Source organism: Homalodisca vitripennis, chromosome X, assembly GCF_021130785.1.
Source record: "Homalodisca vitripennis isolate AUS2020 chromosome X, UT_GWSS_2.1, whole genome shotgun sequence".
Lineage (NCBI taxonomy): Eukaryota > Metazoa > Arthropoda > Insecta > Hemiptera > Cicadellidae > Homalodisca > Homalodisca vitripennis.
In genome coordinates, this window is record NC_060215.1 from 16199107 (window position 1) to 16487464 (window position 288358).

General features: G+C 35.5%; 1 protein-coding gene across 5 annotated transcripts; it reads right to left on the reverse strand.

Moving 5' to 3' along the window:
* Positions 1 to 1868: 1868 nt before the first annotated feature.
* LOC124368741 lies at positions 1869 to 207192 on the reverse strand. Of its 5 annotated transcripts, XM_046826074.1 has the most exons (11): positions 207138 to 207192; positions 159821 to 159852; positions 67308 to 67477; positions 28613 to 28868; positions 22014 to 22111; positions 20562 to 20712; positions 15952 to 16058; positions 15028 to 15113; positions 7565 to 7825; positions 6081 to 6170; positions 1869 to 1920 (listed from the first exon to the last, which is right to left on the reverse strand). In XM_046826074.1, the coding sequence occupies exons 3-10, from the start codon at positions 67433 to 67435 to the stop codon at positions 6166 to 6168; spliced, it is 1092 nt and encodes a 363-aa protein (XP_046682030.1). In that variant the 5' UTR covers positions 67436 to 67477; positions 159821 to 159852; positions 207138 to 207192; the 3' UTR covers positions 1869 to 1920; positions 6081 to 6165. The 5 variants fall into 5 exon arrangements, with proteins under 5 accessions (XP_046682030.1, XP_046682031.1, XP_046682029.1 ...); XM_046826075.1 differs by lacking the exon at positions 159821 to 159852 and having other exon boundaries at positions 207049 to 207139; XM_046826073.1 differs by lacking the exons at positions 159821 to 159852; positions 207138 to 207192 and adding an exon at positions 185413 to 185799 and having other exon boundaries at positions 7565 to 7822.
* Between the last annotated feature and the right edge of the window lie 81166 nt (positions 207193 to 288358).

Consider the following 288358-nt stretch of genomic DNA (forward strand, 5'->3'; position numbering starts at 1 on the left):
CTGATTTTAGTACTTCTTTTTCACTTTTTAATATCATCATGTGCTGCTCCTGCCGGTTTAGTTTGACTTCCAATGCAAGTAGGCTAAAAAGCAAGTAAGAAATTAAATTTTATACATAAAACGAGTACTAATTAAATAAACTATTCTAAATCATAATAAATATTTTTCACTTAATTATATAACTGTTGGCTTCCAGAATCTCTTATAAATATTATTTTTTTTTTTAAGATTTAGAGTACGTAATTAAGCACAAAGAATAAATGATGAGTGAATCAGGTGAAGTTTTCATTGGCTATTTCAACGTCACAGTGGCGTCAAGTACAGGGTAATTTTATTTTTGCTGCTGAATTTTTTACTATTAGTAATAAATTGTAATTATTTTTTTACCCTGTATAATTAAAAAAAATTAAATGTTTATTTAGATGACTAAGCATAACAAATCGATCTGGGTTTCCAGACATTAGTATTCGAAGTATTGATTATTTGTTTATGTTTATCAATTGAGTGTCAGCTGATTTGTAGTCAGCTGTTCTAATTAGTTGATTCGATTACTGTCAGTCTCTCATATGTTTCTATTACTATTAACTGACTTTGATTTCCCACTATTTCCTCACACATTTCACTATTATTATTTGGGAAATGAGTGAAATTGAGGTTACAACATGTTAACACCATTAGTACCGACAATGCCTCTATAGAGAGCTACACGCCACCTCAATCAACCTTGTCAGAGACAAAATGGAGTGATCAATACTCCTTCAATATACTTTCCAAAAAAACCTTCAACTCCCATAAAACTTATATTTAATCATAGAAGTGGCACACACACACTGCATATGCGGCGCACTAACATTCTTTCACATTATCTACTGTTTATAGTAGTACATATTGTTCAATCGTGATAAAATTTCCAAAGAGGATAACCAATCTTCTCAAATATCATGTTTTTTAACACTTTGAGATGCCAAAACTTCCGTGAATGCGGCCACTTAATTTATGGAATCAATTTTTGTCATTGCAGTGTATTGCGCAATTACTAAGTATACTATATTACACAATTTTAAATCTACGGTGTTGTTAATAACACTGTTGTTCACTAGAACATAACGCTGTATTAAATCAGTTGTTTTAAAAAGTAATAGCTAGTGACTTTCTTTTTTTTAAATTTTCTTATGTAAAGATGCCTGATTGTTCATATATTGTACAGTCAATAATTGTAGTGCAATAATGTTTAATTAATATAAACTATACATTTCTGGAAACGGCATAAAATTTGGGGTAAAATTTATACTTTATTTTTTTATTTTGAATACTCGAATTTAGGAGTATAAAACAGACTTTGGGATTAATAACAAACAAGTTTTCTACAATTTTTGTATTTTAAACTTATGTAGAAAGTAAAAAAAAAATAAATCAACATAAAAAGTGTTTTGTTCTTTTGTGAGAAACAAATATATTAATGGGTGCCTTAAAACACTGCTACTACCAAAAGTCAGAGTGCCACTTCTGAATTAATGTAATTATTCACTTTATATTATTATTATTATTATTCACTCTGATCAGCAGTTCCTTAGGACTGTGCTGGATCTAGTTCTCCAGTTTAATCCTCTTTGCACTAGATCTCACATCAGTAGTCGTCATGTATGGAAAATGCAATAATACTCATCAAGTCATAATGAAAGCAAACACTGACAATGACTGTGCTCGATAGAAGAGGTCCACATGTTGCAAGTTCCACAATCACACAATCATCATCGGCTTGCTGGGGCAAGATTTCTAACATTACATGAAAATCCTTCAATATTACAGAAATTATTTTTAGTAACTGGTATTTACTTACTTTTTTTCTATATTTGCTGCCAATATATTGTTGTGCTGCAGCACCCGTTCTTTACAAAAGGCTACCTGGTTCATCACTTCCTACAAAATAATACACCAGTAAATAAACTTGTCACAGTCAAAGGCATGAAAATGAATAAATTTACTCCAATTATCTTAGTGCTGTCTTCTCCATCAGGTCCATTCCGTGTTGAGCTAAACTTTCATATTTTATTTGCTTACTCACAATGGCACTTCTTTCATTTCTGGAAGATTAATGACTTTTTGTTTCTTGTACGACAAAAGAATAGGTTGGCATTCAATAAAACAATAATTTAATTTTAACTCTTTTAGGACCAAACGGAAGTTTACTATCATTCGCATAATTTACAAAAAAACCAAACTGCAGTATACTGCCACTCCAATGTTTACTTCTTTACATTCAGCCAAAATTAAAAACTAAACTCTTTATATGATTATTACAGTACACAAGCTGGAGAACCAAAACAATATTTTCACTTAAAACACCTTTGACTTTTCCAACGTTGCTTTGGAAACCTGTTGTCATCGTCATTGTGACACAGAATGGAAATTAATTGAACTTTCATAATATGTTATCTCTCACAGTAAAAGTATTTATCCATTTTTATTACTTTTTCGGTCAAAGTAAATTTTTTCAATTTATATTACAATTTTTTAATAAATTTAATTTTATAAAAAGATTTTTTTGTAATATTAATTAAAATGTTCATAAAAAGAAAGAGCATCTAGTACTGAATATTTTGGTACCAATACATAAAATTATAAATAAAAATTTTTTTTCTGAAACTCTTGCAAAACACATGGTGTACAGGTGTGCAGTTTTTACACTATGTTGAAAAATGAAGGCATAACATTGTTTCATACATATTTTTTCTGGTCCTAAAAGGTTAATATTGAAAATACACGTTTTAAGTAGATACATTAACAAAACTAAACTATAAGACTTTTAATATATTCAAACTGATATCAGAATAGAAACATTTGTTTTCAGCTGTATGTATTTTTATATAGATATGAAGAGATTTTAGAACACTTTAATAATAAACAAAAATAGTTTTAGAACCAACCATTTTACAAGTTTTATATTAACTTATAACAAAAAGTTAGTATATGAATTTAATCTGTTTGGATGCTGAGTAACAGCATTATTTGGATCGAAAAGAGAGAACATTATTTTTAACTACAGACAATACGTACACAAAATCGTTAGCAAAATTTTCTCAGCACTTTTAAAATTTCACATTCTATGATTTAGTTAGCAATAACACTACATTGAAAATGGATCTGAAACAATTTTGAAATAGTTTCTGTTTCTACACGATAGAGTCTAATATTACAAGACTTATTACTCTCTGTTTGTTTATGAGAGCGTAACACACACCATTACAGCACCAGACGAGCAACAAATTTCCATCTTCCTGTACATCGTCTTTCTGTGTTTGAGTAGAAGCTCTCATACATGAGCTGTAGAACTAACTGCCTGAAGACTTCAAAGAACTTAACGCAAAGACGTTCAAGACTAAAGTAAAGCTGTGGCTACTGCAGAATCCTTTTTATACGATTGAAGAGTACTTTAGAAGAGGGGGAAACTGACAATTAACTGGACTCTGACCTTTTGTAAATTACAATTATAACAGTTTTTTCTATCTGAAAATGTATTGTAATTTTAGTTCTTTTCAATTGACGGCGTTATAATTCTCAAAGAATTTCTAAATAAAGAATCTGTCTATTATCTAAATGTTAATACTGTATGTTGAAATGTTGGTTGTGTAAATTTGTTATATTTCAACTTATTCGACTCTAACTTATTGCTTTCTGTTGCAAGGGGGTTTCTGTCAATAAATGAAATGAAATGCCTTTGATTACACTACAAAAAGTTATATTCAAGTACCCATTGTAATTCAAGTACGAAAAACTTATAAATTAAAATTGTGCACGAAATATGGGAAATTCTGAATTTTTATTTATTGTTAAAGGTATACCAAACACACGACTGTTTATGAATATTTATTTATTTGGAAATTACCAAATTGGTATAATGAAGAACTGTTGAACAACTTGTTACGAATCGTTTTACTAGCTGATGAAAGTTTTGACTTCAGCCTCGCTATTGTTCAGTGAGTTATTGTGGATCCTTCGAGAAGCCCGAAAGGCCATAATGTTTAAGATGTTCGTACCATCCTAAGGGCTGTCACAGGGTTTCTGAACGAGCTCACCACAGTGTGTCAGCTATTTGATTTAGGATCACGATTTGAAGACTTTGAACAAAATATATGGATTGGACCAATCAATTAATCAAATCAAATCTGTTTTATTACTGAGACAATAATTACATTGTATGGCAAATGTCAATTAATAGTGATATCCTAAAATTTCTGTCATTCATACTATAATACTCATACAGACATGCGATCTATACAATCACACCTCTTTCATTCATCGCTAATGCAACCCACTTCGAACAGCGGGGTCAGTCTTCTAATTGGGCGGCCTCCCAGTTGAAAGCCAAACACTCGCCTGCATTATAAAATGCTTGAGACACCAAGAAGCATTTTAGGCGAGCCTTAAATGCCTTTGGCATTGGAGCATTTTCGATTGAGTTGGGCAGTCTGTTGAGGTACTGAACATCCGCTTGTGAGGGCAGGCATTCATAAACCACTGCTCTGTGTCTACCAGTTCGGTAGTTTGCTCTGCCACGTGTCTCATACATGTGTATGTCTTGGCCTCTGGTTACGGTACATTTATTCATACAAAACATAGTTGTTTCCAATATATAGAGACATGGCAGAGTCAACAGCTGCATTTCTTGAAAATTTGCTTGCACAACTCTCTGAATTTGATTTTTGCGATGATTCGAATTGCTTTTTTTTGGAGTCTGAAAGCTCTTTGGAACTGAGTGTTAGCACAAGCTCCCCAAAGGATCACTCCATAGGCCAGGTGGGGGTATATCAAGCCATAATACACCATAATCAGTACCTGACTCTGGCAGTATTTTGCTAAATATCTCAGAACAAAGATGCTTGAGCAGATTTTGGCGCAAACACGATCAATGTACACATTCAGCAACCAAGATGGCAGGTCCATACTGGTTGCCCGTTGTGCACAAAGAAAAATGTAAAACGTTGGTTTTTGAAGAGTTTATTGTGAGGTTGAGGCTGTTGAAGTATTGAACACAGTTGTTGATATCAACAAAAGCCTGTTGTTCCAAAACTTCGCTTGATCTTGCATTGAAAAAAAGAGTCGTATCATCTGCATACTGCACTGTTCTTCCATGTAGAAGCGATGATTCTATGTCGTTGACGTAAAGCAGGAAAATCACAGGACTGAGGATAGACCCCTGGGGGACTCCATAGCTAAGATCTATTGGCTTGAATGATTTATTTGATATCTCGACAACTTGGGATCTGTGGCTTAGAAATGAGCTAAGCCATTTAAAAGGCATGCCTCAAATGCCGTGGGACTCAAGTTTGTCGAGCAGTATATTGTGGTCAACACAGTCGAATGCTTTGGACAGATCCAGGAACACACTCATTGTGTGGTTCCGACATTCAATCCCCTCTACAATCATATCGACAAGACCAACGACTGCGTCGGTTGTCGATTTACCCTTTCTGAACCCATACTGTTCATTTGAGAACTGATTGTATTTGTCCAAAAAGTGAAGCATTCTTATAAGAGAAAGCTTTTAAAAAATGTTGCTGATACAGGCAGAATTGAGACAGGCCAGTAGTTATTTATAGAAGCTGGGTCGCCTTTCTTTAAAATTGGGAAAACTTTTGCAATTTTAAGGAGAGAGGGGAACACTCCTGTTTGGAATGAATAATTTACTAATTCATCTAAGGGTCTCACTAAATGCTTGCAGCATTTTTTAATGAGCCATGGGGACATCAGATTGAGGTTGTTAGATTTTTTGGCTGGGAGCTGCTGGATAATTAGGTGAAGCTCGTCCTCAACAACAGGTGCCAACACCATTGATGCACAATGGTATCATCAACAAAGAGTGATTGAGGTTTTTGGAATATGTATTTTAACCAGTTTGTAATAGTCAAGTTTATTTAACGAATATATATAAATAAGAATTGTGAAGAAATACGAAATAATCCATATAAGTGTCATATATAATGAAAAATTTTACAAAAATATACAACAGTATAAAAATAACAATTAAATCAGTAAATAATTGAATTTGATACAAAACACAAGGAAAAAAGTTATTATACCTCGTATGAGTCATTTCGCACGTACTCTATGGGACGAACAACAGATGATAGATCAGCTTGCATCTCCATCCATACATCAGATAAATCATCCTGGAAAGCAACAACATTCAATATTATTTAGTTTTATTTCAAGGAAACAGAATAAATGTATATAGATCGTCTAGCACATTTTACTGGACTTTACCCAACCGAAAACCAAGGCAAAATTTTACATACAAATTAATGTAATTACCCAACAATTTTGAATATCTGTTTACATTCACTTTGGCTTTTTCAACATTCTTTGCCAATTAAAAGTTTATTAGACAGGGGAAGTATTTTAGCATTGATGGAATGGCCGAACTTGCATTTATCAGTCTAAGAGCCGGCTGTACTGGTGGCCACCTTGGTTTTAGTTCTATAAGAACAATGTTAAAGCTCATACACATTTATGCCGTTATGTTGTTTAGTTGTAAAGTTATGGGAGGTGTCCCATTTCATAAACATAATCAATTCGCATCCAAACTTTTTCTGTTTGGTTATTGGTCATATTTTCGGTTCCGATTACCATTTGAAACGTTCTAATCGGCTGAGCTTTAGTGAAGCCTATCACTCATGGGGCTAGAGGAGCTAATACTGTGATCAATATGTGAGATAAAAGATAAAGGTGTGCCACAATCCTTTGTGCTTTCACGATGATGCCTCCAAGCCTAAGTTATTTTTGAAGTCATCATGTAGTTGTAAAATTTGGCTTTGTATCAAGTATTTGTGCCTTAGTTGATTATGATTCATTAATTATGTTTGTGCCACATCAGGTTGTGTCTTTGTTTGTATTTTTACTCCTCATTCTGTATTGCATTTCGTCATGCGTGTTATTGCGACAGCGCTGTACAATATTTGTTCAAGCCATATCCATTTAGACCAATTCATGGTACGGTAAACAGATTAGACACATAATTCTATATTCTGTTAGTAAAATTAACAGAATATATTATCAGTATTGGTATATTATAACCAACATTTAATTTTTGTGGTTCACACTGCTTCAAAACACACAATTAAATTCTTGGAATGTTTGGACCTCACTGTGGCCACGATGTTAAATATTTCAGTTCAACTTTTAAACCTCTTCTCTTAGCAAATGGGAAGCTGATATAACATCTGCAAGTCGATAGAAAAAGCTGTCAGAACCACCTCATACACCAAATACAATAAGATCTTCGGTTTCAATACAAAAAAACAGTTCATTGACATCTTCAGCACTTACTCAATTCTTGGCTGAAGATGTAAATATAAGATTACAGCACTTAAAGGGTGATAGATTGATAGCTTTTTGTAGGCCATATGTCAAATAAACACTACCTTACCTACGAGAGGGTGACACGGGGTTACAATGATGCCTCATAATAATAATATAATAATAAATAATATAAGAATAACAAAACAGTGGTGGATAAAATGGATTTAGTGGAGGTACAATAGTGTATAAGAGAGATAGCACTTACCCGTGGGATATGTTGGAATGAGCTGCATGACTCCACAGTCGGTACAAACTGGAAGAGATTTTCTATAGATAAGGTAACAGTCTCCAAATTGGGCAATACTGTGGACTATATGGGTGGTGAATCTGTGCCCGGATATCAGCCCCAACCCAAACAGATGTAGATGTGAAGGTTCCCCCAAATCCTTACTTGTGACCATTTCCATCTTCGAGGTGTTTTTAGTTAACAACTCCTTTGTACTTTCCTGGCCTGGAGTAGCTACTTCTGAAAAATTGTAATTTTTTAACAAAAATATATTTTTTATTAACTTATTGTTACTGTTTTTGTCTTAAAACGTTTAAAACGGCAGCTCTAGTAACATTTATAACCCTTCAAGTTGGAGTCAGAAATACAGCAAACTACTTTCTATGAATCGTGCCACCTACAAAGCAGCAATGGCAGTAGCCACCAGTAACAGTAGTAACTGGTTACTGGATTTGCTGGCTGTTATCAGTTTTGCTTTTAATTCTTTTACGTTTATCAACAAATTGAAATTGAATCTAAAATTTCATTACTACACTGTGTAAGTCAAATATGTGTAGCTGTACTGAATAGTATGTTTATATTAAGGGGAAATTAACTAAAATCTTACGATGTTTTGATCAACCAGCCATGCTATAAAAAAATGTTATTGAGTCTAATTTAAAATTAAATATGATAAAACGTTAAAGTATTACTCATTATTTAGATTCACATCTTTATTGTCACTAGGCAACAATGGTGAAATAGACAAGGCCAATTTTTTACAATCATGGTCAATTATTACATCTTAAAAATTATTCATACTCATATATCTAACAACATGGATTCAACAAAAACAGCCAACAAGCAGGCACAGTACAAAATCATAACAAACAATAAATAGAATAATAAATACTTAATACTAATTAGAATCTTTAAGACACTAATATCACAGACCAGGTACTCATCAATGCTGTAAAAAACACTTTTCTCTTAGCCATTTGCTTAGAATAATTTTAAACTTATTAATAATAACTTCTCATGCACTTTCAGGCAAATTATTAAGTAATTTAATTTTCATGTATATGTGGAATTGTTTTCTGTAATCTTACAGAAAATTGGTCAAGCATATATCTCTGCCTTGTAATACACCTATGTACATCTCGACGGTTTTGATAATTACTTAATTTTCTTTAATATAGTAATTCTTTGTGATTCACTAATGCCTCCCCAAAGTGCATTCCATAGTTTAAGCTACTATGAAAAAATGCACAGTATTTAAAATAATAAATATGCACTCACTAGGGTATTGTTTTTTTTATTTGTACATAAATTCAAAAATGTGCATTGTAGAATTTTTGTTTTATAAGTTTCATTCCATGTAACTTTCACATGACGAGATAGTAAGATACTGTAAATGTACAAAATATACACAGTTTTGTAGTGAACAAAAGGATTATAAAATTTTATATACACTTATTTACAACACAAAAAAGTGTTTTGATAAAAATGTTATGTACTACTTTTTTGGCAATACGCATCCATATTGGTGTTTGATGAATTCTTTGGGCAAGAGGAATATTAGATAATGATGAATTGTTGTCACTGTCATTATCAATTTGTTTACAAACCCAACTTACATTCCATCAGTTTATAATCATCCAGACTATCTGACAACAAATCTGACAAAGGAATATCATCATGCACTTAATTTGCTGATATGTCATTTTCATCATCAGAACTAATATTTTAATCATCCAATAGTTCACGTAAATCATTTGAACAACGAGGATCACTCATTTTACAACATAGCAATAAATTATAAACAGCCTACATAATAACCTAGCAACAAAGATCGTCAAGGCCATGCAGCACGTCACCAGCTACATAGACCATCAGCTGTATGCCGGATCGATATCAGCTGACAATGAGTAATATTACGAATATAAACTATATAAAATGAATTGGTATTATGAGTAGAGGATTCGACTGGTGTAAGTTATGTCTATATAACTTAAACGGTTTTTGTGTAATAATAGTGGAAAGTTGACTGAAAACTGTGCCATCTTTATCAGTTCACAAGTGGTATTGATGAACATCTGTCACAACGGTCATCAGTTAGAGGGCTAAACTACACAATTTCTTAATTCACGGAGCAAAAAAACCACTCTTGATAATTTTGTACATGACTTGACCAGCTAAGGGTATTATCCAAAAATACACCAAGTAACTTTACCGGCCTAAAATTATGATATATTTTACAATTTTGAGAAAATAAAATTTTTTCAGTTTTATTCTTGTTTACTGATAAATAGTTTGCCTGAAACCGCTCAAGTGCTATCTTCAAAGAGTGTACTTGCACCGTTATGAGATTATTAATATTATGTTTTTTATTAATGAATGTATAAAATAAAAATATGGAATACTATAAGCAAAGTAATTAATTGCAACTATAAGTAATAAAGGCTCAAGTACAGAACCTCAAGGGAACCCAATTTGCACATTTATAAACTCAGATTTATCATTACCTTGAACATTTGTTTTCTATCACTGAGGTATGACACAAACCTATCTAATTCCTTACTTCTTATTCCATACTCATACAACTTTTTTAGAAGTAATTTATGAGAAAGACAATTAAATGTCTTTGACAAATTAATTACCGTGGCACATGCAATACTTTTTTCAAAATTAAACAATATATTTTCAAAAACTTTTTCCACAGCCTTGATTGTATTTAGTACTGGCTAAAAACCAAATTGTTCCTTACATAAGTGTTTGTTATGGTGAAAAAGGGATATAACTGCTCTTTGACGCAGTAGTACTTAAATATCTTAATATTGGCAGCTCATTGAAATTAATTAAAAATTAATTGAGGCAAAACACAAACATCACATTTAGAGGGTAAATAACTTCAGTTATTACCTGCTGCAGGGCAGGCTTTCCTTATCTTTTCAGTTTTGAGGAAGTCCAATATCATGTTCAGTCTCTGATTGGAATTAACAAAGTTAAGAGTGTTTTTGTGATACTTTACATTAAAATGGAATGTTTAAGTGAACAAGAGCGTATTCTGACCCTGATGATGCGAGACTACGGAGACCAGGTGAGATCTTATGATGAAGTAAGCAATTTATTTAATGACACTTATCCCAATTGAAACCCTGTATCTAAATCAGGAGTTCAAAAAACAATCCATGTTTCCAGGAAACAGGGAGCGTTAAAGACCGCCCCAAAACTGGGACCAAAATCAGCAACAAAAGAAGCATCTTGATGTTTTAGTCTCTTGTAGAAGATCCTCATGTCTCAACAAGAAATGTTTCTCAAATATTAGATATATCTCAAACATCAGTTTGTAAAGTTTTACATGACAGTGGTTATAAAGCGTACAGCATTCGTTTAGTTCATGAGCTAAGTGAAGATGATTTTGATCATCAAGCAGAATTTTGTGAAATAATGATGCGGAACATTGATAATAACACGATTAGATTAAACACCATTGTTTCCTCAGATGAAGCAATTTTCATTTTAAACAGTAACTTTAACAGACATAATGCTCGTTATTGGGCTGATGTTAACCCTTATTGGATGAGAGAGCAACATTTCCAGCACCCTGAAAAATTAAACGTTTGGCTTGGCATTGTGAGGGATCAGTTTATTGAGCCCTTTGTTATTGATGGAAACCCTAATGCCGAGGTAAGTTTGGTTCCAGCAGGTTGGAGCACCTCCACACTATGGCCTATATGTCCGTGAGTAACTAAACAATATTTTTCCAAATCGCTGGATAGGCAGAAGAGGAAGTATCATGTGGCCACCAAGATCGTCAGATCTATCTCCACTTAACTACTTTGTGTGGGGTCACATTAAAAACAACGTCTATAAAACGAAATTAATGACTTTAGGGACAGAATAGTAGCAGAGATTTAAAAAAATGCTGCATAGATCCATGCAGCTTTAAACTGTCTACAACAGCCTTGGACATTGTTAAACTGTCTTGGGACAGCAGTTTGAACATCTGATATAAAAAATACAGGTTAGGAAGTTTTAGCCGTTTTATTGCTTAACGTAATTGTAATTACTAGTGCTAGCATAACTTTACATTTAAAATTTTTAAACTGCCCCCTAAAAAGGCCATTTTAGGGAAATGGTTCACTTTTATTTCCTAGAGAGGTGTCCTGAGATTCATTTTTCTATCTTTGTCCATTAAAGGTTGAGCAGGATCAATCCATGCTTTTAATTTAATTAATTTTAATGACCTACCATTTTGTAATGGATTGAGATAGAAAACTCTAGTTTCCACTTTTCTTCTTTTATAAAGACTTATCAAATATGAGGTGTCACTTAATTTTGAGCCCCCCACCCAAAATCCCATTTTGGGGAAATGGGAAAAGTTGTAACAGTGACTAAAAAGTTCACTTCTATTTCCTGGAAAGGTTTCCCGAGTTCCATCCCTCCATCTTCCGAAATCAAGCAGAAATCAAGAAATCCTATGACTTAAGGCTCAGATCTCTACGGAAACAAGCATCCGAAAATTACATCAACAATGCAGACAATAAATCAAAGGCCATATGAAACATTATTAATAATGTGAGAGTCAGAAAAACGCAAAAATCTGAAATAAAACTGCGGATAGATGGCAAAATGGTCGATGATGCAGAGCAAATTGCAGCCCATCTGAACGAATTTTTCACCAATATTGCTGACCAAACTCTGGAAAATGATCAAAACAGGGTAGTGACAATGGGCCGTATACCAAGATCTACAAATCACACACTGACCTCTATGGCCCCCACAAACGAAGCAGAAATAAAAGACGCTGTAAGAAACCTAAAATCAAAGAATTCCTCTGGGACCGATGAAATATCATCTAAGCTCTTAAAGCACTGTGTAAATGAACTACTATGCCCCACTGGAAATAATATTTAACAAATCATTTGCCCAAGGTCAATTCCCAACAGGCATGAAAATCTCAAAGGTCTATCCAAAGTACAAAAAAGGATGCCCAGCAACAGACAGCAGCTACCGACCAATTTCCCTCATTTTAACCTTCTCAAAGCTCTGTGAGAAAATAGCTCTTAAAAGGCTAATGACATACTGCAATGAAAACAACCTACTTACAAGCACACAGCACGGCTTTACAAAGGGCAAGTCAACAACAACTGCAATGATAAAACTAATAGAAACTGTGATAGATGACCTTGAAGAAAGAAAACTCTCAACTGCTCTCTTCCTGGACTTCTCTAAGGCTTTCGATTGCCTGAGCCACGGTCTCATCATCAGGAAGCTTGAAGCCCTAGGCATATGTGGTACAGCTAAAGAATGGTTTAAAAGCTACCTGACTGGACGACAACAACTGGTAGAACTACAACACACAACCAAAAATATTACGACAAATATCCAATCCAGCATGCTGCCGGTAACCCGAGGAGTACCACAGGGCTCCGTTTTGGGACCGGTGCTCTTCATCTTATTCACCAATGATATGCCCCAACATCTACAGGACTACTGCAGTACCATAATGTATGCAGATGACACCACCCTGCTGCTAAGTGATAAAACACCTGAGAACCTAGCTATCAACTCATACATATCCCTAAATTCAGCCTACCAGTACTGCCATAACAATGATTTGGTTGTCAACCCCACCAAAACCAGCCAAATGGGATTTGGATATCTTAATCAAGAGGTACCACAGATTCCAGGTGTCACTATGGAAAACAAAGTAAAATTCCTGGGCCTAACCCTTGACAGCATGTTAAACTGGACCACACACATAGACAACCTTTGTAGAAAACTGAACTCCAGTGTTTATGCAATCAAACAAATCAAAGCCATAAGTGACCTAACTACAGCAAGAACAGCATATTTTGCACTCTTTGAGACCCATCTAAGGTATGGCCTTGCTGTTTGGGGAGCAGCCTCTGCAACAAACATCCAAAGAATTTTGCTAATACAAAAGAGGGCCATCAGAATCCTGGCTGGACTACAGAGACTGGACACTTGCAGAGGTGCTTTCAAGTCACTTGGAATCCTAACTATCATCAACCTATACATACAAGAAACAGTCATGCATGCTGATGGACAAAACATGACAAGGGGCTCTGATATACACACGCACAACACCCGCAACGCACAACTCTACAGTCTTCCAGCACACCGCCTAGCACAATATGAGAAAAAACCAACGTATACGGAAATTAAATTCCTCAATCGACTGCCCAGAAACCTAAGATCAAGAAATGGGATTAAATTGAAGATAGGACTCCACAGCTGGCTGGCCGAACGGCCCTTCTACACCATAATGAGTTCCTTCAACATGGATAGACTGTCCAAAAAACATCTCAATAAGTTTTAACAAGTTATGTACAACATCATTGTAAAACTGACACCATTTCTGTTCTTGATGAACATGTAATAAAGAATATTTTGATTTGATTTGATTGATTTGATCTTTATCCATACAAAATTAAACAGAGTGTATTCATACTTTTAACTCACACTGTATATAAAAATAGAACAAAGTTTAAAAATTCTAAAACAGTCTTATCAAGGATTTTTAACAACTATTAAATAAAATTATAAAACAATAATATATAATGCAAAATATAATTATTAATATTAACAGTTTCAGACTGTGAGAAGAAATCCTCCTTTTGTAAGAGAGCTGAATTCTATTATGAATACTCTTTCATAGGGCAAAAGGTCAAAGTTACTATTTCAAAGTTTTTGACAATACATTTTTGATTTGAGCTATATGTACAAAACTTTTTGAGCCTCTCATTTTGAGAGAAAATCTAAAATAAAACATATCCAAATACTTCTAGTAATCTAGTAAAGATCCTTCCCCAAAGCATTACTTCATTGTTATGAAAAATATAAAAAACACTTAAAAGAGGAAGTTTTACTTTATTCCCATCCTGCAAAAATGTTTACTCAATGTATGTGTGACTTATAATTATGCTAAGTATTATTTTGTGTAAGAGTGTTTCATAATCTACAGATTTTGTATGAAAATCTCAATTTCACTATACTGATACTGAAATTTAGATTTAAAAGGTTTTTATTTGCATAGGTACATACATATCTAATGAAAATTTTGTGTACTTTTCTTGGAGCAACCTCAAGGAAAGTTTCAATGAAATTTTCAGAAAATGTTAACTCAAGTACAAAAAGTGAAGAGGAATTTAAACTTTAGACAAAACGATTAAATTTTGATAAAAGACCATACAAATATATATTTATGATTGAATTCTTATAAAGAAAAATTCTTTTAAAATTACTACTATATGTCGAAATAAAATATTTTTAAAACAAAGTGTCAAAATCAATTCGGTAGTTGAAAAATAACAAAATTATTTCAAAAGTGATAGTATTTTGAAAAAAAGGAAGTAAACCTCTCTGGAAAACCCGAGGTACACTAGTTAATTACTAACTCCAAAATAGAATAATGATACAATGATAAAACTCACCAGGGTATCCTTTCCAGAAATCTGTAAAACTATCCAACGTTGGTATGATAACTGTGAGGATCCCGGCGTGACTTACGATGAAGTACCTGCACACCACAATATATTGTTACTGTACTGTCAACAAACACCAGCCACTGATACAATTTACTGGTAGAGTCATCTGGAAATTAAAACCTAACTTATTTAGTAACAGAGGTTTATGTGTTCTCTAAACAGAGAAGGATGATAAAATGTTCCAATCACGTCTGAGATGATCTTCTAAAGTTGTATGAGAACTTTTTAATGAATTTGTAACCGTCTTGATTTGTTTAGAATTATATGGTGTATATTACATACATTTGAGGTTCAAAATAGTGGGTATGAGGTTATGCAGTTGGATACTGAAATAAGAGTATCAAATATGACTTCTGTAGATGTAAGGTAAATTTTAAGCTAATAAAACATTTTCAATATCATACAAGTCCTACGATTTTCTTACCATTACAAAAAAAATAGTAGGAACTCTTTCCAGTGCTTTGCAAGAAAATAACCAACATTTCAAAATTTCCATTCCAACCCAATACTACAGCAAGTTTGACAACATTAACAGAGTCCTGGTGTGTTATTTTAGATGAAGTCCTTTTTTTCACCCACTAGAATGCATGCATAGCTTATTTTCTTCCAATTCCTTGTATTTCTAGTAGTACAGCCGTTTTAGAAGTTGTGATTTAATATTTTTATTTCTTCTCTTGGTTTTATTTAAGGGTAATGTAACTTTAAAACTGATTCAAATCATTGTAAGTTAGAGCACTCATTACATTGGACCTTACCTAATGTTGTTATTATGATTCAATTAAATAAGATTTTCATACGTTAAAAATATTGGTCAAAATGATAGATAACCACAAGTACAGGTATAAATGGCTGATACACAATATACATTACCTACTCATCGAAGCAGTATCTTTCACTATATAATCAGTGCATCCCCTCCCAGAGCATTCACCAGGTGGTGACTCCCACTTTTGGATGGCTTCAACCATTTGGAGATACTGGTCCGGAAAACAAACGTGCATTTGTAAAAATTTGAAATTTATTACTTAATAAGTTTCAGAAATTAATAGACAATACGAGGTGTGTTCAAAAAGTATCGCGAATTTTGAATTTTCGCGGGTTACGTATATTCGAATTTTGATTTTTTGTGTGTTGGTACATATGTCTCACACTTATGTTGACAATTTCGGCCATTTTGAATGTTTAGTTAATTGTTGACAGCTGCTTTGCTTGCATTTGTTTTGGTTCGTCGATTTTTACCTATTCAAAAAAAATGGAACAAAGAACCTGTATCAAATTTTGTGTGAAAAACGAAATTAAATGCGCAGATGCATTCCGAATGTTGACTGTGGCATACGGAGAAGCTACTTTGGACAAAAGTAACGTTTATCGGTGGTACAAAATGTTTTCAGAAGGCCGAGAAGATGTGAACGACGAAGAGCGTGCCGGATGCCCAAGCACTTCATCAACAGACGAAAAAATTGATGAAGTGAAGAAAATGGTATTGGGCAATCGTCGAATCACTGTTAGAGAAATTGCGGAGGACCTAGGCATATCGATTGGCTCGTGCCATTAATGAGTTCTTGCCACAAGGTAGAACAGTGAATAAGGAATATTACCTGCAAGTTATGTGTAATTTGCACAAAGCAACCCGCCAGAAATGCCCGAATTTGTGGAAAAACAAAAATTGGTTTTTGCACCAGGATAATGTCCCTGCTTACACATCACTGCTTGTACGCGACTTCTTGGCCAAAAAACAACACACTAATGATACCGCAGCCACCGTATTCCCCAGATCTGGCCCCTGTGACTTTTTCTTGTTCCCGAAACTGAAGAGGCCCATGACGCTACGCCACGATTGACGAGATAGAGACGGCATCGCAGGAGGAGCTGAACAAAATACAAAAAAATGATTTTTTGAAGTGCTTTGAAGATTGAAAAAAAAAAAACTTTGGCACAAGTGTATAATATCCCAGGGGGACTACTTTGAAGGAGACAAAATAAATATTCACAAATAAATAAATAATTTTTGAAAATACACAAAATTCATAATACTTTTTGAACACACCTCGTACACACTAGGTACTTGTATTCTACCCATTGTAATAATTAAGCTGAAGGAAACAAATTTTTATGGGCATTTGCAGTTGTTGAGTGGTACAAAATCACAAAGTTCAGAAATCTACAATCTACCTCATCCTCAGGTGAATTAGCTTAGCACATAATACAATCTAGTTTAAATAAACATACCAAACCAGAGCTTGTGACGTGTAAAAGTCAGAAATCTACAATCTACCTCATCCTCAGGTGAATTAGCTTAGCACATAATACAATCTAGTTTAAATAAACATACCAAACCAGAGCTTGTGACGTGTAAAAGTCAGAAATCTACAATCTACCTCATCCTCAGGTGAATTAGCTTAGCACATAATACAATCTAGTTTAAATAAACATACCAAACCAGAGCTTGTGACGTGTAAAAGTCAGAAATCTACAATCTACCTCATCCTCAGGTGAATTAGCTTAGCACATAATACAATCTAGTTTAAATAAACATACCAAACCAGAGCTTGTGACGTGTAAAAGTCAGAAATCTACAATCTACCTCATCCTCAGGTGAATTAGCTTAGCACATAATACAATCTAGTTTAAATAAACATACCAAACCAGAGCTTGTGACGTGTAAAAGTCAGAAATCTACAATCTACCTCATCCTCAGGTGAATTAGCTTAGCACATAATACAATCTAGTTTAAATAAACATACCAAACCAGAGCTTGTGACGTGTAAAAGTCAGAAATCACAACAAACGTATTTTGTGATAGGACCATGCACACTATCTCAAACACGCACTTGAATTAACAATAACTATTAAAACTGAACCTATGTGTATGATCTGTATTTTTAACACGCTTTTATAAGCTTCGGTTGTTTTTAGGTGTAAATAATATGGTGGTGACCTACAAATACAGGTCACACACATTGGGTCTGCTCCCAATAAGCAAACACTGACATCTGACCGGAGGCTTTGTAAGTAGATTGTCATGACAGATACAACATGGTGGTGACCTACAAATACAGGTCACATACACATTGGGTCTGCTCCCAATAAGTAAACACTGACATCTGACCGGAGGCTTTGTAAGTAGATTGTCATGACAGATACAACATGGTGGTGACCTACAAATACAGGTCACACACATTGGGTCTGCTCCCAATAAGTAAACACTGACATCTGACCGGAGGCTTTGTAAGTAGATTGTCATGACAAATACAACATGGTGGTGACCTACAAATACAGGTCACACACATTGGGTCTGCTCCCAATAAGTAAACACTGACATCTGACCGGAGGCTTTGTAAGTAGATTGTCATGACAAATACAACATGGTGGTGACCTACAAATACAGGTCACACACATTGGGTCTGCTCCCAATAAGTAAACACTAACATCTGACCAGAGGCTTTGGAAGTAGAGATTGTCATGACAAATAATACAATATGGTGGTTTTTTTTTTTTTTTATTTTTTTTTTTTTTTAATATTTATAAGGGCATAAAACACGTAGGTTATCAATGCCCGTATGGTTAACGGACACCTACACTTTAAAATATGGTGTCACGTTATCAGTACAAAGAATAGACAGCGGATCGCTGTCAAAGAAAATTATCACATTAAGACAATAAGAAAAACAACAACAGTGAACAGAGGACTAATACTAAATAACAAAAATAGCCGAGAGGCTGTAAAGGGGCCCAATAAATAAAATATGTCAGATAAATAATAACAATATAAATATAACAATATAACAACAATCTAATGCTAAAACCAGGTAAGTTAGTGAAGGTAAGGTTGTAAAGGGACCCACCCTCACTAATAACAAATAACAAATAACAATAACAAATAAATAGAAGGACAAAGTATATAACTTAACAGGTACTCGCTCAGATCAAATCTTTGAGATAAGACTCGTTCTTCTTAAGAATTCAAAAAGTTTTACAATGACTGACTCATCATCCCCCAACAGATCGAATAGACTTGCTGGGAGCTGACAAGATCGTCTCTGCATTGTATAATCACGGCATTCGACCAAAATATGCTCGACACTCAGAGCCACTCCACAAAACGCACACTCCGGGGGATCCCCGCGGCTCATGAGGTACCCGTGAGTCAGCAGCGTGTGACCGATTCGCAACCGACACAACACTACTTCCTCTCTGCGGTTCTCGCGGATGGCTGTCCCCCACAATATGGTGGTAAATCAGGAAAGGGTGGCCTTTTTTTTTTATTAACTGTTCATTCCAGAAGAAATTCTTAAAACCATACTATGACTTCGCATTGATTTATTTGAAAAGTATATTCTGTTTGATTCATAGGGTAACTTGTACTTTTTAGTTATTTTTCAATATAGACAACTAAAGTAACCTAATTTCATCTAAGTGGTTGATCCACTAATATCACAAGTTGTTATGTAATGTGCCTTGATTAATTTTCTTTTAAATAAATGAATGATTCAATATATTATACATTAGGATATATTACATCTCTTAAACATTAGAATAAATGAAAACATGAGAAGGAGACAGACAGATAAGACAAAAACTGCTCACCATTTTTGGTACGAAGATTATCATACGAATAGGATAGGAATGATGCTATGGGTAGGAATGAAAGTACAATACATTGAGAAATCATATCCATAAGAATGAAGAACTGTTTTACCTAGCATTATACTATAACCAACTGCAGCAGGAATTTTTTTGTTTTAAAGGAGGATCTGATCCTCTTATAAGCCTTATACTATCCGTCCTCATGGATCATTGGCCTGTGCGAAGATCTTATCAAGGAGAATTAGGGAGAGAGTTGATACAGTCAGTACAAGATCAATGGCACTGATAAATAAATGCTACTTTCAGGACTAAAAACAGGACTTGAACCTGCATCATCTCTAACTCAGACCCAAAGTAGACGTCTTAGACCGATCAGCCATGGATCAGCACTCCTTCTTTGCAGAAAGTTTAGATGTGATCAGCACTCCTTCTTTGCAGAAGGTTTAGATGTGATCAGCACTCCTTCTTTGCAGAAGGTTTAGATGTGGTGGTCATCCTCTGTGATATATGCCTGAACAATGGTGGAAATCATGTTGAAAAATCATTTAGCACAATCTTACATGTAAAAATAAAATTATTATAAAATAATTATTTTGTGTTTTCATTTAAAACAATATTTTCTGGATTTTCCATGTACTGCTACTGTACGCCTAAAACAAATATTTTTTTTATTGAAAATTCCTATTTAAATATTCCTTTGGAATTGACCTCAAAACCATTTACTACTTTATTATATTGGAAGTATATTAGGCTGTAAAAAAGTAGTCTTGTATCTGAGCATGTAGATTTTCTCAATAAATACTAATTAAAACAAAGTATTTCCAAAAATATAGGTGGTAAGTGTGCTACATCTACAACGTCAGTGTATTACAATTTTTTTTACTCTTCCTTACCTTCATGTTTCCACTTTCAAATAGTACAAAATGGTAGATAAAGTCATCGGAGACAATGACGACGATGGGAGGGTAGCATGGCATCACCATGATGGACCAGTTCTCGCTAATGAAAGCTGTTGTTCCACTGCTAATTGTCAATGGATGTTCCCTGGAAACCAAACAATAAAACTTGTAATTTCTCAATGCCTAAATGGTTTTGCTTAATGAAATTGGCTCACTTCCCTCTTCCACCATATTATTAGTCTTGCAACCCTGCGAGAAACACAACCTCATTACACCAGGAACTATGAACCGATTTTACTTCACAGGGTATAATCAAATTAAAGAAAACAAATATATGAAAGTTGAAGAGAACAGAAAAAACAACAGTTTTCATCCTTGCTGGGTAACTAAGAATCGTAAACTCTCCCCATACATACAGTGTAGTACTTAGAAGTGAACTAATGTCATGTTCTATCCAATAGAGGATGTTAAAGCAACAGTAACTTTCAATTCCACTTACTATTTTACATTGACGACTTACTGTAAAAGAAGGTTTTGGTACGTTATGATGATGATTATGTCAATAACATCTATGTGCAACATGGTGTTCCCAGGGAACTGGTATCTTTTTCATGTGTTATTCCGTTGTAGGTTGTGTCAATATAATTTAATGAGTAATTTATAAATACATGGAGGAAAGACTAACCACACACCGGAATTTAAGTGGAAAATGAATGAATTTTAATGATCAATTGAAAGGGATACCCTTGTATTGCCAATCCTGAAACAAGACATATTTACTCTTATGAAGAGTTTGAAGAGGTACGTTCTTCAGGTGGCAATATATTGCAACCATCTTTTATTGGGGAGAAACACCAGATAGTAATCTGTAGTAAATTTCATAGTAAATACATAAGTACGGTATTTACTATGGAACAACCATTTTTGTCCCATGCCAGTATGACCTGTGATTTATTGCTATGCTTTGTTGGTCAGCTACAATAACAATAAATATTTTCGATATCATTTATTAATTTCCAATACCCTTAAGTTTGCGTTGCTAATTTTTTTTCACCATTTTTTCCACGGTTAGTCAGTCACCTGTTTGGAGCACTATCACTGTATCAGTATACATGTTTATACTTCTATACTACTTTATATGAAGGTAACGATCACGAACCACGAAAGAAAATGTCTAGACTCACATTAAACACACACAGTAAATGACACATTTTAACTGTGTTTCCTGTACTTGACAAGGATCTATTTACTTGTAGGTGAGACTACTCTATCAAGATATACCAATGAAACAAATTTTTACTATCTAGAAATGAACAAAATCATAAAAAAATAAAGTGTACTGAACAAATTGTTTTTTGGTGCTAAAAACTTAAGGATGGTCATCATCAGTTAATCTGTGGGAGTTACCTAAATAGAATTTATTCATTAATTAAGGATAATACTTACTTAATAGCTCTGTCAGGGGTTATTTCTGCGTTGAAAATATCACCATTTCCCCGTACTAACATGATCTGTTGTTCGGTTTCCATTTCGTCATTTAAGTTCTGAAACAAAAATTACTTTTTATATGGATCTTTAAACAAAGTTGAAAAAAATGATTTTATTTTAATAGTGAGTTGTAAATCCGACTTTAGGATATACCACATCTGGACCTTATGGCTCTATCAACTCTTAAGTCACCTCAGGAAATCAAACACTAGGACTACTCATCTTAAGAGAACGCAACGTCAATATTGAAGTTTATTTATACACTCATCATCTACTTACACCCTCCCAAAACACTTTTGCCTTTCCTTTACAGAAAAATTTCATGTACAGAGAACGTAAAATATATCTTCTACTCTATTCCACAGTTAGAATAAGTTGAATGATATATAAAAATTTCAGTTTACCAAGATACCTTTAGAATAAGTCAACTTTTGAAAGGCCTCACCCAAAAAGTAAACAATTTGGAAAAAGTTGTGTTTTTATTAACATATAGTAATATTTAAAGAATTTTCCAATTGCTCCAAGAGTCTACAAAGTCAAGCAGCATATGAACAGACCTGTCACTTATTTCAACAAGAATCTCTCCCAGAACAACAGCTTCTTACTTCTACCTGCACTTGGACCTCCGAAATTCTCATGACTATTGCAGAAATCTATTGCTCTCTTTTTTACAAAATCACGAGTTGCCTTATTTCCTGTATCCGATATGTCCCTGGACATAAAGTAGGTTATTATTGGTACATATGTGACAGCTCCTCGATGATAATTAAAACTAGTGCACAGGCGATAGAGCTTGAAACAAATGTTCCAATTGCTGCACGACTTCCGTGTTTTTAGTGGTATAATAATTCGATATAACAAATTTATAGCTTTGTTATACTCCTCATGAAACAAATCAAGTTTTGAAACAATCAATTAATATACAAAAAAATGAATACAATTTTAAAAACAATTTTTGAAACACGGAAGAGCACAAACATTATTATACCTTGTAAATGGGTAAAGTTAATTGATAGCTTTCAGGTATTGATTTACTTAAACCAAGAAGTTTCATGGAAAAAAGTTTATAATTTAACTAATAAAGAAGATTTGGTGAAATATTATTTGGCTTTGTTAAAAAAAATTCAAACAAAGCACATTTTATATATTTTTGAAAAATCTGTATATTCTACTGAAGTTTTGTTTTACCCTGTATAAAAGTAAGGCAAATACCTTTTAAGTACATTTTCTGAGTATCTACAACAACTAAAAGACTGGAAAATAATGAGATTCTATATCTACGCACACGCAAATAAAAAAAGAAATACACACACACACACACACATTAGAATATACACACGCACGCACGCACGCACACACACACACACACACACACACACGGCTGTTTTGGAACATGTGGTAGGCAGAGTACAAAACCCTCAGTACATTTTGGGGTTAATTTAGGGGAATTATCTCTTGTGGAGGACCTACTAAAAATTTCCAGCAATCATTTAAATAGTATTTGTTAAATTTTCGAAATTGCAAAGTTTTCAAAAAAATCATGAGTTAAAAACAATTAGGGTGATAAAACATGTGTTGTTAAAAATGTAGGACTGTCCACATCTCAATATTGGTGTTCAGAAATATCACATTATGAACATTACTCCATAACTAACTTACTCCATGTGTTATTGATTAGCTCATGATAACTAAGGTAATCAAGGGATACAATGACTATATATAGTTGATATAATCCAAATTCGACCTTTCATTTCATATAAATCACAATTAAAATGTAATTTTGAACCCAAATTAAATCAAATCTATTACAACAATTGGCAAAAAATATTTACGGAAATTATCTTATGCTATTTGTTCAGCAATTATTTGGCAATTCAATAAAAATCGTTGATTCTTGTTGTGGAAAACCTTTAATAAAACAAATTACAATCTTGATAAACAGCTTTAAAAATTAAATTGTAAAAAATGAAAAACAATGCTCTGGGGCTACTACGGTATAAGTAGATTACACATACATAATACATGCCAAATTTGAGCATTAATGACCAGTGATTACAGTTAAAACGTAAGTTTACATAACACATTGACTGCGACGCTGTACTTAAGAACACCAGCCAAAATTGTTAAGTATGGGCCAGCAATGCAGGTGTGATGAGCGGAAATATAACCGATTCTTAGTATCACAAGACATAACTCTGAAAAAAGGGATTTTGTAGAAACATAACACGTTTTTCATTTCCAACTTACTTCCTAAGAGGAGTGTAAAATTTTTAAGCAGAGGACGAAAAAGATTATGAACTTAATTAGTGATCAACACCTTCAATAATGTTGGAATACAGACAATGATGTTGGCGATATACAAATAATCATTCCCTTGTAAATGAATATGTTGGTTTTAAATGATTGAACTGAAGAAAAGATGAAGAGATGAAGCCTGCAGTTTGACGGACGAACGACACCATTTTGATGAATGTCAAATGAAACAATAAGCCCGAGGCAGGGCCAGGCTGCGCCCACCACTGTGTCAAATATCATCAAAAGATGCCAATTAATGTTCTCATTACGAAACTTGTTAGGAAGCAACAAGAATAATAACTTAAACAAGTGAACCATTCAATGCTCTTTGAGGGCAGACGACCTCGGGACGATTTATACAATAAACTAATTATAAATTCCGAGCCTTACTCGGCGTAAGGAGCTGCGAGTTATTCGTTGCTCGGCACACCACTGATCTTGTATCACGTCCTTTTCATGTTATAAAATATTTTTTTATTAAACCCAGTTCAAGTTATAAAAGAAATAAACATTTGTTTAACAAGACTGCTCTAGGAATGGCGCGGTATATGTCTTGCCTCTCGTTCCCATTGACATCAGTCTTACTTGCATAAACTGCATCTCTCTAACATTTTTTAGAGACAATGGAGGTTTAATATTCTTTACAGAACTGGCTAAAGTTTTTGAATCGATTAATAGGAAAAGGATGTTAGAAAAGCTACACTTGACAGTATAATAAATGGGGTTGAGCTGAAGTGACTCAGAGTTACATCTGAGTGGGAGAAAACTATTATTAGTATCTACTTGGGGAAGTCAGTAAAGAATGTACTACAGACTCGGAGTTGCTCAGTGGAACAGGTTATGGTTGCAGCTGGTTGTTGTCAGTAATTGGTTGTCACCGAGGTCGTGGGACGGCCGGTGGGGGGGGGGGGGGGTGGACACCGTGTCCCGTGGAGTGTTGCTGTGGGCACGGCGAGTCTCTGACTCCTTCTGCTACCAAGGAAATGGTCTTCACCATTAACAAACATTTTACCTCAGTGGGATTCCTCAAAGCGACTGCTCCAGTGGGGTCTGCCGAGATCGAGGATGCCGACTACACTTCTAATGTCATAAGCGGCTGCTCCAGTGGGGTCTGCCGAGATCGAGGATGCCGACTACACTTCTAATGCCATAAGCGGCTGCTCCAGTGGGGTCTGCCGAGATCGAGGATGCCGACTACACTTCTAATGTAATAAGCGGCTGCTCCAGTGGGGTCTGCCGAGATCGAGGATGCCGACTACACTTCTAATGCCATAAGTGGTTGCTCCAGTGGGGTCTGCCGAGATCGAGGATGCCGACTACACTTCTAATGTAATAAGCGGCTGCTCCAGTGGGGTCTGCCGAGATCGAGGATGCCGACTACACTTCTAATGTCATAAGCGGCTGCTCCAGTGGGGTCTGCCGAGATCGAGGATGCCGACTACACTTCTAATGCCATAAGCGGTTGCTCCAGTGGGGTCTGCCGAGATCGAGGATTCCGACTACACTTCTAATGTAATAAGCGGCTGCTCCAGTGGGGTCTGCCGAGATCGAGGATGCCGACTACACTTCTAATGCCATAAGCGGCTGCTCCAGTGGGGTCTGCCGAGATCGAGGATGTCGACTACACTTCTAATGTAATAAGCGGCTGCTCCAGTGGGGTCTGCCGAGATCGAGGATTCCGACTACACTTCTAATGTAATAAGCGGCTGCTCCAGTGGGGTCTGCCGAGATCGAGGATGCCGACTACACTTCTAATGCCATAAGTGGCTGCTCCAGTGGGGTCTGCCGAGATCGAGGATGTCGACTACACTTCTAATGTAATAAGCGGCTGCTCCAGTGGGGTCTGCCGAGATCGAGGATGTCGACTACACCTCTGATGCCATAAGTGGTTGCTCCAGTGGGGTCTGCCGAGATCGAGGATGCCGACTACACCTCTGATGCCATAAGCGGCTACTCCAGTGGGGTCTGCCGAGATCGAGGATGTCGACTACATCTCCAATGCCTTATTTGAGATATACTAAGCTCAGGACAAACTCTTTGGTATCGCCAATGGCTTTAGGGGACATTCTGCCACTGGTTGGGATAAAATACCGGCTAAATTGGTTAAAGACTGTTTTGTTTTCAGATTCTGGCCACATATATTTTGTACATTTTAAACTAGAGTGCTCGTGTTGTAAAAATTCTACAGCACTTAAAAAAATATATGCCCATCTATAAATCAGGTGCAAATCATTGAAAGACAATTTAAACCCCATATCATCTGTCAACTATCGCTAAAATAATTGAGAAATATGTTAAAGTACAATAGCATACTAAAAAAGATACAGGTAGGATTTCGACAAGATATGATACTACAGACGCACTTTTAAAAATTGCAATGATCATTGTTTATGGAATTAGTCTTGAAAATTAGGACTTTCTTACTAGATTCTGAATAAAGTATTGGAAATCGTTTACCATAAAAAGATTTTGAAAGCAGTATTCAGAATGTGGTAATAAATAGAATTGAAAGTGACATAACGAAAATAGAATATGGTATTATATCTTGGGCCCATCCTTTTTTATTAACATAAATAACATATCGAGGATTCAATTGTGGTAGATTGTCTCTTCTCCCTAATCACACACGGCCCTGGTTTCCGCTGATTGTACGTGGTTTGGGGGGGGGGGGAGGGGGAGACATCCGTCAGGCGACTTAAGATCTCGTTAGAATAAAGGAATACAGTAAACTTACAGTTTTATTAGCAAAATAGTACAGATTATAGATAAGGAGTTGAGTGTTCATTTTTAAGTGTTCGGATACCATTCCATAAAAAGTAAATATATTAATCTCGAAGTTTTAGTTGCAAAACAGTAAAGATTATGGATCAGGAGTTGAGTGTTGATACTTAAGTGTTCGGATACCATTCCATGACAAAGTAAATAAAGGAAACTCAAAGTTTAATGGCTCCAATTTATCAAGAACCTATGAGACTGTGAAGTTTGTTTGCAAAAGGGTGAGTCTTTATCGGGGCGCAAGAAGTCTTTTTCAATCAATTAGTCCCTTTAAATCTTCGAAGGGAAACAATATTTCAAAGATTAAAATCTTACACATCTTAAACCAGCAAAGTTATCCCTCTGACTACTTCATCGCTTTCCCTTCCTTTTCCCTTGTTTGCTTAAGTGAGTAACTTTCTTTTACTAAGCACCAGTCTACTTGATAAACAATACACTGTAAGTAAAATCTCAATGTGTTAAATAAGCAATACTTGAGGTTTATATGAATTCTTTGTTCATCTCCTGTGTATAGTTCTTAAAATATAGGAAAATGATATAAATAAAAAAACCATATGAATGGCATACGAATTAACAGAAAAACTAATTTGAACTCGTTAATAAGTAACACTAATATCATGAAGGATAATATGTTGTATGATAAAGTATAATATGATAATATAAGTATTTATCATAAAACACCACAATGATTTCAAGACAAATCTGGTTTAACTTTGTTAGGCTGGAACATAAAATGGCTTCCTAAGAAAGTGAACTAAAAGGCGGACAAGCCTACGTAGATTTTTGTGTTTAGTATAAGTAAGGTAGTAGATGGATTAGTAACCGAAACTTAGTAAATCAATATGTGACGTAAAACCTACTTTTTAAAGTAAGCAAATGGCTAGTCACACCCTGAAAAGAACGTCCCACAAAAAGTTACGACTAAACGATATTGACTAACGATAGCATTACTTGTTTAAATCTAAGATAGACAGGTAATATTAAACATTCCATTCCTACTGCCACAAATAACACTTAAAATATCACTAAAAACTGAAAATAAACAAAGCATACAAAGATTTCGTTTTCTATGAGTTGCAAACCCAAAAAGAAACATATTATCTGCTAGGATTTATAAGAATAAAGATCATTAATTAATAAATACAATCTGAGGGAAATTTTAAATTCACCTAAAGCTGAAATAAGTTAAATATAATTTAAAACAACTAAATAATTTCTCCTAAAAGCTCTCACTTGTTTCAAATACAGGAGACAACATTTTGTATCTAAAGGAAATTTCGATTTCTGTAACATTAGTTTGAAAGGAGTATACTGAATGGCTACAACAATAAATGATGTAAAGCATACGATGATTGCTTGTAGACGAATCCAGCACAAATTCACTCAAACTTAAATAGCTTTTCAAAAATTCCCCCTCCCAAATTTACCGGATTTGTTTAATTCCCTGATCCCCATAAACAGGGAATTATTTAAGGAAACACACTTACCTCATTCACACGCCACACAAACGCGAAGTCCACTGCGTGTTCTCCTAAGGGAATTACTGTTGACAACGGGTTGGATGTCGGACGACGACCCAGACTGAGTATGTTGAGTATGGTCTGACACTGTGCATCCATCAGTCTTAGGCGATTGTCATTGTACAGCACTAAGAGCTGGTACGGCTGCAGAGGGTGCCATCGCACTTGGAGGACTCGAGTGAATGCGGGATCTTCTGCTCCGTGAGGACGTACCAACCACAGCCTGAGGGCAGAACACTTTGTTGTACCTCGAGTGACAAGTTTTCAGTTAAAGTACAATAATGGCAAAATACCATAAAGTGATACCATATGATTTTCAACTCGATAGATCATTTCAAATATAGATCAATGAAAGGTCGTACCATACGCAACCATTCAATAAGGGGATCTATTCTGATTCTGATTTCCTCCATGCACCAAAAAGTGACAAGTATGAACAAACTAGTCTGTGTGTGTGATTAAGAGAGTCTATTGCCATTAGCTAAAGACACTAAATTAATGTGACATTTGAAATAGCACCGGTTCAAATCCTGCATCGACTAATATTTCAGCACTGTATACCTCAAACCAAACGTAGTCAGCTTGTTACGTAAAAATATGGAACAAATTTCTTCGCTCACATACTACACGTCTGTACCAGACATTTCTGGAATGTTGGAAAATTAGATGAAACAATAGTTACATTTTAATGGGTATTTTTAGAACAGATGTGGTTTTGCTGTTCTTAACCAAGTGTCATAACCGCTGGCTGTTTTTTAAACTATATTTTATAATGCACTGCCAATGGCGCAGTGTAGTAGCGGACACAATGGCTATTGCACGATAACCAGATAAAGCAATGTCGAGCGTGGCAGCTGCTTGGATGGGTGACCACTGAGCGATCCTGTCCTTGCAAGCAGCCCGCCTGCCCGGCCGGGTTAGTGTTAGAGAGGGCTTGTTAGCCTTAACTTCGCATGGTAAAGACATCTTCACCTTTTTAATTAATAATTTTTCGAAATTGTATTGAACAATTGATAGAAATTATTAGTTTATAAGAAAATTTATTTTTATAACAATAGTTTTTTTTATCCTAAAAATAGTAAAACAACAGTATATTGTTGGCTTTTTGAGTATTCACAAAGTACAATTGCATGTCCATCAAATATAAAACCACGAAGCGTTGTAAAACATCTATAGAGGTATGAATAAAAAGGGATTCTTGTATAAGGGTGGAAAATGTGTTGACAGATTTGAAAATACCTTCCAACACACTATAGGACATGGAAATAAAAGAAGTTTCGGAGGTAGAGACGAAGAAAATCACTTTATTTAACATTAATAAATTAGCTATAAGAAAGAAAGACAGGTGGCCAATGAACAAGAGCGCAAGGAAGTATAATTCACCCATTAAATGTGGTCTGTTCTGGGATGTCCTACCATTGTTAACCGGCTGCCGCTACCGCTCCCGTTCTGTGCTGTTCAGTTCTATTCTCTTCTGTTCCGTTCTGTTCGCAATATTATTTATTCCTTCTTATTCTTGCTCAGCCACAGTCCCAAACAGCAATTCCAGTTTTCATTTCACACCGATTTAACGGTTGGGAAAATTTTATTCATAAATTATTTCTTTCATTTGAGGAAATGCGGTCTTTAGAAATTACCTCGCCTAAATCACTTTTTATTTTATCCGGTATATATCCTTTGTTTCAGACACTATAAGAGTTGCGTACGTTCAGATTTATTTGACTTACCACGCTTAACTGAAACCATACAAGCGTTATTTTCTGGTCATAGCTTCGTATTTACTGTAAAATAAATTAATGTATAAATAATTTGTATATATACAGGCTCTGGTTAGCTTCACATAGTTTCTTTGATATACTCAAACTTCATCAACTTTCTTCGTTGTTTCAAATATACTCTCTTTAAATGAATCGGTGATTGTTAAAAGGGCCCTAAGTAACTTTAAGTTAAGTACAGTATTGAGTTCTTCATAGGTAGGCGCACATTTTGGTGTAAAAAGGTACCTCAGTTATGCATTTTAAGTGTGTTATTTCCACTATACCTTTTTCTTACTGGGTGTTAAAAGGGTCCTGAGTCAGTGACTGAAGTACTTTTTAACACTCAACGGTTGGGAGCACTGTCACATTTGCTGCCAGTATTTTTGATCTGCTGTGTCAGTATTTTGTCAGAGAACAGTTTAGGTTATGTTGTTGAATGTGTGATCTGATGTAGTGATGACCGCACAATGCTGTTGTATTGTTGTAACTTAGTAAAATAATGAGTGAAAGTGGTGTAAACAGTGAAGTAGGCGACAGCCCAATAAAATCTAGAAAAAGACAAAAATGTCCAGAAAGTTATAAGCGGAATGTCATCAAAAAGATGAAGCTTGAAGGCAAACAATACACTGGACACGGTGGAAAAGTAAATCAGGCCAGAAAAGCTGGCAATGTAGTCATGCCAGAAGAAAAAAACTTACCCCCTAGGAAAGGTACCAATTAAAAGAAACAAACTAGCTGACATTATGAAGGTTATGCCATATATAGTAGATGAACATAAAGACATTCTACAGTGATATCATCAGATGGCCTACCACAGAAGAAAGTTCAGTTGATGCTTTTGAGTAAATCGTACTGTTCAACAAAAGAAAATTAGATAAATGTTGTTTTTTGTACTTTCTAATTCCTGTAAACCTATTCTGTATTATTAAACCTGTTCTTAAATATGTAACTAAACAATTTATTAGTAAATGTGATCATTATTTACACATTTCTGATAAATACTCTATATCGTTATAAAATTAATCTTGTTCAGTGTTAAAAAGGACCTAAGTCAGCAGGTTTTTTTTATTGTTTTTTTTAGAAAGGATCAAAGTAAAAAGTTTTTAAAAACTATTCAAATTAGTGTAAAATATGCTTGTAGAATAACAAATAATATTTCAAATGCATTATTAAATAAACTGTAAGTTTATTTTTCAACGTTTTTCTCAAAACCTTGAAAAAGTGACTTAGGTCCCTTTTAACAATCGCCGATTTAAATATAATTTGGAATTCTTTAATTTAAAATGGGTCATAAGTATTTTTCATCAACAAATGATTTTGTTGCACATATTTATTAACATCTACAGTTGTTTAGAGTTATTTTCAGATGTAGAGAAACCGGGATGTTTCCAAAATACATCATCAAAAAGAACGTAATGTGAGCTTACAATGCATTCATAAATGTTATTACTCGTTATTCATTATGAACGATCAAACTAAATCCTGCCATTTTCGACGCTTTACTTGTCGATGTCTGGTGTAATAGTGTTCAATAATAGTTGTAGCGTGGTAGAAGGTACGATGAGTTGTTAACCCTATACAGGAGTTAACGGTTACGGGAATAAGAGTTACAAGCAATGTAGGGGTAGTCAGAGTACAGATCTTAATCAATCGTTCAATTCGTAAAACAACTTACTCATTTCAGAAGTTCTACTATAGAAGAACAAACACGTAATTACTTTCGTTCAGAATGCGTACCTTGTAACGTTATAACGTAACAATATTCTATAAAAATAATTTTTGTAGAAAAACGCGAAAGTGGTTTTAACATTTTATAATAGTAGGGCATTCCTCCTTACACCATCCTCAATAAAATTTCATAGTAAGCAGTAAGTAAAAAAACCGAGAAATTGACGTAGATTACAATGAAATAATTGACTCGTCCAAATCGAGAACTGAAAAAAAGCCGCGAACACAGCGATAAAACAGGTGTAAGGGAAAGTACAGCGGGGGAAAGTACACAGGTAGGGAACGGGGAGGGATTCCCAGATGTATTATCAGAAAGCCATAGTGGGAGCGCAGGGGCAATTCCGACGAGCGGTACCGGGGGACCTGCACACCTGCTGTAAAAGTAAACAGATGTAGAGTGAGCGTGAGTCCTGTAGTGGATTGTGTGGGCACACTGTAAGTGTAATGTTTACAGAAAACGCGGAGTGTAATATATTCGTGCTCCGCGTACAAGAATACCGTCGACAAGTAACAGTTGCGGAGTACAGCGCTGGAACCTGAACTTGACGAGACGCTGGTCCTTTTCTTGAATGGAAATTAGTTCGGGAAATTCAAGACGTACCAGATAAAATTCAAAAAACGATAAAGAGATTAAATTTTTATCGAATGTTTTCGAGTCGAAGACAAATTTAAAATTCAACTGTAAAACAAACATCCTATGGCACGCGATTACAAGTACATTTGAAGACGAACGATCAGAAAAAAATAATTTCCCCGTTATACAGGACGACACGGCCCCCCACTGACAATAAGTGTCGCCCCCGCCTGCGACAGCTATACTTTTGGTTTGGACTGTACCACGTGCTTTCTTGTGGACTGGAGAGGGAAAGGTAGGCGTACGCATGCGCCGACCGTGCTTCGTGCTACATGGTTCGGTCTGTACAGGCCTTTTCACACTGCAATCCACAGCGTCCATGGATGTCCTTGGATGTCCATGGACGCCGTGGACGTGCCATTTCACACTGCATGTGGACATATTTGTAGTAGATGTGCCATTTCCCCCGTCTACTCTTACAAACGTCAGTCTTCGACATAGAGATGATGTCTTCTGACGTGCCGTGGTGTAGTGATAGGTTTTGTGAAGACGTACCGTGTGGCTTGATTGTGAAAGTAGCAGTAGTGACGAAGAAACAGTACTGTTGTACAGTCATACAAATATATCTAAATGGGTTCACCCAATAAACAAAAAACGAGAAAAGTTTGGTGAGTACCACCATTTAATACGCGGTCTCAAGGTTTATGACGACAGGTTCAAGACCTATTTTAGTTTAAATAAGGACGAGTTCGAAGAAGTTTTGTCAATTATTGATGAAGACATCTCGAAAAAGGATACAAACTGCCGGAAAGCGATTGGTAGTCGAGAACGCCTTGCCTTGTGGGTCGGACTGCGCATGCGCGTCCACTCGGATGTTCCAAGCTGATCGCTCCGAGAGCGATCTATGTACGTGGATGTCCGTGTACGCCAGTTTGAATGGTGCCATTAAAAATACATGTTAAGCAATTTTTTTCCATTCCCGTCCGAGGATGTCCATGGATGCCAGTGTGAAATGGCCTTACCACTTTCCACGTTCGACACTGGCGACATCTCTGTCTAACTAGATGAACCCTCTCCGCTGGAACTTAGAAGGTGTGTGGTATTCCATAATATCATATCTTTGTTATACAATGCATAACGTTTGAATCACCCCTTATGATGGAAATTCATATGATGTGTTACAGAAGCTTAACTGAATATTTTAAGTGTCCCACCTGAAGAAGACAATATATACTGCTTTTAAAAACTTTGTATTTCTCGCGACACGAACACAACAAGGTGTTATCTCTGAAAGGTAACACATAATTGTGAGAAATATCGCTAACGATTCCTTTATTCTTAAGCCACAGCTGTAATATTACTAGACACTTTGGCAGACTTTTTCGATTTATGTTCGAACTGCTATTGATGAATGTCATGAGATTCACTATCAATGACCATATCAAAACCCTCTAATTGTAACAAGGCAGAACGTACGTTAAGTGATAACAACATAAAAAGTGCTTTTTAGTATAGTGTATACACACCAAAACCAACCAAATACACAAATCGAGTGCCCCAATACATTAAACACTTATTCTGCCAGTTCGTCACGCGTTCTCTATTATCTTACAAATTACACTATTTCCTTTAGCCTTTATGAAGAAACCAGTTTAAATGGTTGGCCGATAGTTGGCTCAAGCAGCTTCCCTGAACTTGACGTGCACAGACAGTGGTTCAGAAGTTAAGGGTCACGTGATAGGGATTTTTTCCAAGTGTTGACAGTAGACATTTTTCAGAAATCATTGAAATAGAAACGATTGCGAATAAAACATTGTTGTACTCCCATAGTGAGTTCCAGCAAGTACTCCAACGAATGGATGCCTGGACAGAGCCAATCAGGCGTGGTCGGCGCGTCCCCTTTTATGGGAGGGCGTTATCGTCCGAGGTAAGATATTTTATAATCCAACCCTTTCGTAATAAAAAGCGAGATAAACACAAGAACAAGGGGAACCCACGGCATCTGTACCGGCCCCACTGCCGTGCAGTCTCGGGGGTGTGGGGGGGGCCTTGCTGCTTCTTACTTTGGCCAGGAACAGTATACAGTATTGCGTAGATAGCGATTGAACATTTTAATAATTCAGCTATCATAAATAATGCGCTAGTTTAAAAGTGATGCGGGCAACTGACCTAAGCACATTTTGTAACTACGCCGAGTTAAGCTTAAATATACATCTGAATTATTGTAATTTGTAAAGAATGGAACAAAAAGATGAACTAATACTGTAAAATCTTATAACATACAAGTTCGAAAATAGTCACAAATCAATAACAGCTGGTATTTAAACGCTCGCCTATATTAAGTACCCATCAATTTGTTCTTTGTTTGAAGTTTGTTTTTGACGATGAAAGGATTGTGAAGGAGGAAGGATTTTTGCCATGGTTCAGAGATACAAAAAGTCAGTAACACCACGTTTCGAGATCTGCAATGTGATCTCTTCTTCAGGTACCGTAAATGAAATCTTTCGCCAACCTAACACATAATTAACATCTAGGTTAAAATAAATAAATCATACAAGAGCATAAGTCAGGAATCACAACCACCATGTTGTGTGTCAACTTTACTAACTCTAAACCGTGCATTTAATAAAATCAAAACACAATACAATTATTAAAACTGAACTACAGAATACAGGTGACAATAGATCTGCATCAGCCGACCGACCACCTACGATTTACCAGAGGCCGATAGTAAACGATCACGGCAGAGACAAGATGGCGGCAAAAAAGGAGGGAACGGGATTGTGTTTTATATACTTTAAAAACTAATCCTTCAAGTAAAATAAATACTTAAGGTAACAAATACATATTCATTTGTAGTTGTAATTGTAAGTTTATACCTCAAGTAGAAGTTGGACAAGAGTTCGGGTGGGCGCGAACCAGAGTGATGAGGTGGGAGAGGGGTCAGACGCACACTTGGCCCACACTAATAATGTGTACAGTATTTCTAAATAAAACAGTGGGCAACCCTCTAGGGTCGACCCTCCGTAATTATGTAAACAATACATGTCTTAACCATTAAAACGAAAAATCCCTCCTCCCACCGCTACACAAAATATTTATTACTTTTTGACCCTTACTTCTACGGACCGACATTCATTTCAGATGTCCCCGCGTTCCCGTATCAGAACACGTTTGCCCACTCGACTTCCGGGAACGGGTGAACTGGACTACAGACGGCCGAACCCTCCCACACTTAAACGAGTGGTGTGGGGAGAATCTAGAACCTCGTAAATTAATACGTTTTAGGACATAATTTTCATTAGGATAGAGAAGGCGGTTGGCGTATTAGGAGATCTTCGTTCGTGACCGCTGACTGTCAAGGCGATGACAGTCCTTTAACTATGGCACCCAATAAATAGCGCAGGACATTAAGATAAATACACATTTAATTTTGTATAACGTTCTTTTTGCTTAATTTTTCTTTGTTAGATTTATTAAAATGCCAAAACAGGATTAAATAACATTCACATTTTTAGGACGAAGTCCATAGAACGGCATGAAAATAAACGGTTTAATTTCTATTTATCGCGCAATGAACTATGTTTTTGCAATGCCGCACGCAAACGACAGGCATCTGGTCTATTGCGAACGAACTGCTAGGAGTTTTGCACGATAAAAAATTACCACATAATAATACATAATATGTACATAATAAACATAAAAAAATTTACCGCCTGACACCTGGTTATTAGTTATCAGATATTTAGACAGGAACTCGCTTAAACATAAGTGATAAGAACACAGGTAAGTTGTCGAATATTTACAGAAACAAACTTGAATTTGAAAAAAGAGAACACGTTAGCTATCGGATATTTTTAGATAGGCTCACTTGAATTTGATAGAAGGGAACGCGTTAACCGTAATTTATTTTTAGACATACACAATTGGACCTTAGGTTACTGATTAACTAATTTTGTTACGAAAATTAAAGTCGGTCACATTTTACTACAATATAAAACAACGGACATCTACTACGTTTTTAACTGTTAAAAAATATCACACTGCAAACTTACTAATTTTTGTAAGTCTTCAAACCGCGACTTAAAATAGATTATGTTGACTCGCGATAAATTATGTTGAATAGATAACTTAATTTCAACTTTACAGTACCAAGACATTTTAGAACCTAATAAGTTGTATTAATTTTATAACTGAATTTCTAAATATAATTCATATATGTATATACTGGACAAGCAAAAGAAATCTGTGCCATGGTTCAACAGCAATGATCATAATTTTGAGGCCAAAAACTTTTGTGGTTTGTTTATAAACATCAATTGTTTACTTTTTCGCGAAACCCTAGGAAATGAACAAGGAACAACCAACCAATCGATGGTGATCAAAGTGGGGTTTACAATGTACGAAGGAAGCTAAGGTAGCAAAGCAAAACAAGAATTTTCGACAATTGTCACCACTATCATTGGATTGTAAAAGCACCAATACTATTGAAGCAGTTTACCCGTACAAAGTCAGGTTCTTGATGACGCAAAAACAACACAAGTAAATGTTAAATTTAAAAAAACCGTCCTGCGGTTTAAACGGATTTGAGTAAGCAAGCAACAACAACAAGCGACATTACAGGGAAGAAGCGGACAACAGAATGAGAACGGATAATAAACGCGGAACAACGCGGTGTCAGGTGAAAGGTCGATTACACGATTACAATACACGAGTATGGGACCAAGTCCTACAATATCACAAAGCGATTGACACAGGACCGTCCCCGACGCCCGCGGCCCGGACTCGCCTCTCGGTGCTCATTTCTCTCTCGAACGCTGTGCAATAAAAAAAAAACTGCCGCGGTAACAACAATAAAAATATTAATCTGCGTCCATCAATACAAAGTTTCAGGTGCGACACTCAAAGGCGGATGTCGGTGACATTTCCAAATTGGATCGCGTCATCGCCCCCGGCGCCGCGCAATTATATCTTCTGGCTTTGAATTCCCTTGACCGATCGGTTTGGCTCTGTTTCGGTTTTACGGTGTATCACATTGTTCGCTCCCCGGCTAACACGACACTGGAAGTTGTGCCTGATTCGATGTCACGGTTAGGTCACATTCATACTGTTCTGCTTCGATGTCGTGTGGTTTCAGGAAGTTTAACGCAATTATGAGCCTAACCGGTACACTCAGCTTTTTGGTTAAACAGACTGTACGAAATATGAAAGGTTAAAACAATTTTTGGTGATTAAAATACAGCATTTAAATAATATAAGTGAACTTAGGGTACAAAATTAGGGAAAAATCACTTTAATCACATTAAAGTGATAAAATAAAATTACTTTGTTCCGAAACGAAACCGATCTTTCAATCAAGCTACTTCAACAGCTGAATATAAGAAAGTTGAATGTTGTACAGAAATTATATAAAATTATGATTCTGAGATACGAATGTTAAATGCAGCTCCATTTCACGTTCCGCTGAAATCTGACGCTTTCACAGACTTGACTCCTGGAATTTGGAGTTCACGTCCGTCTGAAGAAACCACCCTCGCCCCCCCCCCCCCAAAACGTCCGTCTTATGAAACGATGAGAACACCTCTTCACCATATTACACATGATTTTGTTGTGCAGGTGTCTCTAATGTCGAAACTATGCACAGTTCGTTTTGAGCTGCTTCGTCAATGACTATTTTTGGATCTCTTCAGACGGATGTCGACTCCAGATTCCAGGGGTCAAGTCTGTGACAGCGGTGACAACCAAAGTGACGTGACGCAGTCCTAGCGCCGGACCTCAGCATAACTCGTTTGTATGAACGACGTTCACCTAAAATGTCTCAAGGAGACCATAGAAAAATAACAAACACAAACAGATTTTTTTATCATTTGTAATTTTATACTGACCCAAACGCCATGCTGCGTAAAACAAAAATGTAAATAAAACAGTTAATGAGATTCAACTGTGAATTAGCAGTAGACATGTACGTTGTTAAACAAAACTGTGAAGTGTCGAATAAATTCTACAACATTTGATGCTCAGACGGCATATTCTCGCGACACTGCGATAGTTTGGATTTAGTTCAACACTAGCGCTTTCTGATGTTTACTCCTAGTTAGTGACCTCAGACAATATTTTAATTAGATGCAAGCGTAAATTAGTTTTAGTGCCTAGCAATAGATATGAAGAAAGTCCCACAGCAGATTATTCCTCCACTGCAATTCTGATACAATCTTGTGAAAAACATAAAGTGTTGCACTGGTGATCTCAATTCTAAGTGCTATTATGAATATATATCCTAAACTTTAAGGTTTACAAAACGTTGTACTGCATATAACAATTTTTTATCAGGTAATAGTAGTGACCCATTGGCTGTAGAAACTCGTTACACTGGTGTGTAACAAATTTTGTAACTAGCGGGCTACTCATTTTAAGTCAGTTAGGACGACTCAATGCTTAGGTTTGAAACACTGATCTGTTACGGGTTAACCATCGCATGGGCACTAGCTACGCGATGTTCTGATAGCGTACAAGCCAGGTTATAAAGCGCGATTGTCAAACTGAGTATTATCAGTGTAGTAAAACCGTGTTCATGTGCGATACACTGAGCTGTTACGGGTTAACCATCGCACGGGCACTAGCTACGCGAGGTACTGATAGCTTTACGTCTGGTGACGTTTCACTGCAGAATGCCAGACTAAAAGCAGCAGTTCTATCAGCACGGTAGGGTACGCCACTCTCCACTAACTGTGGAGATGTCTACACGGGAAGGTGGGCCTGCTAATTTAAGCGGTACCGGCTCGCAGAACACGTATGCAAATGCAGGACTACGGGCTCGACAGGTGCGCGGCGTCTCGGCCTTGCTTACGTGAAAATAATCACCCAAAGTCGCAGATTAAGTCGGGATCCTCAGTCGTCGCCGTCTCCATACATTACCTTACACGTTCGTCTGAAGAAACCACCCTCGCTCATTTACAGGCGAGACGCTCGCGACTCGCGTCAACAAGGCATCCCCACATTACCTACCGGAATACGAGACAAAATACTTCGTATTTTACTAACGATCTTGAAGGTACCAAACAATTAGACAATTTTTCTTCAAAAAAGTTAAATTTAAATTGTCAAAATTTGCCATTTTACCATTGTTCTGGTAGTTCATAGGTTCTAGATGATTAACTCACTGACTCATCAGGACATCCGAACTCGGTATTAACAGCGCAATAATTTTAAAAATAACATGGAGACCACCTAGTCGTAACATAATCAATATATTATTCACTATCCGTCCAAAGTTAACGCACTTTGGAAATATTTCATTTATCTACATTCTAATTTATATCATTGTTCGGAAACGGCATACATTTACCTTCAAAAGTGTTATGGGAAAATTGCATGAAAATCCAAACGTTACCATATTTTCCTGGAGTTTTGACTCTATTCTATATCACTGATCAGGAATGAAAGTAGCTGATTTATAATAAGGAGGTCATCTAGATCGAAATCAAGGAAAACTAAGCCATTATAGAGTAAGTAGCGGATTTGTAATCCATCATACTTTGCTGCTTTTGAAAGGAACACACTTAGGCTTAAAATATGATCATTCAGATACCTTAAAAACAAAACGTTTCTTCTAATACCTGTCGTTAGAGACATACATTAGAAGAATACTCTGTTATTTCGAATATATTTTATCATATTGTTCTAAGACGTACAATAGTTTACTTTCAATACGTAGGTCGCTCAGAATGATTATAACATGACGCAGGATGATTCCATAACATGATAACATGAATAGCCGGTGTTCTTTATCAGAAATCGTATTTATTATTTTTATCATATTTTGTTGCTTCAGAATGTATTATTACTCTTATTAAATGCCAAAAGTATGTTAACCTGGTATCATAAGATAAATAACGAAATAATCTATTAAATGTCTAAAGCAAGTGAAAAATACAAGAAGAACCTCTATTATGCTGGGTTTTATTTTATCTTGTAGCATCAAAACAGTTTTCAGCAGGTTTACAAAGGGAGGTCGAGTAAAAGACAAGTGACATTGTAGGGTAAAGACGAAATTTGATTAACAGTCTAATCTCTGAACTATATTCCATCTAATTGATTGAGGATAAAGAATATATTTAGCTTCCAAAAGGAGATCGGACAGAGTCCCTAATAAACTATATATTTACAAAAAAGTAATTAAGAAATGCCGCGATAATAGCTCAAACCTGTGTATACATACGTGGTGTTTTAAGTGTGTATTTTAATTTATTTTATTGACAATAAGACTTTTAGTATCCATGGAAATGCAACAAGATTATTTTGGAAAACAATTTTATTGAATAGCTCGCAAGAATTGTTCTAGTGAAAAATGAAAAAGACGCAGGACATGTTTGAAGGATTCACCGAGTTCGATATCACTGTATGGTTGGCGATTGTTCTGCATTTCATTATTGTACTAATGGATTCCCTGATCAATTCCATAGGAAAGAACGCTGAAAGCTGAACAAACATGACTCAGGTTGTCAAGAGCTGGTGAAACATCGATGTAAAGTACAAAATGTAACCTACATATAAAATTATTGTACAGATTAAAAACGACCTGACAATAAATGAACTTGTAATAAGTTTTTTGTAGGTATTTTTAATATAAGAAATTCGGAGGGAGGGGTTTATTAGTCATGCGGGTAAAAACAAGTCGTTTTTTACTGGAGGATGTTGTGTCTGTGCAATTAAAATAAATAGAGGGCAATATTTATCACGAGTTAAGTATATCTGTTGATAACAAATTTAAAATAAGCTACGACTAACTGTTCTGCCACTATCGATCCAGGAAACAGAATTCTTTTAAACCGGTTTTGCGGCCAAACTATTGAAGATAGTGCAAAAAGTCACTGGGCCTTTTTTGTAGAGCACATAATTTGCTAGTTCTGGAATACAACTTGTTTTGAGCTATGACTAACTGTTTGGCCGCGATCGAGACCGGAAACTAAATTTTCACGTGATAATAACAAACATTTTGTACATAATCGCGTTCTGCGGCCTAGCCGATGGAGATAATACCAAAAGTCACTGGAACTTTTTTGTAGATCACATCATTTGCTAAATTTTTTGGAATATGTATTTTGGGCTACGACCAATGGTTTCGCCGCTATCGAGCCCAGAATCTAAAATTTCACGTGAAAATTACAAAATTACGTTTGTTTTGAGCTACGACCAACGGCTTGGCCGCCATTATCACTTTATTTGTATAGACCCTCAAAGTCTGAACACTGATAGGACCAAGTCTGGCAATTTGTTAAAATCGTTACTAAACATTCGCTAAAAGGAAAATTATGGATGCATTTGCTCACCGTTGTTAATACTGTATTGAACAAACTTCAAGAAGATCTAAAAAAGCAGATGAGAAATTCACCTATAACAAATTCTATATTTCTATAATTCTATTATTTGGACAAACTCTAAACATAAATTTTTGTTAGTTGATTTGTTCAATGAACATACAACATGATTTGTAACCAATTGCACGAATAAAAGGTTTCGTTAAAATATTTGTAATGGACAGGAATTCTTGACAATTTATTCAGTATTTCGTATAAAATAGAAAGAATCATTGCAGTATAAATGGTAAACACAAATTCAAGTTGAAGAGTGCGGAAGTGAGATTTTACATAAGTTGTAACGCAAAGGTCGCCGCCAGACTATTGCGAATGTTCACTTCGTACTCGGGGTGCGAAGTTCGACATGAAGAACATCGTGCACTAAGGTATGAAGTAGTAACAATTTGCAATCCGCTTTAATTAGCATGGAAGCAAGAGAAAAGTTGAAGACAGCACATCATTTAATAAGTGGTTAATTAAAGTAAGACGGCATAGAGCGGAGTGGTAGCGCCATGTTCGGAGTTGGGCCGTTAGCTGCCTACACGTTTCGCGCATTCCCTCTTCCTCGGGGGATGTCTAAATCTTGTTCATTTCTTGACAATGAAGCATTCCTCCACCATTAATATCTCCGACATACGGTCTATATAATAATAAAATAACACTGACGAGACTAACTTTGCAGAGAGGTGAACAAGTTTTAACGGCAGTTCTGCGAGTGTGAATCCGCACCGCTGCCGAATGTGGGCGTGTAACAGCTATCGCGGTTACCTCTGCTACCCGACTTCACCCTCTGTAGCATCGTCATCGTACCCCCTCGTATCGTCTGAATAGTCAACTGGTTACAGACATATTCATTTTAACATATATCTGCAGACGAATTGCTAATTCATCTACTTTCAAGCCTCATCTCCTTCCACATCGACGATAACCAGATTCTTTATCACCACTCTTATCCTTCACTAATACCTTATAGCGACCCTTAGCCAACGACCTTAGCAAAGCCTACTCCACTGTAGTGGTGTTGCCCCTAACTGTAGTCCTCCTACCCGTTCCAGCCTAACGTTCTCACTCCAAAGCCAACACGTTAAGCACTAATCCAGAAGCTCACAAAACTCCTGATGTCTCAGCCAAATACTAGCAGGGAAAGGAAATGCTTCTTTTTCCTTATATCCTTGTAATCTCTGTTTTATTCTATTCCTATTATAAACTAAACCTATATCCCTAAGAATATTGATTTAAAAATAGAATAGCGTTACCATTCGGACGTCATTCCTAAAAAGAACCTAACCGAGTCCTCGGAGTTCCGTTTTTATTTATCAATTCCCAACCCTTAGTTTATCAATGAACCTGCAGCCTTGGCTGTCAATCTCTTTCTTCATCCTACCACTCTTCTTTTTCTTATAAAATTCCAAAGAAATCTAAAATAACTCTCAATCATACCTCTACTAAAACAGATGTTTAAACTCCTTCCAACAAACCCGACGGAGTTATAACGTTAAACTGACAATTCATTGAAGCATCTTTCTCACTCAAACACAAGATCCTTCGTATTCCCTTATTTTAAACAATCCCAATAATTCTGCAAAAGTATCTTATACCTTTTCGTTTCCTTGACTTTTTCTTCAACTCGTCTAGGTTATCCTTTCTTAAGACTCCGTTACCTACCCATCTACAATATTTGCTGTACACTGCCCACACACTCACCCTATCTATTAGGATTACCTATAAATTTCCCTACAACAATCTTCAAGACCGATGGATGTGGGAAAATTAAGGTCGTATACGGATTTCTCTGTGCGCGGCTAGAACCAGAGCTGCGCCCACCCGCTATAGGCCGTCTGTTTCACGCCTAGCCCCATGGCCGTTGCGATCAGGTACATAACGCCCAATTTTGGTCACATTTACGGAAACATTTGTCTGTGTTACATTAGTGACATTTTCTCAAACTTCCCACTCTACCCTTAATTTACTACAGATCTGAATAAAAGTCACTTTTACGCTTCACGTTGCTTTAAAATGCGCGTATTTAGGTTTGACGGTATTGTCTCACCCCCCTCCCCAAGACAACAATATTTAATTTCTGTAAAACTGATGCAATGAAAGGAAATTTTCACCAGTTTGAACTAGCATTGGAATTTACTAAGTTGGTTGCCGGCAATTCAAATGTCGTTTTAATACTTCCACCACTGTTATTGGTTTACTCCTAAATAACATTAACCTATATAAATTGAACGTTGAAGCTGCAATCGTATTTATGAAAACCCACGTAATGAGGTATACTGTTCATTAAATGAGATATACCTTTTTTACATGAAGACCGCGGTAAGAAGAGAGTGGCTGAGTTAAAAATGAGATTTGTTTGACATACAGAACAGTAACGGGGCGGGTAATGTTTGTTGCCCGTGGCAAGGAGGCTCCGGTCCCGCATGTCAGGCATAATGAGACGAACAAATGTAGTCAGTATTTGTGAAATTGGACGAGACAAAAAAGTGGGCTTGATGTGGGGTGCTGAGGGCAGTGTGGAATTCATTGAAGCATGCACAAATACCGGGACCGGGTGTTGCTGTCGGGCTCTTCTCGCTCTCAGTCAAAGGCGACGCGGGCACACAGCCCCTATCAGCGCGCGTTACTCTTAAATGTGGGCTACTGGTACTGACTACTGCTCGCGCACGTACTACCCGCAAACTCCTTCACTCGTCCGCTTCGTCAGTAGTATCGACTCTTACGTCAATCTTAAATGTGGGCTACTAGTACTGACTACTGCTCGCGCACGTACTACCCGCAAACTCCTTCACTCGTCCGCTTCGTCAGTAGTATCGACTCTTACGTCAATCTTAAATGTGGGCTACTGGTACTGACTACTGCTCGCGCACGTACTACCCGCAAACTCCTTCATTCGTCCGCTTCGTCAGTAGTATCGACTCTTACGTCAATCTTAAATGTGGGCTACTGGTACTGACTACTGCTCGCGCACGTACTACCCGCAAACTCCTTCACTCGTCCGCTTCGTCAGTAGTATCGACTCTTACGTCAATCTTAAATGTGGGCTACTGGTACTGACTACTGCTCGCGCACGTACTACCCGCAAACTCCTTCACTCGTCCGCTTCGTCAGTAGTATCGACTCTTACGTCAATCTTAAATGTGGGCTACTGGTACTGACTACTGCTCGCGCACGTACTACCCGCAAACTCCTTCAGTCGTCCGCTTCGTCAGTAGTATCAACTCTTACGTCAATCTTAAATGTGGGTTACTGGTACTGACTACTGCTCGCGCACGTACTACCCGTAATTTCTTCAATACATATTTGTGAGAGAGGCACAATGATAAAAGTGAGAGAGGTATTCCAGTACTGAAGCAGGTTGTTTGTTGGAACTTGTAATTGATCTGGCAGATATTTTGAAATTCCACTGACTGATCTAACCGCAGCCGAGAGGAGCTCTTTATATCCTCCAATAGTCTTTTGTTTTGTATTACGAGAGTATCAAAAAGGTGCTAATTTAATCCCTTGCCAAGATAACCACATAACTGTAATCTTGGTGCTTAGGGTGTGATAACGTTGGACGTTGATTGCTCGAGCTTCAGCCACTCACGATTCAGCTCAGTCACCTCCATTCACGCTCTAAGCGGATATGCATTATTGGTTCAGCCGGTATTGACTGATGATGGCTCTCAACGGCGAAGTCAAAGTTTCTCAAGGTTGTAATTGTCTTTATAATGTTTCCACACGGTTTACCCAGAAAATCTTAGATGATAACAGAACTTAACAGTATTTCGACTAACATATTTTGAGAAGAACAGGGTATGATCAGGAAGAAACAACGTGACCGTAATTTTAGCAATACATTTTATCGTAATTTTAAGATACTGTTGAACGGTAAAGTTAAAAGATATAAATATCCTTGGGCGCGGACTGTGTGCGATGTTTTTGCCAACTTTTAGACGATACTGCATTATGCATTAATTTTATATCTTGGATCGAAATGGAACCTTTAGTACCCTTAAACCTGTTCACATAGAATAACTTAAAAGATTATGAGCATTTTTTAAGAATAAGAGGATTGTAGTCCAATAACCTCGGGATTTACAAAGAAAGAACCTTTCTTCAGTTTGGCTCTGTCCTAATTATCACACAGTATAATCGAAAACGCCACGGTATGATATAACTGTTGATTCGAAACGAAATTGATTATAAAGGGCAGATAAGTGATTTCATCTACCGAAAAGAAGACCAATGCATGCTTCACACAGAATTGGCAAAACATTATTCAACGTTATGGAAACACTTGAACTTCAGATTCTTAGCAACTAAGCAATATTATTTTGTTCATAATGAACGGCACCTCGTAAATGCGACACTAATACTTGCAAACACGTGCGCCCGACACGTCGCGGCTGGCTAGGACTTGCAGCGGTTGCTGCACGTCGCATCGCGTCGCGATCGACTCGACTGCACAGTGAGGCTAGACAACTATAGTAGTGTAGTAGTGCTGCATTTAACTATTTCTATTGTCTGTGCAGCAGCGGCTAGGCCGGAATGTACCAATACATGACAAAACACATAAGCACGTAATATAATAAATAGAATATACAATATTTAATGTTTATTATTTTTTGCGCTATGTCTACAGTGTTTATATTCACACTCTACAAAACCGATATGAATTGTAAGCAATTACACATTCGATGTGCAAATAATTGTATTTAATTTTATTAAAAATCTTAAAATTTTTTAACAATTCGCTACGACTGACACAAATGTCATATATAGTTATTAAAGTATTATTTTAGATACATTGTAATGGAAATGGACAAAAAAAACTTATTGTGAACAAAACGTTTAATAATGAATTAAAATTAGATTTCCACCTTAGACGTACAATCAACTGGAAGATACAAATGTATTAAAACATTCTAGAAGTAACTCCGGCTTTTAGGTTAGGTCATAAATCAGGCCGAAACCCAAGGCACTACAGCCTGAAGCAGAAGAATGGGAACTCTTTTGAAGTCCTATAGGTAAACCATTTCATGTAATATTAGAACAACGAAGCGTTTAGTAGCGGGAACGGATTATCTCAGGACGGTGACATAGTTTCGTATCACTACTTTGTATCATGTACAACAATTAGAAGCAACCTGATCCAATCAAATATAATGCTTATTACAGTTTATCATTCTTGCAAGGAGCAGCGTTCGATTGAAACCCCATTTTCACCTTCCTAACATAAAAAAAGTAAACCATAAAGAAAGTCTTTCTAAAGCAAACTTTTAATCGTTCACAGTAAACGCTTGAATCTAATACAGACTTCCTCTTGACCACCCGTCGGATTAACCGACTTTTCCAGGAAAGTATGAGTAGACATGATTTCTGCCGCGGCGATTTCAGAAACACTAGTCACAACATGTCTCCATGTTTTTAAACGTGTTAATGTTTTGTTACTGACATTTATGTGTTGCATTACTAGAGACAAGGAATGACGTGTACTGTTGGCGAGTAAATTATTATTATTATACTAGATTTGTTTCTAAGTATAATAGCGAGTGTTATATTTACATCGATACATTGAAATACCTTGCAATGATTTTACCTATCTGAGGCTTTTTATTTTTAACTCACGGATTAACCGAATTTTAGGTTACCCGACATAAGCCCGGGCTCGAAATGGTTGGTTAACAGCAGTGAAACCAGACTCAAATTCCTAAAAGGAGGACTTTAGGGGGTAAAAAAGAAGTAGGCTATATTAAAGAAAAAATGAGGACATTATTAAATATCCTTATAAACTTTGTGGAAAACATTTATTCATGCATTATTAAAAAACGCACATCATTAATTAGTATGTATTTGAACATATTACAATGTAAATAAGAAAATACTCAAATTGGATTTTTGTTGACATATAAGTCGAAAAATGAAATATTATTAAAAAAATATTTATGCATATTTTTGGTATTATTTGAGGCTATTACTTTGTATCTGACCTAAATTGAATTATTATTGTAAGGAATTTTCTCTTTTAAAATTTGAACTGATTTGAACTCAAGTTTTTAAAATGATACTAAAAATAAACGTTGTAAAATAATTGGAATTGATTCATAAAATTATCAGTAAGCTATACTAACAGACATACTAAAATATACTCGTATATCATAAATTCAGAAATTTTTATATATATTCACATGCGGCTGTATAGTATATTAGATATGTATAGTAATAACAAAATTCACCTATCCTTCATAATACATAAATAGTAAATCAAGGCGTAGTAGCGATAGAAACAACAGTGAGTCAGTGACACTATAGACAACATTTAACATACAACTGAGTCTAACAGCAGTTCACATGCCATGGCATTACGTGTGCGCTGCAATAACTTGTCATGGTTATCTTCGGGACATCGAAATTCGAAAGATTTTTTATGTTGTGCTAACATTTAAAACATTTAAGCGTTCGCCAAAAAGCCGGATTATTTTACACGGTTTTCAAAAGCCGGGAAGACAAATATTAAAAAGGAGGACGTGTCATCCTAAAGCCGGACGTCTGGTCACCCTGGACGAGAGGGAGGCTACTATAAACGGTCGAACTGAGTTTTAAAAAGCCCTCTTCGACGCAATCGAAATAACCACCGAGTGTGACTGGTAGTACGGATGAATATACTTGCTAATGCCAATTAATCGTTCACCTTCCGAGTTTTCGAGGCGACGCGACGTCATTATCTCCGTGTGAGGGGGGGAGGAGGAGGAGGAGGACGCCGCGGCGCCCGCCAGTAAAGCACGGAGGACAGTTTACAGTGTTCGCTACAGAACGCTACGTAGCCTCGCCTCTAGGTGCACATGTTAATGTCACTGTGGCTTTTACATACAATGGCTTCCACTGCGCTCGTGGTTTACTGACGCCGCCGTCTAATTCTGGGCTCTGCTTAACGATCGCGAGTCTTTGGAACTTGTTAATCCCAGCTCGCAGAAAGCGTGTTTAAAACTATATTCGAGAACGTATCCACACGTACGCCGATGTCGCAACGGCCCCGCAATAATCCCGCCTGCACCCGACAACTTTTATAGCCTCGCTCTTGTTTCTACTTGTGCCTGAATCCCACTTAATTGCCATAATTTGATCCGTTAACGTCCCAACTTTATTTTGAGCCAACGGCTGTAAGGGCTTGTCTCCCAGTCGCTTTACCTCTTTAAGTGTGTTCTACACCTTTACAAGTGCGATCCCCGCAGTTCCGTTTCTCACGAACAGTAATTGCTCCCCAACTTTTCCGTTGCGTTCTTCTTTATTGGGAAAATGTATTAACATGCTTATATCGCAGTAAACGTTTTTTTCTCATGGGAAATCGCTTGTATACAAGCAGCTGCATTGAATATACAATTATTAATACTGTTTGAAATATAAGCTAGTACACTAACTTTTTAAATAAAAAATGTTCAATTTTCAATAAGAACGGGATAAAAGCGTGTACAAATACTTTCGCAGATATAGCTTTCATTGGATTCATGAAAATTGAATCTGTTGTACGGGACACTATAAATACAAAGTAATAGAGTTACTTTTAACATTAAAATCTGTAGACAACAACGTTTAAAGTTATTAAAATTTTTGTCGGCTTACAAATATTTTTAAGCGATACACTATACATTTGCGTTCAAAAGTAAGAGTTCCCCTTGAATCCTCTTGGTGCGTTTCGCTGACCAATATAGCTTTATGCGTCGGACATGATGGATGATAAACAGTTTCAATATAAGCCAAAGTATTAAACATTAGTATTACGACGTTACCACACTTTTCTCAAACCTGTATGATTACGTAGTCAACGTAGAAATATTGTCACCAATATAGAAGACCCTGGATGTCACAGTTGGGGTTGAAATACTATTTTTTAATTTCATCGGTGACGTTCAAGTAGTTTAAGAGTGCAAAGCATAAGTTTTGTATTAAAAATATAAATCATAAGTTACAAACAGTTCATACGAAATCTCCGTAGCAAATAGAAGATGGACAATAATGCAGGAGGCATAAACCGAATATGGACTGTCACTGATAAAGTTTCAACATTTTTATGTCTTCTGCCCGTTTTAGTATTGAAACGTACCAGGAACGAATGTGATACTAACATAAGAATATTAAAAATTAGAACTGAAACATTTCGTTTGGCATCCATACTTATAGATTAACTGTATTCTAGATTTATGGAGAGCAAAAGCATGTTTGACAGATCATACGTTTATTTCAAAGCTCAATCCCTGAGTACTTATATCACGAATTAAATATATCGCGGTAAGGCACAGGATAGGCGTCAGCAAAGCTTTGAGCCAACATTAGCTTTGGCGTCAAAGACGGTAATGCGGTAGAGTAGATCGAAGCCGATGGGGCCCGAGCACGGACACGGGTGGCGCGGCGGTGTTACCATAAGCTGAAAGGTAAGATCCAAAGGCCAATATATCAAAGGTTTCGGTAATCGATTCAGGGCAGAGGGACGAAGCGACTGATGTGATTTTGGCTTCGAGGCCTACCCCGGCCTTTCAATTACCGTCTCACACTCGCCCAGTCAATGCTTATCTGTCACATCTCAGCGGGATAAGTACGTTACATGGTTATCTATCAAATCTCAGGGGCGAAAGTACAACGCGGTTATGACGAACACGGTTATCTCTCACGTCTCTCAAATTTTGCAGGTAAAAGTAATCCGATGTCGTCATCAGGCAAATAAGTAACCCAACTCATAGTTACCATCTAGGTTAAATAAACAAATAATAATTAACATACCATAGCTTTTTACCTAAATTGTAGTTATGTTTTAGGTTAGTTATTTACCCGAAGAAGTAATCAGATTGCATACCTAGAAACTTAGTGTTACTGATTTCTTTTGCACTATAGAACGATGATAAATGTCCGAAAAGTCATGTTTCCTTCACAATCCTTCCATCGTGAAAAAACATACTTCAAACATTAAAATGCATCGTAGGAAAACAAAATGTAGGCCTAACACAGTACTATGCGTATTTATGTGTATACTATTTTACAAATCACTTGTAGTTACGTTAATTAAAATTGAACTTAACGACTAATAGTTATTAGAATTGCATTCAATCAAAAACAAAGCCAATGATTAGTAATGCGTTACTACACTACATGCAAGATTGTCAAAGAGAGAAAGATAGCAAAAGTTAAAAAAAAACACACATACGAGAACACTGTCAGTAATGTTTATCACAGCCTCAGAAATATGATTGAGTTTAAAATTACACCTTGTCAATCAAACTTTGCAATTAGGCGATTTCAAATACAATTTCATTTTATTTTACGCAGCAACGGTCGGAACAACACGGAACGCGAATCCACATTTCGCAGCTCCTCGTCATTTATTCACAGCGCCATCGAAAATCCCTCAGAGGACGTATTTACAAGGGTTCGGAAGTCAAGCGGCAAGCGGCAAGCGGGGAGAGACAGACCGAGCCGAAGTCGCGAGACAGCGAGAGCGCCACGGCCCATCAATGTTGCACAAGGATTACAATACTTTGGCACGGGAACAGCACCCTATCAAGCCTGGCGAATATTTAATGCCAACCGACGTCACGCATATAATCAGGAAATGAGGGAAATTAAAAAATAGGACGCCATGATTCCTCTTGGATTTTCTGGAAACGGGTTTTCAATTTGACTTCCCAATTAGTTCTAAACTAGCAATGCTCTAAGAATGCTCTTCTACATCGAATAACATTTTGAAAAAAAAAAAAAAAAATAAAATAAAATAAAAAACAGAAATCTTGTTAGTTACACACACTAAAACTTTCTTGCCACTCAGAGTGAAGGTTATATCGCCAGACACACAAATTATGTTGGCAGTTTAGTAAGCGCGATTGTGAATACTATATCCATTACTACTATTATCGCCTTTCGACAACTTAAACTTTTACACACAAATTGTTTTGGCAGTTTATTAAGCGCAACTTTGAAATACTATATCCATTACTACTATTATCGCCTTTCGACAACTTAAACTTTTATACAAAAATTGTGTTGGCAGTTTATTAAGCGCAACTTTGAAATACTATATCCATTACTGCTATTATCGCCTTTCGACAACTTAAACTTTTACACAAAAATTGTGTTGGCAGTTTATTAAGCGCAACTTTGAAATACTATATGCATTACTGCTATTATCGCCTTTCGACAACTTAAACTTTTACACAAAAGTTATGTTGCTTTTTTAGTAAGGGCGATTGTGAAAATAGTTTATGCATTGCTGCTATTATCACCTTTCGAAAACTGAAATTTTTACACAGTTATCATACCAAAATTTAGATTGTTTTTGTCAAAATTTGTCTAACGTTTTTTAATTACCAACAACATCAAAAGAATGAACGGGAAAATTGATAGTAATATATAAAAAAATTCTAAAAAGGATGTATTATCCCTCTATATTCTGCTCTTTTAATTTACCCGTTCCCCAAACAGTTGGACGGACTGTTAACTCTTCCCGATAACTCCGCTGGCCAACTTCTGCCAAATAGAATATAATCACAAAGCTGCGCCAGGACACTCTACAAATGACGCTTTTAAGCAGGTGAGAAGTGAGGTCCAAACTTTGTGTAAAAATTGAGATTAAATGAAAAAAGCAAGAGGTCGTAAACAACATATCACTTACAGAGAGGACGCTTGGGTCCATAAGACACAGGCCCTTGCAATTGATGTAAACAATATAGGATTGACGGAAACTCAACAGTGTGAACAACTCCTCTTGTGATATAGTTCAGCCAGTATCTGATACAGTAGAAACATCTTCAGCCAACAGATATCACACTAAAACTGGTTGAGCTAGTAATTCGTATCCGCTTGCAATAAATATGTATGGAGAAGGCGAAGCTGAAACGTAATTAGTTGAAGTTGACATCTAAGTTATCAATATAGCGTCTTTATTCTGTCTTACTTGTTGGTTACTTTCATTTTTGAGCTATCCTTGAATAATAATATTGAATGTGTGTAGGTGTTTTTGTTTTGAAAAAGTCTACTGCATCTTTGGCTTTGTAGGTAAAAACGACATACGCATGTTGCTTCCAACATTACTTGCAAATATTCCATGATACTGAAACAGAAGTACAGAATATTTCTGCAAGAAGGGAAATATATTCAATGAAAAAATTATCACCAAATTGTTTAAAAGTTTACAGCCTGTGATGAAGAAGCTATTCCGATTGCTCGAGTTTCAGCCACTAGCGGCAAAGCTCCGCCCACTCCATACATCTTTGACAGGATGTGAGTTACTGGCTCGAACAGTTTTGGTTTAATATCTATTAGCTTTGGATGTCTTTCCAAACATCTGAAATATATCGATATTTTAATTGTGTTCGCAGTAAAGACCGGAGTACTTAAGACTATAGACATAACACCGGACGCGATAGTGCAAGAACTGAGAGTGGCATTACGAACCTATCTGTTAATCAAAATGGGGAAATTGCTATTACGAAAGTAAAGGAAACAAGATTTGAAACATAGATGACGAAAGTTAGAAAGGGGGAACTAGTGCAACATCGTCTTCTGTAGCATGACAAAAACAAGAATATACGACTTTAAGCAGCCGCCGGCATCACTTAACCAGAACGTGAGCATAGCGATTCAAAAATATTAATTTACCCAGCACGGAAAATGCCAATGGCGTAGTGTAGCGGGTACAACGGTTATCGCAAGATAACCGGATCACACAACGTCGAGCGTGGCTGCTGCTTGGATGAATGACTGCTGAGCGATCCTGTCCTTGCCAGCAGCCCGCCTGCCCGGCCGTTGGTGGTGGTTCGGAAGTCACCTTTAAACCGTTAATCCCAAAGTTAAGTTTTAGAGAGGGCTTCTTAACCCTAACTTCACCTGGTAAAATAAGGCAAATATAATTTATTTTCACAAATTGTGGAGGATTCGTAAATCTGTTAGGTACCGATGATGTTCCTAAGGGACATACTTTATATGGTGCAGATAAAAGAGAATGATTCCGTCCACTTTTTCGGTTTCGATTGCGTCCTTGAAATCCATACCGAGATAACGCCGTGCTCCAGAAGCAGACATCTGCAAGAAAAACGTATCTCTTCTCCGAATGTGTGAAGTATAATTATCTTGGTCTGCATGATGTTACCGGGATTAAAGACAAGCGTACCACTTAAACTGCCGAGAGAAGTCAGCGAGTGGGGGGGGGGGGAGGTTAGCTCCTTGGGATCGCGATACTCCGGTTACGGCACTGGACTGTGCCGAAGCTCCACAGTCAATACCGGCACCGATTTCCTCTTCCTGTTCCGTAATGAGCTATCAATATTTATACAGCGCCGCCAACTTTGCCTCGGAATCCGCCGAGTGCGAACCAATCACCGAATCTCTTCAATATTTATTGTTCTTACGCGATTCTCCTCAAGGTGGGCGATGCGACGTTACACACAGATTTGATGCGTTTCATCACCGAAACTCGGGCTCACAGGGATTAGGCGAAGTGAAAATACAGTTGTTAAAAACGTAACGCAACAAAATGGTCACTATAAATTAGGATAGTTCACATTTGCAAAACACACCAATGTCATAATAATAACGAGTGCAAAAATATACAGTAACGAAATAGTTACTACACATTAGGATGGTTCTCATTAGCGTAGCTCTTATTCGAGGATCTCATCATTGGACTGCCCCACTTTTGTAGGGATACAAATAGTTGAAAATATACCGCAACCAATGAGTTACAAAAAAAGTTCTTATTGGATGTATCGACAAGGTTTATTTAGATTACTATTATTAGAACGGTTGGGGTTTGCAAGCGCAGAGTTGTTAATGGATTTTTTGACTATTGTATCGCGGAAGTTGAATTCAAGCTCATGGTGGAATGCCCCTCCAGTGGTGTATATGTTATGCACCTTCCGGAGCATATATCTACCTCTATTGACTTTAAAAATGTGTTAGGTAATTTTTACCACTCACAGATATAAAATGTTCCCATTATTGCGTTTGACGAAATGCAGTTTCTTGTTTCTATACTGAGATTAAATGGAATTGTGTAATAAGTCCTTTACTATGGTTATGGTTGAAAAATGATATAAATTTCAGATTAGACCATAAAACAGCACGTAGTTGATTTATAACAATAGAATTTATAGTTTCATAACAATATTTATACAACGTACACAATAAGGAGCTTGATGCTAACAGTCTTAAGTCTGCTCTACGCGGTGAATAATTATTAAAACCACAACAAAACGAAAGAGGGCAGAAAACAAAAGGATCTATTTAAAGAAAACATTACTCCTAACAATATTAACTCAAAAGCGTCCTATTAAAACAAATACATTATACATACACGTAAGAACAAATTTTGAAATATTAATAAAGTTGTCTTGTCAAGTATGTTAGCAACATTATTAAGTGAACCTTGAAGCTAGAACACATCGTGGAAGTGTCGACCTGGAAAAGTCGATATTGCACAAAAAATGTTTGTAAGCGAGGAAATAGAAAAAACAAACAAAATAAACAGGTGTTGTAGGCTGATAAAAACTGGTCGGTTGATAGTGTTGACAGAGGCCGCAGTGCGGGACACCGCGCCCCGCCGCGCCGCGGTTCGATGGATCAGAAGCGTCGATCATCACGTATTTCCCATATTGATGCGCTTATCTACATCACCCAAAAATGCAGCCGTTATGAAAATGCCCTAACGATGTCGATACTGAACATTAGGTTTTTATTAAAAACACGCCGCGAGCTCATTTTATACATTGCAAGTTACTGTAATGATCGCGAATCCAAACAGTGGCATATGCAGTTTTTCTGCGCCCAGCGGGCGGCAATGTGTGCACTGAGTAGCGTCACCTGGGAGTCATTGTATCACATACTGAGTCTTGTATAATCCCGTCCGACACGTGGTTTGATGTGAATCTACGATGCTGATGCGCTAGATGTATCTCATATATTTCCGTAGATGACATAGACTGAGGGGGCACCCTACCTCACCGCTTCCATCGAAAACCAGTATAATCCCGTCCGACACGTGGTTTGATGTAAATCTACGATGCTGATGCGCTAGATGTATCTCATATATTTCCGTAGATGACATAGACTGAGGGGGCACCCTACCTCACCGCTTCCATCGAAAACCAGTATAATCCCGTCCGACACGTGGTTTGATGTGAATCTACGATGCTGATGCGCTAGATGTATCTCATATATTTCCGTAGATAACATAGATTGAGGGGGCACCCTACCTCACCGCTTGCATCGAAAACCAGTATAATCCCGTCCGACACGTGGTTTGATGTGAATCTACGATGCTGATGCGCTAGATGTATCTCATACATTTCCGTAGATGACATAGATTGAGGAGGCACCCTAACTCACCGCTTCCATCGAAAACCAGTATAATCCCGTCCGACACGTGGTTTGATGTGAATCTACGATGCTGATGCGCTGGATGTATCTCATATATTTCCGTAGATGACATAGATTGAGGGGGCACCCTACCTCACCGCTTCCATCTAAAACCAGTATAATCCCGTCCGACACGTGGTTTGATGTGAATCTACGATGCTGATGCGCTAGATGTATCTCATATATTTCCGTAGATGACATAGATTGAGGGGGCACCCTACCTCACCGCTTCCATCGAAAACCAGTAAAATCCCGTCCGACACGTGGTTTGATGTGAATCTACGATGCTGATGCGCTAGATGTATCTCATATATTTCCGTAGATGACATAGATTGGGGAGGCACCATACCTCACCGCTTCCATCGAAAACCACTATAATCCCGTCCGACACGTGGTTTGATGTGAATCTACGATGCTGATCCGCTAGATGTATCTCATATATTTCCGTAGATGACATAGATTGAGGAGGCACCCTACCTCACCGCTTCCATCGAAAACCAGTATAATCCCGTCCGACACGTGGTTTGATGTAAATCTACGATGCTGATGCGCTAGATGTATCTCATATATTTCCGTAGAAAACATAGATTGAGGGGGCACCCTACCTCACCGCTTCCATCGAAAACCAGTATAATCCCGTCCGACACGTGGTTTGATGTGAATCTACGATGCTGATGCGCTAGATGTATCTCATATATTTCCGTAGATGACATAGATTGGGGAGGCACCCTACCTCACCGCTTCCATCGAAAACCAGTATAATCCCGTCCGACACGTGGTTTGATGTGAATCTACGATGCTGATGCGCTAGATGTATCTCATATATTTCCGTAGATAGCATAGATTGAGGGGCACCCAACCTTACCGCTTCCATCTAAAACCAGCTGGGACAAGAAGCGTCCGTTGTTGAATATTTAATTAGCGTACTCCACGTATTCTAATCTATTGTATTTTTATAAGTTTTGGAATTATGAAAAGTGAAGGTTGGGGCTAAAGCAAGAGAGAAGTTCAAGAGTAGTTTTCAATTATATGTTTATAATGTACGGCGAATAGCAGTAGATGAAGTTCAAATATTTATAATGAGAATTTGAAAGAAAACATTACGAACATTTTCAGTTATGGCATTAAGTAAACTACCATTATTGGCAAATAGCTTGACATTTGTAGACAGTGGTGGATAATTCCTGGATACATACCATTCTCCATCATTTTACTACAAGATATTATCCAAACGAATAACAACTATTAAAAACCTAATTATATAAGACGCTGTGGGTACCTACACAGTGCAAAAACAATGAGGGACAACTACGGCCAAAGTCAGTGTTCCGCCAATTCATACCATTGAATATGTCGTAGTTTCAGAAACATTTGATTATTAGTTATGATAACTCATCTAAAAAAAACGAAATAACAAAACTATAACGGAAATTTAAATGTATTAACAAATGAAACACAACGATCCTATGAATAAGTTGCACTATGTTTAAAAATGAAAAATTCCACGAGTCAATCTACCGTCCGGAAAGTGTTGATCTACTGAATACTCAGATAGGTAGGTAAAAGGGCGGTTGTGCAGTCTAACTATGATTGAAGGTGGAAACCTCCAAGGGTAATTCTCCCCCCCGGAAAGTGCTGATGTGCTGAATACCCAGGTGGGTAGGTAAGAGGGCGGTTGTGCAGTCTAACTATGATTGAAGGTGGAAACCTCCAAGGGTAATTCTCCCGCCCGGAAAGTGCTGATGTGCTGAATACCCAGGTGGGTAGTTAAGAGGGTGGTTGTGCAGTCTAACTATGATTGAAGGTAGAAACCTCCAAGGGTAATTCTCCCGCCCGGAAAGTGCTGATGTGCTGAATACCCAGGTGGGTAGGTAAGAGGGCGGTTGTGCAGTCTAACTATGATTGAAGGTGGAAACCTCCAAGGGTAATTCTCCCGCCCGGAAAGTGCTGATGTGCTGAATACCCAGGTGGGTAGGTAAGAGAGCGGTTGTGCAGTCTAACTATGATTGAAGGTGGAAACCTCCAAGGGTAATTCTCCCGCCCGGAAAGTGCTGATGTTCTGAATACCCAGGTGGGTAGGTAATAGGGCGGTTGTGCAGTCTAACTATGATTGAAGGTAGAAACCTCCAAGGGTAATTCTCCCGCCCGGAAAGTGCTGATGTGCTGAATACCCAGGTGGGTAGGTAAGAGGGCGGTTGTGCTGTCTAACTACGATTGAAGGTGGAAACCTCCAAGGGTAATTCTCCCGCCCGGAAAGTGCTGATGTGCTGAATACCCAGGTGGGTAGGTAAGAGGGCGGTTGTGCAGTCTAACTATGATTGAAGGTGGAAACCTCCAAGGGTAATTCTCCCGCCCGGAAAGTGCTGATGTGCTGAATACCCAGGTGGGTAGGTAAGAGGGTGGTTGTGCCATCTAACTACGATTGAAGGTTGAAACCTCCAAGGATAATTCTCCCGCCCGGAAAGTGCTGATGTGCTGAATACCCAGGTGGGTAGGTAAGAGGGCGGTTGTGCTGTCTAACTACGATTGAAGGTGGAAACCTCCAAGGGTAATTCTCCCGCCCGGAAAGTGCTGATGTGCTGAATACCCAGGTGGGTAGGTAAGAGGGCGGTTGTGCAGTCTAACTATGATTGAAGGTGGAAACCTCCAAGGGTAATTCTCCCGCCCGGAAAGTGCTGATGTGCTGAATACCCAGGTGGGTAGGTAAGAGGGTGGTTGTGCCATCTAACTACGATTGAAGGTTGAAACCTCCAAGGATAATTCTCCCGCCCGGAAAGTGCTGATGTGCTGAATACCTACGTGGGTAGGTAAGTGGGCGGTGGTGCAGCTTAACTAGGTTTGAAGATGAAAACCTCTATGGGTGATTTTCATGTCCAAAAGGTACTAATGTGCTGAATACTCAGGCCGGTACGTAAGGGGAAGGTTGTACAGTCTGTATTTGAAGGTGGAAACCTCCAATGGTAATTCTTCCGTCCGGAAAGTACAGATCTGCTGACTACTCAGGTGGGTAGGTAAGAGGGCGGTTGTGCAGTCTGCATTTGAAGGTGGAAACCTCCAATGGTAATTCTCCCGTCCGGAAAGTACAGATCCGCTGAATACCCAGGAGGGTAGGTAACAGGGCAGTTGTACATTCTAGCTAGGATATTTAATAGAGACGACTGATTAGCTACTCTTTGATCGCACAGTTTTCTAAATACAGAAAGCTCAAACTCCAAAATGGTGTATTTTTGAGAAAAATAAAAACTAAACGTTCTAGTTTTTATCTTTATATCACATCCTAGAAGTTAGTAGCACGGATCCATATATCGGGTGTGCCAAAAGATCCCTATTCTTTGTCTTTTGACCGGGTCAGAATTTTCATGCCTAATTTGGAAATATGTAATGACACCTTGAGGACGTTTTTGATGGATGCCCCACTTGCAAAAATGGGAGGTGAGGGCCAACTCAGAAAATTATTAATGGGATATCCCATCGAGTGGCGCCTCAACTTAAATGGCACAGATGTCACAGATGTTACAGCATAAAGAAAATTAAATTCTGATCACTCTCTCCTGATATGAGTAACGATTGGATGTCGTCGACGTAGAGACCTATAATTCCTTTACCGGGTTTCTTCTTTGATAAAGAACTGAAAGTTTCCAACAATAGGATAACAGCTTTGAAAGTATATGGATTTTCACAAAAGGTGCAGTGTTGTAAATTAAACGAATACTGTTAGCGTGCTCGTAAAAGAGACCCCAAACCCGTGTGGCTTCATACAACGGAAAGAAGGGTTAAATATAGAGAGCGACGAAAGGTAAAGTATCGAGTCATTGTTAACAACGCAAATATCGATGAGCACCTCGTATCGTTTAGCTTGGCAAACAAATCGCCTGCCTTGCCGGACGCGACACGCCGGTCATTACGCGAATATCACTAAACTACCGAAGGATTTTTATCAAGAAGTTATCTTGCCTACGCAAACACTTTTCCGTGTAAATTAGAAACGAGTGGGGGAAACTAATTTATTTCGCGTCCCTATAATAATGTATCTGGGGCGGTATCGGAGTCTATATCTGTCGGACGCCGCGGCTCGGCGCCGGCCTCCACCAGTGATTATTTTTCCCGCCCACACGCAGAAGAGGGAAAAATCGCCAATAAAGGTTAATAATTTTTAACGCGGCGGAATGACACAGTGGACCACCGCGCAAGATAAGGCATGTATGTGGAGGTCATTTTCATTAAAGGGACGAGGGAAGGGGATCACATATATTGTCACACGCGATTTTTTTCTCGTCATAGGAAAAATTGTGTTTGTTTAAGCGGGTGAGTGAAGGGTTGATATAGATTGTGGTACTACGTGTCTCGCCCGCTTGTGCACCCCCCCTCCCCCGCACCCCCGCTTTGCCACGGTTCTAGGTGTCGAGTCGTCCATTTACTTTTCATCTAATACTTCTCGTCAATTTCCTACATGCTTCAATGCGTCACGGCTTCTTTAACTAATGCATAACTGACTTGAAATGTAACGTCGAAAACGAAATTTAACTTTGCCATTCCTTCGTAAGCAGCATAGTATATAAATGTTGTTTAAAGTTTAGGAATTGGGCAACAATTTGCCAACTATAAATCTATTTTGAATTCTGCCCACTCGAACACAATTGTAATCCTGGTGACATTGTAATGGACATTTTCGCTAACGTGAGACGATACATCATAAAACCATTAACATTTTTATCGTTCTGGACTTCTCCTTTCTTTAAGAGTTTGATCATTAAAATTATCACATGAAAGTAAAAGAGTGTTTTTACTTAAATTAAACAAATGCACAGTTATTCGTAACCGGCTGAAGAGTACGAGCTATATAGGAATTCTTTCCTGACAGAACTCTAGAATGGAGGGTTTTGACCTTGAAACTCCAGTTCTGAACCTGGTGGCAGTAATGGTTTGATATATACACTCGAGTCTTGTTTCAGCTATACAACTACACAATTTAAACTAATATAAGACGCTCAGCTTTTTAATAAAATTGGCGAGTTATTCCAAATGGAGGAAGCATTTATAAAGTAAACAATATTCTTCATGTAGCGCAAAAGAAAAGCCCTAAAAGTTTAGCTTGTATACTTAAACAACATTGTATAGCTAGGATTTCGAATTAAAACCTCTTTGGACTTCGTAATTTGCATCGTCAGCAGAATAGTGTTATGTTGAGACTTGAGTAGGAAAGGTAATATTTTTAGCGTCGGAAAATGAAAGTGTGGGATAATAGAAGCAGGCAATCCCGAACAAAAATCTCATCTCAATTATGCGAAGGTAGACGCGTTGAGCGAAGGCAAATGACAGAGGCAGCGCATAATATACATAGGTTTTAGATTAATTTACATGATAGGGCGATCCAATAAAACACATTTAGTGGTACCCCCCCCCCTCTCCCGCCCACGATGTGATGCTGAAGAAACATCATCCCCTTTGACTTTCAGTCTTACAGGCACCACCTGGATTTTATGGCTTTTGTTTCACCGATTAACTTTACACTAATGGCTTTCTTGCCGTATCACTCTGCGTTCCTGTAGTAACTTTCGATCACCACGCTAATTATATTACTATACATTGTAAACAAATCTCTCAGAAGTGGTGTTGGTTTACACTGAATCGCTGTGTTGACGATCATCACACTGATTATATTACTATACATTGTAAACAAAGCTCTCGATTGTGGCGTTGGTTTACACTGAATCGCTGTGTTGATGATCATCACATTGATTATACTACTATACATTGTAAACAAAGCTCTTGAGTGTGGCGTTGGTTTACACTGAATCGCTGTGTTGACGATCATCACACTGATTATATTACTATACATTGTAAACAAAGCTCTCGATTGTGGCGTTGGTTTACACTGAATCGCTGTGTTGACGATCATCACACTGATTATATTACTATACATTGTAAACAAAGCTCTCGATTGTGGCGCGTTGGTTTACACTGAATCGCTGTGTTGATGATCATCACATTGATTATATTACTATACATTGTAAACAAAGCTCTCGATTGTGGCGTTGGTTTTACACTGAATCGCTGTGTTGACGATCATCACACTGATTATATTACTATACATTGTAAATAAATCTCTCAGAAGTGGTGTTGGTTTACACTGAAATCGCTGTGGTGACGATCATCACACACTGATTATATTACTATACATTGTAAACAAAGCTCTCGATTGTGGCGTTGGTTTTACACTGAATCGCTGTGTTGATGATCATTCACATTGATTATATTACTATACATTGTAAACAAAGCTCTCGATTGTGGGCGTTGGTTTACACTGAATCGCTGTGTTGACGATCATCACACTGATTATATTACTATACATTGTAAATAAATCTCTCAGAAGTGGTGTTGGTTTACACTGAATCGCTGTGTTGACGATCATCACACTGATTATATTACTATACATTGTAAACAAAGCTCTCGATTTGTGGCGTTGGTTTACACTGAATCGCTGTGTTGATGATCATCACATTGATTATATTACTATACATTGTAAACAAAGCTCTTGAGTGTGTGGCGTTGGTTTACACTGAATCGCTGTGTTGACGATCATCACACTGATTATATTACTATACATTGTAAACAAAGCTCTCGATTGTGGCGTTGGTTTACACTGAATCGCTGTGTTGACGATCATCACACTGATTATATTACTATACATTGTAAACAAAGCTCTCGATTGTGGCGTTGGTTTACACTGAATCGCTGTGTTGATGATCATCACATTGATTATATTACTATACATTGTAAACAAAGCTCTCGATTGTGGCGTTGGTTTACACTGAATCGCTGTGTTGACGATCATCACACTGATTATATTACTATACATTGTAAACAAAAGCTCTCGATTGTGGCGTTGGTTTACACTGAATCGCTGTGTTGATGATCATCACATTGATTATATTACTATACATTGTAAACAAAGCTCTTGAGTGTGGCGTTGGTTTACACTGAATCGCTGTGTTGACGATCATCACACTGATTATATTACTATACATTGTAAACAAAGCTCTCGATTGTGGCGTTGGTTTACACTGAATCGCTGTGTTGACGATCATCACACTGATTATATTACTATACATTGTAAACAAAGCTCTCGATTGTGGCGTTGGTTTACACTGAATCGCTGTGTTGATGATCATCACATTGATTATATTACTATACATTGTAAACAAAGCTCTCGATTGTGGCGTTGGTTTACACTGAATCGCTGTGTTGACGATCATCACACTGATTATATTACTATACATTGTAAATAAATCTCTCAGAAGTGGTGTTGGTTTACACTGAATCGCTGTGTTGACGATCATCACACTGATTATATTTACTATACATTGTAAACAAAGCTCTCGATTGTGGCGTTGGTTTACACTGAATCGCTGTGTTGATGATCATCACATTGATTATATTACTATACATTGTAAACAAAGCTCTCGATTGTGGCGTTGGTTTACACTGAATCGCTGTGTTGACGATCATCACACTGATTATATTACTATACATTGTAAATAAATCTCTCAGAAGTGGTGTTGGTTTACACTGAATCGCTGTGTTGACGATCATCACACTGATTATATTACTATACATTGTAAACAAAGCTCTCGATTGTGGCGTTGGTTTACACTGAATCGCTGTGTTGATGATCATCACATTGATTATATTACTATACATTGTAAACAAAGCTCTTGAGTGTGGCGTTGGTTTACACTGAATCGCTGTGTTGACGATCATCACACTGATTATATTACTTATACATTGTAAATAAATCTCTCAGAAGTGGTGTTGGTTTACACTGAATCGCTGTGTTGACGATCATCACACTGATTTATATTACTATACATTGTAAACAAAGCTCTCGATTGTGGCGTTGGTTTTACACTGAATCGCTGTGTTGATGTTCATCACATTGATTATATTACTATACATTGTAAACAAAGCTCTCGATTGTGGCGTTGGTTTACACTGAATCGCTGTGTTGATGATCATCACATTGATTATATTACTATACATTGTAAACAAAGCTCTTGTGTGTGGGCGTTGGTTTACACTGAAATCGCTGTGTTGATGATCATCACATTGATTATATTACTATACATTGTAAACAGATCACTCGACTATCGCGTTGGTTTACACTGAAGCGCTGTGTTGACGATCATCACACTGATTGTATTACTATACACTGTAAACAAAGCTCTCGATTATGGCGTTGGTTTACACTGAATCGCTGTGTTGACGATCATCACACTGAGTATATTACTATACATTGTAAACAAAGCTCTCGATTGTGGCGTTGGTTTACACCTAATTGCTGTGTTGACAATCATCGTGTAAAATCACCCACCTGTATTATCACATAAATTCAACAACGAGTTCTCAAGTATCATACAAATTTAAACAGAATCGCTGTGTTCGATCGGCATTTTAGTTAAATTTATTATTACGCAATTCACTAACCATCCCGCGAACATAGCATCGAATTAAAATGAATTGCTGTGTTGAAGGTATACTGATTTCTTGATTGCAGTTAGAGCGCGAGCAATCAAACTAAATATAAAGATATTGATCATAACACTATTTTCCTTATGCGCAACAGCGTATCGATAAGTAAATGATGTGTTCTTACTCATCACCTGTCATTCGTTTAACTTTTCAATACTCTAAACTGTTGAGATTACTATTGCTCCTAGTTTACTTCATTTTATAAAATGAAATAGTAGACGGACTCATGAATTTATTTACAGCCACGTATGCGACAAGCCGTCATATGTTCCTTCGGTACTTGTAAACACTCATGATCGGCTGGGACTAGCTTGAATACTTTATTTGTTGTATAAAGTGTACAAATGTATTTTGTAAATACTGTGACAAAGGCTACTCGTTTTATAGACCGAACATAATCGTTGTATGGATTCATTAATGTCGTGTTATATTTCCGTCTCTTCTTTACACTTCTAAAAACTGTAGTACTATAAAACTATATAACAAGTTATTACATTAATAGAGTATGTAGTATAATATATACCGGTTTAGAATGACCTACATCTTATAATAAAAATTAAGACTAAAACTATCTATTTTTAGATTTGCATTTGCAGTTGGCTGAAAATCGTACCGACTTTGAATACATCTACTTTCTACCCGGTGATCATTTGGGATTATACCACCAGGTTTTTTTATAACCAGGCGGATACTCATCTCTCCACTTATGACAATACTTCTGCTAATGACAATAAACTCGGGAATTAAAATGTCCTTGGATTAAATATAGTCATGAAAAGGAAGAAATGTTTCAGTTCCAACAAGTGGTTTTATCAAACTTAACAACTTTCCTTAAGGGTTTCTTATCTCAGAAGATTTTAGCGGTCTTGATATCGGATGACCACGAAGTTTATTCTGGCCTGAGAAGAATTATCAAAGTAGGACTGGATAACAGAAAAAGTAACTTTTGTAGAAATTTACAAAGGATCTTGAAGGATAAATCCTCCAACTCTTGGAAAATGCTACCATAATCAGAGCTTTTAATATTGATGATGGAGTTAACACTCCTAACAGTTTTAATGCAATTCACTTCTGTCTAGCTATAAGAATTTTGATAGAGGATAAACTGCTCGAAGAACCTGATATTGTGGTCACATTAGTTAATTAAATATTAACATTCCTGTCGTGAAGAAAGTAAAAGCCCACATATATCACATCGTCACTGGTTTACGCAAAGTTTGGTGACGTGGCAATTTCCTTCCATCTGTAAGACTGCAGTTGTTCCTTCAATTCCATAAAAGAATACCCTGATTCCCTATAATTTCAGACCGATTTCTGATGTAAATGTCGAATCGTAGATTTTCGAAAAATTGTAGTACGCAATTTTTTTTATATTGCAATCTGTCCTGTTATCTCCCTCCACACCAGTTTCATAAGAGATTGTCTACATACAACTACTTATTTGTTTACAAAAGTCCTTTATAATTTCTTTTTGAAGAAGCGTCCGGCCTATCGTTCAGAAATGATATGTTAAACACTCGCCGGTGTTGAAAACCATTTATTTTTGCTATCAGTAACTTATTAGCTGTAGAGGGGAAACTTCATAATGAAACTGAATTTTTGCGAGTAACTTTGTACAGCCAAAGTGTATTGCATATTTTGTCTATTACCTGCGACTTGTTATGCTTATTTCGTCAGAATTCATTACAAGACTATATAGGAAAAACACTTTTAATATTTTAAGGAGTTCGTGAACATACAAGGTAGGCAAAACATCAGGAGACAGAACACTGCTATCTCATTGGCTGATAAACATCAGCCAATCACTACGAACCTCCATTCCCTTATCTTATCTGCGGATTTGTATTACGGGTGTTGTCGATTTTAGTTTAAGATTTGTGGACTGGAGATAGATCTACACAGTACTGCATAGTAAATTCTCAAGGTTTTAATCGTGTTAGCAATTCTTTGAGGTGGTGTGACTGGAAACAGACGATTAAGTTAAACAACTGAAGTATATTCATTAAAAGTAGTTATTTTCGGCATTTGAGAAAACAAGTAAAACTTCAAACTTAGTAGCTCCAACAGAAGATAATTTGACCTGTTGGGAAATAAACCTTTAGAGACGAAATAATACTGTGTGGAATGCAATCTTGGCGTACGTTAAGAATACTTCAACAGATTGGGAAACAATCCAACCTTGTTATGAAGTAACAATTAATTTAACTGTAAACATATTTAAATGTGCACAAATACCCCGTGGATACAGATAACGAATCAAGTACGACAATATCTGGTCAGTGTTTTGGATACGAAAGAAATTGGTCGACACTAAGGAGGACATATTCTCTGACCTGGTCTTGGTCATGTTGGTGGCTGTGGGAGGCAGCATGCAGCAGAGGTAGACGTGGGGTAGATCCATGACGAAGAGGCACTGGTCGGTCCGGATGACAGCCTTGGTTGTGTTTTCATTGACCCGCATGAGGTCGGCATCTCCGTAGATGGTAACAGTGGGACTGTAGATCTGCAGAGAAAATATCACTTCATTAGAGTCACGATAATTACCGTCAGGTAATCTTACTAGTAACATGAACTAGTAACAATTACTAGTAACATTAACACCAATGAGTTTCACTAATTTCAATTTGATCGAGGTTTGTGTTTCAACGTTTTAGAGACACTTAAAAGAGTTACCTATGTTGTAGATAAGGATTAACCCATTTTATGACTTACTCTTAAGACTAACGTTTCACTATTCACAAGGAACTCACTAGAAATTCGATGGAAGATTAATTTTCTAACGCTCTATTATAATTAGAGGATGAATATACTAAAGTGACAGAAGGAGGCATAGAAATATCATTCTAGGTTCTCAATGAAATTCTGCACGTGTTTCATATACCCAAAAAATTAACAATGGGTACAATGAAACTATGTTCTTACGCCAGCTTTATAGTTATTTAGATTAAACAATATTTAGTCTGTTTGTTCTATTTCGACTGTTCAGAGATATGTTGCTTAGCGCTGTAAAGCTTGTCTCAGTTTTCTTGGATGTATGGAGGTACCCGGTGAGCTTCAAAGGTGGAGGTGGAGGTGGTGGTGGATTCATGAGCTTGGAATCTAAAAATGGCCCCCTACACTACAACTGCCAGGCAGCTTTTGACAACCCGGCCTTCGATTTGAGTTGCATAGTGCTGATAAAAACTTGCTCCAGCAGGACAGAACTTTGACCGGAATGGCGTTATATACGGATGACTGGATGTAAAATAACTCTTACATTGCTGGCGAAGAAGTGTTTTAAACACCGTATGTTGTTAGTCTATGTGCCCATGGACCCATCAAAATATGTGTCACCTTATTAAAAACCCTAAGTCGTAGTTCTTCTAATACGCATCCAACGGTAACTACAAAGTCCAAATTAGGGCTCATGATGATCAGGTTTCTAATCCTGCACATATTAACATTTAAGTTTCAATATCTTAAATGACAAAAATTCACCAGGATGTTTTGCTAATCAAACACATGTATTTATACTCCAATAAATGACACTGTAACATTTAACAACAAACCAATTAAATAAGTGGCAAGTTACTCCCCATTGAGGCGCATGTTTTGTGCACACAAAGCTACAAATAGAATAAATAAGGGTAAGTATGTGTAAGTGCGTGTGTGTGGAGTAAATAATGCACACTTTTCATAACTTCGAAATTGCTAGTTTGTTAGTTTTTGGTTTAATAAAACCAAATTCTAAGTTCATTAAGACTGGCTTTGAAAACGATCAAGGCGATAATCCTCTATCATTCTGAAGCGTTGATGAGTCTTCGGATCGGAGGACGGGTTGTAAGAAAGCAAAAAAAATATGAGAATATTATGTGAATCTAAAATGAGTTTAGATTATCTTTTACACGCGGTCGTGGCTAAAAGAGAAACCTAGAAAGTATTGTACTTTCAAAGAGAATCTGTAAAGGACGCTTATTACTGAAAAACATTCTGGAGCCAGTTGGGCTAGTCACCCAGGTACACACCACATAAACTAAGAAATAGAATTTTGATAAATGTCATCAAAGTATATCGTGTTGATTTTAAGGAATGCGTCACAAAAGTAAATTATCATTCACTTATGGCCAATTATGTTAGACTCTTAATACATTGAGTAAATCCATAAAGGGAACAAGTATAAAAATAATCACTACAAAATAAACGTTATAGAAAAATGAATTTTTTAAATTACAGATTTTGCTGATTGAACAATCAAGGGATGCGCTCTTCTTCCACTCTATTTTGAATATGAAGTTGATGATATATCTAACTTGGAGATTCAATTAGTTCTCGTGAACCTGAAAGTGAAGAAGTGGATTGACAATGTCCACGGTCTACCATGAAGCCAAGAATAAGTTCGGTTTGGTGCCAAGAAGGTTTATTATCAAATGAGATTGCGACACTTTCAAGGTAACTCCTAATTAAACAGCCTGATCGTTTAAAATCGTCTAAATAGAAGATATGATTAAAACCATGAAGGCGCCGAACACTACATATCAGTTGCCTTATGACAAACATGATGGTATCAAACAGTGGTGAGAGAACACGCAGCTCATTCAATAAATATACGACCTGAGCTTAGAATGGAACTTTCACCACGGTGAACGGGATGAATTTTCATAGGTAATTAAAATAGCGGGGCGAAGGAGGTCGGCCGAGGGGGAGTAAAGCCTTGGGTGCCTTGTCAGGGATTACGTTTCGCAGATCCTACACATATAAGATTGGTGAAATTATTAGACTTGGGAAAGTTGTCTCCGAGTGGAAACTACTGTATCTGGAAACACAGCGCAGATAAGTCTCTAAGCTGGCGAACTTAGCTGGCTGCTAATCAACACCACCCCAATAACGGAAAACACGTCTTTACGTTACAGACAGATCAGCATGTTTTTGGAAAATGTTAGCCGATGAGGTTTTTCCACGGTTACCTCGCACTGGCTAGACATCCATGTGTTTTCCAGGGCATGCGGATACACGTAACACCTAGTATGTCGTCCTTCCTGGCTAGACATCCGTTTTCCCGGGCATGCGGATACACGTAACGCCTAGTATGTCGTCCTTCCTGGCTAGACATCCGTTTTCCAGGGCATGCGGATACACGTAACACCTAGTATGTCGTCCTTGCTGGCTAGACATCCGTTTTCCAGGGCATGAGGATACACGTGAACACCTAGTATGTCGTCCTTTCTGGCTAGACATCCGTTTTCCCGGGCATGAGGATACACGTGAGTTCTAGTATGTCGTCCTTGCTGGCTAGACATCCGTTTTCCCGGGCATGAGGATACACGTGAAGTCTAGTATGTCCTTGCTGGCTAGACATCCGTTTTCTCGGGCATAAGGATACACGTGAAGTCTAGTATGTCCTTGCTGGCTAGACATCCGTTTTCTCGGGCATAAGGATACACGTGAAGTCTAGTATGTCCTTGCTGGCTAGACATACGTTTTCCCGGGCATGAGGATACACGTGAAGTCTAGTATGTCCTTGCTGGCCAAAAGCATTCATCCTTCAGGCGATTATAGCTAGGTTTATACGTTGAAAACGCGTACTGGCTTATTATGGTATCATTTCAATATCCGGAGGAGGTCTTGTCCCAGTGAGTCCGGATTATTGACGCTAAACTGTGCTTGAATAATTATAGATTGTTGTGATATAGTTCCTAATAGTAAAATAACATATCTGCAGTAATAAAAAAAATAGCTGAAACTTTTATTTTAAATGTTCTAGTATGATAATTAGTACTTGCGCTGACGTTAGACAAAACAGCAAAGAGTGGAATCTTAACGATTGTAGAATATTTCCGTTGTTCTTTGTGCTATCTTACCGTACTCAATGCCAGCCTGGCAACGGAATACGTTATATAGTATTTAATATTATATGAACACATGTTTATAGTAAACTATATTTATCATCACCTATAAATTTAAGTTCGGAATAACGAGTTGTAGCAAGGGATAAGACCACTGCTTCCGGATTGCGAGAGGTTTCAATGATTAGAACTTATTAATTTATTTAGGGATGTAAACGAAAGGGGTAGGGAGGAAAATAATTAAACAGTGGCACAGCATGTAAGAAATATAAACTGCACGTTTTTCCAGAGGACAAAAACCGCATTAAGGCTTAAACTGGGCTTTCGCTTTGTATCAAGTAGGGGCGAGGTAAATTGGTAATATCTGCCCGTAATCCCGCGCCCGACCGCCTGAAGGGGTATCGCTTAATTTAAATGAATTTTCTTTGGTCTGATATAAATTATTAGTCGGGAGGGCAAGTCCGCAGCGCCGGCTCGCCACCGCCAATCTGAGCTTTGTTTAAAAATCCGTTCGTAGTCTGCGACTTGCCGCTCTCTAGTGACCTCCGCGCGAAAATGGCGTTTCCGTGTTTTAATTAGAGTTAAATACCCTTGACTGTAATGTTTAATGTTATTCGGCACGTTTAGAACTCTTTCTTGTGTAGGCCTCCAGTGACTTGTGACCCGCTTTGTTTGGCCTAGCGGACTAAGCCTTCTCGGGCTTAACACATCGCACAATTAAAACCCGAAGTAAGAATAATTATAGTCGGCTTTTGTGCGAACACAATACGCTCGACAGTTCTCCGCCCGTACCTGGGCGATTCGAGCGGTGCAAAGGTGGCCATTCGAAATCAGTTAAGATGCAATCTGGCTTTGGTCGAACAATTGTTCTCAATGTATAAAAAAACTTTCTCTAGTCATATTCCGTTATGAAGCCTTTTCTGAAGACGTTTCTTGATCACTCTAATTGGATTTTTAGATGTTAAAAGCTTATAATCAGACCGTAAAAACTGTGGAAGACAGGAACATGCGTTTTTGAAATACGTTTAAGAAAGTTGAAACTGGATGAAATTTTAAAAATTACTTAAATAATCTTTGTTAAAAAACAAACAACGAACAAAAATTATTTTTATATGTTTTATCTTTACATACAAAATCGTCAACAAGACACATCACTCAGATAAGCTATAACTCAGATAATTACTGTAAAAAAAATTTATTACTCAACCGCAGTTTTTATTTCGGCCTCATTCCAAAAGTGTCAAAATTCTCCGAAGTACTTTAAAACTTATCTGTAGTGTCCAAAACATACTTGTTCTATTTCTTATATTTGAAGAGAAAGTAATCCTAAAGGTGTATGGTTTGGAAATATAAACATATCACATTCAAAAACCGATTACGCAACGTTTATTCGTGTACAACTAAGTAATCGTGGACAATCTGTGTAGTGGTGGCGCTGGTGCGAGCCGTGCATTGTACACTTGTGCCGGTCTTCTGCAGAGTCAGTGCCCCTGGAGACCACGAGGGTACGCTGCACATTGGTCTCATGCCGATACCGGACCGTCACTGGCAAACCGGTTGTATTAACGAGATTTTGATTTTTGTATTTAAGTAAAGACCGATCACCTTTTTAGGCCTTATTCTTCCCGTCCACGTGGGCCACGAGGATCTTATCAAACAGAATACGAGGGAGAGTCGATACAGTAAAGGGTCGATGTTACAGCTAAAAGTCACAGACAGGATTTGAACCTGCACTATCTCCAACTCAGGATTCTAAGTCCGACGCCTTAGAGCGCTCGGCCATCGGCTCTCCCCAGCGGTAATTGGAGATATTTCCATGCAGAACGTCACACAATTACTGTAATACTAGGCGAGCTACTGGCGTACCCCCAATGTAGGCGAGTCACGGGACAATAACCCGCTACTAATCTAAATACGTTTGCCGGGCTGCGTGCCCGGTAATGCCGGTCACAATAAAACTGCTGGGTAATGGGCGAGTCCGGCGAAGAAATCGGTAAAACGATAAAGGTAGAGAGTAATCTTAGAGACATGAGTTATAGTTGCTTATAAATAAAAATGGAAATTGCGCAGTTATTGGAGGAAGTATTATCGAGCGTTCCTCGCTGCCTCGCGACGTATTTATTTCCCTGTTCCTTTTTCCTTTATTGTTTAATAGCGTTATAGGGCTGTTGCCCCTTATCTGCGATTGCCTTTCACTTCGGGATAAATTATTCTAACGACTCGGCGCAATGCTTAAGCTTTTATTAATTCTTTACTCGGTTACGCCGCACCGTCCCGTACCTATGTAACGGCTCCCATAAAAAATGCCATTTATTTTGCGCTTATCCACTACTTAATTGGCCAAAGGGAAATGGACGGCATAATTACTTAGACTTTGCCCGGAATGGAGTTCTTTCACGATTTAACCGTATTTTTGTTTAACATTTTCTGCACGGGAACGTTTCGTTGTATCTTAGGTATTTCAATCTGGTAACACGTAGGCTATCGTAATTACATCTCTGTTTGTTTACAAAACGCAACGACCTGAAATAAAACTGGCTTAAATAAAATATCGCCACATTTGCCTTCCTATATTTTTATCATCGATACGTGTTAGCTATTGGCGAGTTAGCAGTTGTATAATCCAACAGTCGCTCGTGAGATAGATACTACTGACATTGTGTAACAGTCACTATATGACGTAAAATCGGGTGCATTTGGTTAGCCCACACTAAAAACTTTCAGCCATATATAGACAACCACAACACTGTAAACGTTAACAATAAATGTTTATGAGTAAGTATGATTTCTCTCGTTTTTCAAGAATGGAGATCGGCTAACGTTCCTATCTTATGGCCATTCCATCCAAAATTAAATAAAAATATTTTAAACATTAATCTCATAAAATGATAAGTAAAAAAAAATACATTTCTGTGTCGAGTTAGCAACGTTATCAGCATAAAAGTGTTCTTATGTGTTTTAATGTCTTCAAAGCATCATGCTGTGCGATGAGTATGAGTTTGTAACACCCGTAACACAAATAAGATGTAACAGTTTATGCTGTGAAATACCCAAATTTGACTATGCCATTTAGGCAAACTTTATACTAGCATAAATCTTCATTTCATCACATTGAAGTATTATTTAAAAAAGTAAAATTGTCTGTACATGTATCTAGTTTAAAATAAATGGCCACAACACAAAAGGTGTCTTAAGCTTCTACATCTTTTAGTTTCAAACAAGTTTTAAAAAGGGATCTACAATGATTATAATATATGAAGATTAGTATCTAGAATAATAGAAATTACCATTATACGCCTCGGTTTGCGAACACCAATTAATCTATGTTATTTTTTTGTAATAAATGAGAATAGGTTACGAATAGTAAAATTATGATTGCTTAATTATTAGGCATTTCAAATAGCTTTGGACATGAAATATAAGTCCATTTCTTGTAACACCCAGTTTTCATTTACTTTCTATTGTTAATAAAATATAAGTTTAAATTTCACTTAACAGCGAGGAAATATAAATTGGAAAGTATCATGGTGTATCATAAATTCAAATTCTAAATTTTTTACAATTCATTAAAGCTCTTTAAGTTGAACAAGTGTAACAGCCATAATAATAGAATGCCCCTTATCTCATCTGCTAATGCTTTCGGCCATCAGTGCGGAATGCGGGTCGCACTGATGGCGACGAGGGCATCCCTCTAGGTCACGTAACAGAATACAATTCTAGAGGCTCTGTGACAGTAATCAAATATTATAATGTACACAAACCTATAGAAAGGTTTGATGTGGTTTGGTGTGGAACAAAAGACACAAACATCGAGATTAGGTTTGCCATAGTGATCGACGTTTTTACACCATCCATTCATTATTTACTACACAAATGAGTGACGTACGATAAAGTACTGTTGGAAATTATCAAAAGGTGTCTGCTGGACAGTGAACGGTGAGATCGCACAATAATAAACGAAACAAAAATACTTCTTCTCGGCGGTAAATCAATGCGAGCTGTGCGCGAGGGCCAACACAATGACGCGGAACCAATTTCAAAGTTTGCAAAGCTCATATTGTAGACTTGTTACCCACTTCGCTTACCTGCTCGGGCTCGCCTCGCTGCTCGAAAAACGCAATAATGATATGCATTAGATACTGTCGATACCGCTGCCTTGCTAATATGCGGTTACAAATGACTTTGATCTCCGCTTCGATTTCCACAGGCTTATCTCGCATCCCCCTCCTTCCATTTCGTTCTTAACCAATTTTATTTCCTGGTTATCCGCAACACTGCGTCTTTTACTTAAAAAGGGCTTTCTTTCTTTTATTCGGGATTTTCAATTCAATTATTTTGCCTCAATTCATCGAATTAACTTGATATACGGTTATAAATGAGTATTTAATTTAATGTAACCCAAACGTTTATTTTAGTTCACTGTAATAATTTGTTTGCACTAATACCGTACCCGACCTGTCCGTCCGCATGTCTGTGCTAAATTCACGATATCTGTTCAACTGCTAATAAAGAAAACCTTACAAGATTTTCCTTGAAATAACATTTAATTGCCATACTTCCTTTTGAACTCTTAATTTCAGTAAAATAGAGACTAATGCCTCCGTCATGATGGTTAGCAATTATAACGAATATACCACGATACTTGATTTTCTTCACGAACCATGCGTGTTAGAATTATTAAAAGTAATTCAGAATAGTAATTTAATGTCAAAGGATATATTCCGTGACCGTTTTATAGTACTCGTAACTTATTTGATCAATTAAATTTAAAAAAATAAGGCACCGACAACAAATGGTATGTAATTCTCTTTTACAGAATATATAACATTTTGCTAGAATATGTATTATCAGCTAAGCAATTCAATGAGAAGTTACAAGGAAATGTACACTTCTGGGAAAGTTATTACGCTTTTAGTCTACCGAAGAAAGCAGTTTAGCAAAAAGTGAAAACAAAATAATAAGGTAAGTGTCAGGTAAACTGCACTTAAAAATGACGTAAGACCAACATGCGGTGCGACAAATAAATGTATTGCCAGCAGATGTTGAGGCACTTAACAGATCTTCCGAGTGACGCTTCACCTCTCCCGGTACCTCTGGCAATTACAACTCTTAATGTAAAACAACGATGGACAACAATCTTTAGTGTGGAAAACCCCACTCAATATCTTTATTGAAGATGCTAAAACACAATATTTACGGACATAAATACAATTAGAAATTACATACACTGGGAAGTGTTATATGTTGTTGAGAATATTATATCTTTACATACTGGTAACAACAATCTGTTAAAAAGTCGGAGAAAATACCGTAGAAAAAATCTGTTGGAAAAATTGATTTCTAAATTTTTCTACTTAAAGTTTGTGTCTGCAATATATACAATAACGATAAAAGTTGAGATGTGCTGATTGCAATACACGTAATGCCTTTCACGAATCAATCTGTGGATACCACTAAGTCTCCTCGGGTACTTTACACCACCAGATAACAGGTCACATTTGACGATTGTGTCACGCGTAATGCGTATCACGGAATATTCTGTGGATATGTTCAAGTTCCCGCGAGTACTTTAAATCTTCACATTAGTGTAGTAAATTCAGAAAAAAACAATATACAATTGATAAAAAATTCTTAATTAAAAAAATATAACACAATCTGGAAAATTGTGAATGATAATTTCAGAATAAATAATTGCTTAGTAACTGAAGGTAAAGTTGTTTTAACACGTTTTTCACGACCATTGCTGCCAACATGGCTCCAAACCCTGGTGGCAGGAGAGTTGCATTTGTGCGTTATATTCTGGGCATCATGTCTTTGGGCGAGGTTTCGGTTCATGAGGTACTCGATGCTGCGAGACGGTTGAGGGATACCTGCTTAGACCATCTGACGCAGTATGTGTTACCAATCATAGAACATTTTTTATTTTATCTGTTATATCAAAACTCCTCGAAACAATAATTTGTGATTAGGTGTTTCTATGTCTCCAGAAACACAACGTCATTAATATTCATCGACACTTTTCATGAAAGGAAAATACACTTCTACGGCTGTGTCCGAATTCATCAACTGTGTTTTGTCTTTCCTAGATCTACCTTGACTTCTATTGGTATTTTAACTTGATCAGCAAGGCATTTTACTGTGTCAAACATGATGCCTTGCTGAAAAAAAACTTGAAGGATCTGGTGTGCGTGGTAAGGCATGAAATTTATTGCATTCTTATCTTTCAAATAGAAGTCAAATAGTTGGAATCTTTAAAGGGGGGAGAACTATTTATTCAAACAAAATATCAACCCGCATAGATGTTCTTTAGGGATCAGGTTTGGGCCTTATTCTATTCATTGCTCATATTAGGAATCTTCCTTCTAAATGCTAATCATGGTCATGTTGGGATATTTACTGATGACTGCTCTCTTCTAATTTAAAACCCCACTCCTTATTTCGCTACCGTATCCGCCAACGCCTGTCTTCAAGAAGCGTTGTGATGGTTCTTAGAAAATGGGCTATCATTTAACGATAAAAAGTCCTTTTGGGTTTACATATGGATGTAAACTTTTCTTGGGAGCTTCACGTTAATAAATTTTGCAAAAGATACCGTTCTATATGTTTTGACCTCGGCCACCTTGTCGTCATGTACGTAGTATCCATTCTTCGCTACGGTCTTATTTTCTGGGGATTCTCCAGGAATAACATGTTCTTGAATCTAAATACCTTATTGTAAAGAAAACATGCATAATGTTTTAACAATGATCTCATGCAATTTAAATGTATGAAGAATTAGACCACGTATTACTGCTTGCCAAGATTTGCATTGGGAATTCCAAGATTTTCCATTGCACTTATATTGAGAGGTAAAACGAAAAAAAAAAAAACACAATGAAACCGGTTCTGATATCGCCACCTCCACCTTTTGTGCAGCACGACCAGAAACTTGCTATTGCATGTTCAACATTATATATATATATATATATATATATATATATATATATATATATATATCTTAAAGCAGATCTATTTGACTGTGTTAAAAAGAATTGTTGTGTGAAATTAAAGCACGAACAAGTAACACCAGAATATGAAACGTTTATGAGACAAAGCACATAAACGGACAACCACAGGAGAGGGTGGGCACAAGAGAGGGTGGGCGAAGCGGTATTCCTAGGCAAGTGGCGGAGTATTGCCTTATTTTTACATCCAGAGACGCTCGTTTCGCAGCAGAAATATGCATTGATTTGTGTTATCCCCAACAAAAAGTATTTACGATTATGAAACAGAAGTTGTAAAAGGTAAGGGAGGGGGAAGTTGCGGTAAAAGTTGGGCCAAACAATTTCCATAGTGGAGTCGGCTCCCCACCCCTGACTATCTCACCCTTCAGTCAAACAATTCGATAACTGTTACCGTTAGCGTTGCGATACATCTGTTGTTCATTTCTGCACGTCGGCGACACACACACGCGCGCTCGCACGCACACACATCTAAACGTCCCATCTCGATTTAACATAGCACAACAATCGGGACAAGAATTTCGTTCAAATTTTTTTCTTTTAATTGGTTAAGCTTCAACGAGGTCTATCGGTCGCGGGACTGGAAAGATGTAATTTCTGTCTGTCCGTCCACACGATTGTTCGAAAAAGAACTGACCTATAAAGTTGAAATTTTGCATGAAGCTTCATTTCTATTTGAGGAACACTGTGTTCGACCATGGTGCATGTCACTCCATAGGATTTGGCTGAGCATTAGCGAATAGTTTACATCAGCCTTATGGGTTACCATGGTGGCAAGAGAAAATAGCAGAATAAATACATTTGTAAACTTATAACATATGACATATAGACAACGTAGCCCAACTATCCCGACTCATTATTTTATAGTGACTTGGCGTGTAGAATATTGTTACAACACAGATAGGAAACACAATTTAATGAACATGTCAACTATTCTGTCAGCGTGTTAAACGTTTAAACTGACAATCACGCTATATTCCAATTCTGAACAGTAGAGACTTAATCTTCCCTGTGTAATTTAAAAATTGGTGAAAACTACGGAGTGGCAATACACTTTATATTTTGACATCCCATTTTTATTCATAGCAGTAGAACACAAGTACATACAAAGAACACACAAGTAAACATATACATAATAATAGCTCGTACTTAAAAAACTCACTTCTAAAAGACATTAATCCAGGCTACACGAGTATACGAGGAAAGGCGCATAATAATACGAAGCCAGGGATATAGAAATATTTTCTCAAACAGATAACAAGTGACAGGGAGGAAATCAGTGTACGCGAAAAATCAAGTTCTAATAAGTCGCAGCGCGAGTAAAATGCTTGGAGGGTTTCAATTTGTCGATGTCGTGAGTAACTCCGCAAGTATTTTTAATGACGAGCGAGGCATGGCCGCGGGTCGGTCTTGTTATTCGGGTTGTAACGACCTTGTTACTAAGTTAACAAGGCATCGGCTTGCCGGCTGATCACGGGGCCAGGTAACGCCGAACTGTGAAGTTAGTACCGATCATAGGCGTGTGTACACTAAGCAGTGTCTCACTTTTAATTGTTTACAGCTACTCTATACTAATCACAGGTCTATGAGGCAGGTGTAAATTACGACAGCGGTTTATAAAGGTTTGTTTTCATCAGTTGAATGATCAAAATACATTTTTGTCATCTAGTAATGCGTGGCTAATGTTTTTACGAAAACAGTCATCATGGCAACTTTGCAGACAGGAGTTCAGTGTGTTTTGTGGCTAGAAAAGTTCAATTCTGTGATTTCAGCGCAATGTGAGTATCTTCAAGTGTTTCATGAAAACCCCTTGGCAGATGTTTAAAGAAACAGACAGCTTGGGCTAAAATCGGACAGGCGAAAAAGGAGAAACAGACTAGAAAATTCAAAACAAGTTTTATGAGAAGTCCAAAAGATTCTGTGCGGAAAAAATTGGGAGTGCCGATGGCCGAGCGGTCTAATACGTTGGACTTTGGGTCTGAGTTAGAGATAACACAAGTTCAAATCCTGTATGTGACCCTTGCACTTTTTATAAATTTCTTCTCCATTATAAAAAAAGTACCTGTTAGTTGAATGTTCTGAGTCTACAGTTCACAAAGATTTGAAGAAAAGACTTTAATTTAACGATTACAAACCTCAACTATTTCATGCTTTGAAAGCTGATGACAAATTAGGCTACCTTTCACTTATCTGGAAAGGGGTATCGTCATAACGTTCGTATCTGGGGAAGTGAGAATCCTCATTGTAGAAAATCAGCGCGGTTCCCCTAAAACAAACTTTTGGTGTCTTCTGTCACAAGACCGTGTTACTGACGTATATGTGCTGAAAACACTATTAACAGATTTATTTATCTTTATGTGCTAGAACACTACGCTCTTCCAAAAATTGCAAATGCAAATGTGATCTTTTTTCAACACAATGGATCATCTTCCCACTATGGCAAAATTGTTCGTGTTTCACCGGACGAGGAATTACCTAGAAATTGGATAGTCGAGGTCGGTGGAAGATTTTTATTTATGGGGCAGTGTCAAAAGTCAAGTTTATAGTAAACGAATCGAAATATTGAACAGTCAAAGAAACGAATCGAATCTGCGATTGAATCAGTTACTCCAGAAGTTATGATCACAGTTCGCTTGGACGCCTGCGGAACGATTCATGTCTGTGCCGAGCTCAGATAAACTAACGTAAAACTGTTTAAAAGTGTGAAATGACTGTCGAAGCACTGGACATTGGCTATACACGCCGATAACTTCTTTGTTTGCCGAAACTAATCAGGATTAAATTTTTTACTATACCCATCACAAGTTTTATGAGATTTAATTTGAATTGAGAACAAAACAGTTGGCAGAAAACCACTTATAAAATACTATAATTATCTATTTCTGTATCTATTATTTTAGACTCAATATCTTTAATTCAGATCTTATCACGGTCTTCTTGCTTGTGTTAACAAAGATTATTACAAAATGTACACTGTTTGGAATTTATAAACATCCAATCTAAGGAATTAAACGTCATGCAATTAAATCTTAACATTCAAGCCAATTAAAAGTGAATACATCGATTCGTTTAAATTTGATTATTCTATAATGAAATTTAAAGTTAGAAGTCCTCTTCTAACACATAACCTGAGGACCAACGGCTTAAAGGTGACTTCCGAACCACCACAAATGGCCGGGCAGACGGGCTGCTTGCAAGGACATGATCACTCAGCGGTCACCCATCCTAGCAGCAGCCACGCTTGACGTTGCTTGATAAGGTTATCTTGCGATAACCGCTGTACCCGCTACACTGTCCCGTTGGCCATCGGTATTATAAACCATTATACAGATTTGAGACAAGTGCCTATTTATAACGCAGTTTTAACTTTAGCCCTATGTTAACCCTCCAACTGGCGGTCATTTTTTCGAGCCTCGTGCAAGGGTTTAAAAAAAATTTATTAAAAAAATATAAATTAAAAGTAATGTATATAGAAGTATATATTTTTGTGTTCAGAATTAAACATATAATAATATTAGTATTTAAATTTGGCCTTAAAAAAATGTTTACTACAAATTTTTTTTCCATGAAATTCAAAATTTTCCTTTTTTTATTTGGGGGGGGGGGGGGGGGGGACCATACCTAGCAAACCAAGTTATAGTAAGAAAACTATAAAAGTGAGATAGCCATTTTGTGTCAAATTTATTCTAGTTTCAGAAACACATAAGCATTATACAAATTTATGAAACTATAATAACACTATATAACAAAAAGCAGCGATGCGCATAAATTGTGAAAATAGGGTGTATATGTAAGAGTTTGCTAATAAAAGTTGTACTAATACAGTTTTACTTCAATACATGTTATATTGCATATTTTATTACTCAGAATGAAGTAAACTATACAGAAGTAGTAAAATAAATTCCATAACTTTTTTTTGAAGAGTCGAAAAAAAGTTTCATTTTGTCATTACTCAAAACTTGCGAAAAATTTTCGAGAAATTTATTTATTCTAAAATATATTTATTTGCACTACTGCAATATTTAACAATTCACCACACACTAAACACAACACTAAAACACAAATAAACCTACTAAAACTTACTAATAAACACGACTCGTCACATCAACAACTCAGACGGCATCGACAACATGGCGGTCACATCTTTTACGTTCCAAACTACGAACTTGGTACGTTGCAACTACAATACAAAGAGGAATAAAAGTATAGTATTCCTTAGGCTTTTTTCCCCCGAATCCAATGGTGCATGAATCGAATCGATACGTTGCCGGAATGTACTGTAATGAGTGATTATGCAAGGGAATGTTTGTTCATCAAAATTTTGACGAACAACAATCCACAATGGGTTGTGTCCATCAACAGTTGGAGGGTTAAAAGCGGAGCCTCAGATGCCTGGCCAGAAATTGACTGGAGTGCACTCTATTAAAATGTTAAAAACAAAGAGTGATAGTTTAGATAGAGTCATAGACTTAATGATAAAAATAATATAATTATAAAGAATATTTTCCGAATGGCAGTCAATACTGCCAACCGCACGCAATAGCTGTACACAAATGAAACTAAAGACCTGCCACAAATCAGGCTGTCAGCGGTTAGGACGGGGACAGGTGGCGGTCCGGCCCGGTCAAGTGGAGAATTAGCCAGCATTATCGAGGGTGGCGCTATATTGCCGCCCTTGTTATTTATTTCCATTTAATATAGTTTGGCTGAGCGAGGAATGCCCATATTTTAAAGCGGACGCATAAATCGTTCAATGCTCGGATCTGCAATAAACAGGGCATTCCACATTGCTTGTGGCGGTGGCGGTGCTATTGCTATAGCTATTGCCTCCGCATATCTCCTCACTCCTCCCCCCCAAAATACTCTACGGAGGCCTTGTGGACGCTAAGTTTTTTCTTTCTTCTAATAACGAAGTAATTCGTATTTCCTGATACTAATGACTATAGCACTCATAAAGTCAAAATAATCAACTCGAAAACGCTCTAGGAAAGTTAAGAATTTATTACTAGTTTCTAAAAAATAACAATGCCCTTAATGTTTACGGTTTGGAGATATTAAATAAAAAAAAACAATATTACCTAATTTCATATTATATACCTACAGACTTTTGGCGACATTCAACAATTTAAGTGTTTTGTACTGTATACGTATTTAAAATGCCAAAAAATTGAAATGCGCTCAAGGCTTAGTTGTAAAATAGTGTAAATTTAACATACAATTTGACTTTCCTTACTAGCACTTCCAAACTGTGATGGGATCATTTCTTGAGATACTACTTGATTAACACTTTTAGACAGTAACAAGTCATAACCCAATTACAATTTCTTAAAAAAACAATATATTACTGCTTTTAGTAGACTTATTGATATTGACATCATTGAATTTAAATAATTTAATACGGCAAAAATTAAGAAGAAATGAAGCAATGATTTGAACAACCGAAGTAGTCGCTAATGAAGTGGGAATGCAGGAAGAAGACAAAGAGGAATCAGAATGTCGAAGGGAGTAAACAAAGCCCAAGCAATAAGGGGGAGCATAATTTAGTGGACAGTTCGGTGCCCCGGCAACACTCACACGGATGCTGCAGTAATCTTTAATGAAATTCTTGCTCTTCATTAATAACACATTATAGCCGAGCCGAGAGCCGCAACGGCGAGAGGAGATATACGGCCGCATACCACCCAGTCTAAGACCAAAAACTGCTTTAATTGACTGCTTGTGTACAACCATTCCCGAAAACGTGTATAGAAACACTCTGGCTGCTCTAATATCGCATACGACTGAAGTAAGATAAAAAAAACTGATATAATCGACTGCTTTTGTACAAGCACCAACCATAAAGTCTGTACAGACACTCTGACAGCTCTATAATATACACGACTGATATAAGATCAAACACTACTATAATCGACTGCTTGTGGACAAACAAGCTCCACCGAAAGCGTGTGTAGAAACTCTGCTCTCACTGCTCTCATTTTACACACGACTGATGTAATATCAAGAGTAGTAGTGACATGTTGTTGCTACCGTACCTCGGAAGGGTAGCTACAATAAGGGAGTCTAGAATGGCAGTGGGATGTTGTCGCTACCGTCACTTCCGAGGAACGGTAGTATAGCTACAATTAGGGAGTCTAGAATGGCAGTGGGATGTTGTCGCTACCGTCACTTCCGAGGAACGGTAGTGTAGCTACGATTAGGGAGTCTAGAATGGCAGTGGGATGTTGTCACTACCGTCACTTCCGAGGAACGGTAGTGTAGCTACAATTAGGGAGTCTAGAATGGCAGTGGGATGTTGTCGCTACCGTCACTTCCGAGGAACAGTAGCGTAGCTACGATTATGGAGTCTAGAATGGCAGTGGGATGTTGTCACTACCGTCACTTCCGAGGAACGGTAGTGTAGCTACAATTAGGGAGTCTAGAATGGCAGTGGGATGTTGTCACTACCGTCACGTCCGAGGAACGGTAGTGTAGCTACAATTAGGGAGTCTAGAATGGCAGTGGGATGTTGTCACTACCGTCACTTCCGAGGAACGGTAGTGTAGCTACAATTAGGGAGTCTAGAATGGCAGTGGGATGTTGTCACCACCGTCACTTCCGAGGAACGGTAGCGTAGCTACAATTAGGGAGTCTAGAATGGCAGTGGGATGTTGTCGCTACCGTCACGTCCGAGGAACGGTAGCGTAGCTACAATTAGGGAGTCTAGAATGGCAATGGGATGTTGTCACTACCGTCACGTCCGAGGAACGGTAGCGTAGCTACAATTAGGGAGTCTAGAATGGCAGTGGGATGTTGTCGCTACCGTCACTTCCGAGGAACAGTAGCGTAGCTACGATTAGGGAGTCTAGAATGGCAGTGGGATGTTGTCGCTACCGTCACTTCCGAGGAACGGTAGCGTAGCTACAATTAGAGAGTCTAGAATGGCAGTGGGATGTTCTCGCTACCGACACTTCCGACGAACGGTAGTGTAGCTACAATTAGGGAGTCTAGAATGGCAGTGGGATGTTGTCACCACCGTCACTTCCGAGGAACGGTAGCGTAGCTACAATTAGGGAGTCTAGAATGGCAGTGGGATGTTGTGACTACCGTCACATCCGAGGAACGGTAGCGTAGCTACAATTAGGGAGTCTAGAGTTGCAGCAACCGTTACTCCCGAGAAACGGTATCGTGGCTAGAGCGAGGGAGTCTAGAGTGGTAGCGGGGGAGCCTAGGGTGGTGGCGGGAGGTTGCGAGGGGTGCTAGGAGGGGATAATGTCACAAGGACGTCATAGTAATTAGTAAATATTGCAGATTAAGATGATATAAGGGCAGTAATAAAAGCCAACCCCTTTACGGGGCTGAGACAATAAACCAAGACTCGTGTGTGCTCTCAACTCTTCCTTCGAGTTACAACTCGGGAATCAACATTAAATACATTATCATAAATTATACGCCGTCAGCGTCATCGACTCGCTTACTGATGGAGAAAACGGTGTGAAGCGGTGTTATGAACTCATATACACAGTCTAACCTTGACACTGCGTCAATTGGATGTGCAAATATAATACTTCCACAATATGTGAGTTAGGCAGGAACACTTTCCTTTGAATACACATACATACATACACATAAAGACGTTAATGCACCTAGTAAAATATCCCACCTATACCTGATAACTATGTTAACAGGTGAATAAATGGATAATTTATTGATTTGTACATGAATAGTGACAAAATTAGGACCACATTGCCCTTTCTCAAATTTAACTTCAACAAAGAAACAAAATCCAGACATAACCCAGTTATTCGACTAAACAACGTACATATCAAAATAATAACTAAAACTAAAATATTATTTTGCACAGTAACATAATTTAAACACAACAAAAAACAATATATGTTTACGCCCATTCACTCAGCCATTCATTTCGCAAGCTTAGACGAATCAGGTTCACGCCATCGGCAGCTGTGGCCATCCCATCTAAGTAGTTTTTTTTCAAATTTGAATTGAACCGTGCCCGTCTTTACAGGGATTAAGTGACAAAATGTTTTCTAAGATAATAAAAATCAAATTATATTTGAAACATAAATAATACATAATAATAGGATTTCGTGTAACGTTTCAAGGAAATATTAATAAGTAACACGAGATGACTTAGTTTTACTAAGGCGTGCGTGTGAAAATCTGTACTACTCATTACTTAATTTCATATTGAGTTTGCCACGCTGCTCTGTTTTTGGACACTACTAGTAACAATTAGTGTTCACTAAATATTGATCACTATCATACAATAGACATCCAGCACATCCCGTAGAAAAGACATCCAGCTAAACAGCACGGACTAAAACTTAGTGCAGACAAAACAAAACCCATAATAGTTGGGGATTGAAGGCTTTTGAACACTACTGACTTCAAGAATACCTGTGAATGGTACCGTCTTACCATACTGAAGTAGTGTGAGAAGCTTGGTATTGACTGTTACTAGCTCACTGGACTAAACTGAATGTCGTTAGTTCTTGTAAAAAAGTAATTGCATCAGTCCATACGATTAAGAAAATGCAAAAGTTTGCCCACTCATGTAAACCTCGTTCCTAAGTCACTCGTCTGCCCTCATTTCCACTACTGCTGTACGTGGCTAATAACACTACTGTCTATTTGAGCAACATATTGCAGAAGGTACAAAATTATTGTTTGCGTTTCTTGTTCAATTTAAGGCGAGTTAAACACATTTCACCTTATAATGTACAACTTGCAATGTAAAAGTTGAGGCGTGGACGAAAATAAAATTATAAATCCCAGGCCACCGGGAAAATTACAACGGTCAGGTCCCACCATACGTCATATCCTACTGCCGTGAGAATTCAGATGTCCAAACACTTCTCAGAAATGCGGATGAGGGAGGAGAAAATGAACCACGTGGTTATTATAAGCAATGAAATTACAATAAAGCCTAAAGAGCAACACCCATTGTAGGGAGCCGGAATTTGATCCAAGAAAGAGAGAAATCAGTGATAGCTCAAACCTCCGAGGCGAGAGGACGGTTTTCATGGATATGTAACGGGTGTTGACTGATCTATCGGTATTGTACAGTGTTGTAGCTGGAACGGCCGAGTGTGGGGATATTGCTACGTAAAGAACCACGGCGTAGTATCACTGTAGAGGACACGAAGCAAGTTCGATTACCGAAGTACAAATCCTAGTAAGTGGACACTGAGAAGTATTGCGTGCCAGAACTTTGACTTGAAATCACAGAACGATCGACCGAGTGTGCGGATATTGCTACGTAAAGAACCACGGCGTAAGTGTCACTACAGAGGACACGAAGCAAGTTCGATTACCTAAGTACAGATCCGAGTAAGTGGACACTGAGAAGTATTGTGTGCCGGAACTTTGACTTGAAATCACAGAACGATCGACCGAGTGTGAGGATATTGCTACGTAAAGAACCACGGCGTAAGTGTCACTGCAGAGGACACGAAGCAAGTTCGATTAACCGAGTACAAATCCGAGTAAGTGGACGCTGAGAAGTATTGTGTTCCGGAACTTTGACTTGAAATCACAGAACGATCGAGGTGAACCGAGTAGTCTCGATCCTATTTGATTGGCTAAACAAACTGAAAGAAACAATATTTTTCCGGAAATTTGCCATCGTTCAATGATACAAAATATCAGTAACACTACGTTTCGAGATCTGCAATCTGGTCTCTTCTTCAGGTAAATAACTAACTTAACACATCAACCTAACAACTTAATCAATCAATCAATCCAGGGAAATGATCAACACACTATTTCAATAGGAACCAATGCACATAGCTTGCGCAATACCAAATGTACTTTGAAATTGTAACTAACAATAGAAGGATGATTATACAATAATATTTTTTTTCGTAAGTACAAATTTACAATAAACTTTTTTGAAGCACAAAAACTCTGGCCAAAGAGGAAGCCGCCCCTTCAACGTGATTCCATAGCTAAGAACAGGGTAAATTAGTTTAAAATATAAATATTTTAACGTTTCTTTGTTTAGAATACTGGATAGATACCGAAGGCAATATAGCGCCCTGGAAAACCGAATGCAAATTGGATCAAGCAAGACAGTGTGAATGCAAGACAACACTAGTATCGTCAGCGTATAGGACGAGACCCTCAACATGATTTTCAAGTTTTTTGACATAGCAAAGTTCCCAAAATCACCCCTTAAGGGACACCTGCTCTGACCTCACTAAACGTCAGAAACCGTCCTCCATATTTGTTAAACGACCAAAAATTTAAACTGTTGTTCTTCGTAAATTTCAAACTGCATATAATTTTCGAAATGACATAACGATCTGGTTGCCAGAGGACAAAAATACAATATTTATGTTTGCCTCCTATTTGTTTTTAATGTGATAATTTTTAAATTTACAAGAGCGGCGTATTAAAATTAATATTTTTCCTAATTTCAACGTTGAGGGGTGGATGGAGATACCCGCACCAAATTGTGTTAACTATGTAAGTGCCTAATTAGACAATAGGTCTAACCCAATTAGAACAATATTAAACTTCAAACGCTTTTATGCTCTCTAATGATAGAATTACTGGTGATACAATTTGAGTTACATCGGAGAATGAGCTAGTTTACTCGAGGGTATGAGCTCGTTGTAAGAACTGCTCCCACGGAAAGGTTTTAATTTTGGATCGTTAATCGATAAAATTTTGTTTTATTCATATGGATTAAGAAAATTTAATGTGAAAAAAGACAGTTTGATTGGTTTTTTGATAAACATTCAGCTTTCTTATTAAGAGACATTTGTTTTTACGAATGTTTAAAACTTCAGAGCTACGTATTTGTCAACTTGAATCTTCCAGAGCCCTTCTGCTTGTGTGCGTTTCGGGGAAGTATCGGTATTGAGACCGCGCATATACTTAAATCATGAATTCAAAAAAGTAGAATAAACCCGATAATAACGTACACACTTTGATACAATGAATAATGACATGTGAAATATTAACTAAAGTGCTATAATATTGCTAATGAGCGTAGAGCAATGCCTGTATTCGGACAGTGATAAACAGTGACCCTGTAATGTAAACTCGTCATTCTAGAATTCATAGTACTACTAGAGACCACTGGCAGTTCCGGAACTAAGTGATCCGGAACAACTGAGAACTATTGCAGAAGGATTGCACACATAAGTGGCAGCATTTATAAGTTGAGTATGACTTCTGTTGGAGGTAGTGTGACGTCAGAAACGCGTTTCCGAGCACTGTAACGATTGTTAAGGCGAAGGAAGAGCTGTGGAGGGACCGGCCCGAGAGTGGGTGAGTCGGTGCACTCGAGCGGGCGGTAGCGGTAACCGGTAACAGTAACTCATTCTCCACAAGAAAGAGGCGCAATTGCTTTTGTTTATTTAACAAAATAGATAACCGACGCGGGGGGAGGCGAGGTCGTGGCGGGGAACAATCGGAGACGATGGAGAGTTCCCAATAGAGGATAACGGATGGGATCCACGGCGCGTCACGCCAGAGTAAAAACACGACACGACAAACGAGGACTCTCATGTTAACGAGTAATTAAGGTCCGCTGGCAAACTTTCCCATTGTGTCACTTGCGCATCCTTTCTCCCACGCCCGGAGTGCGCCGCGTCGCCAGCAGTCACCGACATTCATAAATTTCGGCCGCGCCAACGGACACGGAAGGCTACGGATCCGGCCCTCACACTCTTTGTCTCCCACCTCTCTCCTACAGGTCCCGGAGACGTATGGCTAAACTTTAGGCGCACAATCATCGTCCCTTGCGTCCCTCCCTACTGACAAATTTCTATCTTTATTGCGCGAACCACTAAAACGGGGCTACTTAACGCCATTGGAGTTGAAGCGTGTTACACTAAGCATTGTTCATTAATAAATACAAGTTTTTATTCGAATAATCTTGTACAGTTATGATTAAAATAAAATCTGTACTAAACAGAAAACTGACATCATTAATAATTGAAAAATACTGAAATGAACGTCATCAATAGCAAGCGACCACGTACTTGTTATAACCAAACACAAAGTTTACCACAGTTTATATATGTGGCGCTCAACAGGTAGGTATACCTCAGTCTTGATCTGTACTATTATTGCAGCGACTGGTATCAGACGCTGTCTCAGACTTGACTGTCTCATCAGGTGCACAAACCCTTCCTGCCACAGCTACGTTATGTGCAGAAAACTCGGTTGCTCAACCGTGCCTAGAATCGTGTCAGAAATATCGTAGTGTACTTGATGAGATAATGATATAACGATGTAAAGGTTCGTTTTGATTGCTGACTTTCTTTAGATCTCTTCAGACGAACATGACTCCAGATTTCAGGAGTCTAATTTTGAGACAACGTCAGTACCAGACGCTGCAATAAAAGGAAGGTAAATTCAACATTAAAATTGAATCAACTCCTCCTACCATAGCTACGCTACCTGCACTATTACTTTTCATGTATATCTTAAAAACTATATATTTAACCTATAGATCTGTCAGTTTTAGCACAGAGGTTAAAACAATAATAATAATATACAAAAAAAATACAAAACGGATGTTTTGGGTTTGGTATAATTATACAACAATACACTCAGCCCGACAATCCGTCCGTCCAAGCCAACCACCGTAATGTAAGGTGGACCTTTGACTGGTTTTCCCACAGACCACTGACTCGCATATAAGTGTCTAGCATATCCAACGGGAATCGAATCTTCGACTCTCGTAGCACATTAGATCACGCAGCCATCCTGGCTTAATGCCTTGATTGTGCAGTTAGCTCACTTACGATTTCTCAATATTGATTCTTTCCTTAAGCGTGCTTCGAGGATTTCTGATAATTGTGTGACGGAAGTTTTCCGTCAAAGTAGGCCAATGGGCTAATCAATGCATCTTCACAGGTGCTGCCGCATCCCGCATTGATGGCCGGAAGCATTAGTAGATAAGATAAGATAAGATAAAATAAGATATGATAAAATAAGATAAGATAAAATAAGATAAGATAAAATAAATTAGAATAAAATAAGATAATATAAAATAACATACCATAAAATAAGATAAGATAAGATAGGCTCGTTACCCAACCCTCATCTTGTAAAAAAAAGGTAAACTTATATATCCGCAGAATATGTAATCCCCATTAATGACGTGTACAGTGTGGTGGTTTGTTATGTAAGACTTTCCAGGTTCGGTGGGGACTAATAATATAGATCCAAGAAAAGCTGCAACACGGGGACGTTCTATTCAAGCTGAAGAATCAAACTGTACCCAACTGCAGGGTACATGCGGTGTAGCGGACGAGGAGGGGGTGAGGGGCAAGAAGCGATGCCCACGATAGCCGCTACTCGCTGGACCAGGGATTTGCACTCTAGAGCGGACAAAGGGACGGTGACAGCGACATATTGCCAATTAGCCAGTAAAACGTGTCGACACATACCGTCTTAGCATTGTGCGGGCCTGTGAGCGGTGAGCTATGTTGGCGCACAATAAGGCTACTATGACCGATGTCCAGGCCACAGCAAGACGTTATGTCGCCATCCATAACCTGTAATGATAGGCATTGTGATACTGTGGGGCCGAGGCACTGCTTGCACGGTGATACCGGACCGCTGTGTCTGCTCAAAAACACGCACCGCTCCCCCCCTCCAACCCCACATCTCATCAACGGGGGCCATTCTTCATCCCCTTCTACCCTGCCATTCCGTACGGTATAGTCACATAACACGATTTTATTGCCATTGTTAAGTAGTCTGATTAATTTTTAAAACAATTACTAAAATGCTCGTCTTTAACTGGCATGACGATTAACCCTTACACAACTCGACCTCTGGTCCACACGTTAACATGAGACCTACGTCATGGAGTCCTCATACACGACTTACCGTGGCAACTCTAATGGTTTTAACTTTAAGGGAAAGGGATTAAAATATCTAAAGCACGATACCCCATTTGCAGCACATAGCTCCGAGTTCCTTCTTACGATGGTAATTTCATGTTGGGTCAGGTTTCTGTTGAACCATAAATCAGAACTACACTCAATGCTTAGATGCATTCATTTGTTACAGAAAACTCCATTTCAACGTATGATTGGAACAAGTACTATACAAGCATAAGTTGTTAAAATAAACAAATCCAACAGCTAACAATCAGATATAACAAAAATGACTTTTTACAACAGTAATACTGAATTATCACAAGAGGTATTTAAAAGTGCATAAATTAACTGTTGCCAATAACAACAACAACTGATGACAACTTAAACATTAACGATTTTCTTTTTACAAATGTAAGTAAGGAGTACTGTTAAACCGCTCTCTGCAATAACATTAATATTTTTAGTTTCCGCTTTCTTTTATTAAGCCATCACGTTAAACCCAAACTTAAGCTTCTTTATTGACACAATAGAACTTTGAAAAGTTTTTGTGTAAGTCTCAAATACAATTAGTCAATGAGCTATAAATATCATGTTTCTAGCAGTGAAAAAATAAATTGATAAAATAACACTATTTATGTAATATTACATCAAATATCTAGGAAAGCTCGTCCGTACTAAAGGGGCTTCTGATCCGCCAACCTGACTTCGCGTCGTCAGCTCATCAAGACCTTCCCGAAGGCAATAAAAGACCTCCATCGACGAAGTAGTTTTTGAAGTGTTTTTCATAGATTAAAAATTATTAAGTTTCTTTAAACTATTTGGTAGCGAATTAAACAACTTAGGCCCAAAAATGAATACCGATTGCTGAGTTAAAACATTAGATATCTATCCAATACAAGATTTTCACTGTACCTTGTATTACAATTGTACAATCAGTCGAAGAACTGAAAACATGTTTATTAAGACAAACATTACTGTGTGGTAAACTAGCAAGGTGGCAGAGTGATGCAACTGTCCCACCGGTGAATACATAGGCAAGGTATCACATGTTATAAACGTAGTGATCTTTTTATTTGCTTCTTCAGGAGCTGAAAACCGAAACACTTGAGTTACATGCTGACATTACAGCAACATAGCAGATGACAACACAGGATCCTGTTATAAAATATAACTCGTAAACGAGTTAAACCAATTATGTGTATATAAACTCGATGGATATCGGAAGGCGATAAACTAAAATAACGCAACGTTCATTTGTTAGCAATAAGCAACGCCTCTTGTGCGATAAGTGAAACGAAAAGTATTTAATCTGAAGTAAAACAGCATAGCGAGACTAATATTCTGAATGCCACTCAATACACTATTGTAATAATGATAGTTCATACAACACCGCGAGAGTACACGCCGGCGTATGACTACCAGTTTTGCCCTATTCTAAGGTGGGTTACGTAGAAAAATCTTGTTCGGATTCGAGACCTACTCAATGGTTTCGCCACTGCTCTTCTTTTACAAGGGTCTTTAAAACGAAGGCTTATTTAGTGTTCGGGTTTGAAGTCTCATACCGAAGAAAACCACGAATTATAGTCTTATATCGACAACCCTACGGTTATTAGTTGATATATTTCTGTACAAAAGTTAATAAGGAGAGGAAGCTTTTGGGACACGTGGTATAAAAACTACCTACTCCATATTTGCATTAATATTCTATTAGCTTTTGTCAGGCAACATTACGTGGCAATGCTTGCTTCAATTGGGTACTTATTTTATCGTTTATGGAGGACACACAACCTACCAAGTATTTTATTTGGTTCCGTATCTAAAAATAATAACCTAATAACCTAAATACGCACAAGGACATATAAATTTTAATGGAATTTTTTTGAGTAAAACTACACCGTTGATTTTTGAAAAAGTCAAAACCCCAGTGTGAAACTTTGCACGCAACACTGAAACTGTTTCAAGAAGTTGATATATTGAAAAGTATTCAAGTGAGATATTATAATATATTATATTACAACATTGTCTCTCATCACCGGGATATACGGAAAACACTTTGTATACGCCCTTTAGTTATCCTACATTCTTATTTAAAACTGACTGTGTTATCTGGTTTACGGACTTACAAAGCTTGCGTATAAAAGTTAAGTAAAGTATAAATTTTATTTTACCAGGTCAAGTTAGGGCTAAGAAGGCCTCTCTAACACAACCTGAGGACCAACGACCTTTAAGACTTCCGAACCACCAGCAATGGCCGGACAGGCGAGCTGCTTGCAAGGACAGGATCACTCAGCGGTCACTCATCCAAGCAGCTGTCACGCTCGTCGTTGTTGGGTATAAGATGTTGTTAACAGTGATCTCTTAGAAGCTGAGTCAAGTGAACTCTGAAGGATCTCGGTTTAAAAAGAGCAAAGCCTAAACATACATATCACTAAAAATAAGATTAAAAAAAAATAAAAAAACACATACATTTTTTTCTTGTTGCATAGGCTATTGGTACTGCATGTTCATTTTTTAAATTAATACAAATACACAAGGACATCTGTAAGCGATTGATGTAACCGCCACACATGCCTTCTAATGTTTCTGCATTTATGTAAACATTTGGACAAGTTTTCTTCGTAAAATGTAACATATACAAGCACTTGACAATTAATTCCTTATTTTTCAATATCCCAACCCGTGGAACATTTTACCAAAACTTCCATACGACTGTCTGCAATTAATTAACCATTTATCTGGATAGCTTAAAAAACTCATCGTGCAATTTGTTTTCGATTATTTCTGCATTTTTTTAAACATTTGGATAAGTTTTCTTCGTAAAATGTAACGTATACAGGCACTAATCATACAAGAAGTTAAGGCCACCCGAAGTTATGTTCCCAACCGTGGAACATTTTACCAAAACTTCCATACGACTGTCTGCAATTAATTACTCATTTATCTGGATAGCTTAAAAAACTCATCGTGCAATTTATTTTCGATTATTTCTGCATTTGTTTTTAAACATTTGGACAAGTTTTCTTCGTAAAATGTAACGTATACAGGCACTTACCATACAAGAAGTTAAGGCCACCCGAAGTTATGTTCCCAACCGTGGAACATTTTACCAAAACTTCCATACGACTGTCTGCAATTAATTACTCATTTATCTGGATAGCTTAAAAAACTCATCGTGCAATTTATTTTCGATTATTTCTGCATTTTTTAAAAACATTTGGACAAGTTTTCTTCGTAAAATGTAACGTATACAGGCACTTACCATACAAGAAGTTAAGGCCACCCGAAGTTATGTTCCCAACCGTGGAACATTTTACCAAAACTTCCATACGACTCTCTCCAATTAATTACTCATTTATCCCTAAACATAGTAAATTGACGTCACAGTAACTAAATGGACTAAATATTATTTTTCAATCGCTTTGTGTGAATCTACAACCGAAGTTATGTTCCCAACCGTGGAACATTTTACCAAAACTTCCATACGACTCTCTCCAATTAATTACTCATTTATCCCTAAACATAGTAAATTGACGTCACAGTAACTAAATGGACTAAATATTATTTTTCAATCGCTTTGTGTGAATCTACAACCGAAGTTATGTTCCCAACCGTGGAACATTTTACCAAAACTTCCATACGACTCTCTCCAATTAATTACTCATTTATCCCAAAACATCGTAAATTGACGTCACAGTAACTAAATGGGCTAAATATTATTTTTCAATCGCTTTGTGTGAATCTACACCTTACAGTATTACAAAACTTGTAAAATTGATATAATAAGGCACTATATACCAAAATAAAAATTAGAAGATGTACAAGTTAGCGTTAGAAATTAAACTATTGTTACACATTTCGTAGCAATAACACCTCAAATCGGACCAATCGATCACGCAACTGTTCCTGTGGGTCGCGCAACAGTACGAGCGACTTTGGTTTAACTTACGGACCTTGCGGTGGAATTGAGCGAATGGCGGCCAAACTTGGTTGAATTATGTTTATGAATAGCTGTAGTAGCCAGTGTGTATATCGGCAATGATACACCACCAATAAAATGGGTGCATCACGTATTTTTATACACGAGACGAGTGTTAAAGTTTAAGCTTAATGACAACATTTTTTGTTGCGGTTAAAATAAAATAAAAATACAACGTAACGCAGTCAACAATGTTTTTAAATTCATTGCGTAGGCTCTACAACGCGACATAAAGCCACATCCAAACTTACAACTGTACACACATTCATGCTTACAATCCGCAGTGACTTCAGATCTAGCACTTTGAAATAACCCAGCGACTCATAAAAAACAATTAAATTTGTATCAACTGCAATAATTTTTCCTAAGGACAGTTCGCGAGAAACAAAAACTATTGTCAAGACCCTAAGAAGTAACATTGATCTTTTTGAAATTTAGAATTTAGGTATGTTTATGGTTCACATCCAGCCAAAATAGAAGTAACAAATTAATATTAATTCATATTATTGATAAAGTTTTAATCACACGGTATGAGATATAACACAGATGTGCGTCATTTTATCATACAAACCTTTAAATAAGAAACAATAGACTGGGCATTAATTGCCTAGTTTCTGTGTATAGCTTGGCAGCCTACTTGCACTTACTACAATACAAACAATTTTAGGGCTGTGTATTCTGTAACAACTACGGTAAACTATTATTAAACAATCGATTTATACGTATTTAAAGTAAACAATGAATTACAACATATATGCGAATACAGTTTTTCGTACGACACAATTTTGCATTAACGATATCGTGTAGGTCTCAGAAAACAGTTTTGGAAAGTATATAAAGGAAGTTCAAAATCCAAAGAGGAGATTTGCGAGCATTAAGAATTGCAATAAGAACTAATTCATAAAATTGTGTGCATTTCTTATACCTTTTGTACCGTACTAATTGTTTACCACTCCATAAAAAGCTGTATGCATTTATCCGATTTACAAATCATTAATAAGTCTTTTCCTATGATTGGTGTAAATTTTAATTTTGTAATTAAAAAAGTATAAACTTGTACGAACATTCTAAGAAATTTTTACAGTCGGTCCACAAATTTATACAGCTCAGTTTATACTTCTCTGCTGAGTGTGAGATTGTAAAAATCAGCGCACAGTTATCAAGTGAACTCAAATCAAATCAAATCAGTTCTTTATTGCTTTTAGACAATATATAACATTGTATAGCAGTCGTCATATATTCAAACAGCAAATATACTACACACTCACACACAGTCAGACTTACATTTCAATCATTCACACTAATTCACACTATCTTTGGATCCAGATTTTAAATTTTGGTAATTTAAGATATTTTTAGATATCCCAGCGACTCATCATAAACTCCTCTAGCGAATAAAATGCTTTTGACACCAACAGGCGTTTGAGACGAGTTTTGAATTGGTTTTGATTAGTTGCATTTTTTACACTTTCAGGGAGCTTGTTGATTAAGCCGACGCCAACCTGATGCGGTAAATGCTGAGATACCGCCAGTCTATGACTATGGACTCTAAAGTTGTCCCTGGCTCTAGTCTCATACTGATGAAAGTCCCTGCCCCGGACTAAAGTGCACTTCGATTGACAGTACAGGATCACATGAAACATGTAGAGACAGGGCAATGTCAGCAAACCTAGCTCCCTAAAAGAGTCCCTACACGACTCTCTGTAATTCAAATTTGCAATAATTCTAATTGCCTTTTTTTGAAGCCTGAAAACGCGTTCCATCTTGTGTTTGGCACAGCCCCCCCACAGTCTCAAGCCATACGCAAAGTGCGGATATATGAGACCGAAATATGCCGTCATTAAGACTTCAGGGGAACAGTATTTAGCTAGGCTTCGCAAGGCAAATATGCCAGAAGTAATTCTAGCACATATATTGTTAACGTGGTCGTCCCAGGTCAGACCTTGATCAATGTACATCCCCAGGAATTTTGTGGATCCAGTTTCCTCTAAAAGGACATCGTCCACAAATACAGCAGGTTGCCTTGCAAATTCCCTTGGTCTTAGGCAGAAATTGATGACATTTGATTTTGATTGGTTCGTTTTCAAATTCCTGTCAGTAAAATACTGAATGCATGAAGTCAGTTCCACAAATGATGTGATTTCCAAATCTTGTGTAGTTTTTCCTTTGAAGCAAAGAGTCGTGTCGTCGGCATACTGAATCAGATCACCATGCTGGATCACTGAGTTAAGTCTACAGACGTAAACTAAAAAAAGAATAGGCCCAAGAATAGAACCCTGAGGGACACCGTGGGGGACCCCGAGGGACACGTGAACTATTACAGTACAGTACACGTTTAAGAAACTAGAATTGTAACAACCAAATTTCACATTGCTATTTTTTATATCTTTAATATCTACTCTTAGTACCCAATTGCTCTAGTTTATATTAATTGTTATTCTATTTATAACCACATCTATACTAATGGAAGAAAGTATCACATTAAAAACAATCTTAGTTCTTAATCTTACGGCTGGTATCATAACTAACTTATCCGGTCCACTTAGTTTCGAAGAATTGTTAACATAGAAGTTCTTAAAATCTTCTGGCCCAGCTATGGAACTGTATCTACAGACAACATATGTTAAACCGAAACTGCCGATAAAACACGTCTTCTTATACAGGCGAGTTAAAGGGGCAGAACTGTAACGTGGTTGGCTACAGGTTAATCAATCAATGACCAATACCACTAAACAGTGAGCCATCAACATGGCTTCCTCATCATCGACTGCCAGTTTTTTTTTTATAATTTCATGCTATCTTCTTTGTTAAAGTAATTTTCTGTCTGGATATCTACTGCTTTTATCATTATTATTATCAGTAGTGCCGGATTTAACTGGCTCATAAAAACTTTGTTTGATTGTACTCTCTTTCACTAGTTTGTTTATTTTTGTGAAATGTTAAGTATACTTAAAATGATACTATAACACATCACTTCTGCGACTGTTTAGCGTAGTCTAATTGTAGTCTCATATAAAACTCCTTTGAAACTTCGTGTCACGGTTTTAGCAAAAATATTTGTTAGTGTTTTGTTGTGTACAAGCTTTTCTTTTACTACCATCCTAACGCCATTTACCCATTACGATTGCTAGTTATTCATAGAAAACAAACACAATTTTTCATCTCATCATATAAAGAATATCATCATGTAAAAACTACATGTAGATTTCTAAAAACCCGGAAACCATAAAGACATTTGGATAGGTATAAAGGGTATTTTACAAAGACTTATAATGCAAATCACAGTGGCAAAAACAAGGGAGTAAGTAGTTTTAAGATAGTTTTAGTACATGACAGTACTTTATCTTGGTTATAATTCTCTTTCAGAAATCCAGACTGGGTTAGCTCTTTTTAAATATGTGGAACTTAATACTTTGTTATAGGTGTTAACTAAGTCAGAAAGCCGACCTGTTGAATCGTGTGATTTTTTTTACTGACAATTGATATACGTAAATTTGACATTAAATCGGTCTGACATAAGACACGACCTTAGATAAGACAGATTCGAAGATGTCCAGAGAATCGGCCCAACAAAGGGCTCCAGGTGTAGCAATAGGCATTATAAAGAGCAGATTAGCGGTGATGGGGATGTGGATAACACGGGAGCGTAAACAAAAGACGGGCAGCATCGGCAACAAAGACGTGGCGCGGTTGCGAGGGTGATAAACGAGGAAGAATTAAGCCGTCGGATAAGTAGAGCAGCCACTAATGCCGTCCGGTCCGTCCGGCTCGGTCCGGTCAGGAGTTGCGGGAGGGAGCAGAGAGGAGAGAGACTGGGCGGCGCGGCATGTTAGTGGCGTAAAGCCGCCAGCATCCATCAATGTTATTAAACTCCCGCCGGGACCAACATACGACAGATTTTAATACAATCACATTCACACTCACATAGCTTGCGGATACGTGGATTCGAAGCTCTGCTACTCCTAGTGTACGGCTCCGTACCACTCTGCTACTCCTAATGCACGGCTCCGTACCACTCTGCTACTCCTAGTGCACGGCTCCGTACCACTCTGCTACTCCTAGTGCACGGCTCCGTACCACTCTGCTACTCCTAGTGCACGGCTCCGTACCACTCTGCTACTCCTAGTGCACGGCTCCGTACCACTCTGCTACTCCTAGTGCACGGCTCCGTACCACTCTGCTACTCCTAGTGCACGGCTCCGTACCACTCTGCTACTCCTAATGTATCGATATGCACTGCTTTTTTACTCGTAAGCACTACTGCACTACTGTGCTACTAATATTATTCCAAGTGCTACTGCACGGCTCTCGTACTGTACGATTCTACTACTCTTTTACAACCATCTACGCTGCTGTTAACAACCCGTTACAGATAACCTGTACGGAAAATTCACGAGTATATACGTACACTCACGGAAGGTATGCAATCATCCGACAAGAGAATTAGTCGTAATAATAGCACTGACTAACACAGAAAGGTACGTTGTTTAACATAAACTCTTTTTCGGAACATCGCCTTGTAAATATTTTATAACGATAAGCCTTTAAAGTCGAGAATTGCATATAACGTTGTTAAGGACGTTTAAAGATTCAAGAAGCGATGGATACACATTTCAATACCGCTGAAGCAGACTGGACACTCACAGAGACTGGAGATCTCCTAAATTACTTATCAATGCCAAGGTATCCCTGTCAATGTCAGGGCATTACTAGCAATATGAGGATATCACCAGCAATACTAGCAATGTCCGGGCATCACTATCAAACTCAATTCACTTCCAGTACTCGTATTTTCATAATTATCCAGTGCTAGGAAAATCTCAATTTAAAATTTGTGGACGGACAGAAACAAGTGTCTTGTGGACAACTTAAAATTTAAATGGACACTAAAGTGTATCTGTTTACTTATAAGACATTCCACCATTTAACAAAATATAAGAAAAAATATATAAATAAATTATTATGCTATCTAACTTCCACCATCTTTACAGTTAAAATGTAAGGTAAAATATAAAAGTTTATTAAAAGATTTCTAGGATTAGTAATTCCAGTTTCTATTAAGCTTTCAACTTATATTTATTTTACAAGAAAAAACCTGAATATACAATTAGTGTAAATACAAACGCAATTATGTATACTTATTTATACATCACTAGTTCACTCATACATACTCAAAATTGTTCCCTTCACAGATTAAAGTGGTCGGATTAAATAAAAAATAGATACAAATATTTCCATTTTGGGAGTTCAAGGATTAAAATTTATATTTACATCTCCAATTCTAAACGAGAATGGGTGATACACAAATAACAACTAAATAAAACTTTTTTTCATTATGTCAGGTCTAACTAACTTATGATTATAAATTGCGCGCAAGGTTCGAGATAGACAGATAAATAAATATAAATATATATATATATATATATATATATATATATATATATATATAAATATTTATCTGAGAGAGAGAGAGAGAGAGAGAGCGCGCATCATTCATCACACAATATAGGCTCCATATTTTAAATAATCCATTGCAACAAAAGGCCCGAGTAGACATCCAATAATTAAATTCTGGAAGTACAGTCTTATCATTTATGAATTCATTAGGTTTGGCCGTAACTAATGAAATATAAATTAATAATTGACTAGTTACAGACTATCCGTGTACCAAGTCATAAAATTAAAAGAACAGAACTTAATTAACATAATTTACACAGAAGATATCCACGTTGAAAATAAATATATGAAATAAACACCTCTAACCAAAAATAAAAAGTAACGAAAAACGCACATTTGACTTAAAATTTGACGTGCAATTGAATGGACAAGTTCTATTGACCGTCTGTGTCGGTTGGCTATAAAATGGTAATACACTTTGACCATAGACATAGGAAACCACTCCAATAGCTGTTATGTTTCATTATAATAAATGATCCGAGCAAATGTAATAAGCAGGTTGTACATTGAGCGTTGCCTTCGTGGACTGAATGAACGAATAACAAACATTAATATGAAGTATGCAGAAAATCATGGACGAAATACGCAAATGGAAGATTGAGCGATTGAAGGAAAGAGCAACAAAGAATCGTGCAGAGTGGGGGGGGGGGGGTGCGGGGGGGCGAGCAGACATTCCCAGCCAGGCAATACTGTAAAGCAAAGCAATTTAAGCTGAGCATCAATCCAGCCAGATATTTATTAACCACAACGAAGTCGGCTATCAATAGCACAATATATCATGCCAGCGCTATTGCAAATATTCCGTCGCAAATGTCAGCCCGCTCTCCCTCCTTACGTAATACAAATTGAAAACGTTTTGCAAAGAACGGCCGCGATGTGGGGTAAGCCGTATTATGTAAAACCATCTAATACGAAAACAAATGACATGTCAAAATTTATCACAGCATTAGAGAAGGAATGCCGAGCGTTCAGGCAGAATTGAGACGGCAGCGTTCCGGCGGAGATTGTCGTACACGACTTAGGAAATCAGGACGTCACGTACATTGGGAAAACATGATCTCTGATGATGTTAACTACGAGGTATGTTGTGATAGTGAGTGTGGTGGGCAAGCTGGTGCTTGTAATATTTAACACCGAATTTGAGAAAACAACTTTTACGTAGAAGTAGTAAAGTTCTAAACGGTTATGTACTTATTAGAGGAAAGATTTCAGAAAACCTCAGTCTAGGCAACCTCCTTAAAGTGAAAAATCGGTTTCCGATTGGGTGAATTTTAAAATTAATTTGTTACAACCCTTTAAAATACATTTTCCTAAAAACAAGTTATTTATCATCACAGAGGAAATTGCTGGCATTTTGGAGACGTAATTGTTTCCCCATATTCATATCGACACTTCGGAAAACCCGGCTGATGATAATGATTTTTACAATATGTATATGAAATACTATCACTTATGGGAGCGTCATGGATTTACATAAACCAATCCCTTAACCTTATTTAATCAATGAATAGTGTAAATATCCGTCAGTTGTGATTCATATATATATATATGATGATGCCTTGACGGATTTCTTTGTAACAAATATCGTTGGAATTGTAATGAAATAGTTGTTGTCTAGTACATGTTTTAACTGCACTGTTTTATTTGGCTTAAAAAGGTTTTAACAGACGGAATTTTGTTAATAATAAAAAAAATAACACAATCATTTTTTTAAATTTTCTCTTATCTACTCAAACATATGTGCCAATTTTGGTTTCTTTAGCATAACTAATTTTAGAGATAATATTTCTTATAACAATTAAAAATGGCGGCTAGCGACTAAACGAGACATTCTTCTACGTATATTTATATAATAATTTTTGTGTAAAATGATGAGTACTATCTTCCACAGAAGTTTGTGACACCCTTTTGTGAACACCTTTTGTGAACACCCTGTATATGTATATTATAAATATGTACCGTGTTTTTAGCCACTTTTTTCCAAGCTGATCACAAAATTACCGAAAATAAACACTAGTACTAAATTTCCTCGCGGAGTATTAAAACTATTTTTCTTGTCTTCAGGGGAAACATCTTAAAGGCTTGTGTCAATGTGGCTAAAACGCTTAACACCTGCGATGTATTAGGGACAAGAAAGAAGATATTAAAACCGATACTAACAATCAAATCAAATCAAATTGTTTATTGCAGTTAACAGTATACATTGCATAGCAAACGTCAATTTTCAAGACAAACATAATATTAAAAGAATATTCGTACTCAGTAGCGCTTGCCAATCATCTCACTCGTCGTATATGAAAGTGCACTTAAAGGTACACATGGAAAACACGTTGCTCTATGAATGCCTCCACAATTTGTCCACCTATATCCATACGGAACACTATACCGTAAATGTTGATGTTTGAAATTTTAACGGGAAGTCGTTTTGTAAATCAGTGTCTGTTCTATCACAACTAACATGCCCACTCTCGCACGCGTGAAGGAGAGACAGGAGTGTGTCAGCCGTGACAGCATTCTTGTTTTTATAATTGACGACTGAACAAGAAACGTTTTTCAAACCCAAATCCAATCGCTCACACCAAACCTCGACCACTGGACAAACAGATTTCATAAATGTGCAATTTTGCAATTGCTGGCTGGTGTTTTCACTCCATGGACAAAAAGAAAACGCCAAAATTGACTCAGATGACGCGATCTGAAATTTTTCCTCGTGAGCCCGATGGTAAAATATTATATTTTTGGAGTTTTGTAAAATACGTACAGCCTTTACTTGATCACACCCTCCATTTGAAAACGTGTGTTTAATAGCTATCAAAATGCCGGAAATATTCGAAAACGAGGAAGTGTGTATAAATCACATCTTTGAACTGATATATTTCGTAATACTCAACAATCGAATATACAGAAGTGAAATTAAGGTTACAGTGGCCAGCTTTTAAACTTTGTGCAATAAGAAACTGCCAGCTGAAGGTATGGGCATATTTTCGGGAGGAATATGGATTTTCCCTTGCACGAGGATTTTACTGTTTATTTTACTTGTAATAATTATGCTACATGCCCCACTGCATTGTTTACTGTAAATATTAGGTCCTTACTAACTGCTGAATAAACATATTTCAAATCTTCTACATCTCCTTGTCATCTCATCTAATAGTCGTTCAGAAATGAAAGTAACAACTATAAGCCCTAAACAAAGGGACCATCTAGGGCGTGTGGATCGTACCTTTGAAATGAAACATATAAAAAAACAGGCAAACCCTAGGCCACTTCAATATTACCAAATGCTACATGCACAAACCAAAAAAAGGGCATACAAGTGTTAACAAAATCTGGATTAACCTGTTCGAAGTTCTTTGCAATGTTCTACAAAGTACTTGTAAATGCCGCTACATAATTTTGTACAGATTTGAGAACAAAAGAAGCTTAATGCACCAGAGACAGATAGATAGATAAAAGTTAAAAACTTTACGAACACATGTGAAACGCTTCATCAACAAAAACTCGAATAAGAACTTGAATGTTCGTCGTAATTAAAAAAACGAACGTTCTACAGGTAAAAGAACAAAACAGGACAAAATCCATCCAAAACAGATGGAAAAAAGTGACTATGGAGTATGATATGTACAAATGGGTATCATATGAACAAAGCATCAGACGATGTGTTGTTACAACACCGGGCAGTTATGATAGATATATCCAGCATAAGGGAAATGTTTCAGTAAGACATCCTACAGATGGACAGACGAGTGGGTGATGCTGTATTGAGTATCTGGTGTACACAGCATCAGACCAAGTGTCGTTACAACACCCGGCAGCTATGATGGATGTTTTCAGCACAGGGGGAATGTTTCAATAAGGCATCTTCAGATATGAAATATTCCCTGTAATCAAATCGTACTGTGTCAATACGAGCATACCAAGATATGACTTAATAAAATGTTACCGAGTTGGAGTGGTTCAACTCCTCCCCTTCCCGTCCAAAACAGAATAAAGTATTCAAAATTATACTACAGGATGTTCAATATTTCGGGTTTCCCCGATAACTTGCATTGAGAGTAGAACAAATTAATTTTTTGGTAACCAGAATTAAATAAATGTTAAGGTTAGTACATTTTTTAATGAACCAGCTAAGGTTAATTGTTAACCAAGTTTAACTTGAAGCTTTACACAAAAAGATCATATCTGATAAATCAATTCGAGATTGGGAAAAATGTATTTTATACAGTATTTTTTTCCTTAAATTGAAATGAAGAGTGATCAGTGTTTCGGTAGATGATTACAGAGAAAATATCTAACACCCACAATCACTAAGGATTTCAGCAGTCGAGTTTTTAAAGATCCTTATTCTTGCAACAGTGGGCGAGACTCACAAGCGAAGTCAACGTCATATTCAGGACACTGATCGATGATGAAACGTGAAATGTATAAAAGAAGATTAGTGAAGACGTGCGGGCCGACTCGGTCGCAGAAACAGTGGCATCGCATCCCCAGACCCGCTTGGACTTGTCAAAGGCAGAAGTTTCCACTTGCTGATAAATCAAACATCCCCTTTTGTCGGCCGCCGCTCTGCTCCACGCTGCGCCCTTGCGCGCGCTCTCTCTCTCGCTCTCTCTCTCTCTCTCTACCACTAATGGCTTAATTGAAGTTCGATTATTCTAAAAACTGGCGTATTACGGACAACCGACGCTCTTTGAACTCGTGTGTCATTCCTAATGGCTTTGCAAGCAAACCTTCAACTCGAGATACGCCGCTGCCGGTCCCGTTGTTAGACTGCACTTTGTCCATTTTTGCGGTTCTGACGATCCAGTAGATTGCTGACACGGAGTGGTCCTGAGCTCAAGGCATCAGAACTATATAATTAAACCAGCATATGCTTAAACCTGCTTTAGTGAAAACATTTACATAAAAAAAATACATCTCACTTCATTACGATCACAGTTGTTTCAATGAACGAATATTATACCCTGTTTAAAAAGCAACCTAAGAAATATTTGAAACGGGAAAGAAGCTGAGTATTTCGGAGTGGAAATCTGGTACCGTCTTTCAATATCGAATTGAGTGTATAACAAAGAGCTGCCGCACATTGAGGCAAATCCGGCCGAAAGGAGGCGGTTAAGTGTTACCGGACCTGAGCTTTGAGCGTCAGTCGATCTTGGCAATACTTTCTTTGAGACTGAAAGGGCTGCACTTGCCCTAGTCCCGTATCCACCACCACAGATACCCTTCTCGTTAATTAACACGATCACGTTCAATCCTGGCCGATTTAAACAGCTATGACTGTTTGTGAGTTACTTTCCAAGTTATTACAATTTCTTTAGATTTCTGTTACAAAAACTTGCAAAGATTTAGTGTTCAAAACTAGTACTATGCTGGTGGACAAATAGTAGATGCTGTACTGAAACGGAATACCTACCACGTAAGGTGAAAAATATAAAAAGATTAAGATATCCAAACACTTGTAATTAAATACGGAAAAGTCTACAGTGAGTGTATGGGTGTGACACAACAACCAATAGTTGCGAAACAAAAACACAAAGAATAAGTTGTGAGTAAAACTACCTGATACCGACCACCAGGGTTAATTCAGGCTAGATATAAAATCCCTTGGAGAAATTGTGAGTAGATCTACCTGATACCGACCACCAGGGTTAATTCAGGCTAGATATAAAACCCCTTGGAGAAATTGTGAGTAGATCTACCTGATACCGACCACCAGGGTTAATTCAGGCTAGATATAAAACCCCTTGGAGAAATTGTGAGTAGATCCCCCTGATATCGAACACCAGGGTTAATGCAGGCTAGATATAAAATCCATTGGAGAAATTGTAATAGATCCATCTGATACCGAACACCAGGGTTAATTCAGGCTAGATATAAAATCACTTGGAGAAATTGTGAGTAGATCTACCTGATACCGAACACAAGGGTTCATTCAGGCTAGATATAAAATCCCTTGGAGAAATTGTGAGTAGATCTACCTGATACCGAACACCAGAGTTAATTCAGGCTAGATATAAAATCCCTTGGAGAAATTGTGAGTAGATCTACCTGATACCGACCACCAGGGTTAATTCAGGCTAGATATAAAATTCATCGGAGAAATTGTGAGTAGATCCACCTGATACCGAACATCTATGTTAATTCGGAATGGATCTACAATCCTTTGGAGAAATTGTGTCAGGGTACGTCTAAGTGTTTAGTGTAATTATTGAATTTATATCACCGATTTATTTCACCTTCTTCTGAGTGCAACGTCTGATACGCTGTTACCGACTTTTGTCTTGGAATCTGGAGTCATGTACGTCTGAAGAAATTTAAAAAATAGTAGGCGACGGAGTTGATAACGAACTCTTTACATGGTTTCGACATCAGGCCAGGCTACAAAATAGAAACGTATAGTGTAATCTAAGTGAAGAAGCGTTTATGTTGTCTCCTCAGGTGCAAAATCAATTCATCCAAAGACTATTTAATGAGTGGTACAGGAAATAATAAACCGTTATTAAATATACAACATTCGCTTATCTCAAAACAATTAAAAGCGTATAGTTGAGTTTTAAAATTGTTACCATCACAAGATTGTTTGTAAGATTACGCTTTAACATTTATTTCTCCGAAAATTACACTTCATAGTTTTTGGTTCAGCACTAAAATAGTAAAACGGAAATATATATTTAATGTTGCAGTTAAACACTAATACTACGGGCGCAAATGTACGGCCAGTAACTGGGGGGTTAATTAAACAGCAGGAATTGATTTGTTCGTTTGTTTGCTTTCGTAACAGTATTCAGGTTATATGTTTAATAGTTCATTTTCTTAAACATGTACACAGAGCTGTTTCTACAAGGTACTATCATAAAAGAAAAACAGTTTACAGCAAGACATCTCACACTGGTTTGCGATCAAACAGAAAAATCGACCGAGTTAACCAATTAAACATCTACAGGTTCTCATTCTCAATTATCGACCTCAATTTTAGATAAACTGCATCGGTCAATCACACATATACGAAATGAAAATGTCCGTAAGTCATGGTAACATTTTCTAATTTTTCAACATACATGTATTGTTTAATCAATAATTCCGTTAAACGTACAATCGCATCAGTTAATTGCTTTTAAATCATCGTGTTTTGAGAAACCATAATACACTAGTCAAATGAACCTAAAGTGAGATGAGTTAACGTCATTGCATAAAAGGAAACTACATCCAATGGCGGGGTAAGAAAATGTCAAACATAAAACGTAAACAAACACTGAATATTACAGCGTACTGTTCTGTACAACACGAGAAGGGGTGGAGCTTCCGACACTTTCCGATAGATGGCAGGGGAGTGAAGTCTGCGAGTCCCACGGATAGTGGGCTTACACTGTGCCGCTTCGTTAGAAGTTCGCAGCTTCGACGCTATTTTGTAAATAAACCCAACCGAGTGCATTAAAGTACAGACATATTGGGTTTGGGGCCGAATTTATACAATGACAGACCAAGCATAAGACACGCTCATAACACAATTTTTTAACGCAATGACTACAGCGATGAAACGCAATTATTGTTTATAGGCACCACCGTACTGTGTATTTAATACGTAAATAGGCTTCAATTGTAAAATACTTCTGGCTAATATTAATGTGGAATTGATTTAATTCTAATCTTTAGGTATCAATAAATAAATTTAAGATGTATTAACTATGTTAGATGACAAATGAATACATTCATCTAACTTTATTAATTTGTTTGATTTGACCACTAAAATGATGTTGCACTGCTTTAAGTGGTCGTAAAATAATGCTCGGTTGGAATACATTTTAAAATTTTAAAACGAATTTTGGTTACAGCCCGTTAAGGTTTTATCTTTTCTCAGACGGAAAAAAAGGGGAGAAATTATCATTTTACGAGAAATGGTGTGCATTTGAGGCAGAATTTGGGGACATTTTATGGTCAGGCTTAAATTTACAATTTTCAGCCGTTTTAATTCGGGCAGTTTGTCTTTAAGGAACTGCACAATTCTTTACTTCCAAGTTATTCTACGTGGAGTGCTAAAATGTCTACCTTTTCTGTCATTAGGGAAGTTGTCTTAATGAGCTGTGACTTAAAAAAACACCAATCGCTCCGTTTTAAATAATTCTTATTCGACACGTGTGTATAACGGGTGTTCCAAAACTGCTTACAAGGGCCCAGGGAATAACATCTCATAGACGGTTCGTAGTTTCTGTCAGTTTAGTAAAATTCCAAATAGGGTTTCAGTGAAAGCGACAACGATTTTGAAAACAACTGGGAATTTCCAAAATGCAATCCGCGCCGTGTGATAATCAGTGGAAACAAAAATAATGCGAATATAGTATATTAAAGTAATGTTTAATACGGTTTGTTTAATGTTGCCTGCATTTCAAAATAGGTTTTAACCATGTGTTTTTATGTGCAACCATTAATTACTTTCGAGACTCAAGTGTTAATGTTTAAACACACGATTTGAAACTTAATGGACTCTTTGTACTCTTATTACTCTTTAAATCACGATTTGCCTTTATTACTGTAACTGCAAACATACAACAGGCATTGACTTTAATTTGAACTTTCTATTTGAAAGTTATCGTGCATATATAAGTGGTGCAATTAATTTTGGGGGTTGAAAAATCATCTTAAATTTTAATTTACAGAACTTTAAGACAACTTTTCTAAATACAAAAAAATAGGAAACCGTTTTGGCACCACCGTCAAATTACATCCACACAAAATAGAATATTTAGACAGTTCCGTAATCACGCGAAATACAGATGGCTGTGGATAAAAATACTAAAATGATTGGAGCGTAGGCTTACATGACTTACATAGCTTCATGGGTGACAGGTTATTTATTTATCATTTCGTTACGAAGAATAAAAAACTAGTTTTTTTAACTCAAGTAATATTATAATTGAAAACTTAATTTTCTTAAGGCATGAATGAACACAACAATAATGTCATTCCCTGAAGCTATACCTCATGTACATAGAGTGAACATTTCACATTGATATCTAAATCAGTTTTTATTTAGGTTCAATTATAAAATTACCTAAAGTCTATTTGAATGTCAGACACTTCACGCGGAGAGATAAAAATAATCGACTTTTCATCTTAAACAACTATTAACTTAACATAAACAAATCCAAACCCAAAATCGATTTCGCGACCTCGATAAATATTGTTTGAGCGTAGCCGATTTATAGTGTTAGGAAACAGCGGAGACGATTGTTACAAATGTCGGCACTATTCACACTGAAACGCTGTCTGTGTTCATACCGTATTGGAAAAATCGCTCTCATTCTACAAATAGGACTTTTTCACTTCCTTTTTATCAGTCGTATTGCATTTCACAACCGAATTAACAGAAAGAACAGTTAGTTCGAATAGTTACTCATATCTTATGACAAGAAATTATCTCGATATTTACATCACTAGTACTAGCGGAACATCTGATAGCAATAATAACATCAAAATCAGTGAAAAACAATCCAAGCGAGGTTATTTTTTTACCTCTCGATAAACGTTCAACAAACTATTCATTTATAAGTCTCGCTGCCAACGCTTACTATTCTTCGAATATCTTAATGAATACATCTTAACGTACGAAGAGCTTTTTTGTTTTGACATTTTGTCAATACAGTTTTATTAATCAAATCAGATTTCAATGACTGAACATGGCCTGGAACACCTAAACTTTAACCCTTTGCCAACACGGGATGCAATATTCGTGTTAAGTGTAACTGCGTGAAGTAGGTATGTAAGTTTATAACAAGGTTCAAACAACTGAACATAAAACATGACGTAATAAATTGGCAATCACTGTTATCGGTTATTTCTAATCCGACACCAACACATATTGCCTAAATATTATTATGTGTATTATGTTATTCAGACGTTTTTTTTCGCGCCAATGCAATCACACAAACGTTTGACCATACGATATTTAAAACAATGTTTAGCCACAAAATAAGCCCTAAAATGCCGTAAAATATTTACATAATTAGTATATAATAATTTTAAAATCTTCTTAATTACGGTAATTAGTGTTTTTCCTTTTAAACAACACTTGGGATCAGGCGTACACTAAGCATAGTGATACTGCCATTAGATACAACTTAGGCAAAAGGAATCTTTAGTATCAAAAGAGCGGATAAGGTTTTTCATATTTACAATTAGTTCAAGGCAAAAATACATACATCGCTATAATAACAAACATCATAGTCTAAAAACGTGTTTAATTGCGCAAATAATTCCAGACGTCGGAACTATGTTATATCCACGTATAAAATACAGCTGGAAATAAAGGAGCGGCAAGAAATGGAAATGTTTTGTCGAGTGCGACAACAGTTTATTCGGTGAACCAGATATTAAAAGTGGAGAAATATTGAAATTCGTGTCGCCGCACCGGTCACTGAAGGGACGAGAAAGCAAAACGAATGGTGCCCAAAGCCGACGTAATCACGGCCCACATCTAAGCCTAATGTCCATTCAGGCCATACAAAGAGGTTCCGTATTTTTCATTAAGTTAATTGTATATTTTTACCAAGTAATCCCAGGATACAAACATATTTATACCCATCGCTTTAATACGATCTGTGCCGGCCGAGTCGCGGCGTGGCGGCGGCGGCGCCCCACCCGAATATCGCATGCCTCGGTTGCATTTTTATCCGGTGCTCCACACACGTACGTACAGCCCGCGGTCGCGCAGATACCTACCTAATGGTGATTAGCGGCGGTCCCCAGGGCATCGGCTACAGTGCCGCCTGGCTTTTATTATTTTACAACTTGACCGAGTAGCACTTGGCCTCTCGTATTGTCCCCGAGTGTGGGTCACCGGACGCTCATACTCATACTCTCGATTTATTATTATACGTAAGGGATAGCTCAAGGAGATCTCAAGGAAACCTTCAACATTTGTATAGAACAACTTGAATTAATATAAAAAGGGTTATGAAAAATGAAAATTTAAAAACGATTTACGCTTGTTTAATGCACCGAATTGAAATTTTGGTTTTGAATATCCAGAAACGGATAAAGATCTCAACCAATGTGAATGGGGGGGGGGGGGTGTTACGGTCTGAAAAGTTTGATTTTGCGGACCGCTCCTTGGAATGTCCTCCATCGATATTTATAAATGAACCAAAACTTCAAATTAAATACAAATTCAATATATGTTTCTATCTTACAAAAACACATAGCACAAATTTTGCTAACGAAAACAGTTCCACATTTTTACCGTTTTATTGCATTATATTTATATATGTGTATTTTATCGAGATTTCTTAAATTCAATAAGCAGGCACCTTATCCGGAAAATCACACATGCACAAACACAATCTGACTGACTTCAGATCCAACACTTTCACAGGTACCAGAGGCTCGTCATGAATCCAACAACTCAATAACGCAATGGACACCTTAAGGAGTTTGAGACGAGTTTTAAATTGATTTCGGTTATTGGGATGTTTTATACTTTCAGGGAGTGATTGATTAGTCTGACAACAACTTGTTACGGTTGGTGTTGTGATGTCACTGGCGAGTTCTCAAAGTTTTCCCTACCTCTGGTTTTATATTGGTGAACGGTATTTCCACGAATCAAAGCGCAACTAAATCTCAAGTACACGATCACCTCAAGAATATAGAAGCAAGGCAAAGTCAGCATTCCCGACTTCCTGAAAGCTTTTCTAGACGACTCTGTAATTCATACTGCCAACAATTTCAACAGCATTTTCTTCGAGTCAGAAGACTCGCTCCATTTTGTTTTTAACACAGCTTCCCCAGAGTCTAACTCTATACGTAAAATGTGAATGGATTAAGCCCAGTAGGCCATTTTTAAAGTCCCGGTGAACAGAGCATTGCTAGATTCCGCAAGGCATAGATACATGAAGTGACTCCACCACAAACCATATAACATGCTCGCTCCGGTAAAACCCCCTATCCAGGATCATTCTCAGAAATTTTGTTGAATAAGTGTCTAATAAGACGACATCATCCATAAATGCATCCGGCTGCATAGCACTATTATGCTGACAAAGGCAGGAATTTATGGAGTTTGATTTAGACTGATTCAAGAGTGTCAAAACATGAGCCAAAGTGGCTTGTGCACGTGGACGAGCGTGAGAAAACGTACTTTGCAATTGACTCTAAAACATTCCCTTATGCCACTTCTTCTCTCTACAACCCGTACGCATTGGCGCAGTGTAGCGGGTACAACGGTTATCGCAAGATAACCGGATCATACAACGTCGAGCGTGGCTGCTGCTTGGATGGGTGACCGCTGAGCGATCCTGTCCTTGCAAGCAACCCGCCTGCCCGGCCATTGGTGGTAGTTCGGAAGGCACATTTAAGCCGTTAGTACCCAGGTTGTGTTAGATAGGGCTTCTTAGCCCTAACTTCGCCTGGTAAAATAAGACATCTTCACTTTTTACATGATATAATAAGGAAGCTAATAATGTCACAGTGAAATGAAACTAACCGTGATTTTATTGGAGGCTTAACTTATGACAATAAAGCTCTCTCTTACGTAAGTAACTTTTAACCTATTCAAACAACTGAAATGTTTTATATTATTAACACTATTTTTTTTACTGTTTAAACAATTTTTCTTTTTAAAGTTCGTTTATGATTTTTCCCGACATTTGCCTTTGCATAATGATACAAGAAATTAGTAACATTACGTTAACTATCTAGAAACGATGATTTCTTGCAAGCTGAACAATGGCAAATGACCGGAAATCCTGTTTGCTTCACTTTCTGTGTCTTCGTCCGTGTTCATGACTTTTGATAAGATTTAATTTCCGGAACAATTTCAAACATGAAACGGTAAAACTAATATGAAACACAAATCCGCCGTGTAAATACTTGTAAGCGGATCGAGGATAACAGAAAACAACGCTGAACGGTGAAAGCAGACAGCGCCGCGGTCTCAGTCGGATACACCGGACGCGATGACACCGACACGGAATCAATATATGGACGAACACCGGACACGGACAGTTTATCAGGACCGCGGGCAGGGCGTGGGACAAGGCGGGCGAGGCGAGGATTTGCCCGGAAAGTCAACAGAGGCCCCGGGCCGCTGCGCCGCGACAAGGCCGATATTGACGGCGACATGTGTGTCTACCGTAATGGACCCTAATTAATTAACCGTGTGATGGATGTCGCCTGATAACCGCACTTTTTATCATCGTCACTTTTAGCCCTATTTAATGGGGAAGGTGATAATTATTTGCATTAGGCCGTTAGTTGATGCCCTCCCATTTTATTGGGGTGTGGTTCAATCTTTTTTAATCAACTGGGTAACCTTTTACCTTCCCGTACGTGCCCCCACCCCTGTAAAGACATGACATACTTATCTAGATGCGATCCGTCGCTTTTCATGACTTTACATATTACGTGATACATGAGTCGGCGCTCGACCAATTTCTCTCTTTCAAATTTCAGGGAAGCGCCGCGCCGTACACGCTTTGATACACGTTCGTTTTTTCATAGGCACGTTGCATTGGTGAGGTAGTTTACACTTAATTTCACTTTCAATATTGTCATACTATATCTGCTAACGCCTTACAAACAGACGGATTTCAAACCAATACCAAATATATAAAACTAATTTTATTAGATGTAATAAAAGAAACTACCACTCTGTTCCGGCAAACAGTAACCCTGTCAACCAGCTTTTGCACTATAAGGCAACAATACATTGATTAATTTAAAACACTTTTGGTCAAATCTGTTGCAACCGAATAAGTGCTCGAATTTAATAAAATCTGATGAATAAAAAGGAGTAACGTAAATTGCATAGATCTTAGCAGGCTTCAAACTCCAACACCATTCGCTACAGACAATGTAAAACAAGAATCAACAGTAAGGCATTCAGTTCTACGCGAACTAAAAATCCCAACGCCACTTCCTTAAAGACAATGTAAAGCGAGAACGGTAAGAAGACGGCGGTAAGTTGATAAGGAATATTGTGCTTTTGTTCGCTCACAATTCCAACGCCACTTCCTTAAAGACAATGTAAAGCGAGAACGGTAAGAAGACGGCGGTAAGTTGATAAGGAATATTGTGCTTTTGTTCGCTCACAATCCCAACGCCACTTCCTTAAAGACAATGTAAAGCGAGAACGGTAAGAAGACGGCGGTTAGTTGATAAGGAATATTGTGCTTTTGTTCGCTCACAATCCCAACGCCACTTCCTTAAAGACAATGTAAAGCGAGAACGGTAAGAAGACGGCGGTTAGTTGATAAGGAATATTGTGCTTTTGTTCGCTCACAATTCCAACGCCACTGCCTTACAGACAATGTAAAGCGAGAACGGTAAGAAGACGGCGGTTAGTTGGTAAGGAATATTGTGCTTTTGTTCGCTCACAATTCCAACACCACTTCCTTACAGACAATGTAAAGCGAGAACGGTAAGAAGACGGCGGTTAGTTGATAAGGAATATTGTGCTTTTGTTCGCTCACAATTCCAACACCACTGCCTACAGACAATGTAAAGCGAGAACGGTAAGAAGACGGCGGTTAGTTGGTAAGGAATATTGTGCTTTGTTGTTCGCTCACAATTCCAACACCACTGCCTACAGACAATGTAAAGCGAGAACGGTAAGAAGACGGCGGTTAGTTGGTAAGGAATATTGTGCTTTTTGTTCGCTCACAATTCCCAACACCACTGCCTACAGACAATGTAAAGCGAGAACGGTAAGAAGACGGCGGTTAGTTGGTAAGGAATATTGTGCTTTTGTTCGCTCACAATTCCAACACCACTGCCTACAGACAATGTAAAGCGAGAACGGTAAGAAGACGGCGGTTAGTTGGTAAGGAATATTGTGCTTTTTGTTCGCTCACAATTCCAACACCACTGCCTACAGACAATGTAAAGCGAGAACGGTAAGAAGACGGCGGTTAGGTTAGTTTGGTAAGGAATATTGTGCTTTTGTTCGCTCACAATTCCAATACACCTTCCTACAGGCAATGAAATGCAAAAACCAACTGTAAGGCATTCCGTGCTTTTGTTCGCTCACAATTCCAATACACCTTCCTACAGGCAATGAAATGCAAAAACCAACTGTAAGGCATTCCGTGCTTTTGTTCGCTCACAATTCCAATACACCTTCCTACAGGCAATGAAATGCAAAAACCAACTGTAAGGCATTCCGTGCTTTTGTTCGCTCACAATTCCAATACACCTTCCTACAGGCAATGAAATGCAAAAACCAACTGTAAGGCATTCCGTGCTTTTGTTCGCTCACAATTCCAATACACCTTCCTACAGGCAATGAAATGCAAAAACCAACTGTAAGGCATTCCGTGCTTTTGTCAACTCACAAATTCCAACACACTTTCCTACAGGCAATGAAATGCAAAAACCAACTGTAAGGCATTCCGTGCTTTTGTCAACTCACAATTCCAACACACCTTTCCTACAGGCAATGAAATGCAAAAACCAACTGTAAGGCATTCCGTGCTTTTGTCAACTCACAATTCCAACACACTTTCCTACAGGCAATGAAATGCAAAAACCAACTGTAAGGCATTCCGTGCTTTTGTCAACTCACAATTCCAACACACTTTTCCTACAGGCAATGAAATGCAAAAACCAACTGTAAGGCATTCCGTGCTTTTGTCAACTCACAATTCCAACACACTTTCCTACAGGCAATGAAAATGCAAAAACCAACTGTAAGGCATTCCGTGCTTTTGTTCGCTCACAATTCCAATACACCTTCCTACAGGCAATGAAATGCAAAAAACCAACTGTAAGGCATTCCGTGCTTTTGTTTCGCTCACAATTCCAATACACCTTCCTACAGGCAATGAAATGCAAAAACCAACTGTAAGGCATTCCGTGCTTTTGTTCGCTCACAATTCCAATACACCTTCCTACAGGCAATGAAATGCAAAAACCAACTGTAAGGCATTCCGTGCTTTTGTTCGCTCACAATTCCAATACACCTTCCTACAGGCAATGAAATGCAAAAACCAACTGTAAGGCATTCCGTGCTTTTGTCAACTCACAATTCCAACACACTTTCCTACAGGCAATGAAATGCAAAAACCAACTGTAAGGCATTCCGTGCTTTTGTCAACTCACAATTCCAACACACTTTCCTACAGGCAATGAAATGCAAAAACCAACTGTAAGGCATTCCGTGCTTTTGTCAACTCACAATTCCAACACACTTTCCTACAGGCAAATGAAATGCAAAAACCAACTGTAAGGCATTCCGTGCTTTTGTCAACTCACAATTCCAACACACTTTCCTACAGGCAATGAAATGCAAAAACCAACTGTAAGGCATTCCGTGCTTTTGTCAACTCACAATTCCAACACACTTTCCTACAGGCAATGAAATGCAAAACCAACTGTAAAGGCATTCCGTGCTTTTTGTCAACTCACAATTCCAACACACTTTCCTACAGGCAATGAAATGCAAAAACCAACTGTAAGGCATTCCGTGCTTTTGTCAACTCACAATTCCAACACACTTTCCTACAGGCAATGAAATGCAAAAAACCAACTGTAAGGCATTCCGTGCTTTTGTCAAAACTCACAATTCCAACACACTTTCCTACAGGCAATGAAATGCAAAAACCAACTGTAAGGCATTCCGTGCTTTTGTTCGCTCACAATTCCAATACACCTTCCTACAGGCAATGAAATGCAAAAACCAACTGTAAGGCATTCCGTGCTTTTGTCAACTCACAATTCCAACACACTTTCCTACAGGCAATGAAATGCAAAAACCACTGTAAGGCATTCCGTGCTTTTGTCAACTCACAATTCCAACACACTTTCCTACAGGCAACAAAATACAAGAGACAACTGTAAGGAATTCTGTGCTTTGCAAGATCACAATCCCAACACCACTGCCTACAGACAATGTAATGCAAGAATCAACGGTAAGAAGACGACGGGTGATAAGGCATTCTGTGCTTTGCAAGATCACAATCCCAACACCACTGCCTACAGACAATGTAATGCAAGAATCAACGGTAAGAAGACGACGGGTGATAAGGCATTCTGTGCTTTGCAAGATCACAATCCCAACACCACTGCCTACAGACAATGTAATGCAAGAATCAACGGTAAGAAGACGACGGGTGATAAGGCATTCTGTGCTTTGCAAGATCACAATCCCAACACCACTGCCTACAGACAATGTAATGCAAGAATCAACGGTAAGAAGACGACGGGTGATAAGGCATTCTGTGCTTTGCAAGATCACAATCCCAACACCACTGCCTACAGACAATGTAATGCAAGAATCAACGGTAAGAAGACGACGGGTGATAAGGCATTCTGTGCTTTGCAAGATCACAATCCCAACACCACTGCCTACAGACAATGTAATTCAAGAATCAACGGTAAGAAGACGACGGGTGATAAGGCATTCTGTGCTTTGCAAGATCACAATCCCAACACCACTGCCTACAGACAATGTAATGCAAGAATCAACGGTAAGAAGACGACGGGTGATAAGGCATTCTGTGCTTTGCAAGATCACAATCCCAACACCACTGCCTACAGACAATGTAATGCAAGAATCAACGGTAAGAAGACGACGGGTGATAAGGCATTCTGTGCTTTGCAAGATCACAATCCCAACACCACTGCCTACAGACAATGTAATGCAAGAATCAACGGTAAGAAGACGACGGGTGATAAGGCATTCTGTGCTTTGCAAGATCACAATCCCAACACCACTGCCTACAGACAATGTAATGCAAGAATCAACGGTAAGAAGACGACGGGTGATAAGGCAGTCTGTCCCCTCACACCAAGTAGCATTATTCCATCCGAGCGCGAACGCTAACCCTTTATCTTTCACTTGTATGTGTGTAGGCATAATGTGAACTGTATGCAAAACACTCGTCGACGCTTATAGCTCCCCAGCTGGCCATTAAAGATACCCCGTAAGGCATCGACCTTGTTCCCTGAAAAATACAATTCGGTAAAATCTAATTTATTCAGTCGAATTTGCATATTAAGTATTTTTGTAGCCCTCCAATCTAACGCAAACACTTCATAATCTCAAACTTCCTTGCAGATCCTACGCTATTACTCATCCTGATTCTGAATCTAACACCGTCATATTTGTATCATTCATCTGAACACTGCATTAGCAGTTAATCAACATACGAACTGTTAATATAATTTATTACTTGTCATACAAGTCGTGAAAATTAGTTACATAATTACCATAATCACACGTACTTGAATATAAATAAAATGTGCACATTAACCAGTTGCACCATTAAAAATGGTACATTATATAATAAATAATTAATTAATCGTGGAAATTAAAAATATTCTTATTTAAAAAGAAAAACCGAGTTCACATTTTAAGAGCTCTTTACAATTCTTTTTACGCTGGAATATAGGAACTAATGAAGTACTTTAAACGAATAAGTCTGAATCAAGTACTTTCATGTCATTAATTTGTAAAGCGTTTAAAACCACTTATATCGCCTACTTTAAAATGATTTGGGTGAAGACGTAATCATAACTGCGCATGATACTGAAGTGCTCAGAATCCAACAGGGCTAAAAGAACTGAATAAGTCAGTTGTGGCATTTTCTTATTCTCAACACATTTTGAGATTTACTCCTAAAGGGTTGCTTGAGGTGTTCTAATTTTAAGCGTTACTCTCAACGTTATAATTCTACACAATAAACAAGATGGTGATATTTGAGGGGCCCTAAAACTAATCGAGTTCGAAGTGAGGTCTCTCTCCTCTATTCGAATAATTTTAAATTTTAACCGTATTTAGCTGTACACGAACTATAAAACAGAACTATTCGAGTTGTAATGAGTTCTTCACTTCTCCCTGATTGTAACATCGGCCAGGAGAGCCTACACAACAATAGAGACCCGACCAGATTTATTCGGAGAGTTGCAGCAAAGGCAAAATCCACAACAGGTAAGTTTCGTTTGACAGATTATTCAATCAGTGTAAATGAAAGGCAGCGGGCGGGTAGAGATTAATAATTGAAGACTGATGGCCTTCAAAGCTGGCCGGTGAAATAGTGGGATATTGAATAGATCTGTTTGTGCGTTTGGCACACAATTATTGTGCGATGTCTTGGCTTTAACCACTCCCCTCTTGGATCTAACTACCACCTGAGGCTTTTAAGAAAACAAATTTAACGATACAATTTCTTGTTTGTGTTTTAAAAGATGAAATGTGATGCAAACGTTGAGAACGCATAAACTATTTGACGTCATTATTCCGTAATTTTTAAAAAATCGTAACATTTTAAAAATTGAATATTTATTTTTATGAAATAGTAGGCCGTGCAGCATCCCATCATTTGAAAAAGGACGACGAGACCTTGGTCAGTGTCTAAATATTTATTTTTATTTTTTATATAAAAAAAAAAAAAAAAAAAAAAAAACAAGAGGCCGATGCCCTTTAAAGACTTATTCTGTCCGTCCTCATGAGCCACGGTCACAGTCAGGATTTGAACTTGCGGATCTCTAACTCAGACCCAAACTTCAACGACTTAGACCGCTCGGCCATCGGCACTCCCCACATAATAGTACATATATTTAGAAAACACACAAAACCGTTACATCATTTGTTAGAACCGGTATGGAAACCGGATACGCGGGAAAACATCGCCGTAGACGTGAACACACTTTCCGTGGTCTATGATATGAAAGCAACTGCGATATGCAGACGCCGTCAAAGCCTACGGTAACCACATTAAAGGCAATGAGTTAGTTAAAGAAAAAAACAAAAACAAAAAATAGCAAACAAACATGGTGACAACGCGGAGGTCGCACGCCATTAGTCGCGGTCAGTCGGGGCGAAGGGCGCGGTGTGTGATTAATGCGAGCGACCCATGCAATAAACGAAGTCGAAACATGGAATATCAGTGGTAAATCGTGATAAATAACATTGTAGCTGGACCGATGACGAAAACAAGGGAGGCTACCTTCACAGAAAATGCGGTCTTGTTCTGAGTTGTTACCGTGTTGTTACAGCTACGCCTCTGTGGCTACGTAGCGTTCTAGCGCCACATATTAGATCCTTCCAGTCGCAATCTGTAGCAAAGTTGATATACCAGCTTCGCAGCATGGCTACCGAGTGGTGCCTCAACACAACGCTGAACCACAATGAACCGTATTACAGCTACGCCTCTGTGGCTAAGTAGCGTTCAAGCGCCACACATTAGATGCTCCCAGTCTCAATCTGTAGCAAAGTTGATTTACCAGCTTCGCAGCATGGCTACCGAGTGGTGCCACAACACAACGCTGAACCACAATGAACCGTATTACAGCTACGCCTCTGTGGCTAAGTAGCGTTCAAGCGCCACACATTAGATGCTCCCAGTCTCAATCTGTAGCAAAGTTGATTTACCAGCTTCGCAGCATGGCTACCGAGTGGTGCCACAACACAACGCTGAACCACAATGAACCGTATTACAGCTACGCCTCTGTGGCTAAGTAGCGTTCAAGCGCCACACATTAGATGCTCCCAGTCTCAATCTGTAGCAAAGTTGATTTACCAGCTTCGCAGCATGGCTACCGAGTGGTGCCACAACACAACGCTGAACCACAATGAACCGTATTACAGCTACGCCTCTGTGGCTAAGTAGCGTTCAAGCGCCACACATTAGATGCTCCCAGTCTCAATCTGTAGCAAAGTTGATTTACCAGCTTCGCAGCATGGCTACCGAGTGGTGCCACAACACAACGCTGAACCACAATGAACCGTATTACAGCTACGCCTCTGTGGCTAAGTAGCGTTCAAGCGCCACACATTAGATGCTCCCAGTCTCAATATGTAGCAAAGTTGATTTACCAGCTTCGCAGCATGGCTACCGAGTGGTGCCACAACACAACGCTGAACCACAATGAACCGTATTACAGCTACGCCTCTGTGGCTAAGTAGCGTTCAAGCGCCACACATTAGATGCTCCCAGTCGCAATCTGTAGCAAAGTTGATTTACCAGCTTCGCAGCATGGCTACCGAGTGGTGCCACAACACAACGCTGAACCACAATGAAAAGTATGCGATTTACACGTTTAGTTTAAATATTAGCTAAAATTATTGAAATAGGCGTATTTAAAAGGATCATTCCAACTATGTGGAATGTCCAAGAGATAATTTCTCATTCAACAGTAGACCCTAAAATTAAATATAAAGTTTTAAAGACGAGGATGTAATGGTGATATGACTATGTGAGAGCCACAGAATTCCGTGCATTAATTAAAATATCTTTTGATGTTTTTAATTTGAAGAGCCAAATATAGCTTCCATTACAACTTAGCATTAGTTCACACTTTTATGCAGACAATATCTGAGTTACATATTGTGCATGGTATCCGGTGCACGACTGTGCATGAGAGGTCGCTGTTCAGAAACAGAAACACTACTGTGAAATCTATTCCCGAGAGACAGATCAGTCTGATATCACACCCGTTAATTCTTGTAATAGGAGACACAAATAGCTTAATTTGAAAGATTAAAACGTCGGCGTTTTAATAAGAGAGGGTGGAGAAATCAGGTTACTTCGTGTTATCGGTTTAGCCCCATCAATACCTCTCATTTTACGTATCACATGATCAGTAATACCGTTAAAAGGTTTTAAACTAACCTCCCCCACCTCGAACTTTTTCCTTCATAAAATAAACAGACTGTGCTTTGCAATGGGGAACGTGAAGATTACTTTATTAATACAGGGGGCTAGTTTGTTTTCAGTCTAATCAATACCTTCAATTTGATACCTACTCCATGGGTCTTCCCAATTAGTATTATCGAGTCGTTTCTACCCTCAACACCGACTTTCCGAAAGAATTATAATAAAATTCAAGAATTAATAACGAGTAAAGACCTAACTCAAATATATTCGTCCATTAAAAAAGGTATAGGTTCTAACTCTATTCCTAAACATTTCCAATCCGATGTTGCCTAAACCCTTCCCATACTAACTAATTACGCAATGGTCAGTACTCCGTGACAACACTTTCGAGTACAGTACAACACTCAATTCAACATACGAGTATCCTAGCTCGGTATTTTTGTTTCGGGATAATAACAATGTAACGGTGATAAAACTCCTACAATTTGCTCAATGCCAAATTCTGTTGAGTGTGATTTGTTTGCCAACAGATATTTAACTGTGGCAAAATGATTCCTTCGGTAAACTGAAACGAACATACGTAGACGTTACTGAAAATAACTACTAAAAATGCCAATCAGTGTCTGACTTCATTATAACTACATTACCGGATGCCGTGTAGTCTGACTATATATGTCTGATTTTTTTTTATAACATTATTAACCGTATACACATGACTGACATATTTATTCTTCTGTGCCTCGTATGTTAGAACAATATGATGCAAGGATATTATAACATCGCGATAGTAATTGTTTTTAACATTTATTGAGAGAATGTTTGCAACAATAAACCTAATTGCCAAGTAAATAAAATGTAATTTAAAGTAAGTTTTAACTTTAACGTAAGTCGTTCTTATACCACAGAACGGTTACCTAGAGACATACAATTATTTTCATAAAAGGTATTGAGAAGTTTATTTTTAATGATTTCCAAAGCAAACCTCACAGTCTGAACACCATAAACTACTTCCGATTTAGTTGTCTGGATTCGTCACTCGCACAAGCAGCGCTTACAAAATGCAAAGGTTATATACCACAGGAATGTGGTCGTGGAAAGTGTGCCACAAGACGTTTCAGTATAAAACCGATGGGGCGCGGAGGCACGAAAATACAATACTTATTAAACGACGAAAAGTAGAGTAAGTTAATCTGACATGCGATACAATGTGTAATCTTCCTTTCTTCAAAGCGCAGTATTATCTTAATGGTTTCGCATCTGTTTCCCGCTTTAATATAAACACAGGCCCGCCAGCCGTTAATCGGATTTTTAATTATTTTCTTAGCTCCCTCCCCACCGCATTCACCCCTTCCACGACGCTATCGCCGACCCTCCCCCCGCGCCACGCCGTGCAAATGTTTAAGGAATTAAGGACTCCCGCCTTTAAATGGCACAAGACTTACGTCCGAGTCGAACACTATCGGGCTCCCGGCTGTCCTTGTTTACATTAACGAGCGACGCACAGCTAAGACGCGCCGATATTCCCGCCTTCTTAACCCTTAATACCTTCAATGTAGGCTACTCCTCTACAAAACTCGCGAACGCCTAATGGTTATCGTGGCTGTGTGGTGATTGTTAGCTAATTGAATTTAAATTGTTGTTAAAAATGTAAGACGTGTTGCTCCAATAACGGTTGCAACTGCTGTACTGACTTGAAGATAACGTTAAACTTAAGTACATTCATTAATTAACTTTAAAAAAAAAACTGAAGTGGTCGAGTTGTAAAAAGCCTTGAATCGTGTGCAACACATTAACTGAATTACTGAAGAAATCACAGTTTACTATATATATATATATATATATATATATATATATATATATATATATATATATATATATATATAATTTATAAATATTTACTATATATATATAAAATGCAAATTAAATAAAATATCTTTTTCCACAATCGGATTTTAGCCTCACCTTGCTTTGCAAAGCAATATGGTTTAATTTATGTTGTTAAAATAAAATTGAATTCAATAAACTTCTATAAGCAAATAAGAACCTATTATGGTACAGCCACGGTGATTAAAAAAAAGTAAACTGAACAAAATGTCAGAACTTTAGACGTTCTATGTAATGCAACAATATGATCATATTATCAAATGTAAATTAACCAGTACGAGTTGTGTTAAGTGGTCCGAGTACGAGTTGTGTTGTGTTGAATAGTCCAGAGTACGAGTCGTGTTGTGTTGAATAGTCCAGAGTACGAGTTGTTTTAGGTGGTCCTGATTTCAAGCTGTTTTAAGTGGTACTGAGTACGAGCTGTGTTAAGTGGTCCAGAGTACGAGCTCTGTTAAGTGGTCCAGAGTACGAGTTGTTTTAGGTGGTCCTGATTTCAAGCTGTTTTAAGTGGTACTGAGTACGAGCTGTGTTAAGTGGTTCAGAGTACGATCTGTGTTAAGTGGTCCAGAGTACGAGTTGTTTTAGGTGGTCCTGATTTCAAGCTGTTTTAAGTGGTACTGAGTACGAGCTGTGTTAACTCACGCTGTACCACATCTCTTTCCATAAAAGTACAATTGTCACAGGAATAATGTGGCGATTAGCGTTGTCCGGTTGAGGTCGCGAAGCACAATAGACGTCATCGATTTGCCTTTTATCAGTACAAGAAGCGGCAGAGACAAGGGCTGGGGGATTGTGGTTAGCTGCCCTACAAGGGTCACAGATGTCCACCTCCACCTAGTGTATCTAACTGGGTCCAATAATGTTCCCACTCCCCGTCCCCACCAGTCCCCACAACTAACAGTCAATCACTCTCACTCCAACCTCACTCCTTCTCCTTCACCCTCCATCTCCACCTCTTATTCTTGGTATTTCTTAGTTAATTATTTTAACAGGTCGTACAAATCGTCACACACCAGTTTTCAGATGGAGTGTGGGCACTAATAGTGAAAAAGGGAGAAATACAGCAAAAAGACAGACTTGAGATAAACGCAGAAAATATATCCTATTACACCCTCTCGCACTCAACACAACCAGTGCAAAGAACCTGCAAGAAGAAGTCAGACATTCGAAAAAATCAAGGTAAAATAACCCCACTGATGACTTTACACCAATCACGTAATTTAAAACCGCGGTGACAGTCATGTTGTTTCAGATCAAACGACTGAAACACGAGTCTCGATAGGGACACAAAGGATAAAATATCAATAGAACCTATAAAACACAAAGGAAAACGTTCCCGCAGTTTTATACGAGGTAAATGGCCTACAGACACACTTTGAATACACTTCAATCCAATAACAACATATTAGCGAGCAGTCGCGGACAAAGGCGAGATCGGAACCGCCTGCCTGGCTACCGCCATTGCACCAAACCTCTGGCTGTCCTGTACCTTTTCCGTCCTGGTGACGTCAATCATAGCGGGGTACGATGACTTGGTATAACCTGAAAAGTCTCTTTCAAATACGCGGATGAAGTCTTCCCTATATTAAGTACCTAACTATACAGGATATGTTTTAACCCTACGCACGCTGTAAGCGGTATATATCGCAGCGGGATAATTCGCGGTATCTCGTAACGATAAATTATGTACATTTTAGTTCCGTGAAATTCCGTCAGAGCGCGCAAAAGTGCCTGTTGAACTTCCATTGCGATGTTGGAGTGTGACGCCTCAAAAACAGTTGTCGCCAATGTAAAAGTAAAGTAAAGATGTCTTATTTTACCAGGCGAGGCTAGGGCTAAGAAACCTTCTCACTTAACCAGGTGACTTCCGAACCACCACCAATGGCCGGGCAGGCGGGCTGCTTGCAAGGACAGGATCGCTCAGCGGTCACCCATCCAAGCAGCAGCCACGCTCAACGTTGCTTGAACCGTTATACCCGCCACACTACACCATTGGCACTGTCACCAGTCTCTACATTAGTTCTGCTGGTTTTAACGCCTGCGTGCGCATTCAGCCTGCCGCCTCTACGCTCGAAGCAGCTAAACTCGCTCGTGAAAGACAACAGCTGTGGATGCACTGTTTGTTTAATAACCTTTTATATGTGTTCTATAGCTCATTTGACCAATATATTCAATACAAATTTTTAACTTTAATAAAACTTTTATTAACTTTATATTACGATAAAAAACTAAAAACTTCCCAACTATAACATAAATTAACTTTTATGGATTATATAATTAATACTTTCAAAAATAAATACTGAAATTAAATACACGTTTGATTAACTAAGTTACTTAAGTGGCTTTTCCATTCCTTAAACGTTAAGACCAGATGGAACTTTTCTACGAATGTCTATGGAGCCGCATCGTATTATCACTAATAGAAGTTGTTTTGGTTAGTTTCAAATTTATTCATCTTTCCTCCCCAAATACCCAAGAAGGTTTGCAAACTAGTGGTAAGTTACCCTCTGGTCTAGCTATATTTTCCCATACCATGATAAATTCGTAGAGATCATTACTATGATCAACGGCAGACCCAGCTACATAATGACGGTATTGCAGAACTATATGCCTTTCTATCTTGCGTTTGGTTTCATCAAACCTTTCTTCTTTTGTGTTGCGAAACACGTGATGAATTTCATGAGTAGGACAAGTGTTAATTGGTCCTCAATGTCTCATTCTTTCATTGCGTTAACGCCTACCGTTTAGAATATGGTGGTCGGATAGTAATGTGTTGGGTAATCTTTGGTGTTGCCCCATCGAAAATCCAAAACCTCATCAAGTCTTTTACCCTCCTGCAAGGATTATGTGCCTCCGGTAAAAGGCACGGCAATATATCAAACTAGTTCAGCATTGGAACTGAAGGGATCCCTATACCGTCCAAGGGAAAGCTGTAAACCAGCAAAAAATATTTCGTGAATCTTGCTGAATCTTTCCATAAATACATAAGTACTAGGGTGAGCTTAAGAGAGAAAATAATCGAATGTAAGTCTGGACACAACGAATTGTAGCGTACTTTCAGCCTTATGTCTCAGATGCGTATTAGTAAATTTTTTCACAACTTTCTATCACGTTAAAAAACTTACTCTTTACAAGATAAAAATGACTTATTTACTCTTAAAAGTCACACTGGCCAATGTCTCAGTCTCAGTGTAGTGGGTACGGCGGTTACCCTGCTGCTTGGACGGGTGACCGTTGAGCGATCCTGTCCTTGCAGGTAGCCCGCCTGCCCGGCCATTGGTGGTGCTTTGTTGTTTACCTCACAATCCTTCCATCATCAAAAACAAAGGACTTTGTTGGCATTGACTTGCGGATACGAGAGTTTAAAATGTTATCGTATTTTGAATGTTTAAAACACGTGTACCACACGTATACGGGGAAACGATGACGGGGAAGTGGAAGGAGAGCAATCCGTATATCAAAAGTAGTGCAGAGTAATGGGACGGGCAGAGAGGTAGTATGTTATACCCGTGTAAAGGGGGGAGGAGCGTGTAAGAATAATGTAATATCTATATACAGGGCATAAAGATATGATGGGGTTGTGTTGATAGTAAATTCGTCCCTTGGGTAACATAATAAGATTTATGATATGGCGTCAACAAGGTTAGGGGGGCGAGATAGGCGACTTGAGACGGAACCTTCAATATCGGCCGAGCCTACATGTCAATAATTAAGTGTGGCTTACCAAATATAACCATAGTTATTTCATTTAGAAAATTTTGCATTTAATAAAGACGAAATAATAGAGCGTTTCCGAATGAATTTTCATGCTATCAGATAAAGTTTTCAGAAAATATTTCTTGTGGCCAGAGAAAAATTATATTGTAAAGGAATTTCAGTATTTAACGTCGCATAAGAGGTCATTATTTCAAATTAGTCGAAAGAAATGCCCTTCATAGATCAGACATAATCATTTCTTATAAGAAAAAAATCGTTATATATATATATATATATATATATATATATATATATATATATATATATATATATATATATATATATATATAGATAACGACTATGATGCCATCACATACGTAAGAAAGGAAACTTACCTAACCGTAACCTAATTTGTCCGTATCCTAACTAGATCCGTCTAAATTTCACAAAGAATTACAACGTGAAACATTTCGCAAATAAAATAACAAAATCGCGTAGTTTTTTCTACAAGTTATTTCCGACTCTTCAGTTTTGAGATGAAAACTACAAGTGTGAAATAGTCTACAATCACCGAAAGACGGCTCAAATAACCGCCTACATTGATGGGCCGCACAGATTCCCAATTTTTAAAATCTATCTTACGTTTTCTTATTAGCTTCATATATAATGAGGCTCCCGATTGAGGGTACAGTACGGGTACACCCTGTAGTACGAAAAAACTCATATTTAGGTTGTTAAATTTTTTTGAACCTGGCTCGCCCAAATATGTAGTAAACGTGAGGGATTGGTGGGCGTGGGAACACACAATTTAGTGCGCCATCCTAGGGAACATATCTTCGCACCTGTCTTTGCCGTTCTCAACTATTCAAATTGAGAACTGACCGACGATGATTTCTAATGCAGATCAATAATAGTCTTATTAATTACAGTAATAATTGTTTATTAAAAATACTTGTTTGATACTTGATTTCTTAAATTTTTATATTTGGATATTTATAAGAGTACGTATACGAACGAACTGTGCGATGACCTAATTTTGCTTTAAAGAAGAAAGACTTCAGCGCTAAATTTAGATTTTTAAATTGTAATTTTATTGGACATTGTGAACAAGGAACGTCATAAAGGTAATTTTGAAACGCAAACGATGAAATTTCGAACCAGTAGCCTGAGGAAAATGCGGGGAAAGTTAAAGTTAGAACAAATGTGTCATTAGAACTTATCCTTGAGCACCACCTATGGCCACCTTCGCAGGAAGGATGCTTGTAAGGAGTGGGTCGCCCACCCATGGTAACGCCCATGCTTGTCGTAGCTTGATTAGGTCATCTTTGCGGTAATGGAACCTTTCCAGACCAGAAGTTTGCGGTTTTCACAGAGTTTCAAGCCATCTTGTCTCATAAAGACCACCAGGTTGCGTATCTGTTGCATATTTTGCAGGTATTTTTATGTTTCGCCAATTTTAAAGTTACTACTATAGTGCATACAACACTTGTTCGAAATATGCTGTTATATTTAAAGAGTGAATATTACTTATATTTCGCCGACAAGAGCCATACCCTCCAAGCTAAAACAGGATAAAAAAGTAGCTTTTGTTATCGTATCGACCCAACTCGTTCTTCCCGGCCTTCTCAAGATTGGGTCATTTTCCCATCAACCTGATGGATGGACATAGAAGGATTGTTAAAACTAAAATCTATTGAAATTCAAATAAATGAAAACCGATTAAAAACCGATTGTACACGTCAATTGTATTGCGCACACAGATGTGGATAGTAAACAAGGGTTTCTGCAGTTGCACATTTGTAATCCCGACGGAATCAGTAAGTAATGGAGTAACGGATCGGTAAAGCGAAGAAGAAAGCAAGAGACACCACACACTGCTAACGCCAAGGCCAAGTTCCTGTTTAATCGCGTTTACCAAACGGACAGAAAATCGCCGTGATTGCTGGGGAATGGAATTACGCGGAGACGGAGAGCTCTCGACTGCTCTGCCACGGGGCTCTTTTTTATTTCAGCAAATTACAAACGCAGAAAAGAAACATTTCTCGATCAGAGATCGCAATGACTCCAGAAGTAATTGTAACTTATTTATTGTAATTAACAGTACCACGCGTCAACAGCCCGGATAATGCATTTCTAATACTACGTAAAAACGAGATACGGTCAGCCAAATTATTCCGTGAGCTGATTAACAAAACATGAACATCCCGCATCTGACTTACTAGGGGCATTGCGATTTAAAAGTGGAACTTGCTCGACTTTAAGATGTGGAATAAATACAAATAATAGATAATAGGAATTCGGGAATTTGCCATAGTTATAAGTTACAAAAGGTATAACAGAACATTTCCACATTTGGAGGTATCCAACTGTAGCCTGTGCTGGTGTGATGTGTGATTGTAATTCTCGTACTCGTGAATTGTGCTCGGGACTTGCATCCTGTCTTGGACTCCAATCTGACTTTGGGTATGTTTCAACCCATTTCTTTCCCTTCTGATCTTCTTTATGTTTGTATGCATCAAACTCCCCCCCCATACCTACCCCAACCTGACGAAGAGGATAGATCCCAATCCTCGAAACGTTACGTTATACCTTTTGTAACATATAACGATGGCAAATGTCCGAAATCCTGTTATCGTTTCAAACCTTCCATCGTCAGTAACGAAGTTTAAACAACGAACAGATAATGATTTGTACATATAAGTAGAGATTAAAGAGTCAGGCACACTGAATCACTAAGTGATTTTTATAAATACATTTTCCTTGCAATTTATTACATCGCATCTTATGAGATCAAATGAATTATAATGTACAGTTTAAAACACATGAGGTGCTTTCAAACGATTCGAGTAAAATTCGATTGACAGAGTTAACGATGTTTTACAGTGGCACGAGTCACAATGTCGAGGAGTGTGAAGACGATCGCCGGCCCGAACGCCGCCGCCTCCGGCTCGCTGCTTCGCCTTTCACGTCAGAAAATCATCATCATTAAAATGACGAAAACACACGTCGTTAACAAGAAGTGATCTCACCGTCCATCGTATTTTATTTAAATTATTGCTCGACACAAAACCTTACGGTGCATACAAATGCATTGGAGCTCGACTCAAGAACGAGGTTGGGCCTTTTACTACTTAAAGAGACCGGAGACCGTGCTCTTGAAGGAGCCCTTTAGCGTCGGACGCGACGAAAGAGTGCCGCTATTTAAAGTAACTGAAGCGCGCACCAGAAATGGGTGTAATTCGTGTGTAAACCATCGTCTTGAATAGCACACTGACTTTGAACTGAAAACCTATGGGTCACACTTGTTCAGTGCACCGGATAAAATATGGTTAAGCTCTTCCGAACGTAATTGGCACCTCTAACCCGCGCGGTGGTTACCTGAGAGACAACACTGTCGCTACGGACGGTTGGTCACCACGGTCTTAACTCTTAACATTTATGATTAATTTGAAACAACTGCAGAAGTTCTGGACATACATCCAAGATTTTCAGTTTCATACATTTTTCGTATCTAATCTAGAGACAAAATGTTCCATTAATAACAAGATGGTCCCTGTAGCTGAACTTCATTCATATACTTTTTAAAATTAACATTTTTTTTATTTTTAGCAGTTTTTTACTTATGGTATAGAAAATACGTAGACCCCACATACAATGGGACTGGGGATTAGGATGCATTTCAACACTTTCCCAATCGAACACAGATTTTTGTTATTCGTAATGTGATCAGTATATATAGATTGTAAAGATCAAAACGAGCAAAATGATACCAAACAGTGTGTATAATACATTGAAGTTATCACAAAGTACTGCTTATTCGTGAGTCTAAGGTGTCACTGAATAATCCGGGGTGGGGGGGGGGGGGAGAAGCGTGGGTGTGAGGACCTGATTCTTCACCAGCAATCTCTATTTCATAATATTATAGTTACAAAATGTCTAAATTTCCTAAATTGAATGTATATAATTCCTTGGGGGAGTGAAAACATTACTTTCTATCAAATAATCTTCAGAAAATATCTGAACCAAAAGCCAATAGCATCTATCTTTGCAATGTTTAATAAACTTTAGACTCAATTCGCAGTGTTGGTACAGCAAAGAAATAACATACTACTTTTTCATGATAACACACTGAAACTGAATATGAATAAACTGAATATATCACTGCGAATGGTTACCGTGAGATTCAAAAATTCGTTATGGTGACATCAAGATATTATAATGTTAAACTCGACTCAGATGCATGGTCATAGCTTACACTACTGGCAGATCGTGTACATTGTGCTGGGGTTAAATAATTTAATCTTTATGAGATATCTCTTCTAATTCTAGAAAGAAAAAAATCAATCACGGTAGTCTTTGCAATGAAGTCTATTATCAATCTAGAGGTTTGAAGATAACCAATGATCATATAGTTTATTAATTTAGTTTACTAAAAATACACACTGAAATCACGGAGTATGATCATCACTTCAAAGCTCTTTACTCTATGTACATACATTTTGGATATTACAACCACGCAAATATAATAGGTTAGAGTAGTGGTGGTTTATGATACCTTTACTACCACAGAAATTGCAACATTTTTACACCATAAGAATATTATTTGAAGGTGATCAGAAATTTTTACAACTTTTTATAAACTTATAAACTTTTAGATTATAGTTAATAAGAGATGTATTTAATTAACAATTTGTCACTTCGTTAGTACCAGCCGATATAATTGTACAAAACTAGATATATTTCTAAACATCTAAGAAAGAATTAAATATAATGAAAAATTAAGAAATTTAATGCAATTTCACAAACAATTCCAGTAACTCTTATCCATTTTTTTATTTCTTTTTCACCCGTTTAGCTTTAATTTTTTACAAATGACAATTTTATTGTCTCACGGTGGGCTAAAAATATTCACGCTTTTCTAAATCAACGATACCCCTGTAGTTTAAGATGCGATCTATATTTTGAAATTTTCAGCTCACTATGGTCACATACTACATTAAGTAAAGGTGTGATTAAGTGGTCTTCATGTGATATTTTAAATCGTAGTTTTATGTTAATACCATAACTTTGTCTCTTGTATATTTTAATAATTCATGCAGTCTTATATTCCTAATGTAAGCAGCGTTACAATGATGAGATTACACGTATCCTATCATGGGTTTTCACGTGTATTTTACCACATTTAAATAGATTACATTGATTTGTTTCTAACAAATTGGCACAACATAATTATAGACGAATTTCCAGCTAAATATTAATAACGTTTGAAATTAATTAAATTGAATGCACATAGAATTCGCATTCTCCAAATCTTACACCCAGGGCTGGCACTAATGTTTACAAATATTTACGAGTTTACCTTTCGATTATTTGGTCACTTTTGCAGTGTTTACGGTTTTAAACAACACAATTAGTTCCGATCACAAGATAACTATTTTAAATAACCATTTTTTAAAGTTATATATCAAGAATGTGTGACAGACACTTGTAAACCTTTTTTCTATATTTCACTCACCTTCAGGAATGATTGATTACCACTTTAATTGATTGACAATGGATATACTCAATAATTCTTGTACATCTGTGGAATGACGCATTCCAATTACATTTTCTTTCCTTGCATTTAACTTAATTTAATTTTACAAGTAATCACAAAAGTTAGTATTAAATTTAATTTAGACTATATTTATATTAGACTATATTAGTAAACTGGCCACGCTACTGAATCCAACGCTGTAGAAATTATTAGCGCATGTACTTGTAATAACCAGATAACTAATAGTTTGTTGCATTAGTGAAGCAATCACTTCCAGATCTATATGGTTAGTACACCGAATTAAAATTATGTCTCTGCTGATAACTGGAATTTATAAGGCTTAGTAATATTTCGCTAATAACAATACGCTTAAATTAGCAATACGATTTAAAATTAGCAAATCGAGACTTATATCTCCACAACAGAGAGTGAATGGAAAACATTTAAAAACTAAAACGGTGACAAACTAACTGAGAGAAGTGAATCAGAGAGTGCGAGAGCTAACGGTAATAATCGAAGCGTGAATGGGTCACAGAAACAACCTGTCGCCGGCGCTGATATTAATTCAATCGCTTCGGCAGTTCCCCTTCTATAAAAATCCAGTTTCCAGATTGACGTGTTAGTAATACTTCAAAGGATATTGAAAGGTTGGAAACGCTCGTAAAACAGCGGTCTTTGATATTTGGCGGTTCGCCACGGCGTAATAAAGGGGTCCCACCCTCCTTCGGTTTGATTTTTTCACCGTCTTAATTTGATTGTATCGCCTTCTACGCCGCGGCCCGCGTCCGATTAAAAGAGAACATTTTATCTTTTCAATTAATTCCTTATAAGTGGAAACTCGCCTTCCGGCCATGATTTTTAATCAAGCCGGGTCTAATGCGATAGACAAGGTTGTTTAGTCGGAATTACATCTCGATGCTGATTGTGTTTTCTTACTCGCTCTTGCTCAGTTTTAACATTAATGGAACTCGAAACAAATTCAACTCGTTTGGGTCAAATTAAAATCTTGTTTTACATCTCTGGCCGTGTTATAAACACGTGGAAGACAATGTGGGCGCCCGGTTCGATCGCACAAATATTATCACTGATTGCTTCGTTTGACACACAAATAAATTACAAATAAATTTTTTAACAAACTGAGTACAATCATATGACACTTTATCATGTGAATAAATAATACATGTAATGCAGTTACTGTGTTGGATCTGTCGGTAGGACCTTCTTTAGGTTTTGTCGGGTGCTTCGATCTCCATTGCATCGGTTCATTTTGCTTCCAGATTTACAAATAATAAGAGTTACAGGACGGATTGCCCACTAGACTCAACACGTGACAGATACAACATCAAAGGGGCACGTTTAAGGAAGGGAGGGACGATGTCAAATTGTGTATCCAGGACGAGAGTCAGTAGCGATAGGACGGCGGTCCCGCGGGAACCGGATGAACAGAGGCTACCCTGGCCCACGGGACGGGCCCGATTTCGACACCGTCCTTAATTGATCTATATTTGGCGACATTTGGTTCGACGTTTTCATTATCACTCGGGATTTCTTATTGTACACTAATGACTTTTGTGGACTTCTCAGTCCCAAAGGAACTGATTACAGACGGGCTTATAACTGCCACTATACCTACAGTATCTCACACAGCTTATTTCTGACTGCCAATAATTGGTGTATCTACTTTAAATGCCTGCTCTTATTTTTTTTAATGATAACAGTCTAAAGCAGCTGATTACCAGAGCTATGTGTTGCCGCTGCTGTGTTCAAAATAAATGTTTATCTAATAAATAATGTTTAACAACTTTGCTCAACCTTTTTAATTAATACGACTGTAAAGAATGCATTAATTAACATGACTCTATCCGCTTTATCGGAATTGACGGGGAAGCACAGGTCTCCATATACATAAAATTAACCTTGACCAAATATTTAAGTTATGCTTAATGTTTACGTAGGTCAAAGCCATCTTTAAACATGTCACTTTTCCAGAACCTACTTCGTTTCAAATCCGAACTTAATTTAATACATAAAAATAGTCAATTACTGTTAATATCTAAAATAAATAATTACGTAATTTGTATGTCAAATGGTTTAAACTAAAATATTCCATAACAGTAATAGTACACTACTCATATTATCAATCCGATTAGAAGGATATATAAAAATAACATGTAAGACTCATTGTTAAAAATAAAAACTACATTAATTATTAATGGAACGTTGTCATGTCATGCAAATTTTTAGAACAAAATTAATTCGTTTTATGTAAAACGCAATTCAGATGCAACGAAGTAGTCAAATTGCCTACGCTGCGCCGTGCACTAGGCAACACAAATACAGTACCAGTATAATTATTACGATGTAGGAGAAACACGGGATCTACTGAAGAAGGCACGAATGTCCAATGCTTGTAAACTATTGAAATATATACAATTTTAAATTAAAGATTAATCAAACATTAATACCATGTTAATAACATAAATATTATTAATAGTTACAAATTTTAAGAAAGTAATTATTTCGTTTGACGTGAAAATAAAGAAGCGATACGACAACGGCGCACAAGACGCAATTCAGATGCTTCAACGTGGGCAAATTGCCTACGCTGCGCCGTGCACTAGGCAACCCAAATACCAGTATAACTATTACGAAGGAAGAACAACGCGGGATACTACTGTAAAAAGACTCGAAGGACTACTGCTTGTATTCTTTTGAAATATATACTTCTACAATTTAAAATTTTACTTAATTTAAATTAAAGTTTAATCAAACGCAAAAAACTGAAACAAAAGGAACATAGAAATAATACTAACAATAGAAATAGTTAACAATAGTTATATTATTCATAAATAAATCAAAGTTATTATTAAGTTAATACATAAAAAGTTAATTATGGTTATATTCAATCATGAAATGAGACTGAAATTTGTATTATTGCTCGTTGCGTGGTTATTTTTTTATATAATCTAGGGGTTTCTTACTATAATATGTATAATTAATTTTTTGATATCTAATTAAGACAGTCTTTACAATTGCTTTTATTTAGCTTTTGCAGTTAGTAACTTTCCATAATAAACGTTTCAAATAGCTTTATACAACAATGAACATGTTATGAAACCAATAATGAATGGAACAGTAGGAATTAGCTAACTAAATTGATGCTGAAAATCATTTAAAATTTACATAAAATTTTCCATGGAATTTCATGAGTCTTGTGAGTTGGAATATCCCTTAATGGAAAAGGGATATAGCACAAGAATTCCCTCCAATGTTCACCCCAGTAAAAAAATTCACTTAAAAACAAAATTTACACAAATAACTAAAATTCCAGACTTTTTCTATTTAAAACAAAAACCTGTAGTCCTACACAAGTCATGAACTTACTAATTTTAAACTTTATTTTAAGAAATGAATATATTACGATATTTTTTACAACCAACTAAATATTTTATTTTATTTTTTAAGTTTAAAACAGTGAGAATTCATGATTTTTTTAAATTTTAGGAGCTTTGCAATGTATATTCCGTATTACAAAAAAGACACCTTTACCCATCTTGTAGTTCTGTTAGAAACGTATGAATTAGAAAGCATTGTTCAACGTCCACGTTTTGTCTCAGACGTTTATGACACTTCAAACAAATAATCTATTAAACAATAAATACGCGACAAAGTTTGCTCCAAACAGTGCTGGTTTTAGAATGCCAGGGTTTGTACGTAACACGAATAGGGTCGTAACATCAAATTGTTAATGTTTCCAAAAAGTGGGCATATATAAACTAATTTGAGTAATTTTAAATTCCAGTATTTCCTCCTATTCAATTACACAAACTCACTCACTTAAAATGCATTTTGAAGGAAGACCCATAATTATGATATCCAAACCTGAATTTAATCATCTAACTTATTTTATTCGAAAAGGTATCGAAATGTAAAATAAATTTATTGTGTGAATAGAACTGTTATAGATCAGTTATTGATACAAATTCTTGACCATTTGTGTTTGTACACATTATACGCGATCTGGCATATAAATTCAAGACTAGTTGGCAATTTCCATATTTTGGGACTATTCAAATTTAGAAGAGAATCTGCCGCACTGATGTGTGCGGTGACGAGAATTGCATTCCGGTCATGGGTCACAAGCACACTATCCTATATAAGGAAAGAGAGCTGAGCAGACGTCGGGAGAGATGTGAACGTTTACAGGAGGCCAATAAAAGGAGCGGTGCTCTGTCTATTGCTAATGTTAGCGGAGAGTTGGGCCGGAATGCCACCCACCCCTTCATCATCCCCCCCTGCACCACCCACTAGACAGGTCCGCAGTGACACCCCAATTGATGACAGCCCGATATTAATCTAATTACAAAGAGCGACGGACAGCACGTCTTCCTGCCTATCAGACTCACTCATGCCACGACTCCGGGCTCTGCGACATTTGTCCTCTCTCGCTTTCCTCTTTCTCCGTTCCTACATCGCAGCGTGTCCCCATCGCCTTTTGTCCCGTTCGTCAACACGAATTCGACTCGAATATAACGATATCTGCAATAGAATATACTGCCATGGTTAGTATACGACTATTTTAGTCACCGTTTAAAGCACTCCTTGCACAATGAATTCGCTTCGAGGTCAGGCGTTTAAAGTTCTTAAGCAATGTTTGCATGGGTCTATGTGTAAAGGCCAGATGTACTCGTTGCGAACATAACCAACAAGAACAGCGCAGAAACATGCATTCCTTTGTCGTCCTTAAAATGGTGGAAATACGAAACAGCGTTCAATACAATATGACATCTGTCTATACCGTCTTTGGTTAGGAATATGTGATGTGGCTCGATTTTAAGACGTCATTTTGATCATAAAAACCTTAAAAACAGGAAATCAGAGATTAGTACAATATGACAACTGTCTTATACCAAGTTGGGGGGGGGGATATGTGATATGGCTGGATCTACTTGTTTTCAAGAAGTCATTTTGATGTCAACAAATGTCGTAACAGGGATGGAGAGATTAGTACAAAATGACAACTGTCTATACAGTGTTTGGATAGGACTGTGTGATATGGCTCGATCTACTAGTTTTCAAGTCGTTATTTGATCTTTAATATGGCTATTCTTAGTAGTCTTCATTCCTTGTACTCGTAATTTTGATTCCAACAAACGCGGAACGAAGAACATCGCTCAATACAATCAAACCAGTGTCTCTACCTGGTTTCCGGTAGCGTGGCCACAGAGGGATCTTAAAACGCTTACTTACCATACACACACGCACAGTCCATCGATCTTATCCAAGGTGTATGGAACATGATTAGCACTGTGCACACTATTTCTTAAATAATTTGTTACAATTTTTATATATTAAAGAAATTAAATATTTATTTTCGGTGGTGTTCAACATTAAACAATAAAATAGACTATAAACCCAGTGCAATACTGCCTTAGTAGACCACTTTGGGAGAGTCGGTGTCTGGACGGTACAGGCTGTCGAATTCTGGGTTTGAGTTTGAATAGAACAGGTTCTGTTTCTGTCTGAGACAGTAGAATTCCCACCACGACTGTAAATATTGTACTCTTGCTCTTATTTTATGTGTTGATATCCTTGAGCATATCAGTGGTCCCTGGAGACGATGACCTTCTACTGCCGGCCTTATTTAGTAATAGTACACAATACACTATCGTTCAGTGATACCATATCTTCAGAAGACTGCTTAAATGTAACAGATAGGAAACTTCATCTTCGATTAATGTTATAATTTTAATGCGAAAGTCGAAATGTTACAGCAATCCCATAACTACTCATATTTCCCGAATATTTTAACAGCTTGAATATTTAAAAGTAAATGAAAATTTTCTAATGTTCCAAGTTAAGAAAGGAAGAATACCCCTACGAACCCCTATGCTAACTAAAAAATTTGTCAGTTCAATATGTATATGTTTCTTTTAGCCTAGTAGACAAATTTAGACTGTATAAGTACACCACCTAGTTTCTCTTGAAATCGATATAGAATATTTTCAGAGTAAGAAACCGACCGTTATCCAGTCTAGTTTCGTTGGAGGTCGAAATATAAGGGTATCGAAAAGGTTAAAAATACGAAACAATGTTATTTTGCTCCGATTATATTTCCCCCCCCCCCTCGATAGACCTAAAACCAACCGCCATACACATAAATCATAGTTATATCACCGTCGCTAACTAGATAAAGAAATTGAAAATTTTCATTTTAAATATATAATATATGGTTATTTAACGCTGATTTAGCATTGATTTAAGTGCCTGGCGGTTGTTTGTTAAGGGGTTCACTAACCGGTGATGAAGCGATCATTTCATATTTTTTTTAAAATCCATACCATTTTTACCTCCCCCATAACTAGCACGACTGACAATCGATTTCTTTATTGGGAGAATCGATATATCGATTTGAAGATCGAGTGCCTATGCAGTGCAAACTGGCTCTCGAGTCCTGGTCTATTACAGGAAACAAACAAAACACATACTAAACAATATAACCATAAACAATTGGAAATTAAATGAATTAATGGAGTTAATCAGTCTGCCACTATAATAAACCAACTATACTTTAAAACAGAAACATTCAAACAAAGGCAGTGTAGTATTATATGAAACAGGACATCTAACTTCGAGAACCGCTGGATTTTTAATTTAATCAAAAAAACAATAGCATTTTTAAAATTTGCGGAGCTCAAAAATTTAACAGTATATAGTACAAAAATCTGCTGTAAATATAGAAAATTATACTAAATTGAAGAAAAATTTCAGACGCACTCTCCTTTTTAAACACATGTAGGCCTACCTAGAGATATCTTTCTTTGGAAGGTTTTGAAACGTTATAGGGGTTTTTATAAGTTTTAATTTGATTGATCTAGGACATGCATTAATGAATAGGTCGGACTTCATTGACAACTAATATCATGTTTACTTCGTTATTATAATGGCAGCTTTCACAGTGGATTTACTACGATACTACAACCACACTTCTTTGAGAAGATTCATTTAAGTTACGTCTACATCACTGTCATGTACTAGGACTAGGATATCAATGATACCAAATATTAGGGAGAGTTACAGATAACATTAGATAGAAAATTAGGTGTAATTAGATTTAAAAAAATCACTTTTAAATCAATCACTCCCAAACATACAAACTGAACCGGTGACACATCTTACAAGACATGTTGAAGGCGTACATAAAAAGAAACAAAGAAAGCTATATAATCGGTCAACGCTATCAGGAAACACCATCAGTCCCCGGGAAGAAAAGGGGATTTCTAAGCTAATCCATATGTTATGTGACTTCCCGAGAGAAAAATACAATGTGTGGTGTCCACCAATAAGCTTTGTTGACAACAGAGGAGCTTAGCGACAGGGAGTGATCGAGCGAGTGAATTACGGCAGGCTGGTCTCACCGCCACAGCAGTTGATACTCTGCCACTACCGGCCACTCTCATATGAGACGATGTCTGGGGAACTGATATATTGTCTCATTGACAACGTGGCAAGGGCAGACGTTCGTGTTACAAGAATTAAATCTCATACAAGAAGATTCTTCTCGAAATGATCGTGTCAGTGACAATCAGACAATAGCAGAAGGTAATAATCCGAGATTTGTATTACATGCAAGATGAATCTGTCCAACTAATATCCCGATCAAGCGATCGTCTCAACAGAAGGTAATATTCCAAGATTTGTATTACATGCAAGATGAATCTGTCCAACTAATATCCCGATCAAGCGATCGTCTCAACAAAAGGTAATATTCCAAGATTTGTATTACATGCAAGATGAATCTGTCCAACTACGAGATCCCGATCAAGCGATCGTCTCAACAGAAGGTAATATTCCAAGATTTGTATTACATGCAAGATGAATCTGTCCAACTAATATCCCGATCAAGCGATCGTCTCAACAGAAGGTAATATTCCAAGATTTGTATTACATGCAAGATGAATCTGTCCAACTAATATCCCGATCAAGCGATCGTCTCAACAGAAGGTAATATTCCAAGATTTGTATTACATGCAAGATGAATCTGTCCAACTAATATCCCGATCAAGCGATCGTCTCAACAGAAGGTAATATTCCAAGATTTGTATTACATGCAAGATGAATCTGTCCAACTAATATCCCGATCAAGCGATCGTCTCATTGACAACGAGACAAGAACACATTCTCGTATTCCAAGAATTCAATATCATACAAGGAGATTCTTGTCAATCAGACAATAACAGACGGTAATATTCCGAGATTTGTATTACATGCCATATTCCGAAAAATTAATCTAAAAAGCAGATTCTGCCGAATTAATATTTTGATCAATCAATCGTTAATTCAATAACCGTAAAATGGTACGACTATCAAAGGATTACAAAATAACTGTTTACATTCCAAACGAAAATAAGGAACCTGATACTAATCTTGGAGCTAACAACACGTCAATGTTGTCATTGACATTTGAGGGTGTAGATCAGCCATACAAAAATGTCCATTTAGTTGACGTCTTGATCCCCGCAGAGGCCACGTCAAGAACAAAATGAATAAGGTATATTTTGGCTCGTAAAAATTCATCCTCTCGGCTAAACTAAGGAATCCGTATGAAAATATCATCAAATCTCGTGTATCGCGTATCAATTATTTTTTTTTAATTTTAGATAAAACTATTATTTCTGTCCAAATTCAAATAAATTGTCTGTAAAAACGTTGATATTGTTCGAAGTTTAGACATAGGATTTGCAAGTGTAGAAAACAGACATTAAGTCACGTGATTTTACAATCAAACGGCTAAGTATAGTACTCATACTCGTATGTTTGTTACAAAAAGTTCAGGAGATTAATTGAAAGGCCAGTTTCAATTTTTAAATCTAACGTTGCTTAAACACAACGGTAGAATACAAGTTAAAATCAATATCTGAGTTACACCGTTCTCAAATCATACACACATTTTACACAGAATTTGTGTTCTCTGGTATCGAAAATAAAAAGCGTCGATCACAAGAAGAAGAAAGGTGTCAAATTGGCGTGCACAACCTAATGGTTCACCATATATCGCAGGCTTTGGCTGGCACCTAATAAAGAATGTAAGAGGCGGCGGGCTGCCGTTTCTTTCTCGTGTCTTAACTCAATTTAGATTGAGCGCACAGCATTTGTTTGTGTCGGGGTATAATATAGAACAGAAATACCTAGCCCACGTAGGAATAGGAATCCCTCCAAATCGCCGATTTCTCATCGGGGTAGAGCATATAAAAAACTGCCTTTTAAATTGCATTTCTGTACATCTCTCTTCCACGCACCCTCCTCCCTCTCCTTCCCACCGTCATCTTCGTGTTGCGCATTTATTTCTTTAAGAGTGCAGCGTTCAACAGCCGAATTGACGGTTTCTCAGTGCGTCTCGTCCTCCACTCGGTTATTCATTCGGTCTTATTTTTCACTCTGCTCGTAAATAAAGAAGTTTCTGCATCTACTCTGCAAGAGCGTACCGTGACGCCATGACGAGCGAATCCATAAAAACTCGCTTCCACGTTAATTCGATTAGAACAACAACCGAAACGCGAAGTTCGATTCCTTTTAAAATGCAAGTACATTAACTCCTTCGGTTAGAACAAATTTAAATTAAGACAAAAGGTCGTGATTCGATTAAAGAGGTTCGTTCACAATCTTTAAACGAGTAATTAAGTAAAAGATCAGTTGTGTAGATGTATTATTATCCTCCATGTAGTATTATCGAGATTGCTTGGATTTATATCCGAAAACCGTACTCGGACGCAATCACGAAATATGAAATAATCTGTCAGTGTACGATATCTGTTCGTATAATTTAATATTTTGGCACTCGAAGTTACCATATTTTATAGAATACGATATATGGATTGAAAGTTATTATACTTAAGGAAAGCTACAAGTATTGCCAAAATAAGGACGGAAAACCTCCAACTACACGTTAACTATTAGATGAAACTGGAGCTAAAATTTAGAATTTGTTAATACATTTTCTCAAGTATTAATAAAGACTATAGCAATATTAAAATAACGCATTGCAACTAGTTTATAAATCTTACAAATGACAACAACAAATGTGCATATATAATACGTTTTACAATTAAAACACAAAGTTGTATATTTAAACACTTTTGTTAGGACTTCCTACTTAGTTTATTTAATAACATAAGAATGGCTGGTTCCACTCCAATTTTTATGGATAAGAATGACATGCTTCTTCGTTCACTACGGACACTCTAACGCAACACAATGAAGCGAGGTTTGCCTGCATTTTCTGGGATTCGAGCGCATGATTATAGGAAATATATGGATGCGAGAGCAAGCTGTAAAGCAAATTGCAATATTAAAACAGCGTTTCGGTGATACTGGTGGCGAAGATCAGTAAAGCAGTAATGCTGTTGAAGTCGCTATTTTTAACAAGGTTTAAGGATCCAGCTGTTAGAATCGTACTTTCTGTCCTACTTCGCTTGAATACTTACTGACTCTTTAGAAGAATATTTAGAAGATATTTAGAGTGGCTCTGAAATATTGTAATGTATTGTACTGTACAATTTGTATTGTATTGTAAATTATTTAAAAAAAACGGAAATTGGGTTTTAACATCGAACAACGATGTCTTGTACAGCTAAGTGCAACATACTTGTAGTTCGGGCAACGGTGTGGCAATTACTAACATTTGTTAATAGGGTGGTTCAAATACTACAATGAACACGTTACTTTTGTTTACGGAAAGGCCTAATTGTTTTATAATTTGCTCATATTTTATCAGTGTTTTATGATTATAAAACGACACAAAAATTGTGCGAATTGATGGTCAGAATTTATAGAAAGTCTCGTAACTCGAATACAACTCACCTCCGTCTTAGTCGCGGCGACGACGACTGTAAACGCCCAGGGGATATCCCCTTAATAATGCATCCGAAAGAAAAGATTGCCAGAAATAAACGGAGGAAATAGCATTAACCGGAGAGCCGTTTGATGAATAAAGGCGATAAAATAAAAGATGCTTGAGCCGGGACGGAGGAAAATTGCATTATCAAAATGAGTTAGCCTCTGCCGTGGGGCAGGCCATGATAAATACCGATACATTGTTTATAGAGGGGCCGGGTCTCGGCGGTGCTTAGTCATACTTAGCGGCCAGGGTGCCGATAGCTGCAGCGAGCGGAGGACGGTGCCGCAGTAATCCAGGTGCCGTAGTAATCCAAGTGCCGGGGGGGTGTCGAGCACTTTTTAATACTATTTTGTCACGGGTCGGTCCGAACACTTGGATGTATCTTCCAGGACAACGGAAGAGAGGCGGGGGCGGGGGGGGAGTGAAGGGGTGAGATATTCTCCTGCGACTCGGGGACTATTCAAGGCACAACAATGCTCCAGGTGTCATTATACCAGCGTATTGGCATCATTAAAATGTCACATCTCAGCTCGTAAATGGACTAAGAAATCATTATCTCGACAATATCGGGTTCGTACGGAATATTCGATGTTTTCTAATCCAACACAGTAATTTAAAACAAAATATTGAGATTTCAACATCGATATTGGGTAACTGTGCCATGTCTCAAGAATCCTTCCCCCCTCCCCCCACAACTTTTCAACGGTCGAGAATTTTTAAATCTCCCTTGGAGACATGTGGATATATCTCCTGAGGACGTTGTTGATGGATTGGAGAACTAACCTTACCGGGAGGGGTCACTCAATGTGGACTATGAGATAAATACAACGACTCCAAGAAAATCAGTTACGTGATCGCTCTATCCAACATGTACACAGTTTGGACAGAAATACAATTCTAGCTCAGTAGAGCGCAATATCATTTATAATTATAAATATAACTTAATATAAGATGTAACTTAAGATAAGACTTAAGTAAATATAAGACCCATATCGAAGCAATAATCTCAATATAGCAATTTACATACATATAAATATTATTTTCAAGGTTATCTAGTTAAAACAACTGACACAGAAAATGTGTACACTAACTGTTCCTCACGGCATGGCAACATCAGTCCAAGCACGGGTTTAATTGCACGAAGTGAATTATTTTATAGTTTACTTTTTTATTTTACAATTAATTTTGGTGCATAGGCGCTCCTTTTGAATAGGGCAGGTTCCAATAGATACTGGGATAACTCATCTCATGATCCAAAACTACAGAAACCGTCGAAAGTTATCTGGAAACTATAAAGCAAAAGAGTGATTTTTTTAATTCTAATATTAAAATATGTATTATTCATGTAATAAAAAATTCTATTCTAAGTGCATTTCAAAAAATAGAAATTAGTGTTTTATTTCTGCTTGCAAGATATAACGTCATAAGTCTTGGTTTTCTTAAAATTCCATTTGGAATTTTAGTTTAATTCCAATAGGAGGGAATGAAATTAACACGGGTCAATATTTCAAAAAATTCACCTAAAAATCTTAATTCACTTAAATTAAACAACACAATTTTACTATTCAGTTGATTTTATTCTTGTTCTTTTAACAAATATTTTATATTTCAAATCATTTTTGACGGGTGAAATTTAATTATTGAAGATCTGTTAAAGTCTTGGAGTAACGGTTCAGTTTAAAGAGGAATTGCCTTTTAATATTTGTTACTAATTATCTCTAATTAAGTGAACTAAACTAAATGCATCGTTCTGAACGTAATCTCATCTATACGTGATGCTTGTGTTTTTAACTTTAAATTAAGAAGAGTCAGTAACAGTTTTAAACAATTCAAGGAAACAAACATCGGGACAGAGCGAAGTTTCTCAATAAAAAATTTCTCATTTCAAGAAGGAAACGTGTAACCTTTTTGAGGGAAGCAGAGTGCAAGAAGCTCGCAGCGAAATACACGTCACGTACGTAGTCCTCCAAAGGGATTGTTTAAAAATCGAGCGGGGACTTGTAGCGCGTTTAAGGGCCGGTGTAACAGCTACTAATTTGAGAGGAAAGAAAGGTACTCGTTCATCTGAAAGAATAAAATAATTAAACCTTTAACCGGTGCACAAGAGATGATAATAGCTTTGATTAAAGGGTGGGGCCCCAAGACAATGGGGCGTGTGAAGGGCCCAGATCCTGTGGTGGAGGACTCATTAACCTGATGTCGAACCCTATAATGGCGACACTTACTTGCTTACTAACTGTAGTCAGGTAGACCTCACAGCCAGGCACTCGTCGCCTAGCCCTACCTCGCCCTTCCAGTTCACATTCTTTGTGAACTTCACGATTGCCTACAGATAAAGGAAATCGTGGGGAATGTTTTTAGGTCAACGAAGGTTGTCACCTAATAGTAAATCCCAAACTCAAAAATGTCCATCCCTCGTTTGTAACGCAAACATCTGGAAATAAAAATAAAACCCTATATTTTTGCGGAAACCGGAGACCTCTTTTCACTCTCTAGATATTGTAGAAAACTACAACTTCGCACACTGAACAATTATTATTGGAACATACGGATAATGGTAAACCTTGTAAAAATATGTAACATACTCTATGTTACAAGAAATTTCGGAATAAAAATACACGACAAACAAACATTAAGAATTGATACATTCCAAAAGAGACATTCCTAAACACCTAAAGAGACATTCTCTACATCATTAATTCTTGCGACAGTGAATAAATTTTACTAATTATCTAACATTATCCAAACATTTTAATAGGACTAACGAAGTTTGATAATTCAGATATTTTAGATTTTGTATCAAGACACACATACACACGGACACACATATAACAGATAGACATACACATTTCAAATCTTCATTAAGATGAAGTTTACGGGTAAGGTCTTATGATATGCATGATGTAAATAAATGAGGCTGGAGATATTTAAAATATATAAAGTGACAGAAGTAAGGGTAACAAGGTTGTTGAGTACTGACAGAAAAACTGACAACCGAAGATAGTAGTTTTTATATAGTTTGTCATCAGGTGAAGGATCAAGAGGACGCGTATTCCGAAATTGGGCAAACCGAAACGATGATCAAGTGTCCGGTACCAGATGACTAATGACCAAGTGCCCAGCTTCAGACGTAGTGATAATGTTTCGCCTTGTTCAGGACCTCGGTGTCTTGTGCTTAGGCTGTGCTGATAGGCTCAGTGATCGTTATTTTCATGACATTTTAAAAGCTATTTGAAATTTCCGCGGCACTTAAAAGTTGTAATTTTACTGTGGGAGAATAAGTATTTATCACAGTTTCTCCCCAAGAAAACTGACTTTAGGGAAACTAAAATACTGTAGTTTACTCTGATCTTAAAAAATGGATGCGGCTGCCAAAAGATGTGTCCCCTGGCTTTTTTCCACGCTAACTTGAACAATACTAGTCTGGGATTCCCCCTGTAGCATTTATTATATATACATGCTTTTGAGCTTGGTCGGCTGCACACTTGTATAGGTCAACATCCCTGAGGTACTGTTCTGGTTAGGTCCAGAAGAGATTGTCTCTATCGGAAAGCTTTGAAGACAGTTATAGGTACATTTGGAAAAAGTGGCAGGCCATAGTGCTTTACAGTTAGAGGAATATTTTGCATTTGAGGAGTGTTCGATGTCACTGTACTCTTGAATGCCAGGTATTCACGTTCAAACTGATACAACACGCAAAAACAAAGGAAGGCGACAGTATAGACAGTAGCCATGTGACAGAAACTGTCGCTCACGTGATACCGAGTTATCGCCGAACTCGTGTTGATCACATGGTAGTCGTAGCTTTATGTGTTACTGGCTCCAATGTTGATCAGCGGCACTTGAAGAATGACGCTGTAATTCCGATACGACAATCAATCTGTATATCAACGAAACCCAGCCGGTCAGTGGAATTCTTGTATTGGCGTTTGCTTGCTGATATGTGGTCAGGTATAGCATTAACCGCTCATGGATGTATTCAAAATATGTTGGAACAATCAATAATACAGTAATAGAACGACAGAAAAACAGAGATGGTTAGAATAAATAGGAAGAACGATTGTATTCACTACTATATTGTACAACTTGTTCATATAAGGAGTAATAGTTGGAGGTACAATTTTATTTTGTTACGTGATAGGCACTATCCCCAGAGATGTGTTATCTTCCTTCCTCGCCATCAGTGCGGGGCAGCGGATAATGGCCGAAGATGTTAGTAGATAAGATAAGAACTTTATCCTACCCCCATTATTGTAAAACAAGGTAAATTATACTTCGATAGAAAATAAAACCTCATTAATATCGATTACAGTATAAAGGTTTACATACTGGTGTATGCTTTACATTAGCTTTGCATTTTGAAATATTTTGTTTGCAAATATAGTTTTAACAAATTAGATTCAATTAATATATCTGTTTATTAGGAAAAATAATAACTTGAAATAATAAACTAGGAAAAATATACCCATGAAGATATCTCACTTTGGTTTGACTTTGGAGAGATTAGAGTTCTGGTAACAATTACTATTGGTCGTCACACTGAACATCAGCTGTGCCTGTGGAGAGACTGCTTGTATGATGTATAAGATAGTTAATGGGCTTCCCGAACGAATTCATAAAAGAAATCATTTAATAGAATTTAACTCATCAGGAGACTCCACATTGTGCTGATAAATTAAATTTTGTAATAATGAATATGACGCAAATACTTTGTACGTAAGTGCTTGAGCCATACAGGATTTACCTTTATTTCAAGTAGGCGATAATTTAAATTACTGTATAAACAGTGCACTTGATAAGTCACAAGACAACATTTGTGAACGATAAATGTTCTATTTAATAAGTGATACGCACAATATTTGAAAAAAGTGCAAGAAATCTAAAAATGTGAGAGTGGTACAAGGAGAAAAGACATTCTTATAATATCCCACTTGGCGTATTCTCACAGAAAACGGTCAAACAGAGCCGTAACTCTTCCTAAGTGGAAGCATTCAGGGTAATGACTAATGGGAAACAGGAAGCAGGACAGCGGGAAGGACAGTGTCTCCAGACGCGATGGCTCGGGCCAGGACACAACTGCTGCTCCTGCTAATGCACGCCATTGTTCAACACAAAGGACACGCCTCCTGGACACCTCATCACTCACCACCATGGATTGACACTGACTACCAGCACTCCATCGACTGCTTCTCTCGCGTCTTGGACTCCATCATCTTCGAGAGCTTTACGTTAAGTCTTGCTTTGGTATAAGTGATTAACCTGATTCATTGTGCAATTTCCATCAGACTGCTAATCGAGCACGTAACATAACACCGTTTGTACAATGTTAACCTTTAATGAAACTACTTATATTAGCTTATGAGTGTAAAATAAATTTAGTACCGCATTTATCATTTTTCAAATACTATCATTATACTGACAGCTTTTGAATGGAAAAACAGTTTCAGTAATACTATCTTCAGTATTAGCACTAAACTATTTAGGAAGTTGCAGTAATAATTCTTGAAGTACATTGTTATATGTTTCTATAACACCCCTTCATCATGAAACAGTGGAATGCCGGGATGAGGAACAACTCAAAAACATAATTGGAAGACCCATGAATTTTTTTTAGGAGAGGTCGATCCTCTTTTAAGCCTTACTCTGCCCATCCTCATGCTCCACTGGCCTGTGCGAGGATCTTATCAAACAGAATAAAGGGGACAATCGATAGAGTATAAAATCGATAGTACTGATAAAAAGTACAACGGTCACAGACAGTATTCGATCCTGTAAGCTTTTCCAAACTTAGACTCGAAGTCCAACAGCTCGGCACTCCCATGATAGATAAATAAAAGTTTTTAAGACGTAAACAAAAAATCATAAAAATAACGAGTCTACCACTTAAAATAGAGAGTATTTTGGCATTATTTCTTTAGTCTCCTGAATGTCTTTAGTAATGATACTACGGTTAGATACCGTTATTCTATTTTCAGAGAATATGATGGACATAATTTAAACAGGGTGAAAATATATTAGTTTTCTTAATAACATGGGACGAAAAGGCGACGGAATATATTTGACTGTTAACATTACGTTTAAACAATCAGTAACTATATATTACAAATTTAATTTCAACAAAGTCTCACGCAGTATAATTAGTATTACACAAACGTAGATTAATCCGTTACTGAAGTATACAGTTCAAATATTACTGCTGAAAGTAGTCGAGTTTGTTTTGATGTTTATGAGGATTTCATACTTCCTTCGGCGTAATCTCTAATACCGCAGTGCTCGGTCAAATTTACATAGTTTGGCCGTTACAATAATCTGTATATTTTGTGCTTCCGCTGCTCCCCACCACTCACGGCACAAAATACAGCCTTATAGATAAGGAGAGAGAGGTTAGTATCCCGGTGGCGACGGCGGACGAGGCGAAGTAAAGCGGGGAACGGCGGATAAAGACGAATCCTAAACCGAGACCGTTTGGAAGCGCCTAATTATTTCTACGTGTGGTGAATAGAGAATCCGGGAACAAAATCCGAGTTTGAACAAATCTAAGGATTATTTAAAAGAAAATAAAACCGGGGCGCCGAATAAAAGCTACCTTAAGCTGACGACACTAATTTTTATTACATTTTAAGCACACCTACTCACCGAGTGAATGTATAATTAGGAGCTCCAAGGGTCGAGGATTACGGAGGAACGAGCGCCGCGTAACATCGCGGCTTGATGTCCTTTTAAAACTAGATCGTTTAGACACGCGACTCACGTTTGAAAAAGATCCAAACTTGAGACAGATATGAAAATCGCCGGTTGTCCGCGGCAATTAAGGGGCCCGGTCACATCCCCGGAATGGGTTTTTTCTTGCGCCACCGGCTTGATTGAAAGCACGTGTGCGAGTTAATGCGACAGCCGTAGCCCCTGTTTCAGTGATCATTATGGCTGAATACAGCGTCCTGTGTGTGTCTGATACTGACAGTTCCCCTTACGGCAAACTATATACAGGCGAGAACTTTGACGGATAAAAGAAGAATGCGGCAAGCTGTATACAAGCGAGAATATTGACGGATAACATACGAATGAGGCAAGCTATACACAGGCGAAATCATTGACCGATAACAGATAAATGTAGCAAGCTATATACAAGGCGAGAACTATTGACGGATAACAGATGCATGTAGCAAAGCTATATACGGGCGAAATCATTGACCGATAACAGATGCATGCGGCAAGCTATATACGGGCGAGAACTATTGAAGGATAACAGATGCATGCGGCAAGTTATATACAGGCGAAATCATTGACCGATAACAGACGAATGCGGCAAGCTATATACGGGCGAGAACTATTGACGGATAACAGATGAATGCGGCAAGCTATATACAGGCGAAATCATTGACCGATAACAGATGAATGTAGCAAGCTATATACAGGCGAGAACTATTGACGGATAACAGATGAATGTGGCAAGCTATATACAGGCGAGAATCATTGACGGATAACAGATGAATGCGGCAAACTATATAATGACGAGAACATTGAAGGATAACAGATAAATGGGGCAAGCAATATACAAGGGAGAAATCATTGCCGGATAACAGATGCATGAATACGGCAAGCTATATACGGGCGAAATCATTGACGGATAACAGATGCATGTAGCAAGTTATACAGAGTCTAGAACGTTAACTAATAAACAGTTTAAGAATACATGTAATTGATTCTTTAATCCCGTAACAATAAATGGTTTATTTTATCGGAACTAATAATGTCACGAATGCTTTTTTCATTCCAAGTGTAGTTTGGAGGACAATACGTAGGCCATAAGATATTCCATTCCATCAATGATTACGCTTTGATCCAACTATAAAGAACAACGTGAAAGAAAGTTTGGTACATCCGTTTGGATCTGAAAACACAAAGGAACCGTACGGAGCCAGTCGGCCGCAATATTGACCAATAAAGAAGCAAATGCTAGGTTAATGCAGTGGCAAATCTGACTGAATCTCCTTGTCCAGGGTATCTCTTACAATGGGCCTGACTTATATGGCAGAATTAGCGTCGCGGGAAGGGGGTGGGGAACTCGGTTGTTTGCAATTGTGCGAGGGTGGCATTTTGAATGCCGTTATATTTCAAAAACAATAAGGCCAGTCGCCCATAAGAAGAATGGACAATATCCCTATTGTGCGGGACCAGGGTTATTTTTATTGATATGCAAAATAGATAGGGAATATAACGGAGTATTGTATCCCTCCATTCTTTCAGCGCCGCTAAGAATAGCGCGATATCGACTATCTCTGCCGGTTGTCCTCTTCACTGGTAATTAGCATCTTTATAATTGGTCTTGCTAATTGAGTTCTGTATTGGATACAGCCCTTGACGATGTTTCACTCACCACCTTCACTCATCTCCGATTTGTGGCATACGTCTTTCTTCACTCACTTTCTATAGGGACCCTTTATAATTATCAACTTAAAACAAAACATTGCTTTTCGCACTGCAACTTGAAAGCCTTTTCACACGGCCTTTTTAACAGGGATAAGAAACTCCATCGAACATTTGTCGACTTTAATTAAATTAAACATTCTGCAGAATAACACAAAATCAGTATAATCTAAGATTTCGTTACTGTACTAACAAAGGCAGAATTTTATTATTTTTATATTTGAAACATAATTAAAACCGTTATTTTCTTAGCCAAAAAGTCGTAATGTAAGACCGTGGAAAGAGATTACATTCATTATCGAATTCTATGTGTGGCATTGATATTTATAGCACATATTGCATCATAACTATAATTTCTAACTTTTGAAACCTAATGATAAATTGAATAAGCCAACGATTACAAGAGTATATTTGTTTAATACATTTTTTCTTTTTATAGTGGTTATAAATTTTTATATCAAAATCTATTGTTTCAGATCATACACATGAAAAATGGTTCCCTCACGAATAACGTACATCATATGGCAATATAAACTGTGAAAAACAAACTAAACTTAAAAGTCATACTTTTCAACGTTTAAGTAATTTGATACTGAATTATCCACTCTATAACACAAAAGCGTACGGAAACGTGTGTATATATAGTAACTATAAAATTAATAATTCATACAGAGAAGTGAGTTTTTTACAGCTGATTAACATCTAATTTTTTCAAAGCATCAGTAATTTAATATTGTTTAATTAAACCACCTAATCTAAAGAAATACAGTGAACAGGACCGCGTATGCATAAAAAGTACAATAGTGATTTATATAATAAAAACTTTATTTTTTATACCCTTTTCTATCCTTACAATAGAAATAGTAAAGATCAAATACACATTTATCGGTTTGATTGTTCTAAGCATTTGTACATAAGGCTAAAAAGTCACGAAAATTTGCCGTTGTTACGTATTAGAATAAAAATATATTCATAAGCAACAACGTCTTGAGTACTTATCCTCTCATTCACACCTGGGGCATTACGTTAAGAGCGTGCAAAAATAAAAAAATAAAAGTCGGGACACAATATTAAGAAAAAATAACCCAAACAGTACACCACACCATATCACATCCGAGAGGGCGATGCGCACTAAGTTATAAGCAATATGATGAACTCGTGGAGTTTTATCCTGCGTGTTTCCTTTATATATGCGCATACACATACAAAACCGTAGTTCTCGCCCAATTACAATTAAAATAAATCGAGAAAAAATACAACATAGTCGCAAGTATTTGGGGTATTCTGAAATAATTTGTAATTTATTTACTTAACTAGTTTAAGATAAATTTCATATTAAATTATTTGACAATATTCGTTTTCCAAAATAAATTACCCATTACACTCACTTCCGAAAATGAGGTTTGTGACTTTTTATTTACAGATAAAATTACTTACAAAGGAAGTGATGGAATCGCTCTTCCGAAGCGACGCAATAAAATGAATTTCATTTTAAATTATTTATGATACTAGGTTAATGAAATAGTTTTATATGTAGCTTAATTTAATTTTTGGTTTCTTTGTTATCCTATACAAATTTCGTTAAAATGGATATAAAAGTTTTGAGGAAGTCAGTATTTTAAGCTAGAGGAAACATGTCTTGGCCCAAAGTTAAATAATAACAACCGACCGAAAAACGCTATTATCAAAATCTTGAATAGGGAATAATGCTTTCGCTTATGCCGTTGTTGCTAAAAAAAGTAACATGTTTAATTAATTTGGTAATTGTCACTGTAATGATATAGAAAGGGTTTACATTTACCCATCGTAAGTATGAAATATTACGTTAGTTAAATTGGCGCAATCGATTTTGGGTTTAGAAAATAATTTTTATATTTAATACAACTTTAAGATAACTTCCCTGAATACAGGAAAAGCACAATTTGTTTATCACTCCACATGACATTACAGGCATTTCAAGTAAAACATTTGGTTCAAATAAACCGACTAAAGATAAAGATGTGAACAATTTTACAGCTAGTGCATGAGTTATAGCTTCAGAGAATACACGGTTTTATAACAAGACGTTTATTTCGTTAAGACAAAAAAATATTCAAAAACGTTTTTTTTTTTTCAAGATTATATTTTATTACAAAAATACAATTTCCTGTTAAAAAAGTTATAAATGAGTATAAAACACGTCACACTATGAAGCTATAACATACTGCAATTTTTTTTCTTCAGCTGTTCGTGTAATATTCTTATCCTGAGGCCTTTCTTTCCTTTCTGCTAACAATTACAACGTTATTGGCTTGTCCACCACAACTATCAACAATTTTGCTTTATAGCTTTTTATCAAATTAAACAAAATGGCTTAAGAAACATGACGAGGCTGTGTGGCCAGTGTGTACCTGTAATGGTACACCCGCTCTTGTAAGCCGAACGCCAAAGAAAGAAAACGTACACTCGAACGCGACCAGTGCCTGTACAAAAGAGTAATCCTTTTTACACCATATTTTTCTTCACCAGTTCGTGTAATATTATAATACTTAGGTCACATGACTTCTTATTCTGAGACCCTTCCTTCCTTTCTGCTAACAATTTCAATCTTATTGGCTTGTGCACCACAACTATTAACAATTTTGCTTCGTTGCTTTTTTATCAATTAAAAAAATTGCAACGCATTTTGTACAAATGGCGTAACAAACGTGAGGAGGCTGCGTGGCCAGTGTGTACCTGAAATGGTACACCCGCTCTTGTAAGCCGAACGCTAAAGGTACAAAACGTACACTCGAACGCAACCAGGGCTTGTACAAAAGAGTAATCATTTTTACACGGGTAATCCGGACCCTCCGATTTTTTACCTTCATTAATATCAGTTTTACCGGCCACAAGAGGTGTCATAATTGTTTGACCGCGCCTGCGGAGCTGTTCGCCCACTCCCGGTGCAGATTTATCGCCGGTAGGGCTGCTAATGAAATGAGTGGTGAGCACAACGTACAAGAAGGTGTATCGGGCTGCGAGTGTAAGCATGATTAAGCGCGCGTATTAAGCCGTGTGCTATCAAAGCTTAACCGACTTAACGATGTTTTATGGCTTCGCGTATGTATTTGTATGAGGGCTCGTATAGACGTGCGCCGTATTACATGTGTATCCCTAAAAGCCAAACCGAATACGGACCCCCTTAACACGTCGTTGTTACCTGTACTTGAGGTGCTGTGTGGCGACCTCCGTAACGCCTCCATTGCTGTTGTTTCGTCTATAACTTAGTCCGACCACAGACCATACGGTGGTTTTAATAATGTTATACAGTCAATGTGTTCTCATAATGTACCATCACGAATCTTTAAATTAATTGTTTTTTCGTGAGTGTTGCTAATCGTTTACGTGTGTATTCGAGAATGGTCGAAAAACAGCCGAGTCAACCAGAATTAAATTTTAACCCTCCGAGTGGCGGTACTTTTTTCTCCAAGTGGCGGGACATTTTTACTGATTTTTGTATGTTCGCAAAAGAAAATTTATATAAAATCCTGTATATATTATATAAGTATGACATATTATACATCGATTTAAACTTCATAACACACAGAGTAGAATGGTAATAATATGAAACACTTACCTTGGATTGGTGTAAAAAACCAATGGGTTGAATTCCAAAAATAAAAATTCAAATTTTTTTGTTTTATATTAGGCTGAGTAAATCTTCCTAAACTTAATTTTTTAACACAAATCCAAAATAGCCATTTTGTTTAAAATTTAATTTTGAACAAAAATATGTATCCGTTATATGTATTATTCATAAAACAACGCACTATTTGCTGATCGAAACTTTTATGTACACGTTTTTTACTGCATTTTAGTCAGTATCAGAGCCAACCTCACTCCTCATCATTCTTCCTGGTTTGAGAGGCCTCCAATAATGTTCCAGGTAAGGGAAACACTCCCTATGAACCCCAAAATTACAAGTTGGGCACCAGAACTGACTTTTACCTCCTTTTTTGGTGTGTACACACACTGCACAAAGTCTGGTAAATAAGCAATCCCGTGAAGAAGACCTACACTTTGTCCAGGAGGTAGTACAGTAGGTGGATGAACCGTTTGTAAGAGTTCCATTAGTACCAGCATATCTAAATACTATATCAAATTAAAGTTTAGAATCTGGTCTTTCTAACCATACCTAATATATAGCGTTTAAGTCGCGGCATAACATCGGAAATACCGGAACAAGAGAGGCTTGCGTTAATAGACGCTAGAGCGTCTTTACCACTCGCGAACGAGATTTAATAGACGCTGCAGCGTCTTTTCACCACTCGGAGGGTTAAACAAACTTTTGATTTAAAAAGTCAATGGCGTTTTTGTATGGCTCACTCACTATAAAATTCAGTTGTGCATTTGAATCTTGATCTGATATCTTTACAATAGATACCTGCGCCATATCAAACAAACAGCATAGGCTAACACTAACTACTGTGGACGAAGAAAATTAAACGCAACAAATAAAATTACATCCAAACTGTCGATGAACCAAGAGTACACACCTAAGAATATTTTTTATTTCATGAATCACAATCCACATTTATATTACGGTGCATATTATCTAGCATGTGTTTAAAAAATCTGATTCGAAGTTTATTTATTAGTAACAAGAGATTTCTTTAATTATTTCTCAAAATTACTCATACTGAATTTTTACTTTCTAACAATCCACATGAATATAGCCCGTATCTGTTTATCCTATCAAAAGAATGATTTTACTTCCCGCATTATTCCGCGACATTTTTTAAGATGAGCGCAATTCTCCCTCTATCAGTGCGTTATATAAATTTCTTGTTTTTTTTTGGCACATTTTAAAAATAAATCTCTCTAAAATATAATAGCTCGGGCTTATCATGCAACCTTTTTTTAAAAGGCTTTAAAAATGCTGTGTTTAAATCAGATACACTGTAAAATAATTACCAAACCAGTAGTACTATACTAGTTTCATTCTAATGCACATATTTCAATTTAAAATGATTTGTTTTATATACCCACGTGTTTTATATATGTTTTATAATTCCACAATTCTCATAGGCTATATACAATTATTAAAATACAAAATATAAATTAAAAAGGAAAATTAAGTTTCTTGTAGAAAGTAAACTTATTATTTTTGAGGAACGCAACTTTATCCTCAATATTTTATACAACGACTCTAGTTACAAATTCAATAGGCACTATACTAATATAAAATAATTATTATTTGTTTAACAGCCTCTTACCATTAAACAATTGCATAACACATTTTAAAATAAGTATAATACTCGTATGCATAAGTAATAAATGAATTCTGGCTGCATACATTGGCGGCAGGACGCAGCTTGCTCCACCAATTCAGAAAGTACGACGAACTTACTCGCAGTAAACAAGATTTATAAATTTATAGCGTTGGTATTAAGGTTTACAACCTTATTTAAAAGCAGATTATTCGGAAATTAACTATTAAAACACTGACATTTTCTATCATTCAGAACGACCATCAACTTTGAAGGAACAACATAAAATGGTAAAATATGACTATTATTAAGATAGGTTATACCAAAGCAAGGTGCATAATTAAAATCATTCTAAAAAGGCTGTGGAGGAGGGGACATACAATTATAATATTTTTAGAGGTTAAGTAGAGGAAATATTAGGAAAGTAAGACGACCTTTTACGATATACTTCAATGTTTTGGTTTTGAATCCTGCCTGTACTGTAGGAGAGTTACGAGATGGTCACACGTAGGCACCAAAACTAGCATCATCCATCAATTATTTAATCTGTTTCCACAACTACTAAACAGTTTAACATTAAAAACCCCCATACTAAACGTTTAGTACCTGATTTGTTAGGATCGGATTGTAATCAACTGGCAAAATGGGTTTTACTGCTCTTGTGCAGAAAGTACAATTAATGGAATTGGTGTACATATAATTTACTATCATGTACAAATGAATTCACCCAGTTATTTATCGTACAATTACAAAAATAAGATGTTACATACTATTTTTTGACAGCTCTTCATTCTAGACTAGGTACCCGTTAAAGCTAGTATGACTATTTTAAAATGGTATGTATTTTAAAATAATTGAAGTATTATATTATTTTGTTATCTACTCTTCAAAAATGTCAAAACACGCCGTAAACAGAGAGACGAAGAACTTAGCACTTTAATTATTTTAAAAATAAAAATTTATATTTAATAACTTGATTTAATACTGTTCTTGAAATTCACTTAAAAAGATATCACACTATTCTTGAATTTCTCTTTAAAAAACTTACAACATTTTTTCATAACATTAGGTGAGTTAAACCGTGATCAGATCCTCTAGAATTATAACCGTTACGTGACTTGTACAACTCTGGGGATGTGGAGGTGCTGCCGCAGCCTGCACTGATGGCCGTAGGCATTAGAGCCACCCTGATACGACTGATTAGATAAGATAACGTTTGGGAAAATAGGAATACTTTCTAATCATGTTCAAACAACATAATACATAACAATTATTTTTTCAGGGTTCGAATTTCCATATCAGCGGTTAAAATAGTTTTGGAGAAAACCCGGAATTTAACCCTCATAGAAAAACTGTTAAAAAGACGTAAAAACAGACGCAGAGTACAACCTAACGAATGAGGTAATATTGGAGAGGGCACTTACCACTTACAACATTACTGTATAAACAAGAAGTAAGTAGTGGACAAAATATTTTTTTACTTACGAATAAGAAGTACAGTAAGTGGCGAAATTTACCTGAAACACAAAAGATATATTACAGTAAACAAAATGAAAAATCTCTTTATTAAAGGCATTTTTACAGTAATCAAAGAGTAAGAAATTAAATCATCTTCATCAATAACCAACATTATGATTATTTTAACATAGATTTTGTAGCATCATTTATTTAAACAACACAACATTCCACGTAGTAAAAATTAATTGTCACCTCGTAAATGAAAATCTCTATACAGTTGATAAATATACATTGACATAGTAATTCGTGATAACTACTTACAAATATTTAGTGATTTATTAATCTTAAGAATTTGATAATGAAGCAAATAAAACGGCTCATCGAATCGCCTGCAATAAATTAGCACTGAGTTTTTTTACCACAAGAACGATATTAACCTTCAGGAAGTTTTAGGCCCTTATTATGATCGTAGCGTTATGGGGGATGTTTCATTTTAATATATAATTAATAAGCATCCAAACACCTTTTTGTTTTTATTTTTTTATAGTATCTTATTTTTGGAAATTTATACAATGAAGTACAACAAAGTTTGATTTTTTTTATTAACCCATAAAATATCGAAAATGCCGTTTGAAAGCGTATTAATTATAGCTTTGAAACGATACACATCCCATAATCCTAAGACCAAATGTAAGGGTGTAAACCTGCATTAGGTTTAATATCGTTTTTATGGGAAAAAACTCAAGGTCATTGAACTTCAGCCGGACCTTAAATGAATGAAGCGTACTTTTGTCGAAACGTACACATTGTACACTTTATACAAAGTTCTCCACCAATATTAAAAATGATAATCTTTCAAACACTGGGAATGAAGGTGCCAAAATCGAATATTGTAAAGAGTTTTCTAGTTGAAAATTAACACAGTAGCCGGTTGCACTGACGGCAATATTGAATATTGAATTTTCGTCTTAAAAACAATTACAAACAATAAATTCTTCATATTCGTTGTATCTAATTTCGTATGATGTGCAAACTGAAAGGTGTGGTTTCTACTATTCAAACTGTCTATCTGTCAAGGCATTTTTTTGTTAAGCAAAGTAGAACTTTAAATTCTGTATGATGAAAACACTGAATTGGTAAAATAAAAACCGAGAGCACGATAAACTCAAGTCGAGTCAGATCAGCAGGAATGATAATAATCGTAAAATCAGCATTAACTAAATTTTGAAAGAATGACGTTGAAGATACTCGTTGGTACAAAAGGTTATTAAAGCATAGAAGTTGACACCAAAACAATGTGAAATGCTTTGGGCCAAAACATTTTCAAAACGTGGCCTAGATAAGAAGATATTTTGTGAAACAAAGTGGTGGTCGAAGTAATTATCGCACTGTGCGGGTGTTCGCACCTGATGGAAGTTGTAAGGGGGCGCGCGGCGCGGCGAGGCGCCACTACAAACTAACAGTGAACGAACAAGGGATGTTTACGTAATAAACTCATTGATAGGTGTTAGTGGGGGTGCGATCGTGGACCACCCTTGCCGAGCACAATGCCGGCCAATATTTCGCTACACTCCCCCGCCATTTAGCACAGGGGAAGCGCAAACCACACATTATGAGCCGATCTCGTCTCCGACGCGTGAGGGGAACGCGACACCGACACCGACACCAACCTTAGACACATCCTACTTTTCTTCCCTTCAATTTCAGACTAGGTAGTCTTCTTCTATTTACTCCTAATGAAAAGACATCTTCTTAACCCAATTAAAATATTCATCTAACGTAAAATATTGGATACAGTAAGCAAAATACAAACACGGTAGAGTAGTAAAAACACGGGTTTACGATACAGGCGGACTAAATGTAGCCTATAGTAAAAAAAAGTTTTTTAAAGTCACAAAATAGCAAATCCTAACAGTGATAAACTAAGCAGTTAGACAGAGAACAGTGTGTTGACCATTCTAGACAAATCATGAACTGGTAGTAATTATTTCTCTATTGCCAACGGCAGAGCCATTATATACATTAGATACAAAAATACGACATACAATTAATATTAGTTTTTAATAAATACAGTACAAAGTATTAAAATGAGGTCGTGTGATACAAATATAACATTCCTTTAGCAGTGATAATAACACAACCATAAATATTATTAACAAGTAATAATAACACTATTGAATAAACAAAAATATATAATAAATAATAATATAGAATAAAACTGATAACAAGGTAACATACACATATAGATAATAGTAAATGTGGTACTGGCGTTTCCCAACAGAGTTTAAATATTTAAAAAAATAAAATCTTCACAAGAACAACTAGAAAACTTTTGAAATAGTATTATTTATATCTTAAAATGAGACATAACTCTACAACCAAAAATAAGGTGTTAGGAGTTTAATATTGATCTTATGGGAGTAAAACTCAACGTCGTTTCAGCATCGCCGGTACTTAAAGGAACGCAATATTTTGCTATGTTATCTCTCAAAACAAAGACTTTATGTCAGCAATTACAGAAGATTGTTGACCTTACCGATACAAAATCCATATGACACAGTATTTTAACATTTTACAAAAAAACGCAAAATTCGCTTTGAAAAAAGGTTAAGTCGATTATGTAGAATCAATGTAAATAAATAAATGTGTGTGTGTGTGTGTGTGTGTGTGTGTGTGTGTGTGTGTGTGTATATATATATATATATAATATATATACAACTAAATTATCACAATAGATACTATCTAAAAATAAATGAAAGTACGTGGTGTATTAGGTGAGGAAGTGATTTGTAATTCATTCGACTTTTGTATTCTCACTCATTATAAAATATGTAGCGTAACTCTGACAAGAAACGATAAACAAGTGAGCCATTAATAACTTGAAACTGAAACCTTGGGGGACCCCCAACATTTCAATATCCTTTTGAGACATTATAAAACAGGAGGTGTCGAAGTTGTTTTGCTCGCGCGTTATAAACTTCACACACGGGCGGATGGAACGCGAGTGACAGCTGGGGGAGGGGGAGGACATCAAGAAAAAATACATATACATTTGTCACCTTTCATATGCAAAACAGAGAGATGCCACTTGGGTCGTGTCGGGGAGAAACTATAGCCTAATGCACACACGTCTCGATACTCCTTCATAAAAATGACAAAATGACGTGTGAAGAAATATCGTCGAGCCGTAATAGTTCAATATGAGGCGGGCCTACAATCCGGGCGGTTTATGACGTGGTATTGATGGGCCAATCTGCCCGTACCGCCGCCACGGTAGGCCCTACCACTCCCGTCGACGTTCGCTACCGAAGGCTTTCTTGGCCTACCACTCTCACACGCTGTTCTTGATTTATCACCACTCTTTCTCTTTTAATATTCCGCGCCCGCTGCCTCGCACACGTTCCTCGATCTCGCGTTGACAGCTTTCTTTGTTATGCATGTGTTTCTCTCCACCTCCACCCTCTCTTCCGCCGCCCACACCCTTACACTTCGCAATGCTACGGTAGTATCTCACACATTGAAATCACTGCGACACCGACACCACCGAGCCCTGCTCTTGTATTCCGGCTGTGACTTCTCGGCAGGTATCGCGATTTCTTCGAGCTCCTCCCGAGAGTTTACCGGGGATCGCGCTCGTCTCTAATTCGTCTCAGCCTGTCTTTCAACGAGTCGTGGAATAAGTGTCTGTTCACTCTTTCTTCAGGTTGCAATCGCCCCATCCACGGCGCGGTATCTGATTACTCTCTGCAATGACTCGTTATTGTTCTCAGAAATAATTTTCTGCAATGACTCGTTATTGTTCTCAGAAATAATTTTCTGCAATGATTCGTTACTGTTTACCGAAACGTCACATGGCTACAGCTTGTCTGTAGACGAATCGTGCCAAACAATTATTCTATTGTAACCTGCACGAAAGTAGTCCTATAGCATTACAAGCGGTGTTGCCATGCCGCTGTTGATCACCAGCTGTTACCGCTTTGCCATAGTCACATACTGTCCGCTTGATTTACATGTCGTCTTCAAAACAGACGAATGACATCAAATGTACGTATACTTGTGAAAGTAAAACAGTCTTATTTTATCAGACGAAGTTAGGATTAATAAGCCCTCTCTAACACTTAACCTGGAGACCAACGGCTTACAGGTGATTTCCGAACCACCACCAAATGGTCGGGCAGGCGGGCTGTTACTGTAGCAGCTGATACTGTTTTTACATTGCAAAAGATATTGACACCCGACTTTCAAAATTCAGCATGAACGTCCGAATCTCAATATTCAAGATGAACGTCCCAATCTCAATATTCAAGATGAACGTCCCAATCTCAATATTCAAGATGAACGTCCCAATCTCAATATTCAAGATGAACGTCCGAGTCTCAAAATTCTACATGAACGTCCGACTGATTAGAGCCTGGGACCACGCGGCCACGGATGACACCAGTGTTCGATACATAATAGTTAACAACGCTTCTTGATTTCTATATTTCATAACTTGCATTGAAGACAATAGCGGAGAACACGTTGTAAAATATTAATTCAAAATTGTATTAATAAAGGGAGAAGGAGGAGGAGGAGCTGGGTATCTCGTCGTGAAAGCACTTTTGAAAAGAATCGATAGCGTGAGCTCGACACGAAGTGGCTAAGTTTGTTGTACGGAACATTAATGACAAAACAAAGCGTGTTTATACGACACGGGGCGGTGGCGGCGGCGGAGTGGAGAGGAAGGCTGGCGAGGAAGTCGGTAAAAGGATACATGGAGTCACGATGATAATATAATTTATAGTGGCGGAGTTATCATTGTCTGAGAGGCTGTAAGGAAACGTCTCTAAGAAGTGCCACAAACCTACCGGATCTTTAAGACAATAATTAATAATAAGTAGGGTTTCCTGTTGGTAACAATGGGATGTCGGGAGGAGGGAGGATTTGTGGCCGCGCCGCATCACAAGCTATGTCTTCCTTATCTCACAGTGTGAGAGGCGGTGGAGGCGGCGGCGGCGGCGGCAGCGGACCAACTTGTGCCCGTAAAACACGGCAGTCACAGCCTCGTAGCACCACATTGACTGTATGTTGTCAACAGTATGTAACTCTACATTGTGCCCTAACATTCGCACCGCGCACAGCTACTTCCGTTCTCTCTCTACACACACACACACACGCGCGCGCGCGCGCGTAATATTTTACAAAACTTTTCGCGTAGTAAGAGTCCACACATAATTACACACAGAAATAGCGGTTATGATAAGAATTCCAACGATACTTTTCATAAAACCTTAAAAAACTTTCACTAAAATGTGAACGATAACTGTAATTTTTACGTCTTCCGATACGGAACGTTGAATAATTGTAAAATCACACTACTGTCAAGTTTTTTTTTTTTAATATCCGTACACGACCTAGTGAACTCGTGATCGTAATACACAGGGTGTGAAAAAAGTCCCACACGGGCTTGATAATTCTCACGATTACAGGTAAAGCAATAAAACTTGGTACATCATTACTGCACCTACAGATTTACTTTTTGAAGTAACCACAATTTTTTATCATGTCAGAGGGATGGCCCGCAAGACGTCAGAAGGAAATCTTAAATAAGAGTATAGGTCGAGTAGTGCATTAAATTAAAGTTCTGTATTAGTAGAGTACAATGCAGCAAATCCGATCTGAAAAAAGAGTCACTCTTCAAACAATTACGACATTTACAATTTGGGTCCTGTTCTAGATGGTTTAATATTCTTGTCTCGGCTCAAGTTGTGAAATTTAAACTAAGAATACTGGAACTACGAAATAGTTTTTAAGGTACTTATTGACTCTTCACATCAAATGGAGGAGGGTCTACAAGGAGTTTGGCAAAAGAATTTAACGCAAGCATAGCTCAAGATGTACATCATTTTATAGGGGTTGCTTAGCAGATATGAATGATAAAGGGAAAACCTATCATACAAAACAAGATTAAAACTTCATCGACTAAAACAATACGCAAAGCTTTAAAAGGTGTAACATTACACCTTACATTTTTAAGCTTACAATTAAAAAAAGTAAACATTGCATTTAGTTTTACTATGGAAACATGTTGTTAAAGTCCATAATGGATGGCAATTACGAGTATCTAGTACCAACCGATCAGGACGTGCGAAAATATGTTACACTTTATTGCTCTATCTCAGTATGCGGAGCTTTCGTTATACTTTATTGCTCTATCTCAGTATGCGGAGCTTTCGTTATACTTTATTGCTCTATCTCAGTATGCGGAGCTTTCGTTATACTTTATTGCTCTATCTCAGTATGCGGAGCTTTCGTTATACTTTATTGCTCTATCTCAGTATGCGGAGCTTTCGTTATACTTTATTGTTCTATCTCAGTATGCGGAGCTTTCGTTATACTTTATTGTTCTATCTCAGTATGCGGAGCTTTCGTGAACGTTGTTGCCAAGGCGTCCATTCGTGATGTTAGGAAGAGGGTCCGGGGAATTGGCACGAGAAAGACCACTAAAAGAAGGTTGACGATGTCTAAAAGGAGTATAATTTGAATAGTAGAATTTAGGACACCAATTATTCTCAAGTAAACTCTATTATAAATTGTATTAGCAGTCATTAAGACATTATATAAAGTACCGAACCGATTGTCACTGCACACTTAAAGACACAAAATCGTATCAGACGAGTTCCCTTGGATTAGCGGGCATTAAACCTCGCGTAGGGTGGAGTGTGAAAGAACGGATATAGAGATGAAGAGTCGGGAATAAAAGTGATAGTGGGTCGGTTTTACGTTAATCCATAATAGAGAATATATTGTGGTGTTTCCCCCAACGGCCCCCTCCCCCCCGCACCCGCCCGCGCTCATCGGCACAAACATCTTTGCCTCACGAGATCACACGACGCCTCCATAAATTCCGCCGAAGGGAATTACTGTATTCATAACTCATTCAAAATAAAAATAAAAAAGAGGAAACCGACTTTCATTCCGCGAAGGGGTGACGTCTAACGTCTCGTATTTACCAACAATAGGCTTCCCCAGTTCACAATTGGGCCGATATTCGTATTCGGGAAACAGGCGTCGAACTTTATAGGCGGCCGGAATACGGCTGGGGGAATCGCTTGAGGGCAGGAAGCAATTCTAGAAGTGCTAAGATTTTTTACTGCCAAATATTGCTATTGCATTATACAGAGTGAAAGAAACGAGCCGTAACGGGGGTAAATGTTTCGGTTATTGAAGCCCAGCGAAAAAAGTGCGGAATAAACCACTGGTTATATTTTTAAATTGGAGTTTTTACTGCAATGTTGCAATTTTACAGTTGATCTTTTAGTAGGAGAAAACAGCGAAATGATAGAAGGGAGTATAAAAATCTATAATGCTGTTTTAGATGGTCAATATTAAAATGTCAATGTTTTAAATTTGAAAAATGATGAAAACCCCTTCACATAAAAGATACGTAGAAAAAATGCGAAAGAAATTGCTGGAATTTACAAAACATGAAAAACAAGAAAATCTTATGGAATATGAATAATTCAAAATGGGTATTAGTACGATAAGTAACTGTTAAATAGAATTTATACAGTTATGAAAATTAAATACCAACATTTTTCTTGAATGTCTACAAATTAATTACTGTAGCATTTATAGAGCTTCCATTCAGTAAAACTGCTTATTTTTGTTCCCTAACCAAATTTGTTTAAATAAGTTACTTGTTTAGTTAATATTCTTGGATTCGTTTAAATATATATGTTTTTATTATATCTTAAAGAACCAGGGTTGGTGTTTATCCTAGTGGACCACCAAACAGATTTATCTAAATTTTTGTAGATATAAGAGTAAGAAATGTAGACATGATTGTATTGCTTATGTAAGGTTATTGTTACATAGGAGGTAATTAGTTATGCTTACCAAAGCATGAATGGAAGTGTTATAAAAGAGAAGGAACTCATTTTAAAAGCCTGCTACACTGAAACCTCCATAAGAGCAATGCCAAATTTTAACCCACTTCTCACTATCTTATTTTAGGCTTCAAAATGTATCATTTTAAATTTTGTTCACCAATATTCGAATTCCTTTGAAGTAGATTTTTCTTCACAACTATTAAAAGTTTTAATATTTTTGAGATATTTTTACTGAATAACTACAAGCTATATTTTCAGATAAAATTCTGGCGATTGGTCTTGTATAGGCCTTGCCTTTTAAAGTGAGACATCTCACAAACTTCTGCGACCAAAATGGTTTTAGCAGTGTTTCAACAAGATAGAATTGAAGTTCTCCACCACTATGTCCCTAATTATTTCAAAAAGTTATACAAACCTACTTTTATTAAAACCCTGTACCTTTAAAACACAATTCAAAATAGTAGATCAATACATTCCCCTAACATATAATTAATATATGAGGTGATAGTTCCTTATCTCTACTCTCCCCCCCCTCATCCCCAACCCAATGTGTGCATAACTCACCTGACCTGTGTTTGTTTAGATGACTAAACAACTCCAAAGTGGCTACATTCAAAGATTGTGTATAAACACTCTGAACCATAAAAATTTTAACCAATATTCTTCGGTAAATATAAACATAATAAATAACAAAATGTATAACCAACTAAAAATAAAATATTAAGGTCTCAATTATGTAAAATAACATTAGTTTTCCTGGAACATAACAGGCTTTTTTGTATTAAATAATACAATACAGCAAAATTCATCTTCACTGATAATCATCATCAACTGGTATCATCCTAACTCGTTAAATGTTTTCAAATCAATCAGGCATGACATTGAAACATTTCCTGATAATCATCAATTAGTACCATGTAACATGTTGATGTTCTCAAACCAATCAGACAAGATACTTAAACATTTCATGGTAACCTTCAGCAGCTAGTATTATCCTACCTCGTTAATGTTTTCAAATCAATCCATCAAGATACTGAAACATTTCCTGATAATCATCAACTAGTACCATGTAAACATGTTGATGTTCTCAAACCAATCAGACAAGATACTTAAACATTTCATGGTAACCTTCAGTAGCTAGTATTATCCTACCTCGTTAATGTTTTCAAATCAATCCATCAAGATACTGAAACATTTCCTGATAATCATCAACTAGTACCATGTAACATGTTGATGTTCTCAAACCAATCAGACAAGATACTTAAACATTTCATGGTAACCTTCAGCAGCTAGTATTATCCTACCTCGTTAATGTTTTCAAATCAATCCATCAAGATACTGAAACATTTCCTGATAATCATCAACTAGTACCATGTAACATGTTGATGTTCTCAAACCAATCAGACAAGATACTTAAACATTTCATGGTAACCTTCAGCAGCTAGTATTATCCTACCTCGTTAATGTTGTCAAATCAATCCATCAAGATACTGAAACATTTCCTGATAATCATCAACTAGTACCATGTAACATGTTGATGTTCTCAAACCAATCAGACAAGATACTTAAACATTTCATGGTAACCTTCAGCAGCTAGTATTATCCTACCTCGTTAATGTTTTCAAATCAATCCATCAAGATACTGAAACATTTCCTGATAATCATCAACTAGTACCATGTAACATGTTGATGTTCTCAAACCAATCAGACAAGATACTTAAACATTTCATGGTAACCTTCAGCAGCTAGTATTATCCTACCTCGTTAATGTTGTCAAATCAATCCATCAAGATACTGAAACATTTCCTGATAATCATCAACTAGTACCATGTAACATGTTGATGTTCTCAAACCAATCAGACAAGATACTTAAACATTTCATGGTAACCTTCAGCAGCTAGTATTATCCTACCTCGTTAATGTTTTCAAATCAATCCATCAAGATACTGAAACATTTCCTGATCATCATCAACATGTTGATGTTCTCAAACCAATCAGACAAGATACTTAAACATTTCATGGTAACCTTCAGCAGCTAGTATTATCCTACCTCGTTAATGTTTTCAAATCAATCCATCAAGATACTGAAACAGATAATCATCAACTAGTACCATGTAACATGTTGATGTTCTCAAACCAATCAGACAAGATACTTAAACATTTCATGGTAACCTTCAGCAGCTAGTATTATCCTACCTCGTTAATGTTTTCAAATCAATCCATCAAGATACTGAAACATTTTCCTGATAATCAACTAGTATCATGTAGAATGTTAATGTTTTCACTCAATCAGGCAAGATATTGAAATATTCCTGTAATTACGATAAGACATGCCATCAAACTAAAGCAGGTACTTTAGTGTAATTATGGCACTAAACTTATCTTAGCAATGATAGTTTTCAGTTTACAAACATGACAATTTTACAATTTTAAAAATCTAAAACTACACTACAATTAGTGTTTTCTAAATTGTAGGGAACAAAAGTGTTATATCTACTGAGAGAAAACTACAAGAATCTCAATTATTTGTTATAAATGTTTGGATAAATATAAGTTAATTAAAATTTATATTTTTAAATGCATTTCATTTATGAAAGAAGTAGAAAATGTGAGGCTTAGAACACTTTGGGGTGGTGGGACAGTATACATTAAGATACAAGTTTATATGACTAAATATCTCAGAATTCATTTTGCAATTTCCCATTTTGTTCAATGTAATTAAGAGAACATTTCAAACACACTCATCCCAGCATTTTCAACTTGGTCCAACATAAAAATTTGAATGCATCAATTATTGCCATTATAATACACTTGTAGTTATAATGATACTGTTTTATTAAAAACTTTTTCATAGAGATGTATTTTATAATTTACTGTGTATATGAACAATATTTTGTATTTCAAACACAAACAAGGATTGCAAACAGGTAACGTGGTTTTACGCTGTAAAGGATGTAGTGAACAACCTACAATATGTTAAGACTGATTTACACTATTCATTAGTATTTTACGACAAATTGCTCACGGATAATTTTGATTCCATGAGTATAAGTACAATTGAACCTTTGAATTGGAAAATAATTGAGTTTTATTTCACACCTTTAATAAACTATGATGGCTAAATCCAAACCTTGAAGTGCGCTGATGGAGCACAATGTAAACAATTTCACTACGAAGAGACAGCCATCCAATGTACTACTCACAACCATAAATCACGAACAAACCCATCAGTAACGTATCAGTAAGTAAGGAAAGTATGCACCACTTCACTTCAGGGTTTTTGGAAGTTTGGCGTATAACTGAGGGTATGCCTCACGGTTTAAAACAATAAAATGTCAATCTGTCAAGATGATCATGAAGGAAACATGCTAATATATAAGTCAAGATTAGACAATGTTAGAAACTACTAAAGGTTTTCAAATACTTACAAGAAAACTACCAAAAGTAGTCCAAAAATATCTAAAAGTATTTCTACTAAAACTGATTTTGACCGATACACTTTGAAATAGTTCCAGGAATAAAACCAAATTCTAATTCTTATTTTTTTGACAGAACCTTTTAAGAGCATAACAAAGCTGTGAAAAAATACTTTTAAAAAATGTCAGAGATTTACTTACATTTTGTATCACCACGAGACATTACAAATTAAATTATAGATTCAACGATACATAGCCTAGTGGTGATAGTTCTTAGATAGTCAATATCTTGAAAAGGGCCAAAATTATTTATTATATTTAACTATTATTATTTATTGTAGTGTTACCAATCCATAATTCAGAGGCTTAAACTAATATGGTTCAAGTTTGTTTTGTCATGGTAACAGGTAGCGCAACTACATCACATTTTGCTCTAGATTTTTATACAAATTAAATTTATACCTTCTAAAGTAAAACATGTTATCAACACAAGCGCATAATAATTAAAAAATTTATTTGAAATTGTAGGGCAAAATATACAAAAGAACGTAAAAACAAATTATAAAGTAAGAGTTGTTAGAACAAATGTATAATATAAGATCAATGATACAACGGTTAATTTACTGCATGTCAACAATTAATTGTAAGTGACAATAAAACAGTTTTGGTGATTTCAAGGTTATAGAAATATTTTTAGCATATTTGTTTTTTACACAAAAGAACGTAAAAACAAAATTATAAAGTAAGAGTTGTTAGAACAAATGTATAATATACAGATCAATGATACAACGGTTAATTTACTGCATGTCCAACAATTAATTGTAATGACAATAAAACAGTTTTGGTGATTTCAAGGTTATAGAAATATTTTTAGCATATTTGTTTTTTATACAAAAGAACGTAAAAACAAAATTATAAAGTAAGAGTTGTTAGAAACAAATGTATAATATAAGATCAATGAATACAACGGTTAATTTACTGCATGTCAACAATTAATTGTAAGTGACAATTAAAACAGTTTTTGGTGATTTCAAGGTTATAGAAATATTTTTAGCATATTTGTTTTTTATACAAAAGAACGTAAAAAACAAATTATAAAGTAAGAGTTGTTAGAACAAATGTATAATATAAGATCAATGATTACAACGGTTAATTTACTGCATGTCAACAATTAATTGTAAGTGACAATAAAAACAGTTTTGGTGATTTTCAAGGTTATAGTAAATATTTTTAGCATATTTGTTTTTTATACAAAAAGAACGTAAAAACAAATTATAAAGTAAGAGTTGTTAGAACAAATGTATAATATAAGATCAATGATACAACGGTTAATTTACTGCATGTCAACACAATTAATTGTAAGTGACAATAAAACAGTTTTGGTGATTTCAAGGTTATAGAAATATTTTTAGCATATTTGTTTTTTATACAAAAGAACGTAAAAAAACAAATTATAAAGTAAGAGTTGTTAGAACAAATGTATAATATAAGATCAATGATACAACGGTTAATTTACTGCATGTCAACAATTAATTGTAAGTGACAATAAAAACAGTTTTGGTGATTTCAAGGTTTATAGAAATATATTTTTAGCATATTTGTTTTTTATACAAAAGAACGTAAAAAAACAAATTATAAAGTAAGAGTTGTTAGAACAAATGTATAATATAAAGATCAATGAACAACAGATAATTTACTGCATGTCAACAATTAATTGTAAGTGACAATAAAACAGTTTTGGTGATTTCAAGGTTTATAGAAATATTTTTAGCATATTTGTTTTTTATACAAAAGAACGTTAAAAACAAATTATAAAGTAAGAGTTGTTTAGAACAAATGTATAATATAAGATCAATGATACAACGGTTAATTTACTGCATGTCAACAATTAATTGTAAGTGACAATAAAACAGTTTTTGGTGATTTCAAGGTTATAGAAATATTTTTAGCATATTTGTTTTTTATACAAAAGAACGTAAAAACAAATTATAAAGTAAGAGTTGTTAGACACAAATGTATAATATAAGATCAATGACACAACAGATAATTTACTGCATGTCAACAATTAATTGTAAGTGACAATAAAACAGTTTTGGTGATTTCAAGGTTATAGAAATATTTTTAGCATATTTGTTTTTTTATACAAAAGAACGTAAAAAAAACAAATTATAAAGTAAGAGTTGTTAGAACAAATGTATAATATTAAGATCAATGATACAACGGTTAATTTACTGCATGTCAACAATTAATTGTAAGTGACAATAAAACAGTTTTGGTGATTTCAAGGTTATAGAAATATTTTTAGCATATTTGTTTTTTATACAAAAGAACGTAAAAACAAATTATAAAGTAAGAGTTGTTAGAACAAATGTATAATATAAGATCAATGATACAACGGTTAATTTTACCTGCATGTCAACAATTAATTGTAAGTGACAATAAAAACAGTTTTGGTGATTTTCAAGGTTTATAGAAATATTTTTAGCATATTTGTTTTTTTTTATACAAAAGAACATAAAAACAAATTATAAAGTAAGAGTTGTTAGAACAAATGTATAATATACGACCAATGATACAACGGTTAATTTACTGCATGTCAACAATTAATTGTAAGTGACAATAAAACAGTTTTGGTGATTTCAAGGTTTTAGAAATATTTTTAGCATGTTTGTTTTTTATACAAAGAACGTAAAAACAAATTATAAAGTAAGAGTTGTTAGAACAAATGTATAATATACGACCAATGATAAAACGGTTAATTTACTGCATGTCAACAATTAATTGTAAGTGACAATATAAAACAGTTTTGGTGATTTCAAGGTTATAGAAATATTTTTAGCATTTTATATATATATATATATATATATATATATATATATACATTTCAAACAGAAATAGACCAAACTTTTTATATACCTTGAAACATTAATAAAAAGAGAATGTAAGTTAACCCATAGAACCATATCCACAAACAGAATGTATCATAGGCAGATAGAAAGTCAGGCGAACAGAAAGACGCAGATGATGGTCACCAATATTGCGGATGAAGACCGAAAATCAATGGATGTGAAGAGCACTGATCAGTGTTCCTTTTGAACTGATGAGTTTTCAGATTCTATTGTTTTCTCTGGCCTAATCAACTCAAAAAAATTTAAAAATTAGAAAACAAAATAAGGTGTATGTGGGTCCATTGTGACAATAAGTAGACTCTGAAAGAAGATAATAAAATGAAATCAAAGTTAGGCCTTAAACATTTATTTCGAAACTACGTACCAACAACATAAAAAAATGTAGGAAAAGGAATGAAAATAGGAGAGAAAAGGAATGGAAGGAGGGGTGAAGGTACCCACAATAATGAATTTACTTCATTTCATCAACTCCCTTCTATGAGATAGGAGGATAGACTACTCGGTCCAGCACAGCTATGGTGGTCAGCTTCACCCACCTATATAGATAGTCATACACTGCTTCAGAAAACCCTACTTTGTATTTTCATATGCAGCCTTATGGAGACACAAGACCTATGACTTACTACTTTGCCCTACAAGACAACCAGGTTTCGCGATGTCATCACGCAAAAAAAAAAAAAAAAAACACGATGCAACTTTACTGTACTTTTGGGATAGAACAATCCTCAAAACCTGGTAGAACCTGAATTTGCCCACTTTGGTAGCACACAAACTATTCAACAAAGGAACACCAGGATGTTTGCATTTTTGGGCTGAAGATGAATTCTAAGAAATACTCGAAGAATGTAATTGTGTAAACAATGCTTTGTCGCAGTGTGTTGTCAATATAAGAACAGGTTGTTGCTTCTGTTGATTATGTCAGGTATACACCATATCTCAGTAGTATGGAACAACCACCCTCTGTCAAAGTTTAGCCATCATCGCACACAGCCCATATCACTGTGGCACTTACAGCAATCTTGAAAATCAATGTGACCACTGTTCATTTTGTAGAAGATATTATGTAACGTTCAGACCGGAACCTGATACACAGCAACAAGGGCCAGTAGTGGATGTCTAAATATTGTCTTCCTCTTGTATCTCATATTCAAAATCTACGTCAAAACTTCGTACAGTTTCTTTAATAACTCTGATAACATATTTTCAAAGACATATATAACCGAGTCAACATTTATGCTTTTTAAACAACTTTTGACTCAGTATAAAAATCATCTCAGCAGCAGGGATGTAAAATACTCAGGTTATTTACAAAGGACTGTAAACACCCAATTTTTATAAATACGGGGTATTTTGACTTTTAATTCAAATTCCCATCTCGGAGTAAGTTGAACCTTAGGAAATGTATGGAAACTAATTTTTCAGATGTGTTACCACTAGAAAGTTACTAAAATTAACATAAATTAGACTTGGCACTTGGGTTAAAAGATTAGGGAATAGAATTAATAGGTCTAACCCATTTTAACCTGTACAGTTAAGAAAAAAATGCGTTAGAAATGAACAATGCATTTTGCTTATTTATAGGAAGATTCAAAAACTTCATCTACTTGGTAATAAAAAAAACTGAAAAATATACTCCATTGTACATTACTGTTATTACTTGTATTCTCACTATGAAATCAGTAAGCACTCTCTGTTTCCATACTTAGATGCTACTTCCCAGTGCAAAAATTGAAGCTTTTGCTAAAGTATTAGAAAGTATTTATAATAAATAAAAGGCCATTACAGTAGCCTAGTTGACTTAGAGTTAGAAAAGCCAGGGATCAATCCAGGGATTAGAAAAATTAATTTGTTTCCCTGTCCACACTTTTAGGAACGAATTGCCCAACAGATATAAAATTGTGCATGAAGCTTCATCTATATACATGCAACGGAGAGTTTAATGATAGTGTATGTCACTCCAAGGGATTTGGCTGAGCACAAAACCAAAATTTTTACGTTGGTCTTACGGATAAACCACGATGGCAATGAGAAAATTGTACAATAAACAAATTTGTAAACGACTGAGTACAGTCATTTGATATTTTAACACGTGACATAAGCACAGGTAATAAACTTATTTTGTTGGATTGGTCGTTATGACTTTTATTATGTTATATTGGTTAGTACGTTCTTTTGGGTCCTACAGTACCAAGTTTTTTCAGTTTATTTAATATTATTTCAAGTCAAAAGTGTCTTTACATCATTATAGCACAGATACGAGTACAATTAAGACAGACATTTGTATAAAAGTATAAATAACATAACATTTAATATAAAAATATACATCATATGCCAAGACATGTATGTAGCAAAAATAAGATACAGAAGATGCTATAATAATTATCACAAACAGGCACAATATCTATAAAAATATATTTTACTGGACAACAATTTTAAATGATTTATTCGTAGAAGATAGAGTTTGATTATGGTGCATTTAACCATGGGGTTTTGTTTGAGCATTGTGAAATGCCTATAACTGAAAAAATAAATCCTGCTATGAACTTGAAATTTTTGTATGTTTTGCTTAGTCATCACTACGGCTCCTGGAAAAAATTCTTTTTCTATCTGTTTATTTGCCTGTATGTCTGTTTCCACTGGATACAGGTACAATAACAATGCAATGAAATGCTACTGACCCTTATGTAATACTTCAACACAATAAAATAGTTTTTCCAACATTTTATTTTAGTTTAAGAAACAAAAACTGAAAAGCATTTAAAGTAACAAGAAAGATGGTAACAAGAAAGATAGTAGCAGTGCAAAAAAGTAGAATACCAAAAAAAACCTGGATGTTCTTTGAAATTTTTTACATTTTTAAGGGTAATTATTGTTTTGAAGTTTCAGGCTTCAAACAACTGTGTTTAAGCAACTGTGTTTCAATCCTTGTTTGCTTAAAACTTCATCAAAAGACAAAAATTTCGTAGAAAGCCCAAAAACTAATGATACCCTACCCACGTTTTTGGGTATTTAAATGACCATTGGGAAATACTCAATTAATTTTATATTTACCTTCTCGCTGGGCATTTACCCAGGCCACATATATATTCGTATTTCAGGGACAGTTCAACAATTATTATATGGTCTAGTTTATATCTACATGCGATAAATAATACAAAATTGAATTAAACCTTAGGAGATTGCCTAACCTTAAATTCAAGCATATGCCCAGTTAATTTATTTTTAAAGATTTAATATAATTTTTAACATACGAAATTTAATAAACCCTGACTGGTGGAAACTTAAAATGCTGAATATTCTATTTTAAAGTTGCGTCTGTATAAAACTTGGCTCCAAAATGAAAACAAGCCTCTACAATTAAAACCATACAATGATGTTTCACAAAAAAGTTTACTAGTAGTTATTTCCAATCAGTGTCTTATTATGAAAATTGCTTACTAGAAAATTTTTAACACCTTGTTATTACAAAAACTTTTACTTACAATCATGATTTTCAACTTTCTCTATCTTACATTATTTCAACATTTCAAAAGTATCTATGCAAGTAGTACGGCTGATAAAAACTATCCTAAATTAAATTTGGCCGATACTAACAATAGAGGTCATTAACAGGTTTTAAATGTTACATACTAAGTAATTTACACCATTTTGTTCATATGATTAGTACCTACAATCATTCTAAAAAAGATTGGGACAGTAAAAGTGAAATGTTCTTAACAATTGTTGTAGTCTTAAAAAAACTTTCTAAAAAGCATATTTTAAAAGTATTTTTTTAAACATAGTACATTTAATGATAGGCTAATAGGATTTTGGACATTCACCATAGTTATATGTTAAAAAATGTACAACACATGTGTTATTTTATAACATAAAACAACAGTTAAATGTTTACCCTTACAGTACAAAAGATAAGCAAGAAGTCTAAGATAGCATAAAACATACATTTTAGCCTACTATGTTATTGTCTAAGGGCACCCACTGTAAGTGTGACAAATCTTGAATGTAAGGTAAAGATTCATTTGCAGGTTATTTAGTGTGATTCTGTGAGAAATTCTGAGTACAAAATATACGTCCAGTTGCCTTTTATTATATTGTCCAGCATCATTGTTAGTTTGTGAGAAATCTTAAATGTAATGTAACGTTCATTTGCATATTTCTATACTTTCTCACAGCATTGTGATTGAATTTGTGAGAAATCTTGAAGGTGAGATAAAGCTCAAGTTGTATATTAAATGTTTTGGTGATAAAAGAACAATAATACAAAAACAAAAAAATAAAATAAAGACAATCTAAACAAAAACTATAACGATTCAAGATTTTTTAGTGTTTGGATAAAAATTATGAATAATATATGAAATTTCTTGGTTAAAGTGATCTTTTTAATATATATTTAGGAAAGTCGGGTTTTCAATTAACAATTCTTTAAAACTTAGTACTAAGATATCCAAACTGTGCTTGTCAGGTGTATATAAAAACAAATTTTCTTAACTTGTTTGATTTTTAAAATTAGCCAGATAAATGACATGACCTTGCTTTAAATTATGAAGAGCAATTTTAATTAGGTCTGTAAACTTATAATTGTAGTTCACTTCTGTGGACTGATTTGCGCTATTTATAAATGTGTAAACAAAAAAGATATGTTAATTTTTTAACCTTATTTCTACAAACTAATGTCAATTGTGAAAATAAAAGAATTAAATATACTCTTGATTTCATGCATTGTTTAAGTTAAATACGCATTCATATTTAAATAAAATAAAAATATATGACTTAATATGCGCTTTTATTAACGTAACTAGTAAATGAAAAATTAATCTGGCTCAAAAAAATAAGAAAAGTGTTAATCGACAGCAGCTACCCCTAATCCGCTAAGGAGATTTTAAGGAGGCCAACAAGGCAAACACTTAGGCAATGGATCACCTGTCAGTCTGCACATTAATATTGAAAACTGGATTGCTATTAGCTCATCCCTTCGCTAATCCTTAAACAACATTACAGGGCAGAAGATAGGCCTAAGAGCATTACCTGGCTGATGGATATCAATTCATTATACCCATTATACAGTGAACTGTCCCTTTAAAAAAATGAAAAATATCGATTAGGCCCAATACGTTTTCTATACAAACCCAGTTACATGGTTGAATAAAACACTAGAGCTTTACACACAGGGTGTAAATAGTATACATATATCACATGGCATTTCAACCAGTTGAAAACTGGTTACTTCACTTAATTATTTCCATATAAATGACTGAGATGCGCTGAACATCATTCTAGTTCACAAAACAGTTTTCATTCATTGAATTATTGGATCAAAAAAACAAAGTAATTACATCTATCGAAGTAAAAAATATGCTCAAACAAAAATGGAACATTACTGATTATTTAAGCTAGCAATTCCGGATGTACATGAGTATTTTTAAACTAATCTTTATTCTTGTTTAAAATTTTGAAAATAATTATTTTGAATTTTTAAACATACCTTTTTGGATTCCTTTCATGTTTAACACAAAAAATTGAATCTTTGAAGACAATAAAATTATCTGCCTCATTTATTTAATTTTTACATACGTAATCACTTACAAAATCCTAAAATTGTACAGTGTACTTTATTTACACTATAGAGAGCATAGATTTCAGTTAAATGTTCCCTAATGCCTAAATCTAGCTTATCGTTACTGTTTTACTAAATGTGAATTGCATCTGCTTTTTTCATTGTCATTACATGCATTTCACCGAGAGCCAAATAGATTTGATCTAGCTTGTTACTGTAACACATTTTAAAATGTCTAAAGATGCACAATTTAAAAATGACACATAAAGGAATGTGTTTTAAGTTATAAACAAAACTGTACCATATTATTAATATTGTTCCAAAGTTATTGATGGTAATTTCACATGTTAGGAAATGATTTTCTTGAAATCCATTCAAAATTTTCCATACGCTTCCAAATCTTCTAGCCAAATAGTGTCAACAAAATCAGCAGTAAGAACGCTACATGCCAATTGGAATTCACTAACGGTCTTTGGGCAAGTCATTGAAATAATCTGAAAGTCCAATATGAATATACAAAACATTTTTCAGCATTGGGATACACAACTTTGCCCTAAAGGGATGATTTTACTTTTCTCCACGTGTTTGATCCCCAAAATCTTTCACTGTTTCTGTTGGTTACAGACGTCCCTGTGGTTAGAGACTTTACGTGGTATTCAGTGGACTTGTTCTGTGCAGTGAATGGTTCGTGCTTGCAACTTGAATCTTCAGGTACAATTCTTCTCATTTTTATTACATCTTTTTCAACAATACATGACTTCAGTGTGATCACCGCCATGTGTTTACTAAATTTTTTTTAAAGAATTTTGACATCGGTGAAGAGACAGATTTCAATGTTGAAATATGGTGTTCTATTTTTGTAACGATGGAAAATGTTGGAAATTCTCTTATTCCTAAGAAGTTTTTATAGGTAATGGTTGTGAACCGAGAATTCTTCAACCCAATCGGTCCTAACAATAAATTTGACCTTGCCATTTAAAACTTAATTTTGTTATTCTACATGACTTTTTGCTCCTCAAAAAACGGGATGAATTGCTTGTAGAAGCCAATTTTACTACTACTATAGTAGTAGTAGTAGTAGTAATTCGGAGAGAAGATAAGCAAATTGTTTTCTGAAGTGCAGTCCTAAAGCAAATACACAATTTCTGCACAGTTTCATATAGACTTTGGGTAAGATAATTGGAAGACTTGTCAGGTTTATCCAGAGGATTAGGCTTATACAACTGTTTTTTTTTTTACTTCTAAGCTACATCCTACCTGGACTTAAATATGTGTGATAGAAGAAAAATACTACATTCCTAAAAAGGTTTTAATATATCACTCTCTCTATAAATCTTTGTTGTACTGATTATCCTTCTCGATTATTTGAAAGATTTCTCTATTTATCCTTGGAATTTAGGCTTGTGGAAGTTTTTTTGTCTAGTTTATTACATATTGGTTTATGTAAACGTGTTCTGCGAAGGCTGAGTTTTATTTTTCAACTGACAAGTGAAAAATATAATAAGAAATATTGAAGAACAAAAAATTTAGCAGAGAAGAGAAAGCCTATCCAGGAAGAACACCAACCTCATGTAAAAAACATGAGTAATGTACGAGTAAATAATGGAGAAATTGATGGGCCTATACATTTTTTACCCTAGAAGCTTTGCTTTAACATCCGTTGAATGAAGATAGGTCTCCACAGAATATTTTTAATAATTAAAATTGTGGAAGCAAAGTTTTGGACCCAGTGTTAACCAGAAAACATAGATATTATATTTTATGCCACCGGCTGGATAAGCGTAGTAACCAAGACTAATCAAGCACTTCAAAAACAAATTGTAAATTTTATTACAAAGAACAGACTAATTTAAACTCATATTATATGTACTGATGACAGAAAATCTATGATATTCATGACTAATGTTTGACCATCCTATCTTAAATAGCAGTATTTTTTTATTAAAGATATTTTCTGTGGGAGCGTGTGGGAACAACTTTACTAAAAAGATTTAGTGGAAGTACTTGTCAGGTGCAAACTTAAATTAATAACGTATGACTGAGATCAAATCAATACCACATGGAAAAGGATGACTTGATAAAAATAAATGTTGTTAAATACGAAACATCCACACTAGTGAGCTGTCTCCAGTTTTGATCAGGGGGTGTGAACCACTTCCAACAATCATGAACCATCTCTCAGTACTATTTGAAGAGTTTTAGATTTATTTATTTATGTGACATCTGTGACAAATCATTGTGAAAGATAGTTCTACTCATTTTAAGTCCATAGGTACATCAGATTTATTCCCCATAATAGCGGGAGCTAAGAAAGCTCATTATGGAAAAATAACTTAAATTTTACACATCACACGACCTTTGAATAGAGAAAAACTCAAGTTGTTTCACTAAAACAGGCTCATCATGAAAGTCTAATGTTTCCTCGTCATATGGTAATTATACCTCAAGTCATATGGTAAAAGGCAGGAGTGGTCAGAAGGTAGTAAATATAAATTTAACGAGCAGAGTTGCACATCATTATTTCGATGCCATTCACTTATTGTACCATTAACTTATTGCACTCGGTTTTCTGATCAAAATTATACAGGGTTCAAGGAGTAAAAATAGAAGGTTGTGAAGTTGTATGGGGCATGTACAGATATAAGTAGGTACCAATTTGAAATAAATACACATTAATACATTTTTAGGATAAGTTCATTCTAACATGAAAGATCGTATTTTTTAACGCGTTGACAGCGTCAGATGTATCTAGCTATCCCGGCTTTACTCAAATCACTTTTGATGCAATGGCATTTCTATTAATTATACTAATTGTTTTTACGGGAAAACAGTCCGAGCCCACTTAGCAACTTACATATGTTTTGTGCCTAGTGAAAATCTTAACCTATTTTTCAAACAAAGTTTCCAGCATTGTTCAGGAAACTCGTCATAGCAGATGATGAGCTTATCTATTCCAACAGACATCTCACTAGTGCAGACACATATACCTATACTGCGTCATGTGTCACCATTAAGCTCCCATTTCACATGTTAGGTAGTCAGATGGTTATATCGGGTCTTGACTATATGAGTGTGAGTGGACTGCTCACAACCAAATTATTCACCGAACTAAATTTGAGCATTTTTTTAACGCACTTGTTATAATCTAAGTGTTCGTGATGGGAAGGGTTAATTTAGTGCAAATGTTGAGCTAAGCTCCTTTTCAAATTCCTGGTATAGATTGACTCCCTGAATCTAAATTACACATCTGCCTGGAGGAATCCATAAAAAGGCAATGTTGAAAATGTTAAAAACAAACTACTTGCATCGTTTTGACATCAGAGACATCTAGACTACAAAAGAGATCAATCTGGTTACGCAGCAGCTATCCAGTGTAGTCTAGATGAAGAGGTAGGGTGTTTTCAGACAGATGTGTACTACAGATTCTGGAAGGTAATATGTAACATTGTCAGATTTCAGATGCTGCACTAAGCGAAAGGTGAAATGGAGCTTAACATAAACAACTAAAATGACCAACTAAAATTGATGTAGATATTTTATTACCCTACCGATTAAAATAAATTTGGTATCGTTAGTTTTGTAATTAAATAGTTATTCTAACGGGCACAGGTGTAGTAATACCCTTTTTTGTTCATTACTTTTGTTGCTTTTTGCTCGAAACGTTTTTACGTTAAGTTGTTATGGAAGGTAATGCGAAAAGAAAAATATGAGGTAGAAAGGTTATAAACAGCCCAACACCTGAAGTAATTGCAAATGTTTACCATTTCATCAAAAAGGAAGTGGAAACTAATATACGTATAAATTTGTAAAAAGGTTCGTTGTTCAACCAACTGGAGTTTCAGAAAGCCGCTAAGAAAAATTTTAAAAGAGAAAAAACAAATAAGTCCAGTAGGTATTTCTTTTAGTACGCCAAACAAAATTAAGGTTTGGCGTACTAAAAGACATGGTTAGGCGATTTTGTATTATTTTTAACTCTCAAAAATTAGTGATTATCTTGAAATATTATGTTTTACTGATTGGTACGCCTTGAGGGATATTTTCGTTTGTTACCATCAGCATGTCGCAGTATCCCACAGTCCGTGCTCATGGCATGAGGCATTTATCAGCCTGTTCAACTAATAGTTCCTTTTTTTAAACAGCATGGAAGTTTCTATAAATTGTTCGCATTTTTCTAAACTTAATTGTTTTTTGTTGTTTATTTAATTTTACTTCTTAAACATTTTTCTTATTGAAAAAACAACAAATAATGTGAAGTGACTAAAGTAAATAGTTACGTAGAACAGATTAAGATTAGTCTTGGATGTAGTATAATAAGTGTCCAACACTCAAATGATCCATATATTCATAATTATCGAATCATCAATGTTCATGAGTAAAAGAATTCTTGATATATAACTTTTTAAACAAAATTACGTTATAGGTATTTCAAATTACAATATATAATAAGTAATAATGTTAAGGTGAATAAAAAAAACTAGGCTATGTGTTTTTATAAAATTTAACAAACAAAACAGTGTAACATTTACTTACTTATCTCACTATTTTGAAGGATAAACGTGTCAGACACCTTGTGACTGAAATAACACATGTATATAATCATTGTGTCAGTATCAGGTTATTCTGTGTGATCTATTACCAGGATAATGTTATATTAGCCGGGACGAATAATTTGGTTATCTATACCATTTGGTTAATGACTATGTGGTGTTAGGTTACTCTGTAACTTCCAGCAACAGCCGAGGCCACCATTTCGTGTAGGCAATAAGGCTTGGAATGGAAATATTACACTATGGAATTTTATTATGTGTTATAAGTAGGTTTAGATTAGAAAGGCAACATCAAAGCCCACACTGATGGTCAGGGGCATTTCTGATCGGTACTTTCCCAACCTCAGATCACATCCAAGATCGTCCACCGTGATCTGACGTCGGAGAAGTTAGGCAACCTAGGACGAGATCTGAGGTCGGGAAAGTACAGATCGGAAATGCTCCTGGCTATCAGTACGGGCTTTAGTAGCTCCTCCCCGAACTTTTAGCAAAAAAATACATCCTTCGAGATAATACCCAAATTCTAGCTCAGATTACATGAGCACATTATAATGAAGATATATTTTTATAGCCTATGTAAAAAGAATATATATATATATATATATATATATATATATATATATATATATATATATATATATATATATATATATATATATTTATATATTATTTATTATAGAAAATAACACAGCTTTATTTATACTAAGTTTGAGCAGCGTAGTACTTACAATTATTAATTCATAGGGTAAACATATCACCCTCGTTCTAATCGATAGTTTGATCATTCGAGTGTTGGACACTTATCATACTGCAGCTTTAGTCTTCAACAGCCAATTCTGCAATTATTGCCTCTTAGGCCTAAAGGCTCTAATGTAGGTGTTTTGATCAATCTTTTTAACATATAAACATGTTAATACCATAAAATTTAGTGCAAGTACTCTGTCCTACGATTTATTCTCAATAGTTAAAGGAAGAACTTCAGGACTATTGGGATTGCTGATAGCCGAGCGGTCTAAGACGTTGGACATCGAGTCTGAGTTAGAGATAGTGCAGGTTCGAATCCTGTCTGTGACCATTGCACTTTTTATCAGTACCATCGACCTTGTACTGTATCGACTCTCCCTCTTATTCTGCTTGATAAGATCCTGGCACAGGCCAGAGGACGGGCAAAGTACGGCTTAAAAGGAGATGGCTCCTTCTTTATTAAAAAAAAAACTCTCGGGTTAATAACAACATTTATAGATCTATTTTATAATCCTTCCTGTCATAATGGATAATAGGTCTATTTGTTGACTAACCTAGGTTAATGACTGAACACTAACCTGATATTTTTCAGAGGCCTGCTTTAGAAACGAGGAAGCTCTTGTCACTAGGATGCTCTGGTGTATGGGGTCATAAGCGAAGATCAGATCATTTTTCACCTCTACAAGATTTCTAATCTTGGGTAACAGTTGCAAAGAGTTACTTCTTAAAGTATCAAACATATTATTTCTATTGTCCGGAAGTATGATAGATAAAAAATCATCTTCCATTTTTATATACGTATTATTATTGCTTCTATAAAATTGTTTAATATAGTTTTATTTGCACTTGAAACCACAAACACATTACACTAAATGTCACCTCACACAAACTTTAACTACCAACTACCTTATAAATTTCTGTGTTGTTGTTTTTATCGTAGCAGCAGACCAGCCTCCAATTGTTGGTTAAAAAAAAATAACTAGCGAGACGGCAAGCACAACAATCTTCTTCATAGCGCTTTATAGGTACAAAATATTACGTTAGATTCATATTACAAGACAGCTTCGCAGGACTATACGACTCATACAGTAACAGAGTGATTAGTTGATTGTTATCTTTAATGAGCCCTTCAACGAAATTTATTTAAAATATTCTCGGTAGGAATATTTATTGAATACCTATCTGTACGAATATAAATTATCGATATAAATAACTAAAAGTCTTCCCTAATACTTTATTTATTAAAAAAACTCTATTTGATATGTATAAAATTAGTCAAACACAGTACAAGAAAATTCTTAAAACAGTTGTAAGGAAAAATGAGGTGGTTTTGATTTCCATTTATTTTTTTTTTATTGTTATTATTGATGTAGAGTACCTATTAAAATTATTGCTTATTATAGTTACAGTTTATTGTTGCAATGCCTTTGGTAGCTTATTTATTGTCTGTTATTTATAACTTATCTATTTGTTCTTTGCTATATTTATGTATATTCTTGTTTATTGCAGAAAGTTTATTATTGTTTGGTTTTTACATTTAAATATTGAACATTGCTTGACGTTTATTCATTGTTTGTTATATTTATTTATATTCTTATTATTACATAACGCTTATTAAACAATTAATCTTATTCAAACTTTTTTGTTATTGATTGTTATTTATATTTAAATATTATTTATTGCTGGACGTTTTTCGTTTGTTATATACCCGTATATGTATATTCTTATTTATTTCATTAAGTTTATATTTATTGCTTGTTGTATATTTATTTATAACCTTTATTATTGCATAATTGTCTGTTAATTCTGGCTGCTTAACTTCGATTTTTGTAAAGTATTGTTTTTGTTACAGCCTGAAACATCTCATGTTATTTTTAAAACTAACTTTGTATAATTAAAATTATATGAAGTTAATAATATTATTATTTAGCACACATTACAACTTCACCGTTAGTGGTTTTTATTTCTATTTACATATTTTTTTGCATTATTTTTTATTTGCATAATGCTTGTACTACTTGAAATAAATTTAAAGAAATTAAAGTTTTATGAGTGGTGTACATTATTTAAAAACTTAGTTTGTGTGAGGTATCATTAAAAGTCATCGTTAAAGGTAATTAAATGAAATTTCAAGAAACAAATTTCTTTCATATTTTCTCATTGCTTTAATCACTAAATTACAACCGGAGACTCTAATGTTCAGTTATTTTCGCAGCTATCTTGAAATGAATATTTCCAACCAAAGTTTTCCTACCAACGTTTTCCATGTGTTACAGATTTTCAACTATGCGCAATACTATATATTTTGACACTTAAATTTGTCGATAGTATAATTAAAAATGTCGGCGGAATTAATTTAGTATTATTAAGTCAGTCGGTACATCTATTAATATTAATATCACTTAAATAATAAATTAGTTAATAAATTAATGGATTAAACATTAATTGATTCATAGTTGTATGTCTAAGATTGTCCTGGTATACCATAAAAGCAGTTATATATTTTATATAATATCCGTGGGCTTTATCGGATGTAATCAGTTTAAAACCTCATTTTCTAACCAATATAGGTAGTTTGTTACAAGAAATAAAACGTTTTTTGATACCCTAAACTATAAAAAAAATAAACCGATACAACGAGTGCCAGAGTGCTTGACGGAATATATAGAAAGCCTTTAACCAAAACAGCAAAGTAACGTAATCATACGTGTTACCCTATCACATGATGAAATTAATGTAATTTTATTTCACACAGTTAGTTACAAATTTAATATTCTGCGATTTCTCTCTGCCGTCATGGTTACCTTTAAGACCAATAGAAATGTACGAATTTTATGCACCTTTATTTTTCACTTTTTGACTCCAAAATCTATAAAGTTCTTTCTTGGACCAAGAAGAACCTAAAAACCTTTCTAGGATGTTTTAAATATCTAGAACCTCTCTATCAATAGTTATCACAATCACAGATAGACAGACAAAAACACTTGTATCAATGACAAACTCACATATATACACTTGAGTCTCTAGAACGTTTATCAGTAGCTATCACAATCACAGATAGACAGACAAAACACTTGCATCAATGACACACTCACATATATACACTTGAGTCTCTAGAACGTTTATCAGTAGCTATCACAATCACAGATAGACAGACAAAAACACTTGCATCAATGACACACTCACATATATACTCTTGAGTCTCTAGAACCTTTATCAGTAGCTATCACAATCACAGATAGACAGACAAAACACTTGCATCAATGACACACTCACATATATACTCTTGAGTCTCTAGAACCTTTATCAGTAGCTATCACAATCACAGATAGACAGACAAAACACTTGCATCAATGACAAACTCACATATATACACTTGAGTCTCTAGAACGTTTATCAGTAGCTATCACAATCACAGATAGACAGACAAAAACACTTGTATCAATGACAAACTCACATATATACACTTGAGTCTCTAGAACGTTTATCACTAGCTATCACAATCACAGATAGACAGACAAAACACTTGTATCAATGACACACTCACATATATACTCTTGAGTCTCTAGAACCTTTATCAGTAGCTATCACAATCACAGATAGACAGACAAAACACTTGCATCAATGACACACTCACATATATACACTTGAGTCTCTAGAACGTTTATCAGTAGCTATCACAATCACAGATAGACAGACAAAACACTTGCATCAATGACACACTCACATATATACTCTTGAGTCTCTAGAACCTTTATCAGTAGCTATCACAATCACAGATAGACAGATAAAACACTTGCATCAATGACACACTCACATATATACTCTTGAGTCTCTAGAACCTTTATCAGTAGCTATCACAATCACAGATAGACAGACAAAACACTTGTATCAATGACAAACTCACATATATACACTTGAGTCTCTAGAACGTTTATCAGTAGCTATCACAATCACAGATAGACAGACAAAAACACTTGTATCAATGACAAACTCACATATATACACTTGAGTCTCTAGAACCTTTATCAGTAGCTATCACAATCACAGATAGACAGACAAAACACTTGCATCAATGACACACTCACATATATACTCTTGAGTCTCTAGAACCTTTATCAGTAGCTATCACAATCACAGATAGACAGACAAAAACACTTGCATCAATGACACACTCACATATATACTCTTGAGTCTCTAGAACCTTTATCAGTAGCTATCACAATCACAGATAGACAGACAAAACACTTGCATCAATGACACACTCACATATATACACTTGAGTCTCTAGAACGTTTATCAGTAGCTATCACAATCACAGATAGACAGACAAAAACACTTGCATCAATGACACACTCACATATATACTCTTGAGTCTCTAGAACCTTTATCAGTAGTTATCGCAATCACAGATAGACAGAAAACACAATTAATTGTATCAAAGGCATACATCACAGATAGACACTTGAGTCTCTAGAAACTTTCTATCAATAGTTAATACAGGCACGGATAGATGATAAATGCACAGATATCGGCACAGATGATAGAATGACATGCCGTAAGGCTCCGTAACAGTAGTGAAATAATGACCTGTAGTTTCTAAACTTGTTGTTCTAGACTTGATTATTGAATAATCAAAATAGTTTAAGATACTAATAACTTAGGAAGTATCAGGCAATCAATATAGACTACTCATATATGCTTTAGACTACATTTAAATCAAATACAATTACAGGAAAGATAACCCTATGCAGAGTACGGCTGTGAATGCGAGTGCGTGCGCGTGATTGCTCGTGCGTGTGTACGTGTGAGCTCATATCTCCTTGACCGGACTGTAATCCATCCTTTTAAAACAAGAAACCTTAGGTGGTCGCAGTTTTTTCCCCAAGTCTCCAGGGATCGTCTCAGGGGAAAGACAATGTGGCCAAATCTATCCCTGTCTTTGTTAATATCCTGTCAGCCCTCGTATAAACCAATAAGGGGCGGCTACTCATCACCCCTAGAGAACTCCCGACTCTTCTCTTCGCGTCATGGACAGACAGCTATCACAATCTTCACCTGTGTGTCGTCACGTACTATATCTTATTTGCACAGGCTATACAGGTCTTACATCGCTAGTTTAAACAGGATAATTTATACTAATACTTATTTCACTTTCGATCGTTACTTTCGTTGCAGGAACTTGGTTCATCCTTTAAGTTTAAAGCGTATTGTTTGTCAATGTCATTTGAAGTAGCTTTCTTCTAGAGTTGGGGACATTTTCGTTTTTTTTTTAAATTTTAAAACCAATTTAAACGTTCAATTTTCTATACACTTAAACATCATCACATAATAGGAATTAACCTTGAACTATCTCCTACACATACTCTTATCCACATTACTTGTCGTAAAACTTTGCTTCCTTTCTCAGTTGTAAGATTTTAGATAATCTAGATTAGCTCTTTTTATTATTACCGTATATTAGTTTTTTTACCTGAAGACATAGTGGTTTAGGACCATTACATGGTAATAAATTTAAATAAAAAACAAACAATTTACCATCAGTCGTCCTTTACAGCTAAGATATACGATAATAAAAGACGTGTAATTTATAGCACTGACTTCAAACATTTCAACTATAGCATGAACTGAACTAAAAATAAAAATTAACTACATCAAATAAAATACGATTTTTAAAATGATCATTAAAATTACGATTTTATTCTTAAAAGTATAACCAAAAAAATAGAGTTAAAAACATAAACAATTAACATAGAAAATTTAAAACAAAATGTATCCTCCCAACTCACTGATTTAGTTGTATGAGGGCTTGAAGAAGAGTCATTGTAATCCCACTGTGATAAAACCCTTTTCTTCTTTTTACTCCAAAACATTAAAAGTTGATGATATTTAAGTACGTTTTATTTAGTACTGTAAAAACGTGGACCTATGTACTGAAGGCTGTTGAAAGCTATATTTGGAAATTAATCTCACATCTTTTGCAAAATAAGAACTAGCGATCTATTAACCCGCATTATCGTTCTGATATTTTTATCTTCAAAAGGAATCTTTAACTTATAATAACAGATAGAAATTTTTCCTAGTAGAGTTTTTTGGTGATACTATTTTCTCGAATACAAAGCAATTTACTGTTGAAAGTTTTATATTATAATAGAAATAAGGAAAAGATAACTTATAATACCAGATAGAATTTTTCCTAGTAGAGTTTTTTCGGCGATATTATTTTCTCGAATACAAAGCAAATTACTTTGGAAAGTTTTATATGATAATAGAAATAAGGAAAAGAATATATCCTATTGGTTTGGAGTACAAAGTAACGGTTAATGGAGTAAAATATATTAACTAACTTAAAGTGTATTCGTTTATTCAATAAAGGTTTCACATCGTGTTCTTTTTTATTCTAGCAGCGCTAAAATAAACATGTCAATTGTCAGAGGCAAACCAAGAAATGAAAAGAAAGAGAAATGAAAAGTCCAAATAACATTTGGGCCCAACAAAATTATCTAAAGCATATAGGAAATTTAAATATATAAATTAAGGACTTAAGTACTCTTCAACAGAGTAATATGCCCGGTTTATGAGGTAGCATTTGATTAAACTGAATGATTATTTCTCAAACATTCTAGCCATTTACTGTAAAGTTTTAATGCAAAATAATACACTCCCTGCTCAAAAAATATTTTAACCGATGAACGGTGTATCTGATTCCTTGTATTGTAAGGGTAAAATATTTGATTTTTTAAAGGAACTGTTCACTATTAGATTGGTAATAACTTAACACCTCAAAAATATACAGAGATGGGAAGGTCAAAATGTTCTTATTTATAAAAGATAGTTTACAAGACTCTCGGTATCGGAGCTTTAACATAATTCTTATAATACGTTTTTACAATTTGAACACATTTTTGTAGTTTAATGAAATTCCTCCAAATGCCACCCCATATCTGATGTGCGAGAAAACGTTAGGAGACAGAATTAATAGTATCAAGGTTTGTTACAGAGCAACAATGTTCTCAAAGCAAAACAAGCTGTATTTAGTTTTTTATTAGTTGGTCTACATGTGCATTCCATTTAAGGCGTCTGTCTACTACTAACCTGAGGAATTTTAAAGAGTGAACATCCTCAATATCAGGAACACTTACTTCTCGAAACTGATTTTAAAAGGCATGAACTGCGTTATATGGCTTTTTTTCTTGTTCAGCATCAGGCCGTTAACGTTAAACCAATTACTTGCTTCACATAGGGACCTTTACAAGGAACTTTCAAGCTCAGCCAAATCATCTCCTTTTAATTTTAAAGTTGTGTCATCTGCAAATTGTAACGGACGAACAGGTTAGGCTGTGTGGAAGGTCATTAATGTAAATTAAAAACAGCAAAGGGCCCAATAGAAGTTACTTCGGGTTCTACAATAAGTATATTTATAATATAAACTTAACAATTGAAAAGGTTCAGCTTATATCCTGGCAGTTGTAAAGCTTGGTTATGATGTTTATTTATTGTGAAATATGTAAAATCATATTAAACACCTGCGAGCTTATATGAAAATTTATGGTTTTGTACCCAAAAATACCGTACACGTAGAGGTACCTCCATAAATATTGAAAATTGCGCACAGTTGAACATAATTTCTAAAAAATAATTAGGACAAACCTAAGCATCTATAATTATTCTTTCATAATTTTGTTAACTTCTAGTTCAATGTGGTTTAGTGGTTACCTTGTATTAGTAGTTTCACTATATCCAGTATTCTAGTGTATAGTTGTAATATAAATAAATTTAGCCAACAATATATTTAATTTCTTTGGAATAAATGAGATTTCGTGCCCACGAAAAATATTAGATTATTTCAGAGAACTACTTATGCATTTCATGCATGTAACACAACATTATTTTGTCACGTTATATGAAGTTCTCGAACCCCTAAGCAACAATTTTACTGTGATATATTGCTCTGGGTCAGACTAAGGCTGCAAACACCATTATATTACAAACGTATTGGCCAACCAGATCACAGAAAGTTAGCTAATCTTTATTTAACAGTTGCAAATGGTTAGGTTTTGAATATACGGTAAATAAAGCGTTAAAAAATATTTTACACTGTACAATGTGTACAGATTGTATTTAAGTTTTCTAAATAATATAGATATGCACTTAATAAAGGTGTTTTGGTTAGGAAATTGTAAGTCAGTACGTACAGTGTAAATGAACACAAATATGTAAAAAACATTGATTTTATAAAACAAGCGAAACTAATTGTATATCCAAAGTTTAGGTTATGAGAAAACCAAATGCTTTAATACATACACGAATACACAAGTTAATTGCATTATTTACTCAGATTTGAATGAAGTAAACAGCGACGTGTGCCAAGTCATGTGGTACCGAAAGCTTTTTCTGTCGCGAACTACCTTACATGGAAGGGTAAATTGAACAACAAATTTGGATTTAATTTACTTTTACTTAATACATTGGTGCTTACCAGTTAATCCCATGGAATTTATGACTAAAACGTTAAATATGAATCAAAACTTTGAAAAATACAGTTCAGCTTTAACAGCACATTATTTGGGGCTTTTATTCTTATCTTTGAAGAGGGGGATTTAAGCTTAATGTCAAACACTTTAAGTTAGTTGACAAGTTGAAATTTTGGATTTATCTGTTTTAAAGTCAAATAACAGACAATTTCAATTTTAACAGGGAATAAGTTAAACAGCTCTTTTTGTGTGAGAATGAAAGGTAACCTTGAACACAAAACTTTGTGTTTAGTTAAAAAAGTGAAGCTTTGAAAATTATTGGCTTTTAAACATTGCAAAGGCAAATTTTAATTCTGTGCAAGGGAATGGTCTGTTACAGAATAAGTATTCTGTAAGGTCATATACGAAACCACTTCACTGTGATCGTTATTAATTCTGTTGCAGAATATATATTCTGTGAAAGTAAAGATTACCTTGCTTTACAAGAAGGGGGGGGGGTCAGGTAAAGTTCTTATCTTATCTTATCTACTAATGCCATCACTGCGGATTGCGGCAGCCCCGCACTGATGGTGACTAAAAACATCCTTCTAGATAGTGCATATCACGTAACAGAATACAATTCTTGAGAGTCTGATCACAAATGTCGGAGAAAGCAATCAAAATATTAGAATGTATACAGTCCCATAGAAAAGTTTGGAGTGGGAGAACAAAAAATACCAGAAAAAACATCAGTGAGGTAGAAAACAGCTCTTTTGGATTGTTTTGAGAAAAATATTGAACAGTAAATGTCTTGTGTGATCATGTACTATACTATCTCGTGATCAAACAGAATTTCAGTGAAATGAATTCCGCCGGGTGGACGCGACTACCAGACGACTTGGTGGGGAACAACAGCAGAGCAGGATGCGATGGAAAGATGTCACGTTTGACATTGCAAGTGGATATCTGAACAATACAATGCCGTTTCACTTTGCATGTCTGTTGATCCTTGAAAACATAATTTGATTCTATTCACGCGTTTTTTATTGTGTGATATTGAAATTTTAACCAAATTAACTATGTGAAGTTAACTCTTCGAACTCGTTGAATTGTACAATTCACCATTTTTTATTCGGCTGTAGCTGAACACATGGAAAATGTAAGGGTTGGCCTGGAGGCTAAGCTGTTAGGAATAAGTTCAAAAAAAAAAAAATGAGCTGATCAGTGTTTTAAGTCGAGACAGGCCATCGCACTCTTTATCTTTTCACACGCAATCCTTTTGGTGTTAAAGTAATCAAAGCTGAGTTATCAAACTGTTGTGTTGGCTGGAGAGACTTTTCTCGGGATGCTGTTATTTTAGTTTTATATCTCTCACCTGATAACATTTCTATTGGATGGTATCTCTGCAGTGTTGAGCTCTACACTATGCCCACCCCCTTAATTGTGATCGCAGAGGAATACGTTATACTGTGAATTTCGTAAACAGTGATGGAATATTTCCAAAGTTTCAATTGAGTTTTATGAAGAGCTACGCACCTGCTCTAATCTAGTACTTAATACTAGTATATTAAGCGACATTTTAGATACTACGGGTAAGGTAACCTTGAACACAAAACTCATGGGTTAGTTAAAAAAGTGAAGCTTTGGAAATTATTGGCTTTTAAATATTGCAAAGGCCAATTTTAATTCTGTACAAGGGACATAATGTCCTAATTACGCCACACTATTCTATGAGAGTTTGATAAAAATTCACTATTATGATTCAATGAATATGTGGTATATTGGATAAAGTCTTACTATAAAGAAAAATATCTGGTCAGTTAACAATGAAAGAGGTGTTGTACAAGAAAGTTCCAAGGACACCAACTTTTCTTGTTAGTAACCAATTTATAATTTGTTCGTTGCTTGGATAAATAAAGGTATTAATTATTCATACTAATAAAGCTAATCAATAATGGTCAGGACCTCTAATAAATGCAAGAAATGTGTTATACTTACTCACAACGAGGTTAATTTTGCGTTATTGATTGTACAACACTTCGTAAATCAAGCGTTTTATTATGTTACGCTTCTGTAGATGTGTAGTCAACTTCTAAAAATATCGAATTAAAAGATTTTGGTTAATCGGGTATCTTATAACATGTAAAAAGTCTTAACTCTTTGCTAAATTTCATTGTTTTCGGCGTTTGAATAATTTTAAAGCCTGTCATTTTGCAATTCATAAATAAATTTCAGGATGAGTTTTAAACAAGTAAGCAGACATACAATATTCTTGTAGGTTATAAGTTTTGTCTTAATTATCTCAGAATATATAATTGTATTACTGTAATATAACAAATTGCAGTATTACAGTCATCGATAATGTTAAAATTACAATTACGGAATAGGCTACATTTACCCCAAATTGGTTAAAGAAACCAACGCTTAAATTAAATAGACTTTCGGCTCCTGGATTATTATTATCTAATACTGTAATAACAATAACAACGCTATTACCTGACAGAATTGGGGCATCTGATTTCACACATTTAACCATATTTACGTGTTAATAAAAATACGAACCTTTTTTATTTTATATTTGCATTTATGTGATATAACTTAGTACACAACTTATTTTGAACCTATATGCTAAGTATATTATCCATTATGTACAATATTAATATTCCTTATACCATCAAGATTAACTTTAACAAATGTCTGTCATGATCAGTTCATCGTGTTATCTCTATCTAACCCCAGTCGTACTTTTATTGTTGGCGTGTGTCTATGCAAATGCTGGAGAGCCAGTCGATCGCGTGCCCTGATATAACAACCCTCACAAAATCACCTTCCAATATCGTTGCGATCGCCTTCTTGAATTGAAACTTAATGCAGGCTTAAGACATTGATCGACGTGAACGACTTTTCCTACGTGAATTCATGAATATTAACTAAAACCTGATAAAGTATTCCATTCTCAGTATACGATTATTTTATTCTTATGAATTATCGATTTTCTATAAAAAATCAGTTTTATTAAAAATAAATTATTACAAATTTTTTATAAATTATATATATTAAAAAAATGTAATTTCTTTTAATCATAAAAGGATAAAAAACGTGTTACTTCCGGCAGTTAAATTCATGTACGTACTGTAAATATCGCATTTTATCATCAGCCTTTTTTGTTTAGGCATGACTATTAAATTGCTTAAATTCCCTATTTAAAATGTCTGTAATTTCTTATTGTGTGATCTAAAAATTGCCTCCACTTTTCTGTCTCCAGAGAAGTCATCTGAACGAAATTATGAAACTACACGTAAGTAGTATCGGGAAGTTCTTTGCTGACAGTTCCACTACACCGGATGGTATATACAACATATGTTTCTTGTTTCCGAATACCGATTGAAGAACCCGACAATATCGTATCTAAGAATAGGCACATAGAGTTTAAGTCAGGGAGTATTGCTTAAGGCTCGGTCGGTGCGACGGTTTCGTTGGGCCTGTGGTTCTACTTTGTGGGGGATTGTTTGCTGATTGATTGTAAACAAATTCTAAAAATAACCATGTAGGTAACCACTTTACATTAGCAATTTCAGTTAAAACAGTATTCATGTCAATAATTTTAATATAATCAACGTTTTTAATTTTAATTTTTTAAATAGGATTTCTTATTTAAATGCGAGCTATTATTTTTACAAAATAAAGTTGATTTACAATGTTTGTTTAGAGGCAAAGTGGTTAAAATGACTTTATAATCGTAACAACGTCTAACTAAATAAAACCTTTTTTGATTTCATTAGATACCACAATGGATTAAAACATTGAACACTGGTTCAAAACGTTTATCATCCGCCAGGACGTTCGGTGATGGGGATTCATCAGAAAACCAACCCTCGAGATAGTACCTATTAAGTAACAGAGTACAATTCTAGAGGGTCTGATTACTACCAGAGATTACTGGATTACTACCAGAGAGAGCAGTAAAATATTAAAATGTTTGCAACGTTTTAGAAAAGTGGATTCTGTGGATTTACAGCTATATAGCTCTCATTGAAAATATTCAAGTCAAAGTCTGATTTGAACCTTTGGAGCTATTCTATGAAAAAAAAACAAGGACTAGGCTTGTAACCTAGCCTTTAGGTCATAGTTTATGTGTGTCTGTCAATTAAAAAATCAATAAGGAAATATCTGTTTATGCTTACAAGTGATTATAGAACTAATGTTTTTTGTGTAAAAACTATTGAGGAGTTAATTATGGATTCATAATTAGAGAATCGAACTCATATTGCCACATATTGATAAAAGTATTGTTTTTGTATACCTTATAAGTTGCAATTTATTAGTTTTAAAGTACGTGTTAATCTTTGAAATATACAAAAAATCATCTATGCGTGGTGTTTTTACTACAGCCTAAAATAGAATCTACGTTTACACTTTAAAAACCCAAAAGGACATGACGGGGCCCGGCCGAATATCTTTTCCGGGGCCCGCCAAGGCTGAGTACGGCCCTGCTTAAGTTATATTCTTTTTAAAAGGTATAATTTTCATATTATTTACCATGTGATTGGATGCATTGTATATTACTTGAAATATACAATTTGCTAGTATTTAACTCTAAATCAGTAAAATTCATTTACAACTACTCTGTATTACCTTCTGTTGTACTTTTTATTCAGGAAAAACTTGTCCTATTTATACATAAATTCTTTTTATATTCTAAATGTATATCCATGTTTTAGTTATTAAAGATTCTAATTCAATAGTTTTAATTTATAATCCGAGCTTCATAATTTTGAATCCGAATACTATTTAACTGTCCCAGCTAATTCGGTAACAAAGAATCTATTTTATCAATCCAGCACAGAATGACGAATTTTAAACGGGTCATGGATACAGTTTCTGGTCAATACACTTCTATCATGGTCTATTGATAATTTTAATACTGCTACCATAATGTTTAAATAGGTGAAACGGGAATCAAATTCAATGACGAAGTTTAAATCGATGATTGAATAGCTATAAATCAGTTCGTGGGCTGAAATTGTGATAAGAATTGCAACCCTCGAATACTTTCTCTCCCGTAAAATTAAGTTAAAGAATTTTTCATAGAAATTTCTGATGAAATACAAATTTCCTCTAAATTGCTTTGTTTAATGAGTCTATGGAAACCTTAAGTAAAATTGCTATTTTATTTGACTATATAACATTCGGAATCATAGATGCACACGATTTTTGTGAAGAGCTTCACTATATCCCTTGTATTTGTACTCATACCCCTATAAATTTTGTTTTAAAATCTTTAAAATTCAACTTAACTTATGCTGAAATTGAGATTTCAAATGACGGTTAACAGGTTGACCATTGAAAAAGTCATTGTTGACACAAAGGGTACGTTTTTATGCAGTGTATCAAAATTAGGAATATTTTCAGAAAATTTACTAAACCAGAACATTTTCAGGAAATAACACAAAACAAGTGTAGAAATCTGACATTTCACGCTATGCAGATGCCAACTTTGCAATATCTAATGTAGAGTATATGTTTTTTCCGCATCAGACATTTCAGTTTGTAAACTTATTATCAACATAATATTCAAAGTGTTTTATGGTAATATCTAATTGATCAAACAGTATATATATATATATATATATATATATATATATATATATATATACTGTAAAAGTAAAAATAATAAATAGAACTTCATATTTCTATTTATAAAGAAGCAAAGGAATAACGTTTAGAAATTTTGCAAACAAGCAGGAAAACTAAAGAACGCAATAGTAATACGTTTTTACAGAAGAGCTGAGCAAGAATACGCAACACCGGGCGTTGGGCCGTGTCACGCACCCCTGCGTATAAAGTACAACATGCTGCTTTACGGGACCATCCCCGCAGTCTTGTGCAATTCTCAAACATATCATTGCATAAACAAAAGAACCATGAGCTGTTACCCGTGACTCGTAGCTTATACAAGTGTCATTTTCGTGTCTCTGGAACACGTATTTGTTTCTGTCAGTTATATTCAAACGAGTTAGTGCACATAACGTAGCTATGGTAGGAAGGGTTGATTCAATTTAATTTTGAATCCAGTTCACCTTCCTTTATATCAGCGTCTGGTATCTGACGCTGTCTCTGACTTGACTCCTGGAATCAGTCGTGTTCGTCTGAAGAGATCCAAAGAAAGTCGACGACGAAGAAGCTCAAAACGAAACATTTACATCGTTTCGACATCAGAGACACCTATAAATAGGTAAGTGGTAGTCTCATTGTCTCATCAGGTACACAACTGAGTGCAATTTCTTTCTTTGGATCACTTCAGACGAACACGACTCCAGATTCCAGGAGTCAAGTCTGAGACAGCGTCAGATACCAGACGCTGCAGTAAAAAGAAGCTGAATTGGTGGAAAACTCAAAATTCGATCGTGTTAGTGCAGTTCGAATGTTGATTTAACTTCACGAAGATATTCTGCGTGTTCCAAAACTAGTAAATGAAAATTAAGCCTGTAATGTTAAAATTAAATTCCTATGTAAATCTGACAGGACAACACTTAATTCATGCTTCGAGGAAGATTTGCTGCTCGCTTCATGAAAACGTCCCACAAAGAAACTTAACTGCATGCATTTAAAATTGAATATTGCCATGTGCAAATAGTACATTTAGTGGTCCTAAAATGCTTTGAAACACTTGAGGCCAAACTGTGTTGTGACCTACTTATTGATATACTGCAATAATTGGGGATTATCAACTTTCTCTTTCCATTACAATTATATCTATAAATAACTTTATCATAAACTCTTACATTTTTAGTTTCCACTATTCATCACTAAACATTAGTATTATCGGCAAGTTTTTCTTTTACCAAATGTACACTATAATTTAAAACATTACTTTAAATACATTTGTAATTTCGAACTAATAAATAATTCAAACTTATGAAATGAAAATTTACAAAACTTTCAGATTTCTTTTACTTGAAAGAGGCTTTAACAGTACTTTTTGCTTGGCGAATGTTTCGATTTCAGAATTGAATAAATGCATTTTTGCTAAATATCGTGCTCGATAATATATCTGTCCGAATATTTTAACACTACAAAAAAGATCCAGTAACCCAGAAGTGTAATACAAAATATGATCATAATTATTAAAATGTAGCTTATTGATGTAAGATTATATTGCTTTATTTTTTTAGATTTATTAATTTTATTGATTTAAAGTAAGAACATATTATAAAGTTCGCTTTGGGAAGTTTCGAATTTAACATTTAATATTTATTCTCCAATGTGTACGTTTGATCCCTATATTTTTAACCTTTGAAGCGGTAATTCCTCCGAATGCCGAAAAAAATAAAAGTTTTTACATTTAACCCAAATAATTTACTTTTAAAAGCGTATATTTGTTTTTACTGTTATTGTTTCTTATGAAGTTGTTGTCACGACCAGAAGTTTAAATTTATTCAAAATTCCAACGACCTTAAATTAACTCAGGCGGTCGGACGTACCGTTCGAAATGGCCATGAGTGTGACAATCGCCCGGTAGGAGATCGCGCGTGTTTAAGCTAGAGTTATGAAGCTGTACCACCACAGTATGTGTGTATGTGTGGGTGGGCAGGGGGTCGAGCACAAGTGACGTTAGCTGCAGTACGTACCGATATGACACAGCCAAGAGAAGTGTATGTGTTCTACGCAGAGACTCGGTCTCGGCCCCTCGCATTGTGTCATATTTTTCTATCACTAAGTATATCGGAGCACGCGAATTCTTGATCTGCGTGACCACATATCATTTACTACAGATCAATCACCATTTCCAATTTTTATCATTTCTTTCGTTTCCTTTCGTTCCCCTAGAAAATTGCCGTACACAACTGTGAGCCGTGGCCGCGTGACTGCATTGTAATCGATGGTTAACACTACGCTATGACGGCGGTTCGTGATTGCCGATACAGACTGTGCTCTCTTCACGGCTCTACATAACATATAACTCTGTAGGGCGTTGTGGCTGAATACAATAAGTAACTTGTGTTTACAATGTTTGGTTTGTTTCACTTACGCGTGACTGCATTGTAATCGATGGTTACACTACGCTATGGCGGCGGTTCGTGATTGCCGATAGGGACTGTGTTCTATTCACGGCTCTACATAACATGTAACTCTTGTAGGGCGCTGTGGCTGAATACAATAAGTAACTTGTGTTTACAATGTTTGGTTTGTTTCTCTTACGCGTGACTGCATTGTAATCGATGGTTACGCTACGGTATGACGGCGGTTCGTGATTGCCGATAGAGACTGTGCTCTCTTCACGGCTCTACATAACATGTAACTCTTGTAGGGCGCTGTGGCTGAATACAATAAGTAACTTGTGTTTACAATGTTTGGTTTGTTTCACTTACGCGTGACTGCATTGTAATCGATGGTTACACTACGCTATGACGGCGGTTCGTGATTGCCGATACAGACTGTGCTCTCTTCACGGCTCTACATAACATGTAACTCGTGTAGGGCGCTGTGGCTGAATACAATAAGTAACTTTAGTTTATAATATTTCGTTTGTTTCATTTACGTGGGTGCTGAGAACTTTCGGAACATCTTGGTAATTCTGCACAATGATGCAGGATGTAAAACCTCTATTTCTTCGCCTCTCCAGATGGACGATCCAAAAGGAGTCAATCGAAACTTAGACATAAGCATAGGTCACGTTGTATATTTATTTCGAAGCTCCTGATTAGACGAGAACAATAATTTGCCAAAATTGTAATCTGTACAATACTGTACGTACAAATATTTTATATTACATAAGGTTTAGATTATAAGTTATACATCGCAATCTACGAAAAATTTCCTCGATAGCATCTATCAAAAAGGACATTTTGTGAAATAGAAAGGATGCTCTCAATGGGGTTCAGTATTTTACAAACTACAAACAATTCATGAATAATAACATTAATTTAAAGTTTAGAATAAGTTATCATTAAGCTGAGTGTGAATAAATATTTTTCTGTACCCCAACCAATGGTACTCGCAGATCGCCCCCCCCCCCCCCCCCCCCACGGGAGGTTAAGAATCGCAGGTGACGAACAGAAGTAGAATCGGCAACCACATACAAGCTATGTCTCTAATCTTTTAAGACGCTGAAAAATGGTTTCAACAACAAATTGCTGTAGGACTAACTGCGTTAACACATGCTCTAGTTATAATAGTTGGATCTGTTTAATGTATAACTCTTCATTGTCGCGATTGATATGCTTAACTATTCTGTAATTACATTTTTCAGACATGTACACGTTAAAAGATAATATGTTTGTCAACGTTATGCGTCTATTTTTATAAGAATATTATGGATTTAAAACTGTATAATCGTTGTTTTCAGAAGCCATCTTGATAATCTGTATCAAAATATAAAGTGTTATAGTTTTTGGTAGAGTTATATGTTTTTAATATTTAAAGGTAATATATTTAAGTAATTCATGAATTGCAAAATTTTGAGGTAATTGAACGGATAATACTCCTTTTATTACAGAAAAGTTAGTTAAGTCTAAATTATCATACGATGTGATAGTAATAATTCCAAATCAACTATAGTATTGAAAACCACAATGCTGAAAACCAAACCAATCCGTATAGGCTACTGAATAGTAACACTGGCCTATGACACTGAATGACGTATACATAACCTGTAATTTCCAAAAGGATTAAATGTATCTTTGATAACCATTAAAGTTTCGTTAATAAATACACCATGTGCATAACATAAGGTTTTTTTAATTATAGAACAACGAATATAATATATGAGTTAATTAATGTTAAAGAATTCAATTTGAAAATCACGTGGTAAATTCCAAAGTACAGTTTAATTATAATATACAGTGTTTATTTTATAAGAAACACATAGTGTATACATCAAATGCAAAATTTTACTCTGATTCAAAATTGGATTGGCTAAGGTAATTTAAATAAGAATGTTGAGTTCAACTCCAGTTCACCTTCCTCCTAGTGCAGCGTCTGAAATCTGATACTCAGACTTGACTCCTGAACTCTGGAGCTTCCAACCTGGAATCAACTTTTCCCACCTACGTTATGAGTAAAAACTCGGTTGCTCCACCGTGATTAAGGATCATATCTGAAAAATGTAGTGCACTCATTTGCGCACTTGATAGAACAATGCAAACACCTCCTCATCCATATTAGATTTGTTGGTAGTTTAGGTTCCTCTGATGTTGAAACGATGCAAATAGCTCGTTTTGAACTTTTTCGTCACCGACATTTCTGATGTCTTCAGAAGGACACTTGCTCCAGATTTCAGGAGTTACCTCTGATTTCAGACGTTACAATAAGAGGAAGGTGAAATGCTGCTGAACGCAACATTCGTAATAAATTTAATCTACTATACATTCATCAAACATATTTCATGAAAATACATACCTATAAAATCCTACCGAACAATATTCCAGAGTTTACTTCCTTACATATTTTACGTGTAAAGTTCTTTTTTCAGGTGATAAAACATTTGAATGATTTTCTAACCACTCCAATGGAGTACAAAAGAAAGCTTAGATTTTCAAATCATTCTACATTTGCCACACTTAATCATACATTATTTTTCAAGCTCGGTCATTTTTATTACAGCAGTGATTAAGGTCATGCACAAGGTTTTGCCTCAGCCTTTTAAGTCGACTTCTCTTAAGGAGGAAAATTGAAAAACCTTTATTTAACAGATATATCTACATTGACGTTTGAAATAGAGTTTTAGCAATTTTTTAACGAGACTCAATTAAGAAGTAACTTTGAATTAAGGCAAATAAATTAAACGTTAGTTAAAAAAAAATCACCTATCGTGGATCCTAATACGTTGCAATACATATTCGGTTGGTATACCACTTAAAAATGTATTACACATTTTATATACTGTAGATAAAATTGCACCTATAAGGGTGATATTTCTTTCAAAAGATTTATTTGTGTAAATAGTTGTTTCATTACACAGAAGCTGCATTGTATAGTATTCGGTTAAAAATAGAGAGGAAAATCCTGAATGAAACGTTCCAGATAAAATGAAACATCAATAACGTCCACGGTCGGCTGGCTCAAGGAGGTACACGAGTGAACAGAACGTGAAATAATAACAGAGTATGTAATAGGCGATTTGTTTGAACAATGAGCAAGGCTAACAACTCGAATCCGACTGTCTCCCCAGCGCGGATCTCAGACCTTTTGTGAAAACGGCAAGTCAAACAATGGATATCCCTTAAATAAATAGTGGAAGGATAGATCAAACATCGGCAAAAATCACGAAGGGACAGATTAGCAGAGGTTCAATTATTTGTTGCCATCAAACCAAACTAATGCACAGAGCTAATATTGAGTTCTTATTATTGCGGTATTCAATTACGACGTTATCCGTTTCAATATCCTTCGTCAATATTTTATCGAGATCAAGACTAATGATGGTGTTCAAGGTTTTTTTGTGTTAGTCGTGTTTTTACGGTATTCTGTAATTAATAAAGTCTTATATATACATAACAGAGGTATTTTTAAAATTAGCTAATATTGTTAAAAGTTTAAGTAATTTCAGAAAATAAATATCCAGAATATACCAACTATAATATGAAATTTTGTAAGTCAGATTACATGAAATACACCCTACATGACAATTATCTTATATAATCTGATAAAGTAAAACTCCCCAACCAAGTACACCTGTATCGGATGGTACTGTTTTTCCATTTTTCAGCTGATAAGATAAAGATATATCTCTTCCAGGAAACCTGCAGTTATTTTATTCGACCACAAGTAATATTACGTATCTTGCAGAGAAGCGAATGCGATATCGACCTGGTCTTGTAACCTATCACACAACCTGTTCCCATGTAGCGATTTTCCTGTTCTTATTTTCAGTGAAAGTTGTTAAAAAAATCATGAAAACCTTATTTAATAACTTTACTGAATTTAAGTACGTAAACATTAAATATGTAAAGTTATTTAAACCATTACTAAGGCAACCAGTGCGTAGCGTGAAAAAACAAAAAGGAATTTGGTATCAACAATATTAATCTAAAACCAGACATTAACGTTTGACTTATTTACAGTTTTTTAGCAATTTCCTATTACTAATCTTTGTTAGTAATTTCTTATCTGTACTTTAAAATCTAATTGCGTAAGTGTGCGGTTACATAATTCATTCACATTTTACCCATAAAGTAGAGTTATTCTGCATTGTTTCCTTTGACTATTGCAAATAAAGTTATAAAGTTTTATATAAGAAGCTATAATATAAACTATAGTGTTCAACTCTGTAACCACTAAAAATATTTTAATATACGCGTAAGGCAGCCGATGAATTGTAAATAAAGTTTTAGAACAACACGACTTCATCAAAAGTTTTTAAATAAAACTGTTCTAAAAACCATAAATTATTATAACACTGTTTGGAATATATGAACCATGCCGAATTATACTAAAACTTAGAATACTCTCCGATGAAGGAACATAATATTATATTAGGTTTCATCTTCTTAACACTCTCAGGCCCATGTGAAGACTCGAGGTAATGTGATGATAATTACTGTTGCTGTAGAGTAAAACAAACGATTGGGATGAAAGTGTTAAATTATCCCGTAATTATATAAATAACAGTAGATTTTTAAAGTTTTTTATCAAATATAAAACGAGCTCTCTCCAGTAGAAATTATGTCAATTTCGAAAGTAAAATACTAACACATTTGATCATACAGTTAATTATTAATAATTTCAGTTAATGGGATATTTAGTAATTACGTCCTGGCCAGAATCAGTGTTATTTTTCGCAGTATGTCTAGAAGTAGCAGAATACCCTACAATATCACCAATGTAAAAAATATTTACCTAACGCATTGAATTGAACTTTAAACGTCACAGGTCTTAAATTTCTCCCTGCACCATTTAAAATCACTAATAGTGGCAGTTCCTTAATATAATGTTTACAACGACATACACATTCTTATTACTACCGTATAAAAAAACCGATGCATCATAATACAAGTTTCTGCATTAAACGTTTTTGAAACAGACATATAAGCGTCTACCACACCAGAGTCCTTCTTAGAATATAAATGTAGCTAAAGTAAATTTTCCATTCACGATTGGCTTTACAATATTATTGTTGAGGCTCTCTTATGCCCTATCAAACTCCCTGTTTGGTAAAACCCGAACTAATTTGTTGAAATCGGAGTTTTAAACGTTTTAAAAGATGTTTTATAAGTTCCAAAAACCATAGCTATAGTAATAATTATTTAATTATCAATGAAATTTAGATGTACTATTACACTAGTCAGGTATTTGTTTTTAAATTGAACTACAAAAGTAGAGTAAAACTAGTTGGAAACTTTCAATGGTTCTAAGTTTCTTTACGATCTAATGTATACATGACCAAAAACTCCAATATGTCGGTTTCGTTACGCACGAGGCTAAAAGTTGCGTGATGTTAATTCTAGTACGTTTTCCTCAATACTGTCGAAGACAACCTCTCTACACCAAACTATTCTATAACTACGTTATCCCGTACATGATATTCTTTCTTAGAGATATCTCATTTAAATGCTACATGTCGTTATAATTTGGTTATAAAAAAGACACAGAAAATATTCATTAAAAGTTACTAACGATGTTCTTATTGCCGCATTGTATTAGATTTTTTGATATTTTTACAATTGACTAATAGGATTTACCAAACTTCAAGTACTACTTACTATCAAAGTGAGAAAGAAAGTTCTGTAACGGGAATTGACAATGGAATATATTTTGTACCTGATTTATTGCTGTAATTATGTGTGTAATAGCAAGGCTTGCCAAGATTCAAATGAGTAGGTACTCGTATATATGTATGTTTCACTTACAGGCACCAGAGACAGGTCAGAGACACGATCACGTCGAAGGTCGGTAGATAACTAAAATACAAGACAGACAGACGCCACAAACTGACCGACGATGAACGCTCTGATGTAAACATAGATAAATGCCGTTATTACCCTGATATTGATTCTTTTTTATCAACTAACGAAGCGCTCATTGATTTTTCCACTAATATTACAGATAAATATGCGGTCTATGCGGAAGCATTTTGACGACCTAAGGGTTTTCTTATGTGGGTGTAACTTTGATGTGTTATTAATATCAGAAATAGACATCGATTCATCGGTAACTGATATCTTCCAAATACCAGATTATAACTGTTGGTTTAGATGCAGAGAGTCAAGAAGGGGAGGGGGCCTGGCGGTGTTTATTCATAAAAATTGTCTGTTTCTCCGATTTTGTCTGATGTCAGAATAACTGAATGTGAGTTCATGGCACTTAATGTCAACATTTTTAAAAACCAATCCATACACATTTTACACATCTACAGACCACCAATCACCAATGAAAGGTAATTTTTGGATGAGCTAGATATGTTGTTTAGTCGATGTTATAGCAAGGAGAGACTTGTATTAGTCGGTGACATTAATCTTAATTTAAATCATACTGTATCATCTCGTATAGTTCAATATGAATCGATTTTAACCTCTCATGGGCTCGTGAATTGCATCGATATTAACACAAGAGAAGAAATTCGAAATAACGTTTTAGTTACATCGTGCATCGACCATATTTACATTAGATCCGATCCTTGGCGGATATTTCCAGCAGTTATTACCTATAAACCAACTGACCACTATCTTATAGGTTGCGCTATGGTTAACGACCATGGTTCTGGAGGTCATGATGTTTCGAAGCAAACTATTCTAAGTAATATTTCTGTTTATAGGCTTTTGACTCAGGTGACCTGGCCAACTGTACATACAGATAATAATCCAAATTCATATTACGAAAAGGTGTTAAAAATTTTCAAAGATGTCTATGACAGGAGTAAAAAATAGTAATAATAACAAAAGTCTTCAGAAACATCTCGCTTCAGAGTTAAAAAAACCTTGGATGACTGAATTTGAAGACTTTTTAAGAAAATAAAGGAACGAGATAGGATGTACTGAATTATTGTTAACATATTGTAATACATTTTAATAAAATTAGTTGTAGATTTCCGAGGATATAGCATATGTTGATCATGTATATTGTACAATGATTTAATTCAATCAATATTTTTCTGTTATAGCTTTATCTGTAGTCTGGTTGTGCATTCTATTACTAATGGCTGAAAGCACCGACGCCAAAACCGCGTCCAAAGTTTTTCTTTTTGTTAATTAGAAAACATTTATATTAGGATGATGTGTATAGTAAAGATGGAAACCCAACGATAAATTATGTGTAATTTGTTTGAATCCAAGATTGTGAATGTTTATTGCAAACAAATTTCTTGATTGTTGAATGAAATCTCGAAACTGCAGAAATCCGAAAGGATACAGGAAACCTAATAAGCCTAAAACCTAATAATAGGTTTTAATAACGTTCACCTGAAACGTATAATTGATTATAATTAACCATTGGCATCGTATATACTAATGATTAGACATAACCTAAATCACAAAAGGAATTAAGTTCACTTTAAATACCAACCGAGTACTTTCTTTGTTTTTTAATTAATAAGACTTTCGCTCGATATGGCTGTAATTTTCGTCAAATACCGACGGCCACCGGGCTTTTTGCATTAGGACCCATACTAATGGTTTTAATTAAAAGAATCAGTCCTGTGCAGGTCGATGGTGTTGTTGCGGACGACGCTCAGCGCCATGCCACCCCGGTTCGGGCCCTACTTAATGAGCTTATACATTTGCAGCGACAAAACACTTTAAATTAAATGTACAGGCTGGCAAGCGCTCAACTCCGCCGACCGGCCGTCTTATTTTATATTAAATAATTAAATTTCTTGACTTTTACGGATACTCTGCATGTCTCTTATCCACTTATAATCTCGGCCTAATTCAGTATTGTGATGGTGAAAAAGTGGAACTGCTTGTCGACAGGTTGACATTATTGATCTTGGGTTATCTTTAAGTGTTGAGCATGTTAAAGAGAGCTAATTTAAAACTTAAAACGTTTTTTCGAAAGGAAGATTTTATATGTCATTTTTATGGCAGAATCTGAGTTACTACTTAAACTCGAAATTTATAATCTCGTTAGAGAACTCCAACTATACAATGAAACATGGAGCACTTTATAAATGTCTCTATACCAGGTGCTCCACAAGGCATACCTCACCCACAGAAAATTCTGAACCGTGTGAGAATGTTTAACTATCCTTTGGGGAAACGTGGAAATAACTTGACGAGGTTCTCGTGGATTCCAAAATTACCACCCTCTTCCCAAAATCGGAAGTCGATTGAAATATTTTTAATGAGGGGAAGTTATAAGATTAAAGGCCGACCTGGCAAATCACGAATTTGACGTTATCGCGTATTCTGCTCATCCTCCTGAAAATATATATAAAACCATTGCTCTCTCTCTCTCTCTCTCTCTATATATATATATATATATATATATATATATATATATATATATATATATATATATATATGGTTTTAGGATGTGCAAATGAGAAATAACATAATTTTAGAGGGTATATACATAAATAGTTAAGTTCTTAATGGTTTAATGTTCCGTTTGTGTGCTGTGTCTGGATATCTGTAAATATTATCTGCGGCTGGGACTGATAGCGTATCTGTTATCTGAGCGCTCCGGGGCAGAAGTCAGTGCTTCACTAGATATCGTGTACTATAGTTTGGATCGAGTGAGTGCGTGACGATCATGGATCAACCCTCCACTAGTTCGACCAATCGTAGTGAATTAGTGTGTCGTAAATATTATCTGCAACTAGGACTGATAGCGTATCTGTTATCTGAGCGCTCCGGGGCAGAATTTAGTGCTTCACAAGATATCGTGTACTCTATGTAGGTTGGATCGAGTGAGTGCGTGACGATCATGGATCAACCATCCACTAGTTCGACCAATCGTAGTGAATTGGTGTGTCGGAGTGTTTTGTCGGGCATGTTAAGAGTGTACGTTTCGACCGAAACGAGATTATTTAGTTTCTGCACATTCTGTGGAACACACTAATGGTAAGTGTTCTCTATTAATGTCCATTTATATATTTATATTAGGGGTTTTCATGATTTATTAAGTTTTTTACACTGTACATAATTGCCTTTTCCATTAAAATTCAATTTATATTACTATTATATTTTATATTTGTTATATAACTTTTCAACGTTGAACGGTAAGTAATTGTAATTATTATTTTCTCACTCCTTGGCTTTTGCTGAAAAACTATACATAATAAGTTACAATTCGTTAATTTTTATTATTATATTTTTTCAAAATCTGCTTGTATAACTCCTAAAAACTTGCTGACTACGAACTAGTCAGCACTTTAAGAGTTTTAATACACGAAGGGTCGAAGTCTGTTGTATGCCCCCACAATCTCTTAAACCTTTCTATAGGCTACAGCTATTTGACGCTAAACAATTTCATACATTATTTATTCTACATCATTGTCAACTACTACTAAGAATCAGTTTCACGGTGTTATCAGTGAAACTATCTGTCAAACGTCTTATCGCTGTAAAGATAACGGGCTTGCAACTGGTTAGCAGGGCTTGAAACTCTTTTTAAGATATACGCGTATAACTATGAAAATGGGTTTTAAATATGCCATAGGCATATAAAAAACATATATAGGCATATATGGTTCTCAGGCAGTAGTCATCAGTCATCATGTCCTCTAGAATTATATTCTGTAGCGTTATCGGGCCCGATTTTGAGGGATGTTTTTTGTTGTAACCATCAGAACCTTAAGTGCTGCTCAATATTGCCGGAGATATTATTTTCAGACTGTTCAGAAACTATAAACACTTTAAAATCTTATTCCAACATATATAAAGACTGTTTTTCTTGATTTTTATTATTATTTCATAAGTTTTGCTCGTAGTTTGTCCATTGAAATAGTTTATTAGATGGTACATAACGGAATTTGACTGACAACAATGAGTCCTTTTTTGACTACTCTGTCCAAAATGGTAACAAAGAAAATTGTAACTTTGGACCCTACTTTTCAAAATCTTCTTTTTTATCAAGACTTTCAAATGAGGTGTCAATTGATAGAATTACTGTTGAAAATCGTTTATAAACTCCCATTGTCTGAGGGTAAAAGTATTTTAACAGTAACATGGCTTGATAAAAAGAGAATGATGAAAATAGGAGGTCTCTAAGTTCACCTCATCCAACATACAATTCAATTGAAGTTAAAAATTCCCTCCGAAGAGTTAATCGCATTAAAAATTCTTTTAGATGAGTTGCTCTCAAGCTCTTTCTCAAGATAGATTGGTCATTTTTAATCCATAAAAACTTCTTTACGTGACATTATCACACATTCCTAAATGTGATTTGAAAATTCCAAAATGTGTAAAAGTTAAGGTGGAGGTGGGTTTTCCCACTGTCAATTTCCAAATATCTACTTTACCCTAAACGGTACGTGATAATGTATGGTCACCTGTCCAACATTAATTTTTTTTAGTTATCAAATATTTTTTAGTAGTAAAATGATTTTAACAGTTTCTCCCTTTGTGTGCTACAAAAGTACTACACAACATATTTTCATAACTGCCTTTGACTGAATCTCTTTTTACCTTGTATGATCAAACTCTGTACCGATAGTTAGTAAAATGTATAGTCATTATTAAATGATAAGACAACAACAAAAACAACAAAAAACAACCAACCTCGTACTGTATCGACTCTCCCCTTTATTCTGTTTGATAAGATCCTCGCACAGGCCTGTGGCCCATGAGGACGGACAGAATAAGGCTTAAAAGGAGCTCGGCAAAAAAAAAAAAAAAAAAAAAAAAAAAAATTGCTTGATTGATTGTTGTCAATCGTTGAAATTGACAACAATGAGCTATCTGTGTTTGAGTTGTAAGTCCTAATTTCATCTCCTTAAAACATAATTTGGATTTGTATTACAGTATTTTATTTCATTGTATTGTGGGTAGCACGAGAAACTGTGTAACAAACACGTATACCATATACGTGAAAGTCTCGTGTATTATTTTCATTCGTGATTACTTTTCAAACTCTGTCTATCGGATAAGCAAAATCTTGTACTATTAACCAGCACATGCTTAATAAAATGTTACTAAACATGATCCTACAACAAGTTAGACTTGAATTTTGTTCAAATTTATAATTACGAATTAAAAATAACTGCAGACATTTTTAATTGTATTACTGGTTTTAAAAAGGTTACATATGCCGCGCTATAAAAAATAATTTACTCATATATGCTGAGAAAACTACGACCGTACATCAGCATAAGCATATTATCGAGATATTCCAGCTAACGTCAATAATACCGGAGTGAATATTGACACATTTCGAAGTTTACTCTGTAAAGGTAATACCGTAATCGTCGGAATCGATGAAGTGGACGGTGTACGGAACATTAGGCGATTCCCGGCACGCCAATACCCTTTTAAACAAAAGTAAATCTTTTCAGGATACACCGAGATACAAACGTGTTGTTGATACGGTCGAGGGTCGAGTGTCAGTGGTGGGGGAGAGGGTGGAGAGGGGATGGAGTCGTAACTGTTTTCCGATTCCTCACGCAGGTTACCGAGAAAGACATTATGTGTCCGGACATGTGAGCGGGACACGGGGTACAGCGCTGTACGACGAGCGGTGCACGCCAGGGCCAGCGCTGTACGGCGTCCACGCCACCTCCGCCACGCCACGCACCGATTGATTTATACGGCGACCGTATTTGTGGATCGGATCACAATATATACAACGGCCCGAGGTGAAGAGAGAGAGAAGGCAGTGAGAGCGAGCTGCGACTGGCAACCATTGATAAATCACACAGTTACACACCTTGTCGAAATATATCGCTACTCTAACACCGCATTCCAGCCCTTTTATGATAATATTATTTTGTTTTTGTCATTTTGATAACTTTCGTTCCCCGTTTCTTCTCCCGCTCGGCACCTGCGTCCCACGACTCCCAGAGAACTGCCGCTTTCGATCCGAAAATGAATTAACCATTTTGTTTGCTCAGAGGCACTTCAGCGGCAGTAGTGTTTTTAGTTGCGATTGTTATTTCATATTCAATTTGCCATTCGATTTATTTGCTGTATGTGTATGTATACACAACCCAAAACAATTAGGGGATAACTTTTTAAGAATTTTTACATAGTATATTGTTTGATTGTAACACTTATTTTTTAGGTTTAAAGCCTTATACTGGTAGTCAAGCAAAGAATACGTTTTATAATTTTGAAATTTTTATTTAGGTTAGGACAGTTAAGGAAAATACATACAAAATATAACAACTGATAAAGTCATTGCTGAATGTCGTTAAGCCAAACTCAAGATTTGACAGGAATGTTAAAACTTATTTTAATGTACTGAAAGCATAATTATTTTCGTTGCGTAATTGTAACCACGGCCAAGACAAGACTAATGAATTAAGACAACGAAAACATGCTCTTGCGCTGGTAAATGACTGGACAGGGTTGGCGCTCGGAACAATTGGTGAGCGAGAGCTAAGATATATCTTAACAGACAATGCGAGAGCTAACGGCTAACGATGTGCATACTTGTGTTCGACAAATGAATAAAACAAGTCTGGGGCGTAAGACGGGAGGGACGATCCAATACGTACTTTTGTATCAGAGGTTTTCAATGCGCCATTGAAGCGGCTCGGGCGCTGGAGCGGGTGCCCAGGGGCCGGGCGCGCACAAATGTTGACACGTCTCAGTCGTCATTACGATGTTCACCATTCACTCATTGCCTCCATGGAATGGGTCATTAATTTTTACACGTTCTTTTATGCTGAACGCTTCTCGGAGAAGGGGCCTCGACACGGATTCATGTATTATTTCGCGATATCAATGGCATTTTGATCAAACACCGCCAGGCGTTCCGTGCTGGGTCACCGTTTTCTTTGCTCCCGAGGGGAGCGGTGATAAAAAATCTATTGATAGCGACCTGATGAGGGCCGGGAGGATACCCTTTCACTCCTCGGTAGAAAACTGTAATTAAACATAAAATATTCAATAGATCGCTCCCTCGTTCCCGACTTCCTATCAGAGCTTTGTAGCTTCTCGTTGCACCACTAACAACTGCAAAAGGCTCCTTGCTTGTTCGAGGATCACGTCTCTTCAATATTATCTTCGTAATTCGGTTCTGAAGAAAAGATTGTCCTCGACATTTATTCAATAGGTTTTATAAGTGCTTGCTTTATTGAGTTAGTAAATTAAACTTCTCATCTTCAAAAACATTGCTACTGTTTATATATGGACTGTAATTATACATTTCCGTGAAATGAACAAATAATAAACTATTAAATTAGATTGAAATTAAATTATTCGTGTTTATGTCGCCGGACCGTGCTAAATACCGGAGTAACCGGATAGTTGTCCTGTCTTTAGCATATAATTTTAAAGATGTAGTAATAAATACATGTAGTAAATAAGTGAAACTATAACCTAAATAAGACAAAGATATTATTAGCTATCGTGAAATAATTTTAAATTTCTTTGGAAAATAGCGAGGACTATTCCAATGGGGAATTTAAGCTATTGTGGATAGCTTTACACTAACAGCAAGTCCGGGGAGGAATACATTTGATTAGGGGAAGGACCTAGGGTCTTGAATTAAAAAAATAGTAGTTTTTGGAAATATCTTTCGTTTACAATAATATTTATATTTTTTCGTTAAAAATATTAAAAGAGATATTGCATTTTGTAAGGTTTCAATTCTGAAATTGCAATTAAACTGGTATAAAGAATTTTAATATACATGCAACAGGGCTTGTAAAAAAGCCCATAGCAGAAATGGATATTTAATTCAACTAAATTTAGAAACTACTTCTGTTTTGCGCTTCAAACAAATCTCGAGACCCGTAATATAGTAATGGCATATATTTAGGAATTTGCTAAAATAAGGCTAGTACTTTCGAGCCGCAAGGCAAATTGTTTATCTAAGCCGCTTAAAGAGATTAATTACTGGCTATCTATGTAATTTAAATTGACACTTGCACACTTATCGGCCAATAACAATTGTATCTCTAGATAAATAGGGAAGCGTAAATGTGTAATCTTTTAGTTTAGTTCTTAAAAGTTCTTAAAAGAAAAAGGATCACCGACTGAAATAAAAATGTACTATTTCATTACGGCACAGCTGAAAATTTATTTTTGTATAAAGAAGTGCTAGAAATCATCGATATAATATTTAAGCTACACATAAACAAAAAAGTAACATTTGTTTCAGTTCGTTATTTATGAGAATTGATGGTTTTAAGCGAATGCTTAGACGTGTAAGTCAGTAAGATTTATTAATTGATGATTAAATTGCGTTTTACGAGTATTTTAAAAATTACGATATGTGATATAGGGCGGTTTTTTGCAATGAATTAAACTTTGGCAAAAATAGGCACAATCCATCATGGACGATTTTTCTGTTCTTGGACGAAGAGAACTTTTTTATTACACTAATATTAACGAGACTAATATCAAATTTCGCACTCTAAATTTTGTAGCTCCGACGAACTAACTCTGAAAACATCAAGGTGAAACCTCCCTCACTTTTACTTTGGTAAAGCAGCTTGAGTATCTTTTGAAACGTGCAAATCCAAAAGAAGAAACAGATCTCATGTTTGTGGGAAGTGTTATTTGGATCTTCCTAGTACGGACTGGAGAGGTTTTCATGGATATGGAACCAAATGCAAAGTATGGTTGTTTATTATGTTGAACTACCTCTAGTGGACTGAGAATTTGGTGACAAGAATATCTACTATTATAGTACAGCAACAATAAATAACGTAATAGTTCTAGTACAAAATATATTCATTTAGTAAAATGCTTTAGAGGAGTAGGGTGACATTCAGCGTTCACATTTTAAGAGGTTGCATGAAGAATAATAAATAGTGACAAGAAGCAAGAGAGGCTTCGACGTATGCAGTTATTACGAGAGTCGTATGGTAGCAGTCTTGTGGTGAAATATCTCTAGGATGTAGGCGCCATGTGGCTCGAGAAGCCCAATATTACACAATTATTTGGCGGGACCTACTGTGGGCTCTGGGGTCAAATGGTTGATTAAATTTGTTCCCTGATTAGATAAAGTCCAATGTCCCTGACTCCCCGCACTCTCGATTTATAGCGTGCCACAGTACCCTACACCGACTTCCACTCGCCTACTACTGTACTCGTACTGTGCATAGCGGCTAACTTGTTTGTTCGCCGTGCCCGATAATAATATAATCAGTGAGCTGGAACGCCAGTTTATTTGTGCCGCACCAAAACTCCTAATTAATATGGGGCACAACTAGAAACAAACCTTCCCTCGTGCAGTGGTTCAACTATTCCATTTTATCAAAATGTCCAGATTATATTGTTTTAAACATATCAGCTTTGTTTTATACATGTTTTTATTATCTTATAAATAATTAAATCATTCGTGGTTCGTTGAATCTACCTAGATTAGGAATGATGGTGAATGTTATCTTTTCATTTACAAAGGACTAGCATCTCTGCCTTACACTATCTCTGCTTGTGCTTATCTTAAAGATAACTATGTTATGCCATTGGTTTGTAAACAAATCTGGTAGACAGACCCTTAGTAATAGATAAGGATTTATTCCAAGAATATGAGAAGAAACTGACTAATAGTAACCACTTAAGGGGTATATAAGTTTTAATCAATAAATGGCAATCAGTGTGACCAATTCATCATCCAGTGCTGTCGTTGTTTTTTTATATTGGATGACAAATGTTCGAATAGAAATTCTTTTATTGTTCAATTTTTAAAATTAGAATCCTGTGCATATAGACAGGTTATAAATTACTACTTCTAAATAACTAGTAACCCCATCCATTCCTAAAAAGAAAAAAAACAATTCGCCGAAGAGGACGTTTAATATTCAATTCTACGGAATAAGAAGACCTAAATTTGCATGAAACTAATAACAGGTTAAAGTTTGGTATGTGCAGTGAAATGTTTTAAAGAATTTGACTTACGGAATGAAATAAAATTTAGTGATCTAAAGCATAATATATAACATGCAGGCCTTCTATAAACACACTTATATAAATAAATATATATATATATATATTACATATTTATAGGGATGTATGTAAGAGCAATATCTACTATAGCCTAAATAATCCCTCAATTCCCTATTATATATCCTAAATAGGGTAGTAGTAAGGCTAACATCTGAAGATTTTAATGAGCTGACTTTTTTGTTAAGGTCTTCTAATCTCACTTCTCTTTTACGTATTACCGCTATTAATGCATTGAGAACCGTATGCTATGATGTAAACGTGCACTAGCTTCACCTTTAAACAGTATTTTGGGTTCAATATCAATTTTCTAAGTTTCTCTTTTTCTAAAGCAAACAGGTTAAAAATTAACAGAGAAAAACAATAATTTTTAATGTCTGTCCATTATAAGTGACCAATAAAAGTTCATAGTTTTTATTTGTTGAGTGAAACATATTTAGCTTTCCTTAAAAAATATAAAACCAAAATACGTTTACTTACTCATGTACTTATGTAGTATTTAGCAATTTTTACAAAATAATTCCATTAAAAATATGTCTAGCTATTAGTAGCCTACGCCAGCAGTTGGAAGCATAATATGAGAACGTTTGTAAAAATTGTACAACATGACTTTATTGTATATAGCTCATTATTTTATCTAAGTAACAAAAACTGTTTTGATCTAATTATAACTAAATCTGATACGAAAAATAATAATATAGTAGCAAAGTACAACGAAGGCTTGAATGAAAGCGTAAAGAGGAGGATTCCTTCCATTGTTTGGCGTACATGATAGGCTACTAAACGACAAATTTGGGTCTGAACCAACAATTATTGCATTATTTAGAGTTCGGAGCTGTATTAAACTATGCATATTTTGATTATTAAGTTTCGATGTGCTCTATAGTACAATTGGATTTCAGTTAAATTATCCAGTTTGGGATCATCGCATCCGCAAATGTTCAATTTCCAGATTTTTCCACCAAATTGTTCTAAAAATTCAAATTATTTGAATACATTTTAGCAGTGTATAGTTCCACTGAGTGCTAAACAAAATTGCATACACTACACATCTGTAAATATTTGCGCCCAAAATATATGTAATATGAATTATAATTTTGGCTCCAATACAATGAGAAGTGATAGAAACATAAATATGGTCTGATTTCGACGAAATTTCTGGACAAATCCAGGAGCCGATAGCCAATTCGTACAGAATAAGAACAAAACCAAAGATATTTCTTGGAATAGATAAGTCTCTACTAAGAAAGCAATGACCGTCATCCGTGCTAGTTTTGGTGGAGGTCAAACAGAAGGGTCACGAAAGGGTTAAAAATCAATCGATACATTTTCCTCAGATCATATTTGTCTTAGCTCGATACATTGAAAACCTACCGTCAGGCACGCAAATAAATATTAAATAAGCGTTAGCCACTCGTGTACAGAACGACTGTTTGCGTAAATGTGACGACTTCCGGTCTCTTATTTTTTATATATTTATTTATTTATAAGGTTGGTTATAAGTATATCATGCTAAAAATTGTGATCTGTGAGAAATAATATAGTTTAATAAATATAGTATGATAAATTTTAATATTCAGGTTTATCAATAAACTATAAACACTGTATTGACATATAACTAGACTTAATGTCCCGAAGATACTGAAGATGCTATCACAAAGCATCGTCAAAGATTATGTATTGACCACCCTTTACGGCGTTATTGAAGGAAGATTACGCTTTCAGATTATCAATCTTGCACGATACTTTAAACATTCCCTTTGTCTAAGGGAACGTCGGTATGAAAGTCGTGAAAGGCTTTTAAGGAAATTTAATAAAGTCTTGCAAGGCTTTATAAAGATGTAATCGAATATAGATCCGATACGAGCGTAGCGTACAAACAGCGTAACGTACCCGGCCGAGGCAAAGGATATTAAACGACAGGCGGGCGCGAGCATCTCAAAGTTCATTAGATCGATGTCGGAGCCGCAAAGCAAAAACTGCAGTATCTCTCATATTGTTGGCAAAGCCAGACAAAGGCAAACACTTGCCATCAAGCTGGCAGAAATACTTTATGGAAGTGTGTAAACGCTTTGTCAATCGTGGCTCATGATATTGAAAACACCTCTTCAGCGTTCCGCCGCGCCGCGCCGCGTACTCTGAGCCAAACCTCACATCTAGCGTTCAACGGCGTTCCTTTGCCGAGTCTTACTAGATAACTTTCAGATCTCATAAACTCAAAATGAATCCTTCTGAACCAGTCAGTTTTATACATATTTTTGTATAAATCCATAAGTGTATTTATTTCTTTGAAACGCAGACGTCGAGTCATCTGTGAAGGATTGGTATTAGTCTATGTAGAATGAGTGAGAGTGACCTGTATAGTCTTGTTACTGTACAAAGTTTACAGATACCGAGAAAGTCATCAATAAGGGTCTAAACGGTTTTTTTATTATTGAAAGAAACGCAGTTATTTAAGATAACTTACCTGATAATACAAAAGACAGGGAAGAGTGGAATTTAAAGATGAAACTATTGACATCTTTCACATACCAGGCACAAGTTAAAGGCCTGTAAGGAAATGAAAACTTTTTTAATGATTTGTAACTTAGATTTTTAAATAATATATAGGTTAAGAAAATAACACGTTTTGAAATAAAACGTTGCCCAAGGAATTAATTGTGTTCAATCACATTTCATTCATAAACAGTAAAACATGTGTATTCTTATCCTCGAACCTGAGATTCTTGATTCAACGTGAAATACCTACAATTCTTTGTGAAATGATATGCAAATTTCAATTCCACTGTAGAATTTCAAATGAAAATAAAAAATAATCGAACACAGATTACAACATCTCAATAGACTTATTGATTAGTAAAACTAAGGGGCTAGGATTAATGGACTCAACTTTACCAGTGGCCGGAACGCCTTCTCCTTATCTTAGTGGACATACCAGACTTCTCTTGATTACTAGAACATTTATGAACTCAACTTTACCAGTGGCGTGAACGCCATCTCCATATCTTAGTGGACATACCAGACTTCTCTAGAGTACTAGAACATTAATGGACTCAACTTTACCAGTGGCGTGAACGCCATCTCCTTATCTTAGTGGACATACCAGACTTCTCTAGATTACTAGAACATTAATGGACTCAACCTTACCAGTGGCGTGAACGCCATCTCCTTATCTTAGTGGACATACCAGACTTCTCTAGATTACTAGAACATGGAAGTAGCCATGTTCATTTAGAACGCACTCAATAGACAACTAGACCCCATACTCAAATATTGCAAATGTTCGTATAACACGACTCCAGGTTTCTGGTTCACAATAGTGAACCACGCCTTACTGAAAAAGATACCTGAATGGAGTGAAATTGAAAAATGCCTTTGTAAAAGAGGCGAAGTTACCAACCATCAATTCATTTGATCTCGAAGTCATATGCAGTTTCTTTCACAAATACATTTGCTGTGAAAACCTTTCGACACGTACTTGATCTCTCGATCAACTATCGATTTAGTTACTTGGAGACAGAAACATCCAAATTTAAAATAAGTGGTGGCCAAAATAAAGTTTTATACTGTATAAGTTGTTTACCCCAAAGTTTCTGAGAGACCGAGTCCAAGCATAGCGAGTAGTAAGTAGATCATAAACTGGTACGTGATCTGGAAAGCAATTGGCGATCTGAAAACCCATATTTGTCTCCGATGTGAATGATTTTTGAGTAAATAAAATGTAGTGATCTGCTTATAAACTTGTCCTCTGATGCCGCTTATATGTTCTTAAAACTAATATATCTTATTTTATATACTTTTAGTTTACTACATACATTTTTCATCTGGAATAAACTACAAAAGAAGTTTTATCCCACGATATAAAAAATAATATGGTATTATTTCAAACTGAAATTTTTCAAATAGATCCCTTACTCATTTACATACATCTGGTTTAAAATACTTATTTTTACAAATTTAGTCACCATAGTTACATACCAGTTGTAATGAGATTAAAACACATTGTAAGACAAAAGAATGTAATGGCTTTCTAAGACAATACTTGTAATAACTCAATAAAAAAGCGTGCCTAGATCCATTTTAGTGCAGTAATTATATTGTCAACGGAAAGTGACTTTATCAGCACCTATGGCAGGAAATGAGGCTGTTTCATCATTATCAATAAAAAATGTTATCCTTAACTTTGTAATTTTGTTCGATTAATTTTCTAAAGACAAGATTATAAAAACAATAAATTTCTCGTTTCAAAGAGTTTAAACTGTTAGGTAATTATGTGGAATCATGAACACAACCACTAATACACCAAAAAGGGAAATGATAATATTATTTACGTTTAGTAAGTACTGATATTTATTACGTAGCAGTAATTACTAATAAATTTTAAAATGCTTTATTATTTGTGTACAAAGACTTGGAGAGGGGCTTGATCACTAATTCCATAACTCGTACTTATTAGTCAATAGTAGCCCTGGATTCTTATAAACCCTACAGAAATTCATTTAAAATTAGTTCGGATGATCATTAGAAATGCGTTTTATCTCTTAACCAAAAGCCACAAACGTATTATTGGAGGATATAAAAGGTTTGCCTTTTGAGTTTTCTTTAACGATTTTCAATCAAGTTGGGTTTTGAGAAATATTACATTCGTTTCTTATAATCTTTCCATAACCACAGTATTGATCCTCAAAGGAAAAGAACATCTGTACAAACTTATAACACCATAGTTTAAACTGTTTTATTTAATTAATTTTATACTAATCCGCAATACAAAAACAATTTCGATCCAGATTTAAGATTATTATGATTGTATATGTTGACCGAAAGAATTACTCTATGAATGGTATTAAAGGGTTCAAAAGATGTTTGCTATTGTGAATAAAATATAAGCTTTTTAAGTACATGCAAAATACGTTTAATTACGTAGTAGTAATTACTAATAATGTTTAAAATGTTTTATTATTTTAGTACAATGACTTAGAGAGGGGCTTGATCACTAATTATATTGATATGATTCGTATTTTATATTTCAAAATGATTTAATTTTCAATTTTAAAACATGAATTATTAAAAATTCCATATTAAATATTTACATTCTTTATATTTATATAAATTTATTTCACAATTGTAGAATTAAAATGGTATTTCGCATTTAATTAAACTACAGAAAACCACATTGTTGCATTTAAGGAACGTACATTTTAGTATTTGATTCAAACCCCTTTCTGGATTACTAGTTAGCAATTCAATTAATTCCCGGCGGAGAGTGAGTGAGAGTTTTGCTTGACGAAGATTGGATTGAGCGGTTAGCGCTAGGCGTGCTGAGGCGAAGCTGCGATGTCGGGCCGGTTAAACATTCATCTGTAGCACAGCGATTGGACCGTTATGATAGATGGCTGACCACAAGACTCTAACTTGGACTCTAAATATTGAACCCGGCTTCTCAAGGGTGCCGTTTACTCCCCTCGCCTAATAGGAAATAGGAAATCTCGGCGGCAGCCCCAACATCGGATTTAATTAGTAACCGGAGAAACGTCTCCGCGGAAACCGACTGGGAAGGTGTTACTGACTGACGTCTAGCGTGAATAAGTCGGTGAAATCGCTTTTTGGCTTGCAAAGTTTCTAAAAAGTTTTTTAGTAGCGGTTATTTAAGCTGGAGACAGGTAAAATGGGAATAGAATTCATGATTGATAATTTCCACAAAGAGTTGTAGGCATTCTAAATATAATTAAAAGGAAACTCATGGCCAGTCTCAAAAAAAGATTGCAGATGAGAATATGACTTTTTCCAGCATACATAATATAAGATTGAACATGTGATTTTCTTGAACTATATTTCATTACAAAATGGCATTTCCTCGTACAATGAATATAGTAAAAGTCACATATCTCGTGAAAGAAATATAATTGCTGAAATAAATGGAGCAGGTAGTCTTTTTAGAGGCAGAGAATGAATCACGTGCAACTTTTCAATCGGTGTGTAACAACTACAACTATTTAAAAATACCTAGTTAATAAAACGTGTATATCTATGTGGATGTAAATGCCCGAGAAAACAATGGTTTTTCAATGAATTACCTGAACGAGATTTGGGCATAGAACAGCTTAACGAATTAAATTAAGGCAAATATAGAGACGACACGTACAAGATATTTTTAAAGTTATAATCTTGAATCATTTTATACAGCTTTATATCTTGTATAACGTTTTTATGTAACTTTTTATGTTCATTTATATAATCATTATACATTTTTAGGGTTATGCAAAGTATATACTGCCAAAATTTGAATATTTTTGTTTGCCCACACCAAACCTATCATACTTTTATATAGGTTTGTGTATGTTCTAGTATTTAATTCCCTCTCAGGCATTTGTGTTCAGACCCTCGAGAATTGTATTCTCGTTACGTGATAGCCACTAAATTAATCATTCCGCACTGGAATCAGAAGGCACTAGTGGATAAGATAAGATATGAAATTTACCCAACCCCTATTTTTGTAAAACAAGATACTTTCCCAGAATACATAAACTTCATTAATAATTTGTAATGATTTCAGATATAAGACTTTGTAAGGTTTGGTGTGTCCTAAAAATAGAAACCTATATTCTTTTGCAAACTGGACATGATAAAAATTACGGAACTAATAGTAGCAGTTTGCCAAAAACTTAAAATAGGAGCAAATATATTTTATGCTATTCAAATAAAAGAAAACAACTTCCTTTTAAAAACCAGGTAATATTACATTTTTAGCTTATACGATCCATACCTTAGTTTTGTCGGTAAATATATCAAAACAAAAAGGTCCTTCGCTCAATAACTTCAGATAGTGTATAATTTACTATAAAAATATTACTGCATTTATTAATAAGAAATTTAAGAGTAAAACACTGGATATGTACTATGTATTTTTAATTAAATCATAGATACTTTTGAAAATAAAAATCTCACAGAATTAAACGAAGTGGTAATTTTAAGTAGATAAATAATTCCAGAATTTTTTGTTTGGAAGTCTAAGTGTACGTTTAGAAACAACTGCCAAATATGTAACTGTTGCCAACTGTTTTCCCGAGAATGAATTAGCTGTCGCGAAATAAAATTATAATTGACAATAACCTCTTAGTCTTGCAAGAAGATTTCGCAAAAGTTTCTAAACAAACAGCATTCAAATAAATGTCCCCTAAAGAGATATTCATTTAGTCCAAAGTGTTGACTGTTGAAATATATCGCCATAATTAAAACTGACGCATTAGAGTAATTAAAAGTGAAAATGACCGTGTTAAAAAGATAACCAACCGGCTCTCTGAAATAATGCGTCTTCTTCTTCTTCAGTTTCACAAACAGTGTATAAATAATAGCTAAAAGGGTGCATCGCGGAGCTAAAAAAGAATAAATGGTATTTGAAAAAGTGAGTTAATATAAATGAGGGAAGTTTGTGTGATAATTGTTGAGGCAACTAAAACTGGTCGCTCCTTGTCACAATGAGCACATTAGAAATATTAGATGACGCGACTCGCGAGTACTTGTTCCTTTTGTTTGCTCGCGTTCACCCCCGTGGACGCGCCATCCTGCACGTCTGGGCGCTGGCGTCTCGTACTCTATCCACGTTATCTGATCTCATTAACGACAAATCTGATCTCATCGTTTTCGATTGGTTTAAAGTATGAAGTTCATTTCTAAATAGGGCTACATTAGAACGTCTAATTTTTAATAAACAAATTATTTTGATTAGTAGATTTTGATTGTAAATAAATAAATATTAATTAAAGAAAAATGTTATATAAATATTATTAAATATTAAAAAGTTTGTCTGAATACATATTACGACTATATAGATAATAAAACAAGTTTTGTTTGTATTGTTATTTCGTCTGTCACTTAAGCTAATATCGCCAGGTGTTTTAAAAACCGTAATTGTACGCTTTAAACAAAAAAATTAATAAAGCGTAAATTAATACTAATTAATACAATTTTAATAAAGAGGTGAACTTTTAGTAGTTTTAAAGAACACATTTTAAACAAAGTAATACGAAAAATAAAATTATCTCGTAATAAATCACTCTGACAGTGATTATTCTGTTCTTAAGATAGATCGAAAGTATTTGATGGCAGATTTCATAAGTAGACGCAAATACATGTTGACTTTGAAATACGTTGCCTTATTCTTAAACTGAACAAATGGTAACAAAGTTTTAGACCCGCTTTCTAATGTTTTTATTGCACGAATTGTGGACAATTTGGTCGATAACTGTTTTGAAAACTAATCCATCCATCCCATGTGCTAACCCGCAATAATCCACTTTCCCCCCCCCCCCAAAAAAACAAAAAAAAAAAAAAAACAAAAACAAACAAAACAATACCTAATGGTTATTGCAATTGTACTCGTACAACATTTTACACAAAATATGTGGAATCACTGCTGTCATTGTTTTAAGTTATACGATTTCTGGGCTTACATCAGAAGTTTATTTTACCCATTTCATATGTATCATTTAAAAATAAATAATAATGAGACCAGTGACGAAATAGTGGCTATCTAAGCGTCCATTCATGCAGTTTCTCGTTGTTACACTTTCGTGATATCCGTTGTTACAGATCAACTGTTATTAAGAACTTTCGAATATAACGGCGAACTTGTAATAAAGTGAGCCTCATGTATTCCCTCTTCCAGAAATTCGGTTTATTAATAAAACACATTATCAAGTGATTTTCTGTTTAATTATGCCAAAACAGACGACTCTTGGAGTAAATAATAACATGCACTTCAAATAAACATTTCATTCAGAAAAGTAGCCAAAAAGATATATTTTAGGAGAGGTTCCCGACTCTTAATTCGTAATATAACGATATTATAAACTATTTTTTATAAATTAATTCAATTACCAATTCTTATTCAGTACGAAGATTATTTATCTATTTTAGTCAGTGTTGTATAAATAAGTGCAAATGCTACGCACTTATTGGTAAAAAATAAAAAGTAATCTTATGTACAAAACATTGTTTAAAATTTTATACTTTTAAGCAAGCATTTCCTAAAATGTATTTCAATCATTCTCTAAGTCCATCACACTCGAAATACTGAAGTACATTTGAAAATTTTTGTACTGCTTTCGGTTTCGACTTAGGCTAGATTTAATATTTCATATGTAACCATTTTTTTTAATGTAGTCAAATAAAAGCATTTCATAGATGTAGATTTCACGTCTAGTTAGCAGCAACGCCAGCCATATGAATTCAACAAACTTGAGGACCACTGTGTGACATTTTTTTAATGTTACAAAATTTGTAACTTTGGATCCAAATGTTAGTACTCATGAATTAAACCTGATCAAAAAAGTTAGGTTTTTAATGTAAGTCGTTAGTTAATTATTACACTTGAACAATTTTAGTTTGTGGTACATCGGTGCGTACCCAAGAAATGCGATATGCGGAGTGCCTGAGGTAAAAGGACGGGCGGGCCATGGCACGTCGAGATGGTAGCAGGAAGCTGAGGTGGTGCGAAATAAGAACATAAGTAATTCAATTAGGAGGTGAGCAGATCAATTGAGTGTGAAGGAGCACCAGCGCCGCTTCTGAGGGAGAGTTAATGTATTGTTTTAAGAAAGTTATCAATAATTCAGAGGCAAGGTAAGCTCATCCATATTGAGCCCTGGGCTGATCGAGCGGTCATGAGATTTTCATGAGACACCTTGCCTGATAGACTGTCTTCATCTCTTCGAGTATCAGGACAAACTCTCATCTTGAAATCTTCAGCGGCGAACTTTGACCCCAGCGGGTGCTTTGATTAATGGTAAGATAACTCCATAAGTTTCACTGCTATAATATTTTCGTCGTGTACAGTTATCAATATAACAGAGTTGTTTATTTTATTTTAATCTGCAAGGTTCTTATCTCACAAGATAAACCAAACAAGAAGATAAGGCAAAATAAATTCACAGAAACTAAAAGATACTGAGTTAAGCACAAAGGAACTTCAGTATCAACTAAATAAAACATAGTATATTAGTTATGTTTGTGAGTGGTCTCGCCAAATGTATTCATATGACTTAGGCTACAAAATACAATAATAAATAAATATAAATAAGTTCATAATAAATATATTGCTACTTAATAACCTTCTGCAAAATGTATATTAATTTATTGTCCAGTAGCCGAGAGCATTATATAAACACACAACCTGGGTTTTCTTGGAATCGATAGAGGAATTTCCCTTAAGAAAACAATCAACCGTCAGCCACATTGGTGTTGGTGGAGTTTGAAGTGGGGTGGGGTGAAAATTGTTAAAAATATAAAATGATCATTTTCCCCTCCGAGTTCATGCTTCTAGCTTAAACCCTTAAATAGCAGCATTCAGTACGTTTAACTAGTTGTTTGACGATGAATCTATTAAATATGTGCCAGTCAGATTTAAGTGTATCAAGCTAGAAAACACATAATCTGGAAAAATGTAATTTTATATTTTTAACACCTTTGATATCTTCTTACTTAAATCTTCACCAACACCAATGTAGCTGACGGTCGAGTCTAAAAAAGTTTCTTTATTGATTTCAAAAAAAACCCAAACTGTGTACTTATACAGAACAAGACGGTTCTCGGCCCTTAGAAAAACATTTCTTTCATAATTTTTAATTTGCAAAATGTTTTTTTATTTTTTGATCGATTCTCTAATCAGTTTAAATAGCAGCAAAGTAAACATTTTTTTTAAATAATATAAGGGTGTAATATAAAAATGTTTATAAATTTGAAGACTCTGTTAATATTAAGAAAATTATAATATAGAATAATCTTATAAAGAGCAATTTTATTCACGAATGTTTATTGGTTACACATGTTTATTGGATGTGCGTTAGCCTAAAGAGAATCAAAACATTTGTAAAAAGAAACATTCCTTTAAGTGCAAATTTATGTATTCTAGTAATTAATTGAATCGTAGCCTGTTTTTTGTTTCATGAAAGGTTTTAGACACTCACAATAAAAATTAGACTAAAAAGAAATAAATATAAATAAGGTATGTTATTATAAAAAAGAGCGATGTTTTGAGTATAAATAACTTAGTAGCTAGACAAAAGCTGAGTATTTTTTAGTGAGGGTCAGATGCGTTCAGGGATAGCGGTGGATAGTTTGGTTTTTTCACTAGGTGTTTTGACTATGGTTTTTTGTGAGAATTTTTGGTAGAAATTCGACATTGTAAAGAATCTTTTAGAATAAATGAATTTAAAAATTCAGCACTATAACAACAGTTGACTCTTGCCATGTTCGAACGTTTTATAATTCATAGTTTGTTATTTGCAGGGGAGAAACTTAAAGCCCTCAAATCCGCGTCATTTTGGACGTAAAAGTCTTTGCTAGCTTCTTGAAATAAATGAATGTAAAATGAGAGACCACTTCTCTCTTCCTTCTGTGAAAAGTTATCCACACCCTCCATTTAGAGAGATTCTCTAATAAAACCTCCCTAATAAACTTTAATATACAATCTTAATATTGTACAGGGTGTGATATGTTTGAATAAGAGAAATGTGATATTCGATTGTATTCGACCGCCAAATACTGTACAGTAGTTGGTATGAATGGTGAAAATATACCTATACATAATCGTAAGAAACCCCACGTATATTATTTTGTGCCAAATTTTCTTGTTACTAAGTTAACTGAATACTAATTTAATATGTTTTTAAGACGGGTCTTTTGATGTCATTTGTAAATAGTTTTTACAAATAGGCCTACATCTGAATATTTAATTTTGAAACTATTTTAAATATTTACATACTTATAAGATTATTAAGATTATCCAAACCATTAAATTCAATTTCCTTAATCGCGTCTTTAAAACCATTTAACGAATATTAGTTATGAGAAACGAGTTGAACAATATACACGCTAAATGGGTCAGTAGGTTTTTATTTTCCTCAATTTTTGATTTTCTCCGCAATGAATATGCATAGCTGTATAATCAATCATAACATATATTATAGTATACATACTATACTTCAAGTTAGTATTTGAAAAATTTGAACTTAAACCCTTGTATTGAATAACTATAGGCGATTTAATGAGATTAAAATTTAAATTGTATAATGCATCTTATCTTTAACTATTTTAAAATGTAAAAATTGGTAATCTTGCACGGGTCTGTTTGTGTTAAACAGACCTATTTTAACTATAATAATTATTATTAAGTAGTTTAAGTCGCTTTTTATTCCGTTTCGGCGAGCCACATAACGATCATGTTGGTAGCAAATCGTACTCCTTTCTACGTAGAATTATTTTCATTCCATAAAATGGAGCTTACTACTTAAAATTATTGGAAATATGAACACATTTGGAAATTTTTAATAAAAAATAATGGACATACTTAGCGAAATAAATTTGCAGTAGATATGCAGCTTACAGATAAATATACAACTAAAAAGATTAAGGGATCACTTCTCTTCCTACAAGAAAGTTATAAATAACTTAGAGTTATACTTTGCCCACAGATAAAGGTGAAAATACGTTATTTTGTTTTCTTTCCGAATAGTTCTTAAGTTAAAGATAAATACAGCAGATTTGTTTATCAGGTCCAAACAAGAATGAGATAAAAATATCAGGTGTTGTTCTGTTACTAGCTGAACTTGTATTAGTTTAGATAGTGATCAGTTGATGTTTTATGGTTGTTCCGTTTAGTACAAACTATTAAAAAAGTGATAATTAATTGTTTTGAGGTGTGTGTTTTTAATGTTATATTTATACACGGAATATTATTAGTATTTTCCAAGTTACCTCAATAATTCTTGTTTAGAGTTATTACACGTGAAACAGAGGATTAACGACACGACAATTAATTATCGAGTGACATTTGCACTGTTAGATCAACAGTGAGGGGTCGGAGTGCAGATACAGTGAGTAGAGTTGTAGCTCGGCTGTACAGATCTTTGATTGCACTTGGACGGAGTGTGAGAGAGAGAGAGTGCTACCGTGTACTCGGCGGTCAAACAACCTCAGGCCCTACACCAAATAATCGCAACTAATTTAACTGTCTTAGGGTACGGTACGGCGTCTTAATTAGTGTTCAAAGACCCTCCTTTGTAGCTTGGCCGCCGTATTTTTACAAGGAGAAGGGGTGATGTTTATTTATAGTCGGTTACTGCTGAAGGATGAGCTCTTTGTTTGAATTTAGAACGTTTTGGTCTACACAGTGGTAGTGGTTGGATGTGGGCGGCCCTAGTCTAAGAAGCAATCCTTCCCTGTTTCGCTAATTTACCTTCTCCCTACTTTACCTCCTCACTCGCACGTCCCTTCATTCGACAATACCTGCGGCTGGTTGCGGCTGGTCTACGGTTGTCTCGTATCCTTTTGTACTTCTGGGTACTTACGACATGATCGACCTTTCAAAGGTTACTTTCGGAATACCAAACCGTATTTTTTGTTGTTGTAAATTTGTTTAATATCGACTTATTTTGTAAAATGTTTTATACTAAAATATTGAAATTGAGAATTCTTTTCGCTCACGAAGATGTCTCATACATTTTCGTTCACTATTTCGATTTTTACTTATATCATCGTTCTGGAACAATTTCGAATACAATCCGGTGAAAATATAAAAATAAATCTTAGAGGACTTTATCTGAATCGTACGTTTGAGACTAGGTCCATTCTAAAAAATGTAAATTTTTCTTGTTTATGATAATGAGTAGCTAGTTTTCCTCAACGTTTTTCCTAAACGTTTCTTAAAGATATTTATTAATATGCAAATATTTTGAAGAATGCAAGCAATGCTGCATGAATAACAAAAATCAAATAACGAAATTGATCATTAGTCCTTATAGGTATCATTAAATTAAAGTGCAACCATAAAAATAAAAACGACAGTTGTTTAGTTAAATTATGCCGTAAAGGAATTCACTAAATTTAACTGGCGTTAATACACAGTGCAGGTCTTTAATATAATATTGTTGGTTTACTAGAACACTAAAATCATGACATTGCAAATTCTCTTTCACTCACGAAGATGTCTCATATATTTTTTTATTATTTCGATTTTTACTCAAATTATCTTTCTGGAAAAATTTGGAATACAATCCGGTGAAAATATAAAATACATTTTAGAGGACTTGATCTGAAACGTACGTTTGAAACTAGGTCCATTCTGAAAAAAAATAATTTTTTCTCGTTTATGATAATAAGTAGTTACTTTTCCTCACCACTAAACGTTTCTTAAAGATATTTATTAATATGCAAATATTTTGAAGAATGCAAGCAATGCTGCATAAATAACAAAAAACAAATAACAAAATTGATCATTAGTCTTTATAGAGATCATTAAATTAAAGTCCCACCATAAAAATAAAAACGACATCGTCTAGTTAAATTATGCCGTAAAGGAATTCACTAAATTTAACTAGCGTTAATACACAGTGCAGGTCTTTAATATAATATTGTTGGTTTACTAGAACACTAAAATCATGACATTGCAAATTCTCTTTCACTCACGAAGATGTCTCATATATTTTTTTATTATTTCGATTTTTACTCAAATTATCGTTCTGGAACAATTTCGAATACAATCCGGTGAAAATATAAAATACATTTTAGAGGACTTGATCTGAATCGTACGTTTGAGACTAGGTCCATTCTGAAAAAAATTAATTTTTTCTTGTTTATGATAATAAGTAGTTAGTTTTCCTCACCACTAAACGTTTCTTAAAGATATTTATAATATGCAAATATTTTGAAGAATGCAAGCAATGCTGCATGAATAACAAAAATCAAATAACAAAATTGATCATTAGCCCTTATAGGGATCATTAAATTAAAGTGCAACCATAAAAATAAAAACGACAGTCGTTTAGTTAAATTATGCCGTAAAGGAATTCACTAAATTTAACTAGCGTTAATACACAGTGCAGGTCTTTAATAGAGTCTTGTTGTCATAATGTAGAGTCATGTTCGGGTTTGCAGTGGTGAAAGCTGGGGTGCGGGCGAGGGCGTTTCATACGAGGCCCTTTGTCAAAATCATTATTAGGGTACAACACAGGGTTTTGGGTAGTGGCAAAATAGTGACTAGGACTAGGCATCAATGGCAGAGGCAATAGTGAAACCGTAGTTAACAAAGAGCTAATGACGTGGACACACGTCACCAGAACACACGTTTATATAAACTTGCTATGAGCTAACGAAAAATTGGTAATTACACGATGTTTTGATGTAACTAGGAACATGGTCACAGTCTAGGCTAGTTGAGTAGCTCTAGGCTAGAGAGCGGAATATGCCTACTACATCTATGTGTTTTTTCATGTCTGTATCATGTGCAATTGATGGGTAAAAGTGTGGCTTCACCAAGGTACATACATTGTGTAGTTTTTGTAAATTAGCAAATTTTTTTCCTAGGATATATTGTATCTACAATATGACAAACAGACTGAAATATACGCGTAGACTTTAAATTTTAACAATTAATAGAGCTTCACACATTCAAGTGAAAAATATATTTTCAATGTTACGTCCTTATATATTATTGATATATCAATATTACATTTTGTAATATTCGCCAGGAAAACATTTTATGGGTAATCAATTTATGGGCGTGAGGAATACTTTAATAAGCGTTCATGCATTTTAAACGGTTGAAGCATATAGGGAGCAGTCTCTTTAAAATCTTAAAATCTATTTCCTAAACTGACACATTCACAAATTTATTTAAGGACACCTATAAAACGTTTCAATAAATGGAGTTGAATGTATTTTTAGTACTCGTTTATATTTTAGTATGTGCTACCTTTTGCCAACATCTTACAACATTGTGTAATAAATAAAACTAATATACCTTAGAAACGAAGGTTTCATATAACATGATTAATATTAATAGGCCTTATGATATATAGTAATTGGTTGGATCAAATAACAATTTACTGGAACAATAAAAAATAACGAAATAATATTATGACAAAATAGACAAGAAATTGACAGAAATTATAAGATAGTGATAATTTACTGATATTATCGTCTAGTGAATATTAAAACAAAATCTGGAGTAAAACATATGGTGACGATCATCAAACTCAGTGTTTCTCATGTAGAAATGAAGCTTCATACTCAATTTCAAGTCGACTTCGCTATAGCTGAGTCAATAATAAAATAAATTATTATATTATTTTCTTGAATAGTGATAAATAATGCACCAAACATACCTATGCAACATGTAATAAATTGTAACACGAATTAAATTTTAAATATCTAAAATTTATCCTGGCAATAAATAACTTGTAGGTTATATAAAACAAGTATCAGACACATTGATGTTGTGTTTAAAAGACCATACGCCTCTGATGCGCTCATTGGGACTAGATGTATTGTAGTTGGATGAATGTTGCGCAGCATGTATACAAAATTCGGGTCTTTTTTGTTTACGGGCCAGCAACTTACAAACATACTATACCTGACTGACAGTGCATTTAATCGTTTTTTTTGTGTTATTAGTTCGTAGGGCAGTAGTCCAGGTACTACTTCTAGTATAAACTCGTCTTATCTTATCAGTGATAAACGCGCGCCGCTTATCTTTTGCCTGTAATGACACCTGCGTTAGTTATGTCTGAGTTTTAAGTTGTGGTGAGTTGATCTGGGCTTGGACTTTGCAAGCTCGAGTTAATTTTTTTTCTAAAAGAGCAAGCAGCGCAAAGCGCTGCGCAGCGGGCAAGCATCGCGTGATCCGAGCTTTGAATAGGCAAGCTAGGGTCTTTTGTGCTGGGCCTTAGAGGACATACTTCCTACTTGGACATACTTCCTACTTGGACATACTATCCTTGTCCTGCCCTGGAACGCAACGCTTCACCTGGAAGGAGAAGCTTGCCTGTTCTGTAAATGGTTTAGATGGCTAATATGATCTTGCCATCATGGTGGTCAGGTCTCAAAATCAATCAAACAAGTAAGCTAGAAAATTAAAGGTTATGTGATAGCGTGTTCAAAATATTTCTGGTGAAACAAAACAAACCCAAAATTGTGGAAAGCACACCTGCAGATTTCGTTCAAGTAAAACATTTCCTGATGATGTTCGATCGTTTTGAAGTACTTGCAGTAGTACGTAATGTGGAGTCTCCATTTCAAAACTGTAAAGTCAAAATCAAAGAATGTCTTATTTTACCAAGTTAGGGATCTCTCTAACACCTGGGGACCAGCGGCTTTAAAGGTGACTTCGAACCACCACCAATAGTCGGGCAGTCGCTCAGCGCTCACCCATCCAAGCAGCAGCCACGCTCGACGTTGTCTGATTCAGTTCTCTTGTGATAACCGCCGTCCTCACTACACTGCGCCATTAACATAAAAAGTGTTCCTATGTGGAATGAAAACGGAACGTCTGGAAGGATAAAAACCCGTACGTAGGCCAATAAAAACGTGTCATGACGTATAGACTCTGTTTTTATGAATAAACTTATTTTGACGTAATGTACTTACTTACTTACTCTTACTCCCAGGGCCATTTATATCGGAGGTGATATTTAGCCGCACCAACAAAGCTCCTCCATCTTGAACGGTCCTCCGCATCTTCTTCTGAAGCGCCCACCTTCTCCATATCAGCCTTCACCTGGTTCCACCATCTCACTTTCGGTCTCCCACGGGGTCGTCTTCCTTCTGGGTTACCGTACATTACCCTCCTCAGTTTGCATTTAAGAAGGATGAGAAAAAGCTTCTAGTTTTCGAGAATAGAATTTTACGTAAAATTTATGGGCCATCATATGAACAAGGGGTATGGAGAAGAAAACATAATAGAGAAATCAGGGAGCTCTACAATAGTACGGATGTAATAGGAGAAATAAAGTGCAGAAAGACTCCGTTGGGCGGGCCATGTTTTGAGAAGAGAAGAGAAATGACGTAATGTAAAGACATTTTATTTTGTTTATTCACCTTTAAGAATATAGCTACGCTCATTGAAGAATTAAAAATGTGTCGAGGAATGGCAGATTATTTTAATTTTAGTATATACAAATGAAAAATTATGGGTTTCAGTCAGACATTACAACCGCAGTCTCTGTATATATGAACAAAAGCGAGTTATTAAATAACGGTACTCGAACCTTTCATAACCGGACAAGTCTAAAATGTTGAAGGGGGTTAAAGAGGAAGGGAGGCGGTGTTTTCTCCACCGAGTATCACTGGGCTAATTGATAGATTTGTTGATTCTGGGAGCATTTCCTAAGGCGAAGGCAGGGCAGGGGACCCGCATGTGGATAGAATAATAATCCCGCGCCCTCCCCACCATCTCAAAACCAATACATGTCCGAGATGTCATTTATCAACTAGCTATGAAAGATTGGACTGGGAGTGACCGACTCGGAATTCATGACGTGTTGTGTGCGTCTGCGTGTGTGTGTTTGTGTGCGTGTTTGTGTGTTTGTGCGTGCACTACTCCTGTGTCTCTGCCGCTCAGGGCTATCCATCCCTTATATCAATCAACAAACTACACATCCCCCATCCTTGAGGGACATTTGATATTTTTTGCTTCCTGTCGTCTGTATATAAATAATGTGTAAACCCATCCAGTTGTATATAAATCCTAACAGTAAAATTTTCAGAAATTAGTATAACGGCTAGTTATCCGTATAATTAAGAAATAACATACATGAATAGTGTATGTGGTTTAGTAAAATGTGTATGAATTCAATTGTTTAAAAATTAAATTATTTCGTGTTTTAGTCCAAAACATGAAATTTAATTGTACCGTGCTTTGCACTGGATGGTTGAATATTCATGATGATCGAAATCGAGTTCCAAATCTTGGGATTCAAAAATTTGGGATGTTATGACAACGAATATGTAAGGATTGGATGAATAATAGTTAAAAATACTATGTTTTTGAAACTTGAATACTGTTAAAATATACGGATAGTTTTATGAAATACAATGATGAAACCCCTGCAATATGTGAAAGGCTTTCAACAAAAAAAAAAAAGAAATATATATATATATATATATATATATATATATATATATATATATATTTATGTGTGTGCATAAAACAATAAATTATAATTGATCAGAGTTTACACATTGACGTACGCCATTGGTTATCTAAAGTTGTACAAACGTCAAGTTAATAATAATAAATAATAAAAATAAGTAAAAAATAAAATGGTCAATTTCTAATAACATTTATTTTTATTGAGATGTTTTTAAACCTCAGTCCTCCTTCAATTTGAACTAATTTTCAGTAAGTTTAAGGGTCAAATGATAAATTGTGATCAGTTCACGAACAAATAACTAAAAACAAAAGTTTTGAATATTTAATCAGTTCTTGATGTGATTTATGGTATTATTTTACCGATAGTCCTTTTTTGTAGGATTAAAGCAAATTCGATATTTAATCCATACGATCTTTATTCAATATCCTTAGAACTTTAGGAGATTTATTACTTCGTTTGAAGTTTGTAAGTTAGTATTCAAAAGTAAATTTGCAATTTCCAATAATTAAGTTTCCGCTTTCAAAAATAAAGATAAAAAAAATAATAGAGCCAATAATACAGCAGTTTTAACAGTTGCGTTTCGTCAGTCCAAGCAGAGAAAGTTTGTGATCTGGAAGTTAGCAGATTAAACTGTACTGGCCAGGGGACCGATCAGCCTATAGTGAGGGTTAACAATACATCGGACCACCACAACCCAGCACTTGACCCAAGCAGCGGTTACCCAGAACACAGTTCATTGACAATAGAAAGTGAGAGGAGAATGAGCCAGTTTCGACTACAGTCCGGCCCTCTTTGACGCGCCACCCCATTCTCTGACAAGAAACAGTTAAGCCTTTTGTTTTATTTTACCCTCTTGTGTTTCGATTTCACCGAACAAAAGAATAACAAATTGTTGCTGTTTTTTGTTTATCAAGTCCAAGTAAGTCTGGTGTGGGGGACACGGCCTGCGGAAAGGGGTGATCACAAAAAGGAGAGGACGTGTTTGAAAAATTATTTGGACGAGCGACAAAATTAGGCTTTCCTTTTTCACTAAATACAATGAACAGTGAGATGTGCAAAGTCAAACGGATAGATATTCATCGCAAGAAATGAATGGCCTTGTTTTGTGGTCCTTTCGTTCTTTAACAAAAGGGATAAAAATGTGGAGTGACAAAATTGATTTTCTCAAAACATTGTCTACTGATTCGCTTCTTTTTAAAATGTGCATTGTACAAATCAGGCAAAAAAACACATCATAACGTAATTAGCTCAACAGAAAATAAAAGCGCCCCGTCATTAGTAATTAGGCTATTTTACTACTGAAACGGTCAATGTTCCATCTTTTGTCTGATTAATTCAGTAATGACACCAAACTTATTAAACTTATAATACTTGATGACTGTCACTCATGAGATTTCAATACTCGAAATGTAGTATTACACATTTTGTAACATATAACGATGGGAAATGTGCGAAACCCTATTATTATTTCAAACCCTTTACCGACAATAACAAACTTTAAACAAAACAAAATATTTTTCACAAAACGTCACTCACACAAGTATCTATGAAACAAAAAGGAGTACTTGTTACGTGGTGATGCACATGTCTAACAGATTATGAACGGCAGATATGTTATTGAAAGTTGAGCTTGTAAATTAAAAGTGTATGTTCTTTCAGCTGTTGTTGTCGATAGGTAAACATAACAGTTGTAGTTCATAGTTTGAATACATAAATTAAAGACGGATAACTAATTTTTCAAATTTAAACTCCGAATAAAAATGGAATACGTATCGAGAAATCCGCACAACAATGGTAAACATCCTCTTCACTGTATTTAATTTCCCTCATAAGGAGAACAAAAGAGCGCATTCAGCGTGATCGATGAAGTTAAAACTCCCCCCGCACTCACACACGGACACATAATAAACACGTAATGGAAGTAGCCAATAATTTGATACGAGGTTATAAATGACCGGTGGTTAAAGGTAAAGTAATGGCAAACAAAGAGACAAAGGATTGCGAGCACCGCTCCCGCCGAGACCCAATAACAAATGACGGATCCGAAACGTAATAAATAGGTGATGTCTGGCAGTGTTTTTCATCGGAGGATGTCACAACTGGGAGAAAAATGAAGAGCGGAATTGAGAGAACCGATGATGTATACGTTGTCATAACTTGGTACCGCTTACTACATATCCATCGCATCGCCTGATCCACTGACTCGACGCAACCGTGCAACCGCCACCACCGCATCACTGGCATCGCGGCTCTATCAAACCCTCTTCATCAAACGTGAGGGATTGATGCTGCACGGTTTATTAAATCGGCACGTTATGTTTCATCGCCTTGCTTCGGCGGACTTCTGCCGCTTTTACGAACTTGGGCTGAAGTTTTGCCGATATTGCCCAGTTGCGATGTTTTCTATGGCCCTGATTACACGGTTTGATTTACTTCAATTCAATCTACGCGTAAACTTCATCTTATTAAATTTCCCTAGTAAGTTAAATCTTAACATTCAAGTTAATTAAAATTAAATACATATCTCTGTTTGAAGTTGATTCTATAACGTTAAAGTTATAGAATGACTTATTTTACCAGGCAAAGTTAGGGCTAAGAAGCCCTCTCTAACACCTGACCTGGCGACAAACGGCTTAAAAGTGACTTCCGTACACCACCAATGGCTGAGCAGGCGGGCTGCTTCTAAGGACAGGATCACTCAGCTATCGCCCATCCAAGCAGCAGCCACGCTCAACATTGCTTGATTAGGTTATCTTGCGATAACCACCGTACCCACTACACTTGGTATTGTATCAAAGATGGTTTGAGGGATTTCGGGCATTTACTATCGTTACGTGTTAGGTAAAGTGTTACAGTCCTTTTCGAGGATTGAAATTATCTTCTGCTTCAGGTGTGAAAACCCCAAAACATAAAAAACCCAAGTCATTCCATTGCCACACTGTTTAGTTTTTTAAGTTTTGTCGATGTCTTAGGGTTTTTGACTCATGAAGACGAGGTTAGATTTCAGTCCTCAAATCATAGTGTTGTACTTTTTGTTATACATTTAGCAAATGTCTAAAATCCTATCATACTTTTAAATAATTTTCATATGCTAAGCAAATACCACGTAGAACATTTAATTCTAAGCAAATATCAAAAGATTAAGTACCTACAGTTTGAAATTGACTGTAATAATACTTTATAGTCATTAATTATTTTTATGATTGACCTTACACTATAACTAGCATTAGAAAGAGTTACGTAATACAATAAGTGCAGAAACCGCACTTGTCAACAACCATGTAGAGAGGGAATAAAACGAACTATAATCATTTAACTTCACCGTAGCGTAGGGGAAAAAGCTGAGGCGCTCTAACCGAGAGGTCACGGGGTCGATTTCCGGGGTGGTCAATACAAATTTGCAAATGGGCTTGGGTCATTTTCCCTCATAAACGTTTAGTGTTACTGATGAAATGCCACTGGTTCAAATAGAACCGCCTTTAAAAAGCCATATTAATTATGTATAATTGGATAAGTGCAACAATATACAAATAATAATGAATAGTAACGGGGACAATACAGGGACATTAACAGTAGATAACTAGGGATAATGCAGGGTGTTAAAGAGATACAGGGAAATCCTTTGCTAACTGATTAAATGTATGAATCGTAAACAAAAAAAGTTTCTTTTCAACCGCATGTCAGATCTCGATTCATACTGTCTGTATCTCTGTTTGTCACTCATTGAAGAATTCATAACTCTGAAACGACTTACGAAAAGAGTTGCAATTTTAAACTTCTTTTAGTAACACTTAACTCCCAGGTAACAAAATATAACTGATACCTAACCTGTGATTGTTTTAAAATTTGTATGCTAAATTATACAACAAAAACCTATGCAATAAAAAAGTATATCCAGGAACACATAAATTAATTCATATAAAAGTAAAACACTTAAAATAAATGTGTATTACTTATAGTTTGTGTGTTATCAAGTACTTAAGTGAAAGGAAGAATTTTTAAATACAACTTGTGCAACCTACTTTAGTGTCAATGAAACTGGGAAGTTTTGTACTAATAACGTAATAAAAAAGGTCAGTACTACAATTTCTTCTCCAGTTTCAAAACACTGAATACTTTATCGAAACGAAATAAAAAGAAAATCCTTAATATGTTTGCAAAAAGACAAGAAAAATTAAAACCATAGTATTTAGGAAACCAACTTGTAAAAACAGTGAAAATGATTATATAACAATTCCTTAAATGCGAAATTCTAGTTTTAAGAAAGTAAAAAATAAAACTACGCGAAGATGATATATTTATAGTTTGGAATTTTTTATTGTATGTTATCAAATAACTTTATAAGCTGAAATTCATTTTAATTTCAGTTTATACATAAATACACAATTGTTTTTGGACTATAAATTATTATAGACATTTTTAGTGAATTAGTACGGATTTATACTAAGCGGGTGTACCCGCCGAGTTTCTGTAGTGAATGTAATATTCTCAAACCGTATTAGTAGCCTTACGACAATGATTCTTGGCGAGGTTTTCACACAAAAAAATGCCTATTGTTTATCTCCAAAGAAAAAATTGCGTATATAGATATATACGCTTCCAAGGTTTTTGGCGCGTTATATTTCATGGAGTCTCTTAATGCAATAACAGTATAATAAGATATCAAACTGTTAAAGCAGATGTTTTATGTGCCTCTGATTTCAGTTTATAGGTTCTTAACGATATCGAACCGAATATTTTAAATGAGTAGAAAAAATATGAAAAAACAGCACCGACCTTATTTCTCACAACACTCGTTCAATTGTCTAAACATCTAATTGGATCGACTGAGAGAAACGTGGAGGCCAAGGAATTTGGACCACCCCGACCAACTGGCTGTTAAAGGATTATCCAGTTACCATCTACTGAGAAATTGTGATTGGGCATCAGTTGATGTGTTTATTGTGTTGTGAAAATGAGATTAATTTAATTTACGTTTCCCAAGAACATGTTCAACTGGTGTGTATTCAAAGATACATACAAGAAATTTAAGAAACAACGTGTTTATGGTATGAGGACTGAATGGCCCTGAATGGGGTATGGGACTTCTTTCTATTGCCAAATCCAAGACACGGATATGGTTGTTAGCTTTACGGATGCTATAGAATTTCTTAAATGTCATTGTCATAGAAAGAGCTCCCTTGAAAATAAATAAAGCATCTTCATCAAACTGTCTTACCTTAGTAGTTACTTTGATACCAATACTACCCTACGGGACCGTCTCTAAACATTTGGACCATTTCATGCATAAATAGTGAGCAATAGCAGCTTGCATATACTGACTGACTTTACTTCCAGTCATTCTCAAATAGTTAGACAATATATAAATTGAGCGCAATCCATTCCCCTCCTTACGTAATGTTTCAATAATTTTGGAGTTTAAATGAGTAGTAGTAACTTTGACCAAATGTATGCCAAACTTTGTTCACTTTCATTGATTCTGTCAAATTTAATAACAATTTCAGTTATCTCACAGGTGACAACCATCCAATTTCCAATCATTCATCTTGGAGGAAATGTCTCAACGATTTCTTCCCAAGTAATTTGGTGAAATTAAGAAAATGTTTCCGCATGAGATAATACTAGAGATAACTCGAGGTAAAACCTGAAATAGAAGACAAATTCGGACTCTGCTTATTACAAACATGTTAGTGGAATATTTTTCAAGGGGAGGGGTAGAAGATATACTCGTGCAAAAATTATGGTTGTCACCTGTGAGATAACTGAAATTGTTATTAAATTTGACAGAATCAATGAAAGTGAACAAAGTTTGGCATACATTTGTTCAAAGTTACTACTAATTTAAACTCCAAAATTATTGAAACATTACATAAGGAGGGGAAGGGATTGCGCTCAATTTATATATTGTCTAATTATTTTAAAATGACTGGAAGTAAAGTCAGTCAGTATATGCAAGCTGCTATTGCTCACTATTTATGCATGAAATGGTCCAAATGTTTAGAGACGGTCCCGTAGGGTAGTATTGGTATCAAAGTAACTACTAAGGTAAGACAGTTTGATGAAGATGTTTTATTTAGTTTCATGGGAGCTCTTTCTATGACAATGACATTTAAGAAATTACACAAAATGTTATTAAGGGAAAACGATCGAAACTAATTTGCAAATTTTTACTGACCTCTCCAAGAATCGAACCCGTGACCTCTCAGTTACAGGGCCGCAACTTTATCTCTACGCTACAGTGAAAGTGAACTGAATATTTAAGAGCATCGGTACTTTTAAGGGATGTTTTTAGAATAAGGTGTATCTGCGAATCTTAATGTTTTTGCAAAAAACAAAACAAAAAAAAAAAAAACGATCTGAAAACACCTAATTTTACATTAAATATGTCTCCTCAAGAAGATACTCGGAACAGGTATATAGCGATGGGTGCTTTGTACGTTAGGTCTATATGTTAGATTATACGTTGAATTGAATTTTCTGGAACACTTATCTGAATACCTTTCCAACAGCCTTATATTATAGCACGAGATAGGGAAAGAATCAATTTTTCCAAGTTTCAAGTTGGAAAACGTTAAGATTCCAATAGGTGTGTTTGAAAAATCAAGAGTACGTTGTTTGAATATACTCGAGCTGTGCCTAGTGTGTTGAAAATTGCATTAGAGCGAACGAAGATGAAGGGAAAGATCGACAGAGCAGGCCTCCTCGAGGAGTTTGATTCTTTGAGGTGTGCTGTGGTAATTCGTCGATCGAACCTACATTAAACACCGTACTCGTGGCTTTGACAAAAAGTTTCACAAGGAGCGAGCGTAGTGAGTAAGTTAGCTTTATCAAAGGCGACAACGCAAACTTTTCTTTCATCGTGGTTGAGTGAGAACTTAAATTGGCAGCTCGCTACAAGTGAGCAATGGTTAGGGCATTGGCACTCGTACGAGTCTCTTAGGGCTCCGTTTGGGTACAGGAACATATCAACACCCGCCCTTTACACTTTGGTAATTTGTCACATCTCATTTATTTACAGAGCTCATTAACCAATGCGTGTTTCGTAGTTACACTTCACTAAAGTTATTCCTTACACTAGGTTTGCTTACTTTGACAAATGTTGCTTTGATTTAGTTGATAAACGTTTTTGAATACGTACATACAACTTCCCTGCCTCCCGGTGATTTATGTATTTTACAAATTCATTTTTACTTTCGATATGATTTGAAATTAACACAAACAAGTTTAAAGTTATCTATTTCATAATTCCAAACTTCTTTTACAATCTATATCGTTGCAAAAACAATAAATCGATCCACAATATAATAGTGAGTAAATATAAAAATAATTTTCCAGGCACACAATTCTAAAATATATATAAATCCAATAAGTATGTATTGGCTACATAAATGCAGTGTATACAACGGTATGCTTCATTCATGTATGTTAACGATAATACATATTTAGTACATATTTAGTTAGTTAAATATACACGAATATAAGTAAAAGATTGACACTGTAACAAAACTACAAGCTCTAAAAATATTTATTACAACAAAAGGATATACATATTACATATAATACACATGTTCAGTAATAAGCAAAGGACATGTATGTTTGAAGGTCATACATAATACAGGCACACAGGCACATAATACTATTTTGCTTTTTTTTAGTGATTGGTTGTGAAGTGTGATAAGGATTTTTGGTTCGTGTATAAATTTAATTGTTTCATAAGAAAGTAGTAAAGATTACGTCATATACATCCGTAATATTTAGAGAACAAAATGAAATACATGTAGGTATTTCATAAGTAATTATACTAACAGGAAGTGCAAATTATACTAACTTAATAACAAAGCTAAAGATTGAAATTACAATTTTATTGAAGGTTTGAAAAAGCTATTTATACTTAAATAAATTATAAAACTCAATAACCTAATAGCCTCACATAAGAATGGTGTATCAATATAAGTGCATAACATTATGTACTGAGTTGGTTTATAAGATTCAATTTAAATTGTTTATGATCAATTTTATACATATGTAGATAACAATCACGAAATATTGTCATATCTATTGCCATTCAATATTGAATAAGCTGCATCGTTGGGGCTAACAAAATGCCTTCGAAGTTTAATATTTTGATCTTTTTAAGACGTTAGCTGTAGTAAATAAAATAGGTGACTGGACATCTATGAGTATACAAGAATAAGAGTTACGCGCCTTTAAATGTCCTAATGGAAAATCTACGGGTAAAACAACACATACCGGTAAATCGGAATATCGAGTACTGAAAATTCAGATTAGGGTATTTCGAAAAACACAAGCGACAACCCGATCGGAAGATGAGTATTGTTCTTCGAAGCCGAAATGGCAAGCACCATTAAGTCTGAACATATTTCTCGAATTTAATGTTGCTTATTTTCTTGCGGGGAATGGGGCCTTGTAGGCGTAGCAAGAAGGAGCACTTAATCACGCTAAATCGGCAGAAATTTTTATTGCACTTCGGAATTGTTTCGTAAACCGTCGCGAACGCAGAACGTAACGTAACGGCGTTATTATTTATTAGCCGGTTGTCGATCTGCTCCACCCTCACACTACCCTGGTGCCATTACTTAGTGAGACTCGGAGATGTGTCCGGGCAAGGAAGGTGTGGGGGACCCATTTGCATTCATTATTGATCTTCGAAGGGTGTGCTGTTGAAACAATGCTGGGGTTTGATAATTGCTGGTGTTAAACGAGGTTGGGGTGATCAATACACATCGGAAGGGTGATTGGGAGATGAGGAGCTGAGGGTGATGAGTTGTCATCTTGGCCTGGGGCCTCGGTCCGATTCTGCCTCCATAGGACCATCCAGACAACACGCGATCAAAAGTAAATATTGTGTTTCACGAAATAGTCACAAAATGGGAATATTCTGTGATACTATGCTCAAAGAAAGATTTTATAAACACATCGGTAGTAATTCATAACTGACTAAAAGTAGAAACTGTAAAGATGCTGTTGCATCAGGTTTTCTTATTTTGTCTGATATAATTAAGAGTCAGTTCCTTGTTTAAAGTACAATGAAAGAATTGGGAAGTTATATTTTCCTGAGTTGCCACCGGAACTCTCTTCTATAGATATATATGTACATATAATATTTGATTGATCTCCCAGAAATTTTGTGACCGTAGTGTATTTTATTTTGTTACGTGATAGGCACTATCCCCAGAGATGTGTTATCTCCTTTCGTCGCCATCAGTGCTGGGCAGCAGATAATGGCCGAAGATATTAGTAGATAAGATAAGATAAGAACGATAACTGACCCACATTGTTGTAAAAGAAGGTACCTTCTACTTCTACAGAGTACACAACGATTACAGTGTGATGGTTTCGCATATCAGAATTTGCAAGGTTGATGTGGGCTAACAGAATAGATTACGAAATCATCAACTATGTTTGAGATCTGCAATCTGATGTCTCCCTCAAGTGTCTAAATAACCTAATACACGGGTTATGTGTTATTGTATTTATCCACCTGAGGAAGAGATCAGATTGCACATCTCGAAACGTAGTTTGCTTATTTCTTGTATACCTGAACGATGGTAAACGCACAACAATCCTATTACCTTCATAAAATGAAGAGATCAAGTTGTTTCAAAATATTTAAAGATATGGGTTAATAGATTTATTAACCACTTCGTTCCCACAGAGTTCAGTTCTGATTGCAGTAGCAAAAAAAAAAAATAAAAAAAAAAAAATAAAAAAAAATAAAAAAATAATAATAATAATGGGCAGTTGTAGATGTAAAGTATTAATCCTTCAAAGGTAAGAGTAGATGTTCTATACTTGCTCTGATGATGCATTAAATAATCAGTCGTGTTACACCAAGGATCGATCCTTTATTAGCAAATAACTTGGAAATTATAGATCCCTCTTCTTCCAAAATCCTCTGCCCGGCTCACAGATCTTATAGAGGTGCATTTTAACGAGTTTTGGTTTTCGATTCGTTTCTTTAGAACGTTTATCTTGGAATATAAAATTATAATAATAGTTATATAATTGTATGAAGATAGGATATCTTCATACAATTACAAGTAACACTACTACCACTTTCCGTAAACAGGTTTTTTTAACATTTGTATTTTTGTTTTGCTTTTAATTTATCTCCGTAAAATTTATACGGTTAGCATTTTTTTTTTTTAAATTGAAAAGTGGACCCAAACGAATACCCCCAACTAACATAGCTTGGCCAAAAGGATGATAAAATATGAAAATAATGTCATAAAGTGCACGCGTTATAAATGGATTAAGTGTTCCATATAAATTTTAAACTAATATTTTTATTGAATTTTTAAGTTTTGCGTTCTAACGAAGACGTTAGTAGGAAACTGAAATTTCTTGGACGGTGTCATTTTTGAACCTTGAAAAGAGTTGGAGAAAAAGAATCCTGACACAGTTTCGGTTCGCTAATTTGTTTATCTGCTCATTTGTCCCTGGATTTCATGCTTAGGATACTTCTCCATTTTTAATTTCTCGTCCTATTCCTAAATCAGTGTATGTTTGAAGTATAATAAAGCGAACGCGTGGCATGCTCGATCTAAAGTACGGATATGTAACACTGGTTCCCCAGAGAAGGAATCACCCTACCCCGTTCCCGGACCCGTGCAATATTTATCTACACCAGGAGAGGTGACCATCACCAAGACGAGGGTAATGGGGTCCCATCAACATCAACATCGAACATCGCCACTCTTGACTTCATTAATTATTTGAACACTCAGCCAACCCTTTTTACTGAGGCTCGATTTCAATATTGTACCTGTTCCGATTAGCCAACTTTGATCTCCGGATTCAGCCTCACCCCTTCACAAGTCTTCCCCTTACCTCATCCGAACCCTTTGTTCCTCATCTACTTCGTTCCACAAGAGGAAAGTGTTTCCTGTTGTCAGTATGTTATAACCATTTTTACCCCTTATGGCATTTCAGTAATGTTGTGGCCACATAACATCGAAGTAAGTATGAAACAATTTCAAAAATTTCCTTTATGATGTAACGGCTTCTGTTAGGGAGTTATATATTTCCTTTATTTAATATAGAAACATTTATCTCAACTACAATCATATGTGGCAATTTCACTGTCATCAAAACCTTGAATTTTTTTAAACACGCTTGTATTAGGTACAATATCTTATTATAAACAACATGTCTCTGGATGTCGTCAGGTTCTGGAGAAAGTTTCTATTTTCAAGGAAACCCTTTATAATTCGACTTATTCATTAATACTCGACCAGTTAAGCGTACTTCAAAATCCTGAATTCTTAAAACAGATTCGCAGGACTTAAGTCTTTCTCTTCCTGTTGTACTACCAGTTTTGAAGAACAAATGCTAGAAGAGATTTGTATCTCGGAGGTTTTATGTTCTCGAACTCCCCACATTATTTAGGAGAAGATCATGAACATATATACACTTTCACACGATACATGAAAAACTCAATTATTACAATGTAATTGTTATTTTATGTTATACTGAATGTGATCATAGGTTAGGATAACGGAGAAGGATAAAAAAGGACGAGAAAGGATAAAAGTATTTATTAAAGCTCTTCAAAAGCTTCGTGTAAGAAAATGTCAATGTCAACTCAAATCTGAAAATAAGAAATAAAGAAACTTGAAATAGAACATTCACGTTTAACGCACAAGTAATAAGCAAAGTAAAAAAAAAAAAAAAAAAAAAAAAACACACCACAATACAATATGTTTTTTTCCTTAATTATGTTTTTTTTTTTAATATGGTCTCATCAAGAGTCTTCAAGTTAAATGCAGCTGGGGGAAGACATTTTTTGGAAGTTATCATAATTTTACAGAGTGCTCAGAAAAAATATATGCGATTTCCATTCACTATTCTTACCTTTTATTTAAATCTGTTTTTTTTTTTTTTTTTTTTAGATGGTACAGTTCTTACAGTGGTATCCCTAAAATTGTTTTAAAGAAGATAGTTTAAAGTCTTGTTTTCATGCAAGGACTTGCATACGTTTTCGTCCTTAGAGTGTCTACTTTTGATCTGAAGATAGTAAACGTGTTTCATTAATATTGTGGATTTTGTAAGCTACAGCGATATTCTTTAGTGATGAAGTTACATTTGGGTGAAGTTACATCTATAAAAAATAGTTTTTATTGATAAAAGTAGCTGATTATTAACCTAATTCCATGTGTAACTGATATTGTTTTTCACAAGACGTTCAGAGAACGTGTCATATTTCAGAGAAAATTATACTGAATAAAGCTTTAAAACTGATTTATAAATGCCAATCATCAATTAAAAATTGAACAGCCAAAAGTCTGACTATTTCAGATAACACTTTTAGAAATGTTTGTAAATGAGTCACTAAAATATGATTGTTTTATTAAATTAGGTTATTTTAGTGTTATTACGAGAAAGCGTTGTATCTGCGTTGATTTGAAGAACAGGTTTAGAACCAACGTTTTTAAGGGGTTTATAATTTTCTCACCATGTAAAGTGTAATCTTTCACAAATTTGGCAGTAAAATGCCAATGGCGCAGTGTAGCGGGTACGGCGGTTATCGCAAGATAACCATATCAAGCAACGTCGAGCGTGGCCGCTGCTTGGAAAGATGACCGCTGAGCGATCCTGTCCTTGCAAGCGGCCCGCCTGCCCAGCCATTGGTGGTGGTTCGGAAGTCACCTTTTAAACCGTTGGTCCCCAGGTTAAGTGTTAGAGAGGGCTTCTTAGCCCTAACTTCGCCTGGTAAAATAAGACATTCTTCACTTTTACTTTTTAAAACTTGTTTCAGTAGACTACGCACACATCTGTATACACTCAGAATTTAAAAGAAATGAATTGACTTAATATCGACCACCAGGATAAAATCTTGGTTCATATAAGCCACACAAGAATTCACAAAAATGTGTGCAGTCCATATGGGAAGTTCCAATTTCATTTGGTACTACAAGTCATATGTTCAGTACTACAGTTCATATCCTGCTACAAAGAACTGTTTAGTTAACAAGTTCAAACCATGTTTAAGTAGTTGGGAAATAAATAAAACCAATTCCAGTAAAACAACAAATTAACAGAACCTCTTGAGTACTTCACATTTCAAGTGTGCGTGACTCCGTGGAAACACTGGAAACTGTAATAGTTTCCATTTGAGGCACCATTAGTATCGAGAGGGAAGGTGTTTGTAAAGTCGGAGATTTACGAGTATTAAAAATCTTATTGTGTAAGACTTAATAGATATCACTCTATTTAGAAGTCAAGTCAGAGCAGGAGTACAGAATGTGGTATACGAGTACTGCGGTTTAATGTGTCTCGACGAACACAAGAGTGAGTGAGTGGTACACACAAGAAACAGCCAAGATTAAGATTCCTGAACACGAGACCCTCCGTACCTTCGAATAAACGTATTTATCCGGGGATTACGACTTAAGGTCTGTAGTAGCGGGTTTCTCCGATAGAAAACGCCAGTGTCATTTTACAATTGAGCTCCTCGCGCATCCCCTTGTCCCTTTACTTACCTCCCCTTCATGCAAAATTCCCTATAATTCCTTTTGTCTTTACTCCACCACTCCCCTCGCTATAACTAATCCATACGTCACATCCGTTATCTTTGTTTCAACCCTTTTTATGCCCCAGAATAATCAAAAAAGGGACGAGGGTGATATTTTTCGGTATGCATATCAACAGAGAAGGGGACGTGTCCCGCCGTTTTTACGTAGATATTTCATGTTATATCTTTTTAGACCGCACGGGATGAGTTTCCTTCAGAATGGCTAGTAATTATTTATGTTTTTAGTCCGGGGTTTGGATCGTTTCTGACCCGGCCCGCGCCCAGATAACTGAAACATTACTTACTTTTATATATTAGATTCATAAATCTTTTTTGCGGATAAGTCCAGACTTTCATGAATCGTTAAACATTACAAAAGGAACCTCCTGCGTGGCATCTCTTTTATCTACCATTGTGGTCATTAAAGTAAAAATTGGCTTTAAGCATTATATTCCACGTTCTGCCAAACTTTCCTCACTGCGCTTGTTGGGGTAGGTTAACTATAACTCTTCAATTTGTTACAACTCAAGAGTGTAGCTCATTACCTCTTAACTAACATTATGTAGGCCGTATAAGAAATATTCTAAGTACACAGTCTTATAATATAATTTACAAAACGAGTATAATTATGCTTTTCATCTTTGAATAAGGACGCCTGTTAGATTATTAGGCACTACTTATAATTTTGAATTTGCTTTAAAATTTTGTTACTGGTTCTCAACTTCAATCTTTGCTGTATTAAATTATTTAATATCGATTTAGAGGATCGGTAAAGATAACTTTATAAATTTCTTAGGTATCTGTATACTTCTGTTCCTGTCGTTGTTGTTGACTGGAAATTCTCGATTAACTCGAAACTTTGTAGTTTTTTTTTTTTCAAATTTTAACTCCAGGTGTCTTTGGCGTTAGAACTTCACACATTTATAAAAGAAACAAACTGCCGATAATTACATGATGGTAATTGTACAAACTAACAATGTTTCCCAAAAAGTTATAGTTCTCAAAGCTAAATTTAGAATTTAACATATTTAGTTGAATAAAAAAGGCCAATATTAATAGGTTCAAATAATAGTTTTCGTTTGAGACTGTTGCACAAACAAATCGAGATTATGCAACAAATTTACCATAAAGATAACTAAGTAACCAAGATCTGTCACAAGTGGAAGTTTATATAAAAATTAATTTACATCTTTTTAATAGCTAATACAGGGTGTCCCACGAGTAACTCGAAAAATTTCTAACGTGGTTTCCTCTCATCCAAATAATCAAAAAAGTTCATGCAAACATATGTCTGAAAATACTTTGTTAGTGAACTAGGGTTAGTGCAAGATTCGGCAAATTTTCTGGGAGAGATGGAAATAAAGTGAAACTTTATGTAAAATTAACTGAAAATTGAATAAAATACACCCTAGACCTGTAAGAATAACCATATCTGAGATATCAAGCCAAATATGCAAAATAATTGAAGTACAATAACTTCATTAAATGGGTAATAAACGTAAACTTTTTAACCAAAACTTGTAGAAAATTTAATTCTGAAGAGCATAATGTAATATAGGCCAATAATAAACAATCACAAGGTTTAAAAAAATAATGTTTAATGAAATCGATATATACGAAAAATAATAAATGAACGTTCTTAGTAAAGTTTTAGTATAGAGGAAAGGAGGTAAAATTATATACGTATACACAAGAGTACATTAAACCTCAATTAATTGTAATTTATTTAATTATCTTTATCTTATTTGTTTAAAGTTTGTTTCTTGAGGATGTATGTTTTAAGAGAAATAAGATGCCTTGGATAATACGTCTTTCACCTTCTCTAGTGCGTGCGTCTGAACTTACAGTGGTTATATGCTTGGATTTTTCACTTACAGCTTGTTCTGTTACAAAGTTAAACTCTAGAGGAATCATCGCCACGCTTTCATTAGTTTTTAATTTTTTTGTGTATCCTTAATCTTATATCTGAAGAAGAGGATAGATTGCGATTCTCGAAACGTAGGCTTCTAATTTTGTAACATATAATACAGACATATAACCTAAATTCTGTTATTTCTATTTTATTCCTTATATACGTCACTTTTTAATAATCTTTAACAATTATATTATCTATTTCGTATTCAAAGTTCAAAGCCACTAAATTATTACTATTATTTGCATGCAAATTAAATTCGTACGTACCATAGGCCCATCTCATCATGCCTAAAACGACAACAGCGTCCATTTAATAGATTATCTCTCAAACTACTAATATTAGCAAGTTAGATGTAAAAGTGATACTGCTTTGAAAAACAATAGTATTTAGATTTTTGGCTAAACTAATACCGGAAGCAATGTTTTAGAAACCTCAAAAGATTACGTAAATAAACCAAATACAATATTCAATATAAGATTGATATTACTAATCTTTAAAGAAGTAACGTAGCGTAGGCTTTATTAAACATTGATTTACCAAAGCTGTTATAGTGATATTATTTATGATATATATGATATATTTCGAACACATCTATATATAGATTATTAGGCGATGAAGATAATATTTAAGATTAAAATTGGATTTGGAGAGCGTTTGACAAAATAGGAAAACTTTTAATAACTACCACTTCCGGGATAGAATTTATAGGTGACCTTGACAGGAGTTATATCTGGTGGAGAGGCATTTAATATATGTTTATGTGCCTCAAACTTTTCAACTTCAACGTATATATAAACTGTAAAATCGGTTCACAAGACCAATGGACGGATGTATACCAAGTAAAATCAAACCTTGCAATACTTTTTTTTTTGAAGTGCCGATAGCTGAGTGGTCTAAGACGTTGGACTTTGAGTCTAAGTTAGAGATAGCGCAGGTTCGAATCCTATCTGTGACCGTTGCACTTTTTATCAGTACCATCGACCTTGTACTGTACCGACTCTCCCCCTTATTCTGTTTGATAAGATCCTCGTACAGGCCAGTAGCCCATGAGGACGGGCAGAATAAGGTATAACAGGAGATCGGCTTCTCCTTAAAAAAAAAAAAAAAAAAATAGAAACAAAACAGTCTTTATAGACATAAAGTATTTTTAAGTATATATTCAGATTGGTTTTAACTTTTATTCTGATTTTAGAGTAAGTAAAATGTATTTAATAATTAAATTCACTTTTAGGTATTTTAACAGAGTAAATATATGCATAGGCAATGTCGAAAACGTTAATGTACCTACACCAAAAAGTACTGCTTTTAAAAAGTCTTATAATTACTTAGCACCTTATCTATTCAATAAAATTCCTTCGAAAATCAGATGCTGTAAAATGTTTGTGTTTTGTAAACTAATTAGGTGCGTCTGAATTGGCACCCCCTGGACATAGCACCCCCTCGCTACTGACGTCATTTTGACGTCACCATAGAGGTTTCTTATTTTATAAGGGCAGTGTAGAGGATTTCTTGAATTGGTAAACAAGCATGGCACTTTTCTTGCAATGCATTCTTACATGTATTTTGTATTTTTAATTCTGATCGTATTCATTGTTTTAAGACACTTTTTATGTAGGCCTAGTAGCTCTTTGTTAATGACAAACAAATTAATAAGTAACGTAATATAAATTTCAATATACTTGTTTAATGTTTGGGAGTTTTCTTTCTTTTGTTTTAATAATAAAATTGTTTTATAAGTGTTACTGTTTAAGCCTATTTCAAATTGTTTACATTTAAATTACTCCTCCACACAGGCTTGGCCTTGAAGGTACAACTTTATTTTCTTTTCAAGCTTTTTGTGTGCTTTCTATCATTGTTATATTAGTATACTCGGCTACATTGTACTGGTCAGACATGGCATTTAGGTTAAGTTAAGTTTGTACTATTGTAATTGTTTATATACTCTTGTAATGCTTGACTGAGAAAATAAATATATTATTATTATATAGAGCGAATCTGTTGAAATATCGTGAAAAATATATAAAAAAATCTTAATCCATTATTACTTGTTTATTTTCAAACAATACATTTCAAAGTTGCAGCGGTGATATCTACATATTTCGAACGATAAAATGCAATCAATAAATAAATTACCTTTAAATTCACCAAAAATAAATGAATAATGTTTCCAAACAAAATGTGTGATTTGCGTGTTTTAATCAAATTTCCAAGTGTATGATATATAAAATAATTACAATTATGTATTGTTTAAAAATAAATAGTCATAATAAAGGTGTACAGTATAAAGAGGTATCTACTATTCATGGACAATACGGTCAATTCACAAAGGATAAATATTTCCCGGCCAAAGAGGCTAAGTCAAGAAACGTGATCGAAATATCTGTGATTTTCTTTCGCTTTCGACCGGTAACAGAAAAGAATGCTCAATAATGGAAATGTGCGGTCTGCTGATGAATAGAACCCGTATTGGCTGGTGAATGGGGCTCCCAAGGAACCCATTGAATTATTCCAACACATCTTGTGTCGTTTATATTTAAAGCTGATTCCCCGCCATTCAGCGAGAAAGGTACATCTCTCAAGGAGGGATGGGCGAGTTTGGATAAAGGATACACAATGTGCAAAGTTTCTTTCCTTCTCGGCCTTGGAAGTATACGGTTTACAATTTAAATAATGTTAGTGAAAAACAATATTTAACTGACCTAGTTTTTTATTTCAAAACGAAAATATGATTCCATGGTATGAAATATTGTGTTTATTAATTTACTCTATATAAACTCTTGTCTCAAGATAGAAAACTAATTAATACGAATTTGCCATTAGCACATTTACGTTATGAGGTATACACTTTATGGGATGTCTATTTAGTGAGCAATACAATTAAGTATTTTTATTAATTAATAACCACTCTTTTCCAGTATTTTTGTCGATGATGAAACTATTTAAAAATTAATTTGGTTATCTACTGCATCTATGGATATAAATTCGGAAAAATATATTATTGTATAAAAAATACGTGTTTAAAAAACGTCTTGAATATATAGTCCACACTTGAATCTAACAAATATTAACTGTCTGGCTGCCTTAGACTTACAGGGTACGATATGAGAGCATGGCACATCTTTTAAAGCATAAAATGTTTTAAGAAACTAAATGGAAATTATGTTCTTGTGAGAAAATTAAATACTTTCATTAAATGATGAATTACCAGAAAAAAATGTGCTAGTACTTTTACAATAAATAAAGTAAATTACAAGTTATAGGTACATAAAAAATAAAAACAAAAAAATTTTGTATTTTGTCCTAACAAAATATAAAATTTCCTTAAATACTACAAAATATAAACCAACAAATAATAAAAATAAGAATAAACAAGCAATAAAACAATTAAACTTTTAGTTTTTAACTTGGAAATTTTAATTTCTAACATTATAATAAAATAACGTAGCCCTTGGTAACAAATACATGTTGGCTTATCTTTTAATTTTTCTGTCCGTTTCTTTCAGTTTAGGCATAAACCATCACTAAACCTCTATTCTCATTTTTGAGTTTCGTAGTTCTTAATAAGTTTCTTAGTTCAATATTTCTAAGCATAGTTTTATAGAATCTAAAATTGATAAGTGAAATCAAATAAATCGACACAACGAGTTGGAATTGATTATCGACTATGTTATTATATATACAAAATAAAAGACACTTGTGAAATCTGCCTTGATTTGGTTTGAAAGTGCGGGAAGAAGAGTCAACAAATCCGAATTGTCAGTATGAGATCTACTCAATACATTTTTATCTTCTTGTATTAGAGATAATCCACCGCAGAAACTCTAAGATAAAAAGGATTTAAAAGAGGGCACGCTTTGGAAACAGTTTAAACGATACAGGAAAATCCATACAATAAAACAAAGGTTCAACGTCAGAACACAACCCGCAAACCGCAGCGAGGGGCTGTAAAAAACTCGGCCGTCCGGCCTTTCCCGACCCAAACATGCCCAATCTTTCGGAAAGAATGGTGCCCCACACCGAACCACGCTGCCAGCCCCATCCAATGATTTACTTTTATAGAAAATGAATGAGTTAGAGTTCGCACGAATTGAGATGTATCGCTATAAAAAAGCCGTTACTCTCGACAAGGGGTGAGTTCGCGTGAACGTGTTTAGCCATCTACATGTCGATGCGCATCTCTCGATCTGGGCCTTCTGCAATATATGGTATTTTACGATCATATCGCTTAATGTCCGTAACTCACCCTTTAAAATGCATTAACGTAGTTTGTTACAGAAACTAATTTATATTTAATTTTCCAGTTCCGATTCATCTTATTTGCACGGTTCATCATAATATGTCTTATACACTTAAAGATGTTTTGTTACTAGAAAAAGTGAATATAAGATCACACTAAAGTCCTGCGGTCCAAACCACATCAGTAAGGAACAGACTACCTTGGTAGTCTCAGATAAGGTGCTCCCCTATAATCTAATCCGTGTTATCTTGATAATGAGATAAAAACCACTTATCTTATCGCATCAGAAGATGAAAAGATAAGTAATTGATAAAAAGAATATTGGAAGTTCAGTACTTGAGAAAGGTATTAGAAAGTGTAATTTTTATAACTGAATGCCTTATTTTCTTCTTGACATTGCGAATTTTTAAAATCTTTTTGTTCAGTTCTGGCATTTTGTTTTATGCGTTTTTATAAAGACAATTTGGAAACATCGTATTTTTCTAAGAAACGTAATTTTAATTTATGATATACATTCTCTTACGTATACATGTGGTGCACTTAAGCAAGGAAATATTTCTTTACACATTTCATATTCAAGATTTTTTTACGAAGTTGCGATTATTTAAAATTGTAATTTTTAAAATTGAAAGCTGTTATATCTGTTTGTATAACAGCAATGGAAATAAAGATGTATTTAATTAATTGATAAATTTGTATGCGGATTTTGGATTTCGATCTAGGTTATTGTTATAAAACTATTAAGATCGGCTGTATAAATCTTCTTTTTAAAGTGACTTTGAGCAATCATTTCCTTCTGTTGAGCTGACCAAAGACAAATTTAGGTGGTATATTTTAAAATCAGTTATTACTTTTAATGGAAGTAACTGATCTTTAGAAAACAATGCCGCTATACACACCATATGTAGATTAGTAAGCATATATTAGAGGTTTACTGTTTAAAGTAATTCTTTACACGCAAGGAAAGGTAAACATCAGGTCCACTTGGCTGTAGTCATTGCGATAGTAATCATATCTAAGTGTAGAGGTCAGTGTAGAGTCACTCATAACGATTGGCGGGATGTTCAATAATGGCGTCAAACAAAAGACAACAAACGTGAGCCCTATTAGCAAGATGTGTTTGTTCTCACAGAGCAAATATGTCTTTCGGCCGAATGCATTTTTCCTGCTCACAAACGCTAATAAGTAAACGGACGTGCGCGGATAGGGGCAAGGTCTCCCTTCCACGTAATGACCCACATCGATGAGTTTTTTCACTTCAAAGAATTACAATCGTGACATCGCTATTTTTTGTGGAATACGTTTTAATTATCTGCAAGTCTGGTTTTCGCTTTGTGTCTGTATTGATTGGTTAAACAGTACCACACCACCGTGCATCACCCTTTGCAAACAATCACGGTTTAACTCTAATTTATTTCGCCGTTTCGTCTGAATGCATCATCATTCATATTCGACGAAAACTTTGTGTACGTTACCGGTAAGTATTTTTCTGTACCGTAGAATCATGAAATAGTGTTCTTGTATGAACGATATTATAATAATGGCCTATATGGCTTAAAGGTTTAAATATAACATATTGCGATCATTCTTATGAATTTGATAATTTACCCCACTCTTGTGACATACTGATTTTTTCTTTTCACACCCACGTAAAATATTTTAATTTTTCTTGTTAAATAGAAATTTGTTAAAACAGATTACATTGATGTAATCTATCACATCAATGATTGATTACATTGAACACACAATACTGATATAGTTCTTTGATTTCATTTGATTACTTATACTAGTATAATATAGTGTTTGTATTTGTAATTAATGTTTATAAAATAATACAACACTCATTACCATTTATGCTTATTAAGATGCTGTCTTACTTGAGTTTAGGTTTTGTTGCAGTAGTCCTTTCAAATTTCCAATCACAACTGTGCATTACATTCCATTATTTTATTATACCTCCTTGATCATTCGTAACATTCAAATCGATATATAGTACATTTCTTGGATTAGTTATATAGATGGCCCGTCAGTTACTTGATTCTAGAAGCAAGGATTTTGTCCTTAGCCAGAGTCTTTTAAATCGCAAGCCGCAGTTTCGTACGTCCTCACTCGCCAGCAATATGCAGTGTCGCACTCGCTATCCACAACAAAGGGCCGATCACATCTGCGATCAATAGTGGGCTTCTCGATCTCCCTTCATACTTAATCAAGCCCTTTTTGACTGCACTCATTAAGACCCCTTTGAGTTACCCTCCCTTTTATTTGTTCTCTACAAGTATCGGGAGGATAAATCATATCGGACTGCCTGTATCCATGGGGATGGCGAGGCTCTCTCTCCAGTGCTCTGAGACACGACCCTCTCGCCACTCGCTCGCTGATCCTGCTAATACCAGAGTCCTTAAATCACTTACCCTCAATATAGAAAAACCACACAGGATCACACCTACCCTCTATCCGTAGCTTGTGTCATTACCACTGAAAGTAAAAGCATTACTGTTTTTTCTCTATCATATATAGCAACTGAAACCCTTATAAGAAGTATGTAAAAGTAAAATATTTTACTATTCACAAAGTAGAAATTTACTTGGAAATAGTAGGCTATATTCTTCAATAGAATATAAAATTACACCTTCAAATGAGACAAGGTAACGATTTATTTCAAATTATATTTAAATAAGGTGTAGATGACCTAATTAATTAATTTTCATTTTATAAAAGTGAAACAACAAAATCATTTAAGGATCTGGAATATGAGCAATTATTTACTTAAAATATCCACTGTAGATTCAATAGTATTAATAAACCTTCCTTCTACTGCCTTAGATCATATATGTAATTACGTATAGGAGTACAACTGATAAACAGATGCATTCTAACTTTCGTGATTTTCCTGGATACATTGGAACATCCATTGACTTACATTCACATTACAGTGGACATTTACATTACCATTACAGTGGAACATACACGTTTTCCTGGACAAGGAAAATTCTCTATTTAACCCATAAACATATTTTTGCCTAAAATATCTTGTTTTAACACAGAGTAATGCAACGGAGCAGTCCAAAACAATATACAACCAAATGTAGCACAACAGTTCAGATAAAACACTTAATTCTCCGCCATCGAGTCATTGTAATATTCTTGATTCATACCGTAAATTTGAATGGCACTATAATGGCCATCTTATCTTTTTCACATTCCCTAATATGTTGAACAATCCCTAGTAATTGTAATCGCACTGTCAAATAGCCTATCTTGTGGCATGTGTAAAATTAACTCTTTGCCTAATCATTCACGTATACAAAGGTTGTGTTTTAATAAAAAGATTGAATAAGAATTGCTATAAGCAATTTTTACAGTGCGACGTTTTACACAAAACACTGAGAGTAGTGTAAAAATGCATAGCAATTGCAATTTACTAATGCATAGAGGCTGTAACAAACTTAAGCTGGATATAAAATAAGGAGGCGAGAAGGGGAAGTGTCAGCTAGACAATAAAGCTATGGATCGATCGAGGTAGAAATTGGCAATAGGGCAGGACCCCAAATTGGGGACACTTGTTAAACGGCACTTAATATTCGTGTAGTTCCACACAGAGACCCTGCAGTATTCATGGCACTTTAACCTCAACACTAGAGTACCTTTCACAGGTGGTGCTAGCAATCTGTTGCGTCCCCTGATGGCTTCATTTCCTCTCTGATCAACCTTACTTCTGCCCGCACCTTGCTGTAGACTTTAGAGTGGAATTAGTGATTTCATTTCAGGCAGAATAAAATGTCTTATTGTGAAGATTTCATTATTCACATTCTGCAGCACCTTACAGTAGACTTTAGAGTGGAATTAGTGATTTCATTTCAGGTAGAATAAAATGTCTTATTGTGTAGATTTGATTGCTCACACCCTGCAGCACCTTACAGTAGACTTTAGAGTGGAATTAGTGATTTCATTTCAGGCAGAATAAAATGTCTTATTGTGAAGATTTCATTATTCACATTCTGCAGCACCTTACAGTAGACTTTAGAGTGGAATTAGTGATTTCATTTCAGACAGAATAAAATGTCTTATTGTGAAGATTTCATTGCTCACACCCTGCAGCACCTTACAGTAGACTTTAGAGTGGAATTAGTGATTTCATTTCAAGCAGAATAAAATGTCTTATTGTGAAGATTTCATTGCTCACACCCTGCAGCACCTTACAGTAGACTTTAGAGTGGAATTAGTGATTTCAATTCAGGCAGAATAAAATGTCTTATTGTGAAGATTTGATTGCTCACACCCTGCAGCACCTTACAGTAGACTTTAGAGTGGAATTAGTGATTTAATTTCAGGCAGAATAAAATGTCTTATTGTGAAGATTTCATCATTCACATTCTGCAGCACCTTACAGTAAACATTAGAGCGGAATTAATGATTTTATTTCAAATAAAATAAAGTTTCTTATATGTAGATTTGGTTACCTACACACTGCAGCACCTTATAGTAGAATACAATGTCTTGTTGTGTAGATTTGATTATCCACACCAAACAGCACCTTACATTTGATTTTAGAGTATAATTTGTGATTTAATTTCAGGTAGAATACAATATCGTATTGTATAGATTAGGTTATTCACACTCTGTAACACCTTACAGTAGACTTTAGAGTATAATTTGTGATTTAATTTCAGGTAGAATCAAATATCTAATTGTGTAGATTTTGCCTTTCACAATGTAGCACCTTACAGTACATTTTAAAGAAGAATTTGTGATTTAATTTCAGTTAAAATAAATTATATTATTGTGTAGATTTGATTATTCACACTCTGCAGCTGGTTTAGATGTTTTACACAGAGAGCTTATCCTATGATGTGCCCAATGCCACTTGTCCTTCTACTAGAGTTCACTAACGCTTGTTTGCATCTTCTAAGCTGAAACAGAAATGTATATAGATAACAAAATACATTTAGGTTGTCTTTTTAAATAGCTTTTATTTGTTTGTTTTAATCAAAGTCTTAATTAGGATTTAAAAGAGATAAGGTTTCTAACATTCGTTTATTAATATTTCCAATATTAAAACTACCCATTCCACGTTTTTTTTATTGATACTACATATAGGTACTATTTTCTTAAATACTCAAAATAATTTATCACTAATTTATTCTGAATAATTTTAATGTTAAATACAACATTTGATAATCGCAGTGGTAGAAAGTTTTTATTCTAATGGTAATAATATGACAAAATTTTACTTACCGTGGAGTACTTAAGTATGGCATTTTTATCTACCTTTCTTATTTCAAGGAAAGTTATCTTAAGCATCAAGATGACACAGATAAATTTATAGTAATCCTTTTTAGTTATTAAAAAGTTATTTTGTAAAACAATTATTTAAAAACGCGTAATTTTCTTATATTATATTTAATAAAAAAAATTCAATTTCCTTAAGTACTAAACGAATGAAAAACCGTATATTAAAAAGTTAGTTGACACAGATTTATTTTTAGTTATGCGACTACAAATAATATTGATTTACCTTTGACTTTAGATTAATATTTGGATTAAATGTTTTGAATGTTTCAAAACTCATAGAGTTCATGAAGTTTTATACCACGAGACTAGTAATTCCTCACGGTAACTTCTGGAATGGTCAGAGCATCTTGAGTGTTCTCTATTAACACTGTCACACGTAATACATTTTATTAAAGCTATCCCAAAGGTGGCGTAGGCTCTGACTTCCTGAAAGGGGGGTTGCGAAGAGGTTGTAAGAGTGGCAAAGAAGAAGAGGCGCGAGGTAAATTGAGCGATAGAGATAGGGTCACCACCTATTTAACATTCCACGTTCGATCTGCAGCTTTACCGAGCCGAATTGCTCATTAAATTAGTAATGCTGAGGCGCCTTACCCTTTCTAATCCTCGACCGACCCCGCCGCCGTGCCTGCCGCCAGTCACTCTTCTGCATCCTTTCTGCTGCTAAATTACAACATCGTCTGGACGATCGATAACAAACTTGTCATCCGTTTGGGCTAGGCAGCGCAACACTCATCTTTCAGGCCCATCATAGAAGTTATTGGAATTAACTTTCAGGCAGGATACTTTGATTTGAATCGATTGTAATAAACTAGAACAGAATACAATTTGGCGTAACTTTGTCTGTTTGTTCGTCAAAGTTTATTTTCTATGATTAGACATAGAACCTCACTTTGATAGTGTCATAGCCTTCCCAGCTTCAAAAGAATAAAAATTATTTTTTGGATGTGAAGTGTTTTTATTGAAGATGAGAACATTCGTCTAATATTTTACGCTGAATTAAGTTAATTTATAGCAGATATTTTTCAAAACATCCGCTCTCTCTAAGTGCAATTTAATATGACTTCAATGTAACTATAAATTTTAGTTAGTGGCTGAGCGTTAGCAAAGCCTATGACTGGAGGGACCGGAAAAATTCACTTCAGTCCGTCTGTCTGTCCGCAGACCTCATTTCTATATAAAGAACATCGAGTTCAATGTTCGTTCAACCTCCATTGGTCTTATGGGTAACCATGATAACAACAAGAGACAAACTAAGTACAATAATGTAAAATCTTAACATGTGACCTAGTAACACATTTAGCCTAATAAAACACGGCGATACGAAAAGGAGTTGGATACCGTGATCTCCACTAACTGTTTCACTTCCGTTGATATGATAAAGGATAGGAAAGTCAGTAACTAGGAGGGAAGTGCACCACGACGATACAACAAGGAGTCGACGAAGGTTATTAACAGAAATTGGTCAAGTTGGTTAGATACGGTGATCTCCAACAACTGTTACACTTCTGTTGATATAATGGATACGAAAGTCAGTAAGTAAGCAGGAGTGAAGTGCACCACGACGATAAGATAAGAAATAAAAGGTAATTATCAGAAATTGGTCAAGATGGTTAGGTACCGTGAACTCCACCAATTGTTTCACTTCTGTTGATATGATAAAGGATAGGAAAGTCAGTAACTAGGAGGGAAGTGCACCACGACGATACAACAAGGAGTCGACGAAGGTTATTAACAGAAATTGGTCAAGTTGGTTAGATACGGTGATCTCCAACAACTGTTTACACTTCTGTTGATATAATGGATACGAAAGTCAGTAAGTAAGCAGGAGTGAAGTGCACCACGACGATAAGATAAGAAATAAAAGGTAATTATCAGAAATTGGTCAAGATGGTTAGGTACCGTGAACTCCACCAACTGTTTCACTTCTGTTGATATGATAAAGGATAGGAAAGTCAGTAACTAGGAGGGAAGTGCACCACGACGATACAACAAGGAGTCGACGAAGGTTATTAACAGAAATTGGTCAAGTTGGTTAGATACGGTGATCTCCAACAACTGTTACACTTCTGTTGATATAATGGATACGAAAGTCAGTAAGTAAGCAGGAGTGAAGTGCACCACGACGATAAGATAAGAAATAAAAGGTAATTATCAGAAATTGGTCAAGATGGTTAGGTACCGTGAACTCCACCAACTGTTTCACTTCTGTTGATATGATAAAGGATAGGAAAGTCAGTAACTAGGAGGGAAGTGCACCACGACGATACAACAAGGAGTCGACGAAGGTTATTAACAGAAATTGGTCAAGTTGGTTAGATACGGTGATCTCCAACAACTGTTACACTTCTGTTGATATAATGGATACGAAAGTCAGTAAGTAAGCAGGAGTGAAGTGCACCACGACGATAAGATAAGAAATAGAAGGTAATTATCAGAAATTGGTCAAGATGGTTAGGTACCGTGAACTCCACTAACTGTTTCACTTCTGTTGATGTGATAAAGGATACGAAAGTCAGTAAGTAAGTAGGAGGGAAGTGCACCACGACGATACGACAAGGAGTCGATGAAGAACTCGGACCATTTGGCGGAAAGACGTCGCGTTTTACGGCAGATGCGCGCCCCAAACGGGTGTATCGGCCGATATTTAATTCGTCGCAATGTTTTTGCATGCGGAGCCCGGATTTGAGACGTCAAAAGACAGCGCTGCCATAGGGGAACGGATGATTTGTGGAATGATAGGCAAAACGAGGGAGTCTCGAGTAGGGCGTGGGTGGAGTGGGGGTGGGTTATTGGCGGAATCACTTCAAGTACTCTATCCCTCAGAAAGGAAACATACCATCCAATATGTTTTATTCAGCTCTAAGATTCCTCCTTTCTGATATGACAATACGGTTCGGCTTAAAAATACAATATTGCGATTGCTCGAAGACGCGACTGCTTTCGGATTCATGCGATTTGTCCCGGCCGAGGACCGGCCTACCACGGCCGAGGTGATTGTGTGAGACAAGAATGTTTTATGTTATTACCCGGGTCGATGTGATACAGCACATTTACAAATCAGATCACAACGATGTGACAGAGCAGGCTCTGTTTCCATGGCAAATAGAGTGCTGGAGTCCGGCTACCCTCATAGACCTGTGGAGGGAACAGTTTAATTGTTACCCAAATCCTTAACCAATGGCGTATTGAAACTGAGGCCTAATATCTTTACCAAATAAATGCTTATATTCTTTCGCAGATTGAAAACAGATAGATTGTAACTAGTATATTAATTAATCTTGTAATTTATTGCAGCTAAATATTGTGGATATTTTTATTGTTATTTTTCCATTCTTGATTAAGAAATTGTTACAAATCAGCCAGTGTAAAGAGATTCCAACACGAATAAAAATATATTCGCAAGCTGTAAAGTGACCTATAATAATAACCTTAGAACCTTTGAATATTACTTGGTATAATTAAAAAAAAAAAAAAAAAAAAAAAAAAAAAAAAAAAAAAAAAAAAAAAAAAAAAAAAAAAAAAAAAAAAAAAAAAAAACTGCTCAAATCTCTAAAATTGTGTCGTTTAGAAGTAAGCCCAACAACTCTATGGTGAACAAAAAGGTCGTTTGTGTACAAGTGTTGGAATGTTTCTGGCACAGATTATTTCTTGGGGTTGTTAACAAATATTAGTTTAGTCTACTTAAAACTTAATATAAAAAGTTACTTGTGACCAAGAGAAAGAAGTAGCCTCGCTGGAGATTTCTATTCAGCTGTTACATAGGGTTGTTACCTTTTCCTCATATTCTATAAACTGCGGATGGACGTCCAAAAGTAAATAGTAATTAATAACTTTAAATTTAATTTTGACACCCATGCACAGGAAATTCTTTAAATTATTCCCTCTCTTCGTAACTGTAGGATTAGCAAGGGTTGAAAGCTTTACTTCAGTGAGCGTTTGGTAATAATTTGGTGGTTAAGGGAATTTTGGATTCATTCGAAAACCTGGAGGTTGTTCAGCAGTGTCCCGGGTGTATACCATTCGTTTCTCTTTACTTTGAGAACGTGTGATAACAAATATGTGTGCAGTATATTTTAAAAACCATTTAATAAAATGTTTGTCTCAATAATATTAATAAAACTCGATTATTTTAGAGTTGTACTGGTTGGATTCATTGCCCAGTGAAACATCGGTGTTATGTGGATGAAGAAAACTTAAGTTAGTGCACAAATCCAACGAAAAGGAATTTAGAGGAGGGATGTGATTCCTTGATACATAAAACACTTGTCTTTGTATATACTCATGATCTTATGTTATTGACTAGTTTGATCTACTAGTTGAAATTAGAAAACATACCTCAAGTAATACTTAAGAAAATCACCTGTCTGTCTCAATATTCAAATAGGTTTACAGAAATAAGAAGGCATCAGAAATAAAAGGATTCTAGAGATAAACCCCAAAGGGCGATGTCGATACTACTAAAGTACCCTGGGGGCTCGCGAATCTAAGGCCGGCTTCAAAGCAATTATTACACTTTGCTTGACTCTAATCTCGGAAGGGACGAATTTTAATTTTAACCTGTTTGGTGCTGAAGCGACCCCCCACTAATCACCGCACGTAACCAGACGATAGCCAGCGGCTACCTTCTCACCCCCCACACCGCCTTGTCTACCCGGCATCGAACCTCGGTGATTGAATCACCCAAGATCAAATAACGTATCAGCTTCAAAGTCTTTTGGTGATGCATCGCAGGAAAGTAACTACGAACTGTTTTGCGTTCTAACCCCCCCCCCCCACCACAAAACCCTCTTCGTTTAAGATGAACTCAGTGATATGTGCATTAGTTTATGAGTTTGAGAAATGTTTAATACATTAATTTTATGTGGTGTACACATAAAGTGGAAAAGGTCGATACTTTTTTAATGTAATGCATTTTTTTTAAATTAGTTGTGAGAGAATTATCAGTTGTGGATTGAAACTTCAATATCATTAATATTTAATGACCATAATCAATTCTGTCTGGCTTATGCAACAACCACAAACACCACAGCACATTGCAACAGAATAAGAACAATGTCTTAAGAAAATTTCTTGGCGTGATTACAGCAATGCATCAATTGGAGGAAACTGCCCAGCTGATTGGCTAATAAACCTGGGCATCAAGTTACAGCAATGCATCAATTGGAGGAAAATGCCCAGCTGATTGGCTAATGAACTAAAGGGACACACTGCATGCATCATATGACTAACCTACGATGCTTACCTTCTGCTATCGTATTTAACTGCACTCTTGTTAATCCCTTTTTTAATATTCTGCAGTACGTTTGTTTCTTATACTATGCTGCTGCTTTCCTTTAAGCCATACGGATATAGTTTGTATTTAATTTAGCGCTGTATCTTGGCTATATGAAATGTATAATATTTGGAAGATTTTTCAATCCGAGATCACGCAGACGGGTGGCTAAGGAGATGATATCATATAAGTGCACGACTAATTGAAGATACATAAACATAAATCAACGAAACAGACAAAGACAATGGCGCGTATTGTAGAACGTTCCGTAACTTTTACAAAATTCCTTTACATACTTTTTCGATTAGTTTAACTGCTCTTAATAATCTAATTTAATAATTAATTAATTATATTCGTTGGGATAGATAGACAGGAGAATACTTTCTCTAATCACTTTAAAATCTGTTTATTAATCAGCAGTTTATAATTTGAATTTAAAATAACAATCCTTGTACTTATCAGATATTTGAATTTAATTCCCAAAACTAACAGAACTAATTTTGTTGTAAAAGTTTTCTCAAGAAAAGGTTTTCTTCTTTCAAGCAAAATAAACTAAATTAAAGTTAACTTCTTGCTTTCCAAAATAAAATCGAACTAAAAATTTATCTTTCTTATAAAACTCAAATAAAATAGAGTTTATAATTTTATTCAAAACGAAATGTACTTTTCTCTATTATAAACGAGACTCTATTATAATAAAACTGAACAAACAAACTTCCTGAAATATTATTTGTACCACTTATTTCACAACCTGTTACTGATGGCGCTCAGAGTTCAAACTATAATTTAATATGTTTCACCCCGAACTATTTATTAAACACTTTATATATTTATGTAATGAATTATTCCGACTGTTGAATTCTAAATGGTTTTTACCAGAACCGTTTAAATTATATTAAAATGGAAAAAATTGCTCTGAACTAAACTAACAACGACATGTACTCTCTTGAAAACTTAATTAGTTAATTATAAAGTGAATTCAAATCATCGTATTTCCCTTTTGTATAAACATTTATACAATATCTGCAAAATCCCTCGCTGATGGGTGCAGGAATCTATTAAGACGCATACCAATAACTAACTTAACCGCAAAAGAAACTCCAAAAAGAGGCCGAGAATTGCGTGTCGTAGCTATTTATACCTCCCCTTCCAACAATCTACAAACTAAGCCTTCTTGGCCTCCAACTATCCGATCACAAGGACAGAGAGAACAAAGTAATCTTCAAACTACCCCTATTGTAATCACGTTAACAAACTAGACTACCAGAAAAACCGGCTATTTCACCGTATCATCCTACATCCGCAGACTCTTTCTTGAAAGATTACATAATTTAATTTACCTATATTTTGACGTAACTAATTAAATTCTAAAATACTTTCGCATATATTTTCTCTCATAAATATTTAATAAATAAATTTTAAATTGTTTATATAGCAGATGCTACATGTATTCAGGATGGAAAAAATCAAATTTATAAAATCAAAACAAAAACATAAAACTGTCAGTAAACAGTGTTTTATTCTATTTCCGAAGTCGAGAACAGAACATTAATGATGACCTCTCAAAATATTGAATTAAATTAAAATTATTGGCTTTCAAATTCAGCTCCAGGATAATATATATTTTTAAGTCAATGAAAATTCAAACAAGAAAAAATGAAGTAATCTTTGGTAAGTCACACTGCTTACCACGTCCGTCTATCGATGGTGATTCGCAGTTACAACTTAACACTTAGTAGCATATTTAAGTTTTGTTTTTTTCGAACGGTACGTTAAATCAAAGTATTTCGTTTTTAAACGGGACGATTAATTTCACAATATTTAAATGTAAACTCGAAAGATTTTTTTGGTGTTGGCTAAATTTTAAATACACCTTTTTGTTACACTCTATTTTGGAAACGTTCACTGAAGAATTTAAATTTTTTGTGCTAGGTATCTGAATGCATTCACAAAGTAAACAATGTACGTACATCCAGAACCAATACATTTATGATTTAATAAAAGTAGATTTGCATTGAAATATGTAATGAGATTTCATGAAATATGTTTAACTTATCAAACGTCCTCCATGAAATTCTGATGGCTGTGGCATGTGGAAATGCAAACGTTTTCAGTGAATCTGCTTGGTGGGAACTTCGGATGCCTTCGTTGATTTCCGGTAGTTTCCACTACCAACAGAAGAACGGTCATTCTAATGGACTCTTAAGTCAGCCTTGGCATGAAGTATCCACAATAAACTGCTTTATTTAAAATTTTTTATTAACAATGGCTGAGTTGAAACGGTAACACGATTGCTAACACTCTCTATTGATCGCTATATTAAAAATAACACTACGTTTTGGTCATTGAAATTTATTTTCTTCTTCAGGTGTCAAAAACCTAAAACAAACGGTTTAGGAAGTCCAGATCGGTATATAGGGTTGAACTCTCCAAAGTTACAAATAGGCAACAGAATACGTTGTTTGTCATATAAAATTAAAGCATATACCTGAGGGAATATAGTGGTCAGAAAAAAAACTAACCATGAGATTGCACAGTACAGGCGCACTACACAACACACGCTTTAAACACCAGGGAACAATACAGGTGCACTACACAACACACGCACTGCACACCAGGGAGCAATACAGGCGCACTACACAACACACGCACTGCACACCAGGGAACAATACAGGTGCAGTACACAACACACGCTCTACATACCAGCGAACAATACAGGTGCACTACACAACATTCGCACTGCACACCAGGGAGCAATACAGGCGCACTACACAACACACGCACTGCACACCAGGGAACAATACAGGTGCAGTACACAACACACGCTCTACATACCAGCGAACAATACAGGTGCACTACACAACATACGCACTGCATACCAATGGAGCAATACAGGCGCACTACACAACATACGCACTGCACACCAGGGAACAAGACAGGCGCACTACACAACACACGCACTGCACACCAGGGAACAATACAGGCGCACTACACAACACACGCTTTACACACCAGGGAGCAATACATGTGCAGTACATAACACACGCACTGCACACCAGGGGACAATACAGGCGCACTAAAAAACACACGCTCTACATATCAGCAAACAATACAGGTGCAGTACACAACACACGCACTGCACACCAGGAAGCAATACAACAGGTGCACTACACAACACACGCTCTACACACCAGGGAACAATACGGGTGCAGTACACAACACACGCACTGCACACCAGGGAGCAATACAACAGGTGCACTACACAACACACATTCTACATACCAGGGAACAATACGGGTGCAGTACACAACACACGCACTGCACACCAGGGAACAATACAGGTGCACTACACAACACACGCACTGCACACCAGAGCAATACAGGTGCACTACACATCTACCTGGAAAATATTCTAACTTTGGCGATGTTGTAATCAATTTTATAAATATATAATATCACATATTCAATTTTTTTAATAAAGCCGTTGCTCTGTGAATTTGAAGGAGACTTTTGTTTTGTAACCAATATATGAACTACAACATTTTAAGCGATTTAGGTTAATAAAAAATAAAATGTTTTTGTATTTTCATTATGTGATATTATTTGTATTTATTTATTTGATTCATCACAAGGTGAGAGTCATACGAACATTTTGAGTTCAACTTACACCATCCTCAGTTTTGGGGAAAACAAGATAGAAAATATTTTAATTGTTTTGAACACACCTAATGGTTTTGTTATTTTATTTCCGCTATCAAAGAAATTAAGATCGGATAGATGATTTTTTATCAATCTTATTTATGTAAACAGAAAATAAAAGTAATATTACATTCAGCAAATGTTCACAATAGCGTGCTTGATAATGTGTCTGTGCAAATGAAATGTTATTTTTTACTGTAAAAAAGTATTTCACCTTGTATTTGTTACTTAAATTTTGTTGATGTGTATTATGGCGCAAATGACGAAAGAAAATATTGCTCAATTTACTTTATATTCAACCAACCTATGTATGAAATGCAAGTAATATTCCATTCAAAGCAATGTTTATCAAATCTTGTTTGTGCAAATTAAACGTTATTTAAAATGTAAAATAGAAGTATAACATGAACTTAATGACTTAGTTGTATAGTATGTGTCAAATGTAAATAAATGTAAATATTCTTTGTTTTGTAAAGAAATATTTTTAACGTTGTGCACTATTGTTAAGAAAGTTCCAAAACGCTTGATATTGTTATAACACGCGACTGGGCATTACAAAAAATAAAATATAAAACATTATTTTTATCAGCTTGTGAATTTAAATGTCCATGAAACGTTTCCTGATGCCAAAGTGGCATTGGACATGACAACCGGAGCAGAAGTCTGAGAGAGGCAAATCGACGAAGTAAACGGAGAACGATAAACTTCTGATATGCAACATTCGGAAACGGATGCTCGACGGCATATATTAAAATGACAAATGGCAGTGGGTGGGCGATCCAGGAAACAGCGGGCATCAGAAACAGCGGAGTCTTGGGGTCTTGATGCGGGCCTGTCAAACTGTGACACGGCCCCGGCCCCCCCCCCCCCCAACATCACTCGCCATCGTGTTCGGCAGTAGTTCGATGGTAGGGTGTAGGGTCGTGTCATGTCGGGAAAAACGAAAAGGTTTTTGCATCATTCTGTGTAAATATGATAACAAAGGCGATAACTGTGCAAACTTAGCTATTGATGAAAACTATCTTACAAAGATTATTATGGTGAAAACTGTTTTATAAAGAGGTCGAAAACCATTTTAAGCTGACAAATATTAATGTATTGCAATCTATGTTTTTGTAAGGAGGATTTTTTATTTTGATTCCACAATGTGGAAGTATGTTTTTATACGAACTTCCCTACAATAGTTAGCAATAATTTTATCAGTAGTAAATGCAGATTTACTCATTATTAATGAGTGGATTATAAAACGCTAGGTTTAGTTTTTTCTGTGTTTCAAATTTCTTAGGAAGAAGTAGAAAATACTATAATTTATCTCAGTAGTACGGTATGTATGCTTGAGATGATTAGTAACCGAAGGGTCACTTATTCGTTCCCGCCGCTGGGCCAACCCATATACACTGACTATGAAGTAGTCAAGAGACTGATGGAGAATTCGAACAAAAGAACAGTTTAGAAAACGATACGATAACCTTATGTTTTGTGTGGGGACAAGTAAATTACTAGAAAAGTGTCGCAGGAAAGGGATTTCATTCTGCACACGATTAGTTTCATAGTTCACATTTCCCTTGTTTAAGAAAGTCATAACTAGGAACACCGGAATTGCAAAACATATTGTATAACCAACTATACTAACGCAACACGATTAAAAATGACAGAATCTGGTTGATTAAATGGGAACGTATTCGACCACATAAAAGACGTTCCACATTTAAAACTGAACCTGAATTACAACTTTGGCGATTTTCAAACAACCATCAATAGATAGGTAGTAAAGCAAGTGTGGGAATGAACTGATAACAATATAAATCTCCTCTAGCCATACAGTTAAAACAGGTCGTGTATTAAATGTGGGAAATGGGTTTGTGTATCTTTAACTTATAAACTTTAAATTTATAGAAATATTCGGGAAAAATTGAAAGTTTAATTGCGTTATTTCGGTTTAAAACTGTCATTAATATGTAACACTAATATGTTCACAATAATGCACGTAATGGATTTTTACATTTAAATTAATATTGTAATTAAAACGTACTTGCTATAAAGCATGAGGGACAACGATCATTATTAAATATTTAACTTCGTCCAGACACTACGAACACGTAATCCAAACTATCCCAACTTGAAGAAACAAGATTTGGCACTGAACCAACTTTTATTAACGATCTCGCCATAATTCTATAATCTTTTTGATGTATACGCACATAAAAAGAACGTTAAAAAGTTTTCTAATCATGAAAAAACGGCATAAGTTTTAAACTTCGGAATGAGATTCCATCTAATACCTGCGGAATAAATCTATGAAGCCATTCATACAATTACTTGGTGAGGGGGGGGGAGTTTGTCAATGGTTATTGAGCAAGAGCGCCGCGGCAAGGGGAGACCACAGCATGCACAAACTTTACAACTGTTTTCTTTAAAACTTCTCTAGAGTGGGTTATGTCTGTATGATTGGATAGAATCACGTAACGGATTACATAAAAAGTAACCATGACGAGCTCTCTTAAATAAAATTGATGCCTTCTCTTGAACTCAAAGTTTAATTATTTAATCACGATTTAACTATCGTTCATTTCGTTCGTTTCTTTACTACACAGTCATCAGTACCTAAATGGCCTATCCCATCTTGGGATATATTTGGGAGTGCCGATGGCCAAGAGGTCTAAGACGTTTGACTTTGAGTCTGAGTTAGAGATAGCGTTTGATCGAATCCTGTCTGTGACCGTAGCACTTTTTATCAGTACCGTCAACCTTGTACTGTATCGACTCTCCCCCTTATTCTGTTTGATAAGATCCTCGCACAGGCCAGTGGCCCATGAGGACGGGCAGAGTAAGGCTTAAAAGCGGATCGGCTTCTCCTTTTTAATAAAAAAATCCTCCTGGTGTCCCAAACATCTCATGCCCCATCTTAACTTTCGAACGGTCGAGAGTTTTCGAATTTGATTTAGGGATACGTAATAACATAAACCTGAATGAAAATTAAATGGATTCCAAAATTATCCCTCTTTATTTTATAATGGTTGGGGGAGGGGGCGGCAATTATAAAAAAATATTAATTGAAGTAATCTATAAAGTGCAAAAAATCTCGAGTTTGTTGGGGTTTAATTTTGTATCTAAAAACTGTTGATGAAAAAAATCAACTATACAAAGAAAAACTAATTTCTAACCAGTCTGTAATAGATGGGTATCGTTAGAACAAAGGTCAAATTCTGACTTCAATTGGACGGTAATTTGGATACAGTAAACTTTGAAACCTTATTTCCACAATTATTCTTCTTTTACCGAGGCCTGTATTATGATATATCGAAGAAAGTCATAACAGTGATTTATCTTTATTTTGCATTCTGTGCCAGAAAATCAAATCAAATCAAATCAAATCAAATCAAATTACTCTTTATTTTCAAATATACAATGATTACAATAATTACATGATTATTATTATGAAAATACCGTCACATGGGCCGAGGCCTGTGCGTGACGGCAAGCTCCTATTTACAACAATTTTAGTAGAACAGACTTTTATTTTAAATCCATACAATAAGCAAAATTCAGCTCACACAATCAGTCCCACAAAATAAAATAAAATAAAAGTTACGAAAACAAAAATATCTAAGCAATGCGATTGAACATGTTGTATATGCTGACACGACGGCACAGCAACTGAAAGTAGTAATAGTAAATGTAGTAAATCATATGCTGATCACCAAAAAATACGAAATTTATTAATTTAAAACTATCAGTATCAACACCAAGTAATTTGTTAATTTGTATAAGGGTCATTACTGTTTTAAATTTAACATGAAGTCTTTTTAACAATATAATTCTTTCTTCCTTAAAGATGTCTCTGCATCACCAAAACATTTTTCAAAGAAATCAGTCACTATTTGTACATGACCCACATTGTTAACAAGAAGTTGTTTTAATTTTACAAGTATATTATGTTATTATTCTGTCGGTAGTGAACAAAATTAAAACAATTATTGATGAAGCATAGTTTTAGCTTTCGATATTGGTCCAATAGTAAGCAAAGGTGGGATATCAACTGGACAAAAGAGACTCTCCTCTAATTTGTTAATGACATTAAAGAATATAATTTAATTCACAGTAATTCATTTTGCTGATTACTTGTTCATTACGCTTGTTATGTGGAAAGTAAAAGTACTTTTTACTTTGTTACTTATTATAGTGTTTTCATTGTGACTACAACATATGGTTGGATATGGTATTTGAATACTAGATCAGAGTATAATTATATTATAGAACCTATTTATTTGAACGATAATTTTTTAATGGGTTCAACGCTATCAGGTTATAATTAAATATGGGGCTGGTCAAATATCTTTAGATACCTGATTGAGTTAAAGGTACATATCTGCAAACCTTTCTTAAAATCCCTCTGGGTGTAGCCGCTAGTAAACCATTCCATGCATTCAGACACAAAAACTTTGATTTGTTCACCAACTAAACAAAATATTGAAATTTACTTTTGTAAAATATATAATTTTGTTCATCCAGTATATAAATAGGCTTTACGAGTTTGTAAAATGACACAACTAATGAAAATTTTGAAAAAATATAAAAGAAAAGAGATTTTAAAATTTACGCATATAATTGAAATAATTTGAGTCAAGATACTTAATAAGAAAGATTTGGACAATTTACTAGACGAGATCACATTAAAGTGATCCTTTGAATCCAGTTCGATTTGCAAGAAAGCGTACAACATAAGTAGCTAATTGTATTCCTCTGCCAGAGGAATAATATATACAGAAAATAATATAATATACATTTAAAATTACAACAACTTCTTGTTAACAATGTGGGTCAAATACAAATAGCGACTGATTTCCCTGAAAAATGTTTTGATGCTGCAGAGTCGTCTATAAGGAAGAAAGAATAATGATTTAATTTGTAGTGTATTACTTGAATGTCCTTACAATAAAAACTTAAATTTTAGAACACTGCTTTCGTATTCGTGTATTACTCTAGAATTTCAAAGTTATTTCCATTTAACCATTTGCAAAGGTTGCAATTTCGAAATCAATCAATAATGTTCAGGATAATTTTTTTCAATAAAATAAAAGTGTGTGAAACAAGTTTTTTCATGATTAAATAATTTTTTCCGATGCTTTAGTTTAGCGTGTAAGCATTTAGAATTGTGGGTTACGGCTTGTTTAAGAATCAAATAAATGTAGCAAAGTAATTATTTTCGTAGTAGGTCTGGACATATATATCTATTAATAACAAAAATGAGATAATGTATTTTCATTTTGAATTATAATACAAACGTTATCCTGTATAACATAAATAACATATATAATCATATAACTGCAAGGGTGTATATCTGATCACATTATAGAGCTATTAAAATACATGTTATGTTCCTCATAATTTCATAAGGTACAAGGAATTAGCGGCGCAAATTAACTAAGATTGTAAAAAAATATGCAATGTTAGCCTATTTCTATTATGAGTTATGAATAAATGTTTTAGCTATCCTAATTTAGGTGTCTCAATAGTTTTTGCACACAAAATTGTTTGCCTTAATTATTTTCCGTTAAAAAGTTATTAAGGTGATGCAATAGGTTTTGGGGGTTTTAAATCTTTCTTATTTCAAATTCATAACCATTTAAGCTACCTTCCCTGAATGCAGATGAAGCACGAAAATCTTTTCACCAATCTACGTGACATTACAGGTAATTTAAGTAGAAAAATTTGGCAATGTTGTAATCAGACCCATTTAACAACGGCTGAAGTTAATGATGTGTGATTTGTTCAATATGTACATGAATATTAGCTTCAGCGAGTTATGTGTTTTTTATTCATTTATAATTTACAGAAAGTATATTTTTTATAAATACAATGCAGGAAATTCTATGTCTTCAATATTTTCTTTTAACAATGTTTATAAATAAAAGGGCTGTTGTTTTTAGTCTATAGTTAGTCCTTAGGTTTTATTCTAGTCCAAAAATATTCGTGACTTTTATTAGTTGAAGAAATTTCTTCAACATAATTAAATAATAACGTAAGTTACTAAAATACAGAAAAGGTATGTTACTGTCTTAATAATTTGACATAGTTGTTTTCGTACACACAATTTAATTTAAACATGCAAATGATATAATATCAATACTCATGTAAGTATTATTTTATACTAAACCATATGAAAGAAGTATACAATTTCTTCATTAAAAAATTTTTCTTGCAGGGATACAGTTGTGCGTCTTCCAGTGTCTCGTACATTATTATTGATGAACGCTGCTGAATTGATCATGATGAGATAAAAAGAATACTTGTATATCAATAAGCTAAATAACACACCACGAAAAATATGTTGAAGCTTCTAACTGGTCTTATTTTATAAAGTATATGAAATATGTTGGAAGGACCATAGAAATATTATTTGCTAATTCCAAGAAAAAAATATTTGGAAGTAAAAAATGCAGAAAGTTTTTATTAACCCTCCAACTGTCTATCATATTATTTCCACAGTGTCGCCTATATTTGGTGGTTTTTTGCAGGGGCATTTATAAAAATTCATAAACAATTCAATAATTATGGTAAATATGTTGTTAAATATATCATTTTGTTTGGAAAGATCGGTAGAACAATTTAAAATACATTTTTAAAATAAAAAAATGTTTTTTTATTTTTAAAAAAAGGTCAAAACTTTTTTTGTTTTTTTTTTTTTAATTTAATTTTTTTACTTTCAGTGTATATAACATAATTTAATTGATATCTTTCTAAAAAAATGAAATTGCTATAAAATTTGAAATTTTATTGTGAATACAAAAATATATAACTTTATAATGATATACTAAAAAAAAGGAATTACTATGCTCTTATTATGCAAGCGGTTACCTAGCAACGACAAAATAAGAATTTGCATGCTCACACAATTATTTATTTTACTTATACTTTGTTAGTACATAGTAGCCTGTGTTAGTTGAAATTACACTTTTTACTGTTCAAAAACTTCAAATCAACCAAATTTAAATCAATGCCATCATTATTTGAAGCCAAAGACTCAAAAGAACCATGAAAAGTCTCACGAAGAAATCCAGCGTCGTTATCTTCGTTTTCCGTTTCGGTCAGTTCACTAAGATTTTGGTCCGCAAGAATTTCCCTAATGTCACTTGACCGACAAAGCTCACCCATTGTTACTCTAACACAGTAAAACAACAATACTAGCGCAATAAAACATACCAAATATCGCCACGAGAAACAACAACACCGCTCGTTCACAATCTCGCGAACACTCGACGTATTTCAACCGCGAGAAATCATCACGTCAATTGGTTGTATCGATACTGTCTGGAAACAGACAATAAGGAAATTCAAAGGTATACAAAACGATTGCCTATTTCATTAGCTTTGCAATGATATATCATTTATGTGTCTTTGAACGGCATTTGGATTTATAAAACCTATAAAGCCAGTACATGTCGGTCGACGAAAATATCACCGGTGACACTACAGAAACGACCGAGTCGGCGCAAAAATCGCCGACCGACAGTTGGAGGGTTTTAACCTCGGCATCAATAATTAAGAAAATGTTCATTTTTAAAGATTAAATAAATTCGTGTAAAAATTATAGGAATACGTAAACAGTATTAACTTGAGGTATTGAATCTTCACTATGAATAGTTTTGACTGGGCCACAAAAGTGTGACAGTTTCGTATACAATTTGTGAGATAAAACAAATAAGAAAAGCAGAACTGAGAGAGGCCCAGGACTGGGAACAAATGGAAAGTGATGAGGGATGAGCCAATCACAGTGCGTGTGTTGACTATTTGTGGGGTCTAGAGACTTATAGCACCTCCGAGAATCCCGAATGCTATTACCAAAGTCGGAGATGTGTAAAATGGGTCACGGTCCAGAGACACTGCAAACAAGCGGGCCAGTGGCTACCCTTCCCCACCCCACCACCAGACCCACTACTTCCTCCAACTTGCTTTTGTTATACACCAAGCTACTGACTCATCTTCTTAGTGCTATTTATTCCTTTTCCATCGGTGTTATCCGGTGAATGCAATAAATTCAATAAGGTTCTTTAAAATATCTTTGTTATGTTTACTTAATTTCTAATGCTAACCAGGTGTATGGCCATTAGAGATCTTAATATAACCATAAATTTACTTAGAACATCTTTCTTTTGAGGTTACATAAATGTAGTTGGTGGACTTTTTTTGCCATTTTTCACTCTAGTAAATTGTAAAACTTATTTGGTTAGATTCTGTTGTCTGCCCTCAAAAAATAAACGCTTTTCTAAGAAATTAGACTAATGTATTATTCGTGATCAGACCCGCTACAATTTATTATCTGTTACGTGGTTTGTAAACGCTTTTCTTGGAAATTAGACTAGTTTATTATTCGTTATCAGATCCTATAAGATTTTTATCTGATACGTGGTATGTAAACGCTTTTCTTGGAAATTAGACTAGTTTATTATTCGTTATCAGACCCTATAAGATTTTTATCTGTTACGTGGTATGTAAACGCTTTTCTTGGAAATTAGACTAGTTTATTATTCCTTATCAGACCCTATAAGATTTTTATCTGTTACGTGGTATGTAAACGCTTTTCTTGGAAATTAGACTAGTTTATTATTCCTTATCAGACCCTATAAGATTTTTATCTGTTACGTGGTATGTAAACGCTTTTCTTGGAAATTAGACTAGTTTATTATTCGTTATCAGACCCTCTACAATTTTTATCCGTTCGTGGTATCTACTATCTAGAGAAATGTTCTTCTTGCATCACTATCAGAGTCCTATAAGTATTAAAGATTCAGTAATATAACATTCTGAAAGTAGAAATACTTTCTAATCTTCAGGGTAATCAGAATGGACACCATTGACCTGATATTTTATTGTTTATATTTAACAACAAGGTACATGAATTAATATGATTTTTGTTATAATTAAAATAAAGAGGTGTTAGTTAATGTATTAATAACTATTGAAGTTAGTTTGATCTTTACTTATTGTGTTAGGTACTTTTGATAGGTACATTTTATGTTTTCCGTAAGAAACCACCATGATAATTTTTAGTCTACAAATAATATTAAATATAACGAATCAGAAAATGTTAAGTGATGTTGTTAGCAATATTGCATTGTAGCACTTTATATTGTATTATTTTTTTGAGACTGTAGGGTCTATTTATTTTTAAACATTATAACTAAAGAAGTTTGACATTGTATCTATTTTGTACATTTTCAAGAAAATAAGAATTTATTCTATTATATATACCTTTTTATATTCTTGGGCATCATGTAGGTGGGTTCCTGTATTAAAGGGACAAATTTAAAAAAAAATAAACTACTGTATCTCTAAATAATAAAAAAATCAATGAGAGTACCTGCCATTCTTTGCATGGTTTATTTATAACTTTATATACATTTTTTACTTCTTAAGGGTGAAACAATTTTTAAATTACGATGATGGATCTTTTCGGGAATGATGTTGGTTTCTAGTAAAAACGTCAAATATATCTTCTTCAAGGACCTAAAAGACCGTGTTTATTTTCTTACTGATGTAAGGAGTTTTAATTAGTTATACAATCAATTAAAAAAACCTTTAATGAACACTGGCATGGAATGTAAACCGTAATTCTCCTTCATAAGTTACCAAACAAAACTTCATAATCCAGATCAACAGATGGGATTTATAGAAAATTAGTAACTAGCTGCAGATTTTCGTGGATACTTCAAAAGTGTATCAAATATTTGTATCTTAAACGTCCTCTCGTCGTGTAGAGCCACCCATAGTTCCCTTGTTCAAATTTATAAATAGGAGCAATAGAGCAGGTGGCTTCGCGGTCTTAAAAGTCAGGCTTCCGACTTTGGACATGAGTTGCAGATAGCGCAGGTTTATCAGTACTATCAACTTTGAACTGTACTTCCTTTCCTCCTTATTCTGTTTGAAGATACCATCTCACTTACCAGTGATCCCCAAAACGGACAGAATAAAGCTAAAAGGGGATCGGCGTCTCCTGTAAAGAAGTAGTTTTAAAGAATCCAATTTAATCTTAGCCTGGAATACTGAAATCTGACGCAGATTGTTTGACTAGATCTGAAAATTTTACCAAATTCTTTGCATTTTGGCACTATTTGTCACATAGAGGTGAAGTAGTTCATCTATAATCCACCCCTACTCATTTAACACGTTAGCCTTAAAATTTTGAATTCGTCAAAGAGTAGGCTCTCTATAAATAGTTATATTCCTGAAATATCCTTGAATTTGCCTAGTGAGACTGCCTACAGAGATTCAAGAGAGTGACCATCCCTTGGACGGGTGATTGCTGTGTGATTCAGTATTTGCAAGCATCCCATTCATCTACCCAGTCATCCATCGGTTTAGGGGTCACAATAATCAAAAGGGGTCCACTTCATCGACAAAAAAAAAAAACAAAAAAAAACAAAAAAAAAATTGAGACAGCTATGAAGATTTGTAGGTTAATGTTCTACTATAATAATTCTAATTTTCCAAGTTTCGATTTTAACTACCAATTTTAACTGTTTAAAGAAGCAGGCAACGGATCTAGAATTAATGTATTATTTTGATGAGATTTAAAATCGACTTACGTATGATCATTGTACTGTCAATTATATACCAAATGAAGTAAGTGTTTTAAATCTTCTTACTAAAAATTAGTTCGGAACAGAGACAAGTCATAATTGAAACAAAAACAAAATGACACCATTAAAGCAATTAAGTAGTGTACTATTTTCAAAGGCACTTCGCGGCAATTAACGGGTGTGTAAATATCAATTAGCGCGTAACTTTTTTCATTCCGTGAAAATTTTTATCGCTCGGCAAGCAAATAGCGGACGGGGACGGACAGACTCGCAGGTACAGGAGAGACGGTGACCCACCGCCACCGGCTATACTATAATAAGTAATTAAGAAATGTAATTCGTTACAATTATCCGGATTTATGTTGACGGCAGCGAGTGTAAGTTATTATTAAGAGCGCGGAACACAGAGGCGCGAGTATATCTCAGTTAGCGCCACCTACTGCTACATCCCCTGATTATTAAAACAACGCGACCTCCGCGCTCTAATTATAAATATTAAGCCCAAATTTTATTTAAGGATCGTATAAATCCTGTAGTTTGACGGTTGTCGCCACCGTTTTGACTTGTTAATCTACTGTTGGGCTAAAGTTTGCATTAAGAATAATGGGAGAGTGGAGTTTCGTTCTCCGTGAATGGTGATGGAGAGTGGTTCCTTAACAACGTGGATGATCCTTTGCCGTGCGTTTCATGATTATTTGGCAGTACAACCCGGCGACATCGTCGGTAACGTTCAAAGCCAATTGTGACAAAAGTGTTTGTTTCAGGATAACAAAATTGCTTGATGTAATTTACAAAAATAACAATAAATAAAAGTTACCTACCTTACCTTATCATTTTTATCACCTCAGTTTCGGGACGAAAAGTTCAACTGTCAAATACAAATTTACGATATGATGAAAAATTAACTGTTATTGTTATTAAAACATACAAAACACACATCACGCAGACAAAATCACATGTTGCACTCTTATTATTTTTTTAGAAAGAAACAAAAATAAATATGCTTGAAACCTGAAAATAAGGGCATTTTTGGTAATTTAGTTTGTATGTAATTTGTGGAAACCAAAACCACACACTACATCTTTGCAGGATTCCACAGAAGGAAGAACAAAACTGAAAATTTCATGTAAAGTACGAAGGCTTTTGTTTACTATTCATTAGTCAGTTTTATATTGACAGCAATACACAAATAACAGATAATTTACGATACAATATTTTATATAGATGATGTTTTAATGGCATGGGTTTTTAATTAGGTACTTTATGAGATTTATTAGATTATGATGACAATTAAAATCTTTCGTGTTATGCACATTCTATCATGTGGTCTTGCTAGTTATATAATTATATTACTTGATTTAATATTGGTGCTACTGCTAAAATAATGCCGCTAATGGGTGCTAATGGGAGTGCCGATGGCCGAGTGGTCTAAAGACGTTGGACTTTGAGTCTGAGTTAGGGATAGCGCAGGTTCGAATCCTGTCTGTGACCGTTGCACTTTTTATCAGTACCATCGACCTTGTACTGTATCGACTCACCCCCTTATTCTGTTTGATCAGATCCTCGCACAGGCCAGTGGCCCATGAGGACGTACAGAATAAGGCTTAAAAGGAGATCGGCTTCTCCTTTTCTAAAAAAAATAAAAAGAATATAAAATAAACACACTTGATTTGTTCATCATTCCTTGATCTGGAGCCTATATGTTCTATAATTGAAGCACATATTAACAATTAGATTTATTGCTCCGGATTGTGGGTCAAAACCACATTAAATAACATTAAGCCATCGTTTGATAAAATTAAGGGTATTGTTATTCATATTTTATGTCATGATTTTTGTTCACTTATCAGAGAAAAGATGAGCTATTAAAATATAGTAGGCAGTAAAAAAATAAGTTTAAACTGAATAGTAAGACATAAGCAAATTTATTGCGTTATTTTTACCATGGAGAATTATGTAGAAAATTTATTACAATACGCTTTAAAGATTGTTTGGGTTTTTGAGAACATATTAAGGTCCCATTAATGAAGTATAATGTAAAAAAATGAAAAAAAGAAAATGAGTAATTCATTTAATACTTTTAAGGAAACCTTTTCCCTGGATGGCATAAATTTCTAATTATAGAACATATTAGCTAAGTAATAATCGTATAATTTATTCAGACATCATAAGCCTTTTACGTTTGTTTTCTTTAATCAAAATATTTGCGAAGAAAATAATGTTTTCTATCCACCTCAAATAACAATTATTTACAGGGACACATACTAGTTCGAAAAGAATTTTGACGAGTATGTATGCAAATAAAAAAATAGGCTCAAATAAAAACAGATATAGTTTAATTTGTTTTGTGAATGTAATTGGCTAATACCACCAACAACAAACAACCACCAATCATTAAATTGTTTGTATAATGATTTGAAGTGGACTTATTTATTTAAAGTTCTGTATAACACTCATGTATTCTCAGAAACTAAACATTTTTATAAACCTACATTTTAACAATTTTTTTAACAATTAGCAGTGCATTATGTGTTTCATAAAACGCCTCAAGATGGATGCCCTCCCCGTTAATATAAAGTATGTGTTCTAATTAAAATACACAATTAAAACATTAATTTTATCCTGTATAGAACACTATTGTTTGAAATAGTACGAAATAAAGACAAAACAATAGAGTGCATGTGTATTTAACAAACTGAAAAACATTCTTATGGCACAGTTATATATCAATTTGAGTTTGGTCAACAACAAATATTGATAAACACAACATTAATAGGTTGGCATCATGCTATATCTAATTTTTGTAAAGAATATTTAGAAAAAACCTAAATCAACCATAAAATAAATATACCACAGAAAGGTTTCTTATGCTAAACACATAAACTAAATACACGCTGTTTAAAAATGTACCAGTTGAGAGGATAAGAAGACGAGAGGATAAGGTCATATAGAGAAACAACGGGGTAGCGGAGAGTTTAGTCCAGTGTGGGGTAATCAAAAGTTACTCTCTATACTACTATATAGAGATTAATAACAGACCATTGAATGCTGAACATGGAGTTGTATCGGGTCAAACCCTTGCCCCTTCGCTCTATCCTCACCCACACTACAACGGTAAGCGTCAAGATGTACCAGTAGAGAGGATAAGAAGACGAGAGGATAAGGTCATATAGAGAAACATCGGGGTAGCGGGGAGTTTAGTCCAGTGTGGGGTAATCAAAAGTTACTCTCTATACTACTATATAGAGATTAATAACAGACCATTGAATGCTGAACATGGAGTTGTATCGGGTCAAACCCTTGCCCCTTCTCCCAATCCTTACGCACACTACAACTGTAAGCGTGAAGATGTACCAGTAGAGAGGATAAGAAGACGAGAGGATAAGGTCATATAGAGAAACAACGGGGTAGCGGGGAGTTTAGTCCAGTGTGGGGTAATCAAAAGTTACTCTCTATACTACTATATAGAGATTAATAACAGACCATTGAATGCTGAACATGGAGTTGTATCGGGTCAAACCCTTGCCCCTTCTCCCAATCCTTACGCACACTACAACTGTAAGCGTGAAGATGTACCAGTAGAGAGGATAAGAAGACGAGAGGATAAGGTCATATAGAGAAACAACGGGGTAGCGGGGAGTTTAGTCCAGTGTGGGGTAATCAAAAGTTACTCTCTATACTACTATATAGAGATTAATAACAGACCATTGAATGCTGAACATGGAGTTGTATCGGGTCAAACCCTTGCCCCTTCTCCCAATCCTCACCCACACTACAACCACTTCTAACACTGTATGCGTTAACAGTTTAAATAAAATTCATTTTTTCTGTAGCTTCAATAATGTATTAAATAATTTCCATGAAATAGTTATTTTTCATAATAATTAAATTTATATAGTTTTTTTTATTTAGGTAGTAATTGTATTAATTTATCGAAAAATATTGTGTCAAAGTATTTATAAATTTGGAACTCTACACAGTGCCTTTCTTCCAGAAATTAAGAGGACAAATATAATTTTGCTATTTCTTTAATAATAGTTTCTTTAAAAACGAAAATATACATTTGTATTGATTCAACACTTTAAACTCGCTGAATTAAAGTACTTTTGCTTATTAAAGTAGCACGTATTCAAGTACAGATGTTTGATTTATCCAAATAATATCCTAACAAAGGAAATCTTTAAGTATATCGCAATGATTAAAGGCTCATGAAAAATGGTGTATGATATTTGGTAACCACAAGGTGTATGAGAATCTCAGATCACTCCAATAAAACTTATCAAAGTAAACTTAATTTATAGTATATTTTCAACGAAATAAAAATGTACTTCAGCATTGATATGAAAATTCATGTTTCCTAAAATCTCTAAAAATACCTACGAATCCACGCAAAATCAAAATATAAAATCGTGATACTACAGAGATATATGGTTAAGCCATCCCAAGAAAGAGATGCTGCTTCCACCACAAGTGCAAATTCTTTTTGTTTTGTGTTTGTGCCAAATACTTGGGATTCACCTTCACTTTCCCATGCAACGATTAGAAAGTCTGTTCAATGGTGAGTACTTCAGGGGAGTCGGTTGACTATATAGCGCACATGTTAAATTAGATAAGTTTAGGAACATGTTTCTCAATAACCAATAAACATATCAAGATAAGGTTTGTTTTATTTGGATCTGCTATTTCTTACCTACATTTACAGCACAGCAAATTTCCGTAGCATAAATATAAATATTAAAAATATATTTTTTATAAAAGTCAATTTTTATAAATTTTTTTAATACATAACTTTTTTTAAATTATTATTAGACTACATACAACAAATTGCTGTGCTATAAACATTGCTCTAATTACGAGGAACAAAATAAAAAAAAACATCAAAATATATTGAGTGGTTCTAGAGAAACGTGTTCCTAAACAAAGAAAAACAAGAATTTTCAGAAAACTCTTTTAAAGATTGCATATACATTAATCAGAAACATAACAATATTTAATGCATTCCAGGACCATTACTAGGGTTGTCAGGATCCTCCTCTTGTTCATATAAGTCTTCTAAATGCCTTTTAGCTGCATTTACTTTCTGGCGACACTTTTTCTCGATCTCTTCCACAGCTTTCTGCGCTTTGTTGATTCGGGTGACATCAAATTGTTTCATTGTTTCACAACAATAGCATGTAGATGTGATTCCTAGTTTGCTCAACACTTCACATTTTAATATGTTCCCTTAGTTGTATCAAATACACCTAGTTCTAATGTTTCCTTCATCACGAAGGTTGATTTTGGAACTCGCGACCAAATTATATTGTTCAGTGATTCACTGGGGTTTTGAGTACCACCGTGCAAAAATTTTGATAACAATGATGGATCTGATAAATCTCTAAATATTTGTTTCACCTCTTTCATGACAGCAGGAGCAATGTGTTTGTGATTGTTGTGATCATAAGTTCCATCATTTATTTTAGCTAGTTGGTACTTACACCAGGTATCTTGGCTAGTACTTATATCAGGCTAGTACTTGGTTCTGGTTCTTGACATTCACTAGGCACAATTACTCTTTTACCACCTGGATTTCTTGTCCCTGCAAAGCACTTTGCTTTGTTTTTGAAGGTTTATGTGCTCTAGGCATTTTCACAAACAATAAACTACACAGTATAACTAAATATTATAACTTAGACTGAATGAAAGCAAGAAACACAATGTATGTGACAATAATAAACAAACAACAATAATAAGGGTTATGTCAAATCTCAACTGACTAAACAGATGGGTTGACAACCTTGTATATTCAAAGCACCATAAAGCAGGCTGGCTAACATAAGCCTAATAATCAATATGCGCTTCAATAAGGATTATGTATGACAATGATGCAGAGTACATGAATTTTACGAGCCAAAATATGCTGAAGCCATTTACATAATATTATATTTGGGTGTGATATTGTTGGCCGATTTAAATAAAAATTGCACCAAATTAAACAAGAGAGTCTAAAGATTAATAAAAGCAAATATAACGTTTTTTGTGTTTTTTTAGATTTTTTTGTCAACCGACTCCCCTTAAGCAGTTACAACCAATTTTGTTTTGAATGTTTAATCAGCATTAATAATTTTTAAATTAATGGCTACAAATCAACTTTTAGTATTGAATACGTCAAAAACGAGCAAAGACTTTAAACGTCCACCAAAATCATTCTCATTATAATACGTTCTTCATTGTGTTGTTTTGAGCTTGTTATATTTATTTCCTATCTGACATTGTATCAAAGAAAGGGACTTTTCAAAACTTTCAGTCAATGAATTCTACTCTGGATGTCAGCCTCTAGGATTATAAACTCACCAAAACGTTCCCTTAAATTCATTTATCTGCCTGCAACTTTTCTAAAGTTGTTCCTTAAAGAATGTTTCTTGTATAAGTATGTACATGGGTATATCTCGTATATGGGTTGATAAGGACGTATGACCAACCCGTATAAATGGTTTCTAAGGTTTCTAATTTTGCTCTGGTTATTTGTGTTTTGTTTTACAGGTTTAGTTATCACTAAATACAGGGTGTTCATTTGAAAACTTCAAACTCGTATTAAAAGACTTATAGCCCAAGTATCAAAATTCTGTAAAAATTGTATATTACTATTTGGGGGAACAAAAACATTATTTCAAAATGGGGGTGATCACCCCTATGCCCCCCGTACCCAAAGCCAAAATTTTGAAATGGCAACTAATACCTTGTGACACCTTAAATTGAAGGTCATAAAAAATGTTGTATTTTTGGTAAACAAAAATTGAAATCAGCCAAGCCGTTGGTATCAGCAGCCAATAATGTAATTTCTCACACAACAATTATTAGTCTACAAACTACTGTACTACTGCTAATATCAACAAAATTACTCACTGAATACTGTTGCAAATCCTTTGTAAACTTCAAATCAGACTTGGACACCAGTGGGATGTGTTTTAAAAACTACTGATTTCAAGTGAACCAAAAAAAACGTCTAAGCGTGTTAAGTCTGGAGACCTTGCCGGCCACTCAATTGATCCTCTTCTACCGATCCAGTGATCCGGATAGTGTGCATCTAGCCATTGTCTGGCAGGAAGAGCATAATGTGGAGGAGCTCCATTTTGTTTAAAATAAAACATATCCGCATCTAAATTTAACTGGCCTATTTCATTTACCTCATTTCTGGTCATGAATTGAACTTCATTTCATGTCACCTTTAAGCCGTTGGTCCCCAGGTTAAGTGTTAGAGAGTGCTTTCTTAGCCCTAATTTCGCCTGGTAAAATAAGACATCTTTACTTTACTTTACATTTTCGAGACATCCAAATTTACCTCGAAGAACAATAAAACTGTTAGAGATGTAGGTGTTACAAAAGACTGCTACAACCTCGTTCCTGCCATCGTCCTTTGGGTTAAGAGCGAAATAGTTTAGTCAACAATTATGTTACATCTTTCTAATAAGACTCTATGTAACAAAGCAAAGAAAATATCACAGGGAGGGTAAAAAGGTAATACACCCGAGTGATTGTAATATTTTAGGACATAATTGAAAAATCCTTCCTTTTCCAAGTGGTCTAAAATAGGCAAACATTACATAAGATACCAGAGGTGGTGTTCTAACCTTTTGCTCTTAT

Coding starts and splice junctions, on each gene's coding strand:
- LOC124368741 (XM_046826072.1), bottom strand. CDS start 185,622: ATGGAAGATGATTTTTTATCTATCATACTTCCGGACAATAGAAATAAT. Junction 20,713..22,013: donor ACCCCTGACAGAGCTATTAA/GTAAGTATTATC, acceptor TTTGGTTTCCAG/GGAACATCCATTGACAATTA. Junction 16,059..20,561: donor TTGAAAGTGGAAACATGAAG/GTAAGGAAGAGT, acceptor TTTCCGGACCAG/TATCTCCAAATGGTTGAAGC.